The sequence below is a fragment of the Hemicordylus capensis genome, chromosome 1 (assembly GCF_027244095.1).
Source record: "Hemicordylus capensis ecotype Gifberg chromosome 1, rHemCap1.1.pri, whole genome shotgun sequence".
NCBI classification, from domain to species: Eukaryota; Metazoa; Chordata; class Lepidosauria; order Squamata; family Cordylidae; genus Hemicordylus; species Hemicordylus capensis.
The window spans coordinates 22,380,422-22,668,779 of record NC_069657.1 but is presented as its reverse complement, the minus strand read 5'-3'; the positions used below and the strand labels follow the sequence as shown (position 1 = coordinate 22,668,779).

The 288,358-nt window shown below is 45.6% G+C and overlaps 1 protein-coding gene and 1 long non-coding RNA gene across 5 annotated transcripts; one reads left to right on the top strand and one right to left on the bottom strand.

The window, feature by feature from the left end:
- Window positions 1-37,184: 37,184 nt before the first annotated feature.
- On the bottom strand, window positions 37,185-46,516 carry LOC128336969 (uncharacterized). The gene is made up of 3 exons (XR_008312135.1): window positions 46,329-46,516; window positions 41,319-41,374; window positions 37,185-37,958 (listed from the first exon to the last, which is right to left on the bottom strand). It is a non-coding gene; the product is annotated as an uncharacterized LOC128336969 (long non-coding RNA).
- An 11,397-nt stretch (window positions 46,517-57,913) lies between these two features.
- On the top strand, window positions 57,914-245,578 carry RCOR1 (REST corepressor 1). 4 transcript variants are annotated; one of them, XM_053277316.1, is made up of 12 exons: window positions 57,916-58,590; window positions 58,723-58,782; window positions 135,657-135,740; window positions 186,755-186,807; window positions 194,103-194,264; window positions 200,276-200,394; window positions 209,934-210,012; window positions 223,163-223,360; window positions 227,119-227,196; window positions 232,554-232,611; window positions 234,909-235,138; window positions 236,889-245,578. In XM_053277316.1, the coding sequence occupies exons 1-12, from the start codon at window positions 58,359-58,361 to the stop codon at window positions 236,928-236,930; spliced, it is 1,395 nt and encodes a 464-aa protein (XP_053133291.1). In that variant the 5' UTR covers window positions 57,916-58,358; the 3' UTR covers window positions 236,931-245,578. The 4 variants fall into 4 exon arrangements, with proteins under 4 accessions (XP_053133300.1, XP_053133291.1, XP_053133283.1 ...); XM_053277308.1 differs by having other exon boundaries at window positions 223,148-223,360; XM_053277325.1 differs by lacking the exon at window positions 223,163-223,360 and having other exon boundaries at window positions 57,914-58,590.
- The last annotated feature ends 42,780 nt before the right edge of the window (window positions 245,579-288,358 follow it).

Sequence of the window (288,358 nt, the reverse complement as noted above, 5' to 3'; positions counted from 1 at the left end):
CTGTTCTCTGCTACAACTGTGCACAATGGAATCACGGATAATGAGGCATGGAGGCAATGGGAACCAGGGGTTTAGGTTCCCGGAGGTTGAAAAAATTGCAAAAAAAAAACCCAACAAAAAACCTGTGGGGGAAATTGCCCTAATTACAGGGAAAGTGTCCCACTTCAAATCCCCATCCAGCCATGAAGCTCACTGGGTGATTCTGGGCCAGTCACTTAACTCTCAACCTAACCTGCCTCACAAGGTTGTTGTGAGGATAAACATAACCATGTACACCACTCTGGGCTCCTTGGAGGAAGAGCGGGATAGAAATGTAATAATAATAATAATAATGCTCATATGTCCACCCTGACACCTTTTTAAAAAGGCATCCCCACATTAGCTGCAGAGGCAAAATGTGAATAGTTTTCTACCAAGGGTACGTTCCAGCCTTTGGGACTGATGTTGGTACATAGGGACAGTTGAAGCATATGAAGCAATGCGGCTGTTGTGGGTTTGACGAGAACTTTCAATAGTAGAGCACAATTGTGAGAGTTTCTTCCACGGCTGCTACCTCGCTTTCCCATACTGCTCCTTTCTATATAATAATAAGCTTGCTTATCTCACAAGAGGATAAGCACAAATTGCTGTCACTTGTTAATGAGGGCATAGTTGAGCCCCTGTTGCCACACAGAGAGAGCATGAAAACATGCCCAAATGAGAGGTTAGATGCAGACGAAAGAGTTCTGCTTTCTTTCTCTGGTCTAATTATGTGTAGCAGGATACCCTGTCAGAAAGCAAGGTCCAAGGAGAGTGCAGCCATGTTGGTGGCCAAAGAGACTCATTTGGGAGGTTACTGTTCTCCTCCTCTTGATTAAAATTTACAGCTCCCTATTTCAGAACAAGCTGTGGTGTCACTGGGAATAACTAGCCCTGAAGACTCCTCCAAGACATTGTGTTCTTGAGGTGCATCTGCAACATTTTACATGTACAATGTTACATATATGAATGCAACCATTCTCTGGTTGTTGCAGCATGTGAGACAGCATGGCCAGCTCCCTTGGCTGACCCTTTGAAGCCCGCCATCGCCCTCCTGCACACAGGAAGGATATAGGAGGCTTCCTGTCTAGAACAGGTTTGCCTCAATGCTGAGATCCCTTTGCTGGATATTTTCTTGCTGTTTTGCCTGATTTCAGGAAAGGGGCTTTAGCTCAAGGATAAAGCACCTGCTTTTCATGTAGAAGGATCAGGAGGGTTCTCCCCCGAATCTCCTTCAGAGTCCGAGTCTTCTCCCCCGAATCTCCTTCAGAGTGCGTGTGCCAAACCTACCCCAAAGTCCCTTCGAGATCCTTGGACCCACTCCACATCGGGTTTTGTCTTGCAAATTCTAGCTTGTCTCGAGTTATTTCCAGGTTTTTAAAATGCTGGTTTTAAGTTACTTTTTCTGAAAACGCCAGGGAGGGAGAGGCACTGACGTAGAATTATTAGCATGAGAAGAAGGATACGCCCTTAAGAAATGCAGATGTAGCTCTTTAGTACTCCCCACCTCCATTGGCTAGAAGGAAAACATGTGAACTTGCACCAAAACAAAACCCAGGAGCAGAAGGGAGGGGCTGCTTTCCTCAATGCTGTGAGTGTGATTTGAAGTGGCTTCGCTCAACATTTACCCTGCAGCATGAAGCCATGTGCAAATAACAACCTGATCCAATCCCTTGCATCTCCAGACAGGGCAGCAGAAGACTCCTTGCTGAAATCCTGAAGAATCTCTGCCAATCAGAACAGATGAGGCTGACCTAACAACAACATTTATATACTGCTTTTCAACAAAAGTTTCCAAAGTGGTTTACATAGAGAAATAAATAAATAAGATGGATCCCTGCCCCCAAAGGACTCACAATCTAAAAAGAAAGATAAGATAGATAGCAGCAGTGTTCCCTGTAAGAGAGATTCCCAGGTGTTGATTACAACTCCCATAATTCCCAGTCAAAGGCCACTACAGTTGAGGATGCTGGGAGCTGTAGTCAACAACATTTGAGGATCCCTGTTAGAGGGGACACTGGACATTAGCAACAGTCACTGGAGAGGGGTACTGTGCTGGGGATGGATAGGGCCAGTTGCTCTCGCCCTGCTAAATAAAGAGAATAGCCATGTTAAAAAGGTGCCTCTTTGCCCTGTTAGCAGGGCAAATGGTCTAGCTAATCTAGCCCAGTGGTCTGTCTTGGTTCACACATTCATATCTGCTAGATTGAAAGCCCACAGGCAGGGCTGGACTTGTGCTTTAATCTACTGTGCTGTGCCTAGAAAATGGTAGGTGGTGGTTTATAAATAATAACCAAAAAATGTGTTTAGAATTGTGTATGTTATATTATATACAGGTATATTTGTCAGGAAGCTGGGACCAGCAGCTGTTGCTCCCCAAAGAGTATACTCAGCAGCCAAGACAGATTTGCCATTGTGCACTGTGTCAATTGGCCCTGAGGTGTGATGCAGACACTATGTCTGCAATGTAGACCTTGTAATGTTTTTGATGGATCCATTCCATATTCCGAGCCAAAATTCCAGAGTGTCCAGGATTCATATAACAGAAACAGGGAGACCAAAGTCACATTTTTGTCCCACATGTAAAGGAAGGTGTGATGACAACACCTGAGGCTATTTAGTTTAGAAAAAAGACGACTGCGGGGAGACATGATAGAGGTCTATAAATCCATGCATGGTGTGGAGAAAGTGGAGAGAGAGAAATTCTTCTCCCTCTCACATAACACTGGAGCCAGGGGTCATCCCCTGAAATGGATTGCCAGGAAATCTAGGACCAACAAACGGAAGTACTTTTTCAAGCAATGCATAATCAACTTGTGGAATTCTCTGCCACAAGATGTGACAACAGCCAACAACCTGGGTGGCTTTAAGAGGGGTTTGGATAACTTCATGGAGGAGAGGTCTATCAAGGGCTACTAGTTGGAGGGCTACAGGCCACCTCTGGCCTCAAAGGCAGGATGCCTCTGAGTACCAGTTGCAGGGGAGTAACAGCAGGAGAGAAGGCATACCCTCAACTCCTGCCTGTGGCTTCCAGAGGCATCTGGTGGGCCACTGTGTGAAACCGGATGCTGGACTAGATAGGCCTTGGGCCTGATCCAGCAGGACTGTTCTTATGCCTGACAAGCATGAAATATTGAGGAATCATTAAATGCTGATCCTCCTCCACTGATATCTCTGTAGAACCATGACAGATTACACCTCATGGGTCAATAAACTTCCTACAAGACATTAAGGGCTTAGGGACAGGGAATCAGAAAATATAGAGTTATTTGCAAACAGGGGCAATATATCACTTCATTTGTCCCTCCTCCCTCCACCTGTTCCTATAGTCCTTTGTAAGTTTTTAAAAATCAAATTACAAAAATAAATTACACACATTTAACACACACACCCGCAATGGCAAATATCTTTTAAAACTATGCATTCTATAGAGGGACATAGGAAGCTGACTCTTAAGAGGGGTTGGGATAACTTCATGGAGGAGAGGTCTATCAAGGGCTACTAGTTGGAGGGCTATATAGGCTATACCGAGTCAGACCAGTGGTCCATCAATCTCAGTATGGTCTATTCTGACTGGCAGCAGCTCTCCAAGGCTTCAGGCAGGAGTCTCTTTCAACCCTAGTTCGAGATGCCAGGGACTGAACTGCATGCAAAGAAGATGCTCTCTCACTGACCTACGGCTCCATCTTCATAGTACTACCATCTCTGGTGGGCTGGCCCCCAACCAGAAGATTTTGGGCATACATCACAGAATAATAATTAAATCATTTCAGAGCTGGAAGGGACCTTGAGGTCTTCTAATCCAACCCCCTGTTCAGTGAAGGAAGTTACTGCAGCTGCAGCAAACTTACAGAAGGCTCTCCAGACTAAAAATGTCCTGCAAAAGAGAGCCCACCACTCCATGAGGCAGACTGTTCCAACGTCTCATGCCAGTAGAACTCTTGCAGTTAGGAAAGCTCTTACAGTTAGGAAATTCCTCCTAATGTCCAGTCTGAGTGTTTCCTCATAATTTCAACCCACTGGTTCTACTCTTGCCCACAGTAGCAACAAAGAACAAGTCTGTCTTCTATATGACAGCCCTTCCATTGTTTGAAGATGGCTATCATATTGTTTAAACATGACTACTCTAATGGCGCAGTGGGAATTGACTTGATTAGCAAGCCAGAGGTTGCCGGTTCGAATCCCCACTGGTATGTTACCCAGACTATGGGAAACACCTATATCGGGCAGCAGCGATATAGGAAGATGCTGAAAGGCATCATCTCAAACTGCACAGGAGGCGGCAATGGTAAACCCCTCCTGTATTTTACCAAAGACAACCACAGGGCTTTGTAATCACCAGGAGTCAACACCAATTTGACGGCACACTTTACCTTTACCCTACTGTGTTCTCCCAGTGGGAATTCAAAGTGTCTCACAGCACAATTCAGAGCATTTTCATATCCAAATGAATACAATAAAAACAGCAAGTGGACTAAACACCAGAGGGAAACAAGCAGAAAAGTATCCATCAGCCAAAAAATAAAATATTACAATTGTAAAAGATTGCCGTGCTCCAGCACATCGCTGGTAATGCACGGGTAAACAAAAAGGTCTTCAGTCTGCACTTGAATAAGAGCAGGTAATGGTAAAGTTGTGCTGTTGAGTTGGTTTCGACTCCTGTCCTGGCAACCGCAGAGCCCTGTGGTTGTCTTTGGTAGAATACACGAGGGATTTACCATTGCCATCTCCCGCGCAGTGTGAGATGATGCCTTTCAGCACCTTCCTGTGTTGCTGCTGCCCAATAGTGGTGTTTCCCATAGTCTGGGGAACATACCAGCGGGGATTCGAACCGGCAACTTCTTGCTTGCTAGGCAAGTTACTTCCCCGCTGTGCCATAAGGGCAGAGAGGGTGCCAATTACACCTTGGGAGGAAAAGTGGCATTCCTCAGAGAGGGGGCCAGAGAGGGCTGATTATCAGGTCATTTACCAGATTCACCTCTGAAGGAGGAGAGACATGAACAATTAAGCTTCCTGAAAAATCTTATGGGTCAGGCAGATGCATGCAGTGTGACGTGCAGGGGCAACTCTAGAACAACTAGTTTGGCGGAGCAAAGGGATGTGGCAAAGAACTTTTATTTATTTGATTGTTGAATTGTTATACCGCCTTTCATTAAAACAATCTCAAGGCGGTTGACAAGACATTTAAAACAATATAAGACTATAAAATAGTTACACAATAAAAAGATTAAGTTGGAATAGAAACAGCAACAAAAACAACACTCAACAACTAGGGGAGTGACGGTTTTACTATATGTTAAATAACTGTAGAAGTCAAATTTGCATTATTAGTTTATTTTCCTTATTAATGAAGCTTGCTTGACATTTTCAGACTTATTCAGATAATGATCCAGATTCCTCTAAAAAAAAAAATCTGTCTTGTGGATTAGACGAAATCTTCCAGTCCAATTTCTAGGCTGGTTTTCTCTTCCTGTCCAAAAACATGTGGCAAGAAAGACTAGGGTGGTGTTACCGAGATAGCCTGTTTGAGGGCTCCCAGCAGCACCCCTACACCTGATTTGGAGCTACAGGCTTTAGTTTCCATTTTGTTTCTCTGAACTCATGGGATCGTGGGCTCACCATCTGCTTGCATGAAGCTAACTCACGAGGGTATGTCACTTGGCTGGTAGCATGGGGAAAGGTGACTCCTGGTCAAGTGTGACTCATGACTGAAAGAAGACTACTATTCCTCTGCTTGCCTCTCTGATTTCAGTGCAGGTGAGGTAGCCGAAGTAGATATGAGTTAATTAAGCGCTATTCTTCTAAAGAAATAGCCAAATGCTCCCCTCTATGTTAGCACATCAGATCAGCTCAAGCTTATTGCCTTCGCAGGAAGGAATAGATAAGAGGAATCAGGCTCATCTCTCTCTAACAAGAAGCATTAATGGTTGGCTTGAGGCTCGAGAGGCACACTTGTTAACACATTCCAGCACCTATCAAGGTCCTTCCTGACCACACAAGATAAGCTCTAATGCACCCATTCCACTCCATCCTACACAGGTTTCTCAACCTATTCACCTCATTGTGCTCGTAGAGAACATCCAGCAAAGTCTGACCCAGACACCATGTATTTTTTTTGTCTGCCACGTATGCCACCCTTTTCAGCAGAAAGGTGTGGTCAACATTTGCCCACAGGGCAAGATGTGGCCTATTTCAGCCCTCGAGACCACCAAGCAGTGTGTCTCTTCTCTGGATTCATTCGTGTGTTCGTGTGTCTTGGCACCAGCTATACCACCTTGCTGGGCCTTGGTTCTCATACCTGTCCCAAGTTTTTGCCTCCAGACTGGCCCTGCTTCCAGGCCTGATCTGTACAGCATGCTTGACTGCAGTAAGAGACTGGTCCCCTGAGATCAGACCTCCTTTGGACTATTCCTGGCTCCCTGACCTTCGAGTGGCACTCAGGTCCCTGCTTCTGTCTTCTGCTTTCCCACCTGTCCCAGAGGAAGGAGGTCGCTTGACATCAGTCAAGCAACAATAGCAATAGCAATAGCAATAGCACTTACATTTATATACCGCTATATAGCCGGAGCTCTCTAAGCGGTTTACAATGATGTAGCATATTGCCCCCAACATTTCTGGGTACTCATTTTACCGACCTCGGAAGGATGGAAGGCTGAGTCAGCCTTGAGCCCCTGGTCAGGATCGAACTTGTAACCTTCTGGTTACAGGGCGGCAGTTTTACCACTGCGCCACCAAGTGGCCAGCACACCACCAGGAAAGGATGTGAGGTATACTAATCTCTGCTCTTAAGTCTCCTGCTCCCCTCTTTCCTGCTCTCTAACTTTAAAGTCTGAAGCTGTTCTCTAAGACTGTTTCTCTGATCAGCCGTGAATTGATTTAATTTGGATCTCAAGCCAAAAAGCCTTTTCGTTAGTTTCAACTTAGTACCATTGATATTGCTAGACTTGTTAGTTTTATTAGTTAATATTGTATTGTTTATTGATCAAGATTGGATCAAGATTTATTTCCTGTACCCCCAAGCCCTAAAATAAACCTGATTACATTTTTGATCTTCAACTCTCTGGGGCGATTCTCACGATGGAGAGAAACTGGGCTAAGGGAGCCCAGCATGGTTTCCCTCCATTGTGAGAATGGCAGCTAGACCACCTAGGAACCCCTCCCCTAAAACGAAGTTAGCGGAGCGAGTGCTCCACTAACTGCATTTACCGATAGTATGCCGCAGCAGCACGGTGACACACAAGTAGACCCCCGACCGGGAAGCTACAACAAGCCTCCTGGCCTCAGGGGTCTCTCCAGGATCCCCTGCATGGGGCATCCTGGGACTTCTGGGGGGCGGGTGTCCCCGATCCCCGCCACCTGTATTGGCTCTGTGACAGAACCAGTAGTCATGTGGGCAGCCAATCCAGCCACCCAGGGCTAGCCTGGGGATCATCTGCGGGGAGAGCAGGCTAAGACCGCTCTCCCTGCAGAACCCGGTAAGGCTCTCTTTCAGTCATTTCCAAGACCAAAGCTTTGCACAAATTTATGATGTAATGGGCTGCTCCCTCTAAGTTCGCTGGTTCCCCACACAAGCCCAAAAGTTAGTCAGGGGTGTTTGCTAATTCCCCCAGAAGGGAAAATGGCAACATCACAGCTTTTCTTTTTCCCTTCCAGAAAAGGAAGAAAGAGAGATTTGAAAGAAGCAGGGAATGGTCCTCCCAGGGGTCTCTACATTTCTGCAAGTGGCTCTGAGAAGAAGTCCATTCACCAAGGGGGAGGGCTGGAGGAAGAGACAGAGGTTTTCAGAGCCAGGGTGGCGCAGTGGTTAGAGTGTTGGACTAGGACTGGGGAGAACTGAGTTCAAATCCCTGCTCAGCCATGAAACTCACTGGGTGACTCTGACCCAGTCACTTACCTCTCAGCTTAACCCATCTCACAGAGTTTTCATGAGGACAAATGCAACCACGTACACCTTGGAGGAAAGAGTGAGATATACGTGTAAAAATAAATCAATTTGGTGTAAAGTAAGGCTATTCGTGTCCATTGTATAGTGTGTGAGCCCTTTCCCACAATCCATGAAAAAGGGCTTGAAGGGGCAGGGGAGGAAGTCTCAAAAAGCTGACCTCCCTCACAGACTGTACTCGGTCTGGGCGTGGAAACTGCGCAGCTGCCTCCTCGAGCAGCTGTTGGTCTGCCTCCTCCATACTATTGGTCTGGGCACGGAGATCGTGTAGCTGCCTCCTCAGGCAGCGCGGAGGGTCGTGGGCTGGGACACATCACCCCAGCTCCAGAACTCCCATAATGAACTGTGCAAGTGCGGTGGTACATTATGGGGATTCCCCTGTCCAGGAGCCCTGCAGTCAGGGCTGGCAGATGATCCAAAAAACTGAGCTAAGGGAGCACTAGCTCCTTTAACCCCATTTAGGAGGGTGGCTGGCTTAGTGCGTTTGCCGCCAGGATCGGGCGTGATCCTGGGAGTTCTCACACGCGGGCAAGACTGGGCTTGGTTTCATTAGCCCGGTTTTGCCAGCACATGAGAACAACCTCTCTGAGTGAACCAGGAACAGAATTGCTTCGCAGGAACAAGCACATGTGAGCTGAAACATTAAGCAGGGAAGGGAATCGGAGGAACTCGCCCATTTCTAAGTAGCACCCACAGAAGTAGCTTGACAGTGAGAAGAACACATCTGGAACCAGCAGTGATTAATCTTAAAGTGCAACAGTTTAATAACAGATGAGCACTTTACAAAAAGACAATTGCCATGCTTACTGTCAGGGATGAAAGTGCAACGTGAGTCATGACATGCACCACTCATAAAAGACAGTGTTGCTGCTCTCTAACTTCAGACATAATTTGTTCTCTCACTGCTTGCCCAGCCATTCACATATGACTGATGAAATTATTTGCATACAAACAACTGTTATGCAAACCAATTAACTTTACATCTGTGCTGCAAAGAGCCCTCTAAAGGTAAAGTTGTGTCCAGTCAATTTCAACTCCTGGCAACCAGAGAGCCCTGTGGTTTTCTTTGGTAGAATACAGGAGGGGTTTACCATTGCCTCCTCCCATACAGTATGAGATGATGCCTTTCAGCATCTTCCTATATATCTGCTGCCCAGTATAGGTGTTTCCAATAGTCTGGGAAACATACCAGCGGGAATTTGAACCAGCATCCTCTTGCTTCCTAAGCAACCTACTTCCCCGCTGCACCAGTAGATGGCTTAAAGAGCCCTCTAGTGTGGGTTTATTTGCTGTCTATGAGAGTGGCGCAGCGGGGAAATGCTTGACTAAAAAGCAGAAGGTTTCCAGTTTGAATCCCCGCTGGTATGTTTCCCAACACCTATATTGGGCAGCAGCGATATAGGAAGGAAGATGCTGAAAGGCATCATCTCAGACTGCGTGGGAGGAGGCAATGGTAACCCCTCCCTGTATTCTACCAAAGAAAACCACAGGGCTCTGTGGGCGCAAGGAGTCGAAATTGACTTGATGGCACACTCTACTTTACCTTTATGAGAGGAGAGCTAGTCCTGTGGTAGCAAGCATGAATAATCCCCTTTGCTAAGCAGGGTCTGTCCTGGTTTGCATTTGGATGGGCAACTACATGTGAGCACTGTAAGACATTCTCTTTAGGGGATGGAGCTGCTCTGGGAAGAGCAGAAGGTTCCAAGTTCCCTCCCTGGCATCTCCAAGCTAGGGCTGAGAGAGACTCCTGTCTGCAGTCTTGAAGAAGCCGCTGCCAATCTGTGTAGACAATACTGAGCTAGATGGACCAATTATCTGTCTCGGCAGAAGGAAGCTTTCTCTCCTCCAATTTATTTATAATATTTACATCCTGCCGCTTCAGTACTATACTGTTCAAGGTGGCTCACAACAGTAAAAGTAATATAAAATTAAAAACAACAAAACAAATAAAACACAGCATAGAATAACATCAATTAAATCAAACACAATTAAAAATAAAACCACAATAAAAAGTCCATCAATTTATCCTTAAAAGGTTTTAAAGATCTCTCTAAACAGGTTGGTTTTGAGATCTTAAAAAAAAGAAAAAGAAAAGCCTAAGGGAGGGAGCATGGTGAAGTTCTTCTGCCTATGGAAGTGAAGCAAAACCTTTGTGCGCTGCTCAGCTCAACCTGCATGACTTTTCCCTGAAGAGTTTAACCACTAACTCCTCAAGCAAGTAGAAGGACTCAGGCCTGCCTGGCCTTCACTTAATATTCTTTCCATCAGAGCCCTATTCGCATGGTATGTTCAACACTTGTACAATGGGTGTTCCATGTACACAGAACTGTTATTCACATGTTATGCTGAAGACAGGAACGGCAGTACACTTCCTATCTGTGCCATTAATTTAGCCCTCTTCAGATATTATGAGTGCTTGAGGCGCTCATGCTTATGAGGGCAAAAGCAAGGAGGAAGTCCTACCACCCAGCTGTCAATCAGCCCAGATCGATCGAGGTTGCAGCTCACAGAATCACCGTTGAATGCACTTACAGCGCCTCCCCCTTCAGACAAACAGCTCTGTAAGTGTGTTTGTTGGGTATGGCAGCGGGCAGTAGGACTTCTTCCCTGCATTTGCCCTTGTAAGCGTGAGCACCTGCAGCACTCAAAAGATCTGAAGGCAGCTTTTGAGGGATCTGTATCCAGGTCCACTTTTAAAATAGACACAGGTGTACAGTCATTCACACAAACACATGTGCGAGTGGGCAGACATCTGTGCATTTGTTCGACATCATGTCTGAATAGGGCACAAGCTAGACTTGCCTCTTTGGTTCTGGGACAGGATGAATATTGTTGATGCTGAAATTGGTTTTGTGTGCATGGATGTGCTGATGTTATGTTGTGTTTTGTTTGGAGGGGGGATGTTATATCTTATTGCTGCTGTTATGCTTTTGTTGTTATTTTAATGTGTGCGTTCTAATGCTTTGTTTCAAGTCGTATTGTAAGCTGCTTTGTCTTCTTGATGCAGGGCCAGGGTTGGCACTGGGGGCAGTGTTCCCTCTAACAGGGATTCCCAGATGTTGTTGACAACAATTCCCAGAATCCCCAGCTGCAATGGCTTTTGCTTGGGGATTGTGGGAGTTGTAGTCAACAACATCTGAGAATCCCTTAAATTTCTGACTGTCTGTCTATCTATTTTTACATTTATATCCCGCTCTTTCACCGAGGAGCCCAGAGTGGTGTACGGGGTTATTTTTATCCTCACAACAACCCTGTGAGGTATGTTAGGCTGAGAGATACGTGCCTGGCCCAGAGTCACCCAGTAAATTTCATGACTGAATGGAGATTTGAATTTGGCTCTTTCCAGTCCTAGTCCAACACTCTAACCACTATGCTATGCTGGCTGATTGGGGGTTGGACTCTGGCCCCACGACCCATGGACAGCCTCCAAGGCCTCAGGGCAGGGCCCATGTGGGGAGTGCTCAGAGGAGGCAGCATTACAGCAAACCTCTTCTACTGCTGTCACCCTCCTCCCCACTCACAAACATTATTTATTGATTGATCCAACCATTCATTTCCACATTTATATCCCACTCTTCCTCCAGGGAGCCCAGAGGAACACATAGTTGTGTTCATCCTCACAACAAACCTGTGAGGCAGGCGAGGCCGAGAGAGTAATCCAGTGAGTTTCTCTGGGTGAGCAGAGAGTCTTCTCAGAGAGTCACCCAGTGAGTTTCACATATGACCTGAGATTTAAACACGGGTCTCCCCAGTGCTAGTCCAACCTTCTAACCACCATGCCAGGCTGGCTCTGGATCCCTCTGTCTCTGGGACTTGCAGCATCTCTGCTTCCTCCAGAGATGAGGAATGAGTTCCTCTCAGAGCCGCTGGCAATGATGTAGGGACCTCTGGGAGGGCAACCTATTTGCCCAGCAGGGGGCGGAGGGCTTATCCCTTTCTCTCAATGAATGGGGTAACACGGCAGCTCCTCCACCTCCTCTTCTTCCTCCTCTTCTCACTCTCTGAGGAGCAGGAAGAGGTGCCTCTGCCACCACATCCCCCTATTCACCTATGAGGAGGTGGGAGGAGGCATCTCTGAGTCCCCTCCCCACTTGCCACTAGGGAGTCCCCTACTGAGTCCCCTCCCCATGCCAGGGGGCATAGAAGGCATGTGCCAAGCGGGCTCAACCTGCCTTCAGGGGGCCCAGTGCAGGATGCTTCTTTGCCCCAGGAAAGGCCCCCCCCCCAGCACAACTTGGAGCTGAGCCACGTGGGGTATAAAAGTATCAAAATACGTTATTTAAACAGGAAAGTAAGAGAGGCTTGCTGAACAGAGGCCACGTACACAAGGGGATTTCCAGTGTGCTGAGACAACACATCCATACACACCGCACGTGACTTATGCTGACTCTGCTCAGATCTAATCAAGAAGAAATGGGGCCGTAGCTCAGTTAAGGAACATCAATCCCTGGCAGCATCTCCAGGCAGGGTTGAGAAGGACTCCTGTCTGAAACCCTGAAGAGCCGCTGCCAGTCAGAGTAGGCAATACTGAGCTAGATGGACCAGTGCTCTGATTCCGTTCAAGGCAGTTTCCTATCACAGTCCACTCCCCAGCCCATGGAAATAACTGAGTCACCGCGTTCCGCATACGACAGGCAGGATGACCACAGCACCATCCGCAGCCCACCTTTTTTTTTCTTTGGCAAGGGCACACTCCAGTCCATCTGCTGCTGCCCCCACCATCCTGGGATCACTTGCCTCATGCAGTGATCCTATGCAGGGGTGTTGTGAGGACGGTTGTTCTCATCCTCACAGCAACCCTGCAAGGCAGGCTGGGCCGAGAGAGAAGTGGCTGGCCCAGAGTCAGCCAGTGAGTTTCACGGATGAATTGAGATTTGAACTCGGACCAGTACGACGATTTCTCATGCACCTGCTTGTGCAAGTGGTTCTGCAAAGCCTTGCACATCTGGAAGGACGTATTTGTCCTTCCCGTGTGCAAGACACGGGGACTGGCAGCCTTTCAGAAGAGGTGAGCCAATCCTTCAGGGGTGGCTCAAGGAGGGCTGCCACTCAAAGCAGAGCTGGCATCTCCGCCTTGCTAACCCCGCCCTCTGCCTTACCCGGCCAGGCCATGATGCTGCTCCATCCCCACATCACTGGCCATACCCCCAGTTGCTGGACGCCCTGTGCTGATTGCTGACTTGCTTCTTCCCGGCTGTATCCACGGCTGTTCTCTAACCAGGATTCAGCATCACTGGCTGGTCTGTCTTTCTGTCCTTCAGTCAGCTTTCGAGCTTCCTCTCCTCCATCTCATGAGCAGACAAATTACAGAAGTTAGTTGGAGAGAGAAAGTGCACGCACCAAGACCGGGCTGCTACAATGTCCACTGCCTGCCTCCAGCTGCCTTCTGAGAAAATGAACGTGCACATGAGAGCGAGAGAGGGAGAGCTTGCTGTAGCAGAGAGTGGACATCCAGGATTGGTGGGGCTGGCTCTCTGGCTGTGCTGGCTCTCTCTCTCTCTCTCTCTCTCTCTCTCTCTCTCTCTCTCTCATATGCACGTTCATTTTCTCAGAGGGCACACGTTGACGAGAGAGAGCGAGAGAGAGCCAACCACCCGGCACAGCCGGAGAAAACTCCACACTGCCGATAGCAAGCAGCAATAGTAGTGGCTGAGTCTGCCTAGCAGTGTGAGTGCCACTCAAAACCATTTCATGTGTGCCGCTTTTGGCACATGTGCCATAGGTTGCTGACTCCTGCTCTGGAGTCTGGCCTAGAGTGTAATACAGGCTTCTGTGAGGGGAGGGTGCCTTCCGCACGTGGATTCAACTTCTAGTCTTCAGTTCTTACAGATCCAGGGCCCACCTTTAAGGCCAATCTTCAACATGGAACCTACTTCTAACTATTTGCTATAGACACCCATTTGTCTCATCCTAAGCTGTTTGCTCATCAGCACCGGCATAGCCAGGAGAACAGGGGCCTGTGTTCATTCCCGTCCCTGTGGCCCTGCTGGGTGCACACATGTGCCAGTGATGACTTTTGCACATGACATCATGCACAAGGAGGTGTGACCAGAGTCCCAGAAGGACCACGAAGCCCTCTGGAGCTCATTCCCAGCTGGCATTTGCTGGCGGGTGCATGTCCCTCACCCCCACTTTCTCTCCCTCCAGCAAGGGAGAGAAAGGAAAATAAATGTACCCAAACAGCAAATGCTTGGCTGGGAAATGAGTACTGGGTGGGCAGGTGAGGGGGAACTGGGCAGCCTGGATTCTTTGAACACAGGAACATAGGAAGCTGCCATATACTGAGTCAGACTATTGGTCTATCTAGCTCAGTATTGTCTTCACAGACTGGCAGCGGCTTCTCCAAGGTTGCAGGCAGGAATCTCTCTCAGCCCTATCTTGGAGATGCTGCCAGGGAGGGAACTTGGAACCTTCTGCTCTTCCCAGAGCGGCTCCATCCCCTAAGAGGAATATCTTGCAGTGCTTAGACTTCTAGTCTCCCATTCACATGCAACCAGGGCAGACCCTGCTTAGCTAAGGGGACGAGTCATGCTTGCTACCACAAGACCAGCTCTCCTCTTGTGAGAGGACTCTCACTCTATTATAGCTTTGCCCCTGCTTGTGAGCAGATGACCTGCTGTTGACTGGAAGAACTCCAGCCTCTCACCCCAACACCTTGCTAGCAGAACTAGGCCGCCTTTGCCAACCTGGTGGGAGCAAATGGCTCCCTTTTAAGCAGCGGAGTCTTGTTCTGTTCCTCCCACCCACCTCCCCATCCATAAGTGGGAACACCCCTACGTGGGATGTTCCCACTTAGGTGGGAACACTTCCCATAAGTGGGAAGAGCAGAAGGTTCCAAGTTCCCTCCCTGGCAGCATCTCCAAGATAGGGCTGAGAGAGATTCCTGCCTGTAATCTTGGAGAAGCCACTGCCAGTCTGTGAAGACAATACTGAGCTAGATGGACCAATGGTCTGACTCAGTATATGGCAGTTTCCTATGGTCCTATGTCCCCCTGCCCAGGGCTGTCCTTAGGGCATGGCAAGCAGGGTGACTGTCTCAGGCCCCACTCTTTTAACCCCCATTAGAATTAACTGGAAGGCGGCTGAATTGCCCCAGGCCTCGCACCCTGCCAGGGCTCTCTAAGGATGGCCCAGCCCCTGCTTCTTGAAAAAGAAGTCCCCCTAACAGGCAGAACAGTGTGGGGGAAGTTTGTTCCTCTTTAAGAAACAACCTAGCATGAAGTAGATGCTATAACCAGATGGTTTCTGGCCCTGTGTTTTCCCTGCTCAGCATTTCCTGAGGGAGGCAGGGGTGCTTAACTCTGCGCTGACCCCTGTCTGCTGATTCTCCCCTGGAAATGCCCTTCCAGATTGTTTTAATTGTCCTCCCCCCCAACCGCCCCTCGGTTCTGAGATTGGAAGAAAGCCCAGCTCCGGGAAATACCCTGGAGTGGGAGCATTTGGAGAGTAGAACCGGTGGATGCGGGAAGATTAAGCCTCACCTCCCTCCTCAAGACACATATTTTCTGTGTGACCTTTGGATTATTTTGTTAAACCTCACACTTAACTGTAACCATGTTTTAAGTATATGTAAGACCATTTGCAAACATTCTTCCCTTCTTATACTCCGTTGTTTCTCCACTAGGGATGTGCATAAAACCGGTTCTCCCGGTTCGGTTCGGGTCCGAACCGGGTCCGGACCGGACCGGGGTGGTTTGGTTTTGGTTTTGCCAGACCACCCCCCTGGTCCGGTTTCGAACCGGTTCGGATCTGAACCGAACCGGTTCGGATCACAAAAAGTGGCTGGTTTTGAAGGGGACATTGTGTTCTACCTGCCACCCAAATTTCAAGTCGATTGGACCTTCCTCTGATTTTTTACAAATTTTTTTCAAAAAATAAATTTTTGCCCATAACTCACAATGTGGAGCCCTTAGGGGCAAAAAAGCTGGGGTGGGTGGTAGCCACCCATGGGTGTCCTCCACCCCAAAAATCCCAAGGCAATTGGTGGCTCCTAGTATTATTGGTGAATTTCTGAAGAAAATTTTTTTTTCCATTGGCTAGAATGGGGGTTCGGGGCTGCCCCAGACCCGCCTCTGTGGGGTGGCAGCACCGCCAAAGTGGGTCCGGGGCCATGGCAAAAATGCCCTCAGTCCCTCCCAGCAATCCCCGTAGAGATAGGAGTGATGGTTCTGTTGTTTTTCTGAGGTATTCTGAGTGTAGATTCTATGATAGCTTATGAGATTTCCAATGAGACACCATGAATCCACTCTCATTTGCTATCACAGAATCCACACTCACTCAGAACACCTCAGAAAAACAACAGAACCATCACTCCTATCTCTACGGGGATTGCTGGGAGGGACTGAGGGCATTTTTGCCATGGCCCCGGACCTACTTTGGCAGTGCTGCCACCCCACAGAGGCGGGTCTGGGGCAGCCCCGAACCCCCATTCTAGCCAATGGAAAAAAATTTTTTCTTCAGAAATTCACCAATAATACTAGGAGCAACCCAACAATTGCCACCCCATCTTTTTGGCGCCTCTCTCTGGGCGCCCTAACACGTAACACCTAGTCAGTCCATCTTAATGCCTACCTACTACCACCACTCCTATCCAAGCAAGTAAGAGGAGGACACTCAGAGAGACAACACCCACTCTCTGATCTAACAAAAAGGCCACTGCTGTGCTGCCTGCCAGCACAGCAGCAGCAGCGGAGCAGCACACTAAGCACAAGAGCAGCACACACAGAGAAGAAGCAGGAGGCGAAGCAGCAGAGCAGCAGACCTGCCGCTCTGCATGATGGGTGACGTGATGCCCAAAGAAACCACCGCCTCACTCAGTGCCTGCCACTGACTAGGCCCGACAGACAGAAGCCAGCCAACCTGCTCTGCTCTGCTCTGATGCTCCCCATGGATGATGCACACACACCCTACATCTGCATCCCAATGACCAGACCAGACCAGACCAAGTGCGCAGAGTCAGCACAGGCCAGCAGCCACCAGCCCAGCAACAACAACAGCTACTACTGCTACCACCACAACCAGTGTTGCCGCTACAATAACATTCCCAGTCCAGTCACGCGCGCCACAGCCTGAGCCTAGCACACAGCCAACAGCTGCTGCCAGCCAGTGCCTGGCAAGCCCAGCCAACATGAGGAGGAGAGAGCTAACAAGTAGACGGCGCACGCACATCACCAACCCATCACGACGGCGCAACTGCAAGGGGAGAGGGCACAATTACAGGCAGGAGGAGGAGGAGGAGGCAAGGCAATCCTAGCACAGATTTGAAAGTTTAAAATCCACCAGGACATCTTCTAGAATCTAGACTTCTGTTTTTTCTACCACCAGCTGTAGTGTCTAGTTAGTCAGTGTGCTGTGCAGCTGAGCTGAGCTGAGCTGAGCTGCATGTGAGGAAGGGTGATTGTAGCTAGTTCTTTAGTTTCAGCAGACTGAGCATTGAGCATGGGCAGTGGCCTTGGGAAGCAACACAATTACACGACACTCACCTGCTGCTGCTGGTTCTAGAAGTTGCCTCTTCTCGTCTTCACCTCTTTGTGTGTGTGTGTGTGTGTGTGTGCAGTGAGTGCATGCCTTTTGCCTTGCTGGAAAGAAATGCTTCTCTGGTCCACCACCACATATCTGCTCAAGGACACAGAGGCCCAAGGCAGAGGTGGTGGTGGCACCAGTGTGAGTGCATGTGTGCTGGTGGTGTTTGCCACCACAGGTGTTTTGTGTGTGTATGTGTGCGCTGCTAGCTAGGAGGGGGGAGGGAGGCAGGGAGGGAGGCAGGGAGGCAGGGGGGAGGAAAGGGGAGGGGGAGAGGGATGTAGAGGGGATTGAAGGGGGGAGGGTCCGGCTCAGAGTTGGTCAGCCACATATTTGTGCACACACGTGCTCACGTGTGTGCTTCGGTGGGAGAGACCAGACTCTCATCATCTGCCAGACCGGGGTTGGGGGCAGGTGAGGCGGTGGTGGGTTGGAAGGGAGGGAGGATGGAAGGTGGTGAAGAGGAAGGGGAGAGGATGAGAGGGGAAGGATGGAGGGAGGCATGGGGGGGGAGGGGAAAAAACATGTAGACAGACACACACCACACTACACACAGAAAGCATCCACACACAGAGACAGTGCTAGGCATCCATTCACACAGACAGACAGACAGACAGACACACAACAGGAAGAGACAGACTGAGCCTGCACCACACACACACACACACACACACACACACACACACAGACCCAATTCCCCCCCTGCACAGTTATCAATCAATATGTTGTGTTGGCAGCCAGTTCATTGCTATTCTGATGGTTTTGGGTTTTTTGCCATCAGCCAACATCAACAGTGACCACAATCAAGATGAACATAAGATGATAATAATTCATTCGTTTCATTTGAAAAAATCACCCAGTCATTTTCTCCATGTAAACCAAGCCCCCCACACATGATTTCTGGCAACATTTTCAATAAAATCAATTCATTTGGCATTCATCATTTTGTTCTCCCTCTGTCACCTTTTTTTCTTTCTTTTGCATAATTTTGAGGCTTGATTTTGACATGGGGTTTTTAAAGAAAAAATTATTTACATGTTTATTTACATACAGTATTTACATATCTACACTGCATTTTAGAACGTATACCCGCCGCTGCCGCTAAGTCTAGTACTCCGTGGGCTGTGCTACTTTGGGGGGGTGTGCCGTGCCCACGCCAGGTCCCCAAATGCTGACAGGTGGATAGATAAAGGGCCTGTGCTGGTCAGCATTGGGTTTCTTTTTAGGTGGGCGTGGGCATTGTAAACATCTGGCCAGTCGCAGCACTACAACTACTACAACAACTGCATCTCTGTGTGGGCACACTACACGCTGCGACTGGCTGGCACGGCTCAGCATCTGTCACGTCAGCTCAGCTAGAGGTGGAAGGGGGGAGGGTAGGGATAAGCACAGAGGTCGAGCCAGGCAGGTGACCAACCATGGGGCAACCCACGGTAATCACTCACCCGTCTCAAACTGCAGCTTGGGGTAGCCCAACAGGGGGAGGTTCACCTTAAGGAAGACCAGCTGCTCCACCAGACCAGGGTCCAAGCGGGAGCGAGAGGGTGTCACCACGTCCCCGGCACGTGAAAACACCCGCTCGCTCTGGACACTGGTTGGGGGGCAGGAGAGGAGGCGCACAGCCACCACCGCCAGGTCCGACCAGACTTGGTGGCGGCTCGCCCAGAACTGTGCGCAGTCCACGCCGTCTCCCTCCACAGGCTCCTCCAAGTACTGCGCAACGCATTGCTCAGCACTGGAGGGGGGCCTGGCAGGTCGAGCCTCCCGCATACCAGGCATGGCGCCATAGCAGAACCGCTGAAACCACTGGGCGGATCTCGAGTCGGTAGCAAATGGCTGCTGCGATGGCGCCGCCTGGGATGCCGCGCTGCTGGACTGGGAAGAGGGAGGGGAAGGGGAAGCTGACGCCGGCTGGCCGCCCATGCTGCTGCTGGGTGCGGGTTGGGCCGCGAGGGCTGCCCCCGCACCACTACCAACACCCTGGTCTCTGCGGGCCCTAGCGGCCTCCTCCTCCCTAACCTTCTCGACCAGGATGCCCTTCCACCTGGGCAAGTCGTCGGCACTCACGGCATTGCCCTTGAGGGCTGGGTGACAGAGACAAGCGAGGACATACTCCTCCCTGTCTCCCAGCACATCAACGAGCCGCTTGTCAACCCCAGACCTCAGCCTCCCAGCCAGAGCACGACCCTCTGGCGTGGTCAGAGAGATATGGAGTCCACCCATCAGCTTCTCGAGACCAACAGCTGTGGGCAGCGCCTGGCTAAAGGGAGTGGTGTCGCCACACAAGCCCTTCGTGGCAAGCTGGAAGGGCTCGAGTGCCGACACCGCCTCGGACATCTGCTTCCACTCTGCGTTCGAGAAGTCGCAGACATCCAAGGACTCGTCCCTCGCCAGGGCGACAAGGGCTCTCTCCTGCTCCAACAGGCGCTGGAACAGGAGGAAGGTGGAGTTCCACCGCGTCTCCACATCCGTAGGGATGAGATGGCGAGGAAGGCCAAGGTCATCCTGCTTCTGGCGAAGCAGTCTCCTGGACTTCTCGCTGCGGTGGAAGTGGGCGGCCAGCTTGCGGGACTTATCCACAAGCGTGGCTGTGGCAGCAACAGCAGCTGGGATGGGGCGGGCCCCCTTCTCCTGGGACGCCTTCAGCTCCTTAAGGCCAAGGGCGTCCCTGACGGTCAGATGGAGCGTGTGTGCCATACACCGTATGTTCACACAGTCCATGACTGTCTCGACAGCGGCGGTAACGTTGGCTCCATTGTCGGTGACAATGAAGCCGTGGGAGAGGTGTGGACACCCGCCAATCCAATCCTCTATCTGGCGGTCGAGTACGGCCGCCACCTCCTCCGCGGTGTGCCTCGTGTCCATCGTCTCCACGTGCAGGACGGCCCACCTGTGCCGTAGTGCAGCGGGAGCCGCGCCGGACCCGGAAGCATCGCCCGCGGAGGTCCCCTCACTCTCCGGTCCCCACCAGTGGGCAGTGAGGGCCAGGAAAGAAGCGTGCATCCCACTGACACTGGTCCAGAGGTCAGTCGTGAAATGCACGCTTGTCCCGGCCGGAGCTGCACGCAGCTCGGCCGACACGAGCTCCCTGCACCGGCGGTACAGGGAGGGGACCATGTTCCGGCTGAACGTCGTCCTTGAGGGGATGACGTATTCGGGAGCCAGGTATTGGAGAATCCGGCGGAAGCCGTTGTTCTCGACCACCTGAAACGGCTGGTCATCGGTGGAAATCATCTCCCCTATGAGGCGGGTGAGGTGATGATGGTCCACGCGAACAATACGCTGGCTGCCCGAGGACTGCGTCCACCGCTGGACGGGCAGTGTAGCCTGCCTGCTGGCTGGCACACTGCCGCTGCCCGCCCTAGTGGCAGATGCACAAGGCGCACTAGCGCTGCCAGCCTGTCCCCTGAGACCTGGGTGGTGACGCTCTAGGTGTCTCCACATAGGCGTCGTACCCAGGTGCGCAGGGTCCCTTCCACGGCTGACAAGCATCCTGCAGTGGACACAGCGGGCGTGGAATGGGTCATCTTGAGGGACCTCAAAATGCACCCATGCACCACTGCCCTTGGCCTCCTGCGCCCTGGGCGCCGTCCTAGGCCGTTTCTCGCAGGGTGGCTGCAGTCCTGGGGGGGGGCGGCCGCCGCTGCCTGCCCACTGCTGCCACCCAACCCGCCCCTTCCGCCCTCCACAGCGGAGGAAGGGCCCGGCTCAACTGGCATCGGAGAGGCAGGCCTCTCCTCCACCACCTCGCCAGACCGCTCCCCACCAGAGTGTCGGGCTTCACGAGGGGGGGCCCCACTGAGCGGCGAAAGGATAGGGGGAAGGGGCCCCAGAGGGAGGGAGAACCTGGCTGCATCGCTGCCAGCCGCACGGTCCTCACCGCCCTCTACCTGCTCTTCCAACTCCACAGTCTCCTCCACCTCAACAACTGGCGGTAGCTCAGCAGCACCTGGTGCCGCCGGCGAGGAGGGACCCGCCACAGCCCTAATGGTGCCTCTGCCTCTGCCGCGATTGGCGGCAGCAGGCGTGGGGAACTGAATCCTGCGCACCAAAGATGGGGCCGGAGCAAAGAATTCTCCAATGGGGAGAACTGGGGTGTCCTCAGGCTCCCCGCGTCCTCTCCCTCCCCGTGCCGCAGGCGCACCCCGCACCTGGCCTCTCCCACCTCTGCCTGCCAGCCTTGAGCGAGCCCTGCCCGCCACACGGCGCTCAGACATGCTGCTAGGTCAGAAGGAGGGAGACTTTAGGAGGAAGGCCAGAGACAGGGTCAAAAAAATAATTTGGAGGGGCTTAGGGGCCAAAAAAAGGCAGCTGATTTGGAGACGGCGGGGGGGGGCAGTTTGTTTTTTAAAAAGGAAGCCAATTGGGGGGAAAGGAAGACTTTTTGATGGGGGGGGGAAGCCAATTGAAGTGAGGGGGAGGGTGTCCTTTTAGAATTTGGGACTCGGGAGTCAACCAAGCCAATTGGGGAGATGGGTCTGGGAGGGTTTTTTAAAAAAATAGGGGGTTAAAGGGTAGACCCCTGGTGTGGGTGGCACGGGCAGTTGGGTGGAGTAGTTGTGGTGTGGGTGGCAAGTTTTTAAGTTTTTTGGGGGGGAGAGTGGATGGGGGGAGGGCACAGCACCTACCGGGGGTGGGGGAGGGACGCAGTCAACGCTTGGGAACCTGCAGATCAAAGGAGGAAAGCCTTATTTAGTGAACTGGAACACAAAGTGTGGGTTCTGGGGGGTGGTTCTCAAGTAATGCTCCTGTGGGGGGAGCATCAAACTCAATGCAGCCTATTTAGTGACTCTAAATTGCACACAACCAAAACCAGAACCCAGTCACACCTAAACAGAGGTTGAACCCACCCACTCTGTGACTCTGCCCGCCCAATGCCATGGCAAGCAAGCAGCAGCAAACACTTGATGGCAGCATCATGGATTGAACCTCATCATCATATGTGTGTATTGGCCCAGCATGTAGTGGCAGCATCAGAACCCAGGACCCCACTCAGACTGCCCCAGAGGCAAGGAAGCACTCTGGCATGGTATTGGCCCAGCATGTAGTGGCAGCATCCGATCCCCTGACCCCACTCAGACTGCCCCAGAGGCAAGGAAACACTCTGGAAGAAGGCACCTGTTCAACAACCACCTGCAAGACGCATGCAATGCAACGCAACACACAGCAGCAGCAATTTCTTTATTGGGCATGAAGACACAAGTTACAACGCTACATCTCCTCTCCCTCCTCCCCACACCCAAATGCATTTCAAGATAGGGGTGTCCCTATTTAAAACCGCCAGCTAGGGAGAGAAAGGGGGCAACAAAAGGTGCACAATTGCACACGCACTAACCCCTCTTCTTCCGGTCCTTCTCCTGCCGCTCACTGCTGGTCACGGATGCGCCGCCAACAGCCAACCCCCTGGGCTGGGACACAACAGGGCGGCCGCACGAGGCACAGGCAACCGGGGTAGTTCAACGATGGAGGGGCAGAAGTGAGGAGACCACACTATTTATGTGTTGTTGCTCAACTCACCCCCAAGCAGAGACAAATGAAATAAAACAAATTTCAAAAGAAAAATAACTGATGGCGGGGACCTCCAGGTGAGGTCGGAGGTAGGATACTGTGTGGCTGCAGCTGTGGGAGGAAGAAGAAGTGAAGGGATGAGGAGAGAGAAAGAGAGAGAGAGAGGAAGAAGAGAGGAGGAGCTGTAATGTAGCAGCAGGGAGGGGGATTCGGGTGTGGGAGGCAGCAGCAGCGGTGACGGTCCCAAGAGGGGGAGAGACCAACAGAGGGTGTTTGGGGGGTGGAGTGTGTTTCAGGGGGTCTGGGGTATGTAGCGGGGAGTCGGGGGGCAAGAGGGGGAGAGACCAGAGGGTGTTTGGGAGGTGGAGTGTGTTTCAGGGGGTCTGGGGTATGTAGCGGGGAGTCGGGGGGCAAGAGGGGGAGAGACCAGAGGGTGTTTGGGAGGTGGAGTGTGTTTCAGGGGGTCTGGGGTATGTAGCGGGGAGTCAGGGGGGCAAGAGGGGGAGAGACCAACAGAGGGTGTTTGGGGGGTGGAGTGTGTTTCAGGGGGTCTGGGGTATGTAGCAGGCAGTCAGGGGGGCAAGAGGGGGAGAGACCAGAGGGTGTTTGGGAGGTGGAGTGTGTTTCAGGGGGTCTGGGGTATGTAGCAGGGAGTAGGGGGCAAGAGGGGGAGAGACCAACAGAGGGTGTTTGGGGGGTGGAGTGTGTTTCAGGGGGTCTGGGGTATGTAGCAGGGAGTCGGGGGGCAAGAGGGGGAGAGACCAGAGGGCAGGGTGTGTTTTGGGGGGATTAGTATGCGTCAAGGGGGATGAATCTGGGTGGGAGGGGGCAGGCAGGGCAGGAGTGGAGGAGGAGGAGGTGGCAGTGGGGGGAGTGGGTTTCTGGAGGGGAGGGAGGGGGGAAGCTGGGAGCAGAGGGCCACACAGAGAGGGGAACAATCAATGAATCAATCAAAGCAAACCAAACAATATGAAAAAAAAGTCCAAAAAAAAAAAAACCACCTGGGAACAATGGGCAGAAAGTCTGGGGGGGGGGGGGGAGAGCAACCAACAACAACCAGCAGGGAGGAATGGGACACACACACAGCAAAACCAGAACCAAAAGAAGCTAATTGATTTCACACAAAAAACCAAAGTAACTAAGACAGGACTCAACAGGCAGCAGCAGCAGCACCAGGGAGGATGGGGAACAACACTCAGTCTGGGTGGGAGGGGGCAGGCAGGGCAGGAGTGGAGGAGGAGGAGGTGGCAGTGGGGGGGAGTGGGTTTCTGGAGGGGAGGGAGGGGGGAAGCTGGGAGCAGAGGGCCACACAGAGAGGGGAACAATCAATGAATCAATCAAAGCAAACCAAACAATATGAAAAAAAGTCAAAAAAAAAAAAAAACACACCTGGGAACAATGGGCAGAAAGTCTGGGGGGGGGGGAGAGGAACCAACAACAACCAGCAGGGAGGAATGGGACACACATACAGCAAAACCAGAACCAAAAGAAGCTAATTGATTTCACACAAAAAACCAAAGTAACTAAGACAGGACTCAACAGGCAGCAGCAGCAGCACCAGGGAGGATGGGGAACAACACTCAGTCTGGGTGGGAGGGGGCAGGCAGGGCAGGAGTGGAGGAGGAGGAGGTGGCAGTGGGGGGAGTGGGTTTCTGGAGGGGAGGGAGGGGGGAAGCTAGGAGCAGGACCACACAGGGGAACAATCAAATTTGAATCAAAACAATCTATACACAAAGTAAAAAAAAAGGAAACCAAAGGGCAGCCAGAAAGTCTCAGGGCGGGGGGGGGGGGGGTAACAACTACCAGGGGGAGGGACTGGGGGAGTGGGTGGGACACACACAGGGAGCAAAACCAAAACCAGAACCTAATTCCACAAAGAAATCCAAAGAATGCAAGGCTCAACAGGCAGCAGCACAGGAGGGAAACAATCTTATCTGGGTGGGAGGGAGGGAGGGAGGGGGGAAGCTAGGAGCAGGGCCAGAGGGGAACAAATTAACAATCAAAATCAGAACACAAGGAATCAAATTGCAGCAATAATATAAACTAAATCCTCAGAAACACAACTCAGACAGGCAGCCAGCAATAACAATAGCAGAAGTTATTAATTAAAAACCAAAATCAGCAAATATATAAATTTACACAGAAGCAATAATTGAATGAAACTCAAAAAGTGGAACAAAAGTCAGGCAAGGCACAAAAACAGGAAAGCAATGCAGAAGAGGGGGGTGGGGGGGGGAGGAGGGAAAGCCAAAACTTTGGAAGAAGTGTTGAGAGAGAAAGGGTGAAGAGAACAGAAAACACAACAGGAAAAGTTGGAAAAAGTTGAGGGGAAAGTATTAAAGAGGTTTGGACAGAGACAGACAGAGGGCAGATGGACAAGGTGGCACACAACAACACACAGAGAGAGCAGAGAGACAGACACACACTAATGAGACACACAGTCAGCAGGGACTCACAGCAGACACCAGCAGCAAAAGAGCAAGCAAGGTCTCAGAGATGATCCCACAACTGCAGCCAAGAGAAGTTTCCAGAGAAGAGGCTTGGGTTTATATAGGTTTGAAATTCCCTCCTTTGGGAGCCCCCACCTTTGCACTCCCCCACGGCCAACAGGGTGCCAGCTCTCAACAGTGCAACAGCCAAGCAGCCTACCAGACCAAAGGACTCATTCTGGCCAATCAAAGGATCAATAGCGCAGCCAATACAATGCCTGAAAATAGCATCACAAAATGGATGCTAGGAGCAAAAGTTTCAGGAATGAGCCACAAAATGGAGGACACACTTCAAACTTTAAAGGGACACTCCAGAGACTCAATTGAACTCCCGAACCGGTTCGGGAAACCCGAGCCGGTTCGGAGCCGAACCGACTCGGATTCGGTCCGGATCGGTCCCAGAAGGGCCCGATTCGGTCCGGGATCGAACCGCCGGATCCGGACCGAACCGCACATCACTATTCTCCACTACCTTTTTTAGATTGTAAGCTCCTCGGGAGCAGGGACCTATATATGCTGCCTGCCTGTGTAATTCCACAAAATGCCTAGTACACTGGGAGTATAGTATAAATAGTAAAAATGTCCCCTGGTCTTCCATCTTCCCAGCAAATGCATATCTGTGGACCTTTGTCTCTTGATATGGCATCTAGTTTTGCCTGTACTTTCCTGCAGCCTGTTGGGAAGGAGGGCACAGACTCACCCCTGTTAATTGGGCAAAGAGGCATCTTTTAAAGCAGTGGCTCTTTTGCATTCAGCAGGAGGAGAGCAACTGTCCCTTTCCAAGCCTGGCACAGCATCTTTGCAGTGGCTGTTGCTAGTTTCTACCATTTATTGATTTTATCCTGTTTATAAACAGCCCCTGGTGGCGCAGTGGTAAAACTGCCGCCCTATAACCAGAAGGTTACAAGTTCGATCCTGACCAGGGGCTCAAGGTTGACTCGGCCTTCCATCCTTCCGAGGTCGGTAAAATGAGTACCCAGAATGTTGGGGGCAATATGCTAAAAATCATTGTAAACCGCTTAGAGAGCTTCCAGCTATAGAGCGGTATATAAATGTAAGTGCTATTGCTATATACAGCCCTATGTAAATTTGCTGGCTGGTTTACAATTAAAAGCCAACAACAATTAAAACAGTAAATCAAATAAAATAACCACCAATAAAACTTTCACAATTATAAACTAAAAGCCTGATAAAATAGATGTATTTTCAAAAGTTGCTTAAAAACAGAGAGAGATGGGGAAGTTCTGATCTCATTTAGAAGCATGTCCCAGAGGCCCTGGGGCAACCCTCTGAGTCACCACCAAAGGAGCTGGTGGTAAACACAACTGGACCTTCCCCAATGATCTTAATCAGCAGGGTTCATAGATAAGATGCGTTTCTTTTTAGACTGTGAGCCCTTTGGGACAGCAAGCCATCTTATTTATTATTTATTTTTCTATGTAGACTGCTTTGAGGGGTTTTTTGTTGTTGTTGTTTTAAAGCAGTATATTTTTAAAGCAGTTATATTCCTAACAATACATGAGATCTGATGCAGACTAGCTGCTCCTGTAAATCCCAGGAAACAAGTTGATGCAAGCACACCCTTATTTAGTTTTTCACTTTTAAAAATATTGTTGGCATTAAACGGAACAAGAATACAATGCTATATTTAGAACTAAGAATGTCAATGTGCCAAAGATAGCAAATCTGAAGTAATTACTCCCACAGCAACTATAACATCAGCCAACTACAAATCTTTATTGTTGTAAATGTAACAGCATACGATGTGTCCAAGGGGTTTGCAAAAAGTATCTAAGGGAATTCAATCAGAACAGAAGCTCTGGATTTCCTGTCTTTTGCAAGTCTGATGGCCGCCCTACCCCTTTGGAGGAGGAGGAAGAGGAAGGAACCTTCCAGCGGTGTCTCCTTTGCATATATTCTCAATCAAACTTTGGCAAATTTAAAGTATTAAAGTGGTGTAGTAAAATAATAGTTATGCTGGAATAAAATATTGCTTGTCAGCAAAGGGGGAGACACATCTGCCCAGCAAATGACTCATACACTTCATCAAGCAATCTCTCTCTCTCTCTCTCTCTCTTTCTCTCTCTCTCTCTCTCTCTCTCTCACACACACACACACTCTCACACAGGCTGACCAGATGCAGAGGTGAACAGAGAGATCTCAGGTGAGATGTGGAATGCTCATTATCACCTGAAAATCTCCATGACTAATAGGGACAACTTGGAGGTTGTGCAGTCCATAAGGTTTCCCTCTTCTAATGCACAAAGGTTTCATGTACAAAGAGCTGCTTTTCAAGCAGAATTCAACAGGTGAAGCTGTTCCTGACATGGAAGGGACAACTTCACTTGTTTGTTTTGTTAACAATTTGGAATCTCTGCCTGAAAACCCCACAGCTTTAGCATACCAAATTTCTAAGGGTTTTCAGATTTTTTTTCCTGCTCAAGTCCCTGTGCCTTAAACATCTGTCTAACAGGCAAAAATTCAGGAGGTGAAGCTATCCCATCTCCATAGCAAGAAAGGGATCTGCTTCTGCTGTAGCACTTCTGTTTGTCATGCAAGTGTGAAAATCACAGGAGCTCTCTTTCAGAGAAAAGTAGTTGATTTCTAAAGCGAAGGAGGAGAGGTTCTGTTGTTGTGATCACAATCATGACAGCAGAACCAAATAGAAATCACGATTCAGAGAGCATAAATGCTCCTCCACAGTTAGCCTTTTGTATATCAGCAAAAAATGCCTTGCTTAGATGGGCCTTTAGTATGGATTAATGTTATGCTTCCTGAATGATAGTTTCTATTTGGTTCTGCTGTCGTGATTTCTGTTTTTGCTGTTGTTTTGATAATATATCCCAACCTTGGGTCCCCAGATGTTTTGGGACTACAACTCCCACCATTAATTTGATGGGAGGTCTATCTAGCTTCCTCCAGGAACTAGACAGGCCTCCTGGAGGAAGGAGAGAGAGAGAGAGAGAGTGAAAGAGTCTGGGTGCTACAACCAGAAAGGCCCTGCCCTGCATACTTAACAATGGCATCTCAGAAGGAGATGGGAGACAGAGTGGAGCCTCCCTGACAGACCTCATAGGATGAGAAGGAGCAAGAAGAAGCAGGGGGTCCTTCAGATATGCTAGCTAGACAGACTCAGACCATTGTGGGTATTAGAGATGATAACCAGCATTTTGAGTTGGTACTCAAAACCCTCCTGGAGCCAGCTGAGGTCAAATCTCAACAGAGATGCTATTTAAGAGGGGAGGGAGATGGGTGTCCGAGTTAGCCATGTCCACACCTCTCTGAAGAAACAAATGCTGTACTTGGGGCAGGACTACAGAGAGCATCGCAAGACTGCACAACATCAGCCCTCCAGCTGCTGATGGACTACAACTCCCATCATCCCCAGCCACAGTGGCCAATAGTCAGGGATGAAGGGGGTGGGTGTGTCCAACATGTGGAGGAGGGTTGTACAGTTAGAATCGGTTAGAATCACAAACTGGCATGTAAGACAGGGCGAGGCAGCCAGGGTAGCAAACAAGAGAGCCAAGAGAGATGACTGTTGCAGCAGCAAATAGCCAAAAATATAAAGAGAGGTTTACATTCATTGATTTGTTTTTAAAATCAAAGACTACTTTTCAGCAAAAAAAAAAAAAAATGGCACACTTCACGAGGAAGACCAAAGAAAAAGAGGAGAATGAATTAGGACAGGGATACACAATTTTGGTTCTCCAAGCTCTTGCTGAACTACAAGTCACAATGTGGCTGGGGATGATGGGAGTTGACGTTCGGCAGCAGCTTGGAGAGCCAAAATTGCATACTCTTTAATTAGGAATTTAGCAGCAACAAGTGATGAAAAGGGTGGGTTTTAGACATGTAAAAACAGAGAGAGTTACAGTGCATCAACCTTTTGCACCAACTATCCTAATGACCACTTGGGGCATGTGGGGTAGAGATAGTTAGTGAGGGTCTCCTTCCTTGTCCCTGCTTTACCTCCACTCTATGACTCCTGCTTTGACTCCTCAGGTACTTCCTGTAGTGAGTCAGTCCTTTTCCTTTCCTCCTAGGGAGAAGATGGAAACATCTCTCTCTTCCTACCTATTCATTATTTATGCAGCTGATAGATAGGATAGGTCTTTCCTATCTCAAATGTACTTCACCAATCAACCAATTCAGAGTTTCTTAACCTTGGGCCCCCAGATGTTGTTGGACTACAACTCCCATCATCCTCAGCCACAAATGCCATGTCTGGGGATGATGGGACTTGTAGTCCAACAACATCTGGGGGCCCAAGGTTAAGAAACCCTGCTCTAAATAGCTGCAACAACTAAACTCTGCACTCTGTACTAGAGTGGTAGCTTCCTTGGTGCTAAATAATCACAAACCCCAACAAAAACAAGATGAAAGAAACTGGATTTCATGGCAGATTGGATGTGATGGAGTTTTAGCTCCAGGCCCCCACCTATGATCACTCGTGGCTTATTCACACAACTACCTTCACACTTGACAGCTGCGGCTGTTCTCAGTCAGGTAAGGGTGCTGACATTTTGCTGCATGACTAGGGCTATGTAGGCATCATACTCGGAACATAATGGTGGCTTACACCTTAACAGAGTTTCTTTGTCAGTTTTGCTCCATCAAATGGGTCTGAGCTGCTTAAAAAAAAATACTGTCCAGATTTTGGATTAATTATGTAAGAAGTTGGCAAAAGGGAAGACTATTGATTATGAAGTCCAATTAATGTTTCCTTCTTCAGGGTTTTACAGCCATGTGACAACACCTGTACATGAAAGGTTGAAGAAGATTCCAGTCTGTGTAGAACCTGCCAGGTTTGCACTGAAAGATACCTCTGCCAGGCAACTGCATGCATGTTATCTCCTGTGCCAATTCAGCTGTCAGGAGAGCATGATGGAGCCCTAGTCTAGAACCTCTGTTGTAGTGGGGCAAGTTTTTGACTGACTTGGCCCAAAACTTATCCATTGAGGCAATTCTTATGACCAGCGAAAATCGGGCTAGGAGAGCCTAGGCCGATTTCTGCTGGTCGTGTAAACCACCGGGCTCGAAGGCCAAATTGCCCCTGCCCTTAAACCGGGTTTGCGGAGCGAGTGCAACTCATGAAATGGTGTGCAACTCATGAGTAGACCCCTGACTGGGCGGCTAAAAAGCAGCCTCCTGGCTCCGGGGTCTCTCCAGCACGCCCTGCACACTCACACAGGGCATGCTGTTAATTCCGGGGGCTGCGTGGCCCCCAAACTCCCAAGCCCCAACTGTGACGGAGCCAGCAGTTATGTGGGTGGCCGCTGCGGCTGCCCAGGGAGGGCTTACTGGTTATCCGCGGGGAGAGCAGGCTTAGCCCGCTCTCCCTGCAAACCCGATTTGGCTCTTCTCACTTGATCTTGAGAAGAGCCTCATTAAGTGCCGTTCTGTCCTACTTCCGTCTCCCACAAGAAGCCCAAGATGGCATGCATGGTTTTCCCCTCCCCAAGAGCAGCTCACTCTAATGAGCCAGCAGGGCGCCAAACAGGGGTGGTTCAAAGAAACCACCCCCCCCGAGCTTCTGAGGGCCCCACAGTTCCACACCTCCCTATTTTCTTCATAATCTCCCTCACTTGTAGGGGCTGCTGAGGAGAGGGGAGAACATGGGCCCCCCTCCCCTAGCTACACCCCTGGCACCAAACAAGGTGAAACTGCCTTTGGTTGCTGGAAGCTCTGCTTGCACTTTTCTCTCCCACCCTGCCCTGTCCTGGAGTTGAGAGCTGTGCTGCCTGCAGAGCTGTGCAGGCTGGTTAGTGATGAAAGGCCAGCCTGCAGGTAGCTTCACCTTGTTTGGCAACCCCCCCAACCCGCAGCTTGCCCCCAACCCTGCCGCTCATTAGAATGAGCTGCTCCTGCCCCTCCCTTATTGTAGTCTCACAAGCCAGTTAGGTAGGTGGAGAGCTGGTCTTGTGGTAGCAAGCATGACTTGTCTCCTTAGCTAAGCAGGGTCTGCCCTGGTTGCATATGAATGGGAGACTTGGTGTGTGAGCACTGTAAGGTATTCCCCTCAGGGGATGGAGCCGCTCTGGCAAGAGCATCTAAATTCCAAGTTCCCTCCCTGGCAACATCTCCAAGATAGAGCTGAGAGAGATTCCTGCCTGCAACCTTGGAGAAGCCGCTGCCAGTCTGGGGTAGACAATACTGACCTAGATAGACCAATGGTCTCGGACCCAGGATATGGCAGCTTCCTATGCAGACTAATTAAGCACTTCTGCAAGGGCGTTGCACTAGCTCCTTGTGCCAAGTCTGGAGTTTGTGTTCTAGATTAGTGCTGCACTAGTGCAAAAACATTTGTGTTTGTGCAACAACGTGCTCAACCTGTTATATGCCTCATATGCTTTGCTGGAAATAGACTTGTACTTCACCACAAGGTGCTCTGCCTGTCATACCTCAGATGTTTTGCTGGGAACCTTTGTACAGAAATGCAACAATCTACTTGCATTAGTGCAGCTTTGCTGGGCAACAAGGACTTTGTTGCTCGGAGTATCAACCAGTGACTGGCCCAAGGTCACCCAGTGAGCTCCATGTATGAGTTAGGATTGGATGGATACCAGGACCCTTGGTTCGAGTCCAGCTCTCTAAGCACAATACTGCACAGACTCTCAAAAGTTTCCTATGGCACTCCTTCCTTCCCCCCGCAAAGCAGGGGTGGCAACCGTTCCCATGGTGCAGCTGGCTTTCAGAGAATGATTTTGCACTTAATCAAGTTCTACTGCTAAAGCTAAGAAAGTCTGGCTGCAGCTGTCAGGCTGGGAGAATGCCTGGGAACCATATGTAAGTGTGTAATAAATAAATAATAGCCGCATGAAGAGGAGAAGTTTCTACATTCTCAAAGAATCCCACCTTGTTTCCTTTGTCTCAATCATTGCCTGTTGGGTACTCTTGAAGATGATGAACATCCAGGAAAGCATTCTGGGGGCTGAAACTGTGAGAGTCAGTAATGATATTAACAAAACACCACGTATTCCAAATTGTTTATCCCTCCAAAGCTTAGACCCCGAGATGTGGGGAACAACATTGAACAGAGACTCATGTATGGAGAGTTGTGGGGACAGGGGGCTGCAGTTATATGTAGCCATTTCTGTTTAAGGTGTAAGAAAAAAATGCAGAGTATGGCCACTTGAGTTAGTTCTTGTTAATTCACTGCTTTGTCATCTTTTGGGGCTTGTTTATACTCTAGGGGTGGCCCAAGAAGCTTCCCCAGAAGGCTTTACAGGCAGGGGCTTCTACCCCGAATCTCCTCCAGAAGAGTGTGTGTCTGTTCATGCTCCTGCCAAACTGACCCCGAAGTACCTTTGAGATCCTTGGACCTACTCCACACACAAATCGGGCTTTGTCTTCCGAATTCTAGCTTATCTCTATATATTTCCGGGTTTTAAAAATGCTGGTTTTAAACTACTTTTCCTGAAAACATCAGAGCAAATAGGGAGAGGCACTGATAGAATCAAGGGCATGATAAGAGGGATACTCTCTTTAGAAATGCAGATATAGCTCTTTAGTAATCTCTCTCCCCCAGCTTGGCTAGAAGGAAAACACGGAGGCTTGACTCAAAACAAAACCGGAGAGCAGAGGGGAGGGGCTGCTTCCCTCAATGCTGCAAGTGTGATTTGAAGTGGCTTTGCTCGACATTTACCCCACAGCATGAAGCCCTGTGCGAATAACTCCCAGGCTTTACCACGGTAAAGCCTGGGAGTTATTTTTCTGCAAGGCTTTACTGCGAGTTCAGAGTTGCCCCCCAAAAACCGACGCAGAAAGTGGATTCTTTTTAAACTCCAGATAGAAATCAGGCTACACTTTAATGCCTGATGAAAAACCCGAATCGTGTGTGAAGTGCTCCCTGATAGCTCGCAGGGACTTCAGGGTAAATTTGGCTGATATGTGAACGCACCCCTGCCATTCCGGAGGAGATATGAACTAAAAGCTGGCTGTGGAAAAACATCAAGGTATTGCAATGCCTGAGGCGAGGCACCAAAAGCTGCCTTGCCCCACAACCCTGATGGGGTCCAGCCCCCTTTCAAAACCAACCCTTGAAAGATTTGAAAGGGGAGCAGAGGAGGAGAAGTTGCTAGCAGCCTTCTCTTCTCTCCTCATGCCTTTTGTAGGGATGTGCACGGAACTGCGGAGCTGCGGTCCGGCACTGGGGTGGGGGGTTCCTTTAAGGGCAAGGGACGTTTTACTTACCTCTCCCGCCACTTTCCCCTGACCGGCACCCGTATTTTCTTTAGTAATTGGGGTGGCAGGATACCTCCCTGCCACCCCTTCTCCCGGCGCTTGGCTGCACTGCAGTGCAAAAGGCTTTTAGAAGCCTTTTGTGTCTGTGCACACGCGCACACAATTTTTTCAGTAATCGCTTAGTGCAAAAGGCTTCCCCTGCTGCAGTCAGTGCAAAAAGCGTTTAGAAGCCTTGTGTGTATGTGTGCGTGTGCACGCAATTTCTTCAGTAATCGGGGCGGCAGGATACCTCCCTGCTGCCCCTTCTCCCGCTTCGCTGCATTGCAGAAGGGGCGGCAGGGAGGTATCCTGCCGCCCCAATTACTAAAGAAAATACGGGCGCCTGACAGGGGAAAGCGGTGGGAGGGGTAAGTAAACCATCCCTCACCCTTAAAGGAACCCCCACCCCAATCCACCCGAATCCGAACTGCCCATGTCCGGACCGGTCCAGAGGCCTGTAGAATGGCCTCCAGAATGGTCCGGGCACATCACTAGCCTTTTGCAAGCTTTGCAAGGAGTGTGTGCAGAAGGGCTGCCTGCAACACTTGCAACTGTCAGATTAGTCCCAAAGAGCCAATCAACATTTATGAAAACTTTTAATGTCTAGAAATACAAGAGCAGCTACACAGGTCCCGGGCTGGGCCCCCGCTGGAGCCCTGATAATCTGCCACCTCAGGCAACTGCCTCACCTTGCCTCATGAAAGGACCACTCTGCTATCTCCCTTGATCACATTTATTTCTTAATAAATTTGTTTGGTAAATGTATATTCTGCTTCTTACACCAGGGATGGGTATTAAGTAGTGTGGGAGCTACTGGTAGCTCCAGGGCAGGATGATCTAAAGTAGTTCTCCAGAGCCTAGGGATGTGCACAAACCAAGGTCCATGCACTGGTTCAGCACCGCGGGGAGGGGAACAGCGAGCGGGATCTTTTAAAAAAAGGAGAGTAGGTCCTTACTTGTTCTCCGCCACCACATGCAGCTTCCGGCTGCGATGGTGCTGCCCCCAAGAACTTGCAAACGGTGCCAGCACGCATTTCTGAAGAGACATGTGTCTCCTCAGGAGAGGAGAGATAGTCTTGTGGTATCAAGCATGGCTTGTCCCCTTAGCTAAGCAGGGTCCAGCCTGGTTGCATATGAATGGGAGACCACATGTGAGCACTGTAAGATATTCCCATTTGGGGACCATGAAGTCACTCTGGGAAGAGCAGAAGGTTCCAAGTCCAAGATAGGACAAGATTTTTTTTTTTAATAGGACAAGATTTTTTATTGAACCAACAAACTACCAAAGCATACAGTACGTTGCCAGCTGAGAGAGATTCCTGCCTGCAAACTTGGAGAAGCCGCTGCCAGTCTGTGCAGACAATACTGAGCTAGAAAGACCAATAGTCTGACTCAGTACATGACAGCTTCCTATGTTCCCATGTCCATCTGTGAATACCATTTGTGTGGTCAGCAACACCATGCTGATCACGCAAATGGCACCGGCGCATATGCGAACACCATGTGCATGCCAGTGCTGTGCATGCGTTATTGGAGGTAATACCGTCACAGCAGGAAGCTGCATGGGGCAGCGGTAACAGATAAGGACCTGCTCTCCTCTTTTTAAAAGATCCTGCACACCGCTCCCCTCCCTGCAGCGCCAAAGCAGTTCGGAGCTCATCTGAACTGGTTCAGCGCCAAACCAATGCACGAACTTCGGTTTGGGCACATCGCTACCAGAGCCTTCTTCACATGTTACGTTCAACACTCATACAAGTGTACATTGTACACATATGAAAGCCCAGTTCAGACATTATGCTGTATGAGTGAACAGATGTTTGTACATATTTGTGTGAATGACTGTACCTGTGTTCATTTTAAAAGTGAACCTGGATACAGGCCCTTCAAATGCACTGGACAGATAGGATGTGTACTTCTGTACCTGTGTTCAGCATAATATGTGAATGCACAGTGCACTCTCATTGTACAAGTGTTGAACATAACGTGTGAATGGGCCTGCAATTATTCACACATTACATTGAAGGTACAGCAGTACACATTGTATCTTTCTCAGAGGCATCTGGTGGGCCACTGTGTGAAACAAGATGCTAGACTAGATGCCCTGAAAGCCTGATTCAGCAGGGCTGTTCTTATGTTCTCATGTTAATATAAAAGCAAATGAGGCCTAAAGTAAAAGGCATCTCTAGGTAGTGCTGAGAAAAAGTCCTGCCTGAAACCCTGGGCGTTTTTCAGATTACATACTACAACAGGGGTAAAATGCTTCAACTTTGCAGTAATTGGATCCTGTTGAAAATGATCCCCAGAATCTCAAACTCCTACAATGGGAAAATACAGCTATTTTCCTGCAACGGATCTGCAATGTTGCAGCACTATAACACAAGATAACATCCAAACTAAAGCATCGGAAATGTGGACAGCACCTTGCTGTCAGTGCAGGGATTGCGGTGTCACAACACAGGAAGTACGGAAGCACACTTAGCAGATCCGTAGTGACACTGTTGTTGGGTTTAAGCTGGAAAGTGCCCAGGACAGCTGCATTGAACTAAACGGACCCATCTGACATAAGGGAACTTCTTTCCTTCCTATTTCCTAAAAGCTCTTCTGAATGGCAATCACAAAATTTGATGTCATCAAGGCATAGGGTGCTTTACAAAGTAACATAAGAAATATCAGATTCTTGCCCTGAGGAGCTTACAAGCTACATTTAGACAGGGGATTGAAGTGGGCGGGGGGAGGCAAGGGTGATAAATGCAGTATTCTCCAAAACACAGGAAATAACAGGAAGCTACATCAGACAATTAGAGGGGGCAAATTCTAAACAATACTTATTGATACAATATTGAGTAGTACAATAACTTCATTAGGCAGGATAGGTAATCAGAGTGGTGTAATATCTTCATTATGACCTGCTAAAATGTCCCAAAGGAGCAAGGAGGCTTTTGAGTTCATCAGAACACTTCTTCAGACAAGCAATAATGAAATTGCTTTTGAGTCTTTCCCCCTCCCAGCTCTTGTTTATTTTAGGTTTGAGACAAAAAGGGGATAAATGTACATTTGTTTTAAAACTCCTCTCCCCACTTATTCTCTTGCATTTTGCAGGCAGTTTTTATAACAAAATGAAGGGGAAGTAATAATGTTTTTGAGTCTTTGGTTTTGACAATACGCCTCCAACATGTTCCCTAAAATGAAGGGCCTGAAGTGATCCTTCTTTAGCACAAATAGAACGCCTGATGAAGTGGTGATGTGAAGATTGTTGCTTGCTTTTATAACCAACTAGTAGATGAGGCCTATCATTGACTGGGCAAAATCATTTTGCCTAGATTACACTTACAGGAAAGTTCAAGAAATTAAATATAAGTAATAGAATGTGCTGGCAAAAGGGAAGGGAAGGAATAATTTGAAATTTGTAGGATCTCAACGTTAATTTTAATGACTCAATTTTAATGTAAAACGCCCAGAGATGCAAGTTTGGGGCAGTACAGAAATATTTCAAATAAAATAAAATAAAATAAAATAAAATAAAATAAAATAAAATAATTACCATAAATGGTAAATTCCAATCATAGTAAATTTGAATCTGAGAAAGATATTCTGCTTCTCTTGCACATGATCTTGTTTCTGAATTATTTATCTGATTATTGAGTGTGAGGAATCTGTTCAGAACAATAGTGGCTAACATCTGAGGATTTTATTCAGAACTTCTGCTACAAAATACTTTGTATAACCTCCCCCTCCCAGCCTATTCTGGTGTCAAAACCACCTAATTTCAGTGGCAGGATTGTGGATGCAACATTTGGAATTTGTAGGTAATTGGGAAGTATGACTTTCACACACAAACACACTCACAAACTCTTTAAAAGGTATAATAAAGTCTGCTCGTTTGCCTTATAAAAGCAGCTCAAGAAATGTAGCAAGAGAGGCCTTTTCTGGCTTGGAGATGAAGTATAACATTTCTCTACGTTAGGTTGTTGTTAAAGGCGTAAGGCTAGTAAAACAAACAAACAAACAAACAAACAAACAAACAAACAGCAGCAATCCTATGTGAGAAGTCCTTTTTGGAGGATACATCTTAACTTAGATTTCATGTGTAGTCTTTTTTCTTCCTTCTACATTTTTGTTGGTTAGGGAGCAATTTCAAATCAATCTGCAATGCTTACAAAATGAGACAGATTGCCACCTTCTGTGGAAAAGCTTGTGGGAGAAGGGAAATGCCAGAAGCCTCCCCCTCTCTTTCAGAGGCGCCAGTTCCAAGCCTGAAAAAGATTGGAACATGGAAAGTCTTTGCTGTGCAGAAGCCGGAAAGAGCTCTGTGCTCAGTACAAGGACAGACTTTCTCCCTCCATCATGGTGCATTTTGCTGTAACCTCTGAAAATCCAGAAGAGGGAAATGTAGGCAAACTCTCCTTCCCCTCAACATTACATTCTCACCCCTGGCTCCACTTTTTGACTTGTGATCAAAATGAAGCAAAGAAAATCAGATTGGCCATTTTAAGATTTGCATTCATTTATTCATAGCACAATCCTGAATGCATGTGAAAGCAAAAAAGCATGAAGAAGATGATGTACCCAATGCATTCTTCAAAGGTAAACAATAAAGCCCTCTTCAAGAATTATTGTAACAGATGCTGTGCATGAGTCCAACACACACAGGATGTCCCACCCCGACACATCCCTCATCCCCTCCCCCACACTGCTTATGGTTACAGCAGCATTCATCTGGAGAGGTGAAGGCCGTAGCCATGAAGGTGGGTCTTTCCAGCACCTGATCATGGAAATGCCTGCCATCACGATTACAATGTTCGCCTCTTCAGTTGAATGCTGCTGTAACTATGAACAGCATGGGTGAGGGGGTTAGTGATGTGCCAGGCGGGACTTCGACATCCACTTTGGATGCTCTGCTTGTGCAGAGTCTTTTAAAATAATGTCTAGATAGGGCTTTTGCCGCCTTCATTATTAGACTCTGTTATGGCGCAGTGGGAAAATGACTTGCCTAGCAAGCAAGAGGTTGCTGGTTCGAATCCCCACTGGTATGTTTCCCAGAATATGGGAAACACCTATATTGGGCAGCAGCGATACAGGAAGGTGATGAAAGGCATCAATCTCACACTGCGTAGGAGGAAGCAATGGTAAACCCCTTCTGTATACTACCAAAGAAAAACTACATGGCTCTGTGGTCACCAGGAGTCGACACCGACTCGAGGGCACAACTTTACTTTACTTTTTATGTTTTGAGGATGGCATCCATTGTTCTCTGGCTCTGCTGTTCGACATTTTAAATATGAGGTTTTTATTTTATTTTATTTACTTACATTTATACCCGTTCTTCTTCCAAAGAGTTCAGAGCAGTCCACATTTTAATGTTTATCCTCACAACAGCCCTGTGAGTTAGGTTAGGCTGAGAAATAAGTGACTGGCCCAGTGTCACCCATGGCTGAACAGGGATTTGAACTTGGGTCTCCCCAGTCATAGTCCAACCCTCTAACTACTACATCTTGCTTTTAGTAGTAGCTCAGATTGAACACGGTTTACATTTAATATTAATCTTCCTTCTCATATTTATGTGAAAAGCACCCAAGGTGTTGTAAATAATAGCTGTGATTTGAACAAGCAGCTCAGGTCCTGCAAAAGGATATTCAGTACCAAGAGCTCCACTTGCTAGAACAGTTGTTCAAAACACTTTGCAACACCTCAGATTTTTGCAACCTAAACTGGGTTGCACTTATTTATTTATCATATTTCTATACTGCCTGATATAGACATCTCTAAGCAGTGTACAAAGTTAAAACATAACAAATGTAAAACTATATAAAGCAGTTAAAATTCACAAAACAAGTAAAAACAACCTCAGTCGATAAAAACATATTAAAAATTAAAAGTTTAATTTAAAGCCTGGGAAAAGAGGTACATCTTGATGGTCTTCCTAAAAGCAAGCAGAGAAGGAGATGCTCTCATTTCAACAGGGAGCATATTTCGGAGTCCTGGAGCAGCCAAGGAGAAGGCCGAGTGGCCACAAAACTGGCCAGTGGCAACCGTAACCAGACCTCTCCAGATGATCTTACTAAGCAACAGGGTTCATGATATAGAAGATGCTCGCTCTCTAAAGTACCCTGGACACAAGCCATTGAGGGCTTTATAGGTAATAACCAGCACTTTGTTATTCGGAAACAGATCGGCAGCCAGTGCAATTCTTGTAAAATCAGTGTTATATGGTCCCTTCAGTGATCCAACTGGCTGCTGCATTGTGTACCAATTGTAGTTTCTGAATTACATACAAAGGCAGCTCCATGTAGAGTGCATTACAGTAGTCAAGTCTGGAGGTTACCAGAATATGGACCACTTTTTACCTCCAGAAATGGACGTTGCCAATGTATCAGCCAAAGTTGATAAAAAGCACTCCTGGCTTCTGCCTCAATCTGAGAAAACATAGATGGTTTGGGGTCCAGGAAAACTCCCAGACTACGTACTTGATCTTTCAGGGGAAGTGTAACCCCATCTAGAACAGGCAGATCTAAACCATCTCTCAGGTCCTGAACCCTACAGTCAGTAAGGTGTGCCGTCAAGTCGATTTTGACTCCTGGCACCCACAGGGCCCTGTGGTTTTCTTTGGTAGAATACAGAAGGGGTTTACCATTGCCTCCTCTCGCGCAGTATGAGATGATGCCTTTCAGCATCTTCCTATATCACTGCTGCCTGATATAGTACCAGTGGGGATTTGAACCAACAACCTTCTGCTTGTTAGTTAAGCATTTCCCCGCTGTGCCACTTAAGATAACTCTACAGTCAGTACCGCCCCCCCCCATTTGGATTCAACTTCAGTTTGTTATCCCTCATGCAGCCCATTATCGCCTCCAGGCAGGCATTTAGGGGAGTTATGCCATTTCCTGATGAAGCTGATATGGAGAAATAGATCTGGGTGTCATCAGCATACTGATAACACCCTGCACCAACCCTCCTGATAATCTCTCCCAGCGGTTTCATGTAGATGTTAAAAAGCATTGGAACAGAATGGAGCCTTGAGGAGCTCCACACTTTAGCTCTCACTTTGCAGAATAACAGTCTCCAATCAACACCATCTGGAATTTGCCAGAGAGGTATGAATGGAACCACTGTAGAACAGTGCCATCCAATCCCACCTCCCTTAAGAGATTCAGAAGGATACCATGGTCGATGGTACTGAAAGGATACTATGGTCAATAGTATGTGTTGCATCTTTGCAAGCTAGGCAGTGTATACCATCCCTTTAAATTGTTAGTCTTTGTAATTCATAAGAACATAGATATTAAGCCACCTTATGCTGAATCAGACCATTTGTCCATCTAGTTTAGTATTGTCTGCACTGACAGGCAGCAGTTCTCAAAGGTTTCAAATGATAAACACCCCACCACCACCTATTTGGATATGTCAGGGATTGAACATGGAACCTTCTGCATGCTCAGATGCTGTTCCACCACTGAGCTTCCTAAGAGGGAGGTGCTTCACAACACTGGAGCTCCAGTCCAAAGAACTGTGGCACAGCCTAATCTCACTTTGTTACTAAGGAAGGTAAAGATCTGCAGTTTGTTCCTTTCTATAGCCTACAATGAGAAAAACATGGATACGTTTGTGGTACTCACTCATGAGCTTGTGTTTCTGGATGCCCAATACAGAGACAGAAGCCATTCAGATGTGCCTAAGATGCAAAGGGTTAATAATACAAACACAAGATTATTCATAAGGCCAAAGTTCACTGATGATGGCAGCTTGCTAAAGAAACATCCCACAACAGAAATAAGACAAGTTCCATTTCAGTTTTCTTAGTATTTTTCTTAGATTGGAAAAAGTCCGATATTTGTACATTGTTTGTAAATTTGAAATGTTCTGAAAGGTTTAAATATTTTGTTATAATGAGCAATAACCAACCACACCCAGGTGCCATATGTGTGTGTGTTTTCTACTCATACTCCCCTTGATGATGATGTCAGTCAAGGCTGTCAACTGATTAAATAAATCTTAAGTCAATTAATCACATTAATGGTAATACTTCATTTCTTTAAGTTGGTGCAGGTATATACCACACAGACTTGAGGCTATTCCCACAGTCACTGGAAAGCAGGCAATGAGAGCTTAGCCTGCTTTCCAGCGATCATTTGAACCACTGGGCTTGCGGGCGAGCTCGGTGCTTCCAAGGCAGCTTGCCCACCTAAATCCCCCTCCCCTTAAATGAGGTTAACGGAGCGAGCGCTCAGTTGACCTGGTTTTTTTGCTCATGTGCTGCCGCGGTGTGCGACAACACACAAGTAGACCCCTGACCGGGAGGCTACAAGCAGCCTCCCAGTCTCGGGGATCCCCTCAGAATGCTCCGCACGCTTGTACGAGGCATTCTGGGACTTCTGGGGGCCGAGCGACCCCTGATCCCTGCAGCCCCCACCGGCTCCGTGACGGAGCCAGTAGTTGTGTGGGCGGCTGATCCGGCCGCCCAGGACTACATGTTTTATTGTCTGCAGGAAGAGCAGGCTAAGTCAGCTTTCCCTGCAAACCACTGCGAGGCGCTTCACATCACTTGTGTGAAGTGCCTCACTCTCTTAGTACTAGCTGACATTCTTACCAAAGTTAAAAGTACATAACAGAAGCTATACCTATGGAAGACTCTGCAACAGAGCTCAGCCCATGGTGTTGCTGAACAGGCAAGCGTGTGCAGAGGGAGAGGGAGTAGCAATTGTCACTGTTCCTCCATCCCTCCAAAAGTACTTTTTGAGGCATCTGGTGGGCCACTGTGTGAAACAGGATGCTGGACCTGATAGGCCTTGGGTCTGATCCAGCAGGGCTGTTCTTATGTTGTTATTTACTTCAGAGATATCTGTGCAGCTCTCAGTCAGGAACATATTTCTGAAGTCAAAAAGTACTTTTGGAGGGAGGGGAGAGTAGCAAAACTCATTCACATTAAAAATAGACATACCTTAAAATGCACCTTTAAAAACAATTATTGTTAATTGATTAATTGGTTAGAATAATCACTTAAAGACCACAGCTGTAATTATAATACATTGTGATAATTATGCTGTCCTATTGAGCCAGAATCTGCTAAGCTATGAGCAGCTACACCCTAACAGCCATGCAAGTATAGGGAGCTGATAAATAATCTTATGCAAGAGCATAGACTTGTTAACTGAATGAAGAGAAGACAGACATTAGACACCATATGGTGTAATGTGTTTTCTTCAATACAATGCTATTAGAGGTCTGCAACATGTAGAAAATCAGTAATGTGATTAAAGTTCCCAAGAATCTTACTCATATAAATACCAGTCCACCATAACATTTTTAAAAGTACTGATTTTGCATGTATGTGAAAAATGATAACTATTGTTCTGAGAGGTTTTGTTTTGTTGTGACTATTCCCCAGTTTTTTAGAAAATCATATTTCTTTGGAGAATTTATTTCTATAACAATTAAGTATGGATTATTTTGTTGAGGTAAGGGGGAATGTAAAGAAAATTAAAGTAATACAAATAGAATTAGAAAGGAAGGGAAACTTCCTTTGGGTACAGGGAACAATCTTATTCTTTTCTTTAAAAAAAATATAAACAGCTTTGAGAATGTTTTTGTTGGAAAGTGGTACAGAAATATTATTATTAATTAAAAATAAATAAAGTGTTAACATCAAATGCATTTAAAAACCAGATTAAATTACTCCTGGGTTGTATTATTGAAATTAAGTAGTCATTTAGAATAACTCCTAAGTGGTAAGTATTATTCAAGTCAGTCTGGATATCAGCCAGTGAGAATGAAAAACATCTTTACCTATTACCTAAAAATCTTCAGGAAGAGCATGCATTAATAAGGGCAGAAAAGATCCAGAAATGAGGTGCCACAAGAAAAATGCTGCTGCTCCTTATGCCACCCCACAGCAATAAGGAGCTGCCAACAAAAAATAATAGGTACACGTAGCAGGGCCTCCAAAGGAGCTGTTGGGGGGTGGGAAGGTTCATATAGAAGTCTTTCAACCACGGGGGTGGGGGTGGGGCGGTGGTGGTGGTCATCACTGCTCTCTAAATTGTAGCACAGCTTTGCAAATTTGCACAGGTGCAAAAAAATTTGCTACAAAGGGATGAATTACTCTTTAAAATGAATCCCAGCCTGGCCTTAGACGATCATGTAATATTTCCCAACCATGCCCTTGAGTATTTAACAGCAGCTTGGCATGCAAAAATCAAGCAGCTGAGGCTATCCTTATGGTTTTATTTATATGTCAGGATGACAAAGCTGCAGTCTGATTAATTTCTGGGTATCAAGCTTGCTGTTAGGCATGGGAGCAGGGCCAGGAACAGGTTCTAACCCTAGTATAAAAGCAGGTTCAGGATTGCCAGCTTGCATTCAACATCTGTGTGACAAGCAGGCAGACATTCCACTGGTGCAGCATGTCCCATTCACTGTTGTGCAAATAAGAGCTCCTGCTGCTGCTGTCTTTAATAGCTGCACAACATGCTGAAATTTACAGAACCAATGTCAGAAAAAAGGTAGCAACTTCAGTGTTAATGTAAACTGAAAATCAACAAAGATATGTTCCTTATGAGGCAAGGTTACAGCATCTGGGGCTTTTTATTTTTGAAAAGAGGTAACTACGGGGAGACATGATAGAAGTCTATAAAATTATGCATGGAGTAGAGAAAGCTGACAGAGAGGAATTTTTCTCCCTGTCTCACAACACGTAGAACCAGGGGTCATCCCATTAAACTGAAGGCCAGGAAATTTATGACAAACAAAAGTAAGTACTTTTTCACACAGCACATCATTAATATTCTCTGTATCGGATGTAGTGATGGCCACTAGCTTGGATGGCTTTAAAAGGGGCTTAGCCAAATTCATGGAGGACAGGTCTATCAATGGCTACTAGTCTGGTGGCCATAGGCCACCTTCAGCCACAGAAGCAAGATGCCTCTAAATACCGGTTGCAGGGGAGCAACAGCAGGAGAGAGGGCATGCCCTCACCTCTTGCCTGTGGGTTTCTCAGAGACATCTGGTGGGTCACTGGGTGAAACAGGATGCTGAACTAGATCGACCTTGGGCCTGATCCAGGAGGTGGTTATGTGATCTTGAGTTTCCTAGTTATAAACCAGGTCCTCAAGGCCTACACTGCTTCGAGAATTATTCTAGGAAGTGGTTTGCTCACAGTGGTGTGGGGAGAGGGCTTCCTGGCTTTCTCTTTCCCTAGCTCTGTCCTGATTGGCTAGGTTGAATGCTCTGATTCAATTGCTCACACCACCAGTTCTGGTGGCCATGAGCTGAGGTTCGCTTGAAACGTGACATCCTGTTTGTAAAATAAAAATTTACCCATGGCAAAAGTGTGTGTGTGTGTTTCATGCACTGAACAATCCTATATAATAAAGAGCCAGGGTGTGCGCCCGTGTCTCTGTGCCTGTGTCTTTCTCGGCCGTTCTGGGCATGCGCTCTGCGCATGCCCAGAACGTCCGAGAAACATACGGCCGCAGAGACACGGTGGCCATGTTGTCTCCCGGGACGAAAGAAGGAGAAGCGGGGACCAGGGAGGGCAGAGGCGGCAGCGGCGGGATCAGCCCAGCCGCTAAAAAGGAGGATGAGAAGTGGGGACCGGGAAGAGGCGGCAGTGGCAGGACCGGCCCTGCCGCAAAAACGAAGGAGAGCAAGCGGAAACCGGGGAGGGCAGATGTGGCAGCGGTGGGACCAGCCCTGCCGCAAAAACGAATGAGGAGAAGCAGAGACCGGGGGAGGACAGAGGCAACAGCGGCGTTGAGGAGGAGATTTCTCCGATGAGGAGAGACAACGGGGGTGGGACCGGCCCGGCCGAGTTAAAAAAAAACATGGTGGCAAGACCGGCCCGGACCCGCAAAGGAAAGAAACGGCGGCAGCAGATCATATCCCTACTAGCGCCCATTATTTTAACGGACTTAAAAACACTATTTGCATATAAAACAGGTTGCTGTGTCTGTGTGTGCTTCATGTGAGCACACCAATGCTTTGTATAGTAATACTCTTAGCCATTGACTCCAGGCATGAAAACCATATATGTGTAGGTTGAATGGCCCAATTTAAATGTGATGTTAAGCAAATAGAACCCTGTATTATAAGTAAGTGTGTGTTTGTGTGTACACACACACACACACACACACACACACAATATTTTGTACCAACAATGGCATGCAAAACTTCAAGGACCCAACATCCACATACAAGATTAAATAACCTGAAAGGTATTAAAGCAAATCTTAACCAGCCATGTTTTATTGCTATCAGGTGGATGTAAAATTCCATTGGCAAGGGTACAAAATTCACAATACAAAACAAACAAGCTTGCTAGTGTTCTCTCCAAAGGCCTAGCAGGTTCTAGTAGGACCAGCTCACTGCTACCTTCTAGCAGTTTCATCCCAACCCTACTCTGCTGGTTTTCCAGCCTTTTCAGCTCACACAACCTTCATCAGCACACACTCTCACAGCCCTCCTCTGCTTGACTGCTCAATCCTCCCTTTTATCAAGTTCCAAAGGGAAACCTTAACCCGTCAGGGAGTTCCTTCCCTCAGGCAACCAGAACCTTCTGTCTCTGCATGGAGACGACCAATCTCAACACTTTGTAACTTTCCCTCCAAAACACTGTAGCAGACAGCTTTTACCTCAGACATGGCTGCTAGGGCTTGCTGCCTTTTAATCAGGGGCAGCTGGTCAGTAAGGGCAGGGTGGCCTCCCCCCACCCGCACACACACACACAAGAGTGTGTCAGAGTGAAGGGCAGGACAGAAAATAAAAATAAAATACTGTGGGTGTTTTCCCACTGAGACAAGTGCACGTGTGTCTCTTTTGTCCTTTTATTTTACAAACAGGATGTCACATTTCAAGCGAACCTCAACTCATGGCCACCAGAACTGGTGGTGTGAGCAATGCAGGACACCCAAAGCAATGAGGTGAGAGAACAGCCTTGATTAGCAGGCTATTCCCTCCAGTAGCAGAGCAGGGGAGAAAGGTGGCAGCCAATCTGCAGGGAGGCAGGGAACCTCCTGCCCCCCCCCTCCTCTGCCTGCTGCTGCAGCTTCCCACATGCTGCCACTGGAAGGAATAGCCTGCTGACCAAGGCTATTCCCTCACTTCCTTGCTTTGAGCGTCCTGCATCAGGGGCGTAACTACCATTAGGCAAGGGGAGGCGGCTGCCTGGGGGCCCCCACGCCTCAAGGGACCCCCCAGAGGCAAGTCACATGAAGCAAGTCACATGACTATATATTGTGAAGTGTGTGTGTGTGCATCAGCGAGGGGCCCATTTTAAAATTTTGTCTCTGGGCCCACTCCAGCCTTGTTACGCCCCTGTCCTGCATCACCGCCTCCCCAGATGAGACACAAAAAGGGCAAAAGAGACAGATGTGCACTTATCTCTTTTGCCCTTTTATGTCTAATCCGGGGAGGCGGTGATGCAGGAAGCCCAAAACAACAAGGTGAGGGAATAGCCTTGATTAGCAGGCTACCTCAAAACATACCGGTTTAGCCAGGCTTTTAGATTATAAATTTAAAGCTTTGGATTTTAGAGTTTTAAAAAATTGTTTATTACAATTAATTGTATTAATTGTTTTAACAGTTGCTTTTAGGTTGTGAACCGCCCAGGGACTGTTTTGTTTAGAGCGGTAGAGATATAATAAATAGACAAACAAACAAACATTCCCTCCGGTAGCAGAGCAGGGGAAGAAGCTCCCTGCCACCCAGCAGATCTATTGCCCCTTTTCTCCTCTGGCTGGCTGGACATCTTTTACCAGCCATGGACTGTTTTCTTTTCTTTTTTTGTGGGGGGAGTGTGTGGGAGGGGTGCTGGCTGCTGCTAGAGTTGAATGGCTCAAACCACTCAGTGTCTGTCACCTGTGAGTAGGCCCATTGGAAATCATGGGCTTACTCATATGTAACATCCACTGCATGGTTTTCGCAACCAGCGTCCTTGCCCTGCCCCCAGTCCCAGATGGCAGCCGCCATCACTGCTTTCAATCCCTGCAGAGCCTGGAGGGGATATAGAACAAAGTGAAGAAAATCAACCCACAAAACATAACAGGAAGGAGTCATTCCTTCACAAGCTGTATGCATCAAATCTGGGGAGTGGGTGGACTTGCTCTCCCCCAACAATAACATGGGGTCACCAGTAACCACCAGCAAGTTTAGGCCCCACCCCAGCGGAGTTCCATGCCTCACTGACACCAGAGGCAACATGGTGGGATGTGGCCACCCCTCACTGCCCTGCCCTTCCTGGAGGAGGCCTTTCAGCAGCAGCAGTGACTACTGTTTTGTTACCATGATCCTGCTTTTAAAATAAGTGGATTGAGGCCATTAGAATGTTGGCCTAGAGTCAGGCGCGGCCCGTGAACATGCCTCTAGGGCGGCGGCTGGTGGCATCTTTAAGTGTAAACGGAGCTGCTGCTCCGTGCTGCCCAGCCGCCCCCACAGTGGGGAATCACCTCCGCCACTCACCTGGCTCCCACGGAACCGAGCCCCGCCAGCAGCCAGGTGAGTGGCGGAGGTGATTCCCCGCCACGGGGGCTGCTGGGCAGCACAGAACACCGGCTCTGTTTACACTTAAAGATGCCGCCCCACACACACCCCGGAGGCACGTTCACAGGCCACACCTGCCTAGAGTGTCTCCATGGAGACATTCCAGGGGAGCACTCTGTCGGCCTCAGTATACTGCCTTCCTCCCCCTTCCTTGGCCCGCCAGAATAGCAGCAGCGTAAGAGGACATGGGATGTGGTGGTGACAGCATGATGCCATAACATGGGGAATGTTTGGGGGGCAGTGGGCCTGGCATTGAATTAGTGGCAGCACCCAGTCCGTCACCTCTGTTAATCTGCTGCCTGAGGCAATGGCCTCAGGTTGCCTAATGGCTAGGCTGCCCCTGCCCACCCCTTCTTGGTGTCTTTGAGTGCATGGGTCCCCACCCCCTTCGTATTAGAGTTGCCATGCCCCCTTGGGATTCCGGGTTTCACACAGATTTTAAGCATCTCACCCAGATTGCTTAGCCCACCCATATTTGCCCAGATTTCAGCTTCCATTTTAAAAAAAAAAAAAAAAAGCTAAGCTCTAGCCCTTGTAGAAGTGGCATTATGGAGCAAAACGTGCAGTCACTATTCTGCTGAAAAATTATTTTCAAGCCAATTTACATAACATGCAAATTAGGCACCCAGATTTGGAAAGCCAGAATATGGCAACCCTACCTCATATAGATTAATCACCTTAAGTGGCGCAGCGGGAAAATGCTTGACTAACAAGCAGAAGGTTGCCAGTTCAAATCCCCGCTGGTACTATATTGGGCAGCAGCGATATAGGAAGATGCTGAAAGGCATCATCTCATACTGCATGGGAGATGGCAATGGTAAACCCCTCCTGTATTCTGCCAAAGAAAACCACAGGGCTCTGTGGGCGCCAGGAGTAGAAATCGACTTGATGACACACTTTACCTTTTACCTTATATAGATTAATGGCTTCTATTTACCTCCTCTTCCTTCTCGGGAAAAACACCATTGCAGTGATGGTAGGGCTTCAGAGGTGGACTAGGCCTCACTCAGAGCAACTGCTGGCAGGCTGGGCCTTTCCTAATAAGGGGGAAATGCAAAATAGAAGAACCAGTCCCAAGGACTGGGTGGGAACTACCTACATGGTCCCCTACTGAAGAAGATAAAGCTTTGTTCTCTTAATTAGTTCTGTCCCAGAAGGGCCCCGAGGAAGCAGTGGGCTGAGCTTCTGGGGACATGGGAAGGCCACAGCCAGTGAGTAACAAGAAGACCAGTTCAGTTCGATGCGTGAGGGAATTTATATGTTTTTTCCATATTGCCTGGAATCTGAGTTGCCAGGTTTAATGACAATTCTCTCTCTTTTCCAATCTGCTTTATGAAAAGACAATTGATCTTTTTGCATAATCTTGTTTTTCTTTTAATGTAATAATAAACCATTGTTGGTGAAGTGTACTACTCTTTATTTTGTCTGCCTTACCTTAATCAAACGCCTTTGAAGGCCTAGGATTTTTCAACCCTTTTTGGTAGGGTTTTGCCACTTTACCTTTCCACAAGGCTTTACCGATAGGGCTTCTACCCCAAATTTCCTTCAGAGTGTGTGCGTTTACACACCAGCCGAGTCTACCCCAAAGTCCCTTCGAGATCCTTGGACCCACTCCACACACAAATCAGGCTTTGTCTTGCGAATTCTAGCTTATCTTGGTGTATTTCCGGGTTTTAAAAATGCTGGTTTTAAGCAAAAAATCATTCCATTTTTTGTTGGGTACTTTTGGAATTACTTTGGTTACTGTTCCCTCAAAGTGTTCAATGCTGATATCTTCAAATATAACAGTTCCTTGAGGCAAAAAAGTCTTACATCAGTTGCGACTTCTTTACCATTTCTGTCTTTGATTGTGAACTCCACATCATCACCAGGTTGTAAGTCTTCTAGGTCACCTTTAAATTCACTATAGTGAAAGAATATCTCCTTTACAACATCACTAGAATCATTAGCATGATAAGAGGGATACTCTCTTTAGAAATGCAGATGTCGCTCTTTAGTAATCTCTCTCTCTCCCCCTCCCACCATTGGCTAGAAGCCCTGCAGCAAAGGGAGAGACTGCCTGCTTCCCAGACAACCCCAGAGTGAGAGACTGGTGTTGGCTGTCTGCTGTTGCTGCTGCTGTTGAGTACCTGCCTTCAGGAGAGGGAGAGGGTGAGACCATCTGCCAGCCCCCTGCCTGACCTGTGGGATTGTGGCCTCTGGCAGTGGCTGCTTTGCAGGAGTGGGGCCCTGGAGTGACTCAGAAGTCCCTGCTTTTCACCTGACCAGGGAGGCCATCTCTGGCCCTATAAGGGACACTGCCTGTCACCCCTTTGGGGGAACCGCTTTGGGGGACAGCGAGGGTGAGGGCTAGGTCTCTTCGTCCATTTACTAATTGGGCTTCTGTTTTAATTTGTCCTGGGTGAGGCTCTTTTATAATGTGTCTGGGCTTACCTGGAGATGGGGAGACAGGGGGCGTGTCCACTGACTGTGGGGCAGCTATTACTGTGGTGGTGGGGAACAGAAGAAGTAACATTGGCAGGTCAGTGGGCCGTTACAAGGGAAGGGGACATAGACATTTAATAGCTGTTTCCCCTTCCGACTGTCCTGCCAGCTCTTTGACCTTGGGGAGCAGTGCCGACCACCCTTGGAACCTCACCTTGCTACTCTGTAATGCCAGGTCGGTCCAGAACAAATCAGAAACCATCTATGATTTGATTCTGGATGAAGGCACCTACCTGGTATGTATTACAGAGACCTGGCTGGGAGAGGCCGGGGGCCCAGTGTGGTCCCAGCTTCTCCTTCCAGGGTACTCTGTTGAGGAGCAAGTGAGGGACCGGGGGCGTGGAGGTGGAGTGGCTATGGTCTATAAGAATAATATCTCCCTTACCAAGATCCCTGTTGAAGTGTCAGACCATATCGAATGTGTGTACTTACGTTTGGGGACCAGAGATAGACTGGGGCTTCTGTTGGTGTACCGATTGCCCCGCTGATCAACGGAGTCCCTAACTGAGTTGACGGACTTGGTCTCGGGTTTGGTGTTGGAGTCCCCTAGGCTTGTGGTGCTGGGGGACTTCAATGTTCATTTCGGGACCAATCTGTCCGGGGCAGCTCAGGAGTTCATAGCAGCCATGACAACTATGGGCCTATCTCAAGTGGTCTCAGGACCGACGCACATTGCAGGTCACACACTTGATTTGGTCTTTCACTCTGATCAGGGTGGTGTTCCGTGGGTGGGGACTCCTGTGATTTTCCCATTGTCATGGACAGACCACCATCTGGTTGAGGTTGGACTCACAGTCACACCCTACCTTCGCAGGGGTGAGGGACCTATTAGGATGGTCCACCCGAGAAGGTTATTGGATCCTATAGGATTTCAAGAAGCCTTGGAGGGATTTAGTGTCGGCTCTGCTGGCGATCCTGTTAATGCCCTGGTGGAGGACTGAAACAGCAAACTCACCGGGGCAGTAGACATGATTATTCCTAAGCGTCTTCTCCAACCTGCTTCAAAATTGGCCCCGTGGTATACAGAAGAACTAAGGGGGCTGAAGCGGCAAAGTAGTTGACTGGAGTGCAGGTGGAGAAAAACATGGCTTGAATCCGACAGATTGCAACATAGAGCTCATCTGAAGATCTATGCTCAGGCAATACATGCGGCAAAGAAACGATTCTTTTCTGCCCCTATTGCATCCGCAAGTTCATGTCCAGCGGAATTGTTCAGGGTTGTGAGAGGGCTAGTATGTGCCCCTCCTCCCTTGAATCAGAATCTGGAACCATCGATTACCCGCTGTGATGTGTTTAATGAATTCTTTGTGGGGAAAATCTCTCGTATTCAGGCCGACATAGATTCTGTCTCCACAATTACTTCAGTGTCTGATGTGGAGGTGTCCAGCAACTCCTCTTATGTGGTTAGGTTGGATCAGTTCCAGTTTGTAACTCCTGAGGATGTGGACAAGCTGATTGGAATGGTGCGGCCTACCATCTGTCCTCTTGACCCTTGCCCGACATGGCTTATACTATCTGGCAGGGCGGTTGTTGTAGAAGGCCTGGTAGAGATTATAAATGCATCTCTGAGGAAAGGAGACAATTATTAGACTGCTTCTGAAGAAGCCTACCTTGGATCCCTCAGAGCTGAGTAACTACAGGCCTGTCTCCAACCTTCCGATATGTTTCCAGGCAAAATACAAGGTATTAGTCATAACCTATAAAGCCCTAAACAGTTTGGGCCCTGGGTATTTAAGAGAACGTTTTCTTCGTTATGAACCCCACCGCCCATTGAGATCATCAGGAGAGGTCCGTCTGCATTTGCCACCGGCTCATCTGGTGGCCACTCAGGGACGGGCCTTCTCCGTTGCTGCCCCGAGGCTTTGGAATGCCCTCCCTAGTGAAATAAGAGCCTCCCCATCTCTGACAGCTTTTAAAAGGTCCTTAAAAACACATCTGTTCACCCAGGCTTTTAACTGATACTGTTTTGATTGTTTTTAATGTTGTTTTAGAGCATTGTTTTAAACATTTTTAAATTGTTGTGTTTTAAATTTCTTGTTTTTAAGTAATGTTTTAATGCTGTTTTTATTTGTTGTGAACTGCCTAGAGACATAAGTTTTGGGCAGTATAGAAATATGTCAAATAAATAAATAAATAAATAAATAAATTAGAAGGAAAGCAGGGAAGCGTGAACTTGCAAAGACAAAAACCTAGAGTAGAGGGGAGGGGTTGCTTCCCTCAATGCCGCAAGTGTAATTCTAAGTGGCTTTGCTCAACATCTACCCCACAGCATGAAGCCACGTGTGAATAACTCCCAAGAACCTTATATGGAGAGTGGGTTTTCCTTCATAAAAATAAAGTGGATGGTGGCAGCCTACTGTGAATCCCTTACAGACAAGGATTTGACCCCAGTGAACCTCCCCCTCCTCCTCTGGCTCTGGTAGGAGTTATGACAACCATGAGAAGGGAAGGATCAGCCTGGCCCCCATCCATCAGCCAGAGAATGAGCAGCTATAAAAACTCTGCTTCCAGAATCCCTGGCAGAAAGAACACACTGCTCCAGCTCCAAGTTGCCCAGGGACTGCAGAAGCGAGGAGAAGAACACTTTGGTCTCTGCCACCGGCCAGAGGAAAAAGAGCTGCTATGTCATTTTTTGTATGGTTGCGATCTTCTGTAGACTGCCTTGGAGATAACTGGATTAAAAGGCAGGTTTAAATCTGAAACATGAATTTAAAACATTTTTAAAAAGTGCTACATTTGCAGACACTATCAAAACAGCAGAGGTCTAGTAAGGCTGGAGTGGGCCCTAGGTGAAAGTGAAGATTGGCTGCTGCCCCCCTTCTCCCCAACACCACCCCACCTGTGTCTTTGCTGCAGAAATAGTGTAAGCACATGGTGAAAAACAAAACATTCTCAGCATACCCTTTCTCTCACTATAATGCAAAGATGTATACTACCTAGGTTGATACTAAAGGCAAAGTGTGCCGTCGAGTTGGTGTCGACTCCTGGCGGCCACAGAGAATACAAGAGGGGTTTACCATTGCCATCTACCATGCAGTATGAGATGATGCCTTTCAGCATCTTCCTAAATCACTGCTGCCCGATATAGGTGTTTCCCAAAACAATAATCTATATATTTAATTACCTTACGGCCGACTGCGTAGGGAACTGCGTCCGGATGTGTCTGGATGCCTGGTGGAACTCTTGCGAGGTTCTGTGAGAGTCCCAACCATTGCCTTGGGAGGGAATGGCAGCGAGGGAGGCAGGTGGGAATCGGCATGGCAGAGTCGGGGGAAAGGAGGAAACCGGACCTCAGAGAGGGCGGCGAGACAACGGACACTTGCCGTCAAGGAGCAGGAGGAAAATCAGTGGTGGCGGACAACAGGGAGGAAGAGGAGGCAGAAGGGGGCTGAGCGGTGGGGGGGGGAGAGGAGGCTGGGGCAGAAGGGGGCGCGGGAGATGGGCAGAAGGTGGGGGGAGTGTACTGCTGCACAGATGCTCTGTGTGGGTTCAGCTAGTTTTTACTTGTTTTATATTGTATTTATTTTATCAATGTTGTGAGCCGACCCAAGCACTAGTGTTTTGGAGGGGTGGGGGTATACATATTTTAAATATATATAATAAATAAATACTTACATATATACCTTCTGGAGAGGGCTTATTTGAAGCTGGGATAAGTCCTCTGATCAGGAGCCAACAGCATGGCAGGGAGTTGCAGAGGTGGAAAGTGAGGAGCAAGCTGCTTCCCAGACAGTGGGCCCCCTGCACTCAGCTGACCAGGGACCTCTGTCCCCCTTTTTCAATTATAGCCACACCCCTGCAAAGCAGATTAAGCCTGTCTCACATCTGTAACATTGAGAGTCCAATCCTGTGCATGTTTACATAGATGTAATGCCTACTACACTATATGCAGACTTCCAAGTAAGTGTGCATAAGATGGCTGTCATAAGTTGTAATCCTAACCATACTTACTAGTGAGTAAACCCCACTTATGAAAAATATGCATAGGATTCTACTTGTAAGTCAACATAGCTCAGTGGCAGAGCATCTGCTTTGCGTGCAGAAGGTCCCAGGTTCATTCCCTGACATCTCCAGGTAGGGATGGAAAAGGCTCCTTTCTGAAACCCTGGAGAGTCACAACTAATGAGTGTAGACCAGTGGTTCCTAAAGTGGGAGCCTCCAGATGTTGCTGAATTATAGATGTTGCTGAGCTATGCTGGGGCTGATAGGAGTTGTAGTTCATCAACATCTGGAGGCTCCCAGTTTGGGAACCACTGGTGTAGACATTACTAAGCTACTGGTTAATGGACCAATGGTCTCATTTGGTATAAGGCAGTTTCTCATGCTCCTATGTTTTTCCTGAACTAGCAGCAACATTCTGCCCTACGTGAAGTTTCTGAATGGTTTTCAAGGGCAGCTCCACGTATTATAAAAATCCAGTACAGGTGCAATTAAAGCAGACCTGCTCAACTTGCCCCCCCGCCAGCTGTTTTTAAACTACAACTCCCATAATCCCTAGCCACAGTGGCCAATCACTGGGGATTACGGGAGTTGTCGACCAACATCTGCAGGAGGGCCAAAGTTGAGCAGGCCTGAATTAAAGCATGCACGACTTGGGCCAGGTCTGATCTCTCCAGGAAAGAGTGCCCTATAGCACCACTTATTTATTTATATACAGTGGTCCCTCGACTTACGAACTACTCGACATCCGAAGTTTTCGACTTACGAACGACAAAAATGACCGGAAGTCGTTGCCGGTTTAGATGCGGCTTCCTCGACTTACGAATTTTTAGATGCGGTTTCCTTGACTTACGAATGTTTCCAGACCTCCGTGGGTGCGCTTTTCGACTTACGAAAATGTCGACCTACGAACGTGCGTTCGGAACGGATTAACTTCGTAAGTCGAGAGACCACTGTATATATTTATATCCTTCCCTCCCCTGCACCAATGGAGTTACCCAAAGCAGCTAACAATCAGTTAAAAACAACATATGTGTTTAAAACATATCAACGAACGTGATAAATGAAGAAAGGTCTGCATAGAGACACCCCCCTCCCCCATACAGCACCTTGTGGGAACTGGATATAATGTTATGAAAGAGGGGCTGGAGGATTGCACAAGCAATAAAAAGGTTTGAAGTACAATTGACCAGCTTCAGTATTTGTGGTGGTGGGGCACTCTGCCCAGACAGAAGCAGGACTCCTAAATTTCCAACCCCCTCAGAAACAGGGGGATTGCACTTTATGATAAAGTTGGCATCACTTAGCATCACTTAACTTGGTACCTATTAGATACATTTATTCACTATTGTTTGCACTGAGTGGACAGGAGCCAGTGTGGTTGTAGACTAGTGGTTAGAGTGTTGCACTAGGCCCGAGGCACGTTCAAATCCACATTTGGATAGGAAACTCAATGGGTGACTCTGGGTCAGTCATATCTCTCAGTCTAAGCTACCTTGGAGGGTTGTTGTGAGAATAAACATAACCATGCACACCAGCTCTGGCTCCTTTGAGGATAGAGTGCGATAGAAATATAAACAAATAGCAATGGATTTCCTGACAGATCTCATGAAGAAGCAGATTTAACGGTCACTTCCTACAATTAACTTTGGTTGGCAACCCTAAAAATATTAACTTGGCAGAACTTACGGTGTTCAGTGGAGCTCACTTTGAGGAAACACACCCAGGAGTGGGTTGTCAAAGTGGCTTCAAGGATTGGGGCCTAGAGTCCTCCTGCGTCATGCTATGATTCACTGACACACACCCTGTTTTTCACACTTTTAAGTTCCATCTGTCTTTTAAGCTTCCCTGCCTGGCTTTGGAAATAGGAAATCTGGGGAGGAGAGAGCAAAACCGTCAGGATGCGATGTTTCAAAAGATATTCTGTACTCTATATTTCTTTCCTTTTTTTTAAGGCCTTGAGGAGCAAAACAAAGGCAGAGAGGCTCCGTGGCCCCAGCATGCTCCAACTACTTCCATCCGGTGAACTCTTCAAGGCTGCCTCAATTTTTCTCTTTCTCTGCGTGGAAAAAATTGTCAGATGTTGACAAGTTCCCTGCGCCTTCAACCTTCCTCTGGGGAAGGGAGGTGCGGGGGTGGGGGGAAGAGGAAGAAGTCTCCCTCACTTTGGAAGGACTGTAATACAGCTTGAAAATATGTCATTGGCCTTCTTCTAGGTCTCTTGCCCTAGCGGTGGCCTCCAAGCAACGACGCTGCCTTGAGGTGGAAGGAGAAGGCACGTTTTGCTGTGTGTGTGTGTGTTTCAAGGAGACATTTGGAATCTCCTTCAGCGCCCCCCCTTCTGTTTAAATTAACATTATTCTGTTGCATTAGAAATCTGCTCCTCCTCCACCGTTCCCGGCCTGCCTGTGAAAATATGCTGAGAAAGTTGCCTTCATTTATAGAGGTGGGAGGATTTTCTCTCCCCCCCGCCCCGCGCACGTCCGTCTTGTTCTCTCAACTCTGCGCCAGGAGACAGAGCCGATTTGCTTAAACTCCTGCGATTCGACGACTTTTTCCTACCCAGCCACCCCCTCCCTCCTCTGAAAGAATTCACTTCACAAAGCCATTTGAAAGAAAGGAACTCGGGGAACAAATAGAAGAAGAAGAAGAAAGAAAGAAAGAAAAAGCGCGCTTCCCCGAGTCTTTTCCACGCACACGAGTGGAAACTGGCGATAAACCCGCCCGGAGAAGGGCAAGACTTGATCGTGCGATTTTAGTTTCTTTGTATGGAGATTCCATTCAAACTGTTCAGCGTGTGTCACCCGTAACCTTCCGCCAAGGAGGAGGGGTTGTGACGAAAAAATAGTCCCCAGCTACTGTTCAACAGTCTCTTTCTGATAGGGATAGTGTGTGTGCGTGCTTGTATGAGGAGACAATTCGATTGCGCCTCCCCACCTTCTTTGCAGTGACCCCTCAGCGGGCTTCTTTGCACCCCCGTCCCCCGTCTTTCCTCCGGAGCGTCCAGAGCCCTTCTTTAGTGCACAGGCTGCCAAGCTGCCCTCTTTTCTTTTTTCCTTTTCTTTTCCCCCTTCCTCTCTTTTCCCCTCTAAAGATACAATGTAGCCTTGGAACAAGCTGTATCATTGGGCGTAGAGATTGCAAAGCTCCAACCACGTAGAGCAAGCGATACGCCTCCACCAAACCTAACAAACGGAAGCGCCGGGCCGGCTTGATGGACGGGGCGGGAGAGCCAATAGGGAGGGTGCGGGTGAGGGTTAGGCTTTCCAAAATGTGGGGGCGGCCAATGGCCGTTGAGCGGGGGGCAGGCTCGTGGGAAAGCTAGCAGCTCAGGTTGACAGAGGCTAGTCCCAGTGCAGGGAAGTGCGAGGAGAGAGGGATGAGCTTGAAAGTTCGAAGCTTCATCTCCTTGCAGGAATTTTCTTCGGCTTTTTGAAAAAGGGGGAAGAGGGGGAGGAAACAAACCAAACCCTGCAGCCGCGCAGGGGCAGCCTGGAAGCTAGAGTTGCAATTCCCCCCCCCACTTCCCGGGGGCTAATTCTCAGCTGCTTCCTCCCCCCCCCAGCCTTTTTAAGAAGAAAAGAGAGAGAGCGAGAGAAAAAGGAAGGAGCCCCTTCTTTCTCCTTGTTTTCCTCTTCTTTCTCCCCACATTTGGACTTTGATCTCTCTCCCCCCTTTCTATTTTTTAAACCCCCCCCCCCATGCCAGCCATGATCGAGAAGGGCCCAGAGGTTTCAGGGAAAAGAAGAGGCAGAAACAATAATGCCAACAACACGACTAGCGCTTCTAACAGCGCCTCTGCCTCTGCCGGTGCCAACAACAGTAACAATGGGAATAATAAAAGTTTGGCAGCGGCAGCAGCGCCCAATGGGAATAGTAGCAGCAACTCCTGGGAGGAAGGCAGCACTGGATCCTCCAGCGATGAAGAGCATGGTAAGGCTCCCCGGGGTGGGGTGGTGGGGGGAGAGAGGTAGAGAGAGCTTTCAAAACTCTATCAAGGCATATATCAATTATATGTATGTATGCGATATATATATTGAAAATAACCATTCTTCTTGTTCTCAGGAGGAGGAGGCATGAGAGTGGGACCCCAATATCAAGCAGTCGTTCCTGACTTTGATCCTGGTGAGTCTTTTTTTTTTTTTTTTTAAAGCAGAAGTCGGATCCTTAAATGACTTATGTGTCCCCTTACTTCTCTCTTGGAGGAGCTGTGAATGGACAATCAAATGTATGAATATGAGCGACTGGCTCCTTTTCTTCTTCTTCAGTATTTTGGCCATTTGGAAGGGATCCAAGGGTCAGGATCCAGGCCGATCCGTTGCATGCCTACTCGGAAGTAAACCCCTTCTGAGTTCACTAGGGGTTACTCCCAAGTAAATGTGCATAGGATGGCGGCCTTTTAGTTCGATTCTGTGTGTCTTTTGCTCGGAAGTAAATCCGCCCCCCCCCTTCATTGGGGCTTACTAAGTGTGTGCATAGGATTGGAGTCCTGGACAGTTGATCCGTTTTTGGTGTGATTGTTCACACCAAGATACTAGTGTGGAATGAGAGGGCACTTTCTGTCTTTTGTTAGACTGCTTGTAATAATAAAATTGTGTTTGTGAAAGAAGCAGGAAGGTAACTACTCACCCCCACCCCCGTGTGTGTTCACCCTGGTGTCCAAAGAAAGAACAGCAATGGGCGCGTGGGGCGGGGGGGGGTGGTGTTAGTGGGGAAGGAAACGTGTCCAGGAAACGTGCCACCACACTTGGGGATGTGTGTTGGTGTTAGGAGAGGTCCTTAGGATTGCACGGAAGGAAGTGAAACCCAGCAAAACTACCTTCTTTAGTCCTTTTCTTCCAGTTCTTCCCAGTGAGAAAGGGGGGGGGCAGTTAGACATAGTTGAATCCATATAGGCATGGAAGAGCAAGAGATTAATCTTGCTGCTCTTCCCCCCCCCCCGCTTTTTTCTTTCAGGTGTGGCTACTATTTTCATATTCACGTTGGGAGAGGTAGAGGGAGGAACTGGTCTTGTATGAAAACCGGTGCCAGTCTGCTCCCTCGGATTCCTTCCCCCATCCCATACATCAATTATTTTAGACACAATTGACCTAAATTGAATTACTTGAAAACAATTGAGTGGTTGATATGATTAGATTTCTGGGAGGTGCTGAGGAGAGAATAGGATCTCCTGCTCCTTCCTCCCTGAATGACCAAAATTTAGGGTGAGTAAAGGACAAAATAAATAAACAAACCGATTAATTAAAGACAAACCAACCTACCCAAAAGTCTTTCCGAGAGATGCTTTGTAGACCAGGGGACAAACAGGAAAAGAGATTTGGCTGAGAAGAGTTCTCGTGTATGTGATCTGTTCTTGGGTTTGTGATCTGACTGTTGGGAATGAAACAGAATAAAATTTCAAGAATTTGAGGCTCTCTTTTATGGGATGGAGAGATTTATTGAAATCAACGGTGTTCTCTTGTTCACAGAAGGGGGTTGGTAACAGGCGAAGCCACTGTGTCCCCGATGTTCCACATGCTTCTGTTCCCTTTCAGTTTTCTGTAGGCATAATTTAAAATGGTACAGGAGGAAACTGTGAGCAAACAAAGGAATTCAAGTGTTACTGTATGGCAGAGAATTAAAAAAATTGTGCTCCAGTTGTGTGCACTGGGGGTCATGACCATTAAAAGAAAAAGAAAAAGGAGGGGGTTACTTCCTTAGTTTTGAAATGCAACCATTTTTTATTGTTTCTTTGTAACTGTAGGTTAATCTTAAAAATAAAAATCCTCCACTGTCTTGTTCTTAACGCTAGAGCTGACTCCAGCATGTTGCGAACTCTAATTGAACCCCTTGTTTCTCAACTGTGTTTTCTTTTAATAACTAAAGAACCCTTGTGTACTTTGAAGTATGAGATTTCTTTTTCTAGAGATATAGTATGACCCCTGAGGAGCTCCTGATGATTGATTCTCCCCCCGCCCCTGCTGACTGTCATAATGTGCGGTAGCAGTTGCATATATGTAGAGCTGGTGTAGCATAACAGCGAAGGTTGTGAGCTGCCAGTCAGGAAGTCTGCAGTTCAAATCCTGCCTCATCCTCAAACTAGAAGCCCAAGCCTATGCATGTTTAAAAATAAAGGCCCCTTGAGGCAGACTGACTTCTGCATGAGTCTGCACACCCACTGCGCTCATCTGAGGCCTTGCTCTATGTTTCATTGCCACCAGATGTGTGGGACATGGGCCACTGCTGAAAAAGATCTGTCCCTAAGATTGTAGCATTCACCTTCCAGCTCCTATCATGATCCCCAACCTTTGGCCATTGTGGACAGGGATGATGGGAGTTGTAGTCCAAAAAGAAGACGTTACTCAAAACTTCTTGTTCCAAGTCACCTTCGAGGTCTTTTAAATGTGACTGAAAAGTGGGCTATAATTTTTTTAAAAATAAATAATATAAGCCTAAGGCTGTGTAAGGTTGTGTGTAGGCTAAGGGAGGAACCTATTTTCCCCATGTCCTGGCTCTCTGCCTGCAATATGGGTATAATAATATTGACCTACCTTATAGGGTTGTCGTTAGGATGGCTGAGTACGTATGGGACATGCATTTAACAAAAGAGCAGGGGAGGATCATTTACCATGCAATCTGGGCGAAGAGGCACCTTTTAAAGTGATAGTCCCTTTAGAGAGGGAAATGGGAACTATTCTTATTCAGCTAGACATACTGTCGCTTCAGTGACAGTTGCTGAGGTTTTGTGTGTGTGCGCGCGCGCATGAGAGCAAACTTTTGTGGCAGTAAACCATCTTCTCACACCTTTTGTCTTCAAACTGCTTTGGGAACTTTTTGTTGTTGAAAAACAGTATATAAATATTCTAAATAACTGCATCATGTGATATATTGGTTTCCTCATGAAATCTGTTTTTAATTTTTTAAAATGCAACAATATTGTTTGTGCTTATATTCTGCCTTCCCCTTTCCAAAAAAGTCAAAGTAGCTTAAAATACTTTTTAAAACCACTCTCTCTTCCCACCCACCTCTATCTCTATACTGCTTTTCATTAAAATAACTGCAAAGCAGTTTACAATATAATTAAAACAATGCCCAATTAAAATTCAAAAAGTACAGATATTAAATATAAAAATAAAAATAATATATCTCTAAAAGTTTAAAAACCCATATAAAACAATAACACAAAAATACAAAACTTTTTTTAATTAAAAAGCTTTGTATTAAATATTTACTGATGTAATACCTTTTTAATGCTTTTTATACATCTGTGTAGGAAGCTGCATGACCCTTACATGTAACAAGTAATGTAATAAATGTGTGCACGTCTGTTTTGCCACACTTGTGGTGGTGGGAAGTTGCTACAAAGTGTGATTTTCAGCTGTATATACGCATGGCAAAATGGGCACACCCATCTTTGTTGCATGTATAACTAACACCAGAGGGGATAATAGGAAGTAACCCTTATTATTATTTTATCTGTGGGCCCAGTTAGATGAGATGTTAGGAGATTCATGATCTCTGCCCCCGCCCAAGCAGTTGTGGGGTGGTGATGGGTGACTGAGACTGTGACACACTAGGGGAGGTGAAGGTTTTGCCATTCCTTTCATGCTTTCTTCCCCCGCCCCTTGAGCAAATGGGGCAAATAGGGGGCACATGATAGGTAACATGTGCTACTGCAATGCGCTCTGCGTGGGGCTGCCTTTGTGTATAGTTCTGAAACTTCCGTCAGTTCAAAATGCGGCAGCCAGATTGGTCTCTGGGGTAACTCGGAGAGACCATAGTTATGCCTGTTCTCAAACAGTTGCACTGGCTGCCGATATGTTTCTGGGTGAAACACAAAGTGCTGGTTATCACCTTTAAAGCCCTTAGAGCTTTAAAGTTAGTTACAACTAACTTTAATGGGTTACCTTAGAGAGTGCTGCCTTCTGCATGATCCCCATCGCACGTTGAGGTCATCCCATCTCCAGTTAACACTGGCACTCAGACCTGTGACTGAAGGTAACTTACGAATTGGTTGGCTCTAATGGCATCTAGTTGTTCTTTCCACAGTAAATGGTTAGGAGATCTCTACACTACCATTGTAAACCAGCTTAACTTTCTCAAGGCTTCCTGCTGAGAGTGGGATGTGGAGCTCTAGTTCACTAGGTTCTTTAGGCTCTGCAGGGAGTGGGAGAGAGCTGTACAAGCTTATTGTGCTCATATATCCTCCCTTTTGTCAACTTGTGGCTTAAGATGGAGACCCAGTCCAAGTAGTGGCATTCTTATGTTGCACTGGGAACTACACAGAATAGGCAGTTAGTTGAATCGCACATCTTTCACCCATCTTCTGTGGCTTCTTTTTGCTGATGTGGCTAGGCCATGTGGAAGCATCTCCCACACTGTAAGACGGTTGGTTTGGATTATACTTGGTTCAACAGTCCAACAATGGGATAAGGATGTGTGCATACCCCCCTCCCCCGCTGGTACATTCGGAAACTGTTTGTTACTGGGTTTTTGCGGGGAGGGGTTGTTCATATGAATTGCTCCTGTATGAGTACCTGAATACTAGTTTAAACTGGGAGGGGGAAAGAAAGTGTGCATTCGCAAAATACACATGTCCTTATCCTGTGGAGTCAGGTCATTGTCTGAATGACCGAACAAATACTAATGTGCTCCTCTAGGTTTAAGTTGGTGAGTCTGCATTGAATTCTGAGAATTAAACCAATGTGAGATAATTTGTATACACTTATTGTTCAAGGAGGCTGTGGGTGGTTGTGGTGGTGAGAATAAACAAAACTCTACTCAACTTTGTTTGTTTTTATTACAAACATTTGATACCCTGCTTTCAGTGCAAAGACTTTTGAAACGGCTTATCACTATAAAATCAATTATTAAAGCATTTTTTAAAACATTAGAACAGCTAATAGTTACGACATGGTAAATCTAAGAAGTCCAAAGGACTTGAGCAAATAAAAAGTCTTTCACCTGGAACTGAAAAGATACTAGATTCAGTGCCCAGCTATTCTTCCTGGGGAGAGCATTCTAGAACTAGGGTGCCACCATAAGGAAGATCCTGTTTCTGATCATAACCCTTCTTATCTTTAAAGGCTTTGGGACCTAGAGAAGGGCTTCTGAACATTGTTTTCATACTTGGGGAAACTGTATGCAGCAGAAGGTGATCCTTCATGTACCCAAGGTGTCTAGGGATTTAAAGGCTAAGAATCAGCACTTCAAATTGTGGTTACAGATAGACCAGGAATAATTATAGTTGGGTTGAGATGGAGTATCTTGTTACAAATTCTGATTTTTAGTTCTCTGATTGATTGTAAACGTGATGCTGAAGTTAATGGCAGTATATTCCTGCTGACTTTGATGGAGATGAGTTATTAATTGGGCCATGATCCAGTGAACTCCAACCTTTTTGCACATATGCAAGAGACTGCATACTTTCTCTTTGCAGTTCCCAAAGTGTAGTAGTTTGCACTGTGGTCTCCGATTTTAGAACAAACCCTGCTGTTAAAAAAGGGTTTGCAGTCGGCCTGGGATGCTGCTGCAAAAAGTGAACCAAAGACACACTTCACATGTGGATGTTATCCCCTGTGCTTCTTTCAGTTCAAACTACTTTAAAGTAAAGTTGTGCTGTTGAGTCAGTGTTGACTCCTGGCGACCACAGAGCCATGTGGTTTTCTGTGGTAGAATACAGGAGGGATTTACTATTGCCATCTCCCGTGCAGTATGACATGATGCCTTTCAGCATCTTCCTATATTGCTGCTGCCGGATATAGGTATTTCCCAGAACATTAACCCCATAGTCTGGGAAACATACCAGCAGGAATTTGAACCAGCAGCCTCTCGCTCCCTAGGCAAGTTACTTCTTTGCTGCGCCATTACTGCGTTAAAAAAAAATTGAAACTTTAACTCTTAATTAGGGAGGGCTATACTAATTGGGATAAGGAACTGTCAGATTACTTGGTAGAGCTTGACACTGAGCCATTGCTAAACTTACACAGGTGTCATTAATGTCAGATGAATCTTTCCCAGAAGTATTCTTGTCAAATAGTTCTTAAATGTCTGCAATCTCTATCCCCCCCCCTTCCCTTTTCTTCTTAAAATATTTTTAAACCTCTCCCTGAAGCAGTAAGGAAATGGGGTTGGAAAAAATGCCTCCCAGGTGTCTACAAACATGATGCTGGTGTCTAGGACAGGGCTGGACAAATCCCAGGTGCCGTGGGGCCTAGAAATTTAACTATGGTACCTAGACTAAGATATTCAGAGATAGAGTTATTTTTAAAAAAATCATGCCGTCTGTCCTTTTTCTGTTCTAAGGAAGCTATTTGTAAAGGGGATAAAGAAAAGGCCATTTACCCTAACCCTTCCACAATGCTTGTTACTAAGTGCAGTAATTTTTTCAGGTATCCACTGCCTGGCTCCTTAATTTTTGGTTGGCTCCTAGATCCAAAGAAAACGTGTCGAGGCCTAGCACGAAGAAGCAGAAATGGCAGCTGAGGGTTTATAGAAATATAAAGCAGCTTATGGTGGCCATGCAACTTCACCCCAAATGGGGATCGTACCATCATTCTGTTGGCTAAGAGTTCTTCCAAATTATCTATTTTCCAGAGCATAGTTAAACCTCTTGCCACAGGAAAGTGCATTTAGATCAGGGGTGGGGAACCTTGGCCCTCCAGCTGTTTTTGAACTACAACTCCCATCGTCCCCAGCCATTGTGGTTCCTCACCCTTGATTTAGATAAACTCTTCATCACCGAGTCATTGATGAGGTATAGTTGGGTTCTTCCTTCTGGTAGCATACAGGTATCCTCAGTCATTGTATAACTTCACCCTAAAACCAAACAAATGTGGTGTTTTTCACAGAGGTAACTGGGTCAGGCTATTGTAGCAAAAACAGAGGGGCTACTGGCACCTAATTTTGTTGTGGTGTGAACCATCCTGATTTAGCATCCACTTCAACAGACGCAGAAATTGGTATCCTAAGTTGGAAAGTGTAGATACTAAGTGTAGATAAGTGTAGGTGGCCCTTGTTATCTGCAGGGGTTCCATTCCCACCAATTTCAGCAGAAAACGGAACCATGGATAACGGGACCTAAAGTCAATGGCAATTAGGGGGTTAGGTTCCTGGAGGGCAAAAATACTACCAATTAAAAAGGCAAAAATTAGAGAAATAACATACCATGCCATATTCTCCAGGTCTCTAATTGTACAGCAATGCCCTGCAAAAAACCCCATTCAGCCAATTTTCCACAAAAAATTGTGGGGTGTTTTTTGTTTTTTTGCTTAAAGAGTCACAAAATGGCTCTGTTTAGCAAAATGATGGCCAGAAATTAGCTCAGAGTATAGGTGAATTCCTACAATTTCTAAAGCATGCATACAGAGATCTGGTCTCCGTTGTCTGACTGTGGTATGCAAAATTATGGGTGTCAGGACTGTGGGTGACGAGGGCCACTTGTACACAGAAGTAAAAGAAGAGCAGGCACTTTCACACAATCACTGGCAAGGTAGGAGTGCCCAGCTTAGGTAGGAGAGCTGGGTGTGCTCCAAATTGGTGGTGGTGTGCTTGTAAACATTAAGGTAGGAGGTGAGGAGAATGATCGTGTGTGAGGTGGCAGCTGGGTAGGACGGCTTTTTCTCAGTAAAATTCTGGGGATGTAATCCAGGTAGGCTGTGCTCATCCTAACCAGCTGCCATCTTGCACATGATCATTCTCCTCGCCTCCTATCTTAATGTATACAAGCACACAGCCACCAATCTCGAGGACACCTGGGTCTCCTGCGCGAGCTGTCAGTAGCTGTGTGAACAAGCTTAGAGATAAGTTCTAACAGTAGGAGTTAAAAGCCCAAGAAATTCAAGCAGGCCTGTTGCATTTCTAAGTAGTCAGAGCCCAGATGTCTACAAGGTGAAAACAGTTATTCTGGTGAATTTTCTTGTGTTTTTGATGGGGTGACGGAAACAGAATGGACATAGGATACAGAACTGATGTAGGATTTTTTCCTAACTGAACTTGAAAGTCTGGGCCAAACCAGGAGAATGGTGCACAAAGATAGCTGATTTGTACGTAATGATAGACTGGTTTGCATTAATAAAAAATTCTAGATGTTGTAATGGGCTGAATTCAACATTTGACTAATTATTCTAAATGAAAATAGAGAAACCTTGACACTTGGCAGCTGAGTGGTTAATTTAAAAAAACAAAACTCTGCCATAAAGTAAGGTCAAATCCAAAAGCTGCAATTCTTTTATTAGTACAGGCCTTGATAAATTTTATTTGGATCTAGGAGCCAGTCCAATATTTAGGCATAATTGGACACTTGACAAAATTACCGGACTTAACTGATAAACACCGTGGTGGGAGAGGGTAAATGGTCTTCTCTTTATTCTTTTTACAGGTAACATTCTTAGAACAGAAACAAGTCTGCCAAGGATAAAAAAAAATAAAAATTAAATAATTACTTCTGAATATTCTAGGTGCCATGGATCCCTGGTGCCTGGGATTTGTCAAGTCCTGTATTAGGATCACAAAAAATACAGTCTTAAGTAAGCTTTCATGTTCTTTCTTGAGGTGTTGAAAAATAAAGGTATTCCTAAAATTGTGACTTCTGGATTTTTTTCTGATTGGCCAACATGGCTATTTGCAGATAGGTCAGTGTGAGGTGTTAGGTCTGTGTGAGGTATTCCTTTTATAGGAGCTGTTACATGGATTGAGCTGACTGATAAGTGTATTGTTTTTCCTATAGGGTAGAAAAGGCTGGGTTCTTTATAATCAATGTTGGAGTTGTCAAAGAACCAATCCTTGCTTGTGCAAGCCTTTGATTTTTGAGGATGCTTTTTTAGCAGGTTTTGGGGAGGAGGCTGTGAGGATTTGAGAAGCCCTGTTTTAGCTCAAGTTCTGCCTGTTTGCTTTCTGGTTATCATTCTAAAATGTGTACATCACTCATCAAATGCAGCTGCAAACAGAGTAGCATAGTTCCTAAGAATACACTTTGGTACACGTGTGATGTTCACTTTCCAGGTAACTATTTAACTGTGTTAGTACATAGGCCATCTGGGGTGGTTGGTACCATCTGAGGGCCTGCACCCCTAGAGATGGGAAAACAGGTGCTAGCATTGTACGATTGGCGTGTTATCATGCTTTTATTGTCCTGAACATAGGGCCTGCTGCAGCCAAACCTGCAACGGTGCTTTAAAAGATTTAAGTTTTTTAAAAAAATGCAAAAATTACTGTAAAAACTATCAGTGTTGTCAGAGGAATGGACTAGGACCGGGGAGACTAGAGTTCAAATCCCCATTCAGCCATGATGCTTCCTGGGTGACACTGGGCCAGGCACTTCTCTCTCAGCCTAACCTACTTCACAGGGTTGTTGTGACGAGAAACTTAAAAGTATGTAGTGCACTGCTCTAGGCTCCTTAGAGGAAGAGCAGGATATAAATGTAAATAAATTTAAAAAAAGATTATTCCAAGGACAGAGTACAACAGTTTTTTCATTGTTGCCCTGACCCGAACTCTTTTCTCTTTGCAAAAATGACTGCATTTTTACCCAAATTGTTTGTGGGGTAGGGGTAAAGCGAGGGCAATCACACAGGTAAAGCTGGAAGTGCAACAATGCTATTCCCTATTTTCTATCTCTAGGAAGGTAGATGTTTTATAGTTGTTTCCCTTGGAAACACAACACAGTCTTATGTGTATTTAACTAACCTTTATTCAGAAACAACTCCCGTTTCCCTCCTCCTTTCCTTCCCCTCCCCTTTCCTTTCTGACTCCACCCCTGACACTCTCTACCTGGTCCCTACAGGGACAAACTTTTAATTAGCAAAACGTTAAAAGATTGCTAGATAGAATACAACAGTGTAGTAAATTTGTGGGCTCATGACTATGTGAATAATTTTCAAGTATTACTGTTACTATGAATATTTATATACAACAGATATCTGTATATTGCTTTTCAACAAAAGTTCCCAAAGCGTTTTGCATAGATATAAAACAAACAAAATGGCTCCCTGTCCCCAAAGGGCTCCCAATCTAAAAAAGAAACATAAGATAGACACTAGCAACAGCCACTGGAGGGATGTTGTACTGGGGATGGATAGGGCCAGTTGCTCTCCCCCTGCTAAATAAGGAGAATCGTCACTTTTAAAAGTGCCCCTTTGCTCAGTTAGACATCACTTTCCAACCAAGTTCTCAAAGCAGTTTACACAGGTAAATAAGCAAGATGGTTCCCTGTCCCAAGAGGGCTCATAGTTCAAAATAACAGGCAAGGTAGACACCAGCAGCAACCACTGGAGTTATGCTGTGCTGGGATTGAAGAGGGACAGTTATCCCCCCCCCCCGCTAAATATAAGAGAATGGCCACTTTAAAAGGCTGTAACTATCCTTCAGGCTGAAAAAATGTGTTGTAGCTTTTGTACTCGCCCGTGAAGTTGCGTTTCTCCCTTCACCTAGCATCTTTCCACTTCCATCTGACTATTTCTTTCCTGATTTTATGCCAGTCAGTATATCTTTCAGCCTAATGACCTCACAGGGTGGTTGTGAGTATAAAAGGGAGGGAGACAATGCCTGTATGTCGCACTGACCTCCTTGGGAAGGAAGGAGAATGAAAAACATAATAGAGAAAGAAACCTTGTCCAACCTTCTGGATGAACTGAATACTTAGCATTGTTGGAAGAGGCAGGGGTGGGTCCAGTAGGGGGAGCTGTGGCACCCCCTTTGAGTTTTGGCATGGTGAACCCACACCCACCTACGGGTTGTGATCCAGCCTCTTGCTGAGGCTTTATCTTGCTTCTTCTTCTTCTTCGTTTTTTTGCTGGCCTCCCAGGCGCCAGGCAGCAGACCTTTGCCCCTCAACCAACCCTCCCTAGCTGAAGTAGCCCTCCGCCTTTCCCTGCTGTCCTCTGCCAATGGTGTGTGGTGATGTGTTGCCCTGCTGACTGCCGATTCCCAGTTTGGGAGAGTAGCCAGGCCGCCTGGCCACTGAGGAGAGAGAGAGCTGGAGGGAAAGGCCAGTGAGGTGGCCTTCTGCCGCCCTGCCAAGTCTCTGGGGTGCAGTGTTCCCTGTAAGAGGGATTCCCAGATGTTGTTGACTGCAACTCTCATCATCCCCAGCCAAAGGCCATTGCAGTTGGGGATTCTGGGAGTTGTAGTCAACCACATCTGGGGACCCATCTTACAGGGAACACTGCTGAGGTGGGGAAGGCTGAGTGAGAGGGTGGGAAAGCTGAGTGCACTAGTGCTCAGATGTTCTCTGTGTGTGTGTGTGTGTATGCATGCCATCAAGTCAGTGTCGACTCTTAGTGACCATATAGATAGATTCTCTCCAGGATGATCTATCTTCAGATTGGCCTTTAAGGTCTCTCAGTGGTGCATTCATTGCTGTCATAATCGAGTCCATCCACCTTGCTGCTGGTCATCCTCTTCTCTTGCCTTCAAATTTCCCCATCATTATGGACTTCTCAAGGGAGCTGGGTCTTCACATGATGTGTCCAAAGTATGATAGTTTGAGCCTGGTCATTTGTGCCTCGAGTGAAAATTCTGGATTGATTTGTTCTAGGATCCATTTGTTTGTTTCCCTGGCTGTCCATGGTTTCCTCAAAAGTCTTCTCCAGCACCAAAGTTCAAAAGCAATACTTTTTCTATCGTGTGTGTGTTTTTATATATCTATATATGAGATACTTAGTTTTCATATATTGCCAAATGTGAAAAATTTTAAATCTTTTTATTTAAAATAGGGTTTCTGAAGCACCCCCAGTAATTTCCTGCTGCATCTGAGGCTATTTGGAGCCTTGAATACCTTCTGGAAGCATTGTAACATTTTGTTCTGTTGGGGCTGAAATCCAACAAACTGGTTGGGGTTAATTTCTACACCACATTTTAACAAGAGCTCAAGCCTTGCTCAAGAGATTTGCTGTGTGTGCAGTCCAAGAAACCATGACTGCTAGAAAATTGCAAAAATCTTGACTTTTTGTCTACGTATTGGTTGGTTGAAATTCAGTGTGTGAAGTCTGTAACGTTCTATGAGGTAGGGTGAACCTGTAAAAACTGTGCCTGTCACTTTAAGGAGAAGAACTCTCAGCAGGAAGTGAAGACGAGGAGGCATGGCACAGGAGAATAAGAGTGCATTTCCTCTTTCACACACTTTGATAATCCTAGGATTGGGGTTAGGGGCTGGGGGGTTTATTTCTGTTTTGACTGCTGTGTTTATTGTTAGCTGCTGATTTCTTTCTTTCTTTCTTTTTTTTTATGAGGAAGTGGAATGCAATTTTAAAAAACCCAAAAACAAATCTCAGTGAAATCTATGCCTGTAGAATGAAAGCTCTACTTCAGGGGCATCCAACTGTGGCTCTCTAGCTGTTGTTGAACTACAACTTGTGGCTGGGGATGATGGGAGTTGTAGTTCAACCACAGCTGGAGAGCCAGGTTGCTTATTCTCACCTACTTGTTACTTTCCTGAAATTTTGGTTGTTCAGTCCTGGATCTTGGGACGGGGCCAGACAGACAAGGTTTGTCTTTCCCGCCCACAACTTTCCCGCCCACAACTTTCTCATCTGGATGCTCACTTAGCTTGTGGCCTGATCCTTGATATGGAATTTGAACCCATGGCTTGCCTTGGAGACCAATGGGCTTCTGCCAGGCTGGTCTGGGAAACAAAATCTCAGCTAAACATGTTTCTCAGCAAGTACGGAGTATATCATACTTTCCCAAGTCACGGAGACCATTTTTGGTAACAACTTGTTCTAAATTTTAATGTTTTGCAGCTCCCTGGACCGCATAATAGAAACCCTTTTTTGTATTTATTTATTTATTTTTATTTATTTATTACATTTTATATCCCGCTCTTCCTCCAAGGAGCCCAACGCGGTGTACTACATACTTCGGTTTCTCCTCACAACAACCCTGTGAAGTAGGTTAGGCTGAGAGAGAAGTGACTGGCCCAGAGTCACCTAGCAAGTAGCATGGCTGAATGGGGATTTGAATAGGGGTGTGCACGGAACCGCGGAGCTGCGGTCCGGCACTGGGTGGGGGGTTCCAAAAGAGTGTGTGGGGGGGCTTTACTCACCCCTTCAAGAATTCTGAAGTATATATTCGAGTAAGCGGGCGGCATACCTCCCTGCCGCCCGCTTCACTCCCCCTCCTCCGGCGGCGCGCGTTTCTCCTTAAATTTCTGGCTTCAATTGCAATCGGGCGGCAGGGTAGCTCCCAGTCCCTGCCGCCCGGCTCTTCCATACCCCCGTGTCTCGGCTGGCGGCCGCCCCCTGCTTAGTCACAGGACCCCTGCCACCCCTTCCCTTCCAATACACAGGCGGCCGGCAGGAGAGCTCTCCTGCCGACCCCGTCCCCTTCCCCGGCTCGGCTGCAAATGGCTTCTAGGAAGCCTTTTGCGCGCCTGCGCAAAAGGCTTCCTAGAAGCCATTTGCAGCCGAGCCGGGGAAGCGAGCGGACGGCAGGGAGTTCTCCCGCCGCCCGCTCGCTGAAGTTAACTTCAGCGAGCGGGCGGCGGGAGAACTCCCTGCCGTCCGCTCGCTTCCCCGGCTCGGCTGCAAATGGCTTCTAGGAAGCCTTTTGCGCAGGCGCGCAAAAGGCTTCCTAGAAGCCATTTGCAGCCGAGCCGGGGAAGGGGACGGGGTCGGCAGGAGAGCTCTCCTGCCGGCCGCCTGTGTATTGGAAGGGAAGGGGTGGCAGGGGTCCTGTGACTAAGCAGGGGGCGGCCGCCAGCCGAGACACGGGGGTATGGAAGAGCCGGGCGGCAGGGACTGGGAGCTACCCTGCCGCCCGATTGCAATTGAAGCCAGAAATTTAAGGAGAAACGCGCGCCGCCGGAGGAGGGGGAGTGAAGCGGGCGGCAGGGAGGTATGCCGCCCGCTTACTCGAATATATACTTCAGAATTCTTGAAGGGGTGAGTAAAGCCCCCCCTATTCTTTTTAGAACCACCCACCCGAACCAAAACCACCCCGTGTCCGGACCAGTCTGGAGGCCTTTAGAATGGCCTCCGAACCGGTCCGTGCACATGTCTAGATTTGAACTCGGGTCTCCCCAGTCCTAGTCCAGCACTCTAACCACTACACAGCTTCTTGTATCCACTTTTCCAAAGCCAGTGATGGGTTCCAGATTGCTGGGTATTAGGACCAAACGCTTGGCTCTTCTAGGAACTGAGTTGCCCTTTCAGGTTAATTGGTTTTTTAGTTCTGCTCATCTTCAGGTGGTATGTTGTGCTGTGCCTTGGCTTGGCCATGAATAGGTTGCTTGCAGTGTGTTTTGGGAAATACAGAGGAAGCTGCCTTGTACCAAGTCAGACCACTGGTTCATCTAGCTTAGTATTGTCTACAGCAGTGTTTCTCAACCTTTTTGGAGTCAAGGACCACTAAATTCTTCGTGTGGAGTTTCAAGGACTGCTACATATGCTGATTATTAAAGTAACGCTTAATATCAATCAATTAAATCAAAGTGAAATTAATTAAAATGATTTTAATCAAAATTTAACTTCTGAAGTTCTGGCAGGCCAAGATTAATTTAAATTAAAATAAAATAAATTGAATTAAAAATGCTAATAAAATAAATACAATAAAATCTGTACAAAATACATAGCAATAAAATGCATGGTTATTTAAATAGGGGATTTTACTCCTACTGAAAGGGCCTTTTAAAAATGGTAGTATGGGATTTCTTAGGCTGTGATCCTCTCTGGCATGGTGTCCTCTACACACGCACTGGCTTCCAGCCATAGGTGCCACATGTGAAAGCCAACACCATGCATGCAAAGACTTACAAGAGTAGTTTTTCAAGCACCCCTCCTCTTTGTATTACCCTGAAAGTGGGTTTCACACTACTGGTGCTGGTCTGAGGCTAGCACTAGTGTCAAGAAAAAAATTAGATTAATCCAAGAAACTGAATCATTCACATCAATCTCATTTGCATTGTCAGGTATTCATTTGAAGTATTCTTCGCTCTGTCTCTCTCTCTCCCTCTGCCTTTTTACAAGAATAATTGATGAGAATTCCTCAAAGCTTCTTCACTTTCCTTCCCAGAGCTTTCTCTCCCCGCCACTTCCCCCCCTTCTGCCCCAGACTGTCCCCCGTTCCGGGGATCCCCATTCTCCAGCAGTTCTGGAGGTCCCTGTCCACCGGCAGCTTTCCCTCCCCAGCAGTGCTTTCTCTCCCCGCCGGACTCCCTCCCCGCCCGCCATTTTTGCCCACCTGCCTCCTCTACCAGGGTCTGCTGCCGCCGCATGGCCAAGGAGGTGGCTGTGGGGTGTGTGTGAGCATTCTAACCACCCCCTAGCAGCGGCAGCTGATCCAAGAGCGATGCCCTGGCCTGCTGTCGGGCCCGGCGTCGCTTCCCAACTGCAAGGCACGCCTGTGCAGTTACTGTGCAAGCACACCTCGCACTTGGGAAAGCGACGCCGGGCCCTGGTAGAAGAGGCGGGCGGGCAAAAATGATGGGGAGGGACAGAGCCTGGCAGGAAGAGAAAGCGCTGCCAGGGGGTGGAGGTGGGTAGAAGGTGGGAGGAGGCACGGACCGGCACTCAACCCTCGGTGGACCGGCAGCGGTTCAGGGACCAGCGGTTGAGAAACCGTGGTCTACAGTACACTGACTGGCAGCAGCTCTCCAAGGTTTCAGGCAGGAGTCTTTCCCAGTCCTGCCTGGAGACGCCGGGGATTGAACCTGGAACCTTCTGATGCTCTTCCTCTGAGCTACAGTCCTGTTCCCTATCTTACAGGGCTAACATGTAGTGTCCCATCCAAATGCAAACCAAGGTGGACTCTGCTCAGCACAGGGACAATTCATGCTTGCTGTGAAAAGACCACTTATTCTCTCCAAAAATCCACCTGTGACTCTGCCAGGATGGAGCCAGTAAGGTAGGCTTGCTCAGCATAGGGCCTGGGGGCCAAATCTGGCCCTTGACGACTCTTTTGCTGGCCCCCAGGAAGGAATATCCTGTAGCAACATCAGGAGTCGGAAAGAGTTCTTGGACTGTCCTGCTGTCGAGCAGAAGTGGTTCAATGCCGTTGGCCACTTGAGAGCAAATGTCACCAGTCCCTGGTCTGGAGCCCACTGACACCATCTGTCTTTCCCCTGGCCTTGCCCAGCCCAACTCCAACTCTCTGCCACCTCACTTTCATTAATATTTTAAATTAATTTTAATTAATTATTATTAATGCACTGAAAATTGATCCTGGCCCTTGCATACCAAGTCATGGCTGGTTCTGGCCCACGGGGGCATTAGCGTTGTGCACCCCAGCAGTAAGTAGGGATGTGCACGGAACCGGTTCGAAGAGCCGGCGGTTCTGCCGGAGGTTTGAAGGTGGCGGGAGTCTCCCTTTAAGAGCAGGGGGAGGGTGCACTTACCCCTCCCAGCGCTTTCTCCCCGCCGGTGTCCACTTGTTTCAAAGCCCATCGGGGTGGCAGCGTACCTCCCTGCCTCTCTTAAAGGGAGACCCCTGTCACCTTCGAACCGCCCCACTGTGGATCCGTGCACATCCCTAGCAGTAGGGTGTGGTGGCTGGAACGTCTGACTGAGACTGCAGGGATCCAGGTTTCCGTCCCTGCTCAGCCGTGGCCCAGCCACTAAATCTCAGCCTAGCCTGTTTCTCTGGGTTAATATTAGAATAAACATGGAAGGGGAACCATGTTTATTACCTCAGTCTCCTTGGGGAAAGGGTGAGAGAAAAGTAGAACAGGCAGAGTGAGCAATATGAGAAAAAGGTGTGACTCTGGACTAGCTGTACGTGTGGTGGATTATGGGAACAAATTTGAGGCTTGCATCTTAGTGGACCACAATTATTCACCAACAAGTGGTTGAAATTATTAGGAAGCAGATTTAGGCTAGACATTGGGAGGAGTTTTCTGAACTGTTTCTGAACAGTGGGGCAGTCTGGTCCGTTCAGTGGTGGGGGTCTCCTTTGCTGTAGGTTTTCAACAGGCTAGGTAGCCATTTCTCAGGGATACTGTAGCAGTTTCCTGCAATGAACAGGGGGTTGGACAAGAAGATCTCCCAGGTCCATTCCAGCTCTAAAAATCTGTGCATACCACCACTGCCTGTAGAACATCCTGTGTAATGGGGTATATGCGTCAGTAGTGTGGTGGTCTGCCACAAAAAGGGGTTAGTGGTTCATGCACTAAACATTTGGCATGTGGTGAGGAGGTGCATCTGAGCCAAAGGTAAAGTGTGTTGTCGAATTGGTGTCAACTCTTGGCAACCACAGAGCCCTCTGGTTGTCTTTGTTAGAATACAGGAGAAGTTTACCATTGCCATCTCCTGCACAGCATGCGATGATGCCTTTCAGCATCTTCCTATATTGCTGTTGCCTGATGGAAACATACCAGCGGGGATTCGAACTGGCAACCTCTGGCTTGCTAGTCAAGTCACTTCTCCGCTGTGCCATTAGGTGCAGAGGAGCCAAAGGTACATTGGGTTAATCTGAGGGTACATTGGCTGCTGCTGCTATTATTACTTCTCCCTTCAAAAGAAATCAACAAGTTACTAGCTCACAATATGTACCAGCCCACATGCTCGCACCTACAAGTAGAAAGAGAAAGTGCCAGATTCTCTGCTTGCAGATGCAGAGGCAATTTTTTTGTTACAGGGATCTAGGCCAGTGGACACTTAACAAACCTAACACATAGCTTTCTGGAAAAATAAAACTGCTGTATGGTTTGATGACCCTACTGTAGCAGTGATTGTCACAATTTTCCAGGCAGGGGCCACTGCGGCAAAAATCTTTGGTGTGAAAACCATTTTCTGTTGTTCTAACCTCTGCACAGTACTGTGCTTTTTATCTATGCTAGGAGGGTGGTTTAAGAGAGATGGACCTCTCTCTTAAGGGCTCTGTTGGGAAGCTGCTGGGAAAGGACTACGCTTCCCAGCATTCCATGTGCACCTTCCAAGATGGCACTGGGATTCAAGAGGGTTCTGTTTCCCTTAAAGGAGCCACAGTGGCGCTGGGCATGGCACAGCACTGCACGGTGGGAATGGTCACCTCTGCATGGTGCTAGGGGGACTGTGCTGAGTACTCAGCTTTGGCCAAAGCTTCACACAAGCCCAATAAACAGTCGGGGAGCTGCAGTTGGAGTTGCTGGGGCCTTACAATGAAGAACACTGTGCTGTAGGAAGGAAGTGGCAGACGTTCTGATGTTGCAGAAAAACATGCTAGGAGCAATTACCAGGATGTGTGAGTTTTTTCGAAAGGGAAATGGGGCTTGGGGGATGACTCAAGGCCACCTCGAACCATAAGTATTGCATTTTGGACCGATTTCCAGAGCCATTTTGAGATTCTCTCTTAAACAAGACACTGTGTAAGAACATAAGAACAGCCCTGCTGGATCAGGCCTAAGGCCTATCTAGGCCAGTATTCTGTTTCCCACAGTAGCCCACCAGATGCCTCTTAGAAGCCCACAGGCAAGAGATGAGGGTATGGCCTCTCTCCTGCTGTTGTTCCCCTGTAACTGGTATTTAGAGGCATCTTGCCTCTGAGGCTGGAGGTGGCCTGTAGCCACCAGACTTGTAGCCATTGATGGACCTGCCCTCTCTGAATTTGTCTAAGGCCCTTTAAAAGCCATCCAAGCTAGTGGCCATCACCACATCCCATGGCAGAGAATTCTATAGATCAGTGATGTGCTGTGTGAAAAAGTACTTCCTTTTGTTGGTCCTCAAATTCCTGGCTTTCAGTTTCAATGTATAACAACGAGATCATAGATGATGATGATGATGATAATAATAATTAATAAAATGTAAACAATATTACTTTAATGTCTTTGACATCTCTGGTTCTCAAGATGACTTGTAACAAATAATAAAAAAACCCTCTTTCACACATACACACAGAGAGCACAAAACCAAACAACTGGAATTAAAAAGGGCTTAAAAACCATAGCAGCACAGTCTTAATGGCAGGAAAAGGTTTTGTATCCTCTCCAAAGAAATAATGTTGGTGTCACCTTGCTCCTTAGATGAACCTGCACTGTGCCTATTATCTATGCTCTCTGAGTGGTTTCTGGAACAGATGGATCTTTAGAAATAAAGAGAAGTCAGGATGCTTTGTAAGCAGGGTAACATTTTGCATGGGTGTTGCACACCTCTAGAGAGCCTGAATAACTGAAGCCTTGGCTAGTGGAAGTTGGCTATGCATATAGAGATTTCAGGGAGGTGGTTAAGCTATTAAGCATGAAGAATATGCTACTTCTAGCTTGTGCCATGAGCTGCTTTCAAACTTGTGATTTTTTTGTTTAAGCCCAGTGAGTTGTGTGACTTGGCCCAAGTGTGAGACACTTAAATCCTTGGGATGGAGACTCTATTATCAGCCCTGGAACCTTGGGTCTGATCAAGGTACACAGTATAGTGAGGCTTATGGTTGGCCCTTATCTAGCTTCATGCCTTAAGTGTATTGTATTTATTGTTCAGTTGCTATACCAGACTTCATAAAACCCTAACCCTTCCATAACACTAGAATGAGGGGTCATCTCATGAAACTGATTGCCAAGCATCTTTGGACTGACAAAAGGAAGTACTTTTTCACACAGTGCATAATTAATGTATGGGGGCCATTCACACAACCTGGTGGGGGAGTGGGTGGGCGGCAGGAAGGCTGCATGGATTTTACTCTCCAGATTAGCCATGGAAGATTGCTGGGAGCATGAAGCGTACTTCCAGATGATCCGCTCCTGCACCAGGCAGCATGGAGCTCTGGAGGCCAGGAGAAATGTGCCGGTCTCCAGGTATCCCACAATGTACCATGCACTGAGCAAGGTTTACTGGAGGATTACCCCAAGAGACGGGTGCTCTAGGCACCCATCTCTGTGATTCCTTGGGCTCAACGTAGCCCAAGGAGACACACTATCCCGGAGCCTGGGTTAACGGTGCATTGGAATCATTTACCCAGGCTTAACAGCCGGGCTAAGAAGCCGGGCTTGGCCGGAGCTGCCCTGCTGGGATCAGGACCGACCCTAGCAGTTTTCATGCACAGCCTAACCTATGCTGGGCTTCCCTAACCTGGATTAGGCTGCACGTGAGAACAGTCTCATGGAATTCTCTGCAACGTGGTGACAGCCACCAGCCTGGATGACTTTAAGAAGGGCTTAGATAAATTCATGAAGGAGAAGTTTATCAATGGCTACTAGTCCGACGGCTATAACCCATCTCCAGTATTAGAGGCAAGATGCCTCTAAATCCCAGTTGTTGGGGAGCAACAGCAGGAGAGAGGGCATGACCTCAGCTCTTGTCTGTGGGCGTCCTCGGGCCTGATCCAGCAGGGGTGTTCTTATCTGGTGTCACACTGAAATCACTGTAATGACTGGAAGAAAGATTTTGGACGTTTGATTTCCAAAGAAGAGGTGTTGGGAGGAGGGTGTCTGCAGTTCTGTGACTTGTATTCCTGGAGGCTGCTGTGTCCATAATCACTTTGTTGAGGACTAGAATCCCAGTGTTAAAATGTTAGTGGTGTCATCAGTGTTGATTGATGATGATAAGCAGTTGGAGTGAGCAGATAAAATTTCTAACAAAAAGGTTCTATTGATGTAGTCACAGCTTATCTGGGTGGTCTTCAGCCCTTCTCCTGGTGATGTTAGACATTAGGTTTGCATGATACTGCCAACCAATCATGTCAGATGGGAAATTTTTTCATGACCAAACTTTCCCATGGAAATAAATGCAAATACAGTGCCAAATCAGACCACTATCTGTTTAGTCTGTTGGGAACATTTGCACAGTAATGCTTTCTTAGAGAAATTCCTAATTTGATGTTTCTGGGGGAAATCCAGAATCTGTTCCAATTCAAAATGTTGCAGAGAACCCACATCACTGTCACCTGCCACATGATTAAAAGTGAAGTTGCACATGTCCGAACCAGCACGCTTTTTGGCTTCGCTTATTGGGTGCGGGCAGGAGAAAATTGGAACCACCCCAATCACATAGTTCTAACACTATTTTTATACTACTCTGTTTTACTGCTTTATTAAAAGGGTGGATTGGACATTATCCTCCTATTAATATGCAGCGAAGAACGGTGGGCCTGCTGGAGCGGGCTGAAGATGTTCATGCCTGCTTTTAATTGTTTTTTCGGTTAACATTTTATTGCAAAAAACTTGATATACAAGCAATGCATGTATTAACCTTGGTTTTACTTAACAGATTCCGTTTCAAACCCAGAACATGGACCTCCCAATGTTCATCACTCCATGTATGCATACATTTTGACTAGTGTGTTGTATGTTTCATCTGCTTAGAGAGAGGGAGTGTCTGTGTGTTGGGGGGGGTCATGGTCTGTTTTTAATTGTGTGTTTGATATAGTTCAGACTGGCCCATTGTATCCTGTCTACATACTTATTAGAGTTGATCATTTTTCTATCAATATACCACTGGGTATTGTAGATATGGGTAATCGGAAGATGATAAAACCCTTATGGAAGAGGATGATCTTTATAAACACAGACACTGATTTATTGATGATTTTCCATATTTTTTAAATTTATACCTACCTTTCCTGCCTGCAAATGCTAGCCAAGGTGGTTGAGAATATAATATAGTCTTCCTTACAGGCAGAGTTTATAAGGGATTCCCCTCCCCACTTTAATTACATTTTGATTACAAACTTGGTAGGGTGCTTTGGGGTACAGATATGGCCTGCAGACCACTAATTTGCATTACCGAGGCTACGTTTTGTTTGGAGGCACAGAATTATATATGATAAATAGCAAGTTCCTATGTGCTCTGTTTCATTTCTGCAAACATTTATTTAGAGAGTGCTGCACAGCTGTGCCCACTTTTCATGTACTGTCTCTACACTTGCACGATTCCTCCTCATCTTGCAATATACATTTTGTGCTTGAAGTTCTTTTCATTTTTACGATCCTGACTTCTGCGATGTACCACCTTGTAACTTTTTGTTTACTTTGTTTTTTAGCCTTAAGGAAAGTAAGCTTATGAGCTTAGCTAGCTGTGTGTATGTGTGTCCGTCCATCCATCCATCTATCTATCTGTCCATCCATGTCCCGCATCAACCTTTCAGTGCCTGTACTGATTTGAACCAAATTTGGTAGTTTCAGGGACACACAGGGACACCTCAATGTCATAGTTTGTGATGATGTCATCCACCCCAATTCAAGGTGGTGGAAGCGTGAGTGTTTGAGGTGGAAGTGGGATAACTTTTGAAGATGTAACTATCAGTTAAGATTATAGTGAAAGGAAAGTAGGCAGCTATGTTCTTACTTTCGAGAACTTACTAGTTCTTGTTTTAATGGTGTTGTCCATTGGAAAGATGTCTTGTTCGTCTAAAGCAGGGCTGCACAATTTTGGCCCTCCACTTGTTTTTGGACTAGAAGTCCCATAATCCCTAGCCCACAGTGGTCAATAGTTGGGGATGATGAAAACTGTAGTCCAGGTCTAAAGGCATAATTCTCACTTTGGGTCCTTGGGTTGAATTCCTAGACATGCCCATGCACCAGGGGAACAAGGTGCCACACCTTTAGGGGAGAGCGATAGCACAGTGTTAGAGCACATGCTTTGCATGCAGATGGTCCCAGATTCAATCCCTGGCATCTCCTCCAAGCAGGGCTTGGAAAGACCCCCTGTCTGAAATCTTGGGAGACCACTGCCAGTCAGTGTAGATCGTACTGACCTAGTTGGACCAAAGATTTGACTCTGGGTGAAGCAGCTTCCTGTCTACTGAAACAGTGCAGGAGTGGCTCTCCGGCTGTTGTTGGATTACAGCCCCCATCATGCCCAGCTGCAATACATTGTGGCTGGGGATGATGGGAGTTCTAGTCCAAGAGCTGGTCTTGTGGTAGCAAGCATGGATTTACCCTCTTGCTCAGCAGGGTCTGCACTGGTTTGCATTTGAGCGGATCTGAGCATTGTAAAATATTCTCCTTAGAGGATGGGGCCACTCTGGGAAGAGCGCCTGCCTGCTTGCATGCAGAAGGTTCCAAGTCCCCTCCCTGGCAGCATCTCCAAGACAGGGCTGAGAGACACTCCTGCCTGCAACCCTGGAGAAGCCACTGCCAGTCTGTGTAAACCAGGGGTACACAAGTCAAATACCCTGGTGGGCCAGAACTAACCAGGGTTAACTAACCAGACTTGGAATGCAGGGGTCGAGGTAAATTTTCAGCACATTAATAATTACATTAACATTAATTATTCAAAATATTATTGAAAGCAATTAGTTACCCAGAGCATGAGGAGGGAAGAGGAGGCTCCTAGCAACCTTTCCTCTTCCCTGTCTCCCATGCACTTTCAAATGCTTGCAAAGGTCAGTTTTGAAAGGGGACTGATCCCCACCAGGTCTGTGAGGCAAAACAGCATTTTGCATCTCACCTCAGGCACCACAATACTTTGGGCCAGTAAAAAAAGCTGGGGCCAACAAAAAAGTCCACACGGGCCAGATTTGGCCCCTGAGCCTTATGTTGTGCAGGCCTGGTGTAGATCGCCCTGAGCTAGATGGACCAGCGGCCTGACTCAGTATAAGGCAGCTTCCTGTGTTCCTAACAGCTGGAGAGCCTTTTTGGCTGCTCCTGATATAATACCCAGCATCGATGTTATACAGTAAGCCAAACTTCTGTATAGTATTATGCAAGTGACAGGCTGCTTTCCTCTCTTTTTCCCTTGAAATAATTAGTCATGACAAACTGCAAAGCATGCAAACCAGAATTTCATCCCAGCGGAGATGCAAAAAACAGGCGAAGGTGGAACTCTCTACAGGAGGGAAGCTAATCCTCATTTTGACATTAACTTCCAGAGTGGAAGAAGCTGGATTACACAAGTTCAGTCTTGCAGACCTTTTTTCTTTCTTTCCTATTTTCAAAAAAGCATTGGCAGGCAACATTTCTCTCCCTTCTGATTATCTTTCCCATATTTATTAATGTGGGATAGGAAATTGGGCTGACTGCTCTTTCTTACAAATTTTTAACTTAAAACAGATGGTGAAGCAGCCATGGTGGGGAACCTGCCAAGTCACCCAATGCAGGAAGGGCTAGTCTTGTCAGGAGCTCTCAAAACTGGGTCCCCAGATGTTGTTGTACTACAACCCCCATAATCCCAGGCCACAATGGATGATGGGAGTTGTAGTCCAGCAACACCTGGGGACCTAAGTTTGAGGACTATGGCTCCCATCATCCATTGTGGCCTGGGATGATGGGAATTGTAGTCTAACATCATCTGGGGACTTTACTTTGAGAACCCCTCAATATTTACCCACAGCACATCTTACTCACCTGCTTTGGGGGCAGGAGAGGGGATTCAGTGGTGCACTGCTTCCCCCAGTTGGCAGCAACACTTCTGTAGTATCAGAAGCAGGAATAGTGTTCCCAGCAGCCAACCACAGCCAGTTGCCAACTTTTTTTTACACTATAAGGAAGCAGGAAATGACCCAGGGTCATTTCCTGCTTCATTCTAGTCAGTCTTTTAAAATAAAAGCATCTGGCACAACCAGTAGGGATGTGCATGACCTGTTTGTGCACTTCTTTGCGAGGCGGGGTACCTTTATAAAGATGCAGGTAAGAAGCTCCTTACCTGCTTGCCCTGTCCTGCCCCCCCCGCGCTCATTTTAGAAATGGCTACATGGGGCTGCAGCACTGCTTCCTGAAGTCCCGCGCACCGTCGGCATGCACATGGTGCCAGCCATTTGCATGCAACAATATTGTCAGCAACACAGTGCTGACCACGCAAATGGCCAGCGTGCTTGCACCCCGGCTGTGTGCGTGCCGACTCCGTGTGGGGCTGCCAGAAGCAGCGTTGCAGCCCCACACGGCTGTTTCTAAAATGAGTGCTGGCGATTCAAATTTTCTCCCACCTCCATCCACCCAGTAAGCAAAGCCAAATAGTGTGCTGGTTCAGACATGCACACCCTCACTTCTAATTGTGTGGTAGATGGCAGTGATGTGGATTCTCTGGAACATTCGGAATTATAAAATATTCTGGATTCCCCCCCCCCCCCCGAAACATCAAATAAGGAATTTATCCAAGAAAATATTACTGTGCAAAAAGTTGCAAGGCGAGCAGGTAAGGAGCTCCTTAGCTGCATCTTAAAGGTACCTCTCCTCGCCAGTCGAGCCAGCTCGAACTCTGGCATTGGGGCTGGTTCGGCACTTGAAAAAGGAAGCGCCTAACAGGCTCGTGCTCATCCCTACCAGCCAGCCCCCCTAAAGCACTCTCTGCACTTTCAGTTCACCTGAATCCAATGCTGCGCAGAGAGGCACAGCAAAAGAAAGTTGAAAAAATTAAATAAGAGGAAGCCACCCGTCAGTTGCCTGAACATCATTTCCACTTGACAGTGGCTACCAGGCAAGTAGTTGGGGACGTGCCTGAAGGAGGTGGTCTCGCTGGCTGAGATGGCGCTGTTTGTTTATTTAATTTATATGTTGCCTGACTCCAAAGGCTCTAGTTGGCCCACCCCTTTGAAATGGGGTCAGTGAGATTCAGGGCTGGGATCACAGGGTGGCCCAGTTGGACAGCTGCTGGGGACCCAGAGCCCTGGGAAGGACCACTGCTGATGTGGGCCCCTAGAGCGCTCCATGGAGGGACCAGTGGCCAGGTTCCCTTTACTTGGGGCATTAAGTCATGTGGCATTGCGTCGTCTGGCACTCTCCTCCCTTCTTCACCCCCACTTCACTCTCTCTTTTCACGCGCGCAGGTGACACCCGGTTAAGGAAGCCCAGCCTGGTTTTGCCTGTGCTTGTGCACTGCCAGGATCGGGCCCGCTCCTAGCGGCGCCTGTCTAGGCAAACCTGTCTAGGCAGCCACCCTCTGAAACGGTGAGCGCTCTCCTAACTCTGTCTCTGTGATCGCCTGCCAGCTGTGGCTGCTTGCAGCCACGACTGGCAGACTGCGGAGATCTCGGGGGAAGGGAGGGGGGATTCCCATAATGCACCACACACTCTCGCGATGCATCGTTGGAGCTGCGGGGCAACTCGTCCCTGGCCCTCTGAGCTACCGGCAGCAGCCAGTAGTTGTCTGGCTCTCTGCCTGCCAAAGAGGACACCGTCTGCGGGGAGGTAAGCTCTTTAGGGCTTCCTCCCCGCGAATCCTCTTGCCCTTTCTCACTGCTCATGAGAAAGGGCTCACTGAGGGAGCAGCCACATTACTTCTCCCTCCCTCCCTTCCTCCCTCCCTCTCCTACCCCAAGTCTTAAAGAACAGGTGGAAGAGCAGGCCGTAAAGAGAGAAGAATGCCATGCGATGGTGGCTGGGTTGGCAAGCAGGCTTCCTTCTCCATGGGTGTGCAGTAGGCCCCGGGAAGAGTCATCTGTGGCCACGGCAGCCACGGGCAGCTCTTGCATAGCGGCCTGTTGCTGGTTTTGTCACTGGGCAGCTACAGGAACGGTGCCCACGGTTGGGCCCAGCGGCACACTTGGAGCACCGGCTGCCCACCCAAGAGGGAGGGAGGGAGGAAGGAAGGAAGGAGGGCTCACAGAAGCCACTCTTCCACTGATGACCCCTCAAACCTAGAGCCAGCCCTGGACAATTAATCCACCGCTATTCACCATGATATCTAAAAGGAACTGCCAGATTCAGAGACAGTGGACCTCTGAATAGGTGGTTCCCAACTTTGGTTCCCCAGGTGGTGTTGCACCACAACTCTCATCGTACATATCCATAGTGGACTTTGATTATTGTGGCTGGGGGTGATGGGAGTTGTAGTCCAGCATCTGCAGGAGGGCTGAAGTTGGGCAGCCCTGGCATGAAGCAGTGCTGCAGTACTGGAATACTTCTCCCACCTTATTGCGAAGCTTGCAAACTTTGGTGGGTGCTGGGAATGTCTGATCATGTTACCTGTGGGGAAGCATTCTCTAAGGAGTTGTGGGAAGGTACTTTGAAGCTTGACGTGAGAGCAGGGGAGAAAAGAGAGGCGAGTCCTGATGGAAGAGCGTACCTGGCGGTTAATTCGTCGTACTTCTGGCATGTTCTGTCTCTTGTGTTAAATGTGGGCCTCCTGGGACCCTTTTGCCAATTGTGTGTAGCTGCTACCTTTGCTGCTGATGACAGTAGCCATGGGAACGCAAGTAGGAAGATGTGAGTTCATAACTCCAACTTGTTGCTAGGCACGCCTAGCTCAGTGAAAGTATTATGTAGTCTTGAAATATCAGGGGATGTGGTGGTGTTTTTCTCATGAAGTGGGAGGTAAGGTTCTCATGTTTTCTCTCCCCCCACATAGGGTTGCCATATTCTGGCTTTCCAAATCTGGGTGCCTAATTTGCATATTATGTAAATTGGCTTGAAAATTATTTTTTGAGCAGAATGGTGACTGCAGGTTTTGCTCCATAAATCTACTTCCACATGGGCTAGAGCTTAGCTTTAAAAAAAAATGAAATCTGAAATCTGGGTGGGTTAAGCAATCTGGGTGTGATGCTTAAAATCCGGGTGAAACCTGGAATTTTGGGGGGCATGGCAACTTCCCCCCCACACCCCAGATGCTAAATATTATAGAAGTAGGGAGTTGATAGCAAAATATGAGGGCACCTGAGATGAAAAGGAATAAGTGTGAGCTTCTCTCTTGCCAATTTTTTGTGAATAGTAGGAACAGCAGATTCGCTAAGAGCCCCTGGTGGCGCAGTGGTAAAACTGCCGCCCTGTAACCAGAAGGTTACAAGTTCCATCCTGACCAGGGGCTCAAGGTTGACTCAGCCTTCCATCCTTCCGAGGTCGGTAAAATGAGTACCCAGAATGTTGGGGGGCAATATGCTAAATCATTGTAAACCGCTTAGAGAGCTCCGGCTATAAAGCGGTATATAAATGTAAGTGCTATTGCTATTGCTATTGCTATTGCTAACAAACCTGAGTATACATACCACACAGCAACACTGAACCTATTCCTACAGCTCTCAAGAACTACAGTGCTTGAACAGATTGCTCCCAAGAAAATCCTGTTGCACAGCACAACATACTTTTTTCTTACGCAAATACTTGCTGAGAGTGGTTTTCCAGAACCAGGCTACTAGGTCAGTGTGTTTAACTTGAAGAAGGAAAAGTGGGTTAGATAACTCAAATAGTTGTGGAGATTGACTCAGGGTTCACATCTGGCCTTCTGCCTGTTACTGCGTGGCTACTGCTGATACCATTTCAAGGGCTCTTCTCCAGTCCGTTCAAATGTCACAGTGCCTTGGTGAATCCACACAGCAGTGCGGTTCAGAGCGAGGTTTAGGTATTGAATTTGATTTAGTTATGGCTGGATGATGTAACTGTTCTAGGCTTACCAGGGGAATTAGTGTTAAAAGGATGTGCATATGGTTCTGGGATTCAGAGCATTCATGTGTTGTGTTCAGTGCATGTACAATCTTTGTACACTGTATGCATGTACAAATCTGCATGCACAGTTATTTATGTTATGCTTAGTGCGCATTATTCATATATTCCATGCATGTACAACAGTACACTTCCTGTCTGTAGCCTACATTTGAGGGGACCTGTAGCTAGGTTCACTTTTAAAATGAGCACACACATAGTCATTCACACAGAAACATGTTCATGGGTACAGACCAGTGTTGCCTCTAATTCTTTTCCCCTGTGCAAGTAATGAGATTTGCTTTGGGCAGCTTTTTCAAGACAGTGTGTGCACATGTGCATTCAGAATGGGGCCTTCCTGATTCAACCATAGTGGGATCTAAAATTAACTGAGAGGACATTAAAAAAACCCCACAAAAAACTTGTGTGCCCACATGTGCCTGCCTTGGAGGAAACACTGGTACAGACATCTGTACATATGTACAACATAATGTCTGAATAGGGCTGGTGTATCCTATCTTTCTGAATAAAAATAACTGGTTAGCATCTTTTTTGCTTGTGGCTGTCCTGTACTCCTTTATAACATTTCTCCTCCGGCATAGGATTGTACCCTGAAGAAATTAAGAGTGGAAGTTGCAGTGGAATTCTCTCTTGTTAGATACTACCAGAGTTGCATGGGGAACACTGAATTGAGTCATGGGAGTGTTATTGGAGTAAAGATAGGAATAAGAAAGAATGGAGATAGCCTTAGGGATGTGAAGACCATCCAAACCAGCCTGCTAACTCAAAGCAGAATCCTCCATGCATTTAACCATATTACACCCCAACGTCACCTGAATTATATATTCATTTAATTTGTATCCTGCCCTTTCTCCAAGGATCTCAGGGCATTTTATCCACATAATAACTTTGTGAGTTAGCTTAGGCCGAGAGCTAATGTCTGGCACAAGGTCACTTGGTGAGCTTTGTGACTGTTAGAGCTGGTGATGGGGGAGTGTGTCCCAGCTTCAAGTCTGAGGCCGAATTCAGACAAAACACAGAACCAAGGGTCCAGTGGACCCACAGCTCCGCCCCCTCCCCCCACCCTGTGCTTACTTGTCTGAATTCGGACGTAAGCGCTTGGGTTGAGTTAGGGTCTGAACCCAAGCCCTTGGGTTGAGTTAGGGTCTGAACTACAGTTTTGCACATCTGGATGTTCAGGTTTGGGACCTCTGGTTGCTCTGCCTCCAGTTCCCCATAATGTCCGAATCTGGCTTGACGCTCTGACGCCAAGTCTGATCTAACGCCAGATGGATCCAGCTATAAACTGCAAACGGGAATGTGTCTTTAGCAGAATGTACAGAAGCATGCATGCAGAATATGTTCCTGCCCCAAATTCAGGGAATAATTCAATAAAACAATCCTGGTGGCTCAAGCAAAATAAGACAGATTATGTATGGATTGTCAAACATTTCTGATCTGGGGAGAAAATGGCATCTTAATCACAAATATGGTGTGCTCTGAAGCAAAACGGCTCCCACTGAGCCTCTCCAAGAGAGAATTTTCTTGACTCCTCTGCCTGCCCCAAAATATACCTCTTTAAAGCTGCCTTGCATTATTGGAAAAGCTTCACTTCTTAAAGCTCCCTTGCCTGTTCCCCCACCAAATCAATCTGTAACACCCTGGCACTTGTATCCATGCAGTAGCATTTCCTGCCAAGCCTGAGTTGATGCTTGAAGCAGGTTAATACTTTGACTTCTGTCTTTGTGCATAGCTGTAGAAGTTTATTTGCTCCAAGGGTAATTTCCGAAGTGTTGGAGAAGCCAGAAAATGAGTGAACTAAGTTTGTTGTACCTTCACTCACTTGTGGTGTGTGTCTGTGCTTATGCACATCACTCATGCATGCTAGATAAGAATGTGGGTAAATGAAATGACTGGCTAGGGAGGAGTTGGGTGAGGGTCTGTGGCGCAAGAGCCAGGGTCTTGTGCTCTTGCATTTTGAGAGTCATTGCTCTCTTATTACAGAATCTAGTGTCTGGGGCAAATACACCACTGAGGGCTAAGGAACTAGCCAGGAATAGCATCACCTACACTCTCCTCTTGTGCCCTCTAATCCGACTTGGAGGTTGGATCAATAGTGCAGTGATCTTCATTATTTTTTTAAGCAGGGGCCACTCTGCCAAAAAAAAAAAAAAAAAATCTTATGCATGAGAGCCCTTTCCCACTATGCTAATGTCTGCACAGTATTGTGCTTTTCTCAGTGCTGGGAGGACCCTTTACGAGAGATGGGGCTGCCCTCTTAAGAGATCCATCTATCCATCTTTCCATTACATTTCCTCCAGGAAGAAAGCACTGGGAAGGGGTATGAGATGGTGCAGGGGTTCAAGAGGGCTCTTAAAAAAAAAAAAGCCTTCCCTGGTGCTGAGCAAAGCGCAGCACTGCATCATGAGAACACTGTGCAATGGTAGTCTTCACATGGGGATAGTAGTCTTCATATGATGCCAGGGAGACTGTGCAGAGTATTCAGCTTTGGCTGAAGCTTCACCCAGGTCTGACAAACAGTTAGTCAGGGAACCATACTTAGGATTGATGGGGACCACCCCGGCTCCTGGGCCTTTACAATGAAGAACACTGCCCTAGTTTAAAATGTACTCTTCTAAACTTCCTTTGCAGAACCCTGATTGAATCCGATTTCTGAGTCTCCCTGGGTTCCTTCTTAACTAAAGCCAACACTGCTCAGTCATAAAGGCCAGCCTTAAGTTAGAGAGAGGTGGGGTGGAAGTTAGCAAATGAGAGGGGAATATGCAAACAGACCAAAGAACCAGCATCCCTTCTGGCTATCAATGAGTCACAATTGATAAGCTGGAGTTTAAAACCATGACCTATTGTTGGCTAAGACAGCCAGCTGGGCTTAGTGTTTAGTGTGCTGGACAAGGACCTGGAAGACCAAAGTTCAAGTCCCCACTAGAGGCCCATTCACACATTGTGTCCAGCACTCGTACAATGAGTGTATAGTATACACAGGTGCAGATCTGCCCTTTGCTAAGCAGGGTCCATCCTAGTTGCATATGAATGTGTGACTAGAAGTGTGAGCACTGTAAGATATTCCCCACAGGGGATGGAGCTGCTCTGGGAAGAGCAGAAGGTTCCAAATTCCCTCCCTGGCATCTCCAAGATAGGGCTGAGAGAGATTCCTGCCTGCAACCTTGGAGAAGCTGCTTCCAGTCTGTGTAGACAAGAGCTAGATGGGCCAATGGTTTGACTCTGTATATTGCAGCTTCCATGTTCCACCCGCATGCTGTGCAGGTATAGAAGTACACTTCCTATCTCATGCATTTGAAGGGCCTGTGTCCAGGTTCATTTTTAAGATGAACATAGGTACAGTGTGTAGTCACTCTCACAAACACGATTAGTGTGTAGAGCCGAAAGGGGTTCTGCGAGGAGAGTGGGCTTGACCCACTTTCCCCGCAGACGATGAACCACCCCTCCCCAACGAGCTGTGGCTTCGCTCCAGTGCCCGGCCGCAGCTTGCCCAGCAGCTCCAGGGGTTGGGTGGAGGGAAGTGTTGTTGTGTGGCACCCCAGTAATGCACTGTGTGAGTGTGTGGTGCATTCCTGGGGTCCCCCTCCCCGAGTGTGCTTGCAGCAGCTGCGATCAGCCGTGGCAGACACACGATCCATTAACCCAGGTTAACCGTGTGGCTTTTGTTGCTGCACACAAGCAGCAGGAACTGGGCTGGGATCCCTTAGCCTGGTTTCTGCTGCTTGTAAGAATCGCCTCCATGTCTGAATCAGGCTTTAGTCATGAAGCTCACTGGATGACCTTGGGCCATTCACTCTTTCAAGGCCTTACTTCCCTCACAGGGCTATTAATGCAGAGGAAAGCCCAATTAAAAATGTCCGCTGCCCTGGAGTCCTTGGGAGAAGGGCCAGATACGTATTATTATTAATTCGATTTCTATACCGCCCTTCCAAAAATGGCTCAGGGTGGTTTACAAAGAAAGATAACAAACAAATAAGATGGCTCCCTGTCCCCAAAGGGCTCATATTCTAAAAAGAAACATAAGACACACACCAGCGACAGTCACTGGAAGTACTGTGCTGGGGGTGGATAGGGCCAGTTACTCTCCCCCTCCTAAATAAAGAGAATCACCACGGTAAAAGGTGCCTCTTTGCCCAGTTAGCAGGGGTCAAATAAATATAGATATAAAGTTGAATATATATATATATATATATATATATATATATATATATATATATATATAAAGCTTCTATAATAATTTTGGGGGAACTGATAAGAACTGCATTTCTAATTATTCTTACTCCTGATTTTATTTGTGGAGAGGTTCCTGCAGTTGAACTGGAGCACATTAAACTGCCTTCTTGGACCATCTAGCCCAGGACGGCACAACTTTGGGCTTTCAGCTGTTTTTAGACTACAATCCCTATAATCCCCAGCCACAGTGGCCAATACCCAGGGATTATGGGAGTTGAGGGCCAACATCTGCCGGATGTCCGAAGTTGTGCAGCCCTGATCCAGCCCAATCTTGTCTTCTCTGACTGGTGGCCACTCTCCAGGGTCTCGAGTTACCTGAGGTCCTTTGGTGGGAGATGCTGGGGATGGGGCACAGGTCCTTTTATGCACATGCTGTTCCACTGATCTGTGTTCCCCCACTCCCCACCACTTAGTTGCTGCTTCTCACTTGAGACCTTGAGTACAGGCAAATGGGGGGCTGGGATGTTTGGAGGCAGATGTGACTAGATTACATAGACCACTGCTTCGTCTGATTATCTCTTGCTCAGCTGTGTGAATGCAAGCTGCTCCTCTGCCCAGAGCCATGTCCCTGAAATAGCAGTGGGCCACTGTAGCGTAGCAAAGACAAACATAACCCAAAGCTGTGCTGTTTTTGGTAACCTGTTTTTGGTGCCTGCAGGGAGTTGGGACAAGATGCTGGCCAACAGTCTTGGGTCCAAAAGTTGTTTCATTTGGATTATTGGAAACCCAGAAAGGGTTTGGCTTTCCAGGTTTCTCCAAAACTCGCAGTACTTTTGCCTAGAATCCCTGCCCCAGAATGCTGATGTTGTTGCCAGCACCTGAATACATTAACATGCATACTTGTTGCTTGACATAGCTGCAGTGTGCACTTTTCCCTGTGTGGCGACTGTAGATGCGAATCCCTGCTCTGTTTCCAGCTTTCTTCTCTGCCTGTTGCTGTAAGCTGCATCTGCTGCTTGGTCCTAAGGGCTGCTTTAGGCATCCATGTGCATGACTTGGAAAGAACATAAGAACAGCCTTGATGGATCAGGCCCAAGGCTTATCTTGTCCAGCATTCTGTTTCCCACAGTGGTCTACCAGATACCTCTGAGGAGCCCACAGGCAAAAGGTGAGGGCATTGCCTCTCTCCTGCTGTTGCTCCCATGCAACTGGTATTGAGAGGCATTTTGCCTCTGAGGCTGGAGGTGGCCTAAAGCCACCAAACTAGTAGCCATGGATAGACCTGTCCTCCGTGAATTTGTCTAAGCCCCTTTTAAAGCCATCCATGCTGGTGGCCATCACCACATCCCGTGGCAGAGAATTCCATAGATTAATGATGTGCTGTGTGAAAGAGTACTTCCTTTTGTTGGTCCTAAATTTCCCGGGCTTCAGTTTCATGGGATGATCCCTGGTTCTAGAGTTGAGAGATGGAGAAAAATTTCTCACTGCCCACTCTCTCTACTCCATGCATAATTTTATTCACCTCTATCATGTTTCCCCATAGTTGTTGTTGTTAATAATTCGATTTCTATACCGCCCTTCAAAAAATGGCTCAGGGAGAAATAATAAATAAATAATTTATTTATAAAGAGAAATAATACAAAGAGAAATAATAAATAAATAAGATGGATCCCTGTCCCCAAAGGGCTCACAATCTAAAAGACAGACACCAGCAACAGTCACTGGAGGTACTTTGCTGGGGGTGGATAGGGCCAGTTACTTTCCCCCTGCTAAATAAAGAAAATCACCATGGTAAAAGGTGCCTCTTTGCCAAGTTAGCAGGGGAACTGCCCATTTAGCAGTTGCCTCTTTTCGAAACCAACATGACACAGAGGCTGTAGCCTGGCCTCAGCCTGGCCTCATAAAGAAGGTGCTCCAGGCCGCTGATCATCTTGGTTGCCCTCTTCTGCACCTTCTCCAGTTTTACGATGTCCTTCCTAATGATCCCTAGCATGGAATTTGCTTTTTTCACAGCTGCTGCACTCTGAGTCACCACTTTCAACGAGCTGTCCACTATGACCCCAAGATCCCTCTCCAGGTCGTACACTGACAGCTCAGACCCCATCAGTGTATATGTGAAGCTGGGTTTTTCTCCCTCGATCACTTTACACCACAGGGCTCTGTGGTCGCCAGGAGTCGACACCGATTCGATGGCACACTTTACCTTTACATTGAACCGCATTTGCCATTTTGTTACTCACTCACCCAGTTTGGAGAGATCCTTTTGGAGCTCCTCACAGTCTGTCTTTGATTTCATTGCCCCAAATCGTTTATTGTAATCTAACTTGCTTCCATCACTCACTGATTTAAAAGCTGACTGTGTGGATTGTCAAAATGTGTATGCATCTGATGTGATTTTGAAAATGCCTGTGGTAGAGGAACTGGTTGATCTGTGGTTATCTCTCATCTCTCTTACATCCAAGTTTGTGCTTAGAATATGAAATGATTGATTTGGTTGTATGGAAGAGGCAACACAGACACATGCATGACTCCCACACAAAGTGTTTTGATAACTCGGTCTTCAAGATGTACAACAATTTTTAAGGATTACCATAATCTACTGGGCAGGTAGAACAGCAAGGAATAGCTAGCGATAGTGCCTGTCTCCTGTGGTGTATTTATTTATCATATTTATTTATACCGCCTGATATGTACATCTCTAGGCAGTGCATATCATGTGTTCCCCCAGTCTTGGGCTCCCAGGTGTTGGTGGACTATAACTCCCATCATCCCCATATCCTGTGGTGTACATCAGGGATTCCTAACCTTGGATCCCCAGGTGTTGGTAGACACAACTCCCATCACCACTAGTCACAATGGCCGTTGTAGCTGGGAATGATGGGAGCTGTAGTGCACTAACATCTGGGGACCCAAGGTTGGGAAGGAAGTTCACACAAAGTAGGAACATAGGAAACTGCCATATACTGAGTCAGACCATTGGTCTATCTAGCTCACAGTATTGTCTTCACAGACTGGCAGCGGCTTCTCAAAGGTTGCAGGCAGGAATCTCTCTCTCTCTCTCTTAGTTTGTATTTCTTAGTTTTTATAAAAATCAGTTAAGTATACAGGCACTCCCCGAGTTAGAAACATCTGACTTTTAAAGTTCTATAACATAATACATTAAGGAAGTCCCCAACTTACAAACACCAACCCGCACATACAAACAAGTAATTGCTCTTGGGAACTTATTTTATTTTTTATTTATTCAGTTTATTCAATTTTTATACTGCCCTTCCAAAATTGGCTCAGGGCGGTTTACAAATAAAACAAAGACAGTTATAATCAATCAATAATTAAAATATAAAATACCATAACACAATTACACAATAAAACAGTTTAAAAACCCGTAAGATAAAAATTACATTAAAACATGTTAAAAACACATTACAATTTAAAAATTGAGTCTCAGTTGAAGGCCTGGGAAAACAACTTGATGCATTCTGAGTTACGAACATCCGACTTAAAAGCAAACTTTTGGAACACAACTCTTTGTACGTTGGGGACTTCCTGTATTTTAAAAATAACCAGGCTTAATATATTTTAATATAAATGTGTTTATAATCAAGCTTTGGTTGCAATTTTTTGCATAGTTACCTGGGAGCAAGTCCCACTGAACTCAGTAGGACTTACTTCTGAGTAAGTTGGAACTGCATACATAGATTTTTGCTGCATATCTCTTAAAATGAAATCTATGTCTTTCTTGTTCATAGAGAGAGAACTTTATTCTCTATGTAAAATGAGTACTGGGGCAAAACATACTTGTCTTTTGAAGTCAAGCATTTATAAATATGACACAGTAACCATGTTTTGCATTTATTATTTTGAAAAGCATGAATAGTTAATATGGATATTGAATTTCCATCATGTGAAGAAACACTGTTCTGCCTTGTAACTACCAGATTTATTTGTGGTAAGTTCTGGGCACTTTGTCTTAGGAACACAGGAAGCTGCCATATACTGAGTCAGACCATAGGTCCATCTAGCTCAGTATTGTCTTCACAGACTGGCAGTGGCTTCTCCAAGGTTGCAGACAGGAATCTCTCTCAGTCCTATCTTGGAGATGCCAGTGAGGGAACTTGGAATGTTCTGCTCTTCCCAGAAGGGCTCCATCCACTGAGGGGAATATCTTGCAGTGCTCACACTTCTAGTCTCCCATTCATATGCAACCAGGGTGGGCCCTGCTTAGCTAAGGGGACAAGTCATGCTTGCTACCACAAGACCAGCTCTCCTCTCAAGTAAGTGTTCTTGCTTAGTAACCTCACGCATATAGAAAGGGGAAAAAATTGAAATCCTTTAATTTTGCTCCACACCCAAAAGGATAATCCAAAACCTCTAGGTAGTATAAAGGTATTGCATGTAGCTAAGCTTGCATGTGTTAATTGCTACAGCAGCCAGTTAGCGTGCCTGATTGTTCAGGAAATATGTGAAAATTAGATTTAAACCAGTGATTGGGCTGAATTGCTTAAAGTTACAAGCTCTTCAAAAAATCAGCATTGTACTTGGTCCATCCATCATTCTCCTTTAAGTAACTAGTAATTTCTTTAATTAATATCTTTATAATTAATTTTACTGTAATAATTAATGTACTGAAAATTGACCTTGGCCCCCCACACATTAAGTCATGATTGTTTCTGGTCTGCTGTGGCATTTGAGTTGTGCGCTTCTGCTATAGAGGCTGCTGTTGCTGAAACGGAGTTCAGTAGAATGTACCATAGGGTGGTGGAAGGGACATTTTGGGGAGCCAGAGAAGGGGATTTATTCAAAGCTGCAGTGGCAGAGGGAGTGGGGAGTTGGAGACTGCAAATGTGACTTATTCAGACATTATGTTGTGCCTGCATTCAAATGCAAAACTTAATGATCTTTTGGGTGGCGAGTTCTTTGTGGAGTATGAATTGTCCCCTTTGCTCAACAGGATCTGCCCTGTTTTGCATTTGGATGGGTCATTGGGGTGACTACATGTGAGCGCTGCCTGCTATAAGTTATCTCCCTTAGGGAATGGAGCCCTAGCTCAGTGGAAGAGAATCTACTTGGATACAGAAGGTCCCAGGTTCCCTCCCTGGCAGCATCTCCAAGATAGGGCTGAGAGAGATTCCTGCCTGTAACCTTGGAGAAGCCGCTGCCAGTAGACAATACTGAGCTAGATGGAAATAAGAAGCTCACTTATACCAGACCATAATAAGAAGCTGACTTATACCTATGGTCTGGTATAAGTCAGTTTCTTATTTCCTTCCTAAACCATGGTTTAGATCAGGGATTCTTATCGTTGGGTCCCCAGATGTTATTGGACTTCAACTCCCATAATTCCCAACCAAAGACCACTGGAGCTGGGGATTATGGGAGTTGAAGTCCAATAACATCTGGGGACCAAACATTGAGAATCCCTGGTTTAGATAATCTGACAGGCTGTTGTAATATTTTAGGAGCCGTTTTTCTGCAGTCAGACAAGCTAGAATCCTCATATTTCTTCTGAAAGTATGACTTTAAAAACCCCAAAGTCAACTTACATTATGGGCCAAATGTGTTCTGTGGCCTTTCTCGAACTGAAGAGCACAAATTGTAGCTTAACAATAACTATGTAGTAAATCTCTTTTGACACTTGGGTGAGGGGTGGCTTTCATGTTTCTGAAATCTATGAAGAAACATTCTTAAAAGTACACAGAGTCAAATGTGGTTTGCTTCTCTGTGTGTTTGGTGAGCAAGGATTAACATTACTGGTGACGCTTTCTTAAAAAGAAAAGCTCTTGCCAAGCATAACGTACAGAAAAGGGAATTGTTAATTGTTGGGTCACTATAGAGAAGACTGGCCTATGCACTATTAAAAATAGATTTCTTCTTTTGCCAGGAGCTATTGCCTCAATGTACTGGACTCATTTCTTCAGGCAAATGTGGAAGGCGTGGCATAGTTAACTTTTAGTTCTTGTATACTGCTGGGTGAGGAAGAAGAGAAATGAAGGACTTGTCTGTCAGTTGTTCCATAACTAACCTCTGCTAACTGGGCAAAGAAGCACCTTTTAAAGTGGTGCCTCTTTAGCTGTCCTTGTTCAGCCAGCCTCTCTCCCTAGTGGCTTGTGTGTGTGTGTGTTTGTAAAAAAGATTGTGAGCCCATTTGGAGCAGGAAACAATCTTCTTAAACTGAAAAAGCATTATATAAATATTTTTTTACAATAATATACCTAGAAATCAGAGCCTGTGTTTCACTAACCAAAATGTCCCCTAAGAGCATTATGTACTAGTGAGAAGAATATTTAAGTGGCTTTTAAAATCTGACTGCACAAAAACATCAGGGGGAAAAGAACCCACAGGATTGCTTCCAGGATATCTGTGACCTTTTCTCCTCCTGTCCCCTTCCTGGGTTGTGTGCACACTTAATGGCCATACCCCAATGTTCTTGGGATGTTTTTGTAATGCAAGGTTTATGTTGAAGTCTCCTATTGTAACGCTCATCCACAAGGTTGCATGCCATGGATATTAAACAGGCGTAGCCTTTTGCTTGAGATGATGTTGCAATATCTGATCAAAATATTCTTGAGTGCCAGAAATACCAAATCATGCAGACTCTTATCTATCTTTTTAATTTTATTTATTTAATCATATTTCTATACTGCTTGATAAAGATCACTCTAGGCGGTGCACAAAGTTAAAAACATAGTAGATGTAAAACTATAAACTCCCATCATTCCCAGCCAAAGGCCATTGCAGCTGGGGATTCTGGGAGTTGTAGTCAACCACACCTGGGGATCCCTCTTACAGGGAATACTGCTGGGATGGGGAAGGCTGACTGAGAGGGTGGGAAAGCTGAGTGCACTAGCACACAGATGTTCTGCACACGCTCAGTGTGTGTGTGTGTGTGTGTGTGTGTGTGATAAGAAGACAAAAACATATTAAATTTAATATTTCAGTTAAAAGCCTGGGAAAACAGGTAAGTCTTGAGAAACTTTCTGGTCTATTAGAACTTTGCAAAGCTCTATAAACCCAAAAGGTGAACTATATAGAGAAAATATCACTTGCAAGCAAAACCTATGATTAGCAGAGGTCTTGGCAAATTTTCTTTGTATCTAGGAGCTAGCCCCAAACTTTAGGAGGCAGAAAATGAACTCTTTTTCAATCACTAAGTTAAGGAAATTGACTTAGGAGGTGAATCTTGGAGGGGAAAGATAAATGGGCTTTTCTTTATCCCCTTTTACAAGTAACGGAACAGAAGCAGGGCAACCAGAAACAAATGAAGATTTTATTAAATAACTCCACCTCTGGATATCCTAGACTAGGGACATAATTAAATTTCTAGGCGCTGTGCCTGCCTGGTGCCAAGGATTTTTCAAGCCCTGGACTAGCAAATAGTAAACTAGTAGTCCATTCTCCTAAATTGAACTGGAGTGTTCAACTCAATTCCTTTATTATGATCCCTAACCCTAACCCCTGCTAACTGAGCAAAGAGGCATCTTTTAAAAGTGCTGATTCTCTTTATTTAGCAGGGGGAGAGCCACCGGCCCGATCCAACCCCAGCACAGCATCCCTCCAGTGGCTGTTGCTGGTTCTAGTCTCCCATTCATATGCAACCAGGGCAGACCCTGCTTAGCTAAGGGAACAAGTCATGCTTGCTACCGTAAGACCAGCTCTCCTCTCCTAATAATACATCTTATTTATGTATTATTTCTTTTTCTACGTAAACCTCTTTGAGAACTTTGGTTGAAGAGCAGTATATAAATATTTGTCGTCCTTGCAGTAGTAGTAAAATTGACAATAAAGGAGCACATGAGCTGCCGTTTCGATATCTCCTGATTGCAGAGACAAGTACGTTCTTTGTAGGGGATTGACTGGGGTGTCGTCGTGCAGTGGCAGAGCACCTGTTTTGCATGCCCAAGGCCCCAGGTTCAATCCCTGGCTTCTCCCAGTAGGGCTGGGAGAGACTCCTGCCTGAATCACTGGAGAGCCACTTCCAGCCAGGGGCAGTACTGAGCTAGATAGACCAATGGGCTGACTCTGTACAGGTCAGCTTCCTTTGTTCCTACATGCTGCTAATTCACGTAAACATTTTGGGGTAGCAAGTTGATGGGGTTTGAATTAATCTGTGCACAATTTGGCTCATCTTGGCTGTATGTTGTTTCACTTAAGCACCCAGCCATTTCCCTCAGATATCTTGAGGCCACTTTTGGCAGCAACTCTCCCCCCTTCCTCCCCCAGTGGTGCAGTTATTATGAGCAGAGTTGAAAACCTGGAGATTTTGTAGTGTTCTTCTCGGGATGGAATTTTCTGAATTGAATGCTTTCCCCACCATTTCTGAGCAGATATACAGGTTACAATGATTAATTCAGCCTTGCAAATTAGTCCTCAAGTTTTTATCACATAACTTCCTTAGCAATCTGTGGCACAGTGATAAGGAACCAATTGCCTAGACAAAAGCATCTTTGCCTGGTTACCTGGAGGCAATTCTTACTTATCACAGGTGATCAAGTGCCTGTTCGCAAATCTGATTTTGAGTAAGCATGCAAAAGGTATTGAGAGCAACGTTAAATCACAGTGCAAAACAGGAATCATTGTGCAATCCGCTTCTCTCATCAGGATTTTCTTTATTTATATCTATGCAAACTGCTTTGGGAACTTTTGTTGAAAAGTGGTGTATATAAATATTTGCCTTATTTGTATTTCGGGGATTCTGGTCTTGCACTGTGATTTAATCAAATGTACTTATTCACCAGAGTGCATAGTCACTAACCTGTAAGGGGGCGGGGGCGTGGGAAGGCTGGGGAAGGTGCAAACTGAAAACTGAAGCAAACATCCACTAGGGATGTGCACAGAACTGCACATCCTTTACGGGCCTCCAAACCGGTTGAAGAACCGGCGATTCTGCCGGTTCGACAGCGGGGGTGTCTATCTTTAAGAGCGGGGGAGGGTGCACTTATCCCTCCTGGCGCTTCCCCTCGCCGGTGTCCGTTTTAATCCAAACCCATCGGGGCGGCAGTGTGCCTCCCTGCTGCCCCGTTGTCCCTGTTGCCTGGATATGACCGGAAGTCTCCAACGTGCCTATCCAAGCAACAGGGCAGTAGGAAGGTACACTGCTGCCTGGATGGGCTTGGATTAAAACGGATGCTGGTGGGGGGGAAGCGGTGGGAGGGGTAAGTGCACCCCCCCGCTCTTAAAGCAGCACCCCCGCCACCTTTGAGCCTCCCCGCTGTGGTTCTGTATACATCCCTAACATCCACCGCTTCCAACATCTAACTTAAAAATTTCTAGGTAAAACAGGAAGGTGGGCAGAGTTAAGCCATGGAATGACAGCCAAGCAGAATGCGGGGGTCGGGGGGGGGAGTCTGTTACTTCTGAGTTAAGTAATCTGAACTGCACTCCATGCAAGCATAAAAGCTCTTGTTAATGTAACCCTCACCTTCCCACTCAGCACCTCTGGTTATGAATGAGCCCGAGCTCAAAAAAGTGTGAGAAGAGTGAAGAATAATATAGTGAAAACCCCAGGTGAGTTGCCTTTGAGGCTGGAGGTGGCCTATAGCCAGCAGACTAGTAGCCACTGGTAGACCTGAAAAGAAAATGTAATGTATATAAAATGGGGCACTCGCTCGCTATCGCTCTGATTTGGAACCTGGCATTTCCAGGGTTCCCAATCATGCAGAGAGCGAGCGAGCTCTGTGCATATATGCTTCTATGTACCATCATACAGTCACACACGCTCACACATGTGTGTATAATCACACACCCCAAAAATCTAGTTATGAATTCACTTGATTTGTTTAGAGCTGTGATTAGTTCTTTTTTTCACTTTCAGCCAACACACAGGGCTGTGCTATGTTTCTTTTTTTAAGCTGGGGGGATGTTGGCAGTGTCTGTATGAAATGCTATTGTGTATTGTTTTTCAAGTTTTACAAATTTTCCAGTAAAAATAATTTCAACACAAGGCTTTGAATTTACTTGACTATAACACTTAAACCAAAAGAAATGTGTTTTATCGACCCCCCAACAAACAAACAAACAAACAAACAAACAAACAAACACAAACAAACAAACAACTGTGCTATCTTTCAGTTCAAATTCTGAATATGGCTATGAGGAAAAATTTTGAGATATTTATGCAGAACATCAAACTAACATGGGATACTCTTTCATTTTATGTTCACTAAATATGTGTCAAATAGGCGTGTTGGCTCAGATCACAATCTACTTAGGATGCTGGGGAAAATTTCCAGAGAACCCAAATCATTGCCCGTATTGGAGACTACAGGAGTGTCTACTTCTTATCACTAGGATCATGGTTTAATCCAGCACTTGACAAATTCCAGGTGCCAGGGAGCCATGGCACCCAGACTAGGACGTTCAGAGGGAGAGTTAGTTAATCCAATCTTCATTTGTGCTAGGCAGTGCCCCAGAGTATCGCAGTGAACTTCATGGCAGAGGGAGGATTAGAACTTGGGTTTCCCTGCCCCTGCTTCAACATTCTATGCCACGCTGGCTCTCAGGAGCATTTTAGCCAGCATGGTGTAGTGGTAAGAGTGTCAGACTAGGAGTGGGGAGACACATCCTCCCCCCTCAACCATGCAACACATTGGGTGACTTTAGGCCAGTCACCCTTAGCCAAACCTATCTTACAATATAATGGGGGAACCATACACACCACCCCGCATTCCTTGGAAAGAAGGGCAGGATTTTTTAAAAAGTAATGAAAACAAAACACTGCACTCTGCATCTTGTTTGCCTCTCTAGTTCTTCCTATTGGTTCACTTTTTATATAATGTGGTGGTGTTTATATATTTTTTTAGTGTTCAGGGTATCATGCATTTATTTCCCCAGCAATCCTTAAAGTCTGCAACAAGCTTGAAATATTATCCCCATATTGCAGACAGGCAGAGGTAGGGAGAGGGCGGCTTGCTGAAGGCCGCCTAATGAGTTCATGGCAGAGGTGAGTGCCATTTGGACCGGGGACTTCACAGTTCGCAGAGTTATTTGCACAGCACCCGTGCTGCTTGGTAAGCTCAGGACCTTGTGAAGGATGGAGTTTTAAAAAGAGGCAGCTCATTACTTCCCCTTTGCTGCTTTCCACTCTCTCTCCCGGCAAGGGGTCTGCTTTCTATTCTGCATTGCATTTGCAAATGTCTTTCAGTGCTTTTCTGGGGAAGAAAGTGCACAAGGGAGGCTTGTAATATGCAAGTTAGGCACATGCTGGCCTTTTGGTAATAGCTTGCGCTCCTCCACACGGCTGGCTCTCTGGCTCTCGGCTGGGCTTTAGGGTCTTTGGGGCTCTTGCAGATGACTCCTAGGAACATAGGGAACTGCCTTATTCCAAGTCAGACCCTTGGTCCATCTAGCTCAGTATTGTCTACACAGACTGGCAGCGGCTTCTCTAAGGCTGCAGGCAGGAATCTCTCTCAGCCCGATCCTGGAGATGCTGCCAGGGAGGGAACCTGGAACCTTCTGCTCTTCCCAGAGTGGCCCACCCCCTAAAGGGAATATATTGCAGTGTTTAAACATGTAGTTTCCCATTCAAATGCAACCTGGGTGGTCTCTGCGTAGCAAAGGGGACAATTCATGCTTGCTATCACAAGACCAGCTCTCCTCCTAGTGCAATTCAGGGGTCTTTTGGTGGCACAGAAGCGTGTGTTTTCTGGCTCAAAGGACTTCTAGCAAAGTGGCAGAGAAGCTAGAGAAGACCCCCCAGGGAAAGAGAGGGGCAAGTTTCTTACTGTTTGATGATGTACAGCCTGAATGTGTGGAAACTGCAGAGGTCTGCTTTAATGCGGCCACAGGCCACGACTAATCAATAACTTTATTTAACACTTGCAGCATCCTTGTAAGGTTGGCTAAAAATGGCTTTGAATTTACCAGTTTTGGGATGCAAGTGCTTGGTGCCATCAAGTGTTAAAAGGTTGTACTTAAGAAAAAAGATGGTTGGTGTTAAAGATGGCACTCAGGAACAAAACTCGGAAGGATTGAAAACTCCTTAAAGGATGCAAACTGGAACACTTTTCCCACCTGCCTTCAGTTCCTTTTTTGTTTTGACTATTTATTTATTTTTGGGGGGGCGGAGAGGGATGGGAGAATATAGGAAGGCATTTTCTTTCTTTCTTTTACAGGCAGAAATGATGTATTTATCTTCTAAAGTGCTGTATCCCACCTTCCTTTTTACATGCAAACTTGAGGTGTCTACCACAGGCCTTGGGAAATTTTCTTTGGCTCTCGGAACCAAAATGGAAACTAATGGACTTAGTGGTAAACATTGTGGAGGAGGAGGGTAAATGACTTCTCTTTATCCCCTTCTAAGTATGTTAGTTAGAATGGAAACAGGGCTGCCTGGGACAAATAAAGGTTATATTCAATAACTTAAGAGAGCGCCTTCTCTGTCGGGAATCCTGTTGCCTGTTAAGATAATCTGGAGAGGTCCGATTATGGTTGCCACCAACTCGTTTGGTGGCAACTCAGGGCTGGGCCTTCTTTGTGGCTGCCCCAGGGCTTTGGAATACACTCCCTGCTGAAATAAGAGCATCTCCTTCTCTGTTTGTTTTTTAGGAGAACACTGAAGACATAACTATTTTCCCAGGCTTTTAACTGAAACCAAATTTTTAAATTTTAATGTGCTTTTTATCTATTATGATCTTTATCTTTTTATGAATTTTAAATGTTTTAATTCTGTATACCGCCTAGAGATTTCTATATTAGGTGGCATCTAAATTCAATAAATAAATACATAATTCTGCCTCTGTATATCCCAGCCTAGGCACCATGGCTCGCTGGTGCTGAGGATTTGTCAAGGTCTGGGCTACCGAGACAGAAAGAAAAACAGTCCAATAAAATGACCCAAACAAAATGCTGTTTAAGCCGGTAGCCAAAGCAGCATATAAGAACCCAGTCTCTGCAGTGTCAAGATCTGCAACTTCTGTCATGATTATGTTTTTGTTTCTTTCTTTTGTTATCTCATTCTTTTTGCAAGAAGGTCAAGGGAGTTTTCCTCCACTCACATTTTAACTTCACAACAATCCTGCGAGGTAGGTTAGGCAGAGATATTATGATCAGCTCAAAGTCACTCTGAGCTTCATGACTAAGTTGTAATTTTGAAATCGGGTCCCCCTCCCTCCCTTCCCCCCACCACTGCGTCAAACTGTCATGGCTCCTTATTTTCCTTTCAAATCTAGCCGCAACAACACTTTTGCTTGCAGTTTGACTGTGATGTGTACTCTGGTCTGATTTTATGAGATCATAACTGAGCAAATGGGGCTATACTTCACTATCTCCAACCAGGTTTTGTGCAAAATCCATAGCTTCCCGCTCACCTTTTTGCCAAAGAATTGATTTTAGTCTCACCAGAGTTTAGTGGTGTCTCTCCCCCGCCCCCCCCGCCAACCCTGTTTTAAGAACTATTTTCTCCACTGGCATTCATGTTTTCTGGGAATTGCTACATGCTGTTCAACAGTCTGCAATATGCCCATTCATCTTTGTGGTGTGGGTGAGCAGAATTGGGGGGTGAGTGTGGGAGCCTCTGCAATTTGGATTGCTAGGCCAAATGAACAGTAGACCTTGTTGCCTGATGTAGAATCCAGAGGCATGGGTTGGAAGTGTAAAAAACCCTCAACTCCCCCCCCCTCTTAAAATGATGAGTCCAGTTCTTGAATTGTGGGGAAGCTACATATCTGTATGCCCCTCCTCTAGAGGCTATTGTTCTCAGCTTACCCCTGCACCTTTTAAAACTGTGGCTCCACACTAGTTCTTTCAGGGATGGTCACACTCAGATGTGATTTCTGCAAAATCCCATTACTGAGTTCCAACTAAAGCATGCACACTCAAAACATGTATGGAAGTTATACATGTAATTTAATGAGCATAGTGTGGTTTATTAGCATAATGCCAATTTTCTTGGTGTATGGTATGGCCTTTTGGCATAGGATCTTGCCAGTCTCTGTTGGGATCCATTGTCGGTACTGCTATGAGAGTACTGAGGCTGCTTATGTGTGAACCCAAAATATGGGTTCGACAAGGACACCACTGACTTAAAATTTATTTTAAATGTCTACATCTTGGTCATTTGTATCTTCCCCTTTATTTTTAATCATATTTTATTTGCACCGTTCTCTTAACTCATGCAACAAGTCTACTTAGCTTGGCCAGGAAGTGAGAGAATCCTCTGATATCACAGGAGTGGTGTGCATGTTTGGAAGTTACAGGCTGTTAAGGGAGCAAAGCACCTAGTCACTCTTGAGTCAGATTATATCTTCATGGTGATGTAGATGGGGCTCGTTCCTGGGTCTGCTTAACCAATCAGTCAGACACAAGGATTGAGAATTATTAATTGAGGTTTTATTGCTCTGCAGATAGCAATAGGTAATCAATAGACTCATGCTCTCAAACCGATTATAGTCTGGTTACAGGTGCACCTTACATTTATACAAACAATCTAAATAGATGCGGACATCCTAGACATAGTATGGTGGTCCAAGTATCTAGTACGCATGCGAATGATTCATTGTTCATCGGGTGGTTACTCCTTATTTGGTTAAATCCTGTTTTCTTGACTGTGTCAGAGAGAAACAGTGAGAACCTCGACTATGTTAACAAGTTTCATAGATACAATTTTGCTACAGTAAAGGCAGTGATGTAAATTATGTCCTTGGGCTGGGTTGGGGTTAGAAATGGGGTTTCTAAGTAAGATGGAGTTGCTTTGGTTTTCTAAACACATCAATGGGTATTGGGCAGACATGACAGAATCATAATGTAATAAGATCTTGTTGTTTCCTAGATGCCCAGTAATGCAAGAGAGTAATGGGTGGAGCAAATAGCTCCATGACTGGCAGCAATAAAAGCTGCCCTGTTAAAAGTGGCAGCGCTAGAATTTCTATTGAGATGAAATTTCTGTCATATGAAGAATAAATCCAATTCATTGTGTGTGTCTGATATGATAGAGGAGTGATGCAGGGTTGCTGTTTTCAGTGTACAGATCTCTGTACACTTGTATATGATTTTGTGTGAATAGCTGTACCTGCAATCTTTTTTTAAAAAAAATGATCCCATGTACAGTCCCCTCAAATGCATGCGTCAGATAGAAAATGTACTGCTGTACGTGTGTGTGTGTGTGTTTACATTTATATCTCACTCTTCCTCCAAGGAGACCCACAGTGGTGTACATGGTTATGTTTATCCTCACAACAACCCTGTGAGGTAGGTTAGAACATAAGAACACCCCTGCTGGATCTGGCACAAGGCCCCTCTAGTCCAACATCCTGTTTCACACAGTGGCCCACCAGATGCCTCTGGGGAGCCCACAAGCAAGAGGTATGTGCATGCCCTCTCTCCTGTTGTTGCTCCCCGGCAACTGGTATTGAAAAGCATCTTGTCTCTGAGGCTGGAAATGGCCCACAGCTACCAGACTAGTAGCCATTGATAGACCTGTCCACCATGAATCTGTCTTTTAAAGCCATCCAAGCTGGTGGCCATCTCCACATCTCATGGCATAGAATTCCATAGATTAATTATGCACTGTGTGAAAAAGTACTTCCTCTTGTTGATCCTAAATTTCCCAACCTTCAGTTTCATGGGGTGATCCTTGGTTCTAGTGTTGTGTGAGAGAGAGAGGAAAATTTATTTCTGTCTACCCTTTTCACTCCATGCATAATTTTTATACACTTCGATCATGTCTCCCCTTAATCGCCTCTCTTCCAAGGTAAAGAGCCCCAGATCCTGTAGCCTTGCCTTATAAGGAAGGTGCTCCAGGCCTGTGATTATTTTGATTGCGCTCTTCTGCACCTTTTCCAGTTCTACAATATCCTTCTTAAGATATGATGACCAAAACTGTATGCAGAACTCCAGATGTGGCTGCACCATAGATTTGTATAAGGGCATTATAATATTAGCATTTTTATTTTCAACCCCCCTCCTAATGATTCCTAGTATGGAATTAGCTTTTTTCACACTTGCCGCACATTGAGATGACACTTTCAATGAGCTGTCCACCATGACCCCAAGATCTCTCTCCTGGTCAGTCGCAGACAACTCAGAACCCATCAGCGTATATGTGAAGTTGGGGGGGGGTGCCCCAGTGTTCATCACTTTACACTTGCTTACATTGAACTGCATTTGCCATTTTTTTGCCCACTCCCCCAGTTTGGAGAGATCTTCTTGGAGTTCCTCACAATCCATTGTGGATTTCACTACCCTAAACAGTTTCGTGTAATCTGCAAATTTGGCCACTTTGCTGGTCACCCCAACTTTTAGATTGTTTATGAACAAGTTAAAGAGCACTGGTCCCAGTACTGATCCCTGGGGGACCCCACTTCCTACCTACCTCCATTGTGAAAACTGGCCATTTATTTCTACTCTCTGTTTCCTTTCTTTCAACCAATTACCACTGATCCACACATGAACCTGTCCCCTTATTCCATGACTGCTCAGTTTACCCAAGAGCCTTTGGTGGGGAACTTGCTCAAAAGCTTTTAGGAAGTCCTAATATACTATGTCAACCAGATCACCTTTATGCACACAGGTTAGCTGTGTACAACATAGTGTGTGAATAACTGTGTGCTGATTGTATGAGTGTTCAACAGAATGTCTGAATCGGTCTTCTGTTTCTCTGGCATTCTTAATTCCAACCTCTTTATGGATGTGTGTAAAGAATTTCAGGCTATCTATCTGAATTTTGTTTCTAACTTCAAAAATTTACTTTGTTAATTTATACCCTTTTATTCCTTCCCTTCAGCATAAGTGCCCTTAGGGTGCCTAGCAATATCAGAATGCTAAAAAAAAACAAAAACAAAAAAAAAAACTTCCTCATTAAAAAAAAAAAGACAGCAGATAAAAACCAAAGCAGCAAACCAAAGTTTCATAAGCACCTGAGAATTTAAAAAGGTCTTTGTCTGGCACCCTAAAAGGCCATAATTATCTGTTGGGTGAAGCCTTGGGGGGTCGGGGATTCCACAGGTGAGGTGTCATAGTGCAGAAGCCCCTTCATCACTTGCCTAAATCTTGAAGGTGGAAAATGAAAATGACCTTTTTGAAACTCATCTTAGTGTGCAGGCAGGATCACAGGTGAGGGAAGATGGTCCTTTAGATGTATTTGGGTCCCGAAGCCTTTTCTTTGGTTGCCCCGGGTCTCTGGTAGGGATGTGCATGAACCAGTTCGCAGGCCATGTTAGAGGCCTGCTAACCGGCCCGTAGGTGGCCTGGTCTGGCGCCAGGGGTGTGTGTGTTGCTTTAAGGGTGGTTTTTTAAAAAACTTACTCCTCCCGCTGCTTTCTTATCTATGTGGTCGCTGAGAGTCCACACTGACTTGAAGGCAATCAATCAATCAACCAATCAACTGATGATAGGAAGCTGCCTTATACTGAATCAAGGCCTTGTTCCATCTAACTCAGTATTGTCTACACAGATTGGTCGCTGCTCTGCAGGGTTTCAGGAAGCGGTCTTTCCCCAGCCCTCTGTAGCAATAGCAATAGCACTTACATTTATATACCGCTCTATAGCTGGAAGCTCTCTAAGCGGTTTACAATGATTTAGCATATTGCCCCCAACATTTCTGGGTACTCATTTTACTGACCTCGGAAGGATCGAAGGCTGAGTCAACCTTGAGCCCCTGGTCAGGATCGATCTTGCAACCTTCTGGTTACAGAGCAGCAGCTTTACCACTGCGCCACCAGGGGCGATGCCAGGAATAGAACCTGGGACCTTGCTCACCATAGCAGAGCCAGTGTTTTACTATCTTTATGATCAGAGAATATGGCTCATCTGAAATGTCCTAATAGGTCTATGCCTGCAGCTCAGGTCCTGTGAGGAGGAAGAAGATGGGCGTGGAGTAAAAGCAAAATGTTTTCTTTATTAATGTCTTGCGTTTGGCAAAATCAGAATCCAATTTCCAGCCCTGCTTAAAGGGCCTGTAGGGACGAAATTGCAACTCGAGCCTTGTAATCATTGGAGGGAGGAACGTGGGCATACACCCACCTCCAGCACCCCACCACTGCTAGATTGCCTAAGGTCAATGAACATCGATTAATTTAAATGTTAGTGTCTTTTTTAACTATCCTTATCTAGTCCACATATTCTGGTGGTAAGAGATGGACTCTTTCCCCTCTCCCCTTTCAGTGCATGCTTATGGGGGTGAAATAGTGATGGGGGGAAAGGGGAGGCCATGATGAAACCAAATGATATCCTCTTCCTGCATTTAATAAATGCAGAAAAAAATGCATGGTTCTGAAACCGTATCCTTGGAAAGGATCATGTGTCCCCTGATTTGCTATGTGAATGCAGGAAAAGAATGGTTATCAGAGGATTCTCCATTCTGTGATGATGACAGCACTTTCCTGTATCATTATTTGAGGTTTCCAGGATCTGAGACCCATTCAGAGAGCAAGAATGGAGAAGAGGAAGCATGCCCTTTCTGTAAGGAAGTAAGCGGATGTGAAGGACACATTTATTTCTTATGTAGTCAGTTGTCGGAACTTGTGAATTTCTTGTACTCGGGATCCCTTCTCTGTTTTAAATGCCACAAACTGAGGAGCAGGCAAAGAGATAGCAGAGTTCTGGTTTGAGACCAAGTTCCGAAAGAAGCATGAGACTTCCTTGGCCTAAAATAACATTTTACTAACATATCTCTGACTACAGATTATGAGGAAAGGATATTGAGATTGGTTTTTGTTCCCTGGTAGAGAAAAGAGGCAACTTGAGGGAAATTGATTGAGGCTTATGAAAATGCACTGGGTAGAGAAAGTAAATAGAGAAGTTTTTCTCCTCTCACGGTCCTAGAGGACGAGCCCATGTTACTTCCGGATCTGGGCACCAACAAGGGGGCAGGGGCGGCAGGGAGGAATGCTGCCACCCCGAAGATTTTGCTAAATACCAGAGCGCCGGAGGGGTAAGTACAACCCCTCCATCCTTAACGGAACACCCCTCCTGGCGTCAGGCCGTGCTTCCATGGTCCGTGCACATCATTAGGTCTGACTCGGTATATGGCAGCTTCCTATGTTCCTAAGATGAATGGATCCTTTGTGTGGTTGTGTAGACCTCTCCGCTCCATGCACTCTGTCCCAGAGCTGTGGGTTTGCAGTGAAATGTATATATACCGAAAGAATACTTATGTTGCACGCTGTGAGGGCCCATAAGCTCATTAGGACCAGAGTCCAGAATTACGTAACTGCACCTCTGTGCTGGGGGTGAATATGCAGTTCTTTCCTATTCCTGAGATTAATTACGGTATGTTGTAAGGACTTACAGGAAGGAATTATCCTCTTCCCTCTCTGATGTCACTGGATGTGTGAGGCTAAGGTTGATGTGAACAGCAGGAGACTGGATCTTGCACTGCACTTAAGATCCCTCCGTGGGGTATATAGCAGCATTATGGATGAGGGGTGATTTTCATCAGGAAAACCTAAGCACCTATGGGGCAATTGTTGGCATTTCCATCTCTCCATGCATGCTACAACTTTGGCAGTGAAGCTAGGAAAGGGTGGCTGTCTACTCCCTGCAATTTCCACTGCTGTCTGTCTGCAGGGAGCCAAGTTCAGGGACAAGCTTCTTGCTACCCTGGAGCTTGTGGATGATGGGTGCTTGCATCTGCCACCCTTCTCAGGAGGAGCAAAGCAAAGGGACTGGTTCTCTACCACAGCTTGCCTTGGACTTGATTGCTTATGGAAGACAAGGCATGCATCATCTGTCCCGTCCTGAGCATCTGGGTGTCTGTTTTGCTGCTTCTAGAGGGGACAACGCGCTACGTGTGGAGCTTCAGTGGTTCTGCACAGTGTCAGTCCTAGGCCAGGCCTGCACAACTTTGCCCGCCAGCTATTGTTGGACTGCAGTTCCCAGCATCACCGGCAGTGTTCCCTCTAACAGGGATTCCCAGATGTTGTTGACTACAACTCCCAGAATCCCCAAGCAAAAGCCATTGTAGCTGGGGATTCTGGGAGTTGTAGTCAACAACATCCAGGAAACCCTGTTAGAGGGAACATTGATCCCCAGCTGCAGTAGCCATTTGTCGGGGATGATGGGATTTGTAGGCCAACAACAGCTGGAGCGCCGAAGCTGTGCGAACAGTTATCACTGGGCAGCTGCGTGTGGTTGATGGATACTGTGCTAGAAGTGACACCCTTTCCCCAAAATGCATGCACGGGTTCACCAAATCTTGGCACTCTGCCACCCCTTTTCCTGGTGTAATTCTTGTACGTAATGTAATTCTTGCTATTTCTTTCTACCTCCAGTCTAGCCATTTTCGGATGCTCCAATCAAAAGCCTTAAGGGAGCTACATTTTAAAGCCTTGTTCATCCCAATTACCTTGGCCAAGTGTAAGAGGCATGTCATGCAGAATAATCTGGGCTCAACATATAGCACAGCCCTCAGTTGGTTTGCAGTAATCAGCAGTGTGCTTGTGAGTTGATGTAGTCCTCTTTCTGATGGTTAGGACTTTTCTAGTCCTACAAAAACTATGAAGAAAACTAATGTGCTAAAAGTATACAAATTAAACCACTGAAAGGCAAGCCGAATAGGGACGTGTATATCTTATCCCCACTGGTATGTTTTCCAGACTATGGGAAACACCTATATCGGGCAGCAGCAATATAGGAAGATGCGGAAAGGCATCATCTCATATTGCACAGGAGATGGCAATGGCAAACCCCACCTGTATTCTACCAAAGTAAACCACAGAGCTCTGTGGTCACCAGGAGTCAACACCGACTCGACGGCATAACTTTACTGTTACCTCTTAAGTACTTTGCAGATAGCAATTTTTAATGGCTACCGTAAATAGTAGAGGTGTGCATGAATCATATTCTGCGATTCGATTAAGAGCTCAAATATAATAGCAGAATCTTCAAATTGATTCATCAGAAACAGCTGGTTGTCTTGACTAACCACATTGGGTGATTTGGACATCATTTTGAGGCCTGGTAGACCAGTCCTCCAAGGTGGGTTGACACACCAGGTCCAGAATGGAGGGCTGCTCTACCTGCCAACCCCAATTGGTAGACCGGCTCTCCCTGGGGGTAAAAGGTGCCATTTTGAGGTCCATCTTTACAGCAAAACAGGCCTCAAAATAGTGCTTGAATCACCCAAACAGATTAGGGTTGAATCAGGGGAAATTCTCTTTGACCCCAAATCTGCCCCCCTATTTTGAGGGTGATCCAATTTTGAGGTCGGATCACCGAATTGCCCCCAATTCAGCCCAACTTGATTCAAAGTCAAATCGAATGGTAAATCCCTAGTAAATAGCCTACCACACATGTAGAACTTAAGGGACAGGGATTCTGCTCCAGAGGATATTGCCTACACAAAGGCTTGCTGCCCTTTAGGAACATGGGAAACTGGCTTATACCATAGAGAGCATTGGTCTGTCCAGCTCAGTATTGTCTACACTGACTGGCAGTGGATCTCCAAGGTTTCAGGCAGGCATCTTTCCCTGCCCTTTCTGGAGATGCCAAGGAGTGAACAAGCATGCATATACTCTTCCACTGAGCTATGACCCTATAGCTCAGAACTACAACTCCTATCACTCCCAGCCATAATAAATTGTAGCTAGGAATGATGGGAGTTATAGTTCAGCAACATCTGGAAGAAGCCTGGTTGGGAACCACCGCCCTAAAGACAGCCACATTTTTGAGATGCCAGGGAAGGAACTTAGAACCTTCTGCTCTTCTCAGAGGGGTCCCATATATTACAGTGCTCCCATGTATTCACTTATCCAAATGCAAACCAAGTTGAACCCTGCTTAGCAATGGAGACAACTCATGGTCACTACCACAAGATCAGTTCTCCTCCCCAAGCCCTTCTCTTAAGGTAATCTTTTCAGTCTTCTGAGAAAAGGGCGTTTTCTACCCCAGAAGGGGGCGGGGAAAGAAACAGGGTGTGGGTAATTGCACAATGTACACATTACTAACTTAATTGCTTAGTGGATCAGCATATCATAGTTTCTAAACTGGCCTGCATTCCTTTCTCTGCTGCTTGAGGCTTGATAACAGCAGTGGCATACAGCACACGGTTCAACGTTGCCCATTGCACACTGTTAAGCGGTGTTCTTTTCTTTGCTTTTGATCTCATTTGTATGTACCTCATAGTCTAACATCTCACGGGAGTATGCCTGATGCTTGACATGAAAACAAGCTGAGGAGTATATAGAGTGGCTAGTGTGTGTATGTTCTAGACTGTGCCAAGTGTGTCTGTGCCTTTTTTTAATCATTGGAAATGAATTAAATACACTGAGGAAGAGTATTGGGCAAATCACTCTTGTCTGGCCTTTATGTCTGCTAGCAAAAGTAGAAATTGTTCCCCCCCCCTCTACATTTCTAATTGCTAAATTACTTTGTAATAGGATTTTTTGCTTTGGTGTATGGTTCAGTTTTATTATTTGGGTGGTATTACCTGCCCATCCTGGAGAAGTTGCTCCGTCTTAAAAGCCAAAATTCCAAGGGTTGCTAGCTATGTTGCAACCTCAATCTATGCTGTACAATTTTAAATTCCCCAATAAAATCTGGGGCAAAGTAGCCGCTTCTGCTTGTTCCCATCCCCAGCTTGTTTCTGTTCCCTTCCTATGCCTGCTGTGTGACATACTGGAGTCTTGTTCACTTGAGCCGGCACGGAAGGGAGAAGCTGTGGTTACCATACCCTGTTGCATTGGGCATGTAAACAGCTGTGCTAACTGGGCAAAGAGGCACATTTTAAAGCAGTGGCTCTCTTATTTTTAGCAGGGAGAGGAAACTGTTCCTGTCCAACACCAGCATCATCTCTCCGGTGGCTGCCGCCGCCTAACTTGTCTGTCTTTTTTTCAGCTGTGAGCCCTTTTGGGACAGGGAATAATCTTAATTTTGTTGTTGTAGTATGCTTCAAGAACTCTCTTTGGTAGAAGGTCTGTATATAAATAATAAAGATAGAGCATGGACATCTGGGTTGTGAACTGGCCACTCAACACGCCTCCCCGCCCCCAGGTTATTTATGTATATGCATTCTGTGTGTACATAGGAAGCGGCCATATACTGTCAGATCATTGGTCTATCTAGCTCAGTATTGTCTTCACAGACTGTAAATTGAGTAAGTCTAACTTTGACACTAGGGGATCAGCCTAATTTGGAAGCAGCATCATAGCAGAAAAGAACACAAACATTTTAGGAAGGAAATCCATCTATAAATTAATTCATTAGTGAGCTGCTGACACCACCACCACCACCACCACCACCACCATTAAATATCGTGCCCCCCCCCCGAATCTGCACACTCTGTCACCCTCTCACAAGAGATGCACACAGACATTTAAAAGTGGTAGGTTGGAGGTAAATTGTGATTGCACCATAGCAGCAGAACAACTAGGGGTATTGACCAGAGGTGCACCTAGATAATTTTGGAGCCTGGACCTAGAGACCTTTGGAGGCCCTCCCCCCCCCCGCCACTTGCTGGAGCCCCTCTCCCCCGCTGCAAGTTAAGCACAACCCCCCTACACACACACACACACACACACACACACACACACACACACACACACACACACCATGACACACACAGTATTTTTAACATGTGGGTTCTTGACAGCACAAACAGCTGAAGAATATAAGAAGAATGTAAGAATATAAAACTGTTAAATTGCATGTTGAAGTGTTTCTGCTAATTCATATTTACATAAATATAACGTATTCCCATTCCACATATTTCTTTCCCCACTCCCCTCTCTGTCTCTGAAGCACCCGACACAGGTCACAATCACACTTGGCTGCCAGGTGCAGTTCAAGCCAGCAGTGACTGCACCACTCAGGACAGACCAAAGAAGATTTGTCGGGGTGTGTGTGTGTGGAAGCACTTGACTTTGGCCCCGAAGTCCAGGGGTAAGAGTGCCACTGGCGTTGACAGATTAAGCACTTTTGACTGTGGCTCTCTTAACAGATTAATTGGATTTAAAAAAAAAAAAAGCTCTCGGTGGACATAGCTGTTTGTTTGTTTGTTCGATTTATATATCACCTTACCAAAAATGGCTCAGGGTGATTTACATCAAAATAAAAACAATTAAAATCAATTAACAGTTAAAAATAAAAACTCTAAAAACACAAAACCAATTAACAAAACATTCAAAACAGTTTTTAAAACCCTGGAAGGCCAGGCCAAACATATAGGTCTTAAGGGCTCTCCTGAAGGCCAATAAAGAACTCTGATTACGGATTTCTGCCAGGAGTGCATTCCACAGTGCAGGAACGGCTACAGAGAAGGCCCACCTCTGAGTTGCTGGTGGTAATTGAAGACTGACCTCCTCAGATGACCTTAACATGCGGTGGGGATCATGCGGAAGAAGGCGCTCTCTAAGATAACTCGGACCTAAGCCATTCAGGGCTCTGAAGATAATAGTCAGCATTTGTTAAAAAATAATATTTTTATTATTTTATCCATAATATAAACAGAAGAACATAAGAAAAATAGAAATGACAAAAGAAAAAAAACCCCAAGACGTAATCAAATGATACAATTACAATGATTCTCATTGCAATTTGTATATTTCCACCTGAGTTCTTTAAACCATGATCTCCCTCTCCCCTTCTCCAATCTGAAAGATAATTGGCTGCAAATGTAAAAAGATTAATAGTAAGGTCAATAATTAGTGTATCTGTTATCTACACAGAGCATTCGGCAATTAAATTTCTCTACAAAAAGAAACCAAATCTCAGGTGAGGAACCAAACCTTGTGATATATTATATTGAATAAATGGTTCCCATGTCTGAGAAAAAAAAATCTTCACATTTGTTCTTAATATATGCAGTAATTTTGGCCATTGATGCATAATCCCAAAGTTTAAGATACCAGTTGTCTAGAGACAGAATCAGATTTGTTTTCCAGCAAGAAGCATAGAGGATTCTTGCCACCACTATCTCATATATAAAGAAAGTTCAGTGTATCTCGCAGAAATATATGGTTTAGTGATATTTAACATAAAAATCTCAGGGGGGTCAGGGGTGGGAGGAAAATCTGTATGCAAGATTTGATGTATCTTCAAATGTATTGTTTTCCAAAATTTTTGAGCTTTTTTACATGCCCACCACAAATGATAAAAAGTACCCTTCTGTTCTTTACATTTCCAACAATCCCCAGAGTATTTATTGTTCATCTTTGAAATCTCTCCTCAAGTAATATACATTTTATACCAGTTTTCCCTCAAGGTACTAGTCACTGTAAATTTTATATTCACCTTCCATTGAAATTCCCACTGTTGCATCTCTATTGTTATGTTAAAATTCTGCATCCATTTTATCATACAGTCTTTTACCTGTTCTGATTCCAAGCCGTATTTCAGTAGTAATTTGTATATAAGACCCAACAGATGCTCTGAGTTCTTTGTTATTAGAGTTTCAAATTCTGTCAAGTCTCCACTTTGCTTCTGTACTTCTTCTTGGATTATACGTTAATCTAAGAGTACAATAGCCGGGAAGGATGTTCATCCCACTCTTGTCTTAAACATTGAATGGATTTCATTTTTGATTTTCCTACCATAAGACTTTGCAAATTGTATGCTCTCCATTGATCAAATTGTTTTGCATGTTCTTCTCCATGAAAATACATATTCGATATCGAGGCTATAGGTGACAATGCTTGACTTATCCTTTTATACTTGTCACACACCTTTAATAGACTGTACCTAATGGAATGATTTTTAATTTCTACATCCACTTTCTTTATCTCTGTCCACAAATATCTATGTAGACCATTAGTCATGTCTGATCCTTCCATATTTGTAACCCATCCATATGGGCCTTTGATCCATTCTGCAATCCATGTTAAACAACTGGCACGGTAATACAATTTCAAGTTTGGGCTGGCTAATCCATGTTCTTTTGCATCTTGCATAATCTTAAATTTCACTCTGGGCTTTTTATTTGCCCAAATAAAAGAGTTCACCTGTCTTTGCCATTCATTTAAAGTCTTCTCATTTGAAATAAAAAATTAATCCTAGGCAAGAAATTTATCTTAATCGCTGAAATTCTGCCTAGCCAAGAAAGGTTTAATTTTTGCCATCTATTCAGATAAGCCAGTATTTTCTTCCATATCAGTAAATAATTATTTTTGAATAAGTCTTTGTTGGCTGCTGTTACATTAATCCCCAGATATTTTACTGGTTTAATACTGGACTTAAATACTGTTCGTTCTTCCAATTCTTTCCGTTCCTCATCTTTAATATTCCATGTTACCATTTGCATCTTACTATTGTTCAGTTTGTATTCAGAAACCTTCCCATATGGTTGGATTTTCTCCATTACATAGTCCAGCGAAATCTTTGGTTTGGTAACGGTTAATACTACATCATCCGCATATAGCTTTATCTTATGTTCTTGCCTGGCCGTCTGAATTCCTGGCATTCTTTCTTCCTGCCATATCTCCCATGCCAATGGTTCCAGAGCCAGAATAAACAACACAGGTGAAAGTGGGCATCCCTGTCTTGTACCTTTTTGTAACAGAACATGTCTTTGATATTGCCCCATTCACTATTACTTTCGCTTTCTGCTTCTGATAGATACTTCAAGAATTAAAATTTGGCCCACAATTCATCTTTGCCAGCACAGTAAACATGAATTGCCATTCCAAATTGTCAAAAGCCCAATAACCAGCACTTTGTATTTTGCCGGGAAACAACTCGGCAGCCAGTGCAACTGTTTCAAAAGAGGCATAATATAGTCTCTCCAGGTTGCCCCAGAGACCAATCTGGCTGTCGCATTTTGAACTGAACTACAGTAGTTTCTGAACTACATATTAAGGCAGCCCTACGTAATGCGCATTGCAATTGTTAAGCCTGGAGGTTACCAGCTGATGCACCCCTGTTCTGAAGTTATCCTCTTCAAGGAATGGATGCAACTGTTGGATCACCCGAAGCTGATAGAAAGCACTCCTGGCCACGGCCTTCACCTGAGGTACTAGGCGGGTAAGGCCTGCATCCAGGAGTACTCCCAAGCTGTGCATCTGCTCCTTCTGGGGGAGTGTAAACCCATCCAGCACAGGAAGCTCTAAATCATCCCTCAAATTCTGAGTCCCTCAATGAAAACCTTCATCCGCTGAAGGTGAAAAGGAGATGTAGATTTGGGTGTCATCAGCATACTGATAACACCCACCATCAAATCTTCTGATGATGTCACCCAGCTGTTTCATGTAGATATTTAAAAACACTGGTGACAGAATGGAGCCCTGAGGGAGTCCATATAAAAGCTCCCATTTTGAGGAACAGCTGTCACCAAGCTCCACCATCTGGAATCTATCCAAGAGATAGGAGTGGAACCACTGCAAAGCAGAGCCCCTTACTCCCAACTCCCCCAGGCAACCCAGAAGGATACCATGGTCGATGGTATCGAATGCTGCCGAAAGATCCAAAAGAACCAACTGAGTCTCACTCCCTCTGTCTATTCCCTGGTAAAGGTCATTCATCAGGTCGACCAAGGCTGTCTCAACCCCATATCCTGCTCTAAATCCAGTTTGAAATGGCTATGGTCTATTATCTATGGTCTAGATAATAAGTTTCCTCCAAAGCTTCCTGGAACTGGTCAGCCACCACCCTACATAAGAACAGCCCTGCTGGATCAGGCACAAGGCCTATTTAGTCCAGCATCCTGTTTCATACAGTGGCCCACCTGATGCCTCTGGGGAGCCCACAGGCAAGAGGTATGTGCATGCCTCTCTCTCCTGCTGTTGCTCCCTGGCAACTGGTATTGAGAGGCATCATGTGTCTGAGGCTGGAGATGACCCATAGCTACCAGACTAGTAGCCATTGATAGACCTGTTCTCCATAAAGCTGGTGGCCATCACCACATCCCATGGCAGAGAATTCCATAGTTTAAGTATGCGGTGTGTGAAAAAGTACTTCCTTTTGTCAGTCCTAAATTTCCCGACCTTCAGTTTCATGGGGTGACCCCTAGTTCTAGTGTTGTGAGAGAGGAAGAAAAATTTCTCTCTGTCCACTTTCTCCACTCCATGCATAATTTTAAACATCTTGATTATGTCTTCCCTTAGTCATCTTTTTTCCAAGGTAAAGAGCTCCAGATGTTGTAGCCATGCCTCATAAGGAAGGTGCTCCAGGCCCCTGATCATTTTGGTTGCTCTCTTCTGCACTTTTCCAGTTCTTCAATATCCTTCTTAAGATACGGTGACCAAAGCTATGCACAGTACTCCAGATGCGGCAGCACCATAGATGATAATATTAGCTTTTTTCCCCAACCCCCCTCCTAATGATTCCTAGCATGGAATTAGCTTTTTTCACAGCTGCCGCACACTGAGATGGACACTTTCAATGAGCTGTCCACCATGACCCCAAGATCTCTCTCCTGGTCAGTCACCAACAGCTCAGATCCCATCAGCGGTTTTTTGCCCTAATGTGCATCACTTTACACTTGCTTACATTGAACCGCATTTGCCATTTTGTCGCCCACTCCCCCAGTTTGGAGAGATCTTTTTGGAGTTCCTCACAATCCGTTGTGGATTTCACTACCCTAAATAGTTTAGTGTCATCTGCAAATTTGTCCACTTTCCTGCTCACCCCAACTTCTAGAGCATTTATGAACAAGTTAAAGAGCACTGGTCCCAGTACCGATCCCTAGGGGACCCCATTTCCTACCTTCCAGTTGTGAAAGAGTGTGAAAACTGTCCATTTATTCCTACTCTCTGTTTTCTGTGCTTCAACCAGTTACCGATCCACACATGAACCTGTCCCCTTATTCTATGACTGCTAAGTTTACTCAAGAGCCTTTGGTTGGGAACTTTATCAAATGCTTTTTGGAAGTCCAAGTATACTATGTCAACCGGATCACCTTTATCCACATGCCTGTTGACACTCTCAAAGAACTTCAAAAGGTTAGTTGGGCAAAACTTTCCCTTGCAGAAGCCAGGCTGGTTCTCCTTCAACAAGGCTTTTTCTTCTATATCTATACCCTTAACAATTTTGTCCTTAAGTACACTTTCCATCAATTTACCTGGCACCGGTTAAGCTGACTGGTCTGTAGTTTCCTGGATCCCTTCTTGAACATTGGAGTCACATTGGCTACTTTCCAGTCCTCTGTTACAGAGCCTGTTTGTAGAGACAAATTATATTATTGCTAGGAGATCGGCAATTTCACATTTGAGTTCCTTCAGAACTCTTGGGTGGATGCCATCTGGCCCTGGCAATTTGTTAATTTTTAGTTTTTCAAGAGAGTTTAGAACATCTTCCCTTGTCACCTCAAATTGGCCCAGTTCCTCAGCCGCTAAACCTGAAAAGCTCAATTCTGGAGAGGGTATATGGTCAGTATCCTCTGCCGTGAGGACAGATGCAAAGAACACATTTAGCTTCTCTGCAATCTCCTTAACCTCCTTAATAATCCCATTCACCTTCTCAATCACCTTGCCCAACCAAGGGAGATTGGAGACTCGCCTATAACTATCCATCACTAAGGGGTCCAGGGAAGGCTTCTTAAGAAGCGGTCTAACCATTGCCTCCTTCAAAAGAAGGAGGTACCCTACCCTTCCTCAGCGATGCATTTATGATATTAACCAGGGCACCTCCAACAATCTCCCTGCTAGATAGAAGCAGCCAAGTCGGGCAACGATTCAGAGAACAAGTGGTAGGCTGCACCGCCCCAAGCAGCTTGTCCACATCCTCAGTCACAGATAGAAACTGATCCAACCTAATACTGCAAGAGAGATTGCTTTACACCTCCTTAATAGACCCTGCAGAAATAGCGGAGTCCAGGTCAGCCCAAATACAGGAGATTTTATCCATAAATAATCCATTAAAAGTGTCACAGCAGAATGTTTCTGGGGACTAATTATGGCAGAAGGAGCAGAAATTAAGCTCCTCACAACCCGGGATAGCTCTGCTGATCGCCAGCCTGCAGATGCAATGCTTGGATACCAAAACAGTTGGTTTTTTTGTTTTTTGTTTTGTTTTGGCTGCATGCACTGCTGCAGCATAAGCTTTCCAATGGGTCCTATGCTGCATCCTGTCAGATTCGAGCTGAGTTCTCCTCCACTTGCGTTCCAGTCACCTACCCAACCATTTCAGCTCCCGCAATTCCTCCGTATACCAAGGGGCCGTTTTTGAAGCAGCTTGCTAGGGACAATCATGTCTTCTGCCTTGGTGAGTTCCCTATTCCAGGTTCCGACCAGGCCATCGACAGAATCACCGGCTGCGCCAGCATCAAAACCCTCCAAGGCATTTTGGAATCCTACTTGGTCCAGCATCCTTTTTGGATGGACCATCCTAATAGGTCCACCAGCCTTGCAGGGGTGGATTGTGGCTGTGAAGCCAACCTTAACCAGGTAGTGGTCCATCCATGATGATGGGGAAACCACCGGATCCCCCACCCATGGGAAACACACCTGATCAGAACAAAAAACTAAATCGAGTGTGTGGCCAGCAACATGAGTTGGTTCAGAAACTAATTGGAATAGGCCCATAGTTGTCGGCTGCTATGAATTCCTGAGCAGCACCAGACAAGGCAGCCTTAGAATGGATATTGAAGTCCCCCAATGCCAAATGCCTGGGAGACTCCAACAGCAACTCTGCAAACAGCTCTGTCAGCTCAGTTAGGGAGTCAGTTGGGCAGCGGGGTGGATGGTACATCAACAGAATCCCTAGTCTATCCCTAGTACCCAGCCACGGAAATACACACTAATATAAGTCAACTGTCTCACAGGGGCCCTGGTAATGGAGATGGTATTCTTATGAACCACAGCCACTCTACACCCCCCCCTTCCTCTAGCCTGCTCCACAACAGAGTAACCTGGTGGGAGAAGCTGAGCCCACACTGGACCACTTGCTTCCTCCAACCAGGTCTCAGTTATACATGCCAGGTCAGCTCTCTCATCCATGATCAAATCATCGACAATTTTGGTCTTATTCAGAATTGACCTGGCATTGCCAAGATTCTGTGGGTAGAACAAGAGCAAGGCCAGATTCTTTGGGTTGTTGGAACTGCTCCCCAAGGCCTGAGAGTTGACAAGGCAGTTGGAAGTGGAAAGAGTTGCTAGTTAGGTTTTAGTGTGGTTGGTTTTTTAAATGTCTCAACTTGGCAGACTTGCTTGCTCTTTGAGATTTCTGTCTTTAAAGATACTGAATCAAGAGAGATGAAAAGGTTATTTACATAAATCTTTCTCTGCTCTGAAACCTTTTTGAAAAGAAAGGCTGTGGCTGAAAACCAATTAATGTGTTTAAGTTAAGTGGGTTCTAGGCAGGTTCGCTTGGAGTTAAGTCTCAGTGAATTCAATTAGACATACTCCAAGGTAAGTATGCATAGGATTGCAGCCTTAATTAGTCTGAAGCAACAATAGCATATTACCTTTAGGACCAATTAAAAAGAAGCCAGCAATAAAGGTATTATACTGTGGTTGTACTTGGGTCTTGCTTTCTAATGAATCTATCTGCAATTTGAATCTGTCATAGTGACTGATGTTTTGGGTCCTATTGGAAATGAGCAAAGATTTCTTGGTTCATAAACAGTATTTTTGTGTTAAGAATCCTTCAATAAATCTTATTTGAGAATTACTTGATGCATTTTTCTGCTCCTGTGTTTTGTTGCTTTGTGGTGTTGATTTAGGTTTGGCTTTTGTGAGTAAACATTTAAGCTTTTTTCAGCTAAAAACTGTGTGTGTGTATGTGTGTTCATGCACATACATGTACTGTATATGAGATGATTATCTCAGTTGAGACCTGGACTTCAGGTTTCTGTCTCCTTCAGTCAGTTGAGAGGTTTTGGACATCCCATCCCCCAAGTATAGGTGCATTCACCAAACGCGGAGCCAGCCAAACGGCAGCCTGGGTCTGGCCCCACCTGGTGGCCTTCCTAGCAATGTCCCATGTGTGGGTTGTCACACTCATGGGGCATGGCTTGGGCTCTGAAAGAGCCCCGAACAAACACCCCCTCCACTGAGCGAGCTCTCATGAATGTTACTCCCATCCCATTTTAAGAGCTATTTAATCTCTTAAAAACCAGCCACAATAATTCCCGAATTGTAGCAGGACTGTGACCCTTCTGCAGGGGAGTTAACCCTTCACTGTTTTTCAAGTATACTCCCTACATCAGGCCTGCTCAACTTAGGCCTCCCAGCTGTTTTTGGACTACAACTCCCAGAATCCCCAGCCACAGTGGCCAATAGCCAGGGTTTATGGGAGTTGTAGGCCAACATCTGCAGGAGGGCCAAAGTTGAGCAGCCCTGCCCTACAGGCTTCTCTTTCCCCCAAAAGCAATCTCTATATTTTCCCTGATAGGAGAAATGGTGTTGGGGCTTGTATGTTACATTAGGTAACTGCCACAGGAAAAGGGTCAGCCTTCCCTTTCTTAGAACTGTGGTCCTGATACAGTTCGGGGGTGGGAGAACATCTGGTTTTTAGAGAGACCTGATCACAGATCTACAACATCTTGTCCTGTTTGGCCCTGAGTATGAGCCAAGCCAGGAAGATTGCTTATGTTCTTAACCCAACCCTGTATAGAGGTAAATTAAGCTCTCTAACTAAAGTACCATCTTGCATATAAAACGCAAGCTAATTATTGAATGTGCACTTATTAAAAAGTGTTCTGGCCGATATTCCCCCCCCCCCCATTTGTTTATAGCTTTGCTAATTCAACCTTTTTTTTCCTTCCCTCCAGTTGAAACCTTCATTGCACCAACAGACTGTTGCTTTTCTTTGTACTTAAGACAACATGAATAGTAACAGTTTCTGTTTCCCTGGAGCACATTATTAACAGATTTTTAGAGCTAGTCACGTGTAGCTGTATATGGGAAGACTTAAATGCTGCTCAATTTAGAACTCTTTAATTAAAACGAAGCCACTTGATTTACAGGTTTTGGTCTGGAAAGCTTCTATTTCATTTAACAGAACTAAGTGTGCATCTAAACTGTATATCAACAAAGGCTTTGCCGTGAAGCCTTGAGAATCTTGCTGAATTACAGTGTTGTGTTTTGCTGACCGTGGATAAAGTTTTTTGCATTATAGAGTGTGTCTGTGTGCGCGCGCATGCGTGCATGCAGAAAGGAGAGATGTACAATAGAACACATGTGAATTTCCTTTTGGGTTACTGCCAGAGATGGTTAATTCTAATACTGGGAAGTGGAAGAGGATGCATATGTCCTATTTTGGTTTGCAGAGTGTGTTGAATTCTTAAAGAGTTTGATAAACCTCACAGAAATAAAGTTGCACTCTTAAGAATGGTGACATAACTAGATAAAATAGTGCATTTTGAAACAGTCTTTACAGTAACTGCCATATACTTTCTTAGCAAAAAGAGAAAGGAAATATCAAAACAAATGTCTTATGTGAAAGACCGTTGCCTGCCTTTTCTGTGATTAGATACTTCTATCTGCAGCCTGAAAGACGTGTAGCTCTGCATTACTTGTGGCAATAAAAACATCTGCTGTTTAACCGGGCACTGCAAATACTGTGTATTTCAGTAGCTTTTTTTCTTGTGTGTCAGCTTTACTGCTAGAATTAATCTTAAAAAAGGAGAGGAGGCATCCTAACCCTGCTTATTAGTTATGAATCTGGCACTACTTTATATACTATGTGCATAGGTAAGCTTGTTCATAAAATCAACTTACAGTCATTTTTAAAGCAGTTCTGGACTCTACTAAGGTATGGGTATATCTGTGGTTGAAAATCCCTGGTGCAGGAGATAACCTGCAATCGGCCAGTCACTACCTAAAAAGTAGTTTGGCTACAAGAACTAGGAATGTGTGCAATCACCTGCCTACATCCCCCCCCCGCCCACTCCAATCCCCAGATTCTTCAAATATGCTGTGGAAGTCTCAACAAATTAGAAGTTAAGTTTGCTTTAGGCCAAAAAACAAAAACAAAAACCCCTCTAGTGACAACCTGGGGATGTGAAGAATTGCATGGAAAACCTTTCCCAGTTTTGCCAAAATGTTTGGCTTCCCCTATCATTACTTGAATTTCCCCCCTTTATGAGGAACCCCCAGATTCCTGTTGCATTTTGCTTTTAGGTGTAACAAGTGGAACTGTGACAAAAATATTGCATCCGATCTGAAATTTCATGGGATGAGGAAAGGACAGAAGAGGGCATTTGTTGGCAGCAGGAAGGTGAAATATATCCAGGAGGGTCTCTTGCCAGAATGGAATTCTTTCTCTCACCTCCCTCCCTCCCAACGTCCACTGTGCCCTGTTGATTGACAGGAGAAGGTTCTTTTGGAAACTTCATCTGTGGCTGCAAACTTAGCAGATATGCTCTCTGCTTATTCAGATACTCTTTTTGATTTTGGTGGCGGAGACCTGAGCATACATTGTCCTTCCCAACACCCCCAAATGTGCTTCCCCTTCAGGAGCCTGCAGAGACTCTTTCCTGTACATATGCACTGTTAGCAGCCAGCACTATATTGATAGATTTGGGTTGCAGCTCTTAACCAAACAGAGCTAATAGTGCAACACCACAAACAGTATGTACCTATGTATCTGTCTCATTGCGGCAGAGATGGCAGTCTTACAGTGCCTTTCTGGAAAACAGTTGTTGGGAAGCAAGTCGGTTCTAAAGGGCTGGTTAGGCATTCAAATACTTTTGTTAAATATAAATTACAGAGTACTTGTGCCCTTTCTACCACGTTTACTTCAATGGATTGGATCCCAAGGGATGCTTCTCTAAATAAATACAAAAGTTTCCATTCATGCAAAGGGAAGCGGCACTTTTTGCTGATTCCCTTGACCTCTTGAGCCCCTGTGTGCAAACCCCCCTCCCATACGTCCCTGAAGATTGGGGAACCCTCAGCAGTAGATCTCCAGGGGCCCACATAGACCTTCCAGAATCCCTCTTGTTAGTTGTACAATAGAAGAGCCAGTGTGGGTGGTATGGTGATCAGGGTCGGCCTTGAACTAGGGAGACCCAGGTTCAACTCCATACAGGGCTGGATTAAGACATGCTGAGGCCCTAAGCTATGGCGTTTAAAAGGCCCCATAACATTACAGAATGGGTTGGAAGTCCCACCCTGGCTTGTAAACCCCTGCCCTCTTTCTCAGCACTGCTCACATTTACAGCAGCATTGTTCTGAAGATGCAAACTTTGTAACCATGATAGCAGGCATTGGTCTAAACCAGGCCTGCTCAACTTCGGCCCTCCTGCAGATGTTGGCCTACAATTCCCATAATCCCTGGCTATTGGCTACTGTGGCTGGGGATTATGGGAATTGTAGTCCAAAAACAGCTGGAGGCCTAAGTTGAGCAGCCCTGGTCTAATAAAATTTCAATATAATTGTTGTTATTATAACAATTTAATATTATTATAACAATATAAGTTATTTCTCCAGTGTTATAAACTAATATACAAATTGTGTTGTCATATAAGTATATTTTTGACTTATCAGGATGATAATGTCTGTTTTAAAGGGCCCCCCAATTTTCCTATGTTTTTTCAACCAGTTATATAAAATGTAAACTTTTTTTAAATTCAGAGGCCTCTCAGAATACAAGTCCCTAAGGTGTAGCTTACTTAGCTTGTGCCTAAATCCGGCACTGTCCCCACACTTGGCCACGAAGCTCATTGAGTGATAGTGGACCAGTTATGCTCTCCAGTCCTAAACTACTTTACAGGTTGTTGTGAAGATAAAATGGTGGAGGTGAAAAGACATAAGAATAGCCGTGCTGGATCAGGCCCAAGACTTATCTCAGGGCTGCTCTGCTGCCTATCTTGGGCCCTCCAGCTGTTTTTGGACTACAACCCGCATAACCTCCACCTACGACAGTGAATATCCAGGGATTATGGGACTTGTAGGCCAACATCTGCCAGAGGGCTGAAGTTGAACAGCCCTGGCCTATCTAGTCCAGCATCCTATTTCACACAGTGGACTACTAGATGCGTCTGAGAAACCCAGAGGCAAAAGATGAGGGCATGCCCCTGCAACTGGTATTTAGAGGAATCTTCCTTCTGAGGCTGGGGGTGGCCCATAGCCACCAAACCCGTAGCCAGTGATAAACCTGTCCTCCCTGAATTTGTCTAATTTGTCCAAGCCTCTTTTAAAGCCACCCAAGCTAGTGGCCATAACCACATCCTGTGACAGATAATTTCATAGATTAATGATACACTGTGTGAAAAAGTATTTCTTTTTGTTGGCCCTTAACTTCTTGGCCTTCAGTTTCATGATGTGACCCCTGGTTCTAGTGGTGTGAGAGAGGGAGGAAAATTTCTCTCTGTCCACCCTCTCCACACCATGCATAATTTTATACACCTCGATCTTGTCTCCCGTTAGTTGCCTCTTTCCTAAAGTAAAGAGCTCCAGATTAAAGATGTGCATGAACCTGTTGGGAGGCCCTTTTACAGGCCTCCAGACAGGTTTGAACCGTCGGCGATTCACCCGCTTCAGAGGTGGGTGGGGGACACTTTTAAGAGCAGGGGAGGGTGCACTCTCCCTGCTGCATTTCCCCTGCTGGTGCTCTCTTAAAAAATGGTCTGGTGGGGGAGCAGCGTACCTCCCTGCTGTCCTGTTCCCTTCTCGTTCTGGAAGTAACCCACGTGCATGCGCATGTTGTGCTCGCTTGTTCACTTGTTGGGCGTGTGTGTGACATGCACACGTGTGCGGGTTACTTCCAGTCGCTTCTGCAATGAGGGGGGAACGGGGTGGAAGGGAGGTATGCTGTTGCCCTGCCGGACCAATTTTTAAGAGAGTGCCAAGGGGGCGGGCGGGCAGAAGTGCCCTCTTTTGCAACTTTTCCAGTTCTACAGTGGCCAGAACCATATGCAGTACTTCTTCAGTACAACCACTTCACATGTGGCTGCACCATATATTTGTATAAGGGCATTATAACACTAGCATTTTTATTTTCAACCCCCTTCCTAATGATCCCTCATTGAATTTGCCTTCTTCACTGCTGCCACGCCCTGAGTCAGCACTTTCTACGAGCTATCCACCATTACCCCAAGATCTCTCTCCAGGTCAGTCACCAACAGCTCAGACTCTATCAGCATATATGTGAAGTTGGGTTTTTTTGGACCCAATAGGCATCACTTAACATTTGCTTACATTGAACTGCATTTGCCATTTCTTTGCCCACCCACCCAGTTTGGAGAGATCTTTTTGGAGCTCCTAACATTCTGTTTTGGATTTCACTACCCTAAATAGTTTGATGTCATCTGCAAATTTGGCCACTTCGCTGGATGACCCCATCTTCTAGATCATTTATGAACAAGTTAAAGAGCACTGGTCCCAGTACTGATCCTTTGGGGACCCTACTTCTTATTTTTCTCCATTTAGAGAACTGTCCATTTATTTGTATCTTCTGTTTCCTGTTCTCTAACCAGTTACCCACCCACAATTGAACCTGTCCCCTCATCCCACATGACTGCTAAGTTTACTCAAGAGCCTTTGGCTGGAAACTTTGTCAAAAGCCTTTTGGAAGTCCAAGTATACTATGTCAACTGATCCCCTTTATCCATATGCCTGTTGACACTCAAAGAACTCCAAAAGGTTAGTGAGGCAAGACTTTCCCTTGCAGAAGCCATGCTGGTTCTCCTTCAGCAAGGCCTGTTCTTCTATATGTTTGATCAATTTACCTGGCACAGAAGTTAAGCAAGCCGGCATGTAATTTCTCGGCTCCCCCCTGGATCCCTTTTTGAAAATCAGAGTTACATTAGCTACTCTCCAGTCCTCTGTTACAGATCCTGATTGTAGGGACAAGTTATATATATTTGCTAGGAGATCAGCAATTTCACATTTGACTTCCTTTAGAACTCTATACAGACTCTTAAGACAAATAATTGCCAAAAGTAGTAAAGATTTTAATAGGATTTTCGTGCTAATTTTCATAAGCTCCCTGCCAGCTGTGCAAAGGGACACCTTTAAAGTGGTGACATTTTTATTTACAGGGGAAGAGCAATTGTCCCCATTCAGTGCCCACACAGCATCCCTCCAGTGGTTGTTGCTGATGTCTACCTTATGTTTGTTTTTAGATTGTGACCACTTTGGGGACAGAGAACTGTATAAACCACTTTGAGAACTTGTTTGGTTGAAAAGTAGAATATAAATATTCATTAAAAATAAGTTGACTTAAACAGGAAACACTACTTTAGTGAGATGAGTAAGAACATTGATTAGGGCTGAATGTACCATGAAGTTCAGAATTTTCCATACAGTGTTACATAAAATTGGAATCTGTGTTGCTGTTCTACATTTTTGAAGATTGCACTACTTAATTTGAATGACAGATTGATTTAGTTTATTCCTGAACAGACTGAAATCTTGTAAGGCTCTCACTTTTTAATTCCTAGATTTCTTGCTCAGAAGTGGGAAAATGTGCAAATAGAATTTGTGCCATCTTCAGTTTATGCCAAAAGCAAAGTTACTTTCACTTAATTTGAATAAAGCTTTTCCCCCTTCAAACTATTTCAAGTAAAAGGTATTTGCTGGGTGGGACCAACATTTGACTGCAACTTTTCTCCCCAGGGAATAATTACTTTGCTCTTCTAAGAAGCCTTTCATCTTCCTTCTGGTTTCCTCTATGCATGGGGGAAGCATACAGTCTGACTGGTTTGAGGCTGGCCTTGTGACACCTTCTGCCCTAACCCTACTTTTGTGAAGAAATTCACTAAAGACTCTCTTACTTCCAGGCACCTTATTTTTTAATTTAGCTAAAGGACAAGGTAAAAATGTCTGGTATTTGCAAACTAGAATCTTAACCTATTACTCATCCAGGGAACCTTTTGTATGCAAGTCTTCTAGTCTTTATTTTTGAGCACAGTTGTGTTGTCTTGAATCCTAAGTGGTACTTCTATGAACAGAAAATGTTAACTTCATTGCAAGGTTGGAAGTGTGATTTTCATGGAAGCCCCCCCCCGCCACCATTAGCACCACACCCCTAGAAAATCTGTTATATATTCCCAGACCTTGAGGACATATTTGGGGGGGGGGCAGGCAAGTAATTGCAGAGAGAAGGGTGGGGGAATTGGCAAAATGGCCCCTTCCCCATTGTATGAATTCTTTCTGTTAACAGAAACATTAATTGGGATCCAACCTGCTCTTTTGGGTAAAGAATAAAAACCATATGATGTCCTTAGATAGTCAGTTTAAACTATCTGGAGCACTGCAATGTCATTTTGTGACAAAAGCCTCCCTCTTGCATTAGTAAACAAAAATAGATGTTGATGTGTCCGGTCTCTTTGCAGAACACTTTTAACTGAAATCAATGAGCAGTAAGAGTTGAAACAATTTTTGAGACAGAGAGAGAGATGTAAGAATATAAAGGGTTCAAAGTACTTTAAGTTGCAAGTGTAGTGTTTCTGTGGTATAAGAGTTTTGCCTCTAAGTTGCTGAAGTAGTCTAGTTAGCTTTGGTTACTGAGCATGGCCAAGATGTGTTAATGTATTGCTAACAGCAGATGTACAAAATGAACGGGAGCAACAGTGGGAGAGAGGGCATGCCCCCACCCCCTGCCTGTGAGCTTCTTGAAGGCATCTGGTGGGCCACTGTGTGAAACAGGATGCTGGACTAGATGGACCTTGAGCCTGATCCAGCAGGGCTGTTCTTAACACAGAAAGAGACCTTTATGTTTGTAAACTCATTGGATTTAATGTCAGTGTGCGTATTTTATAAGGAGTATATTTTGTCCATTACTGGGACGTCTTGTTGCACCATCCCTGAACTGAAGAAAGGTTTTTTGCTTGTTTTGCCACCCCACCCACAGTGTCTGTTTGTTTGAAGGTGGTGGCTGCTAGCAGCAGTTTGAAAAGATTCAGTCTGTCAAAAAAAAAAAAAAAATCACTTTGGTATTTAAATACTGTTGTTAGCTCTTGAGGAATTCTCTAGCCTCTGTGTGTGTGTGTGTGTGTGTGTGTGTGTGTGTGTGTTTGATTTATTTTTTAATTTTTGGCACCATGATAGGAACATAGGAAGCTGCCATATACAGTGTCAGACCATTGGTCTATCTAGCTCAGTATTGTCTCAGTAGACTCTATACAGACTGGCAGCGGCTTCTCCAAGGTTGCAGGCAGGAATCTCTCTCAGCCCTATCTTGGAGATGCCAGGGAGGGAACTTGGAACCTTCTGCCCTTCCCAGAGCAGCTCCATCCCCTGAGGGGAATATCTTACAGTGCTCACGCATCAAGTCTCCCATTCATATGCAACCAGGGCACACCCTGCTCAGCTAAGGGGACAAGTCATGCCTTGCTAAGGGGACAAGACCAGCTCTTCTCTCCTTCATGATCAAGAATGTGTGCCCAATAATTTTTTGGTTCTTGTTCACATCCACCATCAGTGTCCTTGTTGCTTCAGAGTTTGCCACTTCTCTGCCTCAGTTACCTCCCTTGACTTCCTCCTTTAATCTCTCCCTTCATTCTTTACAATCTCTTGTCTTCCATTCCTTCTCTTTCGCCCCACCCCTTCTCCTGCATATTTTGGCCTAGATCTTCCTCATGCCTTGAAGGGATGTGGAGAAACCATCCAAAAACTTATCCTTGGGCGGAACTCCTGAGGTTTTCTTCAAATTTCAGTTTTTCCTTTCTTTTTGAGAGCAATTTCAGTACCAGGAGTGAGCCCTACTGAGGGCTTCACCTGAAGTCTCTCTTCAGAATCTACTGTAATTTTTGGACCATAAGACGCACCGGACCATAAGACGCACCCAGTATTACGGGCCGAATTGGCCCAAACTACTGCTGCTGCCGCCCGCCCGGATTAGGGGCCGAATCGGCCCAAGCTAACTGCCGCCCCTGCCGCCGCCCGCCCGCCCGGATTAGGGGCCGAATCGGCCCAAGCGAACTGCCGCCGCGGCCGCCCCCGCCGCTGCCCGCCCGCCCACCCAGCTGCCCAGTCCTAACCTTCTAAGCCCGATCAGGGACCCATACTGGTAACTGGAGAAGGAGAGAGGAGCTCGCAAGCAGAGCTCCTCTCTCTGCAAAGCCTCGGCCCGAACTGGCGCTTTGGCCGCAAAGGACAGCGTCCTTTACAATCCTTTGCGGCCAAAGCGCCAGTTCGGGCCGAGGCTTTGCAGAGAGAGGAGCTCTGCTTGCGAGCTCCTCTCTCCTTCTCCAGTTACCAGTATGGGTCCCTGATCGGGCTTAGAAGGTTAGAACTGGGCAGCTGGGAAGGCGGTCGGACGGCGGCGGGGGTGGCCGCGGCGGCAGTTAGCTTGGGCCGATTCGGCCCCTAATCCGGGCGGGCAGTCGTCGGCGGCGGCAGGGGCAGCAGTTAGCTTGGGCCGATTCGGCCCCTAATCAGGTGGGGGGGCAGCGGGGGCAGCTGGTGCACAGCCCTACTGGACAGCATTCGGACCATAAGACGCACCCTCATTCCCCCCCCACTTTTTTTGGGGGGGGGAAGTGTGTCTTATGGTCCGAAAAATACGGTATTTCCTCAGCTCCCTGCGCCACAGCCTTTCCTTGTCTTCTCTTCTATAGCAGTCTGTCTCTCCCTATGCCATCTCTATTGCTCATTGTACATCCTGATGACCTCCCTTTTTCTCATCTTACTATTACTACGAATATTTATATACCTCTGTTCAACCAAAGTTCCCAAAGCAGTTTACAGAGAAAAATAAATAACACACAGATAAGATGGTCCTTTTTCAGAAAGCAGTGTGGTCAGGGGGTGGGGGGATGCTACAACAACTGGCCATCTTAAATAGCACCAGTGGACAACTATTCCTACTGTCTCCCCAATCCAGAACTCAAGGAAAGGAAAAACAACACATAGATAAGATGGATAATGGCACCCTGTTCCAAAAGGGTTCACCATCTAAAAAGAAACATAAAGCAGATGCCAGCAACAGCCCCTGGAGGGATGCTGTGCTGGGGTGGGATAGGGCCAGTTGCTCTCCCCTGCTAATATAAGAGAATCACCACTTTGCTCAGTTCACCAGGGTGCCCTAATGGCAGCCCCTGATAATCATTGTTGGTAAACTGGGACCCAGTCCTGGCAACATATATTCCTTCTCCTAGTCTCTCCTCTCCCTGGAGCAAATCCCACCCCCCAAACCCTGCACTTTTTTACTTGTGCAGCCTTTAAGCACTAATGTAAACAATTGTTAAGCTAAACATTTGTGATGGCCTGTGCCCATAGACCAGGGGATTGAGAACCCCTGGCATTTTGTACTATTGTTTCAGATCTAAAGGGTGTGCCCTCCCTCCTTGCTTCCTCTAGCCCACACATTCAGCTTTCTCTTATTAGCAAGAAAAGAGACAGGAAGGGTCCTCCACTACACATAGCCCAAATTACAACCGTTCCCCAAAGGCACAGCACAGCTGCTAACAGCTACTAAAATATGATCTCCACCATGTACATTAAAAGATTTAATTTACACTGTAGATATCACAGGTAGTATTCATTTACCTTTAATTCATTACTTGGTTGCAAGAATATGAATTTACTGTTACACTGTATTTAAAATATGGCATTTATAGAAGGCAAAAAAACATTATTAAATGTACACCTGATTTTTCTATAAACTTTATATTTCAAGGGCCTGCATATAAAACAGCCTGAATCAATTGGACAATAAACCAGTTTAAAAGATAACAAAATTATGCTGTTTACGATATTTCAGAGGAAATGACAGCATTAGGCTGAAATGAAGCAGGTTATTAAAAATTGAAAACCTGTTGGAAGAGGTTTTCTAAAGCTGCCTGAACATAAAAATCACCAACAGGGCTGTAGCACTTTGGCCCTCCAGCTTTTGTGGGACTACAACTTCTATCATCCTTGACTTTTGGCCACTGTAGCTGAGGATGATGGGAATTGTAGTCCAACAACAGCTGGAAGGCCAAAGTTGTTCAGTCCTGAAAGAGAGGGATCCAGATGCATGTCTTCAAGGAAGGCTTCCCCAAACTTCGTTGCCTCCAGCAAAGGGCTGGAGAAGAGTTCTGGATTGGGGAGATAATAGGAATAATTGTCCACAGGTGCTATTTAAGATGGCCAGTTGTTGTAGCACCCCCCCCCCCCCCGGTCCCCGACCACACTGCATTCTAAAAAAAGGAGGATTAATCTGATGTACTTGTATGGCAGGGCATAGGCTTTTATCACTTTATAATTCATACATTCTCCCGAACTTTCAGCTTAATGGTGGGTGATGTTTTGTCTGCTTTGTGTTCTGAGTGGTTCATTCATGCAATAAAAATGACACTTCTGTATGCTCTATAATAAGTCTTGCAGTAGGATAGTATTAAAGTGCCAAGGGGTGTAGAAATCTTTGGACTTGCTAATGAGAAATGAGCACTCTAGCTTGCTGTTCTCTTGTTTGGTAGATCTAAACCTAAAATAAACAGGTAGTCTTTGCTACAGGCTGAGAATCTTCAGGAAGGTTGAAGAGTGCTTCCTTGGGTAAGCAGTTACATAACACACACAAGTGGTTAACATCTAGACTAATGAAATGCTTGTGCAAACATGTTGGGCTAGGTCTGGAGCTTGTGTTCCAGAATAGTGTTGTACGAGCACAAAAAGTTTGTTTTTGTGCAACCTGTGGGACACCTCATATGTTTTGCAGGGAGCTTTTGCACAATACCTCAGGAATTCATCACTACAGTCTTCTTGCACTAGTGCAGCTTTGTTGCACAAGCAGTTAATTAGTCTGGATGTCAGCCGGTATTTTTACTTAGACTGGATGTTAAAACAAAAGTTTATACCTACCCAAATCTTTGAATCCTTGATTCTTTTTATTTGTTACAGTAGTTGATTAAAACAATAATGAACCTGCCTTATTTTGCAAAATCTAATCTAAGTATCTCTGTCCAGTGTGTGCAGTTTATGTATGTGTATATGTAAACTCTGGTTAAGGATTTGGGATATTTGGTCACAGATCTAGGGGACTTTGTTAGCAGATTGCTAGCTCTTTCTTCTCCTCCTCTACCCAATTAAGACCAGTGTTCCCTGGTAACAGAATATGTGCTGGCTGGCACTGCCAGTGTGAAGTAACTGATCCAACTCTGCATGCTGACACCACACAACCAGCCTTTCATTTCTCTTTGCTTGCTTTCCATTTTCTCTTGGCTAGCGGTGCAGGGGAAAAAAAGAAGATTTGCAGGGGGCTAGAGCACCTTCCTTATGAGGATCAGGGTCCTAGAGCACCTTGCTTATGAGGCAAGGCTACAACACCTGAGGCTATTCAGTTTAGAAATCAGATGACTGTGGGGAGATAGGGTTCTATAAAATCATGCATGCTGGGGAGAAAGTGGATAGAGAGAAATTCTTCTCTCTCACACATAACACTAGAACCAGGGGCCATCCCATGCAATTGATTGCCAGGAAGTCTAGGACCAACAAACAGAAGTACTTTTTCGCACAATGCATAATCCACTTGTGGAATTCTCTGCCACGAGATGTGGTGACAGCCAACAACCTGGATGGCTTTAAGAGGGGTTTGGATAACTTAACGGAGGAGAGGTCTATCAGGAGGAGAGGTCTATCAACTGCTACTATAGTTGAAGGGCTATAGGCCACCTCCAGCCTCAAAGGCAGGATGTCTCTGAGTACCAGTTGCAGGGGAGTAACAGCAGGAGAGAGGGCATGCCCTCAACTCCTGCCTGTGGCTTCCAGTGGCATCTGGTGGGCCACTGTGTGAAACAGGATGCTGGATTAGATGGGTCTTGGGCCTGATCCAGCAGGGCTGTTCTTATGTTCTTAAGTTCTTATGATGATCCTACCCTTGCAATTTCATTTGCCGTCACTTAGTAACAATAAGACTTTGCCTTTTTTCTTTTGTTTTTAAACCTACTATATCTCTGTTTTCTTTTCAGCTAAATCTACAAAGCGGACTCAAGAGAGAGAGAATCTTGGAATGCTGGTCTGGTCACCTAACCAGAATATTTCTGAGGCAAAGTGTAAGTCACCAGATATTTAATTTTCTTTTTCCATCCACATTTAAACGAGCTGTTTAAAAAGAAAAAGGGGGGTGGGAGGAGACTAATGAAAATTCCTTCCCACCTAGGAGATGTACAGCTGCAACCTACTTCACCTTTTTATTGCACTTTGAAGAATTTGTGTGCCTTTAGTTGTATCACAACCTTCCACAAGGTTTGCTGGAAAGCTTCCCAGAATACCAGGCCCTATAGCTGGAGGAGTTGAATGTTCCAGTAGCTTTCCTTCCTAGTTGCAAATCTTTGCAGATATCATCCACAAGCTTTCTTGGTTTCTCAGTCATTCTCTGCAAGTGTTGTGTAAGTGGATTGAATCTGTGTTGCACAAAGAGGAGTATTTTTGGCCCAGTTGGGCAAGAGAGGAGGAGGAAAAAATTATGAAAACTCTGTAGCAGAAAAAAAGATAACCAGGAGCAGTGTTGTCCCTAAGAATATTCGGAACCTTTTGTTTGGGTGGGGAGAAGGAGATTGATTGGGCCAGTGGAGCAACTAAGAGGGAAATTCTCATGTCCTAAAAAAGTGAATGCAATCTTGGACCGCATTACAGAGGCATACTGTCCAGATCACAAGAAATAACTGTTCCACTCTGTTCTGTACTGATCAGACCTTACTCGGAATCCTATGTCCCATTCTGGACACTGCTTTTTAAGAAATGTTGAAATGGAATGGGTTCAGACTAAAGCCAAGGTTGGCTTGAGGAATTAGTAATGGGATCAGTTTCAGATGAGCTCTGAGCCTGCGCTTGGTGGGGGGAACTGGGGTTGTGGTTTCCTGCTGTGTCTACTCGATGTTTCTGTCTTATGAAAGACTATGCCTGTGTGATTCTAAGGTGATAGAATCGATAGAACATGTTCTTTTAAACTGTAATTTTTATCAAGAAGTGTGAAACGTGTTAATTACGCTGTTATCTTTTCCTGGCTGTTTTGAAGGACTCGGTGCTTGCTTTTTGCTTGCAAGCCATAATACTGAAATTACTTGGTGACTAGGTTTTGTGCAGTGGCCAGTAAGATTAGACATGACATAAGATATTTTAGGTTATTGTTAACAAATTGCTGCATTTTATATGGGTATGAAGATCTGTAGGTTGGTTTGGTGGGTACGGTTATTATACCAAACATTTGTTTTCTTTTTGTTTCTGGTCATTGACTGAAATAAAGATTGATTGAGATATGGATGTCCCTGTCCTGTATCTGGACCTACAACATTTTATTCACTGTGGTTAGGACTTTCTACCTCCTACATGACTATGTAGGGACAAAATGGTGTGTTGGGTGTGGGAGGGAGATCTGCATTCACTCCTCTTTGTGGAACTGGGTGATTGAAAAGTGGGTGATTCTGCACTTTCCCTCACAGCTTTTTAAAGAGTGATGATTCAAATCTCAGTTCAGTCTAAAAAAAGCAAAAATATTGTGAATAAGGGCTTTTAGATATGTGGGATTTTTTAAAAAAAATAGTGGGGTATTTGCTACCTGTGCCAAATGCCTTTTAGCTGTGTTGTTCCATAGTACTATTGCTCAACAGTTTGTAAGAGAGTTGGTGGGGGTGGGATCTGGCCACAGCCTATTGAAGTGTTATTTACTGAACTCTAGTAGCTGAGGATGAAGATAAAGCTATGCAAGAAATCCCTTGTAGTGGGATGTAGAGCTTTGATTCTATCTATCACATTTATATACTGCCACATATAATATCTCTGGGTGGTTTACAAATTTAAAAGACAAAACCTTAAATTAAAATAACCATCAAAACTTTATTATTATTAAGGTTGATTATTATTTTAAATAAAAACTTAAAAATAATAATTATTATTTTAAATAAAAACTAAATAAAAAGACTGTACAAGGGGACAATCCACTGGGAATTTATTGTGCAAACCCCAATCCATTGCTCAATGAATATGTGTTTTCTGGAGAATAGAAAGGAGACCACATAGATAGATTCTCTGCAGGATGCTTTTTCTTAAAGTCTCTTTGTGGTGCATTCATTGCTGTTGTAATAGAGTCCATCTACCTTGCTGTTGGTCGTCCTCTCCTTCAACTTTCCCCAGCATTATGGACTTCTCAAGGGAGCTGGGTTTTCGCATAATGTGTCCAAAGTGTGATAGTTTGAGCCTGGTCATTTGTGCCACACACACACACACACACACACACGCACACACACATATCCTCAAGTTCTTTCAATAGCTCAAAGTATTTGAACTGAAATATTAGATTAGGAATATAATTCCATAAACATTTAGGTTCAGTTCAGACCCTCCCCGTTTCCAGGTGCCCGGTCAGGCAATCTCAGAATTTCGAGTGTTTGTCCTTGAGGGTGGGCCTCCGAGATAGGCTGGGGATTCTGCTGGTGTACCGACCACCCCGCTGCACTTCAGTCTCCCTACCTGAGCTGGCGGGGGTGGTCTCGGAGGTGGCTTTGGGTTCCCCCAGGCTTATTGTTTTGGGGGATTTCAATGTCCACGCCGAGGCCCCCCTAGTGGGTGCGGCTCAGGATTTCATGGCCTCCATGGCAACCTTGGGCCTGTCTCAATTGGTATCGGGCCCTGCCCACGTAGCGGGACACACTCTGGATCTGGTTTTTGCCGACCGGGAAATAAATGATCCGGAAGTGGGGGAATTTGAGATCACTCCCTTGTCATGGACAGATCATCATCTGGTGCGGTTTAGTTTGACTGCTCTGTCTGCCCTCTGCAGCGGTTGTGGGCCGATTAAGATGGTCCACCCCTGGAGGCTTATGGATCCGCTTGGATTTCAGACAGCCCTCGGGGAGTTTCCAGTGTCCAGAGCTGGTGACCCTGTCGAGGCCTTGGTTGATCTCTGGAATGGAGAGATGGCCCGGGCTGTTGACACGGTTGCCCCCAAGCGCCCTCTCCGGCTTGGTGGAGTCCGTTCTGCTCCTTGGTTTTCCTAGGAGCTTAGGGCGATGAAGCAACTCGGACGACGGCTGGAGCGACGCTGGAGGAAGAGTCGTCACGAATCCGATCGAACATGGGCTAGAACCCATTTTAGGGACTACGCCGTGGCGGTGGGGGCGACCTTTAAAGCTCTAAACGGTTTGGGCCCGGGGTATTTGAGGGACCGCCTGCTCCCAAGGGTTGCTGCCTGCTTGACTAGGACATCTGAGGGGGCCCTGCTCCGGGTGCCGACAATGAGGGAGGCCTGGCTGTCGTGCACTCGGGACAGGGCCTTCTCTGTTGCTGCCCCTAGACTCTGGAATGCTCTCCCGGTGGCCCTTCGTTCCTCGGACTCCATCACAGTTTTTAGAAAGCTTTTAAAGACTTGGCTTTTTACCCAGGCTTTTTCATAATTGTCTTTTACTGCTGTTCTTGTGTGCTTTTATCTGTTGTCTTGTTTTTATGCTTGTTTTTAGCTTGATGTTTTTACTGCTTTTTACTGTATGTTTTTAATTTTTGTAAACCGCCTTGGGGTTTTCTTTTAACGAAAGGCGGTATAAAAATGTAAAAATAAATAAATAAATAAATAAATAAAGGCTCCCGAGATACATGGGTTGGCCTCATTGCTGGCATTTAAGAAGGCCAGTTAAAAGCTCCTTTAGTGGTTTTATTTGTCTTTGTTTTAATCATTTTCAGTGCTTTTAGCTGTTTAATTGTTGATTTTATTTATTGTGAACTGCCTAGAGATAGTTGATTTGGGTGGTACATGCAGCGAATAAATAATGCTAAACCCAGTAGCACCATGTGACTGAGCCTAAGGGAGCAATGGACTTGCATCCTCCCCTTCCCGCTCCCCATGATCATATGCTTTGTTTTCACTTCATCACAAATCGCATTCCTGGTTATATAGACTTGAGGAGCTTCATAACATGTGTAAGAGAGGTGCAAACAAGGATATTGAACCACGGTGATCCTGGCTTGATATCATGGCTTTTTACTTAACAAACCTCAGTTCCTCAAGTTTGTAGATCATAGAAAACTGTAATTTGTTCTTTGAAAGTAGAAGCTTTCACTATCTTCTTATGCATGAGATAGGAGGTTAGAGAGCATGAGCTTACAGCTCCCTTAGGTTCACCTTCATGGTTTAGCATTCACCTAAATTAGGCCGTGTGTGGTTTTAAATTTTATATTCAAGCAAATGCAAGCTTTACTTGAACATTACTATTTGTGGAAAACTTGCAAATATTTTAAGACATAACCCTGTAACATATATTTCCTTACATTGGTTAAATGTTTCCAAAGGATGGAAAAACTAAGAACATTAACATGCTAATTTTAGCACAACCCCAAACCTCTGCATTCATATTGGTTAGATGCCTGTGTGCTTCCTAGGGACAGGCGCTTCAAAAAATTTAATTACAACTTTGAGACTGTCCAATTCAAATGATATTGTATCCATTCATTATGATGCTAATTAACTTTATGAAACAAGGCATTTTAAGAAATTTTTACTTAATGAAACGATACATTTGGGGCAATGGGGCAGGGGGAGTACAGCAGCAGATAATTTTCTGACCCCCATCCTTGTCCATGCTATTGTGCAGCTTCCATTCCTTGTACAGGAGAAATTTGCAGTGGACTAGCGTATGACTTGAGTCAATTTTATTTATTTTATTTTATTTATTTTTACATTTCTATACCGCCTTTCGTTAAAAGAAAACCCCAAGGCGGTTTACAAAAATTAAAACATCAGGAATAATTGGCTTTAGCAAAGTACCTCTTACCTTCTTGTCACATATGCGTATTTGAAAGAATCTAGTGATAGTTAACACCTTTTAATAAAGAGCTTTGAGAAACAGGTTTTTTTTCCATCGTACACGGTTTGCATGCTTTCCAGTGATCTTTTACTCTGTTTTTCAGCATGTTTAGCACAGAGCACCAATATGGAAGTTTACACTGTGCATGTGGTAGTGGGGACTCATTAAAGGTAAAGTTGAAGTGTGCCGTCAAGTTGATTTCGAGTCCTGGTGCCCACAGAGCTCTGTGGTTGTCTTTGGTAGAATACAGGAGGGGTTTTACCATTGCCATCTCCCGCACAGTATGAGATGATGCCTTTCAGCATCTTCCTATTTCACTGTTGCTCGATATAGTACCAGCTGGGATTCGAACCGGCAGCCTTCTGCTTGTTAGTCAAGCATTTCCATGCTGTGCCACTTAAGGTGGCTCTTGGGACTCATTAGTTGACTATAAAGAATATTCAGAGCATTTTATTTTGCATATATTTGCAAATAGCAATAGCACTTACATTTATATACCGCTTTATAGCCGAAGCTCTCTAAGCGGTTTACAATGATTTAGCATATTGCCCCCAACATTCTGGGTACTCATTTTACCGACCTCGGAAGGATGGAAGGCTGAGTCAACCTTGAGCCCCTGGTCAGGATTGAACTTGTAACCTTCTGGTTACAGGGCAGCAATTTTACCACTGCGCCACCAGGAGCTCAGATGCTTGGAATTGGAAAACTATTATGACTGGCTATCAGTGTTTCTTGTAACAGGGATTCCCAGATGTTGCTGACTACAACTCCCAGCATCTCTAGCATTTCACTGGGGATTATGGGGATATGTCCCTTGCAATAGCCTTTGGCTGGGCATTATGGGAGTTTGTCAGCAACATCTGGGAATCCCTGTTATAGAGAGCACCACTGGCCATGGCTGCCGGACATATTGTATATCTTCTGTGATGCAGTTCTTGCAGCAACCAATGAAAATTTTGTAGATTATAAAACCTAACTCAGTCAGGCTAGTGCTGCAGGCATGGAGGCTTACTGTCAGTCCGATTTTTGTTAGTAGCGCAAAGCAGCTAACGGACGTTACTAGTAAGTAGTTGTGGTTCTGTATCCTCGAGTGGCATGGCAAAAAAGATGCATACATGATGGCAAGTGAAGATACCGTTAACTAATTTCTCCATATGATATTGCAAGGGGCCTTTCCCAGCAAGGCCCTGCTCTTAGTCCCACGACAGACTTGGATTCAGTTGACAGGGACTCGGAACAGGGCCTTTTTGGTTGTGGCCTCTTGGCTTTGGCATGCTCTCCTGGAAGTGCTCCAGTGGGTACCCTCTCTTAGGGCTGCTGAAAAGTATTTGAAGAGCCTCTTTTTTAGAAAGGCCTTTTTAGCGTTTTTTATCTGCTGTTGACTGTATTCAGTGAGTTTTTAATTGGTGCCAGTTTTTAAACTCCGCTGCCCGTTTTTATTAATGTACCTTATGATCTGTCCCGAGCAGCTTTTTACTGGAGGGGCAGAATATAAATAAGAAAATGTTTTGAATAATGTAGCAAACCACACTTAATGGCTCAAGCTGCAGTCCTAAGCACATTTACTGGGAAGTAAACCTCAGTGAGCTCAGTGGGATTTACCTGCTGAGCAAACTGCTTAGGATTGCACTGTAGCTCACACAAAATTGTAGTAGTACAATAAGATAAGATAATTTTGAGATGTGTATGTGTGTTTTGATTATGAGGGCTTTAGGATATGTTCTGTTGCCTTATCAAGCCTTTTTTGTGAAACCATGAGGGATAGAAACTTCAGTTTTAAAAGATGATTATTATGGCTCTCAGTTCTGATAAGGGTACATTAATGCAGTACCTGGTGTACGTGTCTGCTGCCCTGGTCTCTAATACTACCACTCTCTTATAGTTCTCCCATAGGACAGTTTTTTTTTGGTGGAATCTTGTGAAATTTTTGCATCTGCAAATTAACACGTGGGCTAATTTGAGCAGCTCAGAAATAGTGTAGAGCTGATGTTCTCAAGATGTGTTGTCATAGCAAGCTCTGCTAAGTCAAGAAGAAAATGGTGCTGCCTTAGTTACATCTAAAACACAGCAAAAAGTGAACAGCTCGGCTGGCGTCGCTTGCTTTCATCCCTGGCCTCAGGGTAAAGCAGAACACAGGAAGGAGGAGGGATCAGGACCCGATGGACACAGGGAATGTTATAGCAAGTCCCCAAATGAACAGAGACTCTGTGGCAAGGGACTGCTCCTTTTGGCTCTGGGCAAGCAGGATGAACTTTTGGTTCTGGGCAAGTAGCTAGTGGCTGGAAGGGAAATAGTTCACCTTGTGCTTTCTGGCCCTACTGATAAGTTGTGTGTTCATGTATTTTCTGTTGCTTCAGTTTGCAAGGCGAACTGCTACAAGACGAGGTGGATCTTTACGTGCCACCAATATCTGAGGCAAGATGTATTGGAGGAAGGGCCAGTTGTGGCCCCTGTTTGTGGCCTTTCTTCCTAAAGATCTGTCAGATCCACACGATGGGCGGCCTGTTTTAGGACAGTTTTAAAAAGGTGTTTTGTTTAGGGTTTTTTTTTTTTAAAAATCAAGTCAATGTTGACTGGTTTTTCATATATTTTATTATTTTAAGCTGTCTCTTTTTGAAAGACAGAATACGTGTCTTATAAATCATACATACACTGAAGTGTATACAGTCATCTCTCGTCAACTGCAAGGGTTCTGTTCTGGCAAAACCTTGCCATTGGCAAATTCGTAATTGGCGACCTATTGAAATCAATGGGAATCAGGGCGTTAGGTTGCAAAAAGACCGAAAAATCAAAGAAAAACTACAAATCAAAAATTTCCCAAAATCACTTGAAATCCCTTAAAATCACCAAGAATAAGCAAGAGGAGTGAGCAAATTGAACCTCTTGAACCCCCTAAAATCACTCGAAGGCACTTTTGAACCACCCCCCCAAACAACAACAACTCAAAATCACTTTAAATCGTGAGGAGTTGGCAGGGTCAGCAAGAGGAATGAGTGGATTGAACCTCTGAACACCCCCCCCAATTGTGGGTGACACCCCCCATCACTAAAAAACCTTGCCAAACCTCAGATTCTTGGGTCACAATTTCCCAGTCACAGATACTCAAAACTGATACTGGGAAAAATGCAGTTGGCCAGGGGTTGACCAATCACAAGCTATACTAGGAATGTTTAGGAGGGCTTATATCCTCCTAGCAACTGGTCTTGATTTATCTTTTTTGGGAGGCTTCAGGAATGCATGTATGTGTCGCTATGCAAATGAGGCAGCATACCATGCTAGAGAGGGGGAGGAAACTTTTATTTTGCAAATTTCTACACTGTCCAACATATGCATCTGTGGGCGGTTTACATAATACATACCAAAATTTAAAAACACAAACAACAATTAAAACATTAAAAATTAAGAGTTTAAAAGATTACCTAACAATATAAACTTTAAAACTCTTTAATAAAGGCCTGATTAAATAGGTACATATTCAGCTATTTATTAAAAAGCAAGCAGAGATGAGGAAGTTCTCATTCTTTTGGGGAGCACATTCCAAAGTTCTGGGGGAGCCCTAGAGAAGGCATGGTTTTGGGCTGCTACCAAACAAGCTGACGGTGGAAATTGGTGTGAATTGCAATCAGGTTGAGGAATTTGAGTGAGTTGAATTGATCTTTACACCCAAATGCTTAGTTCTCCTGTGACTTGATTCTCCTCATCAGTCACATGCTTTTCTGAGGTCTGGGTTCATTCCCCACTCAAATGGGTACTTATTAAAGCATCAGATGTCTGAACTGGCCCTGTGTGTTAACTCTAGCAGCACAGGGTTGCTGTTTTTAAAAATCTTTGCCAGACATGTTTGAAGTGGCAATTTAATATGATGCACAGTGGAATGGTGTTCTGATCAAAGGCCTCTCTACCCACACAGCAAACAGAAAGAAGAACAGAAGAAGGAAGAGCAGAATGTTGCATAGCCAAGCATTTTATTAATATTGGGCTGCTCCATTGGAATTGTTAACTCCAGAACCAAAAGATCCCTTCACACATGGCGTGGATTCAGGCATAACACTGAACCTTGGTTTGACACTGTGGGCAGGTTCAGTCAACCTGCTGAAAGTCAGGAAATCGAGAACCAGGGGTTCTTGACGAGCGGGCATGTCATCTGAATCTGCCAACCTCTGGTTGGCTGCTGGATTTTCTGACTTCAGCCTGAGACTTGAAACCTAGGGCCGAAGTTAGGCAGAGAAGGTTGGGCTGAAGTTCATAAGTCTGACTGCTAACCAGAGATATAATCAAAGCTATACTAGGAATGTTCAGAACCCCCTGGGTGTACATGTTCACTGGGAACCTCTTGGTTCCGGACTTTCAGCGGGTTGTCCGAGCCCACCCTGTATGAACAATTCTTGTTCCCAGATGCTCTCCCTCCCTCCCCCCTCCCCCTCCCTCCTCCCCTTGCATGTTCAGATTCCCTCCCTTAGGTCCAGGTTCTTGGCAAGCCATAGTTTGCTTTTACATTCATTTGCAGGGCAAGTGCAAATCTTTGTTTCCCAGGACACATGCAGTGGCAAACTGTTGTGTGTTTTTTTTGGGGGGGGGGGCAAACAATGAAGAATGCTTAAGGTGAGAAGAGAGCATGGAAACAAAGAGTTTGTTGCCTAGCATCAAACCCTGGTATTGCATGTGAACTGGCCTGTTTTAGGTGTACAGCTGAGCCTCATTATCCACAGGGGTTCCATTCCCTGCTACAACCACGATGGAACTGCGGATAATGAGGCATTAAGGCAATGGGAATTGTGGTGGTGGTGGTGGGGTGGGGGTTGTTAGGTTCCTGGAGACTGGAGAAAAGGGTGAAAACAGCAAAAAAAGCAGCAAAAAACATTGAAATAAAGTGCCCTATCATGCTCAGCAGCCACCTAATGGCGCAGTGGGGCAGTAATTTGCCTAGGGAGCAAGAGGTTGCTGGTTTGAATGCCTGCTGCTGTGTTTCCCAGACTATGGGAAACACCTATATCAGGCAGCAGGAAGGATGATATAGGAAGATGCTGAAAAGCATCATCTCCTACTGTGAGGCAGATGGCAATGGCAGACTCCTCCTGTATTCTACCAAAGACAACCACAGGGCTCTGTGGTTGCCAGGAGTTGACACCGGCTCGATGGAACAACAGCCATCTTCAGCAGGTTTCCAGCTGTCCAGGAATGCTCCCCCACTTCCAAATCTGCCATTTTTATGTGAAAAAATATCGAAAATTTATTTTATTTTATTTTATTTTATTTTAAATGAGCCACAAAATGGCCCCCTTTCTCAAAATGGTCACCGGAAATGACCTTGGAGGTTGTTTCTGGTCATCTAGGAACTGGATATGTTGGGTTATAATCCTTTTGTATCCATGGATATTGAGTTCAGGTGGCTATTATCTGACTGCATATATGCAGGACTGCAAATAGCACTACCACGATTAACGAAGCACACCTGCACACAAAACATAAGGTGTGGATGTCAGAGATGAGTGTGTTGAAAATTAATCTGTCATAAATTGTCATATATCAGAGAACTAGGATTGGCTGCAATTCTTTGTTGCAGATACACTTGGGGTGGGGGCGGCTTGATTCAGACATAATGTTAAATAATGGTTAAGCATTACAGACTGAGCCTCAGGCTCACACACTTCACCCTCCCTTGTTGTCCTCCCTTCACAAGTGATGGTATCCAAGGTTCCACTTTCTGAACTTGAGAAACTCTGGATTGTTTTAACTGTGTTTCGCTCAAACAAACTCGGATTGGAAACCATTATTTGATCCTGGTTTGTTTGATCTAACCACAGTGGCGTAGCTAGGGGAGAGGGGGCCTGTGTTCATCCCTCTCTCTGGTGGCCCCCCCAGAGCGAGGGAGATAATGAAGACAATAGGGAGGGGTGGAGCTAGAGGGCCCTCAGCAGCTGGGGGCTCAATTATAGCTACACCCCTGGCTAACCACAATTAGAATAAAAATAAATACAGTTTCTTGACTTTGGATATAATGAGAAACTAGTTTGTTTATTTTTTAAAAAAATCAAATGTGGAAAGTTTGTCTCCTCCCCTCGTACACAAAGGGGATGCACACAAATCTGTGGCTTGATCTCCTGTTGCGGAACAATGGTTTAGCATTGCATCTGAATCAGCCCTTGGTTGCAATCCTAGGGGTTTTTTGCTCTGTAATATCAGCCATCACTTGTGGAAGCAGTAAACAGTTATCTTTATGCCCCAAAGACTAAACAGAATTAACTCAACTGTATGTATGTACAGCCATCCCTCGCCAACTGTGGTTTTCCCAATCATAGTTTTGACTTGAGTATACACGATTCTCGCAGCATTTCCTTGGCGTGATTTTCCGAGGGTGAGAAGCGGGAAAGAGTAGAGGAGCATTGTGGAGAAGTGGAGTAAAGAGAGAAATTGGGAGAGGCGGAGGTGAGATGTGTGGAAACGGTACTATACTGGGGACTGTAGATGTTGGGGGCTGTACAGTAGTGGCTGCTGTGCTTTCATTGCTGCTGGGGTGAGCCTGCATTTCACTGTTTGCTGCTGGGGGGAGCCTGCATTTGCTGGGGGTCAGGGTCGGATAGCTGCTGTGTCTACACTGCTATGTTTGCACTTTGCGGGGCCAGGGTTCAAGAATTTTCAACAAGCTCAATCTGCTCATTCCTCTTGCTGACCCTTGTGGACTCCTGGTGATTTTAAAGTGCATTTGAGTGGCTTGGGGGGCAGGGTGGCTTCAGGAATTTTCAAGGGGCTCAATCTGCTCTTTGCTCTTGGTAACTCTTGCAGATTTAGTTGATATTTAGGGAGTTTTGGTGATTTGGGGTTTTGTTTTGTTTTTAGCATCTCCCCCTTGATTTTTAGGTGATTTCATGATCTTGGTTCCCCTAACCCCCTGTTTTCCATTGGCTTCAATGCCTCACCAATCACAAATTTGCCAACCGCGGGGTTCTGCACGAATGCATTTATTAATTATTTATTAATAATTATTTATTATTAATTATTTATTCATTCAATTTCTATACCGCACTTCCAAAAATGGCTCAGGGCGGTTTACACAGAGAAATAACAAATAAGATAAACAAAATGTAGCCCTTGCGGTTGGTGAGTAATGACTGTTTGTATGGAAAGCAATGCTGAAGGTAGAAACTGCGCATTAGTTCTAGCTTTGTTTCCCTTGTAAGCGTAGAGAACCCCCTTTAGACTCTCTCTGGTATGCTACTAGCCAAAGAGAAGTGCTGTGGGCCTGAGGAATTCAATAGCAGTTACTTAGTTGCCCTGAGGAAATGGAAGATAAGACTTCTGTTCCCATATTCGAATCGTTTCACATTTCATAACAATGCACTTAGAACAAGGTCAAAAAAGGGCCAACCTCGTAAGTGCTCTGCTTTAGAGCAGCCACCAACCCACCCACCCCGCCCCCTCCCCACTTTGTAGTGTTAGTGAAACTGCTCCAGGGTGATTGGTGAACACCCTGAAATCTACCTTTTGGGTTCACGTGGGGAAATTAGCTCTGAAAGGAACAGTTCCATTTTACTTTTAATTTGCATAAAGTTGTGGACTCAGCAAATGACTTGACTGAGACAAGATTTAAGTTTCAAAATAAAAAGAAGATACTTATTGTAGGGAGGAGTACAGAGGAAAGAAATGTGTGGTTAAAGCAATATTACTACCAACACAAATCTGATAGATTTTCTTTCTTTCTTTCTTTCTTTCTTTCTTTCTTTCTTTCTTTCTTTCTTTCTTTCTTTCTTTCTTTCTTTCACTGCCATGAGGTGTGTCAGCTTAGAGTCCTAATTGTGTAAGTTCCCAGGTGGGCAAGAGAAAGAGGCTTTTAGAGAAGGAGGCAGTGGGATTTAAGAAAGGGGGGTAGAGCTAGAAATTGGGCCCAAGGAAGTGTGAAGGCTCATCACCTGGTCTGGATGAAGGGCTCCAGGGACCACCGATGAACTTAGTTCCTCAGGAAACAGGTCGGGCCAAAGTGGTTGCAAGAAGGTTGGAGGAGTGGTTCCAGAAGGATGCTTCCTCCTTGGACCCAGCTTCCCGTGTTAGCGAGGAAGAATGGGCAGATGAAATACTGAATGCTAGGGATGCCAACATTCCCACATTAAGCGGTGATGTCCTGCATTTTTGGGGGGAAAGTGCTTGTCCGATCCAGGACACTCCCCCCCCCTTTGATGGCTGGAGTGGAAGGTGGGCAGCAGCCGCCAGCGTGAGCTCCATGGAGTTATTTCCCTGCTGGCTTACAGGCTTCTGCTCCTGTTGGAGCTGCTCCAAGCCTCCCATCCCTTCCCTCCAGCCATCAGCTGATGGGCAGGGCTAGCACAGGAGTAGGGATATGCATGAACTGTTCTGGAGGCCATTGTAGAGGCCTCCGAACCGGTATGAATGTGGCGCCGGCTCGAAGTTTCGATGCCAGTGGGGGGGGGGCTCTTTAAGGATGGGGGAGGGTACACTGGCTGCTATCCTTTTTTTTTTTTTTTTTGTGAAAGGAGAGGAAAGACAAGGCTGTTCTCCTTGAGTGCAGAGTGGCCTTGGCCAACAGAAAAGTTTTGCTAGCAACAGTAGGGCACTCGTTTGAATACGTAAAAGGGACAGTAGCCTCATGTTATTAACTACAAAGGTTGCTAATGTCGGGTTCAAAGTAGTAGGGCTTATTTTTAGGTGCAGGCTAAAATGTGTTTACTTCAGAACAGGGCTGTTCAACTTCAGCCCATGGCAGCAGATGTTGTCCTACAATTCCTATAATCCCTGGCTATTGGCCACTGTGTCTAGGGATTATGGGAGTTGTAGTCCAAAAAACAGCTGGGGAGCCAAAAGTTGAGCAGGCCTGCTTTAGAACTATAGTTTCTCCCCCTTCATATGCAAATATATGTGGATTTAATTTAGCAACAGGCCCCCCCCCCCAGCCCTGATTGATCAGCAGCCATTGATCAGCAGCTTGATCAGCAGCTAGACTAAATCCTAAAATATTGATCAATATGTATTTAGGCAAATGATGAAGAAGATAATGTGATTAGTAGAGGAATGAGTTTTGTCATGCATCGTATTTTGCTTATTGCGAAGTAATATTAAATTGGCTTACAATTTATTCTGTAACCTTTTAATGAGGTTAATCATGTAAATTAAATCTGTTATTTTAACTGAACATATATTTAAACAAGTAATTTATTTAAAATAGTAGAAAGTTGCAAATAAAGTGCTTCTTACAAAAAGCAAAAGGTAGTTTTTAGTAAGTCTTTTTTTTTTTTTTTTGCTTTAAAAGTGTAGGTAGTAATCATACTACATAAAATGTGTGGTAAAAATTCATACATGAATGAAAATGTGCATGTGAGCCTAGTCATCATAATATTTCTAAAATAGAAAGGTCTTGCATGGCTGCAGAAAGAGATCTGCTTGGCAAGTCCCCAGAGGAAGGGAATTTTATACCAGCCTCCGAAGGTGCCTGTCCTGTATGCCCTTGCTGACCTAAATAAATAAGTAGTCAGTGTACTGTATGGGATAGTGTGATAGAGTTGGAGGAGACAGAGTGGGGGAACATGGGACTTTAGAGCAGTATTCATATCCTCACTTGACCATGATGGGTATTGCTGGCCCAAGGCTACCTTCTCTTAACTTGGCTCATGGGGTTGTTGGGAGGATTAAATCCAAAGGAGGCTGGCGTTGGGTGGCCGGGCTTTGGTGGTGGGACTGAGGGCTTGGGGGCAGTAACACTTCTTTGAATGCCTTTTGGTTTGTCTTGGGACTGCCTATCAGTTTGACTGAGGGATATGTCTCAGCTTATTAGGAGATGGAGAGGCAGGGTGTGTGGCTCCTCAGCAGGGGGTGGCTGTTTCAGTGGTGGTGGGAAACAGAAGAAGAAAGAGCATTGGCAGGTCAGCGGGCCATTACAGGGGAAGGGAAAACAGAAACTTAATTAGCTCTTTGTTAGCTCTTTGACCTTGGGTAACAGTACCAACTCGCCACAGAACCTCATCTTACTCCTTGGCAATGCCAGGTCGGTCCAAAATAAATTAGAATTTATCCATGATTTGATTGTGGATGAGGGAAATGATCTGGCATGCGATTCAGAGACCTGGTTGAGAGTGGCAAGTGGCCCAGTTTGGTCTCAGCTTCTCCTTACAAGGATACTCAGTGGTGGAGCAGGTGAGAGGATGTGGGTAGGGAGGTGGAGTGGCTGTGGCTTATAAGAACACTATATCCCTTACCAGGATCGCTGTCAGAGCACTTGCCTATATTGAGTGTGTGTACTTGAGTCTTGGGACCAGGGATAGATTGAGACTTTTGTTGGTGTACCGATCACCCTGCTGCCCAGCAGAATCTCTGAGCTCTCAGATCTGGTTGCAGAGTTGGCATTGGAGACACCCAGGTTGATGATGGTGGGTGACTTCAATGTGTGCTTTGGAACTAAATTGGCAGGAGCAGCTCGGGAGTTCATAGCAACCATGATAACTACGAGCCTTTCCCAAGTGGTCTCCAGTCTGACCCATGTTATGGATCACATGCTTGATTTGGTTTTTTGCTCTGATCAGGGCGGTGTTCCGTGGATGGGGATGCCTATGATTTCCCCATTGTCATGGATGGACCACCACCTGGTTAAGTTCCAGTTTGCAGCCGCTAGTCACCTCTGCAGGGGTGAAGGGCCTATTAGGATGGTCTGCCCAAGAAGGCTGTTGGATCCAATAAGATTTCAAGAAACCTTGGAGGGTTTATTGTTGGCTCTGCCGATGATCTTCTTGACCCCCTGGTGGAAAACTGGAATAATGAGCTCACTATGGTGATAGACTCAATTGCTCCTAAGCGTTCTCTCCGACCTGCTTCTAAATCCACTCTATGGTATGCGGAAGAACTATGGGAACTCAAGCAGCTAGGTACATGACTTGAGTGCAAATGGAGAAGGACTCTACTCGAATGCAACAGATTGCAGCTGGCAATACATGCAGCAAAGAAACAATTCTTTGCTGCGTGTCTTGTCTCCACAGGTTCACCCCCAGCGCAATTGTTGAGGGGTGGTGAGGGGACTTATACAGGCCCCTTCTGCTCTGGCTTTGGAGCCATCAGTTAGTCACTGGGAAGCTTTTAATGCATTTTTGTGTGGATAAAATTTCTTGTATTCAAGCTGACTTGGATTCCATTGTTGGTGTAGTGTCTTTAGCGGGGGTATCCAATAACTCCTCTTGTGTGGTTAAATTGGATCAGTTTTGGTTTGTGACTCCTGAGGATGTGAACAAACTGCTTGGAACTGTGTGTCCTACCACCTGTTCTCTTGACCGACATGGCTTATAGTATCAAGCAGGGAGATTGTTGGAGAGGGCTTGATTGAGATCATAAATGCTTCTCTGAGGGAAAGTAGGATGCCTCCTTGTTTAAAGGAGGCAATTATTAGACAGTTATAGGCCTGTCTCCAATTTCCTGTGATTGGCCAAGGTGATTGAGATGGTGGTGGCTTCTTAATTCCAGGCAGCCTTGGATGAAACTGATTATCTAGACGCATTTCAAATTGGTTTTCAGGCAGACTTTGGGTTGGAGATTGCCTTGGTCAGTCTGATGTATGATCTTCAAAGGGGAATTGATAGAGAGAATGTGACTCTATTGGTACTTTTGGATCTCTCAGCAGCTTTTGATACCATCGACCATGGTATCTTTCTGGATCATCTGGTGGACTAGGTATAGGGGGCACTGCTTTGCAGTGGTTTTGCTCATATCTCTCAGGCAGATTCCAGAAGGTGTTACTTGGAGACGGTTGCTCTACAAAGTGAGAGCTTTTGTATGTGTTCCTCAGGACTGCATTTTGCCTTTTAATATCTACATGAAACCGTTGGGAGAGATCATCAGGGGATTTGGTGCAGGACATTATCAGTACACTGATGACACTGAAATCTTTTTCTCCATGTCAGCTTTATCAGGCAATGGCATAACTTCCTTAAATGCTTGTCTCAATGTACTAAATGGGCTGGATGAAAGAGAACAAGCAGAGACTGAATCCAAACAAAATGGAGGTGCTCATTGTAGGAAGCCACAGTTCAGGAAATAGGATAGATCTGCTGGTTCTGGATGGGGTTACACTCTCTCAGAAGGAACAGGTCCACAGTTTGGGAGTACTTCTGGACGCAACTCTCTGATATCTTAAGTGCAGGTAGTGGCCAGGAGTGCTTTCTATAAGCTTCAGTTGGTTCACCAACTGCACCCTTTCCTGAAAGTGAGTGACCTTAAGACAGTGATGCACATGCTGGCAACCTCCAGCCTTAACTACTGCAATGCATTTTATGTGGGGCAGCCTCTGTACATAGTCCAGAAACTGCAATTGGTGCAGAATGCTGCTGCCAGATTGGTCTCGAAGATGTCCCAAAGAGACCATATTATTCCGCTTTTAAAAGAACTACACTGGCTACTAATAGGTTTCTGGGCAAAATACGAAGTGCTGGTTTTATAAAGCCCTTAACGGCTTGGGCTCAGGGTATTAAAAGAGAACTCCTTCATTAGGAACCCTGCCTATTAAGATCTTCAAGGGAGATTGTTTGTCTGAGGGTGCCATCGGCTGGTCTGGTGATGACTCAAAGGCAAGTCTTCTCTAGTTGCCCCAGAGCTGTGGAACACACCTCCTGCTGAGATTAGAGGTGCTCCATCCCTGTTGACCATTAGGAAACAGCTGAAGGCACACCTCTTCAGCCAAGCTTTTTAGCTATCTAGTAGTTTTCATGGGCAGCTATTTTGATTTGAACTTCTTATATGTTTTGTTTTAAATGTCTTGGTTTGTTGTAGTAAAATGCCTAGAGACTTCGGTAGTGGGTGCTACACAAATATGTCAAATAAATAAACAAATGATTTGTTGGGAGGATTAAATGGAATAATCCCCGTGCATGCTGCCCTGTGCTTCTCAGAGAGTGGGCAGGATACAAATGCAAGTTAAAATAATGAAACCAGATCATGTTTGCTCATTAGTGGGCTTTTTTTAAAAAAGGGGGTTTAATGTGTATTACTCTGTGTGTGACATTCCTGGGTCTTGGGAACACGTGCTACCCCCCCCACCACCACCACTCCTGCACGAGTGTCTCCCTGTCTGGGTTAAAATAAGGCAAGATTGGTATTGTCATCAGAACCCATCATTCCTTGCTTATTCTAATCTACTTGCCTCAAATAACCTGAGATCTGTAATTTGATTTGAACCTTGGCTACAGATCTAGGTTACTTGAAGCACGTAGGTTAGAATCAGTGTTGCCTCTGGTGTGCACACATGCACATGTTCAAAAGTTGTTTTTTTTTAAATGTCCACTCAGTAAATCTTAGATCCCACTCAGGTTGAATCAGGAAGGCCCCACTCTGAATGCACGTGCGCACACCCTGCCTTGATACTGCCGCCCAGAACAAAATTCATTCTGCACACAGATGGAAAAAAATTAGAGAGAACACTGCTTAGAATAAGCTGAGATGGTGGGGTCAGGTGACACAGTGGACGTCAAGTAGAGGCCTGGCTGTGCTGAGATGCTTTGGAGTTGCCTCTTCCCTCCTGCCCCATTTAGCAAGGTCTCAGCTGGTGATGGAGGATGCAGGGGAGCACAAAGATTTTCTTTACCTAGACCCAGTTTCCCCTAACTTGTGGTTTGTTTTGCTCTTGCCTTTCTCTCTGCCATCCTGGGAGCCTCGCAGGACTCCAGCATCCTCCACCTCCAGCAAGAGTTTGAGACCCCATCTCGCGAGATCTCGGCTTTCCCCCTCTCTGCTGGGTTCTCTCCCAGCTTTCCAAGCAGTTGCCTGTCTCAGCCCCAGCTCTCCCACTCTTCCAGTCTCCCGCTGCCTGCCTGTGAAGCTGTCGTCACCCACAGCTGCCTCTGGGCCTTCCCCTGGGCTTGTCGCGGGAACCCGGCAGAGGCTATGGTTGAGGTTCTGCATGTCATCGGAACCAGCCCATTATATGCATACAACAGGAAAGCCTTCTTTATGCTCTGTTGTGATAAGATGTGGCTTTTGTCATCTGGAAAAACCTAGGCAACCAACCCCTGAAACCTTAGCAAAGGAAGGAGTGCTGCGGAAGAAAGTGTGTCTATGTTTTTGTGCCCTGGCCTTGTCCTATTAACAAAGCATAGGGTTGTGAAAGAGTGCTGTCTCAACTAGTGGCATAAGCAGAGGGCAAAGGCTACAGGGAGGGACTGAAGCAATGCAATTCAATGGAGGAGACCATCCTTGGCCAACCCTGGCCGCCTCTAGTTGCCATGGCAACAGAGTATTGATTCCCTCCCCCCTTGCTGACCTCTTTTAACGTAAGGATACAGTACCAACCATGCCATTATTCTCATCCGAACCCTGTTAAGATAGTACTGAAAGTGAGCAACAGGAACTGTTATGTGTTTTGCAGAGCGTGTGCGTGTGCATATTGAGGCAGATCACCACTTAAAATATTTTTAGAACTATAGCTACCATCCATTTCTTGGGAGTAAAAAGAGGATAGAGTGTTGAAATTATTTTGGAGCCGCTTTTTAAAAAGAATTCTCATCTTCTTCATTCATTTCAAACATATAGCATTCATAGTCGAATTTCTGTATCGATGATTTTGGGCTCTTAAAATGCTAGCACCTTGATGCACTTTGTTCCAACTTCTGCAAGATGCGGAAAGATGAAGGGGCATTCAAGCGTTACATGGCTTGCTTTTTTGTATTGCTACCCTGAGATGGAGCAGGGAGGATGCTGACAGGGTGCTGAACAGCTAATTTCTCTGACATCACAGTAGCCCAGCTAATCTCAAAGAAGAGGCTTCAGAGTTCAGTCCATTTTAGATGTAAAGTGTGCCATTGAGTCGGTGTCGACTCCTGGCGACCACAGAGCCCTGTGGTTGTCTTTGGTAGAATACAGGAGGGGTTTACCATTGCCATCTCGCATGCAGTATGAGATGATGCCTTTCAGCATCTTCCTATATCGCTGCTGCCTGATATAGGTGTTTCCCATAGTCTCGGAAACTTACCAGCGCGGATTCAAACTGGCAACTTCTGGCTTGCCGGTCAAGTCATTTCCCTGCTGTGCAATTAGGTGGGTGTATTTTAGATGTGGCTCTTTCCATTTTAAACAATTCTTGCGACTGGTCAAATGGGCCAAGTATTATTTCCCAGTAAATCTACATATTCTGAGACTTTAATCTGATGTTGTAACTTAGTGAAGTGGTGTCCAGTCTGAATTCCTGAGTTTGGATGGGATATAAACAGCTTTTGAATCAAAAGCACCTTTAAACAATAAGCCCTCCGTCTACCGATATTTAAAAAGTATTTTTTTACAAATGGGTCATCCTGAAGAGCAAGTCATGCTTGTGCAGACCCCATAGAAGTTGTTTTCCTCTTGTGAGAAAAAGATACATTGATCTTCATGGGTGGTAGGGATGTGCGAACCGGTTCAAACTCGAATCAGGGTGATTCGATGGTTCTAATTCGAACCAAACCAGCCATCAGGTTCGAGCTGCAGGTTTGAATTTGAACCAAACTAGGGGTGGTTTGGTTTGAACCGGTTTGGACCTCCAAAAGTGGGTGGGTTGGTAGCTGGCACCCATGGGTACCTACCTTCCAAACCCCAAAGCAATTGGACACTCGTACAATTTTTTAAATGAATTTTTGAAATTTATTTATATTTTTTTCTCATAGGGTATAATGGGACTCTAACCAGCCCATTATTCCCTATTCTGGAGCACCCATGGGTGACAACAACCACCCAAACCCCAAAGCAATCGGACACTCCTACGATTTTTTATGGATATTTGAAATATTTTTAATTATTTTTCTCATAGGGTATAATGGGACCGAACCAGCCCATTATCCCCTATTGTGGAGCACCTAGGGGCACAAAAGTGGGGTGGGTGGTAGACACCCAGGGGTGCCTACCACCTACAAAGCTCCAAGGCAACCAGACACTCCTCCAATGATTGTTGAATTTTAAAGTTATTTTCAAATTCCTCATAGGGAATAATGAGGATTGCAGCAAATGTATAACTTCACTTCGGGGGGAAAGGGGTGTCCTAGAGTGGGGTGTGGTGGGTGGTAGTGCCCAAGGGGGCAGGAAGCTATCAGAATTATTTGAAAGGAATTGGGCAAAAGGCTGATTCTTAAGTGATTTTTGAGGTTTACGCGACTTTAAGGTTTTTCTCCATAAAGAAGCATGGAAGTGTCAGCAAATGTATAGCTTCACGTCGGGAGCAAAGGGGTGGCCTAGACCCTCTGTGCACTGCACCACCACTCACTGGGCCACCCCAGCACCCCACAAGTGGCTTTAAGGTTTTTCTCCATAGGGAAGAATGGAGGTTTCAGCAGCCCCATAAATGCACTTGGGGGGTGCTGGGGTGGCCCAGAGCAAGGGTGCCTTGTGATTTGTTAGTTTTCAGTTTTTCCAGACAGTTTAGAACATCATCTTTCGTCACTTCTATCTGGCTCAGTTCTTTAGCCACCATCCCCGAAAAGCCTGGTTCAGGAACAGGTATATGCTCAGTATCCTCTGCCGTAAGTAATAGTCGCTTACTATTCCTTCTAGTGCTTTCATATGAGATAGTTTTGTCCCTCCCCACCCCTGTTTTCTAAAACTGGATTATGCTGGAAGCATAAGCAGTCAGCTTCTTAAAATATATGGCAGACATATATCATGGCATATATTAAGAAATAAGCCGGACATCCTAAAACAGGGGTAAGCAACCTTGGCTCTCCAGCTGTTACTGAACTACAACTTCCATCATCCCCAGCCTACCCTGTCTTAGGATGTTAGCGTTGGAAGGGACCTTGGAGGTATTCTAGGCCAACTCCCTGCTCAGTGCAGGAAACGACTATAGCATCCTCAACAGATGTTTGCCTAGCTTATGGTTGCCCTATCCAAGCTTCCCAAATCCAGGTGGCCCAATTTGCATATTATGCAAATCATGTGGCAACTAATTTGCATTCTATTTTATGTATTAGACAGATTTGTATACATTCCCCTCCTTCTCTGTCCTCTCATGCAATTGGATCCAGAGCAGAATCTGGGCAGCGCATTTGAAATTCATGTAAATCTGGGTGGAATTTAGCAGCAGGATGGAGGAGCCAAAATCCGAGGGTTACCTTAAATCCTGGGGGACATGGCAAGGCTAGTCTAGCCTCTGTTTAAAACATCTAGCAAGGGAGAATCCATCACTGTGGGAGGCAGGCTGTCCCACCACCTAACAGCTTTTACATTTTAGGAAGTTCCTCCAAATATTTGATCAAATATCGCAATAAACTGAACTTAATATTTGTTACCATCCTCTGAAACTGTTCCAGTTTATCTATGCTGATCTTAAAATCCAGGGCCCAGAATTGGACACAGTATTCTAAATGAGGTCTGACCAGCACAGTAGAATAATTTGTCTACAGGTGAAGCCTCGAGTTCATACTTAAAAATTATGGAAATAGATAATTTCTCCCTCCCCTTCTTGCTCTTGTTGCTGGTTTATTTGTTTGAATTCAGGTGCTTTAACACGACTACATCTTTATACTTATGGGAACTAGGGGCTGTACAGCTCTCAAGAGAACTATAGTCCCGCTGTAAGAAGTACAGCTAGCCACATTAGATGGACAAGGCAGCAGTTTGCAGAGGGTCCAAACACAATACCTCCAAGGATTTTTTTGGGAAATTTTCTACCCCAAGGCAATAGATATCATAAGTTGTGGGCAATTTCATTTTTCCCAGTTGGAAGCATCCACAAATTCTGAATCACCTGTTTAAGATAGAGTTACAGTGCCCAAACGCTGGGGATGATGGGAGTTGTAGTCCAACATAATCTGGGGGTCCAAGTTTGAAAATCCCTGCCTAAGGACAATTCCCCCCCCCAAGTTTCCACTCTCCTACTTTATTCATTTGCTTGCTTATTATTTACTGTATTTATGCTCTGCTGTTCAACAAAGATTGGCTCCCAAAATTGGCTTGCAGTCGAAATACTTGGATTTGGAGGGGCAGGATGTGTGTAAAGGTAAAATGTGCTGTTGATTTGGTGTTGACTCCTGGCGACCACAGAGACCTGTGGCTGTCTTTGGTAGAATACAGGAGGGGTTTTCCATTGCATTTTCCTATATCGCTGCTGCCCGATATAGGTGTTTCTCATAGTCTGGGAAATATACCAGTGGGGATTCGAACCAGCAACCTCTGGCTTGCTAGTCAAGTCATTTCCCCACTGCGCCATTAGGTGGTTTCTAGGATGTGTGTAGCCAGTGGCTCTTGGCACTTGATGCTGTAGTCCAGGTTCCAGGCTCTTGCCTCTGGAGGGAAAGCCAGAAGGACCTGCAGATGGACGCTGGAGCTGACTGATGGTAAAGATGCCAGCCCATAGAGGCAGCCCCTCTGCTAAGCTGGAGAGTTTCCTGGCAGCTGATGATGCTGGTACTATATCAGGCAGCAGCGATATAGGAAGATACTGAAAGGCATCATCTCGTACTGCATGGGAGGAGGCAATGGTAAAACCCCTCCTGTATTCTACCAAAAGAAAACCACAGGGCTCTGTGGGCGCCAGGAGTCGAAATCGACTTGACGGCACACTTTAACTCATTGTTAGCTCATAGGTTGCCACTCATAGGTCCTGCAGGAAAGGGAGATCCAGGGTTGGTTAGTAGATACAGATTTGGCTGTTCGGAGGGAAATGGCCTGGAAGCTCTGTAGCATACATATCTCGGAGAGACTGCTCTTGAAATGTGGGTTGAAAGGCATCACTGTAGTAGAGCAAACTCCACAGTGAAAGCTGTGCAGAAATGAGCCTTCCAGATAACCTGGAGGCTGAGCTGGGAGGTTAGGAGAGGTCAATGTAATCTGTGCCAGTACCCTCTATAAATGAAGCGGTTGCAGAGCATACTTCTGGATTGCTCTGTTTTTGCATGACTCGCCCCCACTCCCCTTTTTACATTAAGTTGCCCCCCTGGGTTGGGGATCCTGACAGCAGGGGATGCATGTCCTTCTATGATTCCCAGTTCGGTGCTTGGCACCAAAAGTGTAAATTGGCTATTAGGATTGGGGAGTGGACAGTCAGGTGGCAGCAAAGGTAAAGTGAGGCCAAGAAGAAGGCTTGGGTCCAGGTTACTTTAGAGAGTGCCTTCTCCTGCATGATCCCCACCCCACATTAGGGTCATCTGAGGAGGTCTGTGTCCAGTTTCCACTGGTACGTCTGGTGGCAACTCAGAGGCAGACCTTCTCTGTAGCTGCTCCTGGGCTGTGGAATGCACTCCTGGCAGAAATCCTTAATTTGAATTCATTGTTGGCCTTTAGGAGAGCCTTTGAAACCTATCTGTTTGGCTTGGCCTTCCAGGGTTTTTAAGGGTTGTACATATTTTTAACTTGCTGTAACCTGGTTTTCCAGGGTTTTTAGACTGTCTTGAATGTTTTTTTTATGGTTTTTTATAGTCTCTGTTTTTAATTGTTTTGTTTTAATGTCAACCGCCCTGAACCATTTTTGGAAGGGAAAATCGAATGAATGAATGAATGAATGAATAAATTAAATAAATTAAATAAGTTCAGAAACTTGTTCACTGTGCCAGTACAATAAATATAGGCCTTCTCTCTCTTCTCTATCCCCCCTCCCACATGATTCTTATAAATAGATGAACGCGGAGTACTTTCAGCAGCAGCAAAAAAAAAAAGGATTAATAGGCTGAATGTAACCTAAATTCCACAGCGTACAGTGAACCTGGCAGTCAGAGGAAACCTGGGATTAAACGTGCTTCAGCTTTGGCCAGACGTTTCAAGTTATTTATTATTTAAAAATTAATTAATTAATTAATTGGTTGCATGGACATCCAGTCTGTCTGTCTGTCTGTCACATTTATTTACCTTCCAAACTTTCGTCTCGTCAGTTGCAGAAGTGCTGGGATTTCTCCTGTGTAATTAGGCCTAGTACTCTGTAGACTCACTAGTGGCATATAGAAAAGCCTCAGAGAGAGAGAGAAGGTGAAGTTTATTTGGGACTAAGGGATAACTGGTTTGTGGGAAGAGCTGCCTTGGGAAGGATTGTTGGGACACATTGCTTTTTGTATGTTTATAATGCAATATTATTTCATTATGCTATACTACTTAAAAAAAAAAAAGCATCTAATCGCTAACACTACTATGTATTTACCTGCTGTTCTGGCCTCATTAAACACACCCTGCATTACATTTGGCCCTGTTTAAACAAACACAGAACGGCTTTGTTCCCTAACTGGGGAATGGCCATATGGTAAGCTTCAGAAAATATGTTTGCCCATTTGTAGTGAATACCACTGTACTCATGTACTGGGTTAGAGCTCTCTGTGTGCCTTCCAATGGCCAGGGGATGGAGATGCATAATGCTTCTTGTTGTTGTCCCTCCACGTTATTTTATCACACAGTCTAAATCTCTTTCCATGGTGCTGCCTAAGTGCCATTGCATTCCACTCCCAATGTCTTTCCAGTTCTTCTTTTGGAGAAAGAACAGAAATTCTACAAAGACCAAACATTTGCAATGGGCCTAATTTATAGAAAAATACTGTGTACCATTTTGCCTTGATGGTATCAAGTATTTAGAGTGCAAAACTTGTGAGTGTTTTCAGTAGAGAACTCTTTGTTACAACACTCGTGTCGATGTTTCCTGACAATCCTTATGGAAGTCCACTTTAAAAAAACAACAACTTTTGAGCAAATGCTGATTATTAACTGATTACTACTGATGCGGGGCTGGGAGACAGTCCCTATATAAGCAGCAAAGTTCACACAAAAAAATTATTCAGTTAACAAATACACTTTCACCCTGCTAACTGGGTGAAGAGACACCTCTAAGTGATGACTCTCCTTATATTTATATCTGTTTTCCCCAGATAGATAGATATATACTGCTTTTCCCAGAACATTGTAGTTAATCTGAATGTTTGTAGCTAAAAAAGACGACTATGCATCTCCGAAGGCACGGAGATTCCTTCCTGTTTGATGGCCACCCTGTGGTGCCAGCAAGCTGTTGCAGGAGTAGAGGAAGTCTCCCTGCAAACTTCTGGCTAATAAGAGGCATACCTGGCTTTTTTTCTTTTTAATTTTTTAAATTTTCTTTTTAAAAATTTTAAACACATTTTTATACAAAAAGTCCCTGGGTGGTTCACAATCTAAAAACACAACAATTAAAAAACATTAACATAATTTAAACAGTCTACATTACAGATTAAAACCCCTAAAACTCCAAACCTTAAAACTATAAGCTAAAAGCCTGACTAATCAGGTCCTTTTAAAAAACATCCAGAGAAGGGGAGGCTCTAATTTCATTAAGAAGCATGTTCAAGAGTCCCAGGGCAATCCTAGAAAAGGCCCAGTTTTGAGTTGCCACTAACCAAACCAGAGGTAATCGCAACTGGACCTCCCCAAATGATCTTAATAGGTGGTGTACATGAGCAAGAAGGCACTCTCTTAAATGCCTTGGACCCAAGCCATTCAGGGATTTATAGGTAATAACCAGCACTTTATATTTCCCCTGGAAACGTATTGGCAGCAAGTGTAGTTCTTTTAAAATGGATGTAATATTATCTCTTTGGGTCCCCCCACCCCGCGGAGACCAACCTGGCTACTGAATGCTGTACCAGCTGTAGTTTCCAGACTACATACAAAGGCAGCCCCACATAGAGTGCATTGCAGTAGTCAAGTCTGGAGGTTACCAGTATATGCATCACTGTTATAACGTCATTTATCTCCAGAAATGGAGGTAGCTGGCATAACAATTGAAGCTGATAGAAAGCCCTCCTGGCCACTGCCTCAACCTGAGAAACCAGGGAGAGGTTTGGGTCTAGAAGTACTTGCACGCTACGTACTTGCTCTTTCTGGGGGAGTGTAACTCCATCTAGAACAGGCAGATCCAAGCCACTTCCTAAGTTCTCCTCCCACAATAAGTAGCTCGCTTGGATTCAGCCTCAGTTTGTTCTCCCTCAGTGCCTCATCCAGGCAGGCATTTAGGGAAGTTATGCCATTTCCTGATGAAGTTGACATGGGGAAATAGATTTGGGTGTCATCAGCGACACCCTGCACCAAACCCCCTGATGATCTCTTCCAGTGGTTTTATGTAGAAGCTAGAAGCATTGGAGATAGTATGGAGCCCTGTGGGACCCCATATAATAGCTCTCGTTTTGGAGAGCAACAATCTCCAAGCCATACCATCTGGAACCTACCCAAGAGGTAGGAGTGGAACCACTGCAAAGCAGTGCCTCCCACTCCCAACCCCTTCAGGTGCTTCAGGAGGATACCAGTGTTCAATGGTATTGAAAGCCACCAAGAGATCCAAAAGGATAAACAGTCACACTCCCCCGCCGTTTCCTAATTGGAGATCATCCAGCAGGCTGACCAAGACTGTCTCAAGCCCATAGCCTACTTGAAAGCCAGTTTGAAATGGATCCAGATAATCTGTTTCCAAGACTGCCTGGAGTGGAGACCCCACCACCCTCTCTATTGCCTTGTGCAACCACGGGAGGTAGGAGACAGACCTATAATTGCCTAATTTTGAGGGACCCAATGCAGGTTTCTTCAACAGTGGTCTAATAATTGCTTCCTAGAGACAGGGAGGCATCCTGCACTTCCTCAGAGAAGCATTAATGATCTTAACAAGGCCCTCTCCAATGACCTCCCTGCTACAGCATATAAGCCATCTCGGGCAAGGATGAAGAGGACAGGTAGTAAGGTGAAGTGCCCCAAGCAGCTTGTCCACTTCCTCGGGAGCCACAAACTGAAATTGATCCAATTAAACCATACAAGGAAAGCAGCTGGACATCTCCACAGTAGATTCTCTGGTAACTGTATAGAGTCTAGTTCAGCTTGAATATGAGAGATTTTATCTGCAAAAAAACCCAACAACAAAAAAAAACACCCTCATTAAAAGCGTCACAATGAGTAACTGATGGATCTAAATTCTCATTCAAGGGAGGGGGGGCATGTACGAACCCTCTCACTAACCTTCTCACACCCCTAGACAACTCCACTGGATGTGAGCTTGCAGAAGCAATGCAGGCAGAACATAACGGCTGCCTTGCTGGGTGCATTGCCAGAGCATAGATCTTCAAATGCATTCTGTGTTGTAATCTGTCGGATTTGAGCAGAGTCCTTCTTCAGTTGTGCTCTAGCCGTCTACTTTGCTGCTTCAGCTCCCATAGTTTTAGATATGGGTTTGTAAATCCATCCCTTCCCTTCATGGGGAACAGAGCATAGCTCAATGGAAGAGCTCATACTTTGTATGTAGAAGGTCCCAGCTTTGCTCCTCAGCCTCCCTAGGTAGGACTGGGAAAGACTTGAAACCCAGGTGAGCTATTGTCAGTGGTGGGAGTGAGTTAGCAGGGCAACTTTCATCATGCTAATTTTAAAAAATGAAGTTGTTACCCATCCTGAATCTCAGTACAAAGGACAGATTGAGGAAGACTTGTGTTTTTCATAATTTGTTTCGCTATTAGGGACAGAAATAGGATAACATCTGATTGTAGAACTTCTGGGATAGGGTGTGCAATGAATCACTGGAATTTTTACCTCTGGGAATAGAGAGAACCCTCTCTAGAACTATTTTAAAGGCAAGTTAAATGTTTCTCAAATAGATGACATTTGCTAGCTGTGTCAGGCAGGGCTTTACAAATCCCAGGTGCCAGGGAGCCATGGCACCTAGAAATTTAACTGTGGTGCCTAGACTAGGATATTCAGAGGTAGTTACTTAATAAAAACTTTATTTGTCCTAGGCAGCCCTGTTTCTGTCCTATGTATGTTGGTTGTAAAGGGGATAGAGAGAAGCTCATTTCCCCTCCCTCCCCACAGTGTCCATAGGAAGCTGCCTTGTATCAAGTCAGACCATTGGTCCCTCTAGCTCAGGATGCCACACAGACTGGCAGTGGCTTCTCCAAGGTTTCAGGCAGGAGTCTCTCTCAGCCTTATCTTGGAGATGCCAGGGAGGGAACTTGGAACCTTCTTCATGCAAGCATACAGGTGCCCTTCCCAGAGTGGCTCCTTGCCTTAAGGGAATATCTTACAGTGCTTACACATGTAGTCTCCCATTCAGATGCAAACCAGGGTGGACCCTGCTTACCAAAGGAGACAATTCATGCTTGTTACCACTAGCTCTCTTCCCTTAGCTCTCCATCAAGTCTGATAATTTTATCAAGCATCCATTGTCTGGCTCCTAAATTTTTAGGCTGCCTACTAAGTGCAAAGAGAACTTGTCAAGGCTTTGAGGTAGGTTATGCTTAGCCTTGCAAGCATGTCCACTAAGGTTGCTTTCAAAACTACTCTGTGTCTGAGTGCTGACTTGTAATCATTGTTCTCATAGGTCCAGTGCATGTATTCAGTACTTGTGTCTCCAAATATAAGACAGGGTTGTGGGGCGGAGGGGAGACAAGTCACTTAGATGGCTATGAGGGTTTCGGCTCCACAGCCTCATCCTTGAGTAGTCTGACTGCGATTCTTAACCTGAAGCGTTTTCTGGAACAGTCCTAGCAGGTCTGGTAGGAGTGAAAGTTGCAGAACTGGTATGTTGAGAGCCTGATGACAACCACACGGTATAGGCTGGGGCCAGCCCATGAGCAATTATGACTGATCCCAAAGAGCATTTGAAAGCACTGTGCAGCTTGCAGGATGTGGCCTCTTGCCAGATACTTCCTGCTTTTTGGCTCTTCTAGGTAAGAATAGAGCGCTGCAGAGTTAAACTTGCTTTTCCCCTCCCCGTTTTTGTAGAGCTTAAGCTTTACAGCTACCTTTTGCCGGCAGTTAACAAGTGAGTTTTTGAAGAGTCCACTTTTAAGTGACAGGAGGGGAACTCTAGTTCTAAATAATCTTACTTACTTACTTATTTATTTATTTTATATACTGCCCTTCCAAAATAAACCTTGCCTTTGAACCTGTAACTGGGACGTAGTGCTTAGGAGCACTAGGAATGGTAATAGGACCAGGTCATGCTGTTACATGTGCAAGGAGTGCATGAGGTCATGCATTTGGAATGTGTTATGACTGTATATGAGACCTCGTTCCCATTCCACCATTCCTTACTTCAGCACATATTTCTAAAGCAACTCTCCCTGCCAAAGTGCTCCTACACTGAAAATACACAACTACTTCTTCTTTTAAAGATTAATATGGGAAAAGAGCTGGTCTTCTGGCAGCAAGCATGGATTGTCCCCTTTGCTAAGCAGGGTCCACTCTGGTTTGCATTTGAATGGGAGACTACATGTGAGCACTGTAAGATATTCCCTTTAGGCGATGGGGCCTTTCTGGGAAGAGCATCTGCATGTTTGCATACAGAAGGTTCCAAGTTCCTTCCCTGGAATCTCCAAATAGGCTGAGAGAGATTCCTGCCTGCAACCTTGGAGAAGCCGCTGCCAGTCTGTGCAGACAATACTGAGCTAGGTGGACTAATGGTCTGACTCTGTACAAGCAGCATCCTATGTTCCTATGAGCTGCTGCCAGTCAGTGTAGACCAGGGCAGCTCAACTTCAGCTCTATGGCCATTTGAGAACCTCTGATTTATAGGGGGAAATCTGCAAAAGGAAGCATTCAGCTAAGTTGTGGAGAGCAAAACCTTCCTCTTCTGCTTCTCATTCAAGTGACATTCAAGAGCTCGGAGACTAATTGTCCGCTACTTTTGCTGCTTCAGCAGTTAAACTGAGTATGACTCCACTCTCTAGCAAAAGGCTTAATTATCTGTAACCACCTTAACACAATTTAGTCTGTTGGTTAGTCCATGCCCACATCCCCACTTTCCTCTTTTTTAAATGTGTGCATATCACACATACGTGCGCGCGCGCACACACACACACACAATCTTCTGGAATAATGGATTTGCTTCATAAATAGTTCATGGAGCCAGACTCTGATATAAAACCTTTGTTAGAGAGAGATCTTGCCACTCTGGGAAGGAAAACAATGTTATTTGCAAGCTTCTATTCAGCTTTGAAACAGCTGGTGTGAACTGTACTGCGTGGGAGGGATCTGATAAGTATCAGTAAAAGATAGGTTGGCTTTTATTGCAGGTCTGGTGTATGGGACACAATACATATTTGGGGGTAGATTTCAGCAGTGCTAAGAAAGGCCTCCAGTGCTCAACAGCATGTCTTGCTTCTTCTCCTGGTGCTTTGGAAGTTCATTAGTTCTGTTATCTTTTGGCCACAACTGTGTGACCATGCCAGTTTTTATGCTGTTGTAACAGACACAGTTAAAAATGTATAGTAGAAACATTTTCCCTTGCTAACTGGGCAAAGGGGAACCTTTTTTCCCCTCTGGTGGTGACACATTTTGCAGGGGAAGAGCAACTACCCCTGTTCATCCCGCTGTAGCATCTTTTTTTCACTGCCTGTTGCTACTGTAATCTAAACCACCAAGTACAATTTGGATTGGGCAGTATGGGAATGTTATACATATAAAATGAAATAAATAGCATCTCCCATTGATTGATTGATTGCATTTTATATCCCGCTCTTCCTCCAAGGAGCCCAGAGCGGTGTACTACATACTTAAGTTTCTCCTCCCAAAATCCCTGTGAAGTAGGTTAGGCTGAGAGAGAAGTGACTGGCCCAGAGTCACCCAGCTAGTTTCATGGCTGAATGGGGATTTGAACTCGGTCCTCCCCGGTCCTAGTCCAGCACTCTAACCACTACACCACGCTGGCTCTTCCACGGGGCGGTCCTTTCATGAGACGGAGCAAGGCAGTCACTCGCAGGTTATTGGGATGCAAGAAGCGCCCTGCCACTGCCGTCCGAGCAGCTCTTCAGGATCAATCTGACCTTTGCAAGCTTTGTAAAGAGGAGTAGCTCTCCCTACACTCATTGAAAAGCTTGCAAGCAGCGTGATGAGAGAGAGGCTGAAAGCCACCTTCCCCCCTCCCTGCCCTGCTTTCAAAGCTTGCAAGGATTGGTTTTTAAAAGGGGGCTGCCCCTCAGTGTTGTGGGGCAAGGCAAGAAGCCTCACCTCAGATCCCTGGCATTGCCAGGTAGGGCTGGGAAAGACTCCTGCCTGAAATGTCAGAGAGCTGGGAGAGGAGAGCTGGTCTTGTGGTAGCAAGCATGACTCGTCCCCTTAGCTAAGCAGAGTCTGCCCTGGTTGCATTTGAATGGGAGACTACATGTGTGAGCATGGTAAGATACTCCCCTTAGGGGATGGAGCCGCCCTGCTGGGAAGAGCATCTAGGTTCCTAGTTCCCTCCCTAGCTTCTCCAAAATAGGGCTGAGAGAGATTCTTGCCTGCAGCCTTGGAGAAGCTGCTGCCAGTCTGTGAAGACAATACTGAGCTAGATAGACTAATGGTCTGACTCAGTATATGGCAGCTTCCTATGTTCCTATGGGCTGCTGCCAGTCATTGTAGACCAGGGCTGCTCAACTTTGGCCCCATGGCAGATGCTGGCCTACAATTCCCATAATCCCTAGCTATTGGCCACTGTGGCTGGGGATTGTGGGAGTTGTAGTTCAAACACACCTGGGGGGGGGCCTAAGTTGAGCAGGCCAAGCTAAAGGGACCAGCGGCCTGACTCTGTATAAGGCCACTTCCTGTGTTCCTATGGTTTACACAACAAAAAAGAATAAGAAAACTGTTTCCTGTCCCAAAAGGTCTCAACAGCTAATGAGACAGACACTTAAGAGAGCCAGTGTGGTGTAGTGTGGTTAGAGTAGGAATGAAAGTAAAAAAGTGGTCTCACCTCCTTGCTTGGTTCAGGTAAAACTCTAAACAGGAAGCAAGAAACTCCTACAATCCCCTAGCCATTGCATCCGTTGGGAGAGAGGAACTCTTGTCAGCTGTTGTTGGGATTCACCTGCTTCCACAAAGTTCTTTCTTCATCCTCAAACTTTCATCCAGAGGTGCTCTTACCCCTGGACATTGGGGCTGGAGTTCAGGGCCCCCACATCCTCTTTAGACTGTCTCAGGTGGTGTGGTCACTTCTGGCCTGCACTGTGCTGGGCAGCCGAGTGTGATTATAACCTGTGCCAGGCACTTTAGAGACGGGGGAAAGAAATAAGTGGGACGGGAATATGCAAAGTTGCATGTTGACATGTTTCTACTAATGGATTTTTGCATGAATATACCTGTTTTATATTCTTACGTTCTTGTGAGTTCAGTTGCTCTCTGTGCCCTCCCAAATCCACGTGTTAAATACTGCGTGTTTCACAGGTAGGGGGATGATGCTTAACTTGCATCGCTGGGGTGGGATCTCCAAAGCCCTTTAGGTCCAGGCTCCAAAATTATCCAGTAACAGTCACCTAACTGGACAATGGGGAAATGACTTGACTAGCAAGCCAGAGGTTGCCAGTTTGAATCCCCGCTGGTACACCTATATCGGGCAGCAGAGATATAGGGAGATGCTGAAAGGCATCATCTCCTACTGCGTGGGAGGAGGCAATGGAAAACCCCTCCTGTATTCTACCAAAGACAGCCACAGGTCTCTGTGGTCGCCAGGAGTCAACACCAAATCAATGGCACATTTTACCTTTACACACATCCTGCCCCTTCAAATCCAAGTATTTCGACTGTAAGCCAATTTTGGGAGCCAATCTTTGTTGAACAGCAGAGCATAAATACAGTAAATAAGCAAGCAAATGAATAAAGTAGGAGAGTGGAAACTCGGGGGGAAATTGCCCTTAGGCAGGGATTCTCAAACTTGGACCCCCAGATTATGTTGGACTACAACTCCCATCATCCCCAGCGTTTGGGCACTGTAACTCTATCTTAAACGGGTGATTCGGAATTTGTGGATGCTTCCAACTGGGAAAAATGAAATTGCCCACAACTTATGATACCTATTGCCTTGGGGTAGAAAATTTCCAAAAAAAATCCTTGGAGGTATTGTGTTTGGACCCTCTGCAAACTGCTGCCTTGTCCATCTAATGTGGCTAGCTGTACTTCTTACAGCGGGACTATAGTTCTCTTGAGAGCTGTACAGCCCCTAGGTCCCATAAGAAGATGTAGTTGTGATAAAGCACCTGAATTCAAACAAATAAACACTTGTTGGCACACTTTACCTTTATCTCTGCTTTCATCCCATCCTTCTTTCAAGGACTCAGGATGGCATATGTGACTCTCATAGGAAGCTGCTTTATTCCAGGTCAGACCATGGATCTTAGTTTTGTGTCCTTTGAGAGGCAACGGCCCTCCAGGTTTTTGACAGGAGGCTTTTCCAATCTTGCTTGGAGGTGCTAGAAATTGAACCTGGGACCTCCTGCATGCAAAGCAGGTGTTCTGCTTCTGAGCTATGGCCCCATCCCCTTGCCAGTTTATCTGCTCAACAACCCTGTGGAGTAGAGTTGTTCCAAAGGAATATGAATGCCTCAAACTCAACCATTCAGCTTCATGGCTGAAGCCCTGCTCATTTGTTATCAAAACTGTGCATATGCTGTGCCTCGGTACAGTGCCCAGAGGAGCTTGCTTGCTTGCTTATTTATTTATTTCATTACATTTTTTATCCTGCTCTTCCTCCAAGGAGCCCAGAGCAGTGTACTACATTCTTAGGTTTCTCCTCAGAGCAACCCTGTGAAGTAGGTTAGGCTGAGAGAGAAGTGACTGGCCCAGAGTCACCCAGCAAGTATCATGGCTGAAGGGGGATTTGAACTCGGGTCTCCCCAGTCTGCTGGTATATATAACTACTGCTAGTTGATATCTCGTTGAACCGCATTTGCCATTTTGTCACTCATGCACCCAGTTTGGAAAGATCATTTTGGAGCTCCTCACAATCTCTTTTGGATTTCACTACCCGAAAGAGTTTGGGATCATCTGCAAAGGTGGCCACTTCGCTGCTTACCCCTGCTTCTCGATCATTTATGAATAAATTAAAAAGCACTGGTCCCAGTACAGATCCCTGGGGGATCCCACTTCTTACTTCCCTCCATTGTGAAAACTCTCAATTCATACCTACCCTCTGTTTCCTGTCCTTCAACCAGTTAACACTCCACACATGTACTTATCCCTTTATCCCATGACTGCTAAGTTTCCTCAGGAGTCTTTGATGAGGAACTTTGTCAAAAGTTTTTTGGAAGTCCAGGTATACTATGTCAACTGGATCACCTTGATCCACACACTTGTTGACACTCTCAAAGAAGTCCAAAAGGTTTGTGAGGCAAGATTTACCATTGCAGAAGCCATGCTGGTTCTCTTTCAGCAGGGCCAGTTGTTCTATGTGCTTTACAATTTTATCTTTGAGGATGCTTTCCATCAATTTGCCTGAGTCATTTCTATCTGACCTAGTTCTTTAGCCTCCATCCCCAAAAAGCCTGTTTCTGCAACAAGTATATGCTCAGTATCCTCTGCTAGGAAGACAGAAACAAATAACTCATTTAACTTCTCTGCAATCTCCATATCCTGCTTAATAATCTTTTTCACTCCCTCATCTAACAGTCCAACCGCCTCCCTAGCAGTTTTCCTGCATCTGATGTATTTAAAGAAGTTTTTGTTGTTCCCCTTGATGCTTTTAGCTAAATGTTCCTCAGACTCTCTTATTGTCACCTTGCATTTCTTTTGCCAGAGTTTGTGTTCCTTTCTGTTCTCTTCATTTGGGCAGGCCTTCCAATTTCGTAAGGAAGCCTTCTTCCCTTTTATGGCTTCCTTGACATTACATGTTATCCATGCTGGCATCCTCCTGGACTTAGTGGTATCTTTCCTCCTTTTGGGTATACAAACTAACTGGGCTTCTAGTATTGTGGTTTTGAGTAAACTCCATGCATTCTTGAGCGAAGTGACTCTCCTGATTTTCCCTTTCAGCTTTCTTTTCACCATATTCCTCATTTTGGAGACATTTCCTCTTCTGAAATTCAGAATGTCTGTGTTAGACTTCCTTGGTGATTCTCTCCCCACATGTAAAGGTTGGGCGGGGCAGGGGGAGAGGCTCCCCCTCATGCAAATAAGGGACACTCCAAGAGTGTGTTGGAATGTCCTCTTGTGATGCTGAGGTAGGTGCGCTTTGAAAATGTTCCCTACCTTATTGCATGTGCTGTGTGACTGAACTGCCCATGATATAAATAACTGTGCAGATTGGTACATGTGTACACTATACACAGATTATATGTGCATTGCTCATAACATCTGAATAGGGCTTCTGTGTATAGAGAAACTAGAGTCTTGCCTTCATCTTTGTCTCAGCAGTTGGCAGCTTGAGGTCAGGGATGAGGCAGCTGCTGTGACTCTGTTGCTGTTGGAATGCATAGAACAGGGCTACTCAATTTTGGTCCTCCTGCAGGTGTTGGCCTATAACTCCCATCATTCCTCACTATTGGCCACTGTGGCTGGGAATGCTGGGAGCTGTAGTCCAAAAACAGCTGGAGGTCAACAGTTGATTAACCCTGGCATAGAACATTCATGTGTATTGTGGCCATTTGAATAAACAGCCTCCCACCATGTGATAATGGGTCAGAAGGACATTGGGGCACCCGCAGAAGCCTACAGGCATGCTCTTGACGTGTCCTTCATCTAATCACATGGGCGAGTGAAGTATCATCCAAACTGGCCCATATAGATTGCAGGACTTGGGTTATGCTGGCACAGGGTTCTTACTTCCCCCTGCACCCCACCCCCCAGCAATCAAGTATAGCAAAGTCTGTACTCTGTGGTGAGCAAACTCCTGCTGGTGGATAGAAATACTTTGCATTCTGCGGGTGTAACGCCAATTGCTATGTTCTCCAGTCATTCATATGTTCATTTTTTCACCTGCATGTTTACTTTTTATGCTCCAATAAAAGAAGTGGAAAACTTCCCACAAACCACTCCAAGCATGGGGAGGCAGTGGCGTATGCCTGGCAGTTTTGGACATGGTAGGTCAGGTTCAGTCCCAGTTGACTCTCTGTCTTTTGGTAATGACTTCTGTCTTTCCCCCCTGGCTGTTCTCTGCCTTGCAAGAGGGATAAATGGTGAAGGATGCATCTGAGCCACTCTAGGTTTGTGATATAAATAAAAGATAGCACCCATTTTCCCCCTCTCCTAGCGCAGTATGAGATGATGCCTTTCATCATCTTCCTATATTGCTGCTGCCCGATATAGGTGTTTACCACCGGAGATTCGAACCGGGGAGTGGGGGTGGGGGGAGAAAAAAATGGGGCTGAATGGTGGGGACGAAATGAAGATGGTGGGGAGCTAGGGAGAACTAGGGGCACAGATGCTCTTGCCCAGGTCAGCTAGTTTATAATAATCTGGTTCGCTGGCTCTGAAACAAAATAATAACGAACCTGCATAACTTGCAGCTCATATATGGCAACTAGCCGGATGTTTGGTTTAGCCTTCCTGTTTTGCTACCTTCCTGAAACTTTATAAACAAGGTGGTTGTCTAATACATGGCAGACCCCAATGTGCGGCTGGTGGACTGTATTTGCTTTGGGATTCCACAGATATTCAAGCCTGGATTACTCTTTTAAGTTGCCTCGTTTTACCTCCGATCTCCCTGCATCTTTCAGCAAGGATATGCAAGATGGCCACAAGATGGCAGAGTTGCTCTGTGAATGGATCGTGAGCCAAGCTACCTGCTACTGCAAGGCAATAGCACGGGCTGGTTTTTACAGCAAAGGTTAATGCTGCTCCCGGTATTTGTTTTAAGCTGTCACCGTGTTCTGGGGCTGGAAGACGTTTCAGATTTGTATGCAAGTGATCTGCATCAGGTCTTCTGTATGATAATGGATTTTGGAAGAGGAGAGTGAGAAGTCTTGCTTGCTTATGTCTTAGCCTTTCATTGTTTGATCAATGCTAGAACCCGCATCAGGCATACTAAATACGGGGATGCTGTTGAAACTGCTGCTGTGTCCTCAAGTCACCCTGTTCTCTCAGTGCATTTCGGCACGTAACAGGCAAGGTGTTCAGAGCCTCCTTGCAGCACCTTGTCACGTTCTGGTGAATTAAGGCTAGTGTTGTGGCTTTTCTTCAGGATTCCTTATGCTCTCCAAGGGCTACATTCTCACGAATCCCCGAGGTGGGGAGTGGTCCACAGATCTGCAGCAGCCATAGCTGATGTAATGGCTGAGTAGCAAAATGTAAAGGGTAGCGGGGAGAGGAACACGGAGAAGCCACAGTTTCTCCGTATGCCGAGCTCTGCTTGATAGGATCGATCAAGGAACTACAGTTAGCATAGGGCTGACTAGTACTTAATACGTCTGGAGATGGAACCAGCCCCCTCCCAAATATTCACATCCTTTCTTTTAAAAAAAAGAAATCATAGCATTTTTGTAACCAGGCTTTGTATTCTTTTAGACATCAAATAAAAACTTGGCTTTTTAGGTAGGCCTTGGCCCTGGCCTGACCCTTATGGGAGTGGTTTCAGTTTCAGTCTGCTTTGATTTTTTACTTGATTTTAATAATTTGCAATCTTTAAAAAAATCATTACTGCTGTTTTGCTGCTGTATACTGGTTCTGTTCTATGTCTCCCCCCCCCCCTTGCTTGCATTTTGCTACATATATTGATGTGGTTTTGTCAGGTACTGTCTCAAAATAAACATAATATAAAGAAAATAAACAGCAAATATATCATGCCGTTATTAGAAGAGCTTCACTGGTTGCCATTTTGTTGTTAGGCCCAACTCAAGGTGCTGCTCTTGACCTATAAAGCCCTTAATGACCTGGGACCAGGTTACGTCAAAGATGGTCTTCACCCGTCTGAACTTGCCCATCCATTTGGTTCTTCTTGGAGACTCTTTGTTGATCAACCCCACCTTCAGAGTTTAGGGACCATCTTGCTCTGAGGGGAGGAGAGAAGAGTCAGATGCAGCCTGGGGAGTTGCCACCATCCAGCTTCTTGGTTCCAGCTGAGGTGGCCTCTCCCTCTTTCCTTTGCTATCACAGGAACTACAAGATGGCAGCCAGCGGCCATCTTGCTCTGAGGGGAGGAGAGAAGAGACAAAGTCTAAAGAGCACAACATTTAAAGATGTAAACACGTTGCTTTTAGTGTGGTTCTTTACTTTAAAGCTGTTTAGCTTTGAGGGGTTCACCTGAAAAGTGGTACACATGAATCAGTACACACATAAATTAAATAAATTCCCCCAGCACATGCCTTCACTAATATAGGGCTGCTTACCACACTTCTAGGATAGTTTTGTGTGTCTGCATATGTACTTGTGTAAGAAGGAGTATGTGACCATTTCCTTAACCAACTTGAAGGTGGTTTTGCGGTTTTTGTGAGACTTTTGTGGACACTTCTAGCACATATAGCTTTTTAAAAATGAAAATTACTTCATTTCCTTGGAGAGGTGCAACTCACTTCAAATCTCTCACAAGAGAGATGCAACTCACTTCAAATCAGGCCTGCTTAACTTAGGCCCCCCAGCTGTTTTTGGACTACAACTCCCATAATTCTCAGCCACAGCAGCCAATAGCCAGGGATTATGGGAATTGTAGGCCAACATCTGCAGGAGGGCCGAAGTTGAGCAGGCCTGCTTCAAATGCATCAGTACAATCCAATTAAACAAAAACTGTCAAGAGAGTTAGTACTATGCACAGAAATGCTAGTAATAAATTTATCTCAGTCATTGGCTGACATATTGAAGAGGTCTACCCTCTGCAGGGGTGGTGAACCAGTTAGAATGGTCCGCCCGCAGAGGCTTATGGATCTGCTTGGTTTCCATACAGCCCTCAGGGAGTTTCCAGTGTCCAGAGCTGGCAACTCTGTTGAGGCCCTGGTGAATCTCTGGTAGAGACAGCCCGGGCTATTGACATGGTTACTCCTAAATGCTCTCTCCGGCTTGATGGAGCCCTTTCTTCTCCTTGGATTTCCTTGGAGCTTAGGGCAATGAAATAACTCGGATGGCTGGAACGATGCTGGAGGAAGAGTTGGGATGAATCTGACCGAACATGGGCTAGAGCTCATTTTAAGGACCATTCCATGCCGGTGGAAGTGGCGAAGAAGGCTTTTTCTCTGCCTCCATTGCATCTGCTCAGTACAGACCATCAGAGCTGTTCCGTGTAGCAAAAGCATTGCTCCACACATCCCCACAGTTAATGAGGGAGGAACCACCTGTGGTCTGTTGTGATCAGTTTGCATGTTATTTGCAGATAAAGTAGTTTGCATCCATGCTGATTTGGACTCCAGGGTTTTGGCAGTTCCGGCAGAAGTGCCTCAGGTACCATCTGGCACTATTGTGCTGGATTCTTTTCAGTTAGTACAGCCTGAGAATGTGGACAAGACCCTGGGCAGTGTCTGTGCAGCATTGTTCGCACTTGACCCTTTCCCTTCATGGCTAATAAAATCTGCCAGGGAGGGTACAGGCAGATAGTTGGAGGCTATAACCAATGCTTCATTAAGGGAGGGCAAGATACCACCATGCCTCAAGGAGGCGATGGTAAGACCATAATTTTTTTTTAAAGCCCCTCCCTTTATTCCTCCAACCTGCACAACTATAGACCTGTTTCTACCCTTCTCTTTTTGGGCAAGGTAATAGAGCGTGTGGTGGCAGCTTGGATGATATGGATTATCTAGACTCCTTTCAGTCTGGCTTCCATGCTGAATATGGGACTGAAACTGCCTTGGTCACCCTAGTGAGTGACTTAGGAGCTTGACGGAGGGGAGTGCATCTCTGTTAGTTCCGCTGGACCTCTCAGTGGCATTCGATACCATGGTATCCTTGGCCATTGGCCTGTGGGGCCCCGCAGGGTTCAGTTTTGTCCCCCATGCTGTTTAACATCCCCATGAAACCGCTGGGAGAGGTCATCAGGGGACTTGTCTGAGTTGTCAGTAATCAATCAATAATGTTTATTACAGTCATAGATCATCATAAAATGCAGGGGGTGATTATTTATTTATTTATTTATTGTTTTTCTTTTTTTAAAAAAAAGTTTTTATATCCCGCTCTTCCTCCAAGGAGCCCAGAGCGGTGTACTACATACTTGAGTTTCTCCTCCCAACAACCCTGTGAAGTAGGTTAGGCTGAGAGAGAAGTGACTGGCCCAGAGTCACCCAGCGAGCATCATGGCTGAATGGGGATTTGAACTCAGGTCTCCCTGGTCCTACTCCAGCACTGTAACCACTACAGCACACTGTACAAAGTATAATGCATAATGAAATGTTAAAAGGTCTAAGGAAACATTAAAAAGCGTTTAAACGCATATTTTATTTTATTTTTTATTTTATATTTTATATCCTATTATGCATAAAAAGGCATACAAGACATAAAGGTATAAAAGGCATAAAAAGGGTAAAAAGGCATACTTGCATAAAAGTCTAAGTGATAAATACAACGAGACTATATAACTGTATATGAACAGCGCAAAGCTATAGCGTAAAAAAGTGAGAGGAGCATAAGTCAGATGGTGCACTGTGTTGGATGAATGCAGTATAAGATGCAAGAGCCAGCAGGATGACTGCTTGGACCCATTGCTTGCCAGTGTCCGGCAGATTTTGGATGCTGCCTCACAGAACCTGGCAACACTGTAGGTAATTATTATTTATTATTATTATTTATCCAAGATAAAATCATAATAGAGAAAAACACATTAATAAGCTGAGAAAACAGGTACGTCTTCAGGGTCTTCCTAAAAGCAAACATGCATTCATTCATTCATTCTTTCATTCACTCATTTGATTTCTATACCGCCCTTCCAAAAATGGCTCAGGGCGTTTTACACAGAGAAATGACAAACAAATAAGATGGCTCCCTGTCCCCAAAGGGCTCACAGTCTAAAAAGAAACATAAGATACACACCAGCAGCAGTCACTGGAGGTCCTGTGCTGGGGGTGGATAGGGCCACTTACTCTCCCCCTGCTCAGTAAAGATAATCGCCACGTTAAAAGGTGCCTCTTTGCCAAGTTAGCAGAGGTTGCGGGCTTAGAGTCAGATAGCGGTAATAGCGGGCTTAGAGTCAGGTAGCAGCATAGAGACATAAAGATGGCTTTGAACATCCTGGGTTCTTGCATAACAGTGAGTGGATAAAGGAAGAGTGAATGTCTCTGTAATACAAATAGTGAAGTAGGACATGCTTAGTTGTTTCAATATGCCCGGAGCCACAGGGGCATTGTCACTCTGAGAGTGGGATCTTTCTGAAACTGCCTTCTAGCACAGCTGAAGGGAGGGCATGCCTTCCTATGTTTTGGGACTTCCAATTGAGTAAGATATGATGCCGGGGAGGGTAAATATGTAAGGCTTTAATTGGTGAAAAAATTCGGAGCCCTGCATAAATCGGTTCGGCATTCTATATCCGTTATATGACTGTCTGATAGAAGCTTAATACAAGATCATAGCCCATATTAAGTAGAATCAAGGGGGAAAGGCACAAGGACACGATCTTTGTCTCAAACTGACATTTCCATTTAGATCGATATTCCTCACATAAGGTTAAAGGGATCAAGACCAATGGGGCAAAAGGATCATCTGAGCCAATAGCTGAGAATGGCCACCCCTACCCTGGCCTCTACTTTGATCAGGCCTGTCTCCAAGCGCAGAGTGGTGTCAGAGACACAACTTGGAACTTGAAGGACTGCCCGCAGGAATTTGGATTGCACGTGTTCCGGTGGGGCGAAACTGTGGAAGGGACCCAATTGTGCCCCATAAAGAAGCTGGGCTAGTGGTTTGGCAGTGAACTGGTCGAGGGCCGTGGGTACATAATGTCCTCTTGTACGCAGGAATTTGATGATGGTGCTGGAGCTCCTCAGGGCATTTTGAACCACATGTTCCCCATGTGCTTCCTAGAGTGGATGTCCTGAATCGGGGCTGGAGGCAGTGATGGGTTGGATGTGGACTAATAAACTGAGATTGAATCCAGGCAAGATGGAGGTGCTGTTGGTCAGTAGGAGAGCCAACTGGGATGCAGTGGTTCTGGATGGGATTGCACTCCCCTTGAAAGAGCAGGTGCACAGCTTGGGGGTATTGCTGGACCTGGCTCTGCTTTGGGAAGCTCAGGTGGAAGCTGTGGCCAGGGGTGCCTTTGTACAACTTGGGCCAGCAGCGTTGCTTTCTCAAGAAGGCAGATCTGGCTACAGTTACGCCTTAGTCACATGACACCTTAGTCATGTGACAGCTGGATTACTGTAACATGCTCTACATGGGGCTGCCCTTGAAGACTATTTGGAAACTGCAGCTAGTGCAAAATGCAGCAGCTAGGATTTTATCCGGAGCTGCTTGCTGGGATCCTATTACACCCATTTTGAGAGAGCTACATTGGCTGCCAATTGGTTTCCGGGTCCAATTCAAGGTGCTGGTTTTGACCTTTAAAGGCCTTAATGGTTTGGGTCCTAGATACCTGAGGGACCGCCTGCTCCCAAGGTTTGCTGCCAGCTTGTCAGGTCTCTGGAGGAGGCTCTGCTTTACGTGCTGATAATAAGGGAGGATCGGCTGTCCTGCATGTGGGACAGGGCCTTTCATTTATTTCCCCCAGACTTTGGAATACTCCCTCGGTCGGCTTCAGCTCCTCGGTCTCCATCACAGTTTTAGAAAGCAACTGATATCTTGGCTTTTCACCCAGGCTTCTAAGTGACTGTTGTTTTTCCTGCTGCTGCTCCTGCTGCTCTGTATTTAGTGCTCCTGTTGTGTATGAGTTTTAAATCTTCAATTAGATTTGTATTTTTCTATTCCACTTTAATATTTTTATTGTATAACTTTTAAAGTCTTATATTGTTTTAAATGTTTTGTAAACCGCCTTGGGATTGTTTTAATGAAAGGCAGTATAAAATTTTAACAATCAATCAATAAACATAGGAACGCAGGAAGCTGCCATATACTCAGTCAGACCATTGGTCTATCTAGCCCAGTACTGTCTCCACAGACTGGCAGCGGCTGCTCCAAGGTTGCAGGCAGGAATCTCTCTCAGCCCTATCTTGGAGAAGCCAGGGAGGGAACTTGGAACCTAGATGCTCTTCCCAGAGCGGCTCCATCCCCTGAGGGGAATATCATATCCCATTCATATGCAAGCAAAGTCCGCCCTGGTTGCATATGAATGGGAGACTAGACCCGTGAGCACTGCGAGATATTCCCCTCAGGGGATGGAGCTGCTCTGGGAAGAGCAGAAGGTTCCAAGTTCCCTCCCTGGCAGCATCTCCAAGATACGGCTGAGAGAGATTCCTGCCTGCAACCTTGGAGAAGCCACGGCCAGTTTGTGTAGACAATACTGAGCTAGATAGACCAATGGTCTGACTCAGTATATGGCAGCTTCCTATGTTCCTATGTTGACTGCCATGTAGGAGATTGACCCCACCAATACGGTTTGATACAATACCTTATAATATTGTACTGTATCTGATTGTTATCTTTTTATCATACCTGATGAAAAATGGTCTAAGAAAGCTTGCATTACATCAGTTCTGATTATTGGCCTGATGCAACACACACTGAGATGTCAGAAAGAACCTTTGGGGTGCTCCATCACCCTAAAGAAAAATGATATAGAATTGTGCAAGAACACCAGTTTCCAAGGCAAAACGGGGCATTTCTGTTCAGCTTTTGTGATTCTTACACACACACACCTTCCCTACCCCCTCTCGTGGAAATTGGTCTTTATGCAGCCAATTTTATCACTAGCATTTGCAGGGCATAATAGCCTTTTAAATTAGTGGGGACTTGTGTTTATGAAAAATTACTGATTATTCCATAATTAATCTCAATTGCCAATGGTTACTTAAGTGTTCAGTTTTTCATAATTAACATAATGAACTGAAAATATTAGAGTGAAAAAGATGTTCATCCTTAGCAGAACACTAATAAACAAGCTCACACAATTGCTGAAAACTGGTTCACGTGTACATGGGTACACAATGGGGTGTGGGCTTGTGTGCAGGCACATCCAACATGTGCAGGAACTAGTATATGAACTGAGAGCACCCATCTGCAAGTACAGTACTGCCACTTAACAAAACAAGTGGAAGAATTGCAGAAACTGGTAATGTTACATCTATACAGGTGTCCCCCATTATCCGCGGGGGGTTCCATTCTCGGCTGCAACTGCGGATAATGAGACCTTGAGGCAGTGGGAATTGGAGGGGGTTAGGTTCCTGGAGGTCAAAAATAGGGTTTAAAAGGTAGAAAGAAAGTGCCATACCATGCTCTCCAGCTGTCCACCAATGCCCCCCAATTCCAGCCTTCACTTCCTGCTGCCAGGCCCTCTAGGTCCCGGCCACCATGTGCTAAGTGGCTGATCCCCAGAGGACACTGCCTGTCATTCAGGGCAGGGTTCACTTCCGGTTCACTGTTTACAGGAAAGGCAAGGCTGTTACTGCCTGATCATTACAGGTGGCAGGAAATAAAGCCTGTCTTGGTACTCAGTTGGAACCAGGCAGGGAAAACAGCAGGTTGGCTAGCCAGGCAATGGCAGCAACCAGGACTGCCTGCAGGGGCCAGAAGTCTCTACCATTGATTTGGTGAGTTCGGGAAAGAACCCGGGGCTTTGGGGAAATGTTTAGCAAGGGAACAGTTTGTTAGCTAACTTGCACTAGATTTCTTTCTTTTCATGCTATGCAAATCTCTACAACTGGTTTATTGTGGTTTTATTGGTAATGTAACAAATCAAGGCAAACTGAGCCAATGCCCTTTTCCTACTAGGGCATTGTAAAAGTCTCTGTAAACTCTCAAAGGGGCCTTTTGTATTTTCCTTCATTTATGTTCTATGCAACTGGTAACCATGATTTTTATAGTGTGCTGTCCCAATATCACATGAGGGTGCTTTTTGAAGTAGTTACTGAGTGTTCCTTTTTCCTATAGCTTGAAGCTGAAAGAGCCTCAGACTGAAGCAGTCTGTAGTATTTAGAATAAAGTTTTTCTCTTTTTGTTCTTTGCATTTTACCTGTCTCTGAGTGGATTTTTAACTCTGGAAAAGGGGTTTTACTCTGGTGCAAACATGCTTCAATGTTAATTGCTCAGCAAATCACTACCACAAGTGTTGCCTTCATGTGTAGGCTGCACATAAAAGGGTTTTTGGACTTTTCCCTTAGAAAAGGGAAGGAGGGTCTCCCTGGACATTCACCCAAATCCGGGGGGGGGGGGCGCAAACCCTGTAATAATTAAGGTGTGGTGTCAGTGAATCAGCTACTGAGGAAGCAGTTTACATTTTTAAAAAAGAACAGCCTTTGTTGAGCAAACATGGAGGGAATGATTCATCATCTCCCCCCCCCCCCCATGGGCTTGCCTTGAGACAAAGGCTGGGCTTAAATCTGCTATTTGCTATGCCCCCTTTAAAAATATTGTGACTCAAGAACAGTTTGTTTATTATTTATTTATCATATTTTTTTACCGCCTGATATATGCATCTCCAGCAAATATAAAATAATAGAAAACCAGTTAAAATTCACAAAGCAATCTCACAAGATATAAAACACATTAAAAGCATTAAAATTCAGTTAAAAGCCTAGTAAAAAAACAGTATGTCCTGAGGGTCTTCCTAAAAACAAACGGAGAAGGAGATGCTCTTATTTCAACAGGGAGCATATTCCAGAGCCCTAGGGCAGCTACAGAGAGGGCATGGTCCTAGGTCACCACCAAACAAACCAGAAGCAATCGTAACCAGATCTCTCTAGATGATCTTAATAGGCACCAGGGTTCATGACGGAGAAGGCCTTCTCTTAAGTACCCTGGACCCAAGCCATTAAGGGCTTTATAGGTAATAACAAGCACTTTGTATTTCGTTCAGAAATATATCACCAGACAGTGCAATTCTTAAAAATTGGTGTGTTTGTCCCTTCGGGTTGACCCAGAGACCAGTCTGGCTGCCGCACTCTGTACCAATCCCACCTCTCTCAAGCGAACCAGAAGGATACCATGGCCAATGATATTGAAAGTGGCTGAGAGATCCAAAAGAATCAGCAGAGTCAAAAGCCAATAGGAGATCATTCATGAAGAGGACAGGTTGTAGGATGCACAGTCCAAAGCAGTTTGTCCACATCCTCAGGAGTCACAAATTGAAAGTGATCAAATCTAATCCTGTAAGAGGAGTTGCTGGATACCTCTACAACAGACTCTGCAATAACTGTGGAATCCATTTTGCCCCAAATATGAGATATTTTATCCACAAAAATGTTTTTTAAAACATCATAGTGAGTGACTGATGGTTCCAAGTTCACATTCAAGGGGGAGGGGACACAAACTGGCCCCCTCACAACCCTAGATAATTCAGCTGGGTGTGAATTTGCAGAATCAATGTGGGCAGAAAAGAACTGCTTCTTTGGTTCTCGTACTGCCAGAGAGAGCATAGATCAAGTGTGCTCTGTGTTGCTCGTGCTGAGTCTTCCTCCACTTGTGCACTAAACATCTGCCTCACCACTTCAGCTCCCGTAGTTCTTCTGAATACCATGGGGCTAACTTTGAAGCATGTCGGAGAGGATGCTTAGGAGCTATTGTGTCTACTGCTTTAGTGAGTTCATTATTCCATATTTGCACCAGAGCGCCAACAGAATCACTAGTGGAGCTAACTCCAAACCCCTTCAAGGCTCCTTGGAATCATATTGGATCCAATAACCTTTGTAGGCAGGCCAACCTAATGGGTCCTTCACCCCTGCAGGGGTGGGTTGTGACTGCAAGTTCTACCTTAACCAGATGGTCCATGATGATGGGGAGATGACAGGAGTCCCCATCCATGGAAAACCACCCTGATCAGAGCAAAAGACCAAATTGAGCATGTGACCAGTATCATGTTTCAGTCCAGAAACCACTTGGGATATTCCCGTAGTTGTCATGGCTGCTATGAACTCCTGAGCCGCTCCCAACAACCTGGTCCCAAAATGAACATTGAAGTCTTCCACCACCACCAACCTGGGCCAATCCAATGCCAACTCTGCAACCAGGTCCGTCAGCTCAGTTAGGGACTCCATTGGGCAGCCGGGTGATCGATACACCAACAGGAGTCTCAGTCTATCCTTGGTCCCTAGACTTAGGTACACACATTCAATATAGGCCAATTCCCTGACAGGGATTCTGGTGAGGGAGATATTATCCTTATAGACCACAGCCATGTCACCTCCCCTCCCACATCCCTTCACCTGCTCCACCACAGAGTAACCTACCGGGAAAGGCTGTGACCAAACTGGACCACTAGCCTCTCCCGACCAGGTCTCTTTAGTGCACACCAGGTTGGCTCCTTCATCCATAATTAGGTCATGGATGATCTCAGACTTATTTTGGACCGACTGACAGTTGAATTTTTGAAGAAGCAGCACTGTGGCACAGCTTTGGCTGGAATGTACCACCTCAGACTGCAGATGGGAGATTACAGGTTTAACCTGTCCTTGTGTATTGAAATCTGGCATGACAGGAAGCAGAATTTTATCTTTGTTTCTCAGTGATTTGCTGGCTAACCAAATGCAAGGTGTGTGGAATGTGGTGAGCATTCAGAGAGATGCCTTGTCTGAAGTCTCTGAAATTGAGTAATCCTATATGGGCTGCATCAGGTATACTTTTGGTATGTTGGTGCCTGATCTGTGAAACTTGCTGGGAACGGAGATCTGTAGAGCAGAGATTTGTGCTGCATTGATCTGGAATAGTATCCCACATTTTAAGCACCCCTCTTTCCATGGTGCACATAATTCCCCCCTCCGCCCCTGCTTCAAATAATTAAGATTATTCAAAGGCTAGCTTAAAGTTTATTTATGAAACTGAACAGCAGCAAGCAATTTGGTGGATAGCACTTATTGCAGAAAGATGAACAGACTGCACAAAATAGTCCCATGCACTGTCCGTAATTTCTCAAGGTAATGAAATAATATATCATAGCCCCCTCTTTTACCCATTTTCCTTCTGCTCTGTGTCTCTCAGTTCAAGAAAACAAGTCTGTTGCTGTGTTTAAATCTTCATTTTAGCTTCATTCTCAGCTTCAACTGGTCCCCACTGGTGCAGAGTCTAATCCTCCCCAGTAACTTTTTCTGCGGGGAGTTCAGACTGGGGTCAAACAAACTCCATCTTTGACTTGTTGCCTTGACATAAGATGCTTCCTTTCCCCATTTTATACCCATGCTCTTTGGCAGCTACAAGAGAGACCTTAATGGACAGTAAAAACTCTATGCTTAATTGCTGCAGGCATTAGGCTGTTAAGAAGCTAATTTATATGGAGGACTTTTAATCTCTCCTCCTTTATAGATCTTCAGAGAGAGAGAGAGAAAATGTTAAAATAGAATCTGGAAGGTGGGTTTAGCTTTAGGATAAAAGCAATTTAATGGCAGCTTTGCTGAATCTAAGATGGTGGGGGGGAGGAAAACAGCTTTGCCAAATACTTACTAGAACCTAGAGTAAAGTTTCTGGTAGAGCAGAGAGTAGATTTCCAGACAGATTAATGGACAAGGGAGTAGCATTTAACCTAAAGTGGGGATGCTGCCTTTTGTACTACTACTAGTTTTCAGGAACACAAGAAGAGCCCTGCTGGATGAGGCCAAGGCCTATCTAGTACAGTGTCCTGTTTCCCACAGTAGCCCCTTTTCATAATCAGCCCAGCAGTGCATGAGGGAGGAGGCAGAGGAGGGTATGTGTGCTATATGGTGGTGTGTATCCCCTCCCCCTCTATTTTTTGTTCAACACTGCATGTATGCATGCATATAAAATCAAGTGAACAAGGTGCACACAAGGGGAGATGGCATTTGATGCCATGCCTTGGGCCTATCCTGGACTTGAGCAATTGAGTGAGTGAGTGTGTGTGTGTGATGGAAATGAAGCTTGCCAGTTGTATCATCTTGTTACACTTACTGTTTTGGACTGTGCTGCATGCATTGCTTTGTCCCATGGGATGCTCACTAGACTCACATCCCCCACTCCCCCAGAAGTCCCCTTGTTTTGTTTAACTCAGTCATCTTCTGCAGGAGAGAGACAAAGAATTATGGGAGTTTAAAATCTCGTTTTGTAACTTGATCCAAGGTGTGTCTGAAGTGTGGGTGTGGTGAAGTGATATTTCAAAAAAGCAAGCTAGCTAACTTCCTCTCCTCTCCTCCCCTCCCCTCCCCTCCTCGCCCAACTCAAATTTGTATCCTCAGTTGGCTCTTCTGGATTATGTCCCTCTTCCTGTGAATTATTTGCATGGAACTGATGTCCTAAAAGATGACTAAGACACCTTTCTTACCCATTTTTCAGGCATGTAATTTTGATTTCATGATCGGAAATGGGTGGGACGATGCTATGGACCTGCCTGAATTAGGCCTTTAAAAAATAATTCTCTGGACACCAGATTCGGCAGATCACTGCACCAACATTGTAGGTACTTCTTCCCAGTTGGGAAGTGTGCCAGTGTAATGCATAATTAACCCTGATACTTAAGGATGCTTAATAAAGTAAAATTGTGCTGTCGAGTTGGTGTCGACTCCTGGTGACCACAGAGCCCTCTGGTTTTCTTTGGTAGAATCCAGGAGGGGTTTCCAATTGCCTTTCTCCTACACAGTATGAGATGATGCCTTTCAGCATCTTCCTATATTGCTGCTGCCCAGTATAGGTATTTCCCATATTCTGGGAAACATACCAGCGGGGATACGAACCAGCAACCTCTTGCTCGCTAGGCAAGTCATTTCCCTTCTGCGCCATTAGGTGGCTAAGGATGCTTAATAGTCCCATTTTATTTCACCTGCCTGTTCAGATCTTCAGGTGATGCTCTGCTACATGTCAACACCTTCTGAGTCTTAGTTGGAATGCACTTCGGATAGAGATTTCTCTGTGGCTGCCCCCAGCCTCTGGAGTACTTTCTTCCATAGGAAAGTCTTTCTGTCCCTTCCTTCCTTCCTGCCTGCCTTCTCTCATTTTGGCTAAGATGTGGTTCTTTCACTGGGCTTTTGGCGGTATTGGTGAACTCTATTTTTCTCTGTCTTTGGTATTTACCTGCGATTTTAATGGTTTCAGATTGGTTTTATTTTGTGTCTGCTTTATTTTATTGTGAAAAATTACTGGCTGACATCCAGACTAAGTTACTCAGTTACTCTAAGGACTACTTAACTTCAGTAGGACTCCTGTTGAGTAATTGTCAGGATGTCAACCACTGTTTAATTCAGGCATTTGCAAAAAGTGGCTTTAAAATGGAAAGATAAATAAATGACACCAATCCTTTAAAAGTTATAGTAGTACAATGGAATGAAGTTACAAATAATTCTCATTCTGCTATAAAGAGCCCTTTACCCTCAAAATATACATGGTTGCACTGTTGTACAGAGAAACACCCCTCAACTGTGGCAGGGAACCATCTTCTGTCTTGGTGAAGTATGTGATGTTACTTCCTGGGGAATCGTTTGTATTTCTTAAGCACATCAAGTCACCTACAGATTTCGGATCATGGGGTTTGCTGTTCAGTAATTGATATAACTAGGCCATTTTAACTTGTTTTCTGTATAGTATGCAGAGGAATTGGAGTATGTATTGTCTCAGCTTTATGAAGGAAACAGGCAAGTTTTGTGCTTAAATTTTTATGCTGTTGCATAAAACATATCCAGTTTTCTGATTTTTGTTTAAAAACCACTTTTTTTCCTTCTCTCCAGTGGATGAATACATCGCCATTGCAAAAGAAAAACATGGCTACAACATGGAACAGGTAACAAAGCCGTTTAAAATTGAGGTTGAGCTGAGGGCAGTGATGGGGTGGGGAAGAAGCCTTTCCAAAGCCTTGGGGACTTCTTCACTTACTATTGGTAGCACAGCAGCAGCTGTTGGGAGGGTTTTGTGGGGGTTTTAAAAAAAGTTAGTGTCTCCTCCCCCTTTTAGTTTTTCACCACTGCCTGTGGTGGTAGCAAAGCTCCTCACAGTGGTGGTCACCTGACAGGGGCCATTTTTCTTCCCTTTAATGCCCTGGATATGATGCTACGTCTCGGGCATTGTGGGACAAAAAACATGGCAGCTGCTGCCACTAAACTACAAATAGTAAGTGGAGAAACCCCCCAAACATTTTGAAATGTTTGCTGCCACCCCCACTTCTACAGCCCTAGCTGCAATTTTGGCGTGGGTGGGTGGGATGGACCAGCCCTAAATTTTAAAAATGTCCAGCTTACCAGTCTTTAACTTTCTACCACCATCTTTTATGTTGGTTCACTCTGTTTTGGCTGAACATGTGGGAGGGGCGCAGTCTTATGAGTGCATGCTAACATCAGCGTCTCATAACCCATCATTGGCATAGAGGTTTTTGACACCCGGCTTTTAGTTCACATCTCCTCTGGTGTTGACATATGGACTGAATTTACCCTGAACTCCTTGAGAGCTATCACACACAATTCGTCCTTGAGAGCAATTCACACACGATTTGGGTTTTTCATTGTGCACTGGAGTGTATCCCGATTTATATCCGGGGTTAAAAAATCCACTTTTTGCCTTGGTTTTTTTGGGAGTGCAACTTCAAACTCACAGTAAAGCCTAGCAGAAAACCCACGTTAAAGCCTGCTGTCTGGGAAAGCCCATAGTAAAGTTTCCATGGGGTAATTTTTACCATGCAGTTTGGAGGTGGTGATGATGATGATTTGGCATGTTTGATGCATTATAATACACATGCGATTTTTACATCACATCTTTCCAACAAAGGTATATAGCATTAACTTTTAAAATATATTTGTTTGTTTTATTTCTACTTTTATATCTGACTCAATCTACAGGGAGCCCAGAGTGGTCTTCATGGTTATATTAATCCTTACAACAACCTGGTGAAGTAGATAAGGCTGAGAGATAAGTGACTGGCCCAGAGTCACCCAGTGATTTCCAAGGCTGAACAGGGATTTGAACTTGGGTCTCCCTGTTCTTAGTCGAGCACTCTAACCACTATATCGTGCAAAGAGATACCTTTTAGAGTGAGAGGAGAGCTGGTCTTGTGGTAGCAAGCATGACTTTTCCCCTTAGCTAAGCAGGGTCTACCCTGGTTGCATATGAATGGGAGACTAGAATGTGAGCAATATAAGATATTCCTCTCAGGGGATGCAGCCGCTCTGGGAAGAGCAGAAGGTTTCAGAATTCCCTCCCTGGCAGCACCTCCAAGATAGGGCTGGTAGAGACTCCTGCCTGCAACCGCGGAGAAGCCACTGCCAGTCTGTGTAGACAATACTGAGCTAGATAGACTGATGGTCTGACTCAGTATATGGCAGCTTCCTATGTTCCTAAAGTGGTGATTCTCTATTTATTCATTCATTCATTCATTCAATCGATTTCTGTACTGCCCTTCCAAAAATGGCTCAGGGCAGTTTACACAGAAAAATAATAAACAAATAAGATGGAACCCTGTCCCCAAAGGGCTCACAGTCTAAAAAGAAACATCAGATAGACACCAGCAACAGTCACTGGAGGTAATGTACTGGGGGTGGATAGGGCCAGTTACTCTCCCCCTGCTAAATAAAGAGAACCGCCATGCTAAAAGGTGCCTCTTTGCCAATTTAGCAGGGGGAGAGCAACTGTCCCTATCGAGTTCCAGCACAGAATTCCTCCCGTGGCTGTTGCTGGTATCTGCGTTATGTTTCTTTTTAGAATGTGAGCCCTATGGGGACAGGGGACCATCTTATTTATGTATTATTTATTTTTCTTTGTAATCCGCTTTGAGAACTTTGGTTGAAGAGCGGTATATAAATAGCAGCAGCAACAGCTGTTGTTGTGTTTTATTTATATATATATATATATATATATATATATATATATATATATATATATAGTAGCAAATACCTCTGGAAAAAACCAACAAGATAGGAAAAGACCACAAAAGCCTTATCCCGCAATGCCTGCCCAGACAAGTACATTTGTTTTTAAATAACAAGCACTAATATGCATTGCTACACCACTTCTAGAAATTTGCTCCTGGGAGGTGTGGCTGAAAAAAACTGTTCCTCCTCCGGCTCTTCTATTTATCTACCCTTGAAAAGATTCTGAGCAAACCTTGGCCTGCTGATTTTGACAGAGAATATGTTCCCATTTAATAAAACTGTGGTACATTTCTAGGATGTCACCTAATGGCTCAGCGGGGAAGTAACTTGCCTAGGGAGCAAGAGGTTGCCGGTTCAAATCCCTGCTGGTATGTTTCCCAGAAACTATGGGAAACACCTATATCGGGCAGCAGCAATATAGGAAGATGCTGAAAGGCGTCATCTCATACTGCGTGGGAGATGGCAATGGTAAACCCCTCCTGCATTCTACCAAAGAAAACCACAGGGCTCTCTGGTCACCAGGAGTTGAAATCAACTTGACGGCACAACTTTACTTTACTTTACTTTACATTTCTAGGAGGCCTTACCACCACCTTTCTGGCAGGTAGGAGAGCAGCCATAGCTCAGTGGTTCAGTCTGCTTCAGTCTCTAGCATCTCCGCATAAGGCTGGGCAAGACCCAGAGAGCCACTTCCAGCTAGTGAGGACAGTATGGATACATGAGCTGACTTGGTATTAAGGCAGCTTCACATGTTCACATGTAGGATATTTAATTTTTTTCTTGGCTTCAACTGCTGAACCTGAAGAAGATTCATAATTATACTGTGGAGACCCAGAGACAGAGTAAATAATGGTGAGTTGTGTCTTTATTAATCAAGAGACTGTACCATGTGCAGACAACTCATAGTGCCTAGACCAAAGGTAGGCAATCTTTGACACACCAGCTGTTGAACTACAACTCCCATCATCCCCATCTTGCAGCTAGGGATGATGGGAGTTGTAGTTCAACAACAGCTGAAGTGCCAAAGCTTGCCAGTTCCAGGCCTAGACTATAAAAGCAGTGCAACAGTCTCAAATCTCACCTTTCTCACTCTCCTCTTCAACTACATCAGAACCTTAGTTATTCTCTCAGCTGCTCTGGAATATTCTGGGCTCTAATCCCAGTTCAAGTTCTAGCCCCCTTAATGGTTTATCACGATGCTAGCTTCTGAAATGGATACAATAGCTTAAATTACCATGTCAAGAATTGCCAGTAGTCTGCATACATTTCAAGCCTATAACAACAAATTACACTAAAATTACCCCATGCTTTTTTAGGTGTAGAAATATTATATTACCTTAATACTGAACAGTGTCAGGGACAAACCCTCAGATGAATCTGGGTGTCAGAGAAGCACAATGCATGTAATTTAAAGCAGATCTGAACAAATAAAGTAAAAGCTTAAATGCTGAAAATGATGCAAATAGGGAATCACATAACTTGAGCTTTTCTTATTTCAATATTCCACGAGGCACAGCCCGACTGGGAGGTTTGGAGAGGGGAAAACCCACCACTATTGTGTGAAAAGATTTTCTTACAGTGAGTCATGCTTAAGGGAATTCCAAGAAGGAAAACTCCCTAGATGTTTAGCGCTGAAAATGTAATGATGTGGAACAGAGCTGTGGGGTCATGAATACATTTGCAGATGTTAAGCTGCAAAGTTTTGAAGTGAGAACTTTGGACCTATTTTAAAAAAGGGCGGGGGGGGGAGCCTTTTTGCATAATGAAATGGGAAGAGATCGGGGAGAGGGAAACCCCAGTGCCAAAGTTAGCATTCTCAGTTTGAATGGTCTGAGTGAAAGTTTTCGCTGGGCAGTGAGGAGATGGAATGACTAGAAATTACTGCAGAATAAGAGGTGGCTTTCTGTTTTGCATAGCGGGGAGCTTATTCTGTTGTATTTTACCTGGTGGATTGAAGATAATCTACTTGCTGGTACAGAGGGGTGGTGTGTTTTTTTCTGTTTTGTTTTTAAAGCAGGGGACATGATTGAGGTTTATAAAGTTAGGCCTGGGGTGCAGAAAGTTGATAGAGATATCTCCTCCCTCTTTCATAATAGAAGAATGCAGAATCATCCACTGAAACTGATTGGCAGTAGATGCAGGACAGACAAAAGACATTACTTGAAACTAGCTTAACCTGTGCAGAGCATCTGCGTGCTAGTACCTGATTGCTCCCCTCACCCCCTGCCACAGCAGCCCCCCTCACCCCAAAGATCTCTCCACCCTCCCCTGAGCCGCACTCCTGCTCCTGCTCCTCCTCCATCTTGCTGCTTCCATCCCCCTCACCTCTCTTGGTCGCGGCTGCAGTGTTGATGGTGCCTATTGGCCAAGCTGCAGCCTCCTATCCCCGGGGACCTCCCCACAGGAGCAGCAGCACTGGTTGACAGGGCCCTTCATCCCTGCTGCCACCACCATGGCCACTGACAGGCCTGGGCCCATCCCTTGCCTGCCTGCCTCCCTCTGACAGTGGCCTTGGTAGCCCCAAACAGCAGCAGTGGTTGACTGGGCCCTTCCTTGCTGCCATGGCTGCTCATTCTCCTCAGGCTGCTTACAGGCTCAGGCCTGTCCCTCGCCCTTGTCTCTCTTCTCCTCCCTTCTTTATCTCTCTTTTTCTCTCCTCCACTCACTCTTCCCCACTCTTTCGTCCCCCTCCCTTCATGTTATTTCTCTCTCCCCCCTTCTCTTCCTGATTTAACAGATGTTGTTCATCTTGTTCCTCATCTAATTCACACAACGGCAGCCTCCTTCTCCTGAAGGGGCTCTTTCCTCCCTCACGATCCCTCTCTTCACAGACCCCTGCCTGCTATCCTTTTAGACAGATAGACAGACAGAATCCTCTCCTCTACAATCAAGAACATCTTCTGACCTGTAACAGTTGCATTCCAACTGACCTTAATCATCACAGGCTCCTCCTCCTTATCTGCATATAGAATCCCCAGTGCCCAATCACCATGGTGCTTCTGCTCTCACAGGCTCCTTCTCCCTATCTGCATATGGAATCCCCACTGCCCAGTCAGGTGCTTCTGCTTGCGAACTCTCGCAAGAGCTGCCATGCAGGAGATTAGCCATGGGTATGCCTTAAAGAATTAAATATATAGAACATGATGCATAATTTGAAGTATAAAATTCACCATAAGATGCCGCGATGGCTGCCTGTGTTCAGAGGCGGTATGCCAGCTGCTTGAGAACAACAGTGGTAGAGAGAGATTGCTTCCCAGAGACCTAGGAACAAAGGAAGTTGCCTTATGCCGAGTCAGACCATTGTCTATCTAGCTCAGTATTGTCTACACTGACTGGCAGCAGCTCCAAGGTTTCAAGCAGGAGTCTTTCCCAGCCCTACCTGCAGATGCCGGGGATTGAACCCGGGACCTTCTGCATGCAAAGTACATGCTCTACCACTGAGATGCTTCCCACTGCCAATGTAGGAAGCAGGATGCTAGGCTTGATGGATCTTTCATTTGGTCCAGGAAGGCTCTTATGTTCTTATATCCCTCTGTGCAGGGATTGTTCTACAGCCAACAAACTGTTGGCACAGCACCAGCATTTAGTGGAGGGAGGGCATTCCAGACATCATTTGTGAAACACAAAGTAGTGTGCTGAATCCGCCTGGCATTTCTCTTAATACATTAGGGGAAATATTGCTATCCGTACTGGGAAGTAGTGCAAATCTGTGACTCGCTCTCTGGGCTTATATCTGTGGCCATCAGCTCTGAAGATTTTGAAGAGCTTTTATTCTCTTCCCACAAGTGTGTTTAGGATCTTCTGCATTTTCAGAGAATGTCAATCATTTTACAATAAAATTAAGAAGATATAAGGACTTATTTGTATACTGTATTCCACTGCTTATTTGTATATTTAACAGCTCGTGCAAGTGGACTACTTATGTGTGCAGAAAGTTGCTTAGTACTTTTGACTTCTCAGAGGCTTTTGTATTCTTGGAGAAGATGGGAAAAGCTGTGTAACTACTTGGGGATGGAATTGCAGCTAAGCAATTAAAACAGGAATTCCACAGGTCACTTCAGATGCATTTCTGACCCTTCCAAACTATGGTTTGGACCAGGGATTAACGCCTTTGGGTCCCTAGACATTGGACTACAACTCCAATAATCCACAGTCAAAACCCATTGTGGCTGGTGATGATGGGAGTTATAGTCCAACAAAATTTGGTGACCCAAGGTTGAAAACTCCTGGTTTGGAGGGTCTTCCACGCCTTTGTGCACTCCAGTTCCCCCCTTTCTTCTGAGTTTGTGGCAAACTATAATGTGCTTTTTATATCTGAACTGGTCAAACTTTGTGTAAACCATGGTTTGCTCACTTACCAGAATTACAAACCACATGTAAACTCCTCTAGTTTGCTATCACCGGTAATCCCAAAGTAAGGGATGGGATCTGGAGGAGGACGTGTGCAGGCACAAAGCTTGTTCACTTAGCATGGTTTGACATTACATCTGCACTGACTCTATATGCTAATGGAGCACCTGCAGGCTCCTTGCTGCAGTGGCTCTAGCTGTGTGTCTCCTAATCAGTAAGAATACAATAAATAGAAATGCTATAGAGCAGGCATTTCACATCTGAAATGGGTCCAACTACTAGGGTCACCCTAATGCATTGATGACCTAGATGTAAGAGTAGAATCATTGCTTTAAAAACAAACAAACATGAAAACTGTCAATTTTTGTTCATAGTGGGTCTAATTGGGGTCTAATAAGGGTTGCTGCCCACTTGACGAGATCATCTGAGGGGGCTCTGCTCCGGGTGCTGACAATGAGGGAGGCTCGGTTATTGTGCATGCGGGACAGGGCCTTCTCTGTTGCTGCCCCCAGACTTTGGAATGCTCTCCCAGTGGCCATTCGCTCCTCAGACTCCATCACAGTTTTAAGAAAGGTTGTTAAATCTTGGCTTTTTATCTAGGCCTTTACGTGATTGTTTTATTGCTGCTTCTGTGTATTTTTATCCATGCACAGTTTTTGTGTTTGTATTTTATATATTTTAAATCAGATTTGTTTCATATTTTTAGCCTAATACTTTTAACTGTTATTTTTATTATGTTTTTTAACTTTTGTAAACTGCCTTGGGATTGTTTTTAATGAAAGGTGGTATATAAATTTAACAATAAAAATAAATAAATAATTCTTATCTCCATGTATCATACTGTCATTTCTCCCCTTCCCTCCTCCAGGCTCTTGGGATGCTCTTCTGGCATAAGCATAACATTGAGAAATCTCTGGCTGATCTACCAAACTTTACCCCCTTCCCAGATGAATGGACGGTTGAAGACAAGGTCTTGTTTGAACAGGCTTTCAGTTTCCATGGGAAAACATTTCACCGAATCCAGCAGATGGTAAGGAATAACTGAGGCCGTAGATGTGAGAGGCCCCACTTAAAAGTGAGGGAGGAATTTGCAATCTTAGATGGCTTGGATTCTCTGTAATAGCTCTCCCTTTGGTCTGATTTGACTAGGATGCTATAGGCATCTTGTAAGGAAAAAGGATTAGCTTATAAAAACTTTATTCCTTTAAAAAATAGCTCTGTTAATATTTACGTGGAAAAACAAAAACAAATATGAAACACAGCCAATACAATAACAATGGTCTGAAGACCATTGGGTGAGATTATGCTGGAGAAAAAGGTGATGTTCTGAGAATGCACCTCTTAATTCCACGGAATGCAATCAGACACCATTAAGTCACTACTCACATTTGACATAAATATCTGTATAAACAGTCTAAGTTGCCATGTAATTATCCAGTTGATGCTGCTTGTGGTATGCATCAAATTGGGAGACTAAGCCCTATTCACACATTGTGTTCCAACACTCATGTGATGATGATAACGACAACAACAAATATTTATATACCGCTTTTCAACAAAAGTCCTCAAAGTGGCTTACAAATAAAAATAAAAATAAAGGTGGATCTGTAATCTGTATACAGTGTTCAAAGGAACAGATCCATATGTAGATGCAGTTATTTACATGTTTTGTTGAATGCAAGTACAGTCCCTGTCTGTATCCTGCATTTGAAGGGCTGATATCTAGGTTCACGTTTAAAATCAAGACATGTACAATTATTAACACAAAAATATCTACATGTGTACAGACGTCTGAGTGCAGGTACAATGCAATGCCTGACTAGGTCTAGTGACTTAGATCTGGTCCTCCATCCAGTGGAGGTCCAACCATAAAACTGGCAACTGATGTGGCATTGAGTATTCACCCTCTTGGTGGCCAGATGATGGGCTCCATGCTGTTAGACTGTATTCTATCTAATTATTCATATGTGAAAAATTTAGCAAGGTTTATAAGACTAAGTTTATTTTATGGTGGATTTTGGAGGGGAGCCAAAGTGAAGGTGATAGAAACATGACAGTTTTTAGCATCTGCTTCAATAGAATTTTAATTCTGTGTCTTCGTATAAATTTTTCTTTTGCAGCAATAATTTAATATTGGCTGTGAGAGAGACCACCCAAAGTGCATTCCTTCTCCCCCAAATCTGTCTGCTTGCTTTTCCATGAGGGTTTTCTTAATGAGCAGAAATGTTTTATATGTATATCCACTGGAGATTAAGGGTCACACTAAAAGCTGTGTGCTGTTAATTAGCAGAAGTAACAGCTGTAACTAATTTTTTCCGCAAAAGCTTTTAGCTTAAATCCCCAACTTGTCACTTTCTTTTTTCAGTTCTGCTTCTTAGTTAAAGTTTTCTAAGGTCAGGACTAAATGCTGAGAGATCCAACATTCTTGGCTGACCACAGTTGCCAAGTTAAAATTGTGGTTGCTGACGTGACTTGAGACATGTTATGTGGTGGCCAAGAAGCCCCCTCTTTCCTTGCTCCAGAGCAGAAATGGGTGGCGAGACACTTGCCTATTGGGCTGTTGCTTGACTGAGCAACTCTTGGCAATGTGATCAAGCAACGGCCACCATTACCGCACTACAAAACCCACTACAAATACACTACCGATACACTACTCCGCTCTCTAACCATTGCCAAGGAGGAGATTGAGACTCGTTAACCAGTTGCCTCCCTTCCTTCCATGGAAAAAGTGAGAAAGAGCCAGGAAGGGAGTGGGTGGCAAGGGTGAGCAAAATTCTGATTCTCCACCATCAACTTCTCGAATGTGTGTCTGCATATATGTCACCGACACACCACCAGCTTTGACAGCTGCGGGGTGGTGGTGGTGGTAGGGTATCCAGCCTTGGTTCAGAAACAAAAAGCCCATTTATAACATAGTCTCCTATAGGGAAACAGGTTCTGAGTTTAGAGTTAAATTAAGATAGTTTTCAGGAACCAGTTGTGTTGTAAGTCTGAGGACTTCCTGTATTTCCTTGACTTCTGAATTAGCAAATTGTGGTTAGCACTAGGGATGTGCATGGAACTGGCGCCTGTTCGTCCATAGGCCGGTGGGGGGATAACTTTAAGGGCGGGGGAGGTTGCTCTTACCCCTCCCGCCACATTTTCCCCACTGGCACTGTGTATTCAAATGGTCTGGCAGGGCGGCAGCGTACCTCCCTGCTGCCCCGTTTGGTTCCTTGGACCGGAAGTTCCCGGTGCGCATAACGTGTGCATGCGGCGTGCACACGACACACGCACCGCAAACTTCTGGTGGACATGCGTACAACGTGCGCATGCGCACCAGGAACTTCCAGTCCGAGGAAGCAAACGGGGCAGCCGGGAGGCATGCTGCCGCCCCTCTGGAACATGTGAATACACAGTGCCAGTGGGGAAAATGTGGTGGGAAGAGTAAGAGCAACCTCCCCCGCCCTTAAAGTTATCCCCACCACCACCTTTGGACCGACAGGTGCCAGTTCCGTGCACATCCCTAGTGCTAACCACAATTTGCTAATTCAGAAGTCAAGGAAATCCTCCTCCCACCGCTTACAACACAACTGGTTCCTGAAAACTATCTTAATCCTCACACCCCCAACCTTCGAACCAGCTCAAACACCGGTCCACAGAACCGGTTCAGTGCTCCTAGAATGGAGTGCCAAACAGTTCCGTGCACTTCCCTAGTTAGCACTTGCCCTCCAAACCAAATCTGAAAACTATGATTTGATGGCATGGCAAATTAGAGCTAGTTCTAATCTGCTGAGCCCAGATCACACACAGCGAGTGTATAGATGCTGTGCTTATTTACAAATAGCATCAGAGGTGAGGCTGGGCTGGGTGCTTGGCAATGGACTAAGGGGCAGGAACGGCCTGTTCTGTCATACATTAATAGGGACATCGTCTTATGGTCAGTGACAGGCTTATGCCTAAATGTGCAAATGTAAATGTATTGAAGGTTGTGAGTACATTTTAAAAAAAAAATGGAGAGAGAGCTCCTTAATTGCAAATTGCTTTTTCTAAAGCATGGCTTGTCAAGCAGCAAAAGCAGAACAATAGATAATGTAATTAGTATTTTAAGTGAGAATACAACATAGCTGACGGTGGTGGTGGTGGGGCAAAAACCACAAAAACTTGAAAATTAAAGTCTTGCATTGTGAAATCCATGCAGGCTGTGAGGTCAGCCTCTCCCTCTGAAAGCTTACAATACTAGAGTATTTGAAGTATTATTAAGTGATTAACAAATGTTGCCTTTTGGGATTTAAGTCGCTTGCTGTTGGTATAAAAGAGCACCATCTCTGCAAGGGCACGAAGATGACAGTTGAACTGCACCCTGTTTCTGGAATGGCATCCAGATGAGGAGCTGCCAGGCATTTGTGTGTTGGTGCTTTGCTTTCTGTTCCTGGTTCAAATATTACTACAAATATTTATTTGTTTACTGCTTTTCAACAAACATTTCCAAAGCGGTTTACATAGAGAAATAATAAATACGTAAATAAGATGGATCCCTGTCTCCAAAGGACCACAATCTAAAAAGATACGCAAGATAGATACCAGCAACAGTCGCTGGAGTGTTGTTTGTTTGTTTGTTTGTTTGTTTAACAAACTTTCTTCTCTGGGCGGTTAACAATAGTATAAAACAAGGTAAAACATATACAAAAACTTAAAACAATTTAACAATTTTATAATCACCACAAATTAAAACCTTGCTTGGGTGAAGAGGTGGGTTTTCAAATGCTTTTTAAATTTTTTCAGAGATGGGGAGGATTGTATCACAGTAGGGAGCGCATTCCACAGTCTCGGGCAGCAACTTTGAAAGCCCGTCCCCGTGTAGCCATCAGCCAAACTGGCGGCAACTGGAGGCGGATCTCTCCAGACGACCTCAATGGGTGGTGGGGTTCATAATGAAGACGTTCTCTTAGATACCCAGGGCCTAAGCCATTTAGGGCTTTATAAGTTATAACTAGCACTTTGTATTTTGCTCGGAAGCCTATTGGCAGCCAGTGTAACTCTTATCAGCAAAGGAGTGATGTGGTCTCTCCGAGATGACCCAGAGACCAACCTGGCTGCTGCATTCTGTACCAACTGAAGCTTCCATACTACATACAAAGGCAGCCCCATATAGAGTGCATTGCAGAAGTCAAGTCTGGAGGTCACCAACATATATACCACTGTTTTGAGGTCGTTCATCTCAAGAAACGGCTGAAGCTGATAGAAAACCCCTCTGGCCACTGCCTCAACCTGAGATACCAGGGAGAGATGTGGATCCAGAAGTACTCCCAGACTGCGAACCTGTTCCTTTTGGGGAAGTGTGACTCCATCTAGAACAGGGAGACAATACACAATAAGTACCTCAGTTTATTCTCCCTCATCCAGCCCATTACTGCTTCCAGGCAAGCATTTAGGGAAGTTATGCCATCTCCTGAAGAAGCTGACATGGAGAAGTAGATCTGGGGATGGAGAGGGCCTGTTGTTCTCCGCCTGCTAAATAAAGAGAATCACCACTTTTAAAAGGCGCCTCTTTTGCCCAGTTAGCAGGGGATAAGGATACCCATTGTTCCCAAGCAACCCAAGATTGGGGTCTTGTTCTAGATTATCCTCTGAGAGCGGCAGCATGCTCTGTTGATAATTGAACCGATATTTTTATTTCTATTTCTGATATTTCTACCTCCCCTTAGTGGGATAGCTAAGGCAGCTAAGAACCATTAAAGCAGGATTCTTTATTGCAAGATCCGGGAGCCCGTGGTCATGCCTATCCCTATGTGTGGCTCCCTGATTAATTGTTTATTAGGCTTGTGTGAAGCCAAATTAGGCCAAATGCTCCACACAGCCCCCTGATACCTCACAGAGGTGACCATTCTCACGAGGTACTGAGTTTTGCCCAGCGCTGATGAGTTCCTTTAAGAGAAACCGAGCCGTCTGCCAACGGAATGTGTGCATGGAGCTCTGGGAAGTCTAGTCCTTCCCCGGGCTTTACCTGTTCAGCTCTATAGAGTAAGTGCTGTAAAGGACTAGACTTCCCAGTGCTCCATGCATGCTTTCCAGGCATGTGATGGGGCTTAACTGGACTCAATTTCTTTTAAGGGCCTGCTTGGGTCTGGGAAAAGCACAGCACTGTGCAGAGGTCAGGGCAACAGGAAATGACCCTCCCACTGAAGGATGCCTGCCAAAGTGGCCTCCATTTGAAAAAGAGAGAAGATAACTGCAGCAAACCATAAAACACAATAAAGTAGAATAAAAATGATCATGACTAATATACAAGCCAATTGCAATAACTTTCAAAAGTAATAATCAGATATTGATTTAAAAGCAATGGCTGACATCCCAACAAGGCACTTATGGATGAACATTGCACAAGCACAAAGCTGTTGCACTAGCTACCTGTAGTTGTGCTAAGTCTGGAGCTTGTGTTCCAGGCTAACATTGTGCCACTGCAAGATGTTGTGCAACTGCGGTACACTTCATTTGTTCTAAAGGGAACCTTCATGAAAGAGTACTATACCACAGTTCCACAAATTCTCTTTTTTGCACAACTGTGCAGTCTTCTAGGTACTATACCACAGTTCCACAAATTCTCTTTTTTGCACAACTGTGCAGTCTTCTAGGTCAACGTCATTCATGACACAAGCGCTTCACTTGTCAGATATGTTTGTTCGGTCATTGACCAGCAAACTTCACTTGTCAGGATATTGGCCAGTGTCCAGAAGATGTCCACTGAAATAGAACAATCTGTATTGCCCATCCAAAAAAAAAGCAGCAGTAGAGAGGCTGTCCCAGATTCTACATAGCACAATCAAAAAGGCCCTATCTCTTGTCACATCTGCCATATCTCCACTGACGAGGAACTCTGAGATGGTTCTTGAGATACTCTCATCCCAAGCTATTTAGGGCTTTTGAGATTAAAACATGGTGACGACCAGCTTCTGCTCACAGTGGGTCATGGCTCTGTCCTTGACAAACTCTACTGTCCAATTTGAAATATTCACAAGATGTGGCATGTCTCAGAGATCTGAATTTTCTGTGTTCCTCCAGCTGCCTGACAAGTCGATAGCAAGCTTGGTGAAGTTCTACTACTCCTGGAAAAAGACCAGAACTAAAACAAGTGTCATGGATCGTCATGCTCGGAAGCAGAAAAGGGAAAGGGAGGAAAGGTAAACCTGCAAATAGGATTTCAATATGGACAATTAACTGAAGGGTCGCTTGAATTTCATTGGGTTCAGTTATTTTTTGCATAAGTGAATGTGGACCATATATGATGTTTGTACAAGCACATTTTAATCATGTAACATCTCAATGCAAGATGAATGTAATGTGAAAATGTTTACTGTAGATATTCTGTGGGACACATCACACAACTAGATTATTGCAACACAGCATTGTTCATAAAACTTCATAGTAGTAAAAAAAAAAAAAGTTCAACTAGCAGTGCTGTGAAAACTAAAGTACACTCCTTGGGCATTGAGTTCCAAAATAAGGGATTGGGGTGAGTTGTTAACTTTAAAGGTATTGCTAATTTCTGTTGCACGTGAATAGAAGTCTGATATGTTTAAAGTATCAGACTTATAATACTCAAAAAAATACTTAGAAGAGCTGAATTTGCAAACTATTGACATTCCAGGAAAGAATGCCATCCTCCTCCTTTTCAGTTTGTTCCCCCTTAGCTGATGATTTTTAAATCTTCTGCATCTTGCAGTTTGCTTTCTTCCACCAGACAAGAGAGAGTTACTTTGTAACCATGGGCGGGTTCAGACAGCACAAGGCACCTTGGTTAAACCCAGGCTCAGTGCAAGAGCTTCAGGAACATGCACTTCCCCCGTCCTATGGTGGTAAGAGGACCTGAGGAAGCTAAGGAAGGGTCATAATAAGTTGGCGTGCAACTACAGAACCTAATGAAACAGTAAGGAGAAAGGTCAAAGGTGGGATATCAGAGACTTCAAATATTTTAAAGAGCCTCAGATCTTATTTATGGGGAGACCTAAACACTGTGCCATTTCCAAGTACCTTTGTAGGATGGACCTAATGGAGAACTGAGCACGGCAATTGTGTGTATATAAAGGTAAAGTTGTGTTGTCGAGTTGGTGCTGACTCCTGTCAACCACAGAGCCCTGTGGTTTTCTTTGGCAGAATACAGGAGGGGTTTACCATTGCCATCTCTCCCCCAGTATGAGATGATGCCTTTCAGCATCTTCCTATATCACTGCTGCCCGATATAGGTGTTTCCCATAGTCTGGGAAACATACCAGCGGGGATTCGAACTGGCAACCTCTTGCTCCCGAGGCAAGTTACTTCCCCGCTGTGCCATTAGGTGGCTTGTGTGTATATACTAGATAACTACAATCCAAGATGGTTTGACAACTCTTACCCATCTCTTAAATGATCAAAAAAAGTTTAACTGGAAGAGGGAGGGACCATACTATTTGCAGATGGCTATTCAGAGGGGAAATGGGATTAGTTACGTGTGAAGTACTGTGTAGTTACTCCTGAGCTCACAAGATTTGAGCCATTTTCTTACCCGTTCAGTCTCTGGTAGGAAAGGAGGCACTCCCAAATTGCATCACTTAGCTAACAGGACAACAAAGGAGAGGCAGTATGTGGCATTCATGTAGACACCTCTTTCTTTTACACGCCCTCACCCAGGCATAATTTCTAGACTTTGGGAGAATCTATATTTATTAAAATAACTTCGACCCCTGCATGGTTAGGGAGCTCAGAATGGTTTACCACATCCAAAGAAATAATGAACATATAATCGATACACAAATAAAATTAAATAAGCAGCAGCACTGCATTTAAACTTTTATCGCTGTTAAAAGAGAAATATTCATTAAGCAGCCCTGTGAAATTCCTCAGGCAAAGAGTTCAGAAATAGGAGGTCTGAGCAAGTTGTTAATCTTAAAATTATTGCTAGCTTTTGTTGCACCTGAATGGAAGTCTGATAGGTTTACAGTTATTTAATGTATTTTAATTTAACTCAAGGAAGGCTGGTTTATCTGTAAGGGGACTTGGTTCCCACAGGCCTTCTGTGGCTATGGCCCTGTTGTGAGGCAAGGTGTTCTTACATCTGTCTGAAGACAGCTGAGGATTTTTAATGCAGTCCTAATGTTGTTGTACAACATGACATCAATACAAACCTGCCTACACATGGAAATCTTCAAAGAGGTCTGTGCTCCAGGCCCAGCCTTCAACAGGAGCATGTTTGGCCGTAACCTGGGATAGAGCTTTTTCAGTGGTGGCACCATAATTGTAGAAGTGTCTCCTCTTAGAGGTTCATCAGGCCCCCACTGTGGCTTTCTTCTTCTGTCTGATTAAAACATGTCTTTTTCCAACAGACATTTGCCTGTTGCTGATTGAGCCTGTTGTGGTTGTCATTATGACTGCTGTGGACGACTGCTTTCCTGTACCGCTGTCACCAAACTCTCTTATATTTTAGGCTATATTTTTAATTGTGTAAACGTTTGCTGTACGCCACCCTTAGTACATCCATAGAAACTTGGCATAGTAATCGAATCGAGCATGACCATATTAAGGCGTAGAGCCTGGCATAGCAGGACTGGATCTGCAGCCAGCACATAGGGGACGGTTCCTGCTCTGCATTATCAAATATAGGCTATTCCTAGTTAATCATTGGGGAGGTTTTTTTGGTCCTGAATCTTGGAAGAAACCTTGCCATACAAATGCTCTGTCCAGATCCCTTTGATTCAAGATACCAATAAATATTGGACACTTGGGGGTGATGTCATGAGTTGGCAACATTCCCCAGTTGTCTGCCAGCAGGGTTGGCCCAACCTACTGATATGAAAATGCAGCTTTTCTGTTAATTCCTTGTTGTGAAATTGGATTTTTCCAGTAAATGGAGATCCTTGCTTTGGGCTCTCCTTTCTGCTCCTCTTCCCATGCTACTCTCTTGGTTTTGTGTTCTATATCCAGAGGGTGGAGGGGAGGTCTACATTTAAGAATTATACTGCTTTTTAACGACAACAAAAAGTTCACAAAGTGGTTTGTTTATGTAGCAAGAGATACAAGAAATGGTTCCCTGTCTCCAAAGGTGTGTGTGCTCGCACTCTCTCTTTCTCTCCCCCCATCCTCCCACCCCACTATGCTGGGCTGAACAGGAAAAGGTACCCTCCCTCATGCTAAATATATAACAGCTTCCTTCTTATCATATCTAACCATTTATTTTTGCAAGCAAATACCACATTCCCTTTGTCCCGGACTAAACAATATTTTTTGCAATGAAAAGGCTTGCATACAAGCATTTGAAGATTGGTTGACTCTTTGGTAGGGATTACCTACTTGGCTTTGTGTTGCTGCAGACCAGGATGCAACCAGAACATTTGGAATATGCGGATGAGGTCATAGCCAGGGGCGTAGCTAGGGGAGAGGAGGCCCGTGTTCAGCACTCTCTCTGGTGGCCCCCCAGTGTGAGGGAGATAATGCAGAAAATAGGGAGAGGTGGATCTGGAGGGCCCTCAGGAGCTGGGGGCCCGTGTTCTTTGAACCCTTTCGTTCAATTATAGCTATGCCCCTGGTCATAGCTCAGTGTTGGAGCATCTGCTTTGCATGCAAAAGGTCCCAGGTTGAATCCCTGGCAGCATCTCCAGGCAGGGCTGGGTGGGAAAGACCACTGCCTGAAACTTTGAGAGATGCTGCCAGTCAGTGTAGAAATTACTGAGCTAGATGGAGGAATGGTCTGACTCAGTATAAGGTAGCTTCCTATGTTCCTATGCAATGCAAATTGTTCCAAGTGGAAGCTTCCCATCACAGACCTGATCCCAACCTGCCATCCTGTACTATTTACAGAAGAACAAGCTAATGACAGGACTAATATCACATGTAATTTGACCCTTAATCGGAATCAAAAGAAATATTTGCATAGGTTTGGTCCCTAAGATAGCTCTATGAAAATGTGTCGAGGTCTAGATTTTGCATTAATTCAATGCTCTTACAATGTGGGAATATTGATTCGAAAATCGTCTGAGAGCTTGTTGCTATGGAGATGGTGATTCCACTCGTATAATTTGGGAAGGGGCCAAGCTGGCATGCGTTTTGTGTGTGTGTGTGTTCATGTCACCAGCAATATATAAACTGTAGGTTTAGGCTGTGAGCCGCTTGGAACGAAATGGGAAAGGCAGGCTATAAATGCAATAGACAGATCGTTTTAAAAACTCATTCATTTTTGAATGGACTGTTCAGATTCTATAGGTGAGTTGGGCCACTCCAGATTGGGCAGGGGAGAGCTCTCTCATTACTAGAATTACATATGAAGCAGCACTTGCTTGTAAAAGGTTGTTGCCAGTTCCATACGTTGATGAGGCAGGTTTTGTGGGGCCTCTACCCCAATATTTCATATCCCTTTCTTTGCCTTTCACATTACATTTCAAAGTCTCTTGCCTTTTTACCTGCACAGATGTAAGCAAAGAATTGCTGGCCATATTCTACCCATCTACACAGCAAAAAGTAAACCACTACCTCACTTTCAGTGTGCTAGACAATAAGGCTGTGGTTACTTATTTTTAAATATTATAATTAGATTTCCCCCCTTAAAATTATTTATTCTATGAACTAGCTTTAATTTCATAATCTTAAAGTAGCTTATTTAGTTTTCTGCCCTTAAAAAATATATATATATAGGCTCCCTTACTAAAATAATGATAATAATAATGGTTAGAGACTTCTGTGCATGTGTGTGTTTCCACCATTTTTACTCCTTTAAAAATTTAAGAAGAATCATTAAAATATACAAAAACAAGATATAAAGTTTTGTTTTGTTTTTAAAAAACCAATTGTTACACATCTCAGCCAAAAAGGATAAATCGAGCGCCTCCTCACATCATTGATAAAATACCATGTGATCTGTTAAAAATTGGAATAAATATGTTCCCATTGCCTCCTGGATTGTGAGCAGAGGTGTAACCAGGAAAATTGGGAGACTCTCTCAAAAGGCTGGGTGGGAAAACAGAATACTCGGCTCCTTAGTTTTCATTCACCATGCTCCTCAGATTGGAGGAACATAGAGAAGGGTGTGTCTGTGTGTTTACAATACATTTATAAAAACCATCATTAAAAAAACAATGTGGGGGAGCCAAAACATGTGACTACAAAACATTAAACACATAACACTCTACAATGTCAAGGTCATTCTCCAACAAATACATCTTTCCAAACTTGAATGAATTGAGTTGTCCCCTCCTTACCATAATCTTTATAGTTCAAAAATAATAATAGATCCTTCCAAATCATAATGAAAGATTGGGATGGAGTTATCCCTTTTTGAATATTTAAAGAACAAGGCAGTTTTTCAGCTGTCGCAAAATACCGGTTTGTTATACCAATCATCTAAGGATAACACTCTCTTTTTCCAATTTTTGACTTTCTGCTATCTACCTAAAGGACAGCAAATCCTTAGATTTTAGTGTTCCTAGCAGGACCTCAGTACTGACCTCCACATTTGGGCAGATTTGTGTGGGAACAGGCATTTCAGTCTCATGCTTATAAATAGTGGTTTACATCAGTTTTCCCTCTAACAGGAATTCCCAGATGTTGTTGACTACAACACCCAGAATCCCCAAGCAAAAGCCATTGCAGCTGGGGATTCTGGGAGCTGTAGTCAGCAACATCTGGGAATCCCTGTTAGAGGGAACACTGGTTGGCATCCTAAGCGTCCATGCTGCATGCAGCTGTGGGGATGCAGCGAGAGCCCACGCACTGCTCCGTTGCATTCTGGATGAAGAGTGCAGTTGTGCTAGAGGACTAATATTTCGGCGTGCTCTTCTGTGCTATGAAAGCATTCTGCAGAAGTGGCAACGGCAGGGTCATGTTCCTTTAGGGCAGGGGTGTGTTCTGCTTCTACAGAGTGCTGCAGGAGAATGGTTCAAAATACTGGTACTCTTGCACACTTGTGCTCATAATTCAGAATGCAGTGGAGCAGCACTCTCACTGCATCCTTGCAGCTGCTTGAAGCATGGATACATTGGTAGTTAGCAATAACAATTATACTTTGCAGTTGTGAAGCACTGTGTGAGTCTGCAAAGCACTTTCACATTTATTATCTTGATGTAAACTTTTCCACAGCCCTATAAGGCAGGCCTTGACAAATTCTCTTTGGATCTAGGAGCTAGCCCCAAAATTTGGGAGCCAGACAATGGACACTTGACAAAATTACCAGAGTGATGGACACAAGGGAGTAGGAGAGTAAATGGGCTTCTCTTTATCCCCTTTACAAGTAACATACTTAGAACAGAAACATGGCAAATAAAGTTTTTATTAAATATCTATTTCTGAATATCCTAGTCTAGGAGCCAGAGTTAAATTTCTATGCACCAGGCTCCATGGCACCTGGGATTTCTTGAGTCCTGCCTATAAGTATGGTCATCCCTCATTTTGCAGCTGAGACTGAGAGGGAGCAACTTGCCAAAGGCCACTTAATGTGTTCCTGGAAAAGACCAGATTTGAACCAGGGAAATTTTGATTCACAGCTCAGTCTCTTAGTCTCTACATTGCACCAGCTCTCATTTGTACCATTGGTAAAGATCTTGAAAAGTACACTACAGTAATCAGACATGATGGTATAGAATAGATAGAGGCTGTTTTCCTACATGAAAGAATTTTCCATGCAGGAAAAATGCAGTGCAAGAAACTGCCTTTAGTACAAATAAAGGCTTCGCTTGGCTAAAACCATCACCTTTTAAAAGTGGTGCTGCTCTTTATTTAGCAGGGGGAGAGCAACTGGCTCTATCCACCCCCAGCACAGCATCCCTCCAGTGGCTGTTGCTGGTGCCTATCTTATGTTTCTTTCTTAGCTTGTGAACCCTTTGGGGACAGGGTAGCTTTGGGAAATTTGATGAAAAACGGTATATAAATATTCATCATATTCGTATTATTTAAGTGCCCCTTCAAAACTTGCTATGCGAGTTTCTAAAAGTTCTTTTCACCCTCATTGTGACATCTGGAGTAAGACGGTGAATAATAATATTCTGCAGTGAACAAGTCGAGACTCTGGACACTGTGGAAGGAATTCTAAAAGGAATTAGGAGGAAAGTAACATTGGTTTCTGTCATGGGCCTCTGCAATATGTGTTTAATTTCATGGGTTGTTGGAAAGGTTTGCCAGTTTCTTTGGATTCAATGTCTATGCATCTATTAAAAGCAGATTCAATAAATTTCTCACTCCTTGCGTGCTCCGTGCATGGCACAAGCCATCTTGGCAGCATGCAGTATAGTAATTCTGAGTCATAGATGGGAATGTAAAATTAATGGGAATGAATGATGGTCCAATATTAAGTCAGAATGATTGAAGCAGAAGAACTTGAATTAGCTTGCTGGGTTAGATCACGGTCTACTGCAGAATTTGATCCACCTGATGGTGCCCTATGTGATACCCGTGGAAGTGTCGCAAGTAGGCAAGAGCTGACCCTCCTCATAAAGGTGTGCACTACAATCTCTGCAATTGCAGTTCTCGTTAGTAGACAGTAGTAGGCACAGCCTCCATGTAATTTTGTGAGACCCTTCCCCTAAAAGTTGGTAAAGAATGCAGCAGCCAGGCTGGTCTCTGGGTCATCTCAGAGAGGCCATATTACTCCTGTGCTAAAAGAACGATACTTGCTGCTGCTAAGTTTCCAGGCAAAATACAAAGTGCTGGTTATAACCTATAAAGCCCTAAACGGCTTAGGCCCAGGGTATTTAAGAGAACGTCCCCTTCATCATGGGCCCCACCACCTGTTGAGATCGTCCAGAGAGTCTTGTCTGCAGTTGCCACCGGCTCGTCTGGTGGCCACACAGGGACGGACCTTCTCTGTTGCTACCCCGAGACTCTGGAATGCACTCCCTGCAGAAATAAGAGCCTCCCCATCTCCAACAACTTTTTAAAAGTACTTAAAGACTTATCTCTTCCCCCACGCTTTTTAAATTTGATGGCAGTTTTAAATTGTTTTAAGGTTTTTATTTTCTGTGTGTTAACTTGTTTTATATTGTTGTAAACTGCCCAGAGACAGAAGTTTGGAGTGGTGAACAAATTGGATTGATTGATTGATTGATTGATTGATTGATTAAATAAATAAATAAATGAGCAGTGTTGCCGTGTTAAAGACTTAAAACCAACAGTCATGTGGTGGCTTAAAGCTTCCATGGACGTCTGATGAAAGGTCCACAGATGCTTATCCAACAAGAAATTCTTCATTTTTAAGGTGTCACAAAACTCCTCGTCTCTTGCAACAAAAATAATAAACACTGCTACACTTCTGCAAACTGTTACCTTTTATAGATTACTAGTAGGTGAAGCCTGTCGTTGACAAAGTCATTTTGTTAGACAGTCATTTTGCAACAAATTACACTATAGAAAAGTTCAATAAATTAAATATTAGGGAAGCAAAATAACAATTCAAAATGTATAGGATTTCAGCTTCAAACATTTATTCATTTTGTTGGATTGATAACTTAAGAACACCCCTGCTGGATCAGGTCCAAGGCCTATCTAATCCAGCATCCTGTTTCACACAGTGGCCCACCAGGTGCTTTTGAGAAGCTCACAGGCAAGAGTTGAGGGCATGCCCTCTCTTCTGCTGTTTCTCTCCTGCAACTGGTATTTAGAGGCATCCTGCCTCTGAGGCTGGAGATGGCCTATAGCCCTCAGACTAGTAGTAAATATGCTAGTCCATATGGTGAATATGAATCATAGTAAATTTGAAACTGAGAAAGATCTTCTGCTTCTCTTGAGCATGATGTAGTTTTGGAATTATTAATGTGATTATTGAGTGTTAAAATTGTGTTGAGAGGAGAGCTGGTCTTGTGGTAGCAAGCATGACTTGTCCCTTTAGCTAAGCAGGGTCTGCCCTGGTTGCTTATGTAATGGGAGACTTGATGTGTGAGCATTGTAAGATATTCCCCTTGGGATGGAGCCACTCTGGGGCAGAAAGTTCCAAGTTCCCTCCCTGGCAGTATCTCCAAGATAGGGCTAAGAGAGATTCCTGCCTGCAACCTTGGAGAAGCCGCTGCCAGTCTGTGTAGACAATTCTGAGCTAGATGGACCTATGGCCTGACTCAGCATATGGCAGCTTCCTATGTTCCTATAAGAATGGTTCAAAAATGATTATATTCAGAATTGCTTTTTTCTTTTTAATTTAAAAATTTCCCTCAGGATATTCTGGTGTAAAAAGTAGATAGGAAGCTGCCATATACTGAGTCAGACCATATGTTCATCTAGCTCATTATTGTCTTTACAGACTGGCAGCGGCTTCTCCAAGGTTGCAGGCAGGAGTCTCTCTCAGCCCTATCTGGAGATGCCAGGGAAGGAACTTAGAATATTCTGCATGCAAGTATGCAGATGCTCTTCCCAGAGTGGCCCTATCCCCTAAGGGGAATATCTTACAATGCTCACATATGTAACCTCCCATTCAAATGAAAACCAGGGCACACCCTGCTTAGCAAAGGGTACAATTCTTCATCTGTGATGACAACAGCAATGGATATTTATACACCCTTTTCTGTGGGTTGAGGCACCTCTAGAGCAGATATTTGTTCTCAATCCCAGTTAAATGCTTTTTGACTGGGATTGCCTGGAAATTCAGGGTTCTCACATCACACTCTGTGGGAATGTGTGGAGCTCAGTGATAGTGGTCAGCTCTTTAACTGTGGTCATGAGAATGTGGGTGTTTATAGAGAAGTAATAATGAATCCAGCTTCTTTTTCTTTTCCAGTGAGGATGAAATGGAAGAAACAAATGGAACAAATCCCATCGATATTGAAGTCGAACAAAACAAGGAGAGCAAAAAAGAGGTATTTTCCCCAATAATGCAATAGTACCTTAAGATATTTTTCTTTGTTTTGATATTGATAGCTTTTCAGATAATGTTTCATTGAATTCATAAGATGGGGGTCTATAAAAATGATCATTGGAAGTGATACAGCACCTGCACACCAAGGGATTTCACACTCAGACTAAAGCCCACTTTTTGTGTTGTGTTAAAAATGGCCAGATTTCTGCACTTCATCCTAGGAGGCTGATATTAGAAAAGGTTTAAAGAAATTGGATTACATACTTGAGATTGTAGATCGGAATATTGATGGTCTGGTCTTGCTGGAGGGGTCAGACAATGCAACCTCACTCCCTCTCACCCAGCCAGTTTTTTAAACAGGTTGTTATTTTGAGCACCATTTCTTGCATTGTGGGTTAAACTGTTGCTGGTATCCCAAGGACAGCTCTACTGAAAATCAGGTAGTATGGTATGACTGGCGGTGGGGGTGGGGGAGTCACCCAAGAGTGGGAGAGAACCAGTCATGTGAATCAATTCTTATGGCAGCTGTCCTTAGTCATACACTAGAAGTCATCTCAGAAAAATAAGATCCGCTCAAAGTCTTGGTATAGTGGGTGAATGCTGTTGCTACCTTAAGACAATGGATAGCACCCTCGTTTTGGATGAACCAAAGGAAGCTGCGTTAGTCCATTGGTCCATCTAGTCCATTGGTCAGTCCATTGGTCCATCTAGCTTAATACCATCTACTGACTGGCAGTGGCTTGCCAAGTTTTCTCCAGGTAGGGCTCTCCATCTCAGCCGTACCTAGAGATGCCAGGGATTGAACCTGGGATCTTCAGGAGGCAAGGCAGATGCTTTGCCACTGAGTGACAACCTCACTCTGCAATGGCATTCAATCATGCCACACTTAGGCTGCACTTCCTTTGTTACCAGCAACCGTGTGAGCCCTTTGGGGATAGGGATCCATCTTATCTTATTTATTTATTACTTCTCTGTGTAAACCACCCTGAACCATTTTTGGAAGGGCGGTATAGAAATAAAATAAAATAAAAATAATATTAATAATATTAATAACAATAACAACAATAGAAATATGAATAAGATGGATATTTATATACTGCTTTTCAAGAAAAGTGCCCAAAGCGGTTCACAAATAAATAAATAAATAAATAAATAAATAAATAAGGCTCCCTGTCCCTAAAGGGCTCACAATCTAAAAAGAATCATAAAACAGACACCAACAATAGCCACTGGAGGGATGCTGTGCTTGTGATGGTAATTAAAGAAATCTTATATTGATTAGTTGATTTAAATTTGCATGTGGGTAAAAGTGATGCTTAGGATGCAAGAAGCATTCTTTTGTTTTTAGATGATGATGCATTCGTGCTTCATAGCAGGCGTTACCTTAGAGGCATTTCCTTTGATGGGATTTACCTCCCACTTTGGGCTGCATTTCCAAGCAGCGCAGCTCGGAGAAGAACCGATCCCAGCACCCTAGGGGCCTCTACGAGCCTCACACCATACAGGGGCATCTCTTACTGTAACAGTTTCCCGCCATGTTGAACTCTCTTTCCAAAGTTCATCAACTTTCCCTTACAGTAAGTGTTGACTGTCAGTCTTGTTCTTGTATTTAGCCCTAGATGGGCCACAGTTGAGTGGCAGAGCATCTCCTTTGCACGCAGAAGGTCTCAGGTTCATTCTCTGCTATCTCCAGGTAGGGAGATACCCTGCCTGAAATCTTGGAGAGCGGCTGCCAGTCATTGTAGACCATACAATACAAACTAAAGATGTTTAATCAATTGAAATGTGGCTGCTGATTAATCAAGCAATTTTTTAAAAAAAAGAATCTATTAATTTAACTGAGGTAATGGATTAAATCTTGAAGCCCAAATGCAGCCACCAAAGACTTCTGTTTCTGATTGACTCTCTCTTAACGATGAATTCTGGAAACAAATGTGTTTCTGGTGCCCTTGCATTCCTTTTTGACAGAATCCCTTCATTATGTTTGCATTTAAAAAATAAAAAACTCAAATAACAGATGGATGAATTCATCTGATGCACTTAATGAAGTTCTGCAGGAGGAAATTTCCACTTTGAGAATTCATTGTGACATTGAGCTGTAATTAAACATAAATTTAATTCAGTTTAAGCGCAGTTCAATGGTATACCTGCCAGATCCTCAGTCCAAGAAGCTTAGGTATGTATGTATTGTATTTTCATTTGTATAAGAGTATTTGATACTAGCCCCACAAATACCAACCAATCCAACTGCCTGCCACAAAACCTCCCATCACGCCTTCCCTCTGCCCTTTACCTGCCTCTTCAATAGATTCATGTTTATATGCCAGACTCATCAAGAAGAGTACAGAAGCAACAAGTCACACCACAGCAAGGTAACTTCAGAGTCCCTAGTTCCAGCAAATGAGCAAAGGTGGGTTCTGCTCCCTTGCAGATCTGACCTCTCAGGAGATGGACAAAAGGAATCTGTGGGCAGCAAAGAGAGACTTTCTTGATGAGGGATGATAGTGTCCCTCTTCACAACCAAGGAGTGGCTTCCGTGTAATGAAGTTCCAGATGGCTGCCAAAATGTGTGAATATGTATTTACATGATTTAAACCCCAGCATTCAATGTGTCAGTTCTCAGGGTGGCTCACAAAATGACTGATGCTGACACTTGAGTTAAGTAAACCATACAATAGAATGATTTGAAATGGCTCTCTCTCTCTCTCTCTCTCTCTCTCTCTCTCTCTCTCTCTCTCTCTCTCTCTCTCTCTCTCTCTCACACACACACACACACACACACACACACACACACACACACACACACACTCCAGCAGAGACTAAAACCAGATTAGGAGGGATTTTAAAAAGGAATTAAAAATTAGGTAAATAAGAAGGTCTTAATGTCACACCAAAAAGAAATCAACGCAAATATCCAAAGCAGGCAGTCTCTTTGGGAGACTGTTCTGTTAAGTGGGGCACCACAGCCAAAAAAGCTCTTCTTTCCATCTGCTTAATTTTCAGAAGTGAGGCACTTGGGAGAATTTATCTATTTAAAATATTTATATCCTGCCCCTCCAGTACAATAATGTTTTGGGAACATAGGATGCTGCCATATACTGAGTCAGGCCGTAGGTCCATCTAGCTCAGTACTGTCTACCCAGACTGGTAGCGGCTTCTCCAAGGTTACAGGCAGGAATCTCTCTCAGCCCTATCTTGGAGATACTGCCAGGGAGGGAACTTGGAGCCTTCTGCTCTTCCCAGAGTGTCTCCATCCCCTGAGGGGAATCTCTTGCAGTGCTCACACTTCTAGTCTCCCATTCAGATGCAACCAGGGCAGACCCTGCTTAGCTAAGGAAACATGTCATGCTTGCTACCATAAGACCAGCCCTCCTGTCCTTGAGAAGAAGAAGAATCTCATAGGATAACCTTAACATGAGGGTAGGTTTGCATGGGAGAAGGCAGTTCTAGATTCAAGTGGGCAGAAACAATTGTGATCATCTGACCATTGTTCTCTTTGGACAGGAAATGATAGGGTAGGAGAGATCCATGTGACTGGCACGGCCCACATACTTCTGCTACTTCCATGCATCTGTTTGGCGTGCAATCACACAATAGGAAAGTGAAGAGGAGAGCTGGTCTTGTGGTAGTAAGCACGACTTGTCCCCTTAGCTAAGCAGGGTCTGCCCTGGTTGCATATGAATGAGAGACTTGATGTGTGAGCACTGGAAGATATTCTCCTCAGGGGATGGAGCCACTCTGGGAAGAGCAGAAGGTTCCAAGTTCCCTCCCTGGCTTCTCCAAGATAGGGCTGAGAGAGATTCCTGCCTGCAACCATGGAGAAGCTGCTGCCAGTCTGTGAAGACAAAACTGAGCTAGATAGACCGATGGTCTGACTCAATATATGGCAGCTTCCTATGTTCCTATGAAGGGGGCTGTGTTGAGCCTTAAAACTGCAGATTTTGGAATACTTTTTTTGTGAGTGTGTGAAAGCAGACTGACATTGTGAGGTTGGGGATGAGGCTACAGCTCAGTGGTCCCAAGTTCAATGTCTGGCATCTCCTAGTAGGGCTGGGAGAGGCTCCTGTCTGTACCCTTGGAGAAGCCGCTGCCAGTCAGTGTAGACAGTAATGTGCTAGATGGACCAATGTGCTGACTCGGTATAAGGCAGCTTCCTATATTAGGTTCATGAAACCAAAGTCAGGGATTTAATCAAAGTTGCCACTCTCCATAACCTTCGCATCATTTTCTTTTGGCACCAACAGGGCCACAACTGTCTCACGCGAATGGATGTTTTAGGATAGGTATATAATTAGCTACGGTCTGAAATTCCTTTGACAGGCTTTGCTCATGACAAATGTAGGCGCTGTTGGCTTTGGTTCTGCCTCATCCCCCCAAAGCCTTTGCTTGCCATTGGCTCCCTGCCGTGCAGCCAAGAACGGGGTGGATGTAGCCGTGCATGGTGAAAGTCAAAGTTAATTTGTATCTGCTGTGCTTTCCAAAAGGAAACAGATGGTTGCAGTGTTTGAGTTCAGGTCTCTGTTGAAGCCAAGCAGCGTGCGTTGGATTGCACACCCTCATTTTCCACACATTCATAGAAATAATCTGTGCTATCATTCCCCCCCCCATCCACCTCTTCTCCCCCACCCCAAAGTTGCCTGGACATATTCGTGTGTGTGTGTGTGTGTGTGTGTGTGTGTGTGTGTGTGTGTGTGTGTGTGTGTATGTGTTCTCAGGGGCCAGTGTCTGATGGTAGAACTAGGTGTTTGGCAGCAGGCTAACCCAGATATCTGGGTCTCTGCCAAACAGCTGCAAATTAGCCTGAGGAGGGACATGATGTGGACCAGAAAAACAGCAGTGGGGAGATGCTTCGCCTTCCTCCTGCCTGCAGCCCCTTCCCCTGCTGAATTTCTGGGTTAATGTGCCTCATACCATGATGTGTGGGGCGGGGAGTAGTGGGCAAGAGAGGGATTAAATGACTTCTCTGCACTACTTCTTTTCTTAAAATCACACTGTCCTGTGATTTAAACACCTGTGAGCTGTGTGGGGGTTTGGCAGAGTTAGTGTGAAGTCCCTGAGCTCCTTTGGAGACTCTCCTCTCCTCTCCGTACCCCAGCACCCAAAGGGTCCATGGGAAAGTGCATTAGATGGGGGGTCTAGTTACTCTGGCCTTACCACGGGGACAACATTCTTACATGTGCTATAAAATGGCAGCTCTGGCACTGCCTCTGTGATTACTGAGTGGGAGGGGACCGTGGAGGTCTTCAGCTCTCTGCTCAGGGCAGCCTCCGTTTGAAAATCGCCTGCAAAGGAGAAGGTGCCGCCGCACAAAGCAGACTCTTCCACTATTGAACAGCTCTTGCAGCATGGAAATTCTTCCTGATGTCTAACATAAATCTGTTTACTTGCCATTTCAACCTCCTGCTTCTAGTCCTGCCCTCAGGAGCAGCCGAGGACAAGTGCGCTCTTACTTCTGTGCGGCAGCTCTTCAGATGTAGCTGGAGACAGCTAGCCTATCTCCCCTTAGTCTTTTCTTCTCCAAGCTAAGCTTACTCAGTGCCTTCAACCGTCCCTCGCAGGACTTGGCTTCCTAACCCCCTCATCATCTTTGTTGCGTCCTCTGAACCTGCTCCAGTTTATCAATGTCCTCCTTAATAAGAGTAAAAACTATTACTAACAGTGGGGGAGGGGCGTAATTGAGTGTGTTCAGATATCTACTTGGGCACTTTCTGCCAGTTTCCTTCCTTCCTCCCTCCCTTCCTCCCCCTCTCTCTCTCTTCCTCTCTCTCTCTCTCTTTCTTTCTCTTTCAACTTAGCTGATGCCTAATCTTAAATAGGAGAATAAAGATGAATCGGACAACCAGTACAGCCAGGGCAGAGTTAATCAGTCTTTGTATCTGTAGCCTTTCAACTGATGCAATCCCAAATTATCCTGTGAGATTAATCTAAAAGGGGATGTACTTTTTGCTCCTTCTCCCATCATATTTCTCTGGAAGTGAGGCAGTCAGGTTTCTCTCCCCTCCCCTCTCCCTATTTAATTAAAAACTTGATGAACGCGAAGTGTGTCACTTTATCATTTGGTTAAATTATATTAAAAGTTAATATAGTAACAGGAGAAATGTTACAAGGGTTCCCAATGTAATAGTCACGTCACAATCAGTTTTCTTTAAAGCATGTTAGAAGGGTGGATTTTCTCCCCTGATTCCAGTTGCTTGTATGTTCTTGTAATCCTTTGATCTGTGCATCACAAAATTGCTTGGATAAAACTGTTCCAGCTTTCAGATGTTAAATAAGTATTTTTAGGACAGTTCATATTTAACAAAGTGGGGGCTATATGCATATTAAGGGGCCATTTATCTGGGTTCCTCAGAGGTCACCCTAAAATGTGGTGTTTGTTCCACCACCTCTGTTGAAGTAATATTGTCAGAGGTTCACAAATGTTGATACTGCTTACTAGCCAGCCATTATTTGGGGTGGCCACCAACTCCACCCTTTCCCCAAGTCTTCTGACGTGCAGAGAGAGCTTGAGAGAGTAATGGGGTCTGTCTTCTCATTTGCACTGGGATATGGAAAAAGTAACCAAGATTAGATGTATCTTCAGAGCTTGGTCAGGGGGCAAAGCTGGATTTGCAGTAGTGAGCATGAATAACCGATTTTGCAAAGCAGTGTCTGCCTTGTTTTGCATTTGGATGGCTGACCACATGTGAGTGCTGTATGATACTCCTTCTAAGGGATGGGGACATTGCTTAGTGGCAGAGCATCTGCACTCTGGCATCTCCAAGATAGTGCTGAGAGAGAGACTCCTGCCTGAAAGGATGGAGAGCCGCTGCCAGTCAATGTAGACAATACTGACCTAGATGGTCTGAGTCGGTATAAGGCAGTGTCCTCTGTAAGAAACTCCTACTATTTCTTACCACCTTCAACTGAAAGAGATGAGGAGGGCACCAATGAACTCTTGGGTGTCCTGTATTGAGGCACCTTTTTCTTGCTGACTTCGATTGGTGGATGCCTGGATATTGCATTTCCCTGGCACTCAAAAATGCAGTATTTTGTCATTTAGAGATACACTTTGCCCCTGCCCCCAATTTGATGTTGCCTGTTCACACTGCACCTGTGTCACATGTTACCTTACGGTGGAGAATGAGTGGTAGGGAGCTCCTCCCCTATGAATACTGGTGTGTGAATGAGCCAATGTGTGTGATCTTGGCTGTGATCCAGAGATACATACACTGGAAAGAGTTTTTTCTCTCCTCTATTAGCAAATCTCTGAATTAAACCCCTAAACCCCCCCACCCACCCAATGCAAATTCCATCCCCCCCCGCCCCCCCGCTTTTTCCTGGTTAGTGATAACTCTAGTTTTCTGTCACATCTGAACTGGTAAAACCATAGTTATTGCTAGCCGGTTTGCTATGGAATGACAATTAGAATCACTGGTTTGAGAGTAAACAATGGTTAGAGGTAACTCTGTTTACGCTAGTTCAGACAGCATAGTACAGTGGTTCCCAAACTGGGAGCTTCCAGATGTTGCTGAACTACAGCTCCCATCATCCCCAGCCACAATAAATTGTAGCTGGGGCTGATGGGAGTTGTAGTTCAGCAACATCTGGAGGCTCCCAGTTTGGGAACCACTGGCATAATAGATGACTATCTCTAACCAGCAAAGGGAGGGAGAGGAGCATGCAAGTCCACAGGGGTGATTGGGCATAGTGGCGTGGCTACCACAGATGCCAAATGACACTGCACTTGCTGCTTCCCCGGGTGCTTGCCCCCACCTTTGCAGGGTGTCCCCCCCACACACACACCTCTGTTGGGCTGCACTTTCCAGCGTGGTGGTGGCCCTGATCCCAGCAAGAACAGGTGGCCCCTTTAAGCAGGCCTGGTTTTGCTGGCAATTGAGGTGAGTATGGACTGGGAAACAATGAGCGGTGAAGGGGAGGTGGGGGCAAGGGGTAAAGGGGGGGCAGTGGTGAGCAAGGGGCCATGGATTTTGCCCCGGGGCAGCCTTCAACCTTGCAACACCACTGATTGGGCAGCATGCCTTCTAAATAGGTCACTCTTCCCCCTCAACCCAACCGACCTCACAGGGATGGTTGTGAGGATAGAATAGGATAACCCCACATATTCTACTTTGAGCTTATTGGAGGAAGGGTCAAAAAACTTCACCCCACCATGTGACGGGCTGCTATTATGACTGACAAGGACCTGCAACGCAATGTGACAGCTTCTCCCTGATGTGCATGTGTTACTTGAGTCTGTGGCTGAGTATGGTGAAAAAACAAAAGTTGGCAACAAGGACAGGAGTCCCTGCTGTAACTTGCATCTTCATATTCAGATTCTACTTGTTCTGCTTTTTGGAGTTCTTTGTCAGGGGGGCAAGGTGGGGATTGACGCTCAGTCATGGTTCATTTTCATCATTTGTGACTGTCTTGAGGGAGTATTCTTCTAGCTGAGATATTTCCCACTCTTTTTATTCAAGCCTTCCTTTCCGCCTTCTCTCTGCTGAATTCCATTAGCTCCTCCCACCTGGTTGTCTGTTAAGTGCTCTCTGAGTCTGCAAACATTCTGCTTCATAGACTTACATTGGGGCAGTTTTGAGGAGGATCCCCCCCCCAAAAAAAACTTTGTGAAACCAATGTATCTGCGGGTTACTCCAAATCTGTTGGTGCTCCACCTGCATGTGCTCGAGTTATGTGTCCATAAGGATTATAACATTTCCAGCTCTTTCAGAAATAGATATGATGTATTCATTTATCACATTGATATTCATTTCACTCAGCCAGGCTATTGCAAGTCATTTTGCTTTCATCCCATATAACCTTCTGCCCATCAAAGGTAGCTGGTCACCATGTGTGCTTGCTTTGGGGGTTTGGGGAAGGTTGATATTTTTCTCAGACCATAAAGAGAAAATTTCATGACCCTTGCATCCTCTACAGTTTTCTTCCAATAAAATGAAGAGGTAATGATCAGAGAACCTTAGGGCAAATGTTTGGAGCGTCCTTTCAGATTCTGCTGTGCTTGTACTTAGTGCTATCCTAACCTTGCATAAGAAACCGGGAGAGAAATATAGCAGTTTCTTTTCTGAAGAAAAGAATCCTGTATTGGAGCTGCAGGCAAATCTGAGGGTTCCTTTGCAGAAATGTGAAACTCTATCCTAAGTTCACATTAAAAAACAGTGTTATTTCTGCTCTATCCGTTGTCCCCAAAAGACCTCTTTTCAGGGCAAATTTCATACCCATGCAAAAATCTTTATCTTTCTGTTTGGCAGTACTGCATATATAAATGAATGAGCTTTAAGGATTAGTCTGCAATCATCTGACCTCTCATGTTTTGTCTTAAATTAGTTTCTGCTTCTTCCCCTCTGGCTGACACACAGGAAATTGCATCTCAAACTTCAACTTTACTCTTCTATTCTTTCCCTCTCACTCAACCACCCACACACTCAACAAGTTAGATCTTTTTATTTCTGGTACAGAATTAAACTGACACACGGTGGCTTAGCCATGGAAAGAGAGCCTCGCAAATCGGCAGATCGCTTTGAGTGACATGCTTGGAAAACACAGAGGCTTCTCACCTTGGGGGGCTTGGACTTGGTGTAATGGTAGGATTCTTTTTCCTCATCAGCAAACAGCCATAGCAATTTTTTTTAAAGCAACAGTTCTCAGATCTGTTATTTGAATTTATATACCGCCTAGTATACAAATCTCTAGGCGGTGTACAGAATTTAAAAACATAAGACACTACACATTTAAAATTCATATGAAGATAAAATCATAATAGAGAAAAACACATTAATAACCTGAGAAAACAGGTACGTCTTCAGGGTCTTCCTAAAAGCAAACATTCATTCATTCATTCTTTCATTCATTCATTTGATTTCTATACCGCCCTTCCAAAATTGGCTCAGGGCGGTTTACACAGAGAAATGACAAACAAATAAGATGGCTCCCTGTCCCCAAAGGGCTCACATTCTAAAGTGAAACATAAGATAGACACCAGCAACCGTCACTGGAGGTACTGTGCTGGGGGTGGATAGGGCCAGTTACTCTCCCCCTGCTAAATAAAGAGAGTACCATGTTAAAAGGTGCCTCTTTGCCAAGTTAGCAGGGGTTAACAGAGATGGAGATGCTCTTATTTCCACAGGGAGCGAACTTTTGAACTTAGGCTGCCCTTGTAACTTGAGTATATTTGCAGGAGGCACCCAGCATTAAGGCCAGGAGAGCTGGTCTTGGGGTAGCGAGCATGCATCCCCCCTTTTGCTAAGTGGGATCTGCCTTGGTTAGCATTTTGATGGGTGCCCAGCCTACATGTGAGCACTGTAAGACATTCCGCTCAGGTGCTGGGGCCGTAGCTCAGTGTAAGAGCATCTGCATGCTTGTGTGCAGAAGGTCCCATGTTCACTCTAAGGCAGGGCAGCCTTTCTGGGTAGGGGAAAGACTCCTGCCTGTAACCTTGGAGAGCAGTAGACAATACTGAGCTAGATGGACCAGCGGTCTGACTCAGTGCAAGGCAGTTTCCTATGTCCCGTCTGTTCCACAACAGAATGTGCAAGAGATCCTTTGCTCATTGTCAGATGTGTATAGCCTGTTGGTGCACGTGAGGATAATCCCCACACTGGCATTAGAAAAGGAGTGGAACAAAATATCTCTGACCGCATGCACAGGGAAACATAAGAACGCAAGCTCTTCAAAATTGCCGTGGCCTGGTAGTGCAGTAAGTGCACTGTTACTACACCATCATCGCCAGAGGCGTAACTATAGGGGGGGCAGGGGGGGCACATGCCCCGGGCGCCATCTTTTCTGGTCACATGGGGGGCGCCCTCATGACCATTTTTAAAAAATTTTTTTTTAATTTTTTGTTAATACAAATGTTTCCTGCTCAGTGCAGCAGTGCTGCAGCAGTCAAGGGAGCGCGTCGGTGCCCCCTTCCCCACGAGCGGTCCCTTCCGCGCCGCCTGCGCCCCCCCGCATTGCTTTGCTGGCACCTGGCGGCCAGTCAGTGGCCTGGCTTGGCAGCGGCGGCGGGTGCTTGTGAGGAAAAACCTAAGTATAATGTAGTATGTTGGGGGGGCAGGGGGGCGCGGTGGGGGGGCGACATTTCAGTGCTTGCCCTGGGCGCCGTTTTCCCTAGTTACGCCTCTGATCATCGCAAACCAGCCCCATAAATCCAGCGTGGGTGAGCATGGCTCTACTGCTGGGGGCTTTCTGTCTTTTCAGGTCTTGACTACTGAAAGTGGAAAGCCATACTTTTTTCAGGATCCTATCCCTGAAATTAAGACCCTACCTCTCATATTCTGGAGGGAGGGACAGAATGCTCCTATCCCTCCCTCCACCCACCAAATAACTCCAGGGTGTGGGGCTAATCCGAGGTCTGAGAACCACTGTGTTAGTCTTTCCTTGGTGCTAAAATAAAATATGCTGCTGAGTGTAGTTGGTCCTGCTCAGATCATTATTTGACATTTAAATCCATCTTATTTATTTATTATTTCTCTGTGTAAACCGCCCTGAGCCATTTTTGGAAGGACGGTATAGAAATCGAATTGATGATGATGATGATGATGATGAAGAAATTGAAAGGCTGTGGCAGAAAAAGACCAAAATAATCTCAGTGGTAATTGGCACCCTAGGTGCAATTCCAAAACAACTTGAAGAGCACCTCAACACCATGGGGGCCACAGAAATCACCATCAGCCAATTACAAAAGGCAACTTTACTGGGAACTGCCTATATTCTGCGATGATATCTATAATAACAGCAACAACATTGATAATAACATTCAGCCATCCCAGGTCCTTGGGAAGGACTCGATGTCTGGATAAAACAAACCAGTCAATGACACCTGTCTGACTGTGTAAACAAGAAATAATAATAAAATGACACTGTGAAGTAACAGACCCCAAGGAGCCTTGGATGTCGTCCCAGGCGAGGCAGGAGCCTCTGTTCATCCCGTGCCTACAAGCTCAATGCAGGTGAATGGCAGCTTCCCTGTGATCGAGTGTGTGGGCACATACAGGGCTCTCAGAAAGCTTACGTAACTTTCTGGAAATGCCAGCTGTACAAACCAGCCTCTGCATGTGAGGCCTATACACGTGGGAGCTACGATTTGTGCAGTAGTGATTTTCCAAACCGCTGCAGTCGTGCAAGTGGTCACCGTGGCAATGTTTCCGAGGCTATGTGGAATTGTAGCGTTAGAAGGGACCTTTGAGCTCCTCTTGTTCAACAACCTGCTCAGTGCAGGAAACTGCTACAGCATTCCCTGTTTAAAAACCTCTAGCAAAGGAAAATCCTCCACCGTGTGAGGCAAACTGTTCCATGGTCAAATAGCAGTTCCAGTTAGGACATTCCGCCTAATGTCTAGTCTAAGACCAGATTCACACCAAGCATGGAATCGGCCATTCAGCAGAGATGCTGCAGCCCTGGGCACATGTGCGAGGCTTACTTCCAGGCTTGGGTGTGGCATGAGAACTCACCAGTCACAGCACAGCATGCTTTCCTTGCAGCAAGGAAGTGGACGTCGGTCACTCGCTTCAGTTCTCCATTACAGAGGTCTAGTTCTGTGCCACAAATAGGGTAGGATATTCCAAGATTGGGCATGACGTATGACCTGACCAATCTCGGCACATCGTTCCTGAGACTGGAAGTAGACCTTGTGTGTGCCCAGGACTGCTTCAGCTCAGCTGAACTGCTAGCTCAACACTGCATGTGAGCCCAGCCTGTTGCTTGTAGTTTCAACTCATTGGTTCTAGTCCTTCCCTCAGAGTAGATGGGGAGTGCATTTTAAGGGAGCCATGCCCCGCCCCGCCAAACTGGCTTGCCTGCAGGAGCCCAAGCTGGATCGGCACTTCCCAAAGGAGGTGCCAAACTGGTTTGTGCACATCCCTAATGCATGGATAGAGTGGTTAGAGTGTTGGACTCTAGCGGTTAGAGTATTGGACCTAGGACCGGGAAGACCCGAGTTCGAATACCCATTCAACCATGGAACTTACTGGATGACTCTGGGTCAGTCATGTATCTTTCAGCCTAACCTACCTCACAGGGTTGTTGTGAGGATAAAAATAACCATGTACACCGCTCTGAGCTCCTTGGAGGAAGAGCGGGATATAAATGTAAATAAATAAATGAGCAGGTTGAAATGCAACATCCAGTCTTATGTATGGTAGATTTCTACTTTGCAGGTGCCACCAGCTGAAACAATTCCTCAGGTAAAGAAAGAGAAGCACAGTACCCAGGCTGCTAAGAACAGAGCTAAGAGGAAACCTCCCAAAGGCATGTTCCTTTCTCAAGAAGATGTGGAGGCTGTTTCCGCCAACGCAACCGCCGCTACCACCTTGCTAAGACAACTGGATATGGAATTGGTCTCCATCAAACGACAGGTACTAGCATCTTCCTGTGACGAAACGAGGCTTTTAAAAATCATCAAATACATATTTTCCAAAGGAACTGCCATCGGTCTCAATTCGGAGGCTCCCTGGGGGATTTATAGCTTGGACGAGATGTTTTGCATGGGGCTGAGACTTGATTAACAAGCTGTCAGCCGAGCAGCATGTTTTAGAACAAAATTATTTCAGCTTGGCTTTCTATTTACAGTGCAATAAGGTACAGTGTGTGGTTTGCCAGCTTTCTGTCTCTTTCCCCAAGATGCTACTACAGACTTCCATAAATTACAACTTATATATTCTATCTTCATACAGATTTCTCCCCCTTTGGAAAACATTCCTTTTTGGTTTTTTGCATATTGAGTAGCTGATGTCTTTCTCCCTTAATCTTTTACTCATTTAATCATCATCTGCATATTCAAGGCCAGAGGTAGGACTAGCGAAGCATCCCGTTTCCTGCCATGCTAGCCCTGTGCAGCTAGAGTTTCTCTCTCACCTCTCTCTTTCAAGAGCTTCATTTTGAAGGGACTGCTCTTTCTCAAGAGTTTTCCAGTTGTAGGACTGACCCATCAATGGCAGAAATCGGTGTTCCCAAGGGAGGTCCAAACTCCACCCAGATATTTCCTATTTTGTCCTGACTGGACCCAGAGGCTGAATGGCGATCACTTGATTCTCCTGTAACGAAGGAGGTTCCTCCGTGTTCTTGTTGGGACCAGAGGAGGAGGAGCGCTGGTCTTGTGTTAGCAAGTGTAAATTGTGTCCTTTGCTAACCAAGGTCTGCCTTGGTTGGCATTAGGATAGGTGACTACATGTGAGCGCTCTAAGATATTCCTCTTAGGGGATGTGGCCATTGCTCAGAGGTAGAGGACCTACACTATTGTATGCAAGAGGTTCCTGGCATCTTCAGGTCAGGCTGGGAGACACACATGCCTCCAACCTTGGAGACTGTGTAAACAATACTGAGCTAGTTGGACCAATAGTCCCACTCAGTATAAGGCAGCTTCCTATGTTCCTCCCCAGTGCTTGAATTGCAGGAAATCCAAAGGGGTTCTGGTCTCCTTGGCTACTGGTCCCCATAGGAACATAGGAAGCTGCCATATACTGAGTCAGACCATTTGTCTATATAGCTCAGTATTGTCTTCACAGACTGGCAGCAGCTTCTCCAAGGTTGCAGGCAGGAATCTCAGCCCTATCTTGGAGAAGCCAGGGAGGGAACTTGGAACCTAGATGCTCTTCTCAGAGCGGCTCCATCCCCTAAGGGGAATATCTTCCAGTGCTCACACTTCTTGTCTCCCATTCGTATCTAGCCAGGGCAGACCCTGCTTAGCTAAGGGGACAAGTCATGCTTGCTACCACAAGACCAGCTCTCCTCATTTATTGATAACTCATTGATAACTATAATAACTCATTATAGTTATTGTTTTAGAAGACTATTGGGAGCAGGGGGAATCTAAAACTGGGAGGTGGGGTATCTGAAATTAATTAAAAGGCCGCCTACCTGTCCTTCCATAATTCTTACTGTGGATCCTTCCCCATGTTGATTAGCCATGTTGATGATTATATGATCAATCTTTATTTATGCTAAAGATATTCATTCTCTCTAACAACTTAAACATATCTACTTGTCCATAGGCCAAGTAGTACGACTTGCCCTATGGATGTCTGTAGCACTGTCAGATTTTAATAGATGTATATGCATCACAGCCACCTTATGGCGCAGCTGGGAAATGGCTTGACTAGCAAGCCAGAGATTGTCAGTTCGAATCCCTGCTGGTATGTTTCCCAGTCTATGGGACTATATCTGGCAACAGCGATATAGGAAGATGCTGCAAGGCATCATCTCATCCTGTGTGAGAGATGGCAATGGGTAAACCCCTCCGGTATTCTACCAAAAGACAACCACAGGGATCTGTGGCCACCAGGAGTCAACATCGACTCTACGGCACACTTTACCTTGATATGCATCACACAACTTAAATTACTGATGATAAACCAAACATTCCATTTGAGGGATAGTATATAGTGGAGCAAGGGATGTTGTTCCAAGACCACAGTGACCTTTACAAACCTGAACAAAGTTAGTGTAACCATTTCTGCCACACTTTATATTCATTTATACCAATGCCGAAAAATAATCTGTTGTACGTATTCATTTTACTACATTTATAACTTCTGTTATATCTTGAGTGTCTGTTTTTCTTACATCTTATAGGTTTGAAATAAGTCCCCAGTTTTATGTCTCTTGAGGGATATTGCTTGAAAAACTCAAAAAAAAAATGAATAGATTGTGTGCATTGTGAATGCCATGTGAATAACTAGAAACAGAGGAGAGTGGAAAGACCCACCGCAACAGCACAGCAAGAGAAACACCACTCACTGCAATTCTCCACTGACACAACTGTTGCTGTCTTTCTTTTCTTGATATGCTTCTGCTGCTTTCTGTTCTTTCTACTCCTTTCTCATTAGATCTCAGGAACTAGAAGTACAAGAGAAGTTACAAGCCCTGCTAACTGAGCAAAGAGGCACCTTTTAAAAGTGGTGGTTCTCATATATTTAGCAGGGGGAGAGAAACTGGCCCTATTTAACTCCTTCAGTGGCTGTTGCTGGTCTCTCTTTGTCTTTCTTTTTAGAATGTGATGCCGTTGAGGACCGGGAACCATCCTCTTTTAAAAAAAAATTAATAGACCACTTTGAGAATATTTCTCTGAAAGGCGCTATATGATTGTTATATTATGTAGGTATTGATCCATAGCTCAGTGGTAGAGCATGCAAAAAGTCCTGTGTTCAATCCCTGGCAGCATCTCTAGCTAGGGCTGGGGAAGACTCCTGTCTGGAATCTTAGAGAGCTCTTGCTAGTCAGTGCAGACTATACTAAGCCAGATGGACCAATGGTCTGACGCGGTAAAAGGCAGCTTCCTATGTTCCTAAGTGGCTGCCAGTGAAAACAGCAGCTTCATGTCCCCTTCTCCTCCCCACCCCACTTCCCCAGTAACAGCCGTTGAAACCAAAACGCATCATATGATGTCACTGGATGCAGTGATGTCATGTGTCAAATTCTGGACTAGCCGATGTTCTATGCAGAAGAGGGGGATGAAGTAAGCAGCTTCTGCTTACCGTGGTAGCCATGCAGTTCTTGTTGTATCTAGTTCCACTCTCTCAAAACATCCAGTTTTCTGCTGTATATTGAAACAGAATATGTTTCGGAACAGGACTTCTGTGTCCTTTCATCTGACACCTTTTTAATTTTTAAAATATGGAGTTATTTTCTTTTGCTGTGTGTTGTGCTGTTAGGGGTTTTGTATGCAGGCACTCATCCCTTTAAAGGCCTGCACTTAACTGTTAGTTACATCTGCGCATAGAGGTCTTTAAGGGCAAATGTTCTCTCTAATTCAAAGACTGAGCGTACTTCCCCAGTTATTTCCCACTGAGTCGTATGCCCTTTGAACTCTCTCTGAGATCATTCTGACCGGCACACCTCAGCCTTAACCATTCCCTCAGATTTCTAGAAGCCTTAGAAAAGCTTAGATCTGGTGCAGTCTTGAATTAAAGTTCTCGTTTCTCCCCTGGAGTCATTCAGCTCAGGAGGGAACTGTAGTCCTCTGAGCAGTAGTGACAAAAAATATAGGTTCTTGGGCTCTTTTTTAGAGAATGGAGAAAGTGTTGCAGAGCATTGCAGACAAGAGGGCCAACTGCTTAACCGTTTTCTGAATTTCTGTTATGTCTATATTGATAGAAGAATCTTTCCCCCTCCTCAGATTCAAAACATCAAGCAAACAAACAGCGCACTGAAAGAGAAACTTGAAGGGGGAATAGAACAATACAGGCTACCAGAGGTAGGTTTACTTTGCAGTCCTCTCTCCTAATCTTGACAAAAGGAATGGGTGGGGTGCAGAGACCTTGCTGATTTTGTACTTGCTGACTTGGGGCCTTGGGCTTCAGCAGGATTAATGATTCTGCCCGAGAGAGGCAGGGAGAGAATGACGCTTGAAACTCCTGCACAAAGGGTCTAGCTGATGGAGCTTAATCATGCCATAGGAGATCTTGCTTCCCTGTAATTGATGTCCCTGAACTATCAGCCCTGCAGGTTTCATGTGTAGGGAGCGAAGGAGGGGATCTCTTTGGATTAGGGCCAAGGGTGCAGGAAGAGAGAATTAAGTGAGGAGCAACACTTCATTTGCATTTTTGGAAGGAAAGGCAATGGCACTTGGCAGGGGCGAGAGAGAAATGTTGAAGGCGAAGATATGGGCTACTCAGTTTGATGGGGGGAGAAAGATACTTTTGCGGGGAGATAGGGGTTATTAGGCAGGGGCCAGGGGAGAGAGCAATCTGTGAGGGGTGAGAAGTGTTATTAGCTTGCTGGAAGCGAGAGTTCAGTAAAATGAGGGAGGGAATTCCTCAGATGCTTGCTGGGGGGGGGGATCTGTACCCTTGATTAGGGCTGTTACCCGATTTTAAAAAAAATCTTAGTTGCCTTAGGAGTTCTTTTGAATTGAAAGATGTGCGCATGCCTTAAACCAGCGGTTCTCAACCTTGGGTTCCCGGATGTAGCATCAGTCCCTGCTACATCATCCTGTGCTACATTAAGGATGTGTAAACAAGTTTGATTCCTAACCTGTTTGACATCGAACCAGTTCGGTTTGAAGGCTCAATATTGGACCCACTCACCCACCCCACACAGAGTTTGGTTTGATATAGAGCTGAACACCCACCCACCCCACAGGCCTGTTTGGGGGTGGGTGGGGGCTCTAAGTTTTAAAAGGCCACGCAGAGGCCCATCGGGCATGTTCAGCAGCCTCCAAAATGGCCACCACCATGGAGGGCAGGCCCGGACCAAGCCAAAGACTGCCAGAACCTGCCAATTTGGACAGTAATGGAGGCCAGTGGGGGGAGGGGGAACCTCCGGAGACACACACACACACACACACACACACACACACACACACACACACACAGAAGCCCCCTGGGGCAGCAGCTGTGAGTTATTTTTCTTTTTTAAAATTTTCTTAAATTGTGGAAACACCCCCCCCCCCGACCGAATGGGGTGATGGTTTCGGGATGCACAAAACTGAACATGTCCAATTTGAGTTTGGACTCGAACCAGGCAACCTAGTTTTGTTCACACTCCTATTCTACATCACCCCTTGCTACAATGGTCAAAGGCCATCTGGGGGCCTAGGAACCCCTGCCTTAAATAAGAATAGTCAATTAATTTGTATGCATTTTAGTCGATTAATTGATTACATCTTTATTCGTTTGCAAATGAGAGAAAGCAATATTCTAAAAAAGAATTATTTATCTTTAAAAAATAAGTGTGTGTGTGTACACTTGCATGCTCTGTGTGTGTGTGTGTGTGTGTGTGTGCGCGCGCGCTGTGTGTTTCATTAATGCATATGGAGCTTTACACAGTATAAAAGCCCTTGCTGCAAAAAGCTTCCAATGGAGCCAATAGAGGAAGGGGGCAGGGTTAAACATGGAAATAATATGTAAATATTTCAGTGTATGGCAGGTTATAGAGACTAGGGGTTTGTGTCAAAGGCTTTACAAGAAAGGTGAATCTAGAGGAGGTCTTTGAAGGAAGTAAAAGAGGAGGTGTGCAGGTATTCTGGGAAGCACTTCGAAGCATAAGGGGCTGCAGATGGCGCCTATTTGTATTGCAGCAAGCATCATAGAAGAGGCATTTTCTCACATACACGCACAAGCGCATGCACACACACCTCTTCTCAGTTGGTGCTTGCCACCTGCTTTGTACAAGTACTCCTATTAAAAATATTTTTCAAAGTGTAAGGATGGGTATGGAGCCATGGGTCAGTGGTAGAGCATTTGCTTGCATGCAGAAGGTCCCCGGTTCAATCCCTGGCAACATCTCCAGGTAGGGGAGAGAGAGAGACTCCTGCCTAAAACCTTGGAGAGCTGCTGCCAGTCAGTGTAGACAATACTGAGCTAGATGGGCCCATGGTCTGGCTCAGTATTAGGCAACTTCCTTTTGTTCCTAGGTATCTGCTGCTCTGTTAATTGGGAGAACCTCTTTAATCTGTCAAAATATTTATAACTGATTGATCCATTAAAAGTTGCGGCCCTACTTCTGATTTTGTTCTGCTGAATGTGATCCAAATCATCAGCTCATTAAAAGTACAAGCAGTGTTCTTTTGGAATTGGAGACATGTACACATTCTCTTAATATCCATAATAGACAGCTAATGAAGCATTCCTCTTTCTTCACTGTCTGCCTCCTGATTTGTGATATGGTCATGTAAGAAGAACTTCCCTCTGTGATGTTCCACACACCTGTCTCATTGCACAATAATGTGGGCCATAAAATTACTAAAGGCAACAAAACGTCATATATAGTAGTAATAATAATTTTTAAAAAGTTAAACCAGGAGAAAGTCAAAATAGCAAATCATATAATCCAAGGACCTGCTGAAATAACTAGGCATGTGCCCGAAACACTTTGGAGGCCATTGTAAAGGCCTCCGAAACGTTTCGGGCTAGGGGCCGCTTCGGCGTTTCGGGCTAGGGGCCGCTTCGGCGTTTCGGGCTAGGGGCCGCTTCGGCACAGGCGGGAGTAGCGCTCACTCGCACACTTGCGACTTCCGGCTGAGGGCAGAAACGGGGCGGCAGGGAGGAACGCTGCCGCCCCGAGGGGCTTAAAACCGACAGCGCGCCGGTGGGGGAAATGCGGCGGGAGGGGTGAGTACACCCTCCCCCGCCCTTAAAGCTCTACCCCTGCCGGCGCCGAAGATCATCATGCACATCCCTAGAAATAACCACCTTTTGAAAATGACTGCAGAGCACCAATGAAACAGGAGCAGAATGAATTCCCTGTGGAAGGCCTTTTTGTGCATCTCAACCAACTGGGCTATCATTTAGAGTTGGACATTGGACTGGTCAAGAGAAACTTGATCAAGTGTCTAGTCAAGTATTTGTAAAGAACAGGAAAAAATTGCTGTCAGAGCAGCAAAAAAATATTTTGGCATTCACTGACTCACCATCCCATGTATTTTACTCCAACCAGTGTGTTTAGGGTTCTTCCAGATGGCAATAAACAATGCTTTTGAAAAGAGCTTGCCTGCAAATTGGGAGCTTGGCTGGCCTCCACATGTCCCTACAACCTTGTACCTTCTCCAGAGGACGTTCATAGGGTGAACACACAGACAGCCCTCAGGGACCTCGTGCATTTTCTGCAGTGCCACCTGCCAGCCTTGCTTTCTGCGCAAGAAATCCACCATGTTTTTTTAATGCATAGATAAAAGAGTGCATTAATCTCAGAAATCAAGAGCTGGCCAGCAGATGGTGCTGGAGAAATAGCACAAGGTCCTTACCTGGCCATCTGACCATAGGGATGTGTGAACTGGCTCACCCTTGAGCCAGTCTGCCCTTGAGCCGGACCCGGTTCTGCTTGAGCTCCAGTGGCCTCAGGGGGTGCTGCCATTGCTGGGGTGTGTGTGTGTGTCTTGGGGAGTACCCCTCACTCCACTGGCCTCCCCCGCAGTCTTGAAAGGGCTGTTTGGGGGCCTTTTCAGCCCTTTCTGGGCTGGCAACAGCCATTTTTGAGGCCGCCACACACGTGCACTGGCCATTTGTGTGGCCAGATCCCGAAACGGCTCTTCCAAGACTGATTGGGGAGGCTGGCAGCAGGAGGGGTACCACTGGAGGACACCCGGTGGTAGCAGCAACCAGGCCCATACCAGATCAGGACTAGGGCCCGGCTTGACGTGAACAAAACTGGACTGGGCCCAGTTCGGCGCAAGTCCAGTCCAGTTGGACTCGAACCGAACCGGGCTTTCCAGTTTTGTGCACACCCCTATCTGAACAGCCTCCAAGTTATCACTGGGAAAGAAGACTCAAGGCTGTAGGAGTGGGTGGATCCTGAGTAAGCTCTTGCTTCCAACTTGTGGACAAGCTCCTTTCAAGGTACTGTTTGTTGCCATCTGGAAGAGTCCTCAGTCTGCTACTCTCAACCGTTGGTTTTTCTGCACCTGCATCCCGTTTCACAGATGCTTTACAGAGCAAAGAGCCAGATCACATGGACGTACCTGTAGCAATCAAGATGGTGGTTCTAGGTAGTAACATTTGCCACTGGTGACTGCTCATAGCAATAGCACTAGCACTAGCACATTTATATACCGCTCTATAGCCGGAGCTCTCTAAGCGGTTTACAATTATTGCCCCCAACATTCTGGGTACTCATTTCACCGACCTCGGAAGGATGGAAGGCTGAGTCAACCTTGAGCCCCTGGTCAGGATCGAACTTGCAACCTTCTGGTTACAGGGCGGCAGTTTTACCACTGCGCCACCAGGGGCTCATGTCATGTCTGGGGATGTGCACGAACAGCTCGGGCGGGGCAGAGGTCAGTTTCTTTTGTAAGCAGGACCTTGCCTGCTCCTCTGCTGCCCTGCTGCTTTTCTGGGTGTGACACTCGCTGTTCAAAAGCAGCAAGCTTTGAGGGAGCAGCACTGCACCTTGTGCTGTGCTTGAGGGAGCACAGCACCTTGAGGGAGCAGCACTGCACCTGCACGTGGCCTTTTGAACCAAGCACCACACCCGGAAAAGCGGAGGAGCAGACCAGGTCCTGCTTACCTGCTTTTTAAATGAACCGCCCCCCACTCCGCTGAACTAGTTCGAATGCTGGCACCCAAACCACTTTGGTGCTTCCCTAAGGAGGCGCTGGACCAGTTTGGGCACATCCCTATTCCTGCCTAGGGGTGCCTGCAGTTCTAGCAAGTGGCCAGTAGGAGGTGATTTGCTGTGCTCCCAGGCCTTGCTCCTTCCTGAACTGTCAAATTACATCATTAATAACATTTAGAAATGTAAGCTGCCACTACACAGTGATATTCTTGGCTTCATGGAATATTTCACCAATCGTCCGGTTCATACACTCAGTGTATGAACTGGGCAATCCTTGCACCTGATCTGTGCTTAGATCAGTTGGCTTCTGCCTTTCTCCCCTTCATTTTTCCAGCTGTCAGTCAACTAACTAAATAATGAATTGCTTCTGCCATTTAACTGGAGAGATCCATTTGTACTGCTGAGAGGAATAATGAAGGCTTTATTTAACAAATGACTGTACTCCTCTCCAGGCTCAAGCAATTTGTTCATTATTTCATTTGTATACAGTTGTCAGGCTGGGGTTTGAAAGCAGATCTGTTGCCTAAGTAAATGATTCTTCTTATTTTTTGTGACACTTAGGTTACACAGAAATTTAATGCACGCTGGACCACAGACGAGCAACTCCTAGCTGTGCAAGGTATGGAGCTATAAATCTGTTCCTCTCTATTGGAGGGTGACCTTTTTCCTCTTCATGATGGAGAATTTCAATTTCCTCATTGGCTAATGGGAGAATTTCTCTGCATCCATATGTGCCATGATATTGCATACTACGTCAGGAGCCTCAGAGGTGATGCCGATTCACAAGCTGCAGCTGAGGCCGCTCCGCGGTGACCCAGCTGTAGTTCCGTTCTTGCAGTTAGTGATGTTGCTGACACTTGTGCTTCTGGGCTCAGCAGACACATCTCGGACTCTTAATATTCACCTTAAAGAGGAGTCCAAGTGAGAATGTTGCTCTTGCCTTCGCTGCCCCTAAAGCAGGGCTGTGTAACTTTGGCCTTCCTGCTGCGGTTGCACTACAACTTCCACCACCCTGACTGTGGGCTGCTGTGGCAAGGGATGATGGGAGTTGTAGTCCAACAGCAGCTGGAGGTCTGAAGTTGTGCAGCCCTGCCCTAAAGCCTCTCCCACCCACTCATTAGCCTCCACCAATCCCACTTCCTACTTAACAGGATGGTTTGCTCCAACAGTGGCAAGCTGCCTGGAGAAGTGTTTCCATCCCTCCCCTCTTAGATGCCTATGCTGCATAATATCATGCCATGCTAAGCTGTCATTCCCCTAATCATTGTATTTCCCAGGGGCCCGGCATAGTCGCACTAAGGGTGAAAAGGGTGGAGATACTTAGGCCCCCCCTCCTTCCTGCAGCTTGCTCTGAGCGTGGCAGACGAAGGGGCCTGGATGGAAGGAATTAATTTGAGTTGGCTCAGGAACACGACTTCCTGGTTTGGGGTCCCCCGCCCCCTTGGTTAGAAGCTTGGGTTACTTGCAAGCCAACCTACTCAGTGTTTCTGGGGTTGGGATTGGCTAATCACTACGCAGTGATGTCTGATGCATGTTATGGGTGGTTTTGGTTAAAGTGGGAAAGGTTTTGCTGGAAGTGGTAGTTCTGCCCATGTAAAGTATTTTCCAAGATCATAAGGTTGTAGACTTTACCACCTTGTACATTTTCAGGCAAAAATGCCAAGTGTTGCCTGGTGTAATTCTTCCCCTTAACACTATGGGCGGGGCCACGATGATTTGTGGAAGCGGCTGAAACTGTAATCAGGACTCTTCTAAGTTATAAAGAAAGACAAAGATGTATTTTTCAGCTTTTTTGAAATCTTGGCTTTTCCTTTTTTTCTAAGCAGGCATGTAGCCCTTACAGCTTTACACAGATAGTTTGAAAGTGTGTGGGCTATACCTGGTGAAATCTCAATAGCTGGGGGCAGGGGTGGCTGACTGAATAAAATTAGTAGTGGTCAGTGGGTGAACCTTCAGTGCCTTGCATAATCTCTTGCTCCCCCCCCATTATGCAAATGATTAGGCTAAAATATGCACATCACCTTAATCAACATTTTAATGGGCTACAAAATTAGAAAACCACAGGGCTGTGTGGGCGCCAGGAGTCGAAATCAACTTGACGGCACACTTTACTTTACAAAATTCCACTTCGCTTTGTACATGTGAGGTGGAGAGGTTTTTGCAGCCTCAGGAACTTGCTTACTCCCAGGGAGATATCAGTTCCCAAAGGGAATATCAGGCTTCAGGTCTCATCATTGGCCTCTTTTCCCCTTGGCATTCCTAGGCAGTGGTATCTGCGTAGAGTTAGTTAAGCTCAGGTCTTACTAGCTGTATGTGATGAAGACTAGTTATGTCTTGCTCCTAGACTGTAGGCTTTTCCCACAAGAGGCAAGTCTCAGTCACACACCAAACTGAGTGAGTAAGATTCTCACTCTCTTCCTCCAGACAGAACTTCCTTTCTTTTATGCCTGGAGGCAGTGGGAGGAGGGAATGATTTCCTTCAATGCCCTTCCCATTTCCTGCTTCTCTTCCCAGCCTCCACTATCAGTGACTCACGAGGAGACTGGCTCAGCTGCTCTGCCTTCCAGACAGGACATTTAAAAACAACAACTGCAGAATACACAGTGGCCTGGCTATATTTCTTAAATCTATTTGCTGACTTCTAAGTTGTTAACAACTGTGATGAGGCTTTATTTGTTCAATTTGTACCTAGTTTTACAGGGTGTTCTTTTCTGTTCCTATAACCTCTCCACCATGTATTTGGGGCAAAGATCTCTTAATTTAAACCCATCACTGCCCTGTTCTCTCATTCTGGTAGGGTGCAGTGTTCTAACAAAGCCAGTTCAAGTTCAGTAGTCAAGAAATGACAACCATCATTTCTCAGTAGCCTTTAGGCTCCCGTTGCCACGTCGCTATAACCACTTTTCCCATTTGCAGCGATCAGAAAATATGGCCGTGACTTTCAGGCAATCTCAGATGTGATTGGAAACAAGTCTGTGGTGCAAGTGAAAAACTTTTTTGTAAACTACCGGCGGCGTTTTAACATAGACGAAGTCCTACAGGAGTGGGAAGCAGAACATGGCAAAGAGGAGGTGAATGGAACCAATGCCCAGAAACCTGTCAAATCACCGGATAATCCCATTAAAGTGTCTGAAGAGGAAGATGAGGTAATTCATTTATTTAACATATTTCTATACTGCCCAAAACTCGGGTCTCTGGGCGGTTTACAATAAAACAACATAGGAAGCTGCCATATACTGAGTCAGACCGTAGATTCATCTAGCTCAATATTGTCTACACAGACTGGCAGCAGCTTCTCCAAAGTTGCAGACAGGAATCTCTCTCAATCCTATCTTGTAGATGCTGCCAGGGAGGGAACTCGAACCGTTCTGCTCTTCCCAGAGTGGCTCCATCCCCCGAGGGGAATATCTTACAGTGCTCACACTTCTAGTCTCCCATTCATAGGCAACCAGGACAGATCCTGCTTAGCTAAGGGGACAAGTCATGCTTGCTACCACAAGACCAGCTATCCTCTCTTCAACACACATTAAAACATTAAGACAATTTACAATTTTAAAACAATGTTAAGTTCTATAAGTCTAATGGAAAACTTGGATGTACAAATGTGTCTTGACAGCATTTTAAAAGGTTGTCAGAGATGGGGAGGCCCCTATTTCAGTAGGGAGTTCATTCCAAAGCTTCTGGCTGGCAATGGAGAAGGCCCGTCTCTGAGTAGTCAGCAGACGAGCCGCCTCAGATGATCTCAATAGGTGGCAGGGCTCATAGTGAAGAAGGCGTTCTCTTAAATACCCTAGCCCTAAGCTGTTTAGAGCTTTATAGGTTATAACCAGCACTTTGTATTTTGCCAGGGTAAAGATTTATTACAATCTTTCTGCTCCACCTTTTCTGTCAACAGAAAGGACTCTCCACCAGGATTGAACAGTCATAACTGATACCATAACAGCATATCAATACAAAGAACAGATTGGAATATTAAAACAGATTAGAATAAAAGAACAGATTAAATATAGCAAATATAACAGCATACTAATAGCAGACTGCATTAGGAAAGGCAGGAGTTCAGGACAAAAAGCTCACCATAATAGTAACGTTTTGATCATAATGTTTGTCGGCAAAGCAAGTGCTAAATGAGCCTTCCAGGGTCAAGCGTTTTCTAACACTGCTGAGAAGACCATGTTGTGTGTGCCCAGCAACAATACCCAGACAGCATAGAGCAGGGCCCTTGTCACAGACTTGGGTAAATTGGTAGGTTCATGTGGGAGATTATCATCCTTTAGAAATCCTGGCCCCAAATTAGAGGTAGTGTGATTTCTTTTCTTTTCTTCCTGGTCTTCTGAACCTTGGGAAGCTGTATGATTGGGAACCTGGCTAGGGACTGTCAAATATTCATTGAAACCAAGAGTGGTTGATAGGTTATATGGTGAGACTGATGTGAGTTGTTTTTAGATTGTTTAGCATCTTCCAAGTGTGTACTGATGAGACCTACTATGGCTGGGATCAACATCATGGGGAACATGAGGTTCCCCCATCCTAAAATATGGAGGGAACAATGTTCCCTCTAAGAGGAATTCCCAGATATTGTTGACTACAACTCCCACAATCCCCAGCCAAAGGCCATTGCAGCTGGGGATGCTGGGAGTTGTAGTCAACAATATCTGGGAATCCCTGTTAGTGGGAACACTGGTAACTTGGGAAATCCATGAATGATGTGTCTGAGCAAAGGGGAACTGCTGACTCCCTGCTCTCATGTTAGCTGTCTGCAGGCATTTGTCTCTTGCTTTATTTCCTTAGGGACAGAAAAAGGGACTTGGAAATGTAAACACTGTCTGTATATGTTTTTTTTAAAGGCTCTTTTCCCTCACCCCATTCTCCTTCTTTTTTCTTTTTGTCCTCCAGGCTACCTCTGTGTTGGATGTCAGATATGCGTCTGCTTCATGAGAAACTCAGGTAGCCTAGAACAATGTTATGTTTTGACTACTGTGTTATCCACGATATCAGGTATTAGCAAAACCTCAGACAGCCATATCTCTGTGGACAAGCAGCTATTACCAAAAGAGAGAGAGAGAGAACAAATCTCAAACAAAAGGCAAACACTTTTGGTCCTGAGCAACATTTGCCTTAATTTTCTCTTCAGTCCTCCATTCTGCCTCCATTTATGGCTTCCACAGTTCCTGGGACAGACTCTGCATTTTCATCGGTATCCCACGCAAAGCATTGGCTACTCCTCGAACAATCTACATCAGTGTGTAAACCTCGATGAGTCAACTCCCCTCCCCAAGCAGTTATCTCTGGACAGCAGGGGTGTTTCTAAAACCTGCTCCCTTGTAGGGTATTACTATGTATTGCTACATGGCCATGTGTGATTTTTTAATTTTAAATTTTTGCTTATTTTCTGACGTAATCATTACTCCTAAGATGACAATTCCTTTGAGTGAGCTTTCTGTCCGAGAAAAGTGTTGTATGTATGTCAGGTGAGCAGACAGCTTCTCTGAAGTCATTGTGACTTCAGGGCTGCAAACGATAGCTTGTCACCTGGCAAATACAATTCTTTTCTCGTGGCTATAATTTCCTTCTAGAAATCTCACCAATTAACTGTGATTTTTTTTTAATGATTATTGTAATGGCATTTTATTTAGTGCAAAAGGGAATGCATTGCCTGTTTCCTGCTTTGAACTAATCTACCCAAAAACCTCCCCAGGAAGCCCCTTGGCATCTGACATACTTGCTCTCTAGGGCAGGGCTTCTCAAACTGGGGTCCCCAGATGTTGTTGGATATCCCATAATCTTGGGACTTCTAGTAGTTGAAACCCAACAACATCCAGGGACCCTAGTTTGAGAAGCCCTGCTCTAGGGGAAATGCCAACACAGGTGTGTTTGTGTTTGACCATCCAGGGGATTAATGCAAAACACCAGCTTTTTCTGTATGTTTAGGGGTGGTATTTTCTTTTGTTGTTTGCATCTGGAGCATATGCCTCTCTTTTTCTTTTTAAAGTGAGTGGAAGCTACACAGTAACGATGCTTGGTTAATTACCTGCCCAGCTGGGAGCTTGGCAACACCAATGAGAGAATTAGAATGGAGAGCTTCAGTGCTTTTAATGTGTGTTTTGCATAGGGGAAACCCCAGAGTAATCTTCCAGCCTTGTATTTTATTCCCTTTCTCCCCTCATTCTGACTCTCCCACCCTCTGAGAGCTGCTTTAGCATGGTTTCTTCCCGTGCCAACGTTCATGCCTCCTTGCAGCCATGGTGAAGTTGGGATGGGAAACGGCAGACTTGGTGACACTTCTCCAGTGGCTTTCGTCTTCCATCCTCAGTGACATGGAAGGCTTCTGTACCAGTTGAGTTTTTAACTGCCTCCCCGCCCTATAAATTAGTGGTGACAGTAAAAAAAACCAATCAAACTAATATTTTACTTGCATCTATCCCCAGATTATTATTATTTTAATTGACTAATAATCTGATCGCTTTGAATATCATAATCAAGTTTAAATAAATGTGTAGATAATGAAAACCTCTTTATTCGATACAAAGCATAAGATTAATTTACATTTTAATCAACAAGCCCAACCATTTATTGTTGGATAGAATACCGCACCCTATATATATAGTAACAGTTGATATGTTGCTCTTCCCTTGCAGTCTGACTGATTTTAAAATTTGCCTTCACCGACTGAAAATTAACCCCCGCTAATTAACTAAAGCTTTAGCTTAATTAACCTGCCAATTAAATTTTATCAAAGCTTGCAGCCCTCATTCACATTTTTGTTTGATATACCAAACAGCACCTCAAATATGTGAGAAGGGAGGGAGAAACGTCTAGTCATAACTCTGTTTCCTGAGGTAATGTAAATGCTTTATTTTTAGAAGGGCCTGTCCCTTCCGTTTTGATAATTGAAAATTTGCAGTTGCAGCACAACAGGTGGCTTATTCCATATGGCCTGCATAAGCCTCCATCCACAGCTTAACCATCGCTGTGGACCTGAGATTGCTCTGAAGCTTATTTTTATTCAGGGAGCTTCCACTAGGCATATAAAGGCAGAGCTGAATTTGATTGTCTTTTCCAGCAATAAGACCACAGGAGGATGGTAATCGGTGTGCAGCTAACTTTGTATTATTTCTCAAATTTGTAGACCACCCCAAACTTCCAGCTGTGGGTGGTTTACAACATAAGACAAATTAAAATGAAAACCTTAAAACAATTTAAAACCACAGTCAATTAAAAAGCTTGGGTGGGGGAAAAAAAAGAGTCTTTAAGGACTTGTAAAAAGTTGTCAGAGATGGGAAGGTTCTTATTTCAGCAGGGAACACATTCCATTGTCTTGGGGCAGCAACAGAGAAGGCCTGTCCCTGCGTAGCCACCAGACATGCTGGTGGCAACTGCAGATGAACCACTCTGGATTATCTCAGTGGGCGGTGTGGTGCTCAGTGATCCCTCCCAGTTACTGAAAGTAGTAGTAGCCTATACTGTTCCACCACCGATACTTGACCATTTCCCTCCAGTTGCTTAGAGCAGGGGTTCTCAAATCTGAGTTCCCAGTTGTTGTTGGATTATAATTTCCATTGCACAACTCCAAAGTAGTTGTGCAATGGATGATGTGTGGTGTTGTCCTACAACATCTTGGGACCCAAGTTTGAGAACTTATAAGTTTGCTTAGAAGCAAGTGACTGATGAATAGCTCTGAAATAGCCCCCAAGTGAGCCAGTCCAAGGCTAGTTCTTGGCATGTTGGAAGTACCTGTTAAACCAAGTCTGCTTCTGGGCTTCATAGCAGCTGTCTAAAGATGGAAGTGTAGGAAAAGTCTAGATGCAATGGTGCCCGTGGTCTTGGGCCAAGTCTACATGTGCCACAGATTGAGGTGACTAGGCTTTGCAGTGGTAGAATGGGTTGTACCACTTTACAGTGGTACAGAGCTCTTTTGATTGCTTCCCTTCTTGAAGGATTTCCTACAAATAAGGAAACTAGTACACTTGTAGAGAAGTCCCAGCCCAGGCCTGCCTGCTGTGCTGGTTTTCTTTTTGCAGAGAATTAATGTTGGGGAGCATTCTGAAGTGTGGTCCACCTGACTGTCATGGTTCAGTCTTGCTCTTCCAGCTCTTTCTGCTGCATGTGTGTAGACCAGACCAGCCTTAACTTGCTTGAAAAACAAGAGGGAAAGCGAGGATACCCCAGGAATTACAAGAGAAAAACAGCAATGAGGAAGCCCTTTGAAAAATAACACTAGCTAGGCTAATATGAAACAGAGAGATGAACACCAGCGTGCATATAATGAGATCTTTGGCTTCCTTCCTTAATTAACTCCTAAGTGACACCTCCTTGTGCCTGTGGTATCTGATCCATCTTATGAGCTCTGGGAATTGTACATAATTCCTAACCTCTGCATCTTAAAGTAGGTCTGGTCCCTGCCAGCAAAGTGTAGAGAAAGTAACGCTACCAAGTGTTGCGATGACCAGAGATTGGTGTATTTTAAATATATTCTACATGAAAACATTTAGGGCTTTGGGTTGTTGCCTTCTCTTCCCCCCGCCCTTTCCCGCTTTTTCCTTTTTTCCCCTTTTAGGCTCCCTTTTTAATCCAGCCACAGTACTAGACAGTGTGCAATTTTATAAAATCAGGAATAGTTTATATATATGTTTTATATTAAATTATCGAAAGGTTTAAGGGTCTGCTGGGATTGGCCTTGAATGGTTAGCCTCAAATTCATACTGAGAGCTGAAATGTATGATTCACGATTTATGTGGCGTAGATATTGCTGGGCTGTACCATTTCTCGCTGCATGTGGGGAGGTGATTGTTTGAAAGCTCTTGCCAATTATTTATGAAAAATCTCTGTGCACTGGAAACTGGCATGTCAGAAAGAAGACTAGGCTGAAACCCTATATATGGAGCATTTGCGTAGGGCTGTGTTCTTCGCTGCACGGTCCAGGAGCCAGTGGCGGTTCCCATCGACCCTAAGTGGGGCTACCTGAATAACCGTTTGTTAGGCCTGTGGGAAGCCTTGGCTGAAGCCAAATGCACCATACAGCCCCCCACCCCCAGCACTGTGTAGAGGCAGTGGTTCCCACCATGTTGACCTTTGCCCAGCACCAGTGGGACTCTTTCAAAGGAAATGGAGCCCTGTGGAGCCCCAGTGCTGTCTTGGAAGGTGCACAAGGAACACTGGGAAGTGTAGTCCTTCCCGGTGCTGTCCTCATAAAGCTCTACGGGGGGGATGTTGAGAAGGACTATACTTCCCAGTGCTCCATGCATGCATGCCAAGATGGTACTGGAGCACAAGAAGGCTCCATTTCCCTTAAAGAAGCCCTCTCCCTGATGCTGAGGAAAGCGTAGCACTGCGTGAAGGTCAACACAGTGGGAAATGGTTCTCAGACTGAAGGGTTGGGGGTTTGTTTGTTTGTTTGCCAAAGTGGCCTCCACTTGAAAAATAGTGATGGTCACTAATGAAGGCTAAGATTATGTTATTTCTCCTCTGTCTGAAGTGGCACCGTCCAACCATTGAGGCTGGTGATCATGTGGCTAAGCTCCGAGGTCAAGTAAGTTAGGTTGGCCTCTCCTGCAAACCTACCAAATGTATCAGAAAAAGACTGGGTTTTGACTTGATCCCCTGTAGCAGTCAACACAGAATTCCTCTAAGAGGAACAAAAATCATGTCTGTTCCCTCAGCTCTTCACTGCTACTTTATTGTTGACGTGCATACAATAAATTAGCACAATTTTGTGTGTTCTGTTAGTTGAACTATGCCTGCAACTGTTCTATTCTGAAATGGAAGAAATTATTTAGCATTCAATGTTTTTTAAACAAACTGGGCTTCTGAATGAAAAGGCCTCGACTTTATCATCCAAGTATTGCATTAAGGCTCTGTGTTCTTATCAGAAGGGTCCACAAAGATTACTACATAATATGTAATATTTGCTTACATTTTGTTTCCTTAAATTTTCAGTGTGAATGTCATAATTATATATATTTTGTGGAAGATGGGAAATTTTATTTCCTCCTAAGTATAAGTTATTGTGCATAACTATGGTATCGCTAAAGTAAAAAAAGTGGTACTTTTTAAAACTTCTAGTTTTAGACATTTAAACAAATGTATTGTATATGCATCGGAATTTTACATTTGTTCTATTTAATTTTTAAATATAGTTGTGTAACATGCTAGGTAATTTTTTCATCCCTCTCCCCCCGCTCATCCATCAGCACCTTGTTACTTGAATATTGTATCCTAACTAGTCTGAGAAACAGTGATCAAACTTGTGTAAACTAGAACTAAGGGAGGAAGCAACATATATTATCTCTCTCTTGTGCTTAAACAGCTTCTGCAACATTGTATGATCATCTGCTTTGTAGTCGCTGCAACCAATAACACAGCTCTAAAGGGTTGGGTTGTTCATCTGTATGTATTCCACAGATTTTTAATTGCTCCTTTGCCTAGTCCCCCTTTCAGAGGTTGAGTTTGTGTAAGATCCCCATGCACACCTTCCCTCCAGGTGTATACTAAACTTGCGGAGAAGGAAGGGGACATGGCCATTGGCTATACCTCTGACTGCTACGTGGCTGCTTCCCCTTCCCCTGAATCCCAAGTGTTCAATGGCAGTTGTGAAAGGGGTTTCTACCCACCTACAGCCATAGAGTCTTCCATGTAATTGGAAACACTTTGTGAACAGAGTTCCCAGTGCATGGAAGACCATCCGCAGATACAGCTGTACGTATGTAGAGGCCCTTTTTGCTGAATGCACAGAATTGAGGCCAGAGTGTGTGATTCTACTTCCTCCCCCACTCATTTAGTATACATGTGAAAGGAAATTTTGTAAGGGATGAAGTCAGGAGTTTTCAATCTTGGATCCCTAGGTGGTGTTGGACAACTTCCATCATATCCAGCCACAACGGCCAAAGGATGATGACAGTTGTAGTCCAATAACATGTGGAAATCAAAGGTTGGGAACCCCTGTGCTAGCCAATGTGTTGTTCACCTGGGTGCCCAACCAGTCCCCATCCTGTGTGCCCCAGAGGAAGTTGGTTAATATGCCACCTCCCTGTAGTGAGGTTAGCTCAGAGAATCAATGGACTGTTCATTTTATTATTACTTACATTTTATAATAAGGAGCTCAGGACAGCATGAAAGGTCCCCCCCCGCTCCATACCCACACACTATTTAATCCTCACAACAACCCTGTATGGTAGGTTAGACTGGATGAAACTGGCTCAGGATCACCCATGGTCTAGTGGGAATTTGAAATTGAGTCTCCCTACTCCTCACCCAACACTCTAACCAATAGACCATGCTGTAAAAGGAAAGGGATAGTATAAGCCACTCCAGAATCACTGGAGCAGATAACACTTTCCTTTTCCCCTTACATTCTACTCTTGAGGTTGTAGCAGGTAAGGGTAAAGGGACACTGATTGCAAGAGGAAACGGAGTGCCAGTCAGAAGTCTCTAAATCCCAGTCAGACGAGAGTCGGAATGCCCTGGTGATATTGGTTGTTTAGGCCCATACAATACTCTGCTCCTTGCCCAGTGGGGAGTTTTGACATTACCTTTGAGTATGCCATATTGCAAGCTGTTTCAAAGGTAGCTTTATCATGTGGCATTGGTAAGGAGGAGGGTGGTTGTCAGGAAGGAGGGAAAATCTAGCAACCCGCCCCCACACCTCTTGGGCTCAAGTATCTAATTTCACTGGCTGACGACCTGACTACCGCAGTGCACACACAGAGGGGCTGTGGAGATGTGATTGGGGCTTATGTGCAACTCCCACAGTCCCTCTACCCATGTGCCTGAGCTCCAGAAGCAATCTGGAGGAGAGGAAACACATCATAAGAACATAAGAACAGCCCTGCTGGATCAGGCACAAGGCCCATCTAGTCCAGCATCCTGTTTCACACAGTGGCCCACCAGGTGCCTCTGGGGAGCCCACAGGCACTAAGTATGTGCTTGCCCTCTCTCCTGTTGTATATCCCCTGCAAGTGGTATTGAGAGGCATCGTGCCTCTGAGGCTGGAGATGGCCCACAGCCATCACCACATCATTACCTCTCTTCCAGGCTGCTTCTGGACCATGGGCAGAACGTGGATTTTTCATCCACTTGTACAACAGTATGTAGAAGGACCGAGAGAGTTATACATGAGCCCCAAGCCCCATTCAAGCTTCTGTGATTAGCAGCTGGGATCTTCCGAGGTTCTTTCAAAACATCTGAATAGGCCTTCAGTAGCCAGGATGTCGGCCAGTATTCTTTTGGACCTGTTACTTGGCTTTTCTTTAGCAACTGTGATCACTGTTTTGCAACTTCGTTTTTTTGAAAGAGAAAAACTTCCTTCAAACACCATCTTGACAATTTCCTTTCCATTTGAGCACCTTCTGAAGCCTGACTAAAACATGCCTATTGTCACTTTAACTCCATGTCTTCGCTTAGTTTCTGCCCTGCCCCCCTTAGGCTGTTGGTATCTTGCATACTGAATAAGAGCCAACCAGTTTGCTACCCTTGCTTGGTAACTGCATAGGCAAGTTGTAAGGACTTTGTAATTTTAAAAAACCTCCAAAAGTAACAAAACAAACACACACACACACATCATGAGAGCCGTAAGTTTTTTCTGAGTCTATATTTTTAAATGCATTTAGAGATGACCGGTACCCAGGTTCAAAAATGAGTGGCACTATTTTTAATGAAAAACCAGATTGCAGTTTTATTCGTTCCAGTGTGTGTCCACAGCTAGTCAAAATCCACTCACCTTGTGCAATGCCTCTGAACCCCAGGAGTCCTTTCTGCTGCTCCCTGGAATCAGTACAGTTCCTTTTTTTTCCTGGCACCGTCTGCCATGCTCTGGTTCTGCATAGCTCCCACTCAGTGGCGCCCGCACCGGACCGTCTATTTGTACGCATCACTGAAACAAGGCGGGGCTGCCCATGAGCAGTGCCTGTTTGATTGCTGTCACTGTGGATAGTAAAGCACAATTACAGTGAAGGTGATAGTTCTGAAGACAGAAGGTCAGTATACGGCTATGCATGTTGTATATTAATGAGTGTTTATATTCATATTCTCCTCAAAATGAAATTTATACTGGAGTGTATAGTATTCAGTTATGTAGATTTCTTCACTTTTGTGTTAACTTCTCATAAATGCTTACAATTTTTCCCCTCCTACAAACTTTATGATGTATAAGGTTAAGTTTGCATATATAATAAAGTGCTGTATAGCCTTTGAAGTGATTAAAAATTATGCATTTGGGGGGTTGGGTTTAAAAAGAAGTATGTAGTAATAATGCTGTTGTAAGTAATATTTTTCATGTCTCTCTTTTTGGCCTTTTTGCGCCCCCCCCCCCCCCATTATTTAGCACACTTACTGTGATGAACGTTCATAGAATTATAAAACTGCTTAGCCACTGAAAAATAACAGTTTGGGGATTTGTTTTTGTTTTCCTTGAATTATCATTTTACTGTAAGAGGAATTACGGGGGGAGGGGAGTTCACAATTCATTTGTGAAATTCTACATAGTTCATTTTTTTTCTATGATTTCCAATGTTTGCTGACATTAAATAAAAAAAAAATCAAACCAGTAATGTAATAAAATATGTATTAAAAAGCTTCATCATTCCAAGATGGATGGGACTGGGGTTTATTTACTTGTCAACGCAGTTCTCTGGAACAGTTCTCTCTCTTAAAACTTCATTTCTGCATGTAGAAGAGATCTGGTTTACAAACTGGAGTCTGGCATTTCGACTGGTTCTGATGAGTGGAACGGGGAAATGGGAGGTGGTGGGCAAGGGAGGACAGAAGTCCAGATCCAAATAGCCATGTAGTGAGCTGTGCATGCACAATGTAGTTGCCCCTTCCGCATTCTGCAAGCAGTCCAGCATATTGTCAAATAAGTTGCCTTAAAAGTTTGTTTATGTTGGATGCACACCAGACTTGGAATGGCATAGAAGACATTGGGTGGGTTCACACGTAATGACGGCAAGTAAGTATGAAAGAACGTTTGGTTTCCAGTGGGTGTGCGTCCCCACTCCTGCTGCTGGTTCCATGTTGTCAGGACCCAGAATGTTGGGTGGAGAACGTTGGGTACCCTCTTCTGCCCAACATTCGCCTGACATTTGCAACCAATACTGAGGTTGGCTTGACAAAGTCAGGAAGAAGAAGGTACCAAACATTTTCTACCTGACATTTCCAGGTTCTGATGACACGGAAACAGCGCCAGCAGAGGGAGCAGGAGACACTGACTCTTTCATACTTACCTGCTGCCATTATGCGTGAGCCCAGCCTTTCTGTGTCAACTCCCTGTGGCTGAACACAGACAGATGGTGTAAAAAGGGCTTGTGTGTTTTCATGAAACAGATTTTGCGTTTTTATTTTGAGCTCAAAACAAAAGGCAAAATGCCCAAAATGTTTCATCAAAACAGTGGCCAAACTGGCTGTTTCCACGAAACAACTCAAAATATTTTGAGTGTTTCAGCCATAGGGAACAAAAGGGAAACTCAGAAACACCCCACTGTTCCCTGTGGGTAGCTCCCAGCGACACCAAACTGGGTTGTGAAGTAAAACAAACAAACAAACACATAATACAATCTGAAAAGCATGCAAAGCTGTACATTAAAAAAAAAAAGTCAAAAGGAGAGAAATGACATAAACCACAGTCAAAACCTGATTTTAAATGGCATCTGAGTACCACCAAAGAGAAAGCCAGGTGAACCACGGCAGGGAGTCCTACATGTCGGGCACCACCACAGAAAAGACCCTGCCAACCTCGCCTCACTGAGTGACAGAATGCACAACAGGGACTCACCAGATGAACACGGGATGGGTTGTATTGATCGATCAATCGATCTAATTTCTATACTGCCTGATATGGACATCTCTAGCTGGTGTACAAATTTAAAACATAACAAATGTAAAAAACAATATAAAACAATTAAAATACATAAAACAGATAAAACAATCTAATAAAAACATTTTTAAAAATTAAAATATATATTTAAAAGCCTGGGAAAACAGGTACATCTTGAGGGTCTTCCTAAAAGCAAGCAGAGAAGGAGATCCTCTTATTGCAACAGGGGGTGTATTCCAGAGCCCCAGGCAGCCTCGTGACAGAAAGGTGCTCTCTTAAGTAGCTCATGGAGGGGGAGAGACAGTATTTGAGGTGTCTTGGTCCTAAACCATTTAGAGCTTTAAAGGTAATAACCAGCACTTTGGAATTGCACCTTGAATTGTATCAGCGGCCATTTAATCCAGCATGTTTCACAGTATCTATCTATCTATCTACCGCCCAAAACGCAAGTTCTCTGGACGGTTTACAACAAAACAATAAAAACACAATGAAAAGATTGTGTTTAATTTCAGCAATTAAAATTTAAAATATTAAAACTATTAAAACACAATTAAAACAATATCTAATTAACAGCCTGGGTGAACAAATGTGTCTTGACTGCCTTTTTAAAAGTTGTAAGAGATGGGGAGGCTCTTATTTCAGCAGGAAGTGTGTTCCAAAGCCTCGGGGCAGCAATGGAGAAGGCCTATCCCTGAGTAGCCACCAGATGAGCCGGTGGCAACTGCAGACGGACCTCTCCTGATGATCTCAATGGGCGGGGACGGTGTGGTTCATAGCAAAGAAGGTGTTCTCTTAAATACCCAGGGCCCAAGCTGTTTAGAGCTGTATAGGTTATAACCCAAACCTTGTACTTTGCCTGGAAACGTATCAGCAGCCAGTGTAGATCTTTTAAGATAGGAGTTGTATGTTCTCTCTGAGATGACCCAGAGACCAACCTGGCTGCCGCATTCTGGACTAACTGCAGTTTCTGATCTACGTACAAAGGCAGCCCCACATAGAGCGCATTGCAGTAGTCAAGTCGGTATTGGATGGATTTTGTATATATTGCGAAATCGGTGTCAACCATGGCTGACATTCTGTCAGCCTAGTAACTGAATCATTCCCCATGGCCCTCTGTTGCACTAATGCATTTGTGCAATTCTGCACTTTTGAGCAAAAGCTGATGAACCATGTGCACTTTCCAGACTAGACCCTACAACGGGGTCAGGACGTATCTCAGAAGTGTGCTTCCACACTTCCTGCGTTGTAACACCACAGTCCCTACACGAACAGCAGGGTACCATTCACATTTCCAATGCCTTGTTTCGAATTTAATCACTGCGATATAGAGCCAGAACATCGTATATCTGGCATGGAAAAGTTGCTGTTTTTTTGGGTTGTTAGTTGCTGCAAGACTGCTCCGCCTGCTGTTTACGTTTTGAATGCGACTTTCCTGAACAGCCTGGAAAGCACCATTGTGCAGTATGTAAGACCATGGAAAAAATCTTTTGCCTGCAAGGGAGGGTCTCTCTCTGTGTGTGAAGTCTTGAAGAAGTAAGCATGAATTATCCCCTTTGCTAAGCAAGGCCCATCCTGGTTTGCATTTAGATGGGTGACTGCATGTGGGTGCTGTCTGCTGTAAGAGATTCTCCTTAGCAGGGGTTGGGACTGTAGCTCAGTGACAGAGTATCTGCTTGCATATAGAAGGACCAAGGTCCACTGCCTGGCAGCATCTTTAGGTAGGGTTAGAAAAAATTCCAGTTCCTTCATTAAAAAAATTCTGGCCTAAAACATATAATGGAAAGTAAATAAAGTAAACTACAGGGCAAATGCCCGGCGGAAAAGAAAGATCTTCAATAAGGATTTAAAGACTGGTAAAGAGGGGGCTAAACAAATCTGAGGGGAAGAGAATTCCAATGAAGTGGGGCAGCAACCGAAAAAGCCCCTTCGCGTGTCCTAGAACGCCAAACCTCTCGAAAATCAGGGACCAACAAAAGCGCCATCTGAAATTATCTAACAGGATGGGATGTAACTGGATGGGAGAGGTGATTCTGTAGGTAAACAGGTGCCAAGTCCCGCAAGGCTTTGAAGGTAAGAACCAGAACTTTGAATTGAATTCAGAAGTGAATGGGTAACCAGTGCAGCGACTGCAGGAGAGATGTTACCCAATCATATCTTTTGGCACCCATAAGTAGGCGAGCCACTGCATTCTGGACCATCCTGCTAGGTCAGAGGTTCCCAACACTGGGTCCTCAAATACTGTTGGACTCCCAGCAGCACCTCTGCCACAAGGAGAATGAAGGTGTGATGATGGGAGTTGTAGTCCAACACCTGTTTTGTTGTGCCTACTTAACAGATAGAAGAATGAGGGTAGCAAATAACTATGAAAAAGAGTGGGGGAGAGGAGAGACAATTTGATTTGTGACCTTTGCAGGTTTTTCTATCCAAGATATGCATGTCTTAAAAATCCACAGATTGCTAAACAAATGCAGAATTTTCTATCTCATGGGCACCACAAGCAATGAGAGTTTGTAGTATCTTTTGAGGAGAAGCTTAAAAGCCTGTGTAGAGTTCACCCAAGGATAAAAAATGCCCTGAGCAAGGAATGCCTTCAGTGCCTACCCCACAGTGTTGCCTAATTGAGTGTCTTGCACAGGGTTGCAAAACCAGGATTGCAAAACCCTCTTGCTGCAAGAGAGAAATTGGGCAGAAAAAGCTCTTTTCCTGGTTCTGCGTTTTTTCGTCTCTAGCCTCACTGAGAACAGGAGACTCTACACACAGTGAGCCATCAGGCTCAGCTCAGCACCCCTTTCAGGTAGATTCCCTGGATGACCATCTGACTTGCCCACCCCTAAGGCCAGCCAGGAATCTGTGGGTCTGGCTAGGTACAGGACCCAGCTCAGTAAACTGAAACAAAAACACACCATGGAATGGGGAGGAGAGCTGGTCTTGTGGTTAGCATGTACAGGTGAAACTCGAAAAATTAGAATATCGTGCAAAAGTTCATTAATTTCAGTAATGCAAATTAAAAGGTGAAACTGATATATGAGATAGACGCATTACATGCAAAGCGAGATAAGTCAAGCCTTAATTTGTTATAATTGTGATGATCATGGCGTACAGCTCATGAAAACCCCAAATCCACAATCCCAGAAAATTAGAATATTACATGGAACCAATAAGACAAGGATTGTAGAATAGAACAATATCGGACCTCTGAAAAGTATAAGCATGCATATGTATTCAGTACTTGGTTTGGGCCCCTTTTGCAGCAATTACTGCCTCAGTGCGACATGGCATGGATGCTATCAGCCTGTGGCACTGATGAGGTGTTATGGAGGACCAGGATGCTTCAATAGTGGCCTTCAGCATTTCTTCATTGTTTGGTCTCATGTCTCTCATCCTTCTCTTGGCAATGCCCCATAGATTCTCTATGGGGTTCAGGTCAGGCGAGTTTGCTGGCCAATCAAGCACAGTACACTGTATACTTTTCACAGGTCCGATATTGTTCTATTCTACAATCCTTGTCTTATTGGTTCCATGTAATATTCTAATTTTCTGGGATTGTGGATTTGGGGTTTTCATGAGCTGTACGCCATGATCATCACAATTATAACAAATTAAGGCTTGACTTATCTCGCTTTGCATGTAATGCGTCTATCTCATATATCAGTTTCACCTTTTAATTTGCATTACTGAAATTAATGGACTTTTGCACGATATTCTAATTTTTTGAGTTTCACCTGTATTGTCCCTTTTGCTAAGCAGGGTCCACCTTGGTTTACAATTGGGCGGGTGACCATGTGAGCACTGTAAGATATTCCCCTTAGGGGAGGGGGGCATAGCTCAGTGGAAGAGCATTTGCTTGGCACGCAGAAGGTCCCAGATTCGATCCCTGGCAGCATCTCCAGACAGGGCTGGGAGAGATTCCTGCCTGTCACCATGGAGAGCCACTGCCAGTCAGTGTAGACAATACTGCACTTGATGGACCACTGGTCTGACTTGGTAGAAGGCAGCTTCCTATGTTCTGATGACTAAGTGGGCATTGTAGCATGGACTGTCATGGCACTTCCTCATATGTTAACATGTCAAATGCTTGCCCAAAAGATTGGGTGCTACTACATTTGACTCCTGATGAAGTGGAATGCGGTGCTCAAAAGCTGATGCTGTAACAAATGTGTCTTGTCTTTAAGGGGCCACAACACTTGGCTGCTTTTGCTGCTACAGACGTAACGTGGCTTCCCTTCTGGAAGTGGTGGCTGTCTTAAGCGGTGATCTTTCAGTGCCAGAGTCAAGGATTAGGAATGTGCCTGAATCGTTTTGGTGCCTCATTACAGAGGTGCCAAAAAGATTTGAGCTGCCGCAGCAGAGTAGGCAGGGGGCAAGCGGTAGCTTTAAAAGGGGGGGCACATAGGACTTACTTGCTCCTCCGCTGCGCTGCTCCGTGGTGCCATCAGTTCTAAAAAGCCACAGAGCGTGGCTGCGGTGCCACTCCCAGCGACCCACACACAGCATTGGCACGCACAGGGCTGCCACGTATGCATGAGGACCCTCTGCGTGGTCAGCAACACTGTGCTCATGGCTGCGGCACATGTGCGGCGGCCATGTGTGTGCCAATGCCACATGCGGGCTGATGGGAGCAGCACCGCAGCGGGGTGGCTTTTTAGAAACCACAGCATGGCGGTGGGCAGCAGAGCAGCAGGTATGACCTGTGTGCCCCCTTTTAAAGCTACCATTCTGTGTGCCCCATTCTGTGTGCCCCTTTTAAAGCTACCATTCTGTGTGCCCCTTTTAAAGCTACCATTCTGTGTGCCCCATTCTGTGTGCCCCCTTTTAAAGCTACCATTCTCCACCCCCACCCTACCCCTGCGGCTGCCCAAAATGCTTCGTGCACATCCCTATTAAGGATACACATTTTCTATGCTTTTCTAGGAGAGAGCCCCAAAGGATTCACAGTGGAAACAGAGCAAAACATTGGCTGCATGAATGGAAACCAGCCTTTGGTGCAGGAAGAGGCAATTAAGACAAGTTTCAGGGGAGTGCCTACTTAATTTCTGCGTTGATTGTGTTACATTTAACAAGTAGGTTACAAGGGCTGCTGCTGTAGATGCTAGTGGTCTTGTGTGGAACAAGAGGTTGGTGGTTTGCAAAAAGCCTAGTATCCTCCAGAGATGATGGTCTTTTCGACAGAGCTACAGTTCGTTGCAAAAGACTTTAGTCAGTTTCCCATGACTGAGCATTTTGGAGGGTATCAGTGTGAGTCCCTTTGTGTTTTTTTAAAAGGGGGTGGGGTGGGGGGAAGGCTAGCCCTGGTAGAGCCAGCATCTCTTAGTGCCCTGGCAACAGAGTCTCAGCTCACGTGTTGCTTACCTGGAATTGTATAGCTCTCTCCTTTCCCTAGAGGGATAAAAACTAATGAGCCCTTGTCTTTTGAAGACTGTAAGAGTGTGAGTTGCAGTCTTTAAGGAAGAGAACTGAGGGCTTGCAGGTTCAGGTCTCATAGCCAGCATAGCATAGTGGTTAGAGTGTTGGACTAGGACCGGGAAGACCTGAGTTCGAATCCTCATTCAACCACAAAATGCACTGGGTGACTCTGGGCCAGTCATGTATCTCTCAGCCTAACCTACCTCACAGGGTTGTTGTGAGGACAAACACAACCATGCACACTGCTCTGAGCTCCTCAGAGGAAAAAGTGGAATATAAATGTAAGAATGAATGAATGAATGAATACAGACTACCTGCCAATTGCTGGATTAAACCCAAGTTCCAGTTCAGCACCTGGCTTCTTTCTTACAGTGGCTGACCAGATGTCTTCAGGAAGCCCACAGGCAGGACTTCCTGTGGCTTAGTTATTGTTCTCCGACAATGGGAATGCTGCCTTTGGTTATGGAGGCTCCACATAATCCATGGAGCTGTTGAGAGACCTATTTTTCATGAATTTGTCTCATCCTAGGCTTCACAACTTCAGCCATACAGCTGTTGTTGGCCTATAACTCACACCATCCCCAGCCATAGTGGCCAATAGTCCGGGAGGATGGGAGTTGTAGGCCAACAACAGTGGGAGGGCCAAAGTTGTGCCACCCTGGTCTAATCCCTCTCCAAAGCCATCAGAGCTAGTAGCTATCGCCATGTCGTCAGGCAGCAGATTCCATGCCTTAATTGTGCACTGTGTGAGGAAGGGCTTTCTTTTGTCTGCCCTAAACCTCCGGCCAGTCAATTTCACTGGCTGACCCTGAGTTCTGCTATGATAAACTCTTCTAATGGAGCAAAGAGGCACCTTCTAAAGGGGTGGCTTTCTTAACAGGGGCAGCCCTTCCGTGAGGCATGGTGAGGCAGTTGCCTCGGACAGCAGCACATTGTGGTGCCAGCAAGGCAGTAGGATGATCCTCCTCGGAAAACAGGAAAGAGGGGGAGGATGCAGGGTTGCCAACATTCCACTGCTCGGTTAAGGGACACGAGGCAGGGAGTATGCGGAAGGACTTGGGAGCCTGAGTGCTATATACTGTATGTTTTCAACTTAAACTGCAGTATAAGTTACAACTTGGATTGCTTCTCCGCTGCTTTATAACCATGGTTAGCCAAACTGGGTGTGATGTAATTTTGTTTTCTAGAAAGAGAAGCATTGCCACCTTAGTAAAAATAGGTTTCACACATGAGCACTATCTAGAAGTCATTGCTTGCATGATTTTCATGATCCTGATACCTAGATAATGCAAAGTTAGACAATCATTGACGGCTCTTAATGTTGTTGTTAATCTCCCATTTTGGGGACACTGTTGGCAACCCTTAACCTGCAGCCCACCAGAACCACAGAGTACTGTGGTTCATTGTTCCCTCTAAAGCGTGCGCACATGAGCATGCTCACAAGTTTTTGGATGTCTGCTCAGTTCATTTTGGATCCCGCTCAGGCTGCATCAGGAAGGCCCCACTCAGAATGCACATGTGCACAGACTGCCTGGATACTGCCGCCCAAAACAAAACCCATTCCGCACAGAGATGAAAAAAGTTAGGGGGACCACTGCTCTGGTAGGGAGTGAGAAGGGAAAGGAGTGGGAGCTCATTAATTATTTCACTATTAGTGAAAATAACTAGTTTGATCTGAGCCATAGGTTCTTCCTATTAGCTGAAAATAAGGGACAAATGGCATCTCATAGGGGACAGACAATTTGGGGCTGAAATAAGGGACGTCCCATGCCCTCCTCCTAGGGTTAACTGTGGACAGTCAAGTGGATAGCATTTGGAGCCCTGCCTCTGATGTACAGAGGACTTGAGCCATCACTGTCCCCTACACAGAGCACGAAAAGAGCAACTGTCCCCATTTAAAATTGGGTTTCCAGTTTTAATTAAGCTTTAGTTCTGTCTGCCATTTTATCTTGTTGTTGATTTGCTTTTATGTTTTATTGTTTTTTTGTTTTGTTATTGCTTTATTGTGTTTTACTGTAAGGCAACATAAGAAGCAAAGTGCTGGGGGTGGCAGGTTAGAAATATTTTAAATAAATCATAAATATTCAGCCCAGCATAGGATCCCTCCTGGTGGCTGTAGCTGCCATCTCCCTTCTGTTACTTTTTAATTGTGAGCCCTTCTGGAATTATGTTCTCACTCCTTTTGCTGTGCAAACCGAGCTGAGAGGTTTTTTTGTTAAAAATAAAGTGGTAATATCAATATTTTTAATAATGATAATAATGATGATGAAATTATTATTTCTCTATCCTCTCCTCTCTCTATATATATCCCGGTTCTCAACATGATGCATAATTGTATAACCCTCTAACCTGCCCAATCATAAATTGGTACTTGCTCTACTAAGCTGATGAAGGTGAAAACCTTTAGGAGACAGAGATTGCTACATTGCCCTTTTTGTATACTGGATCCTCTGCTATGGATAAACTATGTGCAAACCGGGACAAACCCTGACTTGACCAGGATGTGCGTGACACAAAGGCCAACATAAATCTAACTGATGGCCATCTGAGCTACAGCAAAGCGTGTTATGACTTCAGGGCAGGTGTGTGTGTGTGTGTGTGCTCAATCAGGTTGATAATAAACATGATGGAGGAGAAAGAATCTGAAATGATTACCCATCAACCCTTTTCATTAGTGCCAAGTTCAGCTTGACTGCAGCAGCAAAAAGAAAGGAGATCTGTACTGGATAATGGGCTGCTCTCTGCTGCTTAAGATGATAACATATTAGTGTAAGTGTGTGGTCTGTGTAGCAAGCAATTTTACATCAGGGTCAGCATTGTTCGGCAGCTGCCAATGGTTCAGGACCTTCAGAAGGGCCCGCTGCTGGTCCCTGAGACCGTAAGCCTGTTCCCACAACAATTTGAGGGTGAGTTGGAGGGTAGGGATGTGCAAACCAGCTCAACGTCAAACAGGTTCAATGTCGAATCGGTTCGGTTCAATGGCTCAGGGTCAGACCGAACCACCCCCAGACTGACCCCCTGCCAACTGTTTGGGGGAGCGTGTTCCATGTTTTTTTTAAAAATGGATATTTTTTTTTAACCGTATCCCCTTCGGCGGAGAAGGTCCTCAAGGCGGCGGCGGGGTGTGTGTGTCCGTGGAGGTAAAACATTTTTATTTCATTTTTAAAAATCACGAACCTCCCTCCGAACCGAACCGAGCCGGGTGGGGAGTTCAAGGGGTTGCCGGACTGAACTGGTCCAGTCAGGTTCGAGTCCGGTCCGGACTCAAACCGAGCCAGCCGGTTCCATGCACATCCCTATTGGAGGGTTGGAAGGCTCCAACCTCATTAGCAGCACATGACCAGAACCTCTGTTGGGGTCAGCAAACCCAGGAAACACACAAGAAAGCCAGGCCTGATGTCCCTTGTTAAAATCAGGAGCTGACAATCCTCTAAGGCCTCCCTGGCTTCCCAGCATGCTTTGCACTGCCAGTAGACTGGAAAGCCTCATGACATCAGCAACTGCCCTCTGGCCACAAAGGAGCAGGAGGTGGACCAAGCCTTGCTGAAGCAGCTCCAGGATCATAGAGTGTGCTTTGGAGAGTGCAAGATCCATGCACAGCAGCCCTGTAGCCACAGCTCTCTTTTGTTTCCAAGACTGCTGGGTCCCAGTGGCTGGACAGAAGAAGTAAGTTGATCTACACAGCCAGAAAAGTAAGGAGGGGAGAGCTCTCCTCTTCTCCTACCTTGATTAAGAGCAAGGTACAAAAACTGGTCTACCTTGCTTTGAGCAACCTGGGTTGAAATGATCATCATGATTTCACACAATCATGCAAACCAAGGTAGAATGCCTCCTACCCGGATGTTGAGGATGGTGTGAGCAGGCCTCAGGTCTATGCCCACAGCCTTCATAGAGTGGTGAAACCACCCACCTAAGAAGGGCCCACAGGAAGCTGCCTTAGACTGAGTCAGACCATTGGTCCATCTAGCTGAGTATAATGACTGGCACTGGCTCGCCAAGGTTTCAGGCAGGGGTCTCTCCCAGCCCTGTCTGGGGATGCCAGGGATTGAACCTGGGGCCTTCTGCATGCAAAGCAGAGGCTCTGCCACGGAGCCGTGGCCCCATCCCGCAGAACATCCCCATGGCAGGCAGTTTTGCCATTGGCAGCCTGAAACCTGGAGCCAGCCCTGTTTAAAGTGGTGGCAGAAAATATCCAGAGCCAACACTCGCCTGATCTTTTATAGAGAGAAATGTGATCGAATACAGAACAAGCACTCCTGTCTAAGAGTCTTTCCCTTCATGCAATTATTTACTCCCGAACAAAACCAACATGATTTGACTTTCAAGCCAAAATAGCCTGAAGAAGAATTAGGTGTCATTCAAAAGCTCCCGTCCTCTATTTTAAACTTTAATTAGTCCAAATAAAACTGTACAGTCTTGCATGGTCTGTTTTATGCTCCACTTGGGGTTTCAACCCTCCCGTCAAATTAGGAGCATCTGTGAACTATTATTTATTAGAAAAACACCAGTCATCATGAAGGGTGAATGGAGGTAAAGCATATTAGAAATATTCTAGAAATGGGGAGACCTGGGTTTGCATCAATGCTACTCTGGATTATAGGATTATCTCCTAGCTTTCAGGACAGGGTCTTTCCCAGCCCTACCTGGAGATACCAAGGATTGAACTGGGGAACGTTCGTATGAAGAGCAGATGCTACAGCCCTCCCACCATCAGAACCCCTTGGATGAACTTGGGGCAAACATAATCCCCCAGCCCAACCTACTTCCCAGGGTTGTTGTGGGGATAAAATAGGAGAAAGATTGCATCCCATTGACTATCCCGCAAAACAGTTTACTGCTCGTTGAGTTTGAAGGAAGACAGTAAATGTTATGATGTAGCTAGGGACACAGTGTGGGGAACAATCTCTAACTTTTTTTTTTTTTGAGGGGGTGGAAGAGGTCTGGTATCAGAGGATGCTTTCAAGCGAAGACAATTGTGACTGTGTCTTCTGTGGTTGTGGCTGCCGCTGCTTCTCTGACTTTATCAGATATGGAGACAGCCTATTAGGCACCATGGAGGATTTTTCTATTTGCTTTGTGCTTTTTGTGGTTTTGACATTCAAGTCTAGCCTGCACTGGAATGTAAGAGTGACAGAAGGGAACTGAGTAAGGTCCCCAAATGCTGAAAAGCTTGCTGCTTTTTTGGGGGGGGTCAACCTTTCTATATAATTCAAATGCATTGTGAACACATTGACAGAAGTGGGAAAGTATGTGTTTAATGAAATATCAGAACACTTGTCAGTTAATACAAGCCTTTTTAATGTGAGGAGAAACTGTGACTGGCTAAGACCAGCCTAGTCCCTGCCCACCCTTGCCACTGGCTGAGGTTCTGTGATGTTGTTGAAACTGGGCTGTTAGTTTTACTGGAATGAGTCACACGCTTCAGCTATTGGCTGAGCTGCTGTGATGCTATGGAATGTTCAGCAGAGAAGGAAGGAATGGCCAATGGCCATTTGGAAATTCCATTCATGCCTATGGCCATTTGGAAGGAACTAGTGCATGTCAGTGGGCATTCCCTGTCATTCATTCTAGTACATTCCCTAGAGTCTACAGCAGCCTTGACTTGTGGTAACAGAACCCCCAAATTATTGTATCTGTCTAAATGAGGGGTGTGGCCATCAGGGTGGGAGTGGCTATGAGGGCTGTCATGAAGAACGCCTGCCATTCTGAATTAGCAAATACATCACTGATAATAATTATACTTTCTACTGAACCAATGTTTGCTGGTGAAGATCACCAACCAGAGCCCTTGAAATGGGCAGATGACTGTGGGTGAGATTCCAGCAACAAGTCTAGGCACTTCTGTGCCCTCCAGATGTTGAACTAAACTCCCATCAACCCCAGCCACAATTTATTATGAATGGGGAAGGTGGGGTTGTATTTCAATAACAGCTGGAGGGCCAGGTTTGCCCAGCCCTGACAAAGGGACATAGGAAGTTGCCTTATACTGTGTCAGAGCGGTGGTCCATCTAGCTCTGTATTGTCTACACCAGGCCTCCTCAATTTAGTGCCCCCCCAGCTGTATTTTTACTACAACTCCCATAATCCCCAGCCACAGTGGCCAATAGCCAGGGATTATGGGAGCTGTAGGCCATCATCTCCAGAAGGGCCAAAGTTGAACAGCCCTGGTCTACACTGACAGTCATCAGCTCTCCAAGGTTTCAGGCGGGAGTCTTTCCCAACCCTGCCTGGAGATTACAGGGAGTGAACCTCGGACCTTCTGCATGCATTATTGTTCAACGCTGGTACAGTGAGTGTACAGTGCACAGGGGTACAGAACTGTAGGCAGGTATAGTTATTCAACACATTATGTGGAACACAGGTACAGCAGTACCCTTCCTAACGTTATCATGCATTTGAGGGACCTGGAGCCAAGTTCATGTTTTAAATTAATGCAGGTACAGACATTCACAAAAACATGTCTGAGTGCAGAGACATCTGTACACCCATTCAACAGAATGCCTGAATAAGACTACTGTAGGGAAGAGGAGGGGGGGTTCTTGCCGGTCTGCTTGTCAGGTGGGGGTTACATGAAGAGCCTGCTTCAATTTGTTCTCTCTCTCTCTCTCCCTCCCTCTCCAAGAATATGGACAGAGGTTTTCAGGGGTTCAGCCCAAATGTAAGTTAGGCAGTGTGATAGGCAGCTCCTGCAATTTCTTCATAGCATGTGGAAGCTCTAATCACATTGCTGCTCCACCAGCAGCATTCTCCTGTTAACATCCAGTCTGGCAGCAGATGGTGACGCATAACAATGTGATCCAGAGTGACCAGATCCCATGTGACCAGAGCTTCCATACGGGGCAACCACAAAAATGTGGATGGGGTGTGTGTGTGTGTGATATGGCATGGCTAACATGAATTCCTCATCCCACCTTCACCTGAGGTTTAATTGGCAGGACAGAACCTTCTTGGTGGTGACTTCTGGTCCCGCACACCTAGCCTTAAAAGGACTTGAAACACGATCCTTTTTAGACAAGCTTTGAATGTTCTCTGATTTTCTGTTGCTGTGATTTTTGAGTTGCTGCGCTGTTCAGGTTGGACTGCCAGATGTTATTGGACTACAATTCCCAAGTTTTAATGAATCTGGTACGATTGATTTTGAACTGCTTATTTTATTGTGTGTACCCCCCACCCCATCTCTCTTTGGCAGTAAGTCACTTTGGAGATCACTCTGTGACTGAACAGTAGCATTTAAATGCTGGTATACATAAATGCATAAACAAAATAGGCTCTCAGTGGCTGTTGTACAGCTGTGGGATTTGCAACTTCTGGAGGTCTGCCAAAGCCTGATCATCCTTAGAGCAATTCAAAGTTTTTGGTGTGATTTATCTCCAGCATATCAGATTATGTGAGGTATCAGATGTGTGTCCGTTTTTTTTGTATGAAATCTGAACATAGATGGTATTTAACAGGAGGGAGGAAGTACTTTTTATGTACTTCTGCTCAAGGCGCCTTGACTTCTGCTCAAGGGGCCTACAAGTCCAGCATCCATTATAAATAATGAAAATTACCACATTAAAAACTCAAGTTAAAACCATTAACCATCTAAAAATCAAAAATAAATTCATAAAAAGGCAAGGAAATTGCAAATAGATTAAAATTCTCCTCTAAAAGCTGATTGAAATAAGGCCGTTTTGACCAGTTTCTTGAAGACCAGCTGGTGTACCTGCCAACTTTCTTGGGAAAGGAATCAGTCTGAAGTGTGACTACTGAAAAGGCCCTGCTTCTAAAAGATGCCATTGCCAGCAGAAATGGCATCTGCAACAGGACTCTTTTTGGAAGATGTTTGTGTCAAGGTTTATTTTAACGTGCAGCTGGACACATTTTGTGCAGTGTAAACAAAACAACATAAGTAAAAACTTGAGATTTGGGGCAGTTGGGACTATGAAGGAAGTTGGTGATTTTGTGAAAAGAAATAGAGGAGGAAAGGAGAAGAGAAAAAGAAACAGCAAAAAATAGGTGAATACTTATTGGCTGACATGATCATCCAAACAGCACACACATGCTTCAAGGCTCTGCAGGCACACTAGGCACAGAGCGACAATCAGGGGGCATAGGAAGCTCATCTGCAGTCACGGGACAAGTGCCTGCTGGTGGCCCCTCTTTTGTGCACAGTTTTGTGCATGTGCATGCGCCGGCCACCCCCTGCACATGATGTCCTATTCAGGGAGTGTGGCTACTGTTGGCAAGATGCACTGCCCTTCTGCCACTTCCAGCCCTCGCTTAGAACATAAGAACAGCCCTGCTGGATCAGGCCCAAGGCCCATCTAGTCCAGCATCCTGTTTCGCACAGTGGCCCAACAGATGCTGCTGGAAACCACAGTTGAGGGCGTGCCCTCTCTCCTGCTGTTACTCCTCTGCAACTGGTACTCAGAGGCATCCTGCCTTTGAGGCTGGAGGTGGCCCACAGCCCTCCACCTAGTAGCCGTTGATAGACCTCTTCTCCATGAAGTTATCCAAACCCTTCTTAAAGCCATCCAAGTTGTTGGCTGTCACCACATCTCGTGGCAGAGAATTCCACAAGTGGATTATGCGTTGTGTGAAAAAGTACTTCCGTTCATTGGTCCTAGATTTCCCAGCAATCAATTTCATGGGATGGCCCCTGGTTCTAGTGTTATGGGAGAGGGAAAAGAATTTCTCTCTGTCCACCTTCTCTACTCCACGCATGATTTTATAGACCTCTATCATGTCTCCATGCAGTTGTCTTTTTTCTAAACTAAAAAGCCCCAGGTGTTGTAGTCTTGCCTCATAAGAAAGGTGCTTTAGGCCCCTGATCATCTTGGTTGCCCTCTTCTGCACCTTTCCCAGTTCTACATTCCTTCAACTGCTGTTTGTGTGGGATGGTTCTCTGCCCCGAGCAAGGAAGAGAAAGAAGCACCTATCCAGCATTTGAAAAACATACCAGCTGAGAGCAGCTGAGAGAACACACAGCCCGTTTTGCCTGGGCGGATAGGGGCTGTGCATGGTCCATAAACAAAAGCTCCTCACAATGGCACTGGATGCACTAGTAATTCTGGATGTGGGCAGCGGGCAGAGGAGGGGATGAGTCTCTGGCGGCCCCCAGAAGTCCCCGGAGGTGCACAGGGCAGAAAGAGTGAGACTTTGGTGGCCCTCGGAAGTGCCCTGGAAGTCGGCGGGGCACTGGCAACCCAGGGACAATTGTGGTGGAACAGTGTGTGTGCTAGACAACTGGGAGAGTTGTTTGCGGGGGGCCCCAGGATGCCCACAGAGCCTCAAAGCATGTGTGTGCTTTGCTAGTCAGGATGGCAGCCAGTTTCCTTTCAGTCTTCATCACCTTCCCCCTCCCTTCCTCCCTCCCCAGGGGTGGGCCAATGTCTTGTGGCCTCTGAGGCGAAGCTCAAAATGCCCTTGGTGGGAGCCAGTCGGCTTTCGAGACCAGCCTGAGCAAGCTTTGAAAGTGCATGGGAAGGGGGAGGACAGCTGCCAGCCAACTCCTCTTCTCTCCTCATGCTTCTTGCAAGCTTTGCCAGGAGTATGAGGGGAGGTGCTCTTTGCAAAGAGGTCCTTCTTGCAAAGTCTGCAAGGGTCAGGTTGGTCTAAAAAAAAAAAAAACTGCTCCGAAAGCAGTGGAGGGGGCACCCCCAACAATCTGTTGCGCGAGGGGACTGCCTCACCTTGCCCCATGAAAGAGCTGCCCACGCCGCCGCCTCCTCGTTCTTGTTCTTTTCCCTTTCTCCCTCCCTCTCGCTTGGTTTTCCCGCCACTTTCCTTTCCATCTTCCTTCCTGTTAAGTGAGGAGCTGCTCATGGATGGGGAGGCAGGTGAGCTGCCTCTGCCACTTGTGCAGCAGGAAATAACATTTAGAATAAACTATGGTTTGTGATTAAGTAGTCCCTTATGGGAGAAGGTCAGTGACGGAGCAAACCTGGTGGTGACCTATGTTCAATATTTTGTGTGTGCATGTGCCCAGAGTACTGCTGCCACAGCCATTGCCCTCATCGGTCTCCCCTGCTACTGCCTTCGCGATGGACCCACTAAGCCACAATCGTGGCATGTTAGTCATGATGTCATGGCCTGCTGACAGGCACCAGGCATGATATCGTTATAGCATGCTGCAGCTGACAAAGCTTAGCAGGCCGGGCTGCGCATGGGGACTGTGAGTTTAGAGAGGCTGCCATGGAAGCAGTGGGTGAGCCAGGGGCCCTCAGCAGCCTCACTTCTCAGGGGGTCCGGGGTGGCCAGTGTCCTTAGAACACGCCTGCCCAATTACAGTTATGCCTGGGGAGAAGTTACACTTTGAGGTACCCCAGACACACACTGTGCATGCGCAGACACAGACACTGCACAAGTGGTGCAGTCGATACTGTTGCATTTGGAGCCAGGTTCAAATCCCATCCCATCCGATTTACTGGGTTGTCTTGGGCAGAATGCTGTATCTTAGCTTTGTTTGCAGAATGGGAACAATCACGATCTCCTTTGCAGATTTGTCAGGAGGATAAATGACAACTTCTAAAGCATTCAGCATAATGTAACTCCATAAATGATAATAGTGATATAATATGGTTAGACTTAATATTTTATATTTTCCTCTGCTTCTAAGCATGCTGTTATCTGCACTGGGCCCCTCTGAGCAGGGTGTGAGATAAATCACAATAACAGGAATGCAGCATTTTAAAGCCTGCTTGAGTTATAGCATGAGAACTCCCCTAGGGAGGATGCAGATAGTGGGGAGGAAGGGTTGAAATGCAGGGCCTGGATAATGAGGTTTTTGCTGTACAGTGGAATGAGAGTGGGGTGGTCACTCTTGGATGGTGCAGGCAAAGTCAGTGAGCAAGGTGACATACTGTTCTTTCTTTCTCTTCCCATTTAAGAGGGTATGTCTACAAATTTATTATACAGTCTCTCTGCAGTGGCATGTCAATATCAGAAGGGGGAAATTCTTTCAAAAGAGGCATTTTTCTTCCACTCTTGGGACATCCAGACTCAAGCAGAGGAGGGGAAATAGGTGTACTTTACTGCAGGACTCTAGAACTGGGCTGCTCGACTTTGGCCCTCCTGCAGATGTTGGCCTACAACCCCCATAATCCCTAGCTATCGGCCACTGTGGCTGGGAGTTGTAGTTCAAAAACTGCTGGGGGGGGGGCTAGGTTGAGTAGGTCTGCTGCTCTAGAATTACCAATTTGGGGGAGCAAAGAGGTGGCAAAAATGGGGAGCAAGGATTTTGCTATACAATATATATGCATAGAAGGAAGGTAATTAATCTTGTTAAATTATTTCCCTTATTAATGAAGCTTGCCTGACATGTTCAAACTTGTTCCGAAAATGGGCCAGAATCCTCTTAGAAAATACTCCCTTTTTGGATTGGGCCAAACCTCCCAGTCTGCTTTCCAGGCATGTTTTCTCTTCCTGTCCGAAACCATGTGGTAGGAAAAGAGGTCAATACCAGGCCAGCTGAAATCTGCAGGGGAGATGACCCTGCACCCCACCTCCCTGCACACATGGTCTCGCCCAGCCCATTTCCTGGCCAGGAAGGAAGGTAAGGAGTTGGCCTGGCTCCTGGGAGGCTGGAGGAGTTGTTTACATATTTGGCTGCAGTTCTGCTGGGGCAGAGCAGTGACTGAATTAGGCTGCTTTAAACAATGGAGACCTTTTAAAACAAGTAATTCAAGCCACAGGGCCGTAATGTATTATGACTGTATTGTCTAACACTTTGCTGTAAATTTCCAGTCAGGTGGATGGGGAAGTGAAAGGGGGAGCAGGAAATAAGTTTTCTTTTAACCCATATCACCAGCAGAGCTGAAACCTGGTTGTTTCTTAATGCAATAAATAGGCATGATAATTCCCATGCACGAGATAATGGGCTGTAAGCAGTTATGTGGGGTTTTTGGGTCTATTTCCCAAAACGACTTTCGAGCACTTTATCGGTGCTTATCGGCAACATTTGAAACAATAATTGCACCATTCCAAGGATTCTCTTTCTTATTGCAATTGGTGCCGGTGTTATTTTTACAGCTAGGCCTGAAAATAAAGGATGAAAATCTATCCTAGAACAGGTAAATATACAAGTTTATGGGGAGCATTTTAGTATCAAGAGTTATGCTGAGCACTGTATAGTATATTTCCAAGTGTGTTCCGGTGCATTATCTCAGTAATACTTAAAATAGTCCTGCAAGCTAGGTCCATATTGTTATCCCCATATGGGGCTGCAGTTATGGGGCAGTGTGGAATGGGAGTGGGGTGGCTGCAGAAACAGCAGCTCACTGAAGATAGAGTTGCCAACTCTGATTGAGGCTATTCCTGGCATGTTCCCCACACTCCACATTTTCCTCCCCAGTACTTTTCAACAGCTCAAGCCATTAAAATCTCCAGAACTGCTTTCAGTAGCCATTTGGAGATTGATGCCAATTGTAGGACAATTCTGGAGGGTTGGTAACTCCAACTGAAAACTAATCAGTGAGTTGCTGATGCAGCGATCCTTTTGTGAGGCAAGGTGAGACCTCAGGTGGCAGATGATTGGGGCATCAGCAGGGAGGCATCTGCTGTCCCCATCAGAGCAGCTCTTTGGGACCAATCTGACCCTCACAAAATTTGCAAGGAGTCCCTCTTGCAAGAAGTACAAAGAGGGAGGCTGCTGGCAACCTTGCCTGCCCCCCATGCATTTTCAATCATTTCAGATGTTGGCTTTGAAAGGGGCCAGCTTGGCCCCCATCAGAAGTGTAGGACGAGACATCATTTGCGCCTCCCCTCAGGCACTGCAGGACCTTGAGCTGCCCCTGCTTCAGAAGTCAGGGTGTTAGTAAACTGATCATAACTGTATTATTTAGGGCTATTTAATCTCGCAGTAGATCTGGCGGTACCTATTCTAGAGCAGATGCAATTTAAACTGGTCCGGCAGCATTTACTAGCTGGACAGGTAACTATGGGGAGGGGAGGGGACAAAAGGGAAACAGTAAACTGGTATTTTGTATTTAAGACCACAAAGAATGAAGAATAACATAGCTACCACTTGGGTCTGGTCAGATAATTTTGGATACATACATAAAACATGTGTGTTAGAGCATTCTTTCCTAACAGGATGAACCTTACTTCCTTCTGTACTAGGAATGCAAACAGGTGTACTGATCAGTCCACCAAAGTTTGATTTAATCCTTTGTCGTGCCCGTCACCCCATGCTTCAGGTGGGCTATGTCCCTTGTTTCTTTTTTTTTTAAAAATTGCATATACATTTATTAAATTAAGCACATATGCTTATTAAATTAGGCATACATTTTTAAAAACAAACAATGTTAAAGCCATTGGAAAAATTGCTGGTCTTGTGGTAGCAAGGAGAGGAGAGCTGGTCTTGTGGTAGCAAGCATGACTTGTCCCCTTAGCTAAGCAGGGTCCACCCTGGTTACATTTGAATGGGAGACCTGATGTGTGAGCACGGTAAGATATTCCCCTCAGGGGATGGAGCTGCTGCTCTGGGAAGAGCAGAAGGTTCCAAGTTCCCTCCCTGGCTTCTCCAAGATAGGGCTGAGAGAGATTCCTGCCTGCAACCTTGGAGAAGCCGCTGCCAGTCTGTGAAGACAATACTGAGCTGGATAGATCAATGGTCTGACTCAGTATATATCAGCTTCCTATGTTCCTATGCTCTTGGAGATGGCTTGTGACAACACCAGTGCTAGCCAATCAGAACTATGCACAGCTAGTTTCTGCTGCAAATAGACAGCCGGTCTGTTTTACCAAGAGAATTCTGAAGTGCCATGTACACTGACAGTGTACAGGACATCATAAATGATAATACACGTTTCCCTAACCTTAATGGGAAGAGAAGGTCAGTTTGAACAAAACACTATGCATGCCTTTCCACAGTGAGCTCACCATTCAAACAATGTATGTTTATATATAGCCTTAAAAGGTAAAGAAAGTATTTGTTGTTTTAAGGATATACTAGAAAAACATAATTGCCAGTGTATTTAACCTCACCAGCTTCAGGATGTGAAGCCACCTGAAACTCTAGGAATGGCAACTCTAGAGTGAGTAAATTCACACTTTTAAAATGCATCTTGAACATCTACAGAAAGCAAAATAGGGATGAATGATTTACCAAGGACAGGCACCAGAAAATAGGGACTGCCCTTGCTAAATAGTACTTTATTTAATTTATTTTTTACATTTATATCCCACTCTTCTTCCAAGGAGCCCAGAGCGCTGTACTACATACTTAGGTTTCTCCTCACAACAACCCTGTGAAGTAGGTTAGGCTGAGAGAGAAGTGACTGGCCAAGAGTCACCTAGCAAGTATCATGGCTGAATGGGGATTTGAACTCGGGTCTCCTCAGTCCTAGTCCAGCACTCTAACCACTACACCATGCTGGCTGGTATGGATGCTGGTACGGATGCTGCTGCTGCACAGTATGGACACCATATTGATTCTGCTGCATGAGTGAGCCATACCGTAGCCCTCTGCATTGCCCCATTTGCAACAAGGTGCAACATTATTCCTGAAGAGCTGCTGAGAATGGAGCCAATGCTGTCCTCAGAAACTGACCTTGGGGCTCATGCCCCTTTTTGCTACACTCGTTTAGGGTCTTCCTCCCCTTCAGGCCTTGGCATTGGTTCCCTCCAGTTTTGCTTTCTCCACCTCCGCCTCTGAATATATGAAGCTGCCTTGTACTGAGTCCAGTGATGGGTCCATTTAGGCAGAGGTGCTCCTCTTACCCTTGGACTTCTGGGCCAAAGTCTAGGGCCTCCCCAGTCCTTGAGGGCCCCCAAATCCTCTTTAGTCTGTCCCAGGTGGCGTGGTCACCTGGCTGAGCATGATGATGCTTAATTTGCAGTGTGTGTGTGTGTGTGGGGTGTCTCCAAAGGCCTTTAGGTCCAGGCTCCAAAATTACCTAGGTGTACCTCTGACAGAAGCCACCTAATGGCACAGTGGGGAAATGACTTGACTACAAACCAGAGGTTGCCAGTTCGAATCCCCGCTGGTATGTTCCCCAGACTATGGGAAACACCTGTATCAGGCAGCAGTGATCTAGGAAGGTGCTGAAAGGCATCATCTCACACTGTAAGGGAGGAGGCAATGGTAAACCCCTCCTGATTTCTACCAAAGACAACCACAGGGCTCTGTGGTCACCAGGAGTCGACACCGACTCAACGGCACACTTTACCTCTGACAGAGGCGTAGCTAGGGGAGATGGGGCCCGTGTTCTCCCCTCTCCCTGGCAGCCCCTCAGAGTGAGGGCTATAATGAAGAAAATAGGGAGGGAGGGATCTGGGGGCCCCAGGTTCTTTGAACCCAGCCGCTCAGTTATAGCTACACCCCTACCTCTGCATTTAGGTCAGTATCGTCGATACCAGCGCTGCACAACTTCAGCCCTCATGCAGATGTTGGACTACAACACCCACAATCCCTCACTATTGACCACTGTGGCTGGGGGTGATGGAGCTGTAGTCCAAAAGCACCGAGGAGCAAAGTTAGGCAGCCCTGGTCGGCCTGGCCCGGCAATGGCTCTCCAGGGCTTCACGCTGGGTTCTTCCAGAGTCTTACCTGAAAAGGTCAGGGACTAGCCTAGGGTTTTCTTCTGCATGCAAAGCCTGTGCTCTGCCCCTGAGTTTCAGCCCCTCTCAACCAGCGTTCCCTCTAAGAGGGATTCCCAGATCTTGTGGACTACAACTCCCACAATCCCCAAGCAAAAGCCATTGCAGCTGGGGATTCTGGGAGTTGTAGTCAACAACCTCTGGGAATCCCTGTTAGAGGGAACACTGTTTCCAACTGTTCCCAGAAACAGCCCCCACCCCCGCTTTCGACCAAGAAACTCTGGCTTTCGACCAATGCAATGAAAGTGGAGCACGGGCAGGCATTTGGTGCTGAGAAGAAATAAGCACTATCAAGCAGCAGTGTCATCCAAAGACTAAACCGGTGCAAGAACTGCCTAGCAAAATATGACAGGCTCCTCCCTTGAATTCTGTGCATTCTTAGTGAAGCCAGAGTTTCTGATGCAGCCAAGGAACTTTAAAATTAAAGAGACCCCTGGGAAAACACCCTGGTGTGCCATCGCGTCCCACATCAGTCCTGCAGATTCAGCATTATAATACTCCCCCCCCCCGCCCCCTGCTGTGCCAAGGAGCTCATGGTTATGTTTATCCTCACAACAACCCTGTTAGGCTAAGAGAGACATGACTGGCCCAGAGTCACCCAGTGACTTTCATAGCTAAGGGGGGACTTGAACTCGGGTCTCCCCAGTCCTGGTTCAGCACTCTTACCCTTTCGTGCATGGAAGCTGTCATGTGAGAGGGGCTTCTGTTAGGTGAATTGGAAAAGGAATGTCCTCCAAGAACATCCTTGTGAGATTAACGTGCAGAAACTGCAGCTTTTAAAAAGCAAAAACATAGATTTTCTTAGATGACTGGTGCAAGCGCCTGCTTTAAAAATTCTTCCTGGTAAATTATGCACCTGCATAGCAATAATGCTCAGGATATAAGGAGAGAAAATAGAAGAAACTGGCAGAAATTGTCCCCAGATCCTCCGAGCAGGACCAGCTCTGCTAGCAAATGGGTTTAGTTTTCCTAGAGCATCCTAGAAGCACTGCAGAATGCCTATCACCATCTCGGGCCATTACTGGAGGAGGAGGAGAAAGCTGTACGTTACAGCCTGCACCAAAAATAAAGCCAAGGTTAACTTGCTTGTGATGTGAATGCAAAGGATGCAAGTGCAAGAGAGGAGAAATGAAGATAGGCATTCACTTATAAAAGGGCTGTTTCTTTCTGTCCTAAAAAAACCCCTTATCCCTGTAGCACTTTAAGTAGCATAAAGTTAGGGGGTTAAATAACTTCTGTTGAAGAACTTGCAATTTATGTCTATGTCCAGTGGCTTTGCCACCACTAGACAAAGCGGGGGGGGGGGGCAAATGTCCCTGGGTTGCCAAGGTGCCCCTTCCCCCTTCCCCCTGGGCCCCCTTTGTCCTCCTCCCATTCCCAGCTGGTGAACGAAGCTAGCTCAGAGCAAGAGAGAGAGAGAGAAAGCAAGCACTGGCTGGCCGTTCGCTCACTGGGTGGAAAGGAGCAGGAGGGGGCCATGTGGCTCCCCATTCTTGGTGCTGGCCACACCCCCTGTGCCAGCCTCAGCACCCTTTCTCCCTGCCTATGTATAAGCTACTCTGTCCTTCAGAAGCAGAGCCATGCAGATTGGCAGCCCAGAGGGTACCAGCTAATCCTGAGTGAATCTCTTCCCCTGGGGCGATCCTTCCTTGAAGCATGGTGAGGTGGCTGCCTCAAGCCGCAAATTGTACCCAGGGTCACTTCTAAAGTGGCAGCCTTTTGGGGACGCCAAGAAATGTTACAGTGACCTTCAGTCATTTTCCATAAGAACAGCCCAGCTGGATCATGCGCAAGGCCCATCTAGTCCAGCATACTGTTTAATATAGTGGCCCACCAGATGCCGCTGGAAGCCACAGGCAGGAGTTGAGGGCATGCCCTCTCTCCATAGCCCTCTGACTAGCAGCTGTTGATAGACCTCTCCTCCATGAAGTTATCCAAAACCTTCCAGGTTGTTGGCTGTCACCACATCTTGTGGAAGAATTCCACGAGCTGATTATGCGTTGTGTGAAAAAGTACTTCTGTTCATTGGTCCTAAATTTCTTGGCAATCAATTTCATTGGGTTGACCCCTGGTTCTAGTGTTATACGAGGGAGAAAAATTTCTCTCTATCCACTTTCTCCACACTCTGCATGGTTTTGTAGACCTCTCCCCACAGTCGTCCTTTTTCCAAAGTAAAAAGCCCCTGGTGTTGTAGCCTTGCCTCATGAGAAAGGTGCTCTAGGCCCCTAATAATCTTGGTTGTCCTCTTCACCTTTTACAGTTCTACAATGTCCTTCTTTAGATGTGGTGACCAGAATTGTACACCATACTCCAAGTGTGGCCGCACCATACTTTTGTAAAAGGGCATTATAATATTAGCAGTTTTATTTTCAACTTCCTTCCTAATGATTCCTAGCATGGACTGGCTCTTTTCACAGCTGCCGTACATTGGGGTGACACTTTCAATGAGCTGTCCACCACAACCGCAAGATCTCTCTCCTGGTCAGTGACTGACAACTCAGTTCCCATGAGCGTATATGTGAAGTTGGTGGTTTTTTTGCCCCAATGTGCATCACTTTATACTTGCTTACATTGAACTACATTTGCCATTTTGTCACCCAGTCTTCCAGTTTTGAGAGATCCTTTTGGAGCTCCTCACAATCCCTTTTTGAGGGTATTTGAGGGATAGCGCCTCACTATCCTAAATAGCTTCGTATCATCTGCAAATCTGGTCACCTCGCTGTGCTTACCTCTACTTCTAGATCTTTTATGAATGACAATAAATCTTGGCTTAACGTGCAGTGTGTATTGATTAATTCTGTCAGGTCCATTGTTTTGTTTCCCACGGTGGCTGATTGATGTCTCCAGGATGTTGTGCTGGGGATGGATAGGGCCAATTGCTCTCCTCCTGCTCAATAAAGAGAACCACCACTTTAAAAAAGGTGCCCCACAGCAGTGAATTTCATAGGCCCACATGCTGGCTAATGCTGCACTTGTGCAACAAACCAAGTTGCACTTTTGCAAGAAGACTGGGTAGCTGTGCTAAATCACAGGGATTTGGGGGCATTGTGCTCTTGCAGAAACGTTCCTTATGGGGCATGCCCAAAGTGGTACACCTTGTTGCACAAGCGCAAACATGTTGGCAGTAGTGCAACATGTGTCCGGTATGCAAGCGCCAAACCCAGCGCAACTAGCTAGCACGGTAGCCTATGCTGCATTCGTACAACACACTTGCACAAGAATGGCATTAGCCAGGAGGTCAGCAGTGGTGTGCTTGACTAATTAATAAATAGCACTGTCCAGTCTGCCCTAAATCTCCTGCAACAGTGGGTAAACCAGGCCCTCGCGCCCCCACCCTCTGCCGAATGTCAGAGCTGTTTGCTTCAGTTCTGCAGTCAGTAGCTTGACGGCTGAGCTTACGAGCCTCCTTGGTTTGTGTGGAACTCACAGCTTAGTTAACATACGCTAGTAGTTCCTTTCACTTGGCTATCCTCCAGTCTTAATGCTCTTTAAAACTGCCTTAATTATCTGTTACGGATGCATTAAGTACATATGCACATGTAAAAACGGAGGCTGTTGGGAGCAGTTCTAAAAGGCTTGCAGACCGGATAATAATCTCAGATTAAATTTGCATTGGTCTCCATAATGAGGCTGCAGGCTTATTATTTAAACTTCAGTTTCCAGAAATCCTATTTTATTCTGTCATGGGAAAGGCAAACCGTATCCGTTAGCTTAGCTGTCTTTGCTTCTCCTGCAGCAGGGACATCATTAGGGGTTGGCCCATGGGCCACAGACCACCGCCCCCCCACACCCAGTGAATGGCTCAGAGCCCCAAATCTCATCAGCCAACTCCCTCCTCTGTGACCTCTTCCAGAAAGGACGTGCAGCAGAGGAGGGCACCTGCACAGTAGGGATGAGCACGGAACCCCAGCGGTGGGGCTTGAAGGCAGGGGAGGTGCCACTTTAAGAGTGGGGGAGGGGGCACTTACCCCTCCTGCCGCTTTCCCCCTGCCGGCGTCCATTTTTGTAAACCGGAAGTCCCCGGCGTGCCTGTTCATGCCGGCGCATCGGGGACTTCTGGTTATATCCAGACAATGAGGGCAATGGGGCAGCAGGGAGATACGCTGCTGCCCCGATGAGCTTTTACAAAAACAGATGACAGTGGGGGTGGGGGGAGTGGGATGGCGGGAAAGGTAAGTGCACCCTCCCCCGCTCTTAACGCAAGACACCCGCCAGTTCTTCAAACCGGTTCGGAGGTCCATAAAGGGCCTTCGAACCGGTTCTGTGCACATCCTACTGCACAGCACCTGGGAGATTGCTCCTAGCCTCACCTAGCTCTCTGCTGCTTCCACCTTTGTAGGTGCTGAATTATAATATTAGAGGCTTAAAGAAACATGTGTAATTATTCTTGGGGGGGGGGATATCATTGAATAATTATCAAAGGGGGATGCTGTGGGCCCAGGCCACCTTTTAAGTACCAAGGGCACCTTAAATACCCATCCATCCCAGGATATTTTAAGTACCTAGCAACACCCCTGTGCTGTAGCACAGTTGAGATTGTGAGTCCTTGGGGGCAGGGAGTCATTTTTTAGATTTTGAGCCCTTTAGGGACAGGGAGCCTTCTCATTTATTTATCTATATCTATGAAAATCGCTTTGGGAACTTTTGTCGAATTGCGGTATATAGATATTGGTCATATTCATATTTGTCATATTGAGAGCTGCCTACTGCTGTGTTGTTCAGGCCCGTTAGAGGAGGGGTTTCCAACCTTGGGTTCCCAGAGGATGTTGGACTACAGCTCCCATCATCCCCAACCACAATGGCTAGGGATAGTGGGAGTTGTAGTCCAGCATCTGGGAACCAAGGTTTATTATTTTATTTATTTAAAACCCCTCCAGTACAATACTGCTCGGGGCAGCTCACAACAATAAAATAGATACAATATACAATAAAAGTAATAAAATTAACCAATATTGATTAAACAAGTTAAAAGCCAGGTCAAAAACCACAATCAGTATCAAGTTCAAATTAAAAATTATTTTAAAAGCTAAAACCTGAAAATTATGAAAACTAAAGAACGTACCAGATATAACCAAAGATGGAGCATTAAAAAGCCTCCTTTAAAAGGTGTGTTTTTAAAAAACATGGAGGGAGGGATCATGGCAAAGCTCTTCAGGGAAGGTGTTCCAAATCCGAGGGGCCACAACCGAAAAGGCCCTGTCTCTAGTCCCTGCAAACGATCTCTGTTAGTGGTGGGGCCATGAGCAGGGCCTGGGAACTTCTTGGTAAACACTAGGAGAGAAAAGATACATGGCATCTTAATCATACTTTCTCTCAGTCTCTGATATCCATTAGTGGCCCATCAAAGAAGCCTCCAAGCAGGAGCATGAAGGCAACTGTCCTCTGTGGTATGTCCCCAGCATTCAGAGGTATACTGCTCCTGAATGTAGAGCCTCCATTAAGCTGTCATGACTAACATTACCCAGTAAAACGATAATGTTATAGCTTATTTCCCAGATGAGAAGGGAATAATATGAAATGCCGAAATGACTCAATGGGAGATCATTCTGCCCTATAGATTTGGTAGACTTGGTTTGAAAATCTCAGATCCACCTTCCTGAATAAATTAGGAAGGCAGAATCAAAATCATTGTGAAGATATGCAGGGAAAGAGTGAACGTGCAGTGAGGTGGAGAGAGAGAGAAAGAGCCGGTATGACTCTGTGTGTGTTTCTCCTAAGCAGGACTATAAAGTTTTTTGATGTTATTTTATCAGCTAAGCCTCTTACTTTCAGCCTACGCAGAGGGGACAGTTTTCATTATGTGTGTGTTGCTTCTTGCATTCAGCTTTTCTTACCTTGGAAAAAGAGGCTGAGGAACTGATAATCTTCAGGTGCCTAAGAAGGCTCATCTGCTTACTATGCTGCTCGTATATCTCCAGATTTACCTTGATCCCTTTTCTTTGCTGTCACTTGTGCTCTCTTTTGTAGCTCTTGCTACACGGGCTGTGGCTTCCTAGGACTGGAAGCCTTTCACCAAGTGTCTGAGGCACTTAATTGCTAGAAAGAGAGGCGGTGGGGGTTTTAAGCAGAGGACTTGCTCTCAGGCTTTAGAGCTGTGTGGGCTGCTGGCGGTGTGTGTCGTGGCCTCTGTCCTGAGCAGCGGTTTGGATTCCAATTCTGCTGAGGAAGGGCTGGCTGGTGCTGAGGGACAGCACTGGTCAGTGACCCAGGAGCCCCCTTAGTCTGCACCTCCAGAGCCTGATCCCTCCAAGGAACCCAACCTGTCCATATGAATCTGTCCACTGGGGGTGAGAGAATCCCTTTCTCATTATAGCAGAGTGCACAGAGGCACAACACAGCGGATTTAGTTAGGCATGCGTGCATGCTGAGAGTAAAGTAACTTGGAGCCAATTCATAGTTTCAAATCAATATAAAAGGCATTTATTAAGGAACTCCATTCTAGATAGGAAAGTGAGGAGTTAGGATCTCTAATCTATCTATCTAGCTGGATGCAGATGGATTCTGCATCTTCTCTGCACACATGGTGCAGGGAGAGAGGCTTGCCATGTTGCAAGGTAGAAGGGCAGGTAGGGAAGAGAGAGAGAAAAGGAAGTTAGTCCCTGAGATTAGCAATCTACATATCAAAGGGATAGCATCAGAGCAGTGGAGAAGTGATGACCAATGTCTTGACCCTCTAGCCCTCTGACTTACTAGTCTGTCCTCCACTGTCTGAGACAAAGAGACAGCGCTAAGTCCTTTAACTTCCAACAGGTCTGCACCTCCAGAGCCTGATCCCTCCAAGGAACCCAACCTGTCCATATGAATCTGTCCACTGGGGTCATAAGGGCCATAGCTCAGTGGTTGAGCATCTTCCTGGCTTGCTGAAGGTCCCTGGCAGCTTCCATCCCTAGCAGCATCTCCAGGTAGGGCGGCTGGGAAAGGCTGCTGCCTGAGACCTTGAAGAATTGCTGCCAGTCAGAGGAGACAGTACTGGACTAGATGGACCAAAGGTCTGAATTGGTATAAGGCAGCTTCCTACGTTCCTATGTACTGTATTCCCCTGTGACTGCAGGTCAGCACTCTCAGTAGTCCGAGAGGAAGTTGATGGAGAGGAGAAGGCGTGCCATGCTCCAGGCTAGAAAGTGGTCCCCTTTAAGGCTCTCCACTCTCCAGGTGAAGAGGTGGGGCCTTTAAGACATTTAAAGTCTCGAGTTTGGAACCCCATTGGAGCAGGTTGCTCACTCAGGGCAATCTGAGGATCCTGCATCTCTGGCTGCCTTGCACATCCTGTTGTGCCTTGTGACAGGAACAGCTTATCCTAATTAGCTGAGGTGGTGAGGTGGGCACTGAGCCAGACACAGCTGCCCAGTGCCATTGCTCTCCCCCCCCATTCCACCCCACCCCACCCCAGAGTTAACAAGAGCTGTGCTGCTTGCAGGCTGGGCATTCATCAAGGAGAGCACTGCAGGCTGGTCAGTGATGGCCAGCCTGCAAGCAGCACAGCTTGCATTAACTCTGGCGGGGTGGGGGGTAGCAATGGAACTGCCAGGAAGTGGAGAAAGTTTGTTAGGACGAACCACACCTGCTTATGGGTTGCCAGTGGTGGGCAGGACAGGACAATGTGAAGAGTTGTGCACATGTTGTAAATCCATGGAAGTGGAATTGCAGCATACCGCCCAGAGCCTTTGGATGGATGAGGCAGCATAGAAATGTAATAAATAAATAATAATAGCAAAGTGCAGAAAACCCACAAAATGTGTTGGTGCAAATTCAGCGTCTTGCAGATCTCTGTTTTCATTAAAGAGAAGTCTCTAGACCTCATGGTTGAAAGCATGTGGAAAATTCCTGCTGTGGCTGAAGATTTCCAGTGCTTGGGGGCAGAGCTGTACTGCACCCCACAGCTCCTTTTCCTATTCGTATGACTGGCAAGGCCAGAATAACTGATATGAAATAGGAAGCACAGCAGATAAATTCTGCAAGATCAGACGGTATGCAAACTTGTTTGATTTGCATAATTTATAAGACTGGTCAAGACTGGATTACTTTGGTACAGAATTGTAATTTTTTAAAGCACCGATACGTCTGGTTTTGGCTGCTGTTGTGCACCAAGAAGCTGCACAAAGTGCTGAGTTGATAAGGCTTAGCCCATGTGCTGCAAACGGGTTCCAGGGCTTGAATTAGGCTTTGAAATAAGCCCTGACAGATGGTACCCAGCACAAGAGTCTCCTTTCATGTATCATCACCCAGTGCAATACAACAATAAATAGAAGCACTGCAGAATTTGCCAGGGAGTGCATCACAGTTCTAAATAAGGGGTTGATGTGTATATATTGGACAAGCATTCTACGATACTACAGAGTAACTTGAGTGTCTAAAAATAAACCAGAAAAGTTGTAGGAGTGTGCACATAAATGGTCCATAAATCTGGGCCAGAAGAATCTCTATAATTCTCCTGGTGAGCTATCAGACAGGACCAAGAACACACGCGGATGAGGAGATGGCAGGAAGAGCTTGATGATGCTGTATTGAATTTTCTTCAAGGTAAATCTTCATCTGGAGGTGACCCAGCGCTCAGCCCTTATGTTCTTGCAAAAGATTATTTAGTACCTGAATTGATGAAGGAACCTTGAGACACGTGAAATAATTTGTAAAGCGTCTGGGTCTGCAGATAAATGAGGCCTGTTGAAATTATCTCCCATTAATGCCAGTATGAAAAACCCTTGCAAGCCAGTAGCTGGTAGATTAGAAACAATGATCGTGTAGATAACTGGTTCTGGCCATGCTGAATTTATGGAGGGTGGCCTGATGCTTCTGTTAAGCGAGAACGAGAAATTTTCTCCAGCCTTTGGAATGAAATTCCCCTGCTAATTGAGCAAAGGGGTGCCTTTTAAAAGTGGTGGTTCTCTTTATTGAGCAGGGGGAGAGTAACTGGCCCTATTCACCCCCAGCACAGCATCCCTCCAGTGGCTGTTGGTGGTGTCTATCTTGTGTTTATCTTGTGTTGGTGGTGTCTATCTTGTGAGCCCTTTTGGGACAGAGAGCCAATCTATGTATTTAATTAATTATATCTATATAAACCGCTTTGGGAACTTTGGTTGAAAAATGACATATAAATATTGGTGGTATTCGTAAATTTGAAAACTCTGGTAGAAAGTGGGAAGTTAGTACAAATCCGTGCACCATAAATGGCACACAACACATCCATAGGCTAAGCACATATGCATGTGCAAGCATGGATGCGCACGTACAACATGGCACATGATTCCTAGGCCTGGATACAAATGCAGAGATGGTTGGAGTGAGTAGAGAGAAGGGCAGACAGAGACGCTTTTCTCCCTCTCTCATAGATCTAGAAGCCGGGGTCATCCAATGCAACTGATTGACAGGAAATTCAGGACAAACAAAAGGAAGTACTTCCTCACTCAGAGCATCACTCATTTATGGAATTCACTACCACAAGGGGCCAATTCAGATGCAGGGCTTCTTCCCACGGTCAAAAACTGGCTAGGAGGAGGAGCAGTCAGCCAGGATTTCAGACCTGTGTGCTCTCCTGAGAACTGGCTTTATGTCTAGTAGCAAAACTAGTTTATGAACTAGTAGCAAAAAAACCTTTATGAACTAGTAGCAAAAATCTAAGTAGGAGGGTGGGAGGGTAATCGTGTGCTAGCCGCGATCCGGATAGGAGGGCGTGGCCAACTGACATTGTTTACCTAGCATTTTATCTAAATTGGAGGAAAACTATGTCCTGTGTGGTCCTACCCAGATTGCTGCTGGCACATAATGAGCCTATTCTCACGATTGGGCAGGCAGATGGCTGGGGGAAGGCAGGGCTCCACCTACCTTCCCCTCAAGACGATCCGCAGTATCTTCGTAGGCATGCCATTACACACCCACGCGATCCACACTGCTCCATGCCATCTGGATTGCTGGAGGCTGGGACTCATCCTGGCCTCCAGGAATCCCACAATGCGCTGCACGACAATGCACAAGACACTTGCACCTTTTAACCTAGGTAATAGCCTGGGTGCAAAACCTGGGCCGGGATCGGGTACAATCCTGGTGCTGCACATGAGCAGCCCTACCCAGGAGGGCTTTCCTAACCTGGGAGGGGCTTTCCTAACCTGCTCATGTGCATAGCCTTATTCACTTTCCAGCCCTCCTACCTCTATTTTTGTTGACACACAACTGGTTCTCGAGAGTGTGCATGAGTCTAGAATCCTGGCTGGCCAATTTTTAATCTTGGTAACCAGCCCATTAGGTTGTACAAGTGTTCAGGTGCCTGTACACAGGTACATGTTTTTGTGTGAATGATAGTACCTGCATTCATTTTAAAAGTTAACTTGGGTACAGGCCTCTCAAATGCATGGTGCAGATACCACTACCATGAATATTATATACCACTCTTCAACCAAAGTTCACAAAGTGGTTTACAGAGAAAAATAAATAATACATAAATAAATAGGATAGGATAGATAGGAAGTGGACAGCTGTATCTGTGATCAACATAACATGTGAATTATTATAGTTGTTTGCAAATCTGTACCTGTGTACACTCGTCGTATGAGTGTTCAACACAGTGTGTGAACAGGGCTGAGATGTGATGATGACCACCAGTTTAGGTTCTAAAAGGGAATTAAATGAGTTAATGTATGTTACTTTCAGGTAGAGAGGTAACAGCCCTCTGAATCTGTTCGCCGGAGTGCAAAGGCAGAGGAGGAGCAAGCCTTCATCTCCTGCTTGTGGGCTTCCTAGAGGAATCTGGATGGCCACAATAGGAAACAGGATGCTGGAACAGATCAGTCTTTTGTATTATCCAGCAGGGCTCTTCTTACATTCTAATAAGAACATAAGAACAGCCCTGCTGGATCAGGCCCAAGGCCTATGTAGTCTAGCATCATCTTTCCCACAGTGGCCCACCAGATGCCCCTGAGAAGCCCACAGCCAAGAGGTGAGGCCATGCCCCTCTCTCCTACTGTTGCTCCCCTGCAACTGGTATTCAGAGGCATCTTGCCTCTGAGGCTGGAGGTGGCCTAGAGCCACCAGACTAGTAGCCATTGATAGACCTGTCCCCCGTGAATTTTTCCAAGCCCCTTTTAAAGCCATCCAAGCTAGTGGCCATCAACACATCCTGTGACAGAGAATTCCATAGGTTAATTATCTGTAGTGTGAAAAAGTACTTCCTTTTATTGGCCCTAAATTTCAAGGGATGACCCTTGGTTCTAGTGTTGTGAGAGAGGGAGAACAGTTTATCTCTGTCTATCCCCTCTATTAGATGCATAGAATTCATGCAACATGATCAGACAGAGAGAGAGAGAGAGCACGCAAATTGGAGTATCATGGGACATGGGCTCTTAAGAAGATGAAGGTGCCATTTCACATAATGGCACACTCACCTGAATCACTTGCTACTATAAATTATAAGAAGCCCACCATCCACTGTAATGTGTGATGGTGACATGAATAATTGGGTGGAATTCTGTTTGCCTATGCCCATGTAGGGGAAAAACAAACATTTTATCTTGAAGGTGCCCTTAAAGGGGGGAAATGTCCTGTCCTGGTTGACTGTGAGGCAAGGGCAATGTGAAGTCAGTCCACAGGACCTTGGACAGCTCTGAGGGCATAAATTCACTCAACATATTATCGATATATTTAATTCTCTTAGCCGGCATGCATGCCCAGGATCTGGCGGCAGAACTCTCATGAGAGTTCATGGCATTGAGGCGAGAGTTGGGGCAAAAAAAAAAAAAAAAAATGGTGGTGGTGGTGGTGGGCCTCAAAATGGGAGGCGGCAGCTGGACAACCTGACCTGGCCAGGGCAGGCTGTCCCGGGTAAGGGGGAGGGGCAGCGGTGGTGACGGCAAAGCCAGGTCTGGCTGCCGGGGGGGGGGGGGGGAGGCGGCAGCGAAAGTGGCGGGGAAGCAGCAAAGAGACTGGAAAGGGGGTGAGTGGGAAAGGGGGAGTGGGGCAGGGGGAGGGAGGGGGAGGGAGAGTGGGGCAGCGGGGAGGTGGGGAACAGCCAGCCCCAAATAGCGTACAGATGCTCTGTGTGGGTCAGCTAGTTGTTGTTGTTATCATTGTTATTATTTTACATTTTATATCCTGCTCTTCCTCCAAGGAGCCCAGATCGGTGTACTACATACTTAGGTTTCTCCACACAACAACCCTGTGAAGTAGGTTAGGCTGAGAGAAGTGACTGGCCCAGAGTCACCCCGCAAGTATCATGGCTGAATGGAGATTTGAACTCAGGTCTCCCCGGTCCTAGTCCAGCACTCTAGCCACTACACCACGCTGGCTCTCTTATAACATAGAGGCCGGCTGAGCCCTTAAGTACCTCCGGAGTCCAGACTACCCATCCTGGTCTCCGCCTCCTTGCCTGGAGAGGGGAAGCTTTAAAGAGGCAGCCTTTTGGAGCCCGGCATTCCTCCATGCTACCTGCTCCTGCTGGGCCTGTTGGTAGCACTAGTGTGCAGACATCAGGCTAGTGTGGGAGAGACCAGCTCTGTAATGGGCTCCAATGCCAGGGGTGCTGTTACAGGGAACCGAGGCCATGAGGGAGTTTCCTCAGGCCCCAGTCTGGGGTCATGAACCAGTGCTGGCTCTGTCCTCCTCAGTGACCAACTCTGCTGTAAGCAGGGGCTGTGATGGACTTGGCCTTACCCTTCCTGGGCTCTGCCCCCTGTGATTGGATGAGGGGAATCCTTACAGCAGCAACCTTCTGCACTCTGGCACTCCTCCTCCACTTCCCTGCTCCTGTCAAGCTTGTTGGTGCTGTCATGCAAACACAAGTGTGTGTGTGTGTGTGTGTGTGTGTGTGTGCATGTGATCATTATAGAATGGGAAAGGCCAGGAAGACCAGGCCTGAGGGAGCTTCCTCGGGATATCCCTGCCCCAGGGCTCTCTCAGGATCCAGCCTGGTGCTACATCTGCCTCCTCAGAGTTGCTACTGTGAGTGGGGGCTCTGATAGGCTGGATCACGACAGGGGGAAAAAAGCTCTGGTTGGCTTTTATTTTTTTTTAAGGATCTCTTAATATGTTCTGCTCTTGTGAAAGTAACCACAAAACCTTTGAGCAAAAATCTGCCACACATCTGATATGTGCCTAGAGTGGGAGGATTCATAAATTGCACGTTATCTTCCGCTAGGAATTTTATAGCTACTGCTCCAATAAGTGTAATGCTGCATTATAAATCAAGTACTCTCGGGTGTGCAAATTTTTTCCTGGTTGCTTGTATAGCTCCCAGTCACATTGCCTTTTTTTTCTCTGCAGGCGTCGTAGGAAATCCCTCTCGCTTGATAGGAGGATAATAGTTGTATGGGGTAATGAAGAAGAATATGAAAGCTTCTCCCTCTAGAGTAGGGCTTCACACCTTTGGCCCTTCAGCTGTAGTTGGACTACAACTCCCATAATCCCCAGCCACAGTGGCCAATAGTCAGGGATGATGGGAGTTGCAGTCCAACAAGAGCTGCAGGGTCAAAGTTGTGCATTCTTGTTCTTAAGTCATCAACCCATCATTTCTATGGGCATCTAAAAGTCAGCCCTCCTTCTATGCTCTCTGTCCCCACTTCACGGCCGATTAATGCTCTGGACCGCACTGATGCAAACATGGCTGATGTTAATCAGGTGTGGTCAGAATCTGGTTGGGAGGCCACCTGAGAGCCCAACTTAAGCCGCTCTAAGTGTTCATGGATGAATGGGATATAAATAATAGCAATAGCAATAGCACTTACATTTATATACCGCTCTATAGCTGGAGCTCTCTACGTGGTTTACAATGATTTAGCATATTGCCCCCAACATTCTGGGTACTCATTTTACCGACCTCGGAAGGATGGAAGGCTGAGTCAACCTTGAGCCCCTGGTCAGGATCGAACTTGTAACCTTCTGGTTACAGGGCGGCAGTTTTACCACTGTGCCACCAGGGGCTGTGCCACCAGGGGCCAATCAACACACCCATTTGATGTGGCTTTTCATGGGCAAGCTGAACCCGTTATAACAGGAGCAGAGAACACTAGATAGCTAAACTAGATCAGAAAAACATCCTGAAAAACACAAGCCTAAAGTTTCAGATGAAAAGGCCATTAGGTAAGTTAATCATTTTGTAGACCTAAGCTGAATCCAGTGAAAAAAAGGAAAGAAGGGATGATTGTATTCTTAATACCCATGATAAGATTACTAGTAGGAATTAGGGATGTGCTAGCAGGCTCACTTCAAGCCTGGCTCGACATCAAGCCAGCCCAGTTTAGGAGGTCTGAGTTTAAGCTGGACCGCCCCACACTGAGGGGGAGGGCGCCAGTCCGAGTTTGAACCAACCCTGGTTCTAAGAACTGGCTCACAGACCAACTCGGGTATACTTGTAAAGGGGAATCCGGCTAAAGGGAATTCCCTAGTAATGTGAGGGAGGGGGGCCAGAAGAAAAGCTACATTTTACCTTTAATTTGCAGGTGGAGGCGGGATGGCAACATTGGTGGTGGGGGCTCCTCCAACACCCCAGGCCAGCTGTGGCTCAGTTCGGGCCTTTGCCCACACATGGAGGCCATTAGAGTGACCTCCGCAAGCAAGCACTGGGATCATTCTAATGGCCTCTGCACATGCACAAAGGCCCAAACTGGGCCACAGCCAGTCTGAGCGGTCATTTGGGAGGCCGGCGGGGCGGGGGTGGTGGTTGGAGGTGCCCACTACCCCCCGGCGATTGAAAATTAAAGGTAAAATGTAGCTTTCTTGTGCCCCCCCGCCATTACTAGGGATTTCCCTTTAGTTGCAAAGGGGAGCCCTCTCCAGATTTCCCTTTACAAGTATACCCCTCGAGCCAGCCTGCAAACCAGTTTGGCCTGGTTTGATAGCTGAACCAGACTGGATCCGGTTCGGCCAAGCCTGAACCTGGGCTGGGTCAGTTCAAATCCAGTCCAGAATCCAGATTCAAACCAAACTGGTCTCATGGCCAGCTCTCACATCCCTATTAGGAATATATTACTGCTACTACAAATATTTATATACTGCTCTTCAACAAAACTCTCAAAGCAGTTTATATAGAAAAATAAATAATACACATTTCTGCCCTACTTGCAGTTCCGAACCCAACATCTGTAACCTACTTCAGATCTAGGTTCCCAATATGGGGTTTGGAACCATAAGTAGGGCAAAATATGTCAACACTTGTCAGATTCAGACGGCATGCCCAATGTTGGCATGTCCTTTTTGCAGTCGGGGAACGGGTGCTCCCACCAAGACTGCCAGTTCTCTGAGACATTTGCCCTTCTCTGGTTCCCTCGTTATGGCAACATAAGTGTTAACCTCCTGCTCAGCTGGAGACAAGCTTGCTCAGGCCTTCTTCAGAAGCCTCGGAGTCTGTTTGCAATATATCAGGCTGCCACAAAGCTTATCAAGGCGCAGGTGCACCAAGCAGGGTGGGCATGGCAGGAAGCGTCTAACCTTTTCCTCCTGCTCTGATTCCTCAACTTAAATTTCACCCCCTGGTATCTCCTGTTAGTTGTAGAGGCGGGGGGGGGGCGGATTTATGGGCACAGTCTGTGCACGTTAAGTTTTCCCCTCCTCAGCTAACAGCAGCTTTGCTAGTGGGAGGAGGGAGATTTAGGCTCCCTCCCTCCCTCCCTCCCACCACACCCTGAGCTGCCCCACACAACTGCCCTTCCAACCCCACCCTACCCTCGCCGCCGCCCATGACTGCTTTTTGAAAAAGAAAAAGGTGTTAGTCGTTTAGTAGTTCATGGGGATTCTCGCATCAGGTCTAGTGCCCTGCCGAAATACACAGTGAGGCTCTCCACACGAGCAGTATGGAGAGTCAAGGTGGGTTAAGCAGGGAGAGTGGACTTAGCCCGCTCTCCCTGCACACGAGCAAGCAGGAAGCCCTGGGTGGCCGGATCGGCAGCCCACATGATTGCCGGCTCCGTCACAGAGCCGGCAGGGGCTGTGGGGATCAGGGGCCACCTGGCCCTCAGAAGTCCCAAGATGCCTGATGCAAGTGTGCGGGGCACCCTGGGGAGACCCCCAAGACTGGGAGGTTTGTTTCAGCCTCCTGGTGGGGGTCTCCTCTAGAGTCACCGTGGCACGAAGCCGCACCATGGGGTCTCACGATCAGGCAAATGGGGTTAGCGGAGCATGCGCTCCGCTAACCTCATTTCAGGGGAGGGGTATTCATGGAGGCTAGCTCCCGTTGCAGCACACGATCACCCAAAAGTGGGCTGGGCTCCTTTAGCCCGCTTTTGGGCGATCATGGGAATAGCCTTGGTGTATCATCATCTCTAGGTGGGTTCAAGACAGCTGCAAAGACTCATTTTTAAAAGCTTGGCTTTAAAGAGTGTTTAAATGATTTTAATTTAATAATTATCTTGTAATTAAATAATAATAATTCTTTGGGTTTTTTGTTGTTGTTGTTTTTAATATTATTATTATTGTGGATTATCTCTCTTGTTTACACAGTCAGACAGGTGTTATTGACTGGTTTGTTTTATCCAGACATCGAGTCCTTCCCAAGGACCTGGGATGCCAGAATTTTATTGTCAGTTGTTATAGATATCGTCGCAGAATATAGGCTGTTCCCAGTAAAGCTGCTTTTTGTAATTGGCTGATGGTGATTTCTGTGGCCCCTATGGTGTTGAGGTGCTCTTCAAGGTCTTTTGGAACTGCACCCAGGGCGCCAATGACCACTGGGATTATTTGGGTCTTTTTCTGCCACAGCTTTTCAATTTCAATTTGTAGATCTTTGTATTTGGTGATTTTTTCTATTTCTTTTTCTTCTATTCTGCTCTCCCCTGGTATTGCTATGTCGATTATTTTGACTTGTCTTACTTTCTTCTCGTCTACAGTTATATCTGGTGTATTGTGTGGTAGATGTTTGTCTGTTTGTAGTCGGAAGTCCCATAATATTTTTACATATTCATTTTCTTCAACTTTTTCAATTTTATGGTCCCACCAATGTTTGGCTACAGGTAGCTTGTACTTTTTGCAGATGTTCCAGTGTATCATCCCTGCTACTTTGTTGTTGTTGTTGTTATTATTATTATTATTTGTGGGGGGGCTAAAATAAAGTGGAATGCTGTAGTTTCAGCAGCTTCTTTCTTTTTTGGAGACCATTCTTAGCTGACCTCCTTAAAACAATGCTTTGTGTTGTAGCCAGAGAATTTATTTCCATTTTGTGGGCTTTAAATGCTGTCTTGGCAGGAGCATAATGATTCAACTCTGTAGCTGTATCCTGTGGTATATACAGCATCTCAAAATGACAAATTAAGCTTTCAAAAGGGGACAAAATGTAATTCCAATCCAATTCCAGAACTCCTAGTTATCACCCATATGTGTTTAATAGGTATCTTCTTTTTTCCTTTTATATGTTTTTTCCTCTTTTCCCACCACATAACATAAAAGAAAAATGATATTATTAATCTGTGGCTTTGAACAAATTGTTCTAATTGCTTTCCTTTGGGGGAAACATTACCAGATAAATCTGTCCCTCTGAAGCTGGTGAAACACAGAGTTGGTTTACACAGAAGTCTCTTGGAGCAGGGCTTCTCAAAACCTGGGACCCCAGATGTTGTTGAACTATAGCTCCCATCATCCCCAGCTACAACAGTCAAAGAGGATGATGGGAATTGTAGTCCAACAACATCTGGTGACCCAAGTTTGAGCAGCCCTGTTTAACTTCTGTAACAAACCACCAGAGGTGGATCAGGCTGTATATGCATGACGCTGCAAGGATGTCTCTGCACTGCCCATCAGTGGAATAGATCAGGGCTGCACAGCTTTGGCCCTCCAGGTATGTTTGGACTACAGCTCCCATCATCCTTTGCCACAGTGGCCAATATCCAGGACTTATGGGAGTGGTGGTCCAACATCTGCAGGAGGGCTGAAGTTGTGCAGCCCTGGAATAGATAGTGTTGGAATGGAACCAGGCATGGAGGGAGGCCAGTGGCGGCCCGGGTTCAGCCCACTGCAGTGGCTTCCCTAGCCCCATCCCCTGTGTCAGACACCCGATGCAGGGGGAGTAGTTTAGCTCACAAAAGGGGCCGCTTGTTCACAAACAGGGCCGTTTGAGCTAAACTATGCCCCCGCGTTTGACATCAGATGCAGGGGGCATGGCCGGGGTGCGAGGCATGGCCCCTGAAGGGCGTGGCCCAGGTTCTTTGAACCCATTTGTGCAATGGTAGCTCCACCCCTGGATGACACAATATGTATAGTGGGGCAAGCTATGTGTGCCAACTCTGACTGAAGCTATTTCAGGAGATGTTTTCTCCCCAATATTTTTTACAATATCAAGTCATCTCTCCAGAACTGCTTTCAGAAATCACCTGTAGATGTATGCAGGTTCCTGGAGCTTTCCCAGACAGCAGGTTTACTGAGAGGCTTTACTGTGAGTTCGAATTTATCTCCAAAAAACCAATGCAAAAAGTGGAATTTTTTTTAACCCCAAATATAGATCAGGCTACACTAAAAGGCACAATGAAGAACCCGAATCATGTTTGAAGTGCTCCCCGATAGCTTGCAGGGCCTCCGGAGTAAATTTGGCCGATATGTGAACATTCCAGAACCCTCTCAATTCTGGAAGAGATGCAAACGGAAGGCTGGGTGTGAAAAACTTCCTGGAGATTCCAAGCCGAGCCTGGAGAGTTGGCTGGCAACGCCGCAGCCAGCTCCATTTCTCAAAATGCAGAACACTGAGGAAAAGGCTGAGTGGATTCGAGCAGGGCTGCTCAGGCTTGGGCATGATTGGAGTCGTGATCCAGCAGCATCAGAGGGCCCAAAGCTCAGAACCCCTAGGGTAGAGGCTGCAGCCTGGATTAGAAACTAGGACTGTGTGCGGTGGCAGCAGTGACTGCAGGCCTAAGCCTGCTCTCACAGATCCCCTTTCCCTGTGTGGACCAAACAGGGCATTGTTGACCAAGAGCACTTATCAGCCTTTTAACCTCTTTGCTTTGCCTGCAAAGCAAGGAGGTTAAGAGACTGTTAAGTGCTCTCCAGCAAGAATGGACTATTTTGCCCTCAAAACCCCTTTGCGGGAGCCACTTCAGGGGATAATGAGGGTGAGGGCCAGGCTGTTTGGCTCAAGATCCCTCATGGGTTTGTAAGGGTGGGTGGGTATTTTGATCAGGCTTCTTTTTGAAATCCTGGGTGAGTTGAGTTTTAATGTGTCTGGGACTGTCGGGAGATGGGGAGATGGGGTGTGTGTGTGTGTACCAAAGACAACCACAGGGTGGTCACCAGGAGTCGACACCGACTCGACGGCACACTTTATTATTTATCTTTATTCCAGTGGTGGTGGGGAACAGAAGAAGTAATGTTGACAGGTCAGCATGCCATTGCAGGGGAAGGGAAATCAGAAACTTAATGGCTCTTTCCCCTTCTGGCTGTCCTGCTAGCTCTTTGATCTTGGAAAGCAATGCCAACCACCCACAGAGCTCCTTTGTATGCCACGCCGGTCCAAAATTAACCTGAAATCATCCATGATTTGATTCTGGATGAAGGGGCTGATCTAGTATATATTACAGAGACTTGGTTGGGGGAGGCTGGTGGCCCAGTCTGGTCCCAGCTTCTCCCTCCAGGGTACTCTGTTGACATGCAGGGGAGGGGAAGTGGGCGGGTAGGTGGAGTGGCTGTGGTCTATAACAATATCTCCCTTGGCAGGATCCCTGTCGAAGTGTTTGACCATATTGAATGTGTGTACCTAAGTTTGGGGACCAGGGATAGACTGGGACTTCTGTTGGTGTACTGATCGCCCCGCTGTCTAATGGAGTCTCTTGCTGAGCTGACGGACTTGGGCTTGGGCTTGCTGTTGGAGCCTCCCAGGCTTGTGGTGCTGGAGGACTTCAATGTTCACTTTGGGACCAATTTGTCTGGGGCGGCTCAGGAGTTCATAGCAGCCACAACAACTATAGGCCTATTCCAAGTGGTCTTGGTACCAATGCATATTGCTGGTCACATGCTTGATCTGGTCTTTCACTCTGAACAGGATGGTGTTCCGTGGGTGGGGACTCCTGTGATTTCCCCATTGTCATGGATGGACCTCCATCTGGTTAAGTTTGGACTCATGACCACATCCCACCTCTGCAGGAGCGGGGGCCCCATTAGGATGGTCCGCCCAAGAAGGTTATTGGATCCAATAGGATTCCAAGAAGCCTTGGAGGGATTTAGTGTTGGCTTTGCTGGTGACCCTGTTGACACTCTGGTAGATACTTGGAATAATCAACTCACCAGGGCAGTGGACATGATCACTCCTAAGCTTCCTCTCCGACCCGCTTCAAAACAGGCCCCTTGGTATAGAGAAAAACTATGGGAACTGAAGCGGCGAAGGAGACAACAGGAGCGCAAGTGGAGAAAGACTCAATTAGAATCCGACAGATTACTACATAGAGCACATTTGAAGATCTATGCTCAGGCGATACGTGTGGCAAAGAAACAATTCTTTTCCTCCCATATCATATCCGCAAGTTCACATCCGGTGGAGTTCTTCAGGGTTGTGAAGGGGCTAATATACGCCCCTTCCCCCTTGAATCATTACTTGGAACCAATAATTACTCGCTGTGACATTTGTAATGAGTTTTTTGTGGACAAAATCTCTCGTATTCAGGTAGACTTAAATTCAAACTCC

Excerpts from the sequence above, each read along its gene's own strand:
- RCOR1 (XM_053277308.1), top strand. The coding sequence starts at position 58,359 with ATGCCAGCCATGATCGAGAAGGGCCCAGAGGTTTCAGGGAAAAGAAGA. Across the intron at positions 58,591-58,722 it reads CTCCAGCGATGAAGAGCATG|GAGGAGGAGGCATGAGAGTG; the intron begins GTAAGGCTCCCC and ends TCTTGTTCTCAG. Across the intron at positions 223,361-227,118 it reads TGGTCTCCATCAAACGACAG|ATTCAAAACATCAAGCAAAC; the intron begins GTACTAGCATCT and ends CCCCCTCCTCAG.